Consider the following 280334-nt stretch of genomic DNA (forward strand, 5'->3'; position numbering starts at 1 on the left):
GCCCTGTGAGCCGTCTGTGTGCACAGTACACGCGCTTCCATGGTCATGCGTCTGTAACACTCGTTGGGTCAGAGGTCGGTGACAAAGGTGTAATCTACATTATTTAACTGTTTCTGGATGGTGCTACCCGAAGTCTTGAGTATTTTCATTATCTCTTGACTATTTACATAATATGCGGATTATTGGTCGTTTGGTCAATAAAATGTCAAGATTTTTGATAGAAAAATGGCCCGATCGACCTCCGTCTATATTTAATTGTAGATTACATTTCCGGGGGGGGGGGGGGAGAATTAAGTCTCAAGCTGCAATGCTAATCAAGTTCCGTGACTCCTAGCATCAGACCACGTGTGTAAATGTAGTTTACCAAATGCCGTAAATGTCACTGTGTTTCATTCATAACTTCAGGTGTTCTCTCTCACGTTTACGACAAACAAGATCACTTATGTACACCACGTATCTTTGCATATGGAAAACGTACCACCTTAATTATGCATTTCTACATCTAGAACTCACAGAGCAAATGTGGGGAAATGTTATCTGCAATAAAACAACCATTGAAACGATGTCAAAAAGTGTTTCACAGGTGGAGATATTGCAGAAAAACACATTTCTCGCAGAAAAACTGGAATAACTATGACTCATTCATGAGTCAACTTGAATGACTTCCCCCTATATTAAACTCCTTATAGATGTTGGCCTCAGGGCTTGAGTGGTGATTAGCTGTGTCTTTTTGTTAGTGTACACAATTAAAATGTCAGGCCTCCAGAGACAGATCAACAGAGAACATTTTGAAGTCTGTCTTGTTTTCATCGGATTACGCACAGCATGTTATATCCATGCCCAAAAAAAAAACATTGACACCTCTCTTTGCAATTTGAGTGAGAAACCAGGACAGATATCAAAAACCAAGTGGCTTAAAAATAGAGACGACACAAAACTGTAATGTCAGCACGTTGGCTCCGGGGGACGTTTAAATGCCAGATGTGCGGTGCCCGAGTGTGCCAGGGTGCCGCTTTCCTCCGCAGTCAGCTGATTGTATTATTGTTTTTTCAGTGGCGAGTTCCAGCGGAGGACACATTCCTCTCAGGCGCCCTGAATGAGAGCCCGAGGTCACAGGGCGACACCGACTCCGGGGGCCCACAATGCGCCACTGTCTCCTTTCTCTTACCGTACAATCGGCGGAATAGTTTTAGCCTCTGAGGGTATTGTTGGTTTAATAAAGACACAAGGGTTCGGATCGGCTGTCAAGTGACAAAACACCAAACCCGTGTCCAGCAGTCACCATGACTACGACGTCAGCTGTTTACAGAACAATGCCTCTTTATTCCGTCATTATATTCCTTTATTATGCAATATCTTCATTCCAGGCCTGTACAATTGGAGCAAGACTAACTACTGTTGTAGATCCAAGTGATGCTAGTAGATCTGTGCAGTGGTGCTTTGAGCTAATGCAAACATGCTGATGTTTACCCAATTCACCATCTTACTTGAGCATGTTAGCCTTAGTTGATGATGAGAGAACACAAAGGCTGATGGGAATGGGATTTGCTGCATTATGGTTTTGCAGGTATTTGCTCACAAACCAGTTTGACAGTCCAGTGGTCGTTGATGGTTTGACCTGAAGACTGCACAGCATGCAAAGTCAAAAGGACATATTGTGTATATATATACTTATACCAAAATTCACAGCGATCCATCGCGTCGCAACCAAGAAGATTCAGTAACAAAACATACAGAAGGAACAAAAATGTCAACCTTCTGGAATGTTCCGGCCGGGGTGTTTGTTTGCAAACCTTCACATCTGTGCATGTGCATGCAGACGTGTACGAGTAGATTTGGCCTTTGCTTCAGACCCCTGAGGGCAGTAATTTGCCCCCCCCCCGGCAAAATTCAGAATGAGCAGAGTGATTGTCCCTATTTTTATTTCTCCGTGACGCAACAGTGTTCGTGTTTGCCCGGGGTTCTTGTGCACGTTGTGCAGTGTTCAGTCTGACAACAAGTCAACATTTTGTTGATTCTCGGCTGCTTACTGAAACTACATGGTAGTTATTCTGCATTGTGAGCGCACCTTTGATGATGGATATATTTTTTTATTTACAGGGTTATTACAATTTAGTAAATTCAATCATGAAATGAAATTAATGATGTCAGTAAATAATTTATTCTAATTTAGGGATGGTGAATTCTGATTGGTGGATTCATCGTTGTCTGACTTTTTCGAGGTCAAAAGATAAAGTAACTCTAATAATGGAGCAATAATCATTTTTATTGACAATGGAGATAATTGCCTGTTGCAGCTCAACATTCCACCTCGCAGATTTCTCGTTTGTGATGTTCCATGACTCTACAATTTCTTTTACATGAGTCATCTTTGCACTGCATGGTGGAAACTGACCCCATTTAAAAAAAAAAAATCAAATCGAGCATTGTGGGTATTTATTTCCAGAGCAAAAACAATGACACTTTTGTAGTGTGCTCATCTCACACTTCTGCTTGTCGCCCAGAATTTTGGTTGCATCCCGTTTGTTTGGCTGCCGACCAAACGCTGTCAACAAGCGTCTCCTCAGCGGAGTCCTCGGGGTCAGGAGCAGAAACGTCCCCTTGTGAGAAGAAACACTGTATTTAGATTTACTTTTTTTTTTGTTTCCTCCCATTTCAGAAACATCACCAGGCCGTGTGTACAGCTGCATTTAGTCTTTTATTTCTGCTGTAACTCGTCTGGATATTTGCCCGCATACCCCCCCCCCCGTCGTTGCTCAGGGAGAACAGAAGCAGAAGCCTGAGCTCTCGGCGACCCAGGACACATATATTTTTAATCTGCTCGATTTTACATACTGTTTAAATGGGTCCTGCATTCTTAATGCCTCGCTCTCTCCCACTGACACGGCAACCATTGTCCCGGCGTTGCTGTTGTGTCGCTCGTCTTGAATGGCGGATGCTTGTCGCCGGCCTTATTTCACCTAATTCCCTTTTCCCTTTGCGATGTTAAAAGTGGGAATTTGAATAAAAGTGAAGCGACGGAGGTGCTGTCGGCCGTCTTCCGCCCTCAGAGCATAAAATGTGGTTTTATGGCAACTTACACCGTGCAAGCAGGAAAGGCATTAAAGATGGTCACTGATCAGTGCTTCTTTATGGTGGAATTAAAATGAAAAATGGACCCCCTAAAAAAAGCTTATATCACAATAACGGTGCGTATGATATCAACGCAAGATCGAAATAGGTTCCCGTCTAGTGCAGAAACAAACTTAACACAATGAATATTACATTGCAGTTGTTAAACTTTTCACAGTGACTCCTCATCACTTACATGCGGCTGGCTCGTCTCACCGGGGAATCCCAATGAAAGCCTCGGGGTGGATTTGGAAGCTGAAAGTTGTTGTTAAGACTTTTCTTTCACGTTGCAGGCGAATGCGTTTGGGATTGAGGTGGTTGGATTACAGCAGGGATTCAGGTGCCTTCATTTTAAAGTTGAATTTGCAAATTCCATTAACGAGTTGCAAAGTAATAAGTTAATAAGACTGTTACATCATTGTTGGATTAGTCTGGGCCTTCATTTTGTTGGGGGTTCTGTTACATCACTTTGAAAGTAATATTCTTCGGTATTTATTACTCATCTGATTCCTGCCGCTCCATTAGTCTGATGAAACTCAACTCAGTTTGGGAACTATATTCCCCCCTCCTTACATTCAGGTCGACTCGCCTAGAGGATATTTTCAGTGAAATATTTGAATGCTGGCTTCAGAAAAAAATCAAAACATACAGGCAGACTTTTATTTTAGCAATGCGAGGGGCTAAAAAATGGATGTAATAACTGATAGTGCAAAGACTGATTTCACAAGAAAAAAAAAAGTAATGTGAACTGTAATAGGGGAAAGGCCGAAGTGACTGGTATTCATCCTCTGGTAACCATGAATACATAGGGCTCTAACTTTTGTAGCTCGTGTAGCCTGCACCATTTTCTTTTATTCCTGGTCAAGCCGATGCACTTAACCTTCATCAGAACAACATTACCTCTGAATGCCTACAGGCCCCTCAGTTTTTTTAATTGTGGTCTCACTTTAGACAGTAAAGTTGGCTTAAAAACGTTCTCAACCTCTTGTCAGTCGCAGCTCTCTCACGTAAACCATTTAGCTTTTACTCATTTCCTTCCTTTACACTTGTCTCAGGTCGGTACTTCTTCTTTAACTAATGGTACTGAATCTTAAAAAAAAAAAAAAAAACGGATACCTTGAAACGGACCGCTGTAGCTTTAAACACACTTGGCTGTATCCTGGATGCAGAACTTCAGTGCCCAACACACCTTTCCAGTTAAAGATTAAATGTAAAAATGGAGGTTGTTTTTAGATCTTTGACAATGGGATTAAATAGAAAATGAGTAATGAGAGAAACGTACGTCCATGTGGGAGTCCAATGGTCTTTTTTCTCTTTTTGTGGTCCTGTACATTAAGCCATCTGGGCCCGTTGAAGTTCATTTTCCACAAACCTACTTATTTCACCTGCTTGTATAACAAAAATCCTCTGGACTAAATAGGGGGCATCTGGCAAATACTGGAAAAGTGTTGCCGTTGATACAGTAGAAAGCTTAATTAAGCGACGGTGTGCCCTGCGGTCACCTCCCGGTCCGACTTACCTGTTGAGGCAGGTGAGGCCGGGAGCGCGAGAGAAAAAAGTGTTTGGTCACTTCAGCCGAAGACTCTCTCTGTGGCATCAACAAACATCTCTCCCACCAAGGCCTCAGGCTGAGCTCCCTCCGGCCTGCGGGTTCCTTCCCTCGCTCGACTTGACTGACGCTTCACAGCGCTGCAGCTGGCCTGCAGAACCAGAGGTGTGGACCATCGAGAGCTTTGCATTGTGTGTGTGGATAAAGATCATTTAATGAGTTATCAAACAGCAACGCTTGGGATTAAATGACTGTGCAAACCGCATGCACGGGGAAGATTGTTGCCCCACACTGGCCTGGCCTCGGGCGTGGGGCGCGACCCCGCGCTCCCTGCGTGGCGCCGTGGCAGCGATGCTGTGAAATGTCACTTTGCTGTTGCTCACAGAGGCAGCGAGTCGCTGCAGGGCCTCATCCACGGTGGTGGGGAAACAAATGGAAACGAGAGTCGCTGGAAAAGGTCAGACTTCCAGGCTGGTAAATATTGTACAGTACAGCCGTGTTCATTAAAAGTGTGACAGGGATATTTTCATGTTATATATTATGTTTCATTGGGAAATGGCATTGTATGTGCCGGTAACCTGCTGCAGTCATCTACTCGCCATGCATGAAACTTTATTTCCTTCATAGAGGTCCGAATCAATTAAAAATGACCAATTAAAAAATTCCAGATGTTGATTATTCTTATTCTTATTGTCATTCTGTTGGCTGGTGGTCCAATGCTTTGGTCCAGAATATATTCTTTAAGAAACACTAAACAGAAATATTATTGTCTGCGAACAAAGAAAAAGATGTAGGTTTGTCACGGTTTGGGTCTGCTTCTTGTCTTATTTTGTAGTTTTCACGTCTCTTGTGTTCCTGGGTAACTTCACTTCCTGTCTTGTCCTGTGATTGTCTGCCGTGCCTGATCGTTTCCACCTGTGTCCAATCACCTGCACCGCACTTGTGTATTTAAGCCCTGTGAGTCTCTTGTCTTGTGTGGCGTCAATACATGTCCAACGTCCATGTGTCAAGTAAGTCTGTGGTTTCAAGGCCAGCTCCCTGTTTTTGTCTGTTTTGTTTTTGCCTCCTTCTGGTCCTTTGTCTATATTAACCTATACTGATACAAAAAGTAGGAAAGCCCACTCAATTTGATTCTTACGTTAGCATTCTTATGCATTATGGCCACAAGTAGCACGCTTTTTGTAAAGATGTCTGCGACATCAAACATGCTCTGTATATAAAAAAAACTAAAACTACTCTTGGACCAAATATCTAAAATCTTGGAACAAGATTTTCTGAAAGAATTCAAAGTCTGCAGAGGGTGAATTGTAACAGCGTGAGTGGTACTTTAGCTGCTCATCTAGCAAAAGCTCCTTTTATCTGGTAAAATGCTACACCAAGAAATTCCATATTAATGATATCCCAACACTCGACAGAGCATTTTTTTTATTTCATTATCACATTTACAACATAACACTTTCGACTTTCCTTCCCAGTGTGGATTATTAGAGATACTTTTAATTTCACAACACTTCAGTCCTATGTGCTGAGCGATTATTCACTTTTCAATAATAAAAGCACTTGTGGTTAAAGAAAATGCGCGTCCGCCCTGCGAGACTTGTTATTCCAAGTGGAACGGCAGATTACTGCCTGACATTTAATAATAACCGAGAACACGTCGTGTCTATTGTATTGTGCTTCATTTAATTTAACATTTAAGACAGAACAGCATTTCAAAACAGGAAACCACACAACAGAAGCCGGCTAATTAAAAAGTATTATTTCCTTTCTGTTTCGTCTCCGATGTTCAGTTTTTCTCATTTCCTGACCAGTACTGTGTGTGTCCATGACCATCTCTGTATGAAGCGTTAAAGAGTAATGAGCTCTCGCCATCCTTAATGACCCCCCCCCCCCCCCCCTCCTCCTCAATAACAACAAAGCCACACGGGGGGTAAAAAATAACAAGGAGAGTTTTGCTAAAGACGGACAAACACTTGGTCAAAGAACTCGCACGAGATCACATGGCTTCCAGTCTCTCCGTCCTTCGTACGGCGCAAATGTCTGACCCGGGATTCGCGGATGGATGAGGTCCGCGTGCAGCGTCCGTCCGTCCGTCCGGGGGTCCTACATCAGCACGCAGCTCTTGGCCCGGTCCTTCCGGACGGCGGGCGGCTGCTGCTGCTGCTGCTGCTGCTCGTGGATCTCAGTCCGGGGCGGTTGCTGGGAGACGCGCTTGAGCCCCCGGCGCGAGCCGCGGCGCTTGAGCGGCGGCCGGTGGACGCGGGACACGGACGCCAGGGTGGTGACGTGGAAGACGTCGCGCACGCTGTTCTCGGAGTACCTTGAGGTGCACTCCGTGTAGGCCGCGGCTCCGAGCTGCCTCGCCAAAGTGGTGCCCTGAAAAAGACAACAAAATACCCGCCCCCCCACCACCCCACGGGAAATGACAGATTATAGGTCTGTATATCACCGCCAAATAGAAACTGCTTCTATTTTTCAAACTGAGACTATTGAAGACTCAACCAAAACCAACGTTCGTAAAATGAAAGATTTGTGCTTGTTTCTAGTGTAAACAAAACGTTGAGTCACCTCTAGATCTGCTGAGTGCGTGTACGTAGAGATGTGACAGACAGAATGTGAGTGAGTGAGAGTGGGATCATGAGGCGGCATTGACGCTTTCCTTGTTCTCAAAGCCCTAAAGATCCTCTGGCGTACTGTTGGGAGGCCTTTTGGGTCAAAAGCAGTGTCACCAGACCACGAGCTTATCATTACTCTCACCGTTTGTGACCCCTCGCCCCCTGCCTGTCGCGGACATGAGACCGCCGCTCTCGGTCAGGTGCAAGTGAACCCTCGGCCCTTAATGAAAGCCTGACCCTCTCGGTGGCGTGATCGCTACAGCTGGGCCACACGAAGAAGAGCGGAGAGGAACCTCCTCGCGGCGGTGAAATATTCATGGCCTGTCTGTGCAGCCCTTAAAACTCGTAGTGGCTCTCGCCGTCTTACATCTGGACTGGTTCAAATTCCATTCAGTGCTTTCGCTTTGCTCACCTGTACTTCAACAGTACCGGCCCTGTTTTTGTTAGTAGTGAAGAAGGTGATCTAATTTTAAATAAGGTTTTGAACTAACTATATATTTTATAAGTAGCGTTTGTACTCTGTTGCTTTTCTCTCCATCCGACACCGCGTGACAGCGAGGGCGCTCAGCCATCCGTTCCATTCCGTATTGAAGGAATATCAAGCAGTCAGATATGGAAATATTCTATTTCTCCTCTATGAAAAACATGAAAGTCTTGAGCTCGATTTCCAGGGAGGCTGCATTATTTTTGCATTAATAGAAACGTTCCAACACTTGAGGTTTCTATTCTGACTCCCATAAGCCAATTACAGCCGGGTTCACCATGAGAATCATTACAACGAATGCACCTCCCCCGGGGATCACATCCGTTGGTCAGGGGGCTGAAATCTAAGGGTCCCGGTTTGTGGCCTTTTGCAGCTCAGCCTTTTGAAAGGGGCTCATTAAGAAAATCTCTGTGTAGAATTCGATGCCTTTTCAGTCCGTGCGCTATTTTGCATTTCCAAGTCCGACTGCGGTGATGTCAGAAGTACCGGACTCACGACACAATTAGGCACAAATTAGTCAACTAGACATCATTTTAGTGTTGTTTTTATATCAGGACTGCACTGGAAAGCTACAGGATACACATCGAACTAAATATATAGTAGAAGTCTCCTCACAGGTATGGTTTTAGTCGGATTGAATGTGCAAGAAAGAAAATAAGTTTAAAAAGTGAAGAATTTGAACAGTTGGCTTTTCTGTTTTTCTGTGAATTTAAAGCTTATCATCCAGATGCAGTAATCAGAGGTCTCGATGAACCGATTCGGATGCCATTACCGAAAATGAGGGGTTGTTTGCGGTTCCTTTGTCGGAAGTATGAGTAAATATTAATATGTTGACAAAAGGCGGCCAGGAAGTGGGAATTCACATCATGAAAGAGGCTATTGAAATTCATGCCACTGCATATTGCTCCAAGCCAAAAACAAAACAACTGTAGCATCGCACATCCTGACTGTTTGTTGATCTTTGTTAATTCCTTCGTCTTTTATTCTCCAAGTGTTCACATATTTGTGGAAGTTATGAGGTGAGGCAAATGTCATTCTCCCAATTCATTCTTTCAGAAGCTTTGTTTACACATATGGGCACCAGAGAGCAAAGTAATGGATGTCATTTGTCTGAATATTCAATATAAACAGTGTTACTACGGGGCAAATAAAAAATCACTACAGCGGAAAATTAGAAAGGACTGTTCATTTAAAACCATATTCATGGGATGTGCCAAATCTTAAAATGGTAAATGAATTCAATTAATACCGCTCAGTCCTTTACACGCGCAAAAATGAGGTTTGCATTATCGGGATGTGGCCGCAGGGACAGGGCTCGGGGTCCCGTTTTCTGTGCTCACCTGTTCGTGGGTGACAGGAATGAGGCGGTGCTTGGAGAGCTCTCTCATGACGTTGAGGTCCGTCCGCAGGTCCAACTTGCAGCCGACCAGCACCACTTTGGCGCTGGGACAGAACTCCTGCGTCTCCCCTTGCCACTGTGTGTCAACACACAAAAAGAGGATACATCACATTTCCTGTCACTAAACTAAGCGAAATAATGACACCCCAAGCTGCAGTATGTAGATAAATGAATGTATGCTTTGGCTACAGTCTTTATATTAAACTTATACCCAGAAGGGCTTTACTCATGAAGGCAAGATGTTCATGGACCTCTGCAAGAAGAACAGATAGAACTCCAACTTTGGTCACAATCTCCTCACTCGACCGAACAGGCGACGACGTTGAGCATCGCCCCCCCCCCCCCCCCCCGGATGCCCGCTGTTACGGGCCAGCAGAGCGCTGCGCGGCTGCGTGCGCAGCGCTCTGCTGCCCGTTCAACGGCGCCGAGCAGCGAGCAACTGCTGAGTCGCAGCGATTTAGATGAGTCACAAAGGAGCCGTGGGAAGAGAGCTGCTCGTTGTTTGTGTTGATGTGAAGAAGTGGTAGGAGTGTTGTCTCGGATAAAGAGCGGATTGCACGCAGTCGTGGTTGGTCAAAGGAGGAGAATTGACATTTCTTTGTAGCTTTTTTTGACAATTCACTTTTCAAATATATGTGAAATCCAAGTAACTGCTGCTAAGCCGCTGCAGCTGTTGTTTAGGACACTTATTCTGATATTCCTGATACACCCAGTAAAGGTCTGCAGACAATGAACCCTATTGACCTGAAGGGATCCTCTTACTTTTCCTCTGGGGCCTCCATGACGTTGACATTTCAATTCAACAATTCAAATGCAGATTTATTTTAATCGCCGTGAAAATTGGAACACATTCATTATTTCACTCAGTATTAATTGTAACAACGTCGGTTTCGTCGTTACCAGCTGAACTTTCACCTAAAAATAGATACCATTGGTCTTATGCCTAACCAGCTAATGTTAGCACACTAAGCTGCTAAACTGAGGATGTTATGTATTATTATGCTGTGCATCAGCACTATAGCAGACGTGCATTAAAACCAACGCGACTGATGTGACTGGCTTTTGGTGTTTTTTGCCAAAAATTGCACGATTCAAAGATTTCTGAGGTGGGTTGCGTTGCAAAAAGGGAGAATTGTTTACAGCTCATCCCTAGAGGTTCACATCATGCACGAGTCCTATGTGTATTCAGGTAGAGCACAAACGTTATGTACTCTCTTTATACGGACAGACACTGGGGTGCTTTATTCAGCTACGCTGAAGCGCTGCTTGCTAGAACCCATGATTACATTTGTAGACCCTTTCATCATCAGCCTCTGGGATTGTTTGTCCGCCATCGTCAGCTCCTTCGCCTGTGGTGTTTGTACAGCTTCTGGATGTTTCACATATACACGTTGAGCATGGCCGTGGAAGATATTACTACATGTACAGGGATGGTCTCATCCAAACAGGCAGCGGCATAAAAAGACAGAAAGGAGACAGAGAGCGGGAAATGAAGCGAGGCCGACACACTTATGTGGGAAAGGTGAAAGAATGGTGCAAGGCAGGGGTTGAAGTGTTAAAAACAGGTGATAGCCGAGGTCGCATCTTGGACTGGGTGATGCCAAATGGAACGAGTGTTTGAAGAGTGATTGGAATAAAGAGAACAAAGGATTTAAAGAGGAAAAGGGATAAGGAATCGAGGGGGGAGGAGGGTTAGCTTTGCAATACTGAGGAAAAATATTGTCCTTTCAAGAGGAAAATTGGAGGGCACAATAATTGGCGAGCAGAAGCCTGTCAAAAATGGCAGGAGAAAAAGTGTTGTATAATGCAGGGGAGTTATTTGAAGATTGAGGCTTGAATTGCCAAAGTAATGGAAACAAAACAAGGCAGCAGTTAAATGACGTTCCTTTGTTTTGAAGTGTTGTTTTGAGTACAGGGAGCCATCAACGTGTCACTTTGGCATCCCGGGCATGCGTTGTGAAATCCGTTTATTCACCACTATTCCTTAGGTCATCTAATGAGGTCAAGGGTCAAGTTAGTCCTCAAGTGGACCCCCTGTAGTTGTGAGAATTGGTCTAACATAAAAGATAGGGGGGGGGGGGGTGTTCTTGGATTGAAATGCCTTAAACCCTCGGATTAATTTTCCTGTTGTTATTGGATGAGAGATGCACGCGAGTCCACAGTTACAGAAACCTTCATCTAGTAGCGGTGAGCTGCAACCCCCCCCCCCCCCCCCCTTGATTAAACAACGACTCGCCCCCCGAGCCCTTCAGCCTCTATGATTGACGTTCCATAATCACAACGTGTCGCCTGCAGATCGCCGCAGCCTGACAGAGATGCACAGGTGGCTCAGCTCATCGTGTCTGTCTCCGGCTTGTTGGGAGGAAGGCTGCTACGCTTCTTTTCAGTCCTAATGAGAAACTAAATTTGCCTCCCCGGGACACACTCGCACTTCTGTTCAACGTGACGCTGACCTTTTTCAGCACGCTGTTCATTGTCTCCGGACGGCTGATGTCAAAGCAGACGAGGACGGCGTCTGCGTCGGGGAACGCCAACGGGCGCACGTTGTCATAGTAGGCGGAACCTGTGGGGGCGAAAATGAAAAAGAGACACAGACATTAGCAACGTTATCCAGGTGGATTATATGTCATTTGGTTGGTTCTCTGAAGAATTTGATCACAAAATGAGTCATTTAAAGCGTCTCCATGGGCGGTAATAACTATGATTAAGCGTAATTACCATGAACTTAGCCACGCTGCAGATGATGGACAGCGGGTGTTTCTTTGTGGAGACCCCCCGTCCACTGCCCCCGGTCTGTTTGTCTGTCAGCTTATTCAAGTCTGTCACACAGACATGTGACAGTGATGTAATGAATGGCTCACACAAAGCGTCACCTGGTATTTCAGAATGGCACGGGGAGGGGGGCCCAGGCTGAAGTAAGCATTGTGACATGGTCAAGGGGACAACATTCCTGTCCAGAGGAGGACACCATCCCCTCATTGTCTCACGTTTTCAGCGCGCACAGCGCTTTGGCGGCTTTGCAAAAATGCGTTTGACAGTAAATTCCCCAAAGAACCCGAATGAATCCGAGCGGCTGCATAGTTAACGCATCAAATGTTTTGAAATAAACCCAGCTGTGAATTGAAAAACATAGTAGCCAGTTGCAAACTCGTGTAGTAGTGGACAATTAAACGTGTTTTCCCACTCTGCATATTGCACCTTAAATGCAAATCCATCACACCACAGAAGTGAAGTCGCATTTTGCCACTTCTGTGTGTTTTTTTTTTTTTTTTTTTTTTTTTTTTTTTGATGCTGTCAAAATCTCGCCCCGAAGCGAACCGTGTGTGTGTGTGTGTGTGTGTGTGTCTGCATCGGTGTTTCTGCGGTAGGAAATGTCAAACTAAAAGGCCACAACCATTTCACCGCGTCTCACGCACGCTCTCTCACGTTACCTTTTGTGTCTTGGCTTTTACACGCTGCGGATCAGGTCTCGACACAAAAGGAGGATGATTAAATTAATAGAAGGTAAATGAGTGGAAAGTGTGTCTGACAGGGACCCATATGCCAACGCGCTCACTGGCCTCAGTGAGCGCGTGCGTCACATGGCAGTTGTGAGCATCTGTGGTGTAAAAAAGTTTCCCTCTTTGTCTCCATTAAAAAAGATGTTTTTAAAAGTTGAGAAATTTCTGAAAAAGCAGCCATTTTGACTGACGAGGCTGTTTGCCGTTTTGTCTCAACCCAGCTGAAGCTGTACAAACTGTATTTATGAAACACTGATCTGGACAATAAGGGTGGAAAGCTGTCAAATGAGCCGTCGCCACTTAGTATAAGCACACCAGGGCCTATGTAGACTACAGCTATGCAGAGTAAAATACTTTAATGAATCGTTATTTATTACTTTGAAACAAGGAAGAAATGTGAATGGGTGTGAATTTACAACTCAACCGATTCCCAAGATAAAATCTGCCTCCATATGAAACATCAGATACAGACAATTAAGTTTCTCCCAAACATATTCCCCAAGGTAAGAAGGAGTGAGAAAAATAACATGGTTGAAAGCTCAATAATAACCTCATATAACTGTTATGCTTTAATGCCATTTTGAAAAAAGGCCATTTCACACAGCTGCTTTCTACTCCTCTCCATTTCTTCAAGTGGAAATAATGACGGTGGAAATATGCACACTATTCTAAAAGCTGGGGCACACACAACAGAAGGTGCTACATGACGGACAATGATTGCAGATAACCGACTGACCGGGCTATCCAGGGTGCTGGTCAGGTCATCGTGTGTCACTGCACCGAGGGAATGTAATCCTCCGGGTAACCAGTGCTTCATCCAAAGTGGGATCAACATCTTCCCAGTGTGATCGGGGTGTCCGGAGTTTTGTCTCACAGCTGATCGTCCAATAAAAATATACATCGCCAAAGCAGCTCTGAATCAAGGACTTCTTACATGAAGCAGTCAGAGGCTTTTTGTCTTTGACGTCAACCATCTCAACGACCCACAGCAGGCGGTGAAGATGTCACAGATGGTGTCATTGGCTTAGTTGCTTTCTTTCTGCGAGTGCAGGCTCGAGGTTGAAGATGATCAAATGGATATTTTCACATCAAATATGGATCTACTCGTATATACTGTATATATATATATTGAAATAAAGTTGCTCACAGTGCTGAAACCCACAGATAATTACCTCTCCTCAGTTTCCCTCAACTCTGAATTGTTTAGTGTCTTCTCTGGACACATCTCGAGTGTCTTCGCTCACTCTCACAGCACTCATCAGCATTTTTGAAGCCGCTGTGCAGCTGTTTGCTCCAATAAACCCTCTACACGCCGTATGTCTGTTTAGCACCAAGCGGGCAGACAAAGTTAGAAGTTTCACAAATGTGTCACCATGTGCAGATAATAAATAATGAACCTAAATTTCAGAATTGAGATTATTACCCTTCTAAGACGCGCAGCATGCAGCCATTAACCTTCACAAGGTTAAGTGAGCTCAAAGATGGTTTGATTCGAGCGAGGAAGCAGGGACTAGTGGGGTGGGACAAGTGAGGAAGGGGCCATTGCAGCTACACTATTCCTCATAAAAAGGCTATTAGCCTAATCTTGGTCAATGCCAGGGCTCACTTGACTCTTCATTATACACAAACACACACACACACACACACAGACTGCAATCCTCAAAGTTGCATGATGTCAACTAATCCATGTTGAGCACTCGGGCTGCGGCTAATGTGTATTGATCTGTGAGCTTTTTTTTCGACCCTCTCAGGGATTTGTAGCATGATGCCCCTCATGGGAAGAATCCTGCTGCAGCAGCAGCAGCACAAAGAAACCTCAGCCCATCTGTGTCCGCCTAAAAGCCTCTGATCACGAACAACACTCAGAAAGCACCGCATGTATTTAACTATCTCAAAGGGCCGCGGGGTCGTGTACGGATCACAATATAGTAGAGAAAACGGCATGAACGCTGTGTGTTCCTCTTTGTGAAAGGACGATATATTCAATTTTGGACATCTTTTGAATCTTTTTCCTCTTATTATAGTTTTCTGTATACATAGAAGAAGGCATCCAAGGAAAAAGATGTCATGTACTAGTGTTTAAACAAAAACGCAAACTTATAAATGCACCGTATATGTTTATATTCTGAATGAATTATTATTATATATTTCATATATAAACTTAGATATAGTCCATAAGGCTTTAAAGAAACTTTGCTTGTGCACTACAATATTCTGAGTTTTGGTTATGGCAAATAGACACTTTTAAATCATCAGAATATGTACGAAACAAAAGAAAATAGTTATTCATCACAAAGTGCATGCAGTTAAAAAGTCATTTTAAACTTCAGACACATAAAGATGAACAGAACAGTATTTCCTACATAATGGACATACATTACATTTCCTTAATTACAAACCTTAATGAGCCCCATTGGGCAGGTTTCTTAGTAATGAGAATGAAAGCAGGCATGCTATCTGTTATATATGGTAAATCTTGATGGAGATTTTTTTTTTAATGTTCCGGAGATGTCTTCCTTTTCCTCACGTTGTCTCAACCTGGAAGCCTCATTATCAAACGTCCTGTTGTATTTATTTGGACAAACCAAAATAAATGTATTTGTGGGAACTGCGGGGGGGGGGGACAACGAGTGTTTGCCGGTAAATAACAGAAGAGAAACCAACCGGTTCATTCCGATGATAATCGTAGAGTAATGGAGTCTGCTCGGTAAAACACATGCTCGCTCAGCGTGCATAATCACTCAGCGACTATGCATAGACACCTCGAGACGCCCTGCAGAGACAACGCCGTGCCGCCCCGGATTCTTTACTCTCTGCACAAAATTGCATTGAAATTAAATACCTTTCTTTCATTTGTTTTCAATTCTCTCATTTTGTTTGTCTGATTAAAAAAAAAGCCATCCGGCGAGACGGAGTGATCAGGTGACAAAATGGATTTCCAACAAATCTTTACAATAAACATGTTATTTTTCCAACGAGACCGTTAATCTTGTTTAAGGTAAGCGAGTCAGTGTCTGGATGTCTCAGTACTAGAGCCTTCTAGCCATGAGCGCAACTCCGCCTGTGGAAACACTTGTACTGTATAATGTCTGTGGCTCTGGAGTAGCTGTGTCAAGTTTGAAAAAAAAAAAGAACTTCAGATACTGTGTTGTCCAGGTGATCCTCGGGTAGGCCTCGAGAGTACAACTTCATAGAAAGAGAAAGCGCGCATGAGTATACGGGGGATGGAGATGGTGTAAGTACTTGTTAATGGGATGGGGGATGGAGATGGTTAAGTACTTGTTGTCACGTGACCACAGGTGGTCGTAGACGAATACTGAGACGTGGTCAAAGGTTTGATTTGACTTCATGGTGAAATTGTCACGGTTTGGTCCTCCTTCCTGTTTTATTTCGCAGTTTCATGTCTCTTGTGTCCCTGGGTAACTTCACTTCCTGCCTTGTCCTGTGATTGCCTGATTGTTTCCACCTTCAGAAATCATGGATTATCAAAAACACTGAATACCGAACAATGGTCTGAAAAGCGGTGTGGAGGAGTGATTGATGCATTTCAACATGCAAACAGTCTTTGTGCAATGTGCTGGTGTAATAATGTTCTTAATGGTTCACTGATGAAAACGTCGATTAAAATTTGATAACGTTTTAATATCCCCTAGAAAGACATTCAATCACTAAACAGATATTTTATCCGTCGTATTCTGTATTGTTCCTCTCGGGAAAGGGAGTTTGAAGGCTGTATCCAGGATGTCAAACCGATGAAACTTTTAATTAAAAAGATAAGGATCGAAGATGTAGCCTGAAAAATAACGATGTAAAGCGGAGCCGCCGTATGAAGTGAAGTGTGTTTACATTCCGTGTACCTTCGGCAGCTAGCGTAGCATAGACTCGCTGACACTGTTCCCCCCCGATGTGCTTATGTACTCTTCTTTACGTCGCAGCATCTCTTTCTGACGTCTCAATTTAAAAGTATTGCTATTAAGCGTTTCACCAGGTTTCATCAGCATGAAGAATCAGGGTAAAGTTCCCTTTGATTTGGTGTAATCAGGTTCTCTCTGTTCTGTCTGTTTATAAAGAAGGCCAGTTTCTCACCATGTCTTTTTTTTTAACCCCAAGATACCTCTAAATTGGAGTAAAGATTTAACAACAGCAGAACTACATCAATTCGTCACTTGCAGACTTGAGCAGAATACCATCCCTTCCACAAGGAAGCGCGCCGAGGAAACACATGGTGAGTAATTAGCATTCAAATGTCAAGTTTATTTTCCTCTTGACTGAGACTATACCAGACTATACTAAACCACCGGGTTGGATGCCAGTGAAAAAAAATATACGTGATGTTCTTGCATGTTTCCAATTCAGTTGGCACAGAGGAAGACAGGTTTTTTTTTCTTCCTGAAATCAGCAGAAATCCTGCAGGATTGCTTCAACTTAACGACGGGGTGACATCTGTGCGAATCTCCTTCACGTTCAAGCTGCCAGCTCCTGTTGTGATATTCACGCGCCGTCTGAGCAGCCTTATGTTCCAACGGGGCTCCCACCCATACATCTTATTTATTTTGTTCGACTGGGAGTTTTGAAGGCCATACAGCCAATAGGCAAAGGAAGTGAGGAAAGTTGAGCGGTACGGGACTACAGTATATGATTCCAGCGTAACGTTTTGGTAAAGTAACAATAAGGAGCATGTCCGTGAGATGGGTTTGTTTTCGATGCTGCAGTAAATGATGGTGAAAGAAATATGGTAACCAACCTCCAATCTCCTCCAACCCTCTCGGGTTGGAGGTTGGATGGAGTGATCGTAGCTACGCGTTGCATTATAGATAAGGCATAGAGGGGGGGGTCTTAAGAGAATGGAGAGACCCGTTGAGTGTCCTCGTGTGCTTTGGTGTCTCAGAAACGTGCCCTGCAAAGTCTTAATGACCCCTTTCCAGTCCCATGATAATAACAACAAAGTCACGATGTTTTTTTTAAACGAATGCATCCGCAGTGTTTCTCCACGGCCTGATTGCATTTCAAAATGGCAGCGCGCGCCGTCTTCTTCAAAGTGGTTTGGTGCAGCGAATAAGGTCAAGCCGACATCCATTCTCTTCAGGCGCGCGGTAAGCCGGTTATGGGTTGAAGTCACAAAATAGAGTAATAAACCCTCCTAGTTATGTCTGCATTTGTCATGGCCTGACTCCTTCTATTAAAACAGCTTTCTGTCAAGTTTTATGTCAGCTAACATGTTTATAACATTTAGATGAGATGATGTGTCTAAAAAAAATAGAGCTTGCAAATGATTGTTTCTGTAAGGACGGCTGAGCTTTGAGCCGCGCCCCCCCCCCGCTCGTCCACTCGGAATGTGTGTGATCAATATTTGAACATGTCTATACATCACGTCAACCAGAATAAAAAAGACTGAAGGTGAATTATAAACACAAAATAGCCCTTTTGTATCAAAGTTGACATTAATGATGAATGAAGAGTAATCAACTGAAGATGTGAAAAACAATCCCGGGCACCGCGTGTGTCCTTGATGAAAGTCATATCTGAAAGTTAGCAGTCTTGTGTGCTTGTGTCCATCCAGACTTGCTGTCTCTCTTTGACAGACCTCCTCGGTTACACATTCACCAGTAGCTGAGAGACGGACCGGTTGTCCCCTGGGGGGGGGGGGGGGGGAAATGGGAGCGGAGACGCATCTAGGCCATTGATTTTTCCATGTACCCTTGATCTTCTAATGGGCTGCAGGGGCCAAAGAGAACCAGACCAGGTCAACTGGGGCAAAGCTCACGACGGGAAACCCTACTGCCACTCACTCAGTCCAGCTTGCTCTCTCTCATAGATGACTCCGAGCACTTAAAACTCAGCTTTCTCAGCCTTTTCACCTCTGCGTCCTCCCCCCCTACGCCTACTCACAACCACTGGAGCACGGCCCCTTGGACTAAAACCCAAGCTCCTTTCCCAGCTTTCGTGCACTTCTATCCGAGAGGCCTTTTCCCCGAAAAGGCTTCGACGCATCGAGCCATTTCCTCCGCTTGGTCCTGTCACGCAGCCGGGTGCCAGGTAGTGCTTTCAAGGAGCCAACGTGTAACCGGTGTCATGAAAGCGGCTCATCGTTCGAGGTGTCAAACCTTCAAGACGCTCCTCTCGCCGCCGACTGTTGTGAGGTTGTGACCCTGCAGGTTCACAGAGAAAAATAGACTTGAAGTAAAATGCGCTGGTTCTTTATTAATTCTGACAACCAATCCTAATGGGGAGCCCTGTTATGTGTGTTATGTATGTATTCAGCATAAATGACACTATGACTATATATTTTTGCTTAATTAAGAATCTTTTTAACCTGCAAAACAGTCATTTTGGGAATAACCTACCAGACACAATTAACAACTAACATATTACCACCGAAAATCCAACCAAAAAAAAAAAACAACTAACAAGAACTTAACGTGCTGCACTGGCCTCAAAATTCACTAAATCTAGCAAACATATAATAAACGGTGATAACGATGGCTATTGTTTGTACAGATTTTAAAGATATCATTGAAAGCTGAAGATATATAGATACAGTATATTTTATTTTAAATCTTACTAACCCTAGCCAGAATTCAGTATGGCAAATATAGCACATGACTATGTGTCATTAAAATTAGAAAATAAATAACCTCACTATCGCTCTCTTCCTACACCCAACAAATGTTTTGACTCCATACATACATAGTTCATGACATGTGACCTCATGAAGTTAGACCGTGACCCCGTTCAGGTCTGTTTTAATGCTCATTTTAATATTATTACACGACATACCATGAGCTTGGGTTCTAGAGTTGTGCTTTTTGAACTTTTTCAGAACCTCTGGATATTAATTAGAAATGCAAAGGTCGCCACTGGAGTCTGTATATTAATCTAATGTATGACCTTTTTAAAAGCCACATTGGCAAATTGGTGATAATTGACCAGCTGCTTGCAGAATCACTCCGAGCTCCATGTCTGGTTTGGTCACAGCCCGTGAACCCGGACCAGAGTGAGCCGTACGTGGTATCTGAACTGCCGGGACGCACCGGGCTAAGGACGGAGGCAGCAGGGGATTTTCAGAGGAAATGAGAAAAAGATTTAGCGAGTAGGAGACATAACGAAAAGATAGAGACTGACAAAGATATTGCAAGCTAAGCTAATCAAGTGCAAGAGTGCTGAAAGGGCCGCGGCCCAATATGGTGGGACCCCTGACCTCGGCTAGTTGGAAACAGAGGAGGAGGAGGAGGAGGAGAGACTGGTGAGGTGAGTTATGAAGAGTTAACGGAATTAAGGGAAGGGAATGAAAAGTGCAGAGAAAGGAGAATCGTGTGATGAAAATGGTATTATACTTGAGGTCGGCCGGGTTCACATTTTGGGTTGAGGGACTAATTTGTTTTTTGTTGTATGGTCAATTGCCTTTTTGGAACTCCATTGGGCACATCGCACGTTCTCATATTGCAAAAGCTTCTTTCAAAAAGGGGACATTTCCATAATTTGTTACAAACTCAAATTCTTTTTGGTTTTCAACAGGCTTTTGATTTCAAACACACACACACACACACACTTTTTCCCCACCACAAAGCGCAGAACAGTTCAAAAAGGAAATTCATATGCAAATACAAAATTATAATAATCATAGCAAAAAGGGGTCAATGTTCGCTCTGGGTTTTGTGCAGAAGAAATCCAGAAGTGAGAAAAAAATGTCGGGCTCATGCCGTAGGTGAACCCTTTCATTGGAATAATGGCCGCTATTTCTCCTGATTGCTTTGGCCAATCTCCCAAACACAATTGACTAACATGAACACTATGTCAGACAGAGAAATGAAGTGAAACAAAAGGGGGCAGTTCAGTCTGATTTCTCAGGCTTGGGCAGGAGTGCCATTTCAGAGCTGTCAACTGCCTCATGACCCCCGGCCCTCAGGGAGGAGGCAATCGTGGTCATTTTGTTATTTGCAAATTTCTGATACAAAATGCAGTGCTGAAGCACCATATAAAATAAAAAGACACCAGCATTATCACCACGTATATGCTTATAGTACTTATGGTAACGAGTTGAACTCCGAGCCGTTATAATATTCCTAAAGTAAGTTCAGTTTTATAAAAAAAACTCTAAAGGAAACACTTTAGAGCTCATCTTGACGAATATTTCTCTGACCCTCAATCTTGACAGCATGCAACCCGGCATTAAAGACAGACGGAAGAGATGAGGATGGCATGGAAGGATTGCGAGAATAATGAAAGGAAACGTGTTTATACACAGGTAGACAGAGGGAGGAAATTGCTTTGGCATAAAGACGGGAAAGAAAGAGCGAAATAGAGTTTAACCCACGAGGCAGTGAGCCGGCGTGTAAGGATGTAGAGGCAAGACGGCGCAAAAGGCCTTGGGTGGTGTAGCAAGATAAAGGATGAAGGAGACAGGCGGCGGGGGGGGGGGGGGACAAGTGTTTGGTCACGCGGCACGCGCCCGATTGATGAAATCCACGGTTTGTTTCTGCACAAGGAGCGAGCGGCTCGGAGGCTCGTCGTGGCAGCTCGCCTCTCACGACGCTCCTTATCTTCTCGCTCTTCCTCCTCTAATCTGTTGTCCTCGCGGGAGGGCCGGGCCTTTCATCACGAACCTGTGATGACTTTGTGTTCTTTCGTCATGTGTGTTTGCATCCGTTGGTTCGTGAAACAAATCCGTTTAATTTGACCTTCGGTTGGTACGACTCCGTTGCCGAAATGAAATATTAAACTGTCAGGTTACTTTGTGATGAAAGCAGATTTTTCGGACTCAAATGTTTCTCTTTCCCGCCGCTTCAGTTCGCCCGCTGCAATGCAAACTGCACACCGGCTATGACCAACATTGGGATTGACACACCAGCAGACTTGTAAACGTATAACCTGAGATTGCATGAGAAACAGCAAATCCAAGTCAGAGCACAAGTTCAAAACTCTACAGTTGCAACACACACTCACACACTAAACCGTGTTTGCAAGCCAAATTGACTGTAAATATCCCCATTGAGTGCTTAGTGAGAAGAGACGTGCGGCCGTGACTCTGATGTAGGTGCCAACCCTGAACAGCTTGCAGAGACGCTGCGAGGCAACGCACACGTCTAAATAAAGCCAGCCCCTGTCCCAATCTGCAGTGATCTAGATCACATTCATTATACATAAATATGCATCATATACCTTTTTTTTATTCAAATATATATATATATATAAACTCCAGAGGCTGTCATTCAATTTGATCAAACCAACTCCTTACTTTCTTCCCCACCTTTGCCCTTCTATCCACAGGCAGAAATATGACGCACTTTTGTTTTTGTCCATGGTTTCCAATCTTTATGCTAACTTATTTAATCTATATCATTTCTATAATTTTACATGTGAGAACGGTATTGATTTTCTCATCTGACCCGGCAAGAAAATAAGAAAGCGTATTACCCAAAAGGTCCTTCTTTTACCTTTATCTCTACAAAATGTAGCATGTTCTTGAATACAATTCCTTTTACACCGATTTATAAATCAGTAAAAAGCTATTAATAAATTCAGTATTTTTGGGTGGCAGGTTATAAAAAAACAATTTGGCTGGTGTGTACCCTCCCTTGATAAAGTATTTATTATTTAACACGTATTACAATTTCAGCTTTCAGGAGCACGTCCTCACAAGAAAATCATTTTTTGGTAAATTTATTAATGGAAAAGGCTTAGGGAAGCTTTGATGACAAAATAGCTTCCACCTTATTCACACAGGTACAGGTATTCACACCTGGGCGAGCAGGGTCCACTATGTTCAGTCTCTATTATAACAGGATGTCACTATCATGACATAATAAAAGTGATTCCCACAAAACGATGGATTGCAATTGTTTTGTGTGGTGGAGTATAATTACTGTTAAAGCATTCCTGTGTGCGTGTGCATGTGTGTGTGTGTGTGTGTGTGTGTGTGTTAGAGAATGTGTGAGAAGCAACCAGCAATTTTCACAGGGTGTTGTTCAAACACAGGCCTCGCCCACTGCAAACCAACAGGCGGCAGCAGCAGCATCAGCAGCAGCAGCTCTTAATCCCCAGCTCGCCCAGCTGGTCTTTCTGTGCGTCTGCATGGCTGGAGGTTAATGGAACGCCGGGAATGAATGAATTCCGCTCTCCGTGGTTGTGTAAGAACAAGTTCTCAGGGTGGAGGTGGAAACGAAATGTGGAAGGGCCCTGGCGAAAGTGAGACAGTTTGCTCACCGCCCAAATAATCTGGCTCTTTTAGCCCCCACGAACTCTCAGCTGTTGAAAAGTAACAACTCAACTGTTAACTTTGTAGTTTTGAACTGATGGCCTAAAGCCCTTTCAGCACGAAGACATAACAAAAAAAACTAACACCATTTGTTACTCAAAATAAAATAAAAATCCCTTTTTGCAAAACCTGCCACGTCGATTTGGCCATTGAGGTCAAATTATAAATGTAACGAATACATTCCGGCGGGTTTATAAGCAACTATTACGCTGCGAGAGCTACCCGAGGCATCCTTAAAGAAACGCTTTGTCTGCTCATGATGAGTCTACTTTGACCTGAATTTCTTTTTTCTAAAGTGTCATCCAGTACTCCAAACAGATTACTGAGTTGCTGGTGTTTCTGGCCCACAGCCTGTCGGGTGTTGTTGAGCAGCTGCTTACAAATCGCCTGTTAAAGTAACTTCTTTTAGACTTTTTATTCTTACCTGAAGTGTCCCACATGTTGAGCTCGATCCTCTGCTTGTCGATCTCGAAGCTGGCTGTGTAATTCTCAAACACCGTGGGAATATAATCCTGAAAAAGAGACAGAAAGACCACAGGAGCGATGTGTACAATTCAATTTTAATTCAGATGACTGCAAGAATGTGTTAAATAGGTGAGCTTTGACCTCTTTCCAAAGCTTTGCTTTAATTATTATATAATTAACAGTTTAAGAGTTTCGGCTGAAAAAATAAGTACACGAATAAATTATGTAAAACTGTAAATAATTCATATTATTGTGTGAATACTTTTGTCTTAATATCATTAGACACTTTAAAGTTGTATGTTCCACTTGAAAACTCTGTAATTTCACACTTAATTAATCTCGTGTTGATCTAGTAAGAGAGGTGTTGATTAATTATGACAGTTCCTCTCACTGGTTGTTGTTGTTGTCAAACCAGAGATGCACAAAGCAACCGGAAAATGTAATTATTTAGTCTATTTGGACGGATAAATGATATCGAGAAATATATAACCTGCCACGAGGAAAGCACCCATGGGCATGAAGAGCATCACATGTAGTTAGAAAGACGTAAACCACACTAGAACAAATGAACGCATGTGTATATCACTCAGTTCCCACGTGAGAGGATCTCAGCAGGTTTTCGAAGTTTCACTGACTGTGTCTGGCTGCATGGAGACGTTTTCATGCTGGTTCCAGTGACTTTACCTGCGGGTACGAGTTTTTGGCAAAAACGTGAAGGAGAGCCGTCTTGCCACACTGCGTATCGCCGACCACCACGATCTTACAGCGCAGTAATCCCTTATTGCTCTCCATGGTGACCCCGAGCAGTGGTTCGGCTCCGAATGTTGTAAATGTCTCCTCCGAAGAGAAAAAATCAGATCCCAAAACTCCGGCACCGCAGTGTGATGTACTTTCAGCTACATGCTGTGCGTAAAGCTGCGCTCCTCTGCTCCGCGGATCAAGTGAGGCACACCGCCGGCACCTGGCTGTCAGGGAGCGTCTCCAAAGGAGGTTTTCCTGTACGATCTTTCAAAATAAAAGGCACATTTTACTACCCGCTGCTGTCTAGATGGGTTTCAACATATTGGTTGGCTGCCTGGTAGATCAGATGTGAGACTTTAATATATTGTGGTTGCCTGTGTGCCCATCAAAACCAATCGATAGTAGATAAAGAAAGTTGGTGTCCTGTCAAAAGATTTTTTTAAATCATTAAGCCTCAATAACAGTCCAACTCTAAGGATTGGGTAAAGACATCCATCCAAAGAATCACTAATAACACATTGTTTGGTTATTAATGATATTTTCTGTGCTATTATTTTGAAGCTAGAATCGTTGTCCTTCCGGTCTTGCCGTCGCTATGTTGTCTTCAAGTCTCAACCAGTGACAGACGTTCATAACAATTATCTCAGGTAACAGGAGCACACATGAAATGTGAATGTTATCAATTAACATAGCCGATAATATCTGACATATTGACAATGTAACGAAATCTTTTTTTTATAAATTCTAGTAAACGCTATTTTATTTTAGATTTAATCGTGCTTTTTCATTATAACAACAGAGTGTTAAAGAGTAGACTGGTCATACTTAATCCATACAGCGATCTCTCTCACACATGCTTTTAAAGCATGTAATAGTCCCTGTACAGTTGGGAGCTTTTGAAATGCAGTTTTGAATTGATTGGCAGGTTTAGACACCTGTATCTTGGCTGTTTGGCAGTATGTGAACAACTCATTGTCATTTAAATACATTATTGACTTTTTTAAAGTTTTTCATTTACAATATAATCAGTGAGCAGACAGAGTGTTAGCTGAGTAAAATCGTTTGGCTCCATCTTCTGGTCAAACGGAAGTACTCCATTTATTTGCCATCGTAACTACAACAATAGCAAAAAACGTATAGCGTCAAATTGTGCATTTTTTAGTGCGAACTTCCATTTAAACTGAAAAAATTCCTAACATCCTTTTTGCAGGAGAAATATGATAGACATACTTTCAAAGCGTAACAATGATGTAAATCATGTAAAACCTCAAACACAAATTCAAGAGCATCTTAAGTATGTGTTTATGTTTGTACATAAAAGATATGGAAAAACATTTCCCTACCATTTACCCCTGGTAAGTGTGTTGAAGAGTGTGCTTGTGTGCACAGTGTGTGTGCAACATGATGCCTATTTGACCTAAATTGCAGATCGATGCGCCTCTCTTTGAATGTCGGTGAGAGCATCTTCAGAACCCCGAACAGGAGAAAGAGACGTGTTAAACTGCAACTTTTAACCTTACATGGGCTTTAAATTATTTTTTTTAAACAATTTCCTTTTTTTTTTTAAACAAACGTCTCATCATCCCTCCACTTCCTGTCTGACACACTCAACTCCAATAACAAGATGAGACAGCAGTTGCAGGATGCAGAAGGGTGCATACGGGTGCAAAGACAGCATGTGGGTTGACCGAAATATAGAATTACCTTTTTAGAGGAAGTGCCCTTAGCTATGAGTATTTGGTAAATTGTTAAGCTGTCAGTTGTATGACCGGATTGTAGACTGTAAAGACCTCAAACACATTATATTTGTTTTCTTTTTTGTTTTCATTGTCAGTTTTATAAAGGTTTGTGATGCTTATTTTAAAATGAAAGTCTGGCAGTTCTTCTCTGGAAGGTTAATTTTTCATAACTCACTAATAAATGTCACAAACTTGCTTTTGGAAAACTAACCTCAGCATTCATTTACATGTGTCTGCACTCTTTGGTGACATTATTTAATCCCCGAATGTGTTTCTTCCAACTGTGCCATTTTAAATGATCCGATCCCTTCATCGCACAGCTCCAGGTTCCATGTTTTGAAGTTCTCCGAAGCTCTCTGGCTCTCATCGCTGAGCTTTTTGCCAACATAAACGGATCGGTCACTTTCTACACCCAAAACAAGTTGGAGACCACCGGAAGTTACAAGACCGGGCATTGAAATAAAAGCTTTTTCAATTCAGTTACGTGAATGGAGTCCTATTCACAACAATTATTAGAAACCACCAGATATCATCACATTCACAATTTATCACGGTTCATTCTAAAGCCCGATTAATTAGCTGATTTGGGAAATTTACTTGAATATCACATATATGTATATGAAGCATTAGAAACTTTGTAATCCGCTTCATGTCAATTTCAGATGAAAAGGAATTCATTCAGTGGACCTTAATAGATTTAATGTATTATGATTTGTATTATTTAAATGTTTACAAGCAAACAGATCTCCGTGTAGTGGGACATTGGTGATAGTAAGACCTAGGTGGTTATCGCTCAAACTTATTTTGATAGATAATTAAAATATTGATATATTACTTTATTAATAAAATCATATTTTAGTGTGATGTCTATTTTTGAGTCCATTTTGGTTTTCTTCTCCATTTCACCGATAATGCCAACTAATAGGGTTTTTTAGCGTTTCGTTACTTGTGAAATGAACACATCAGTGTGAAACAACATCTACTCATAGGTCAATCATTTCTCCAATCCATATATGTATTGTTCAATTTAATTACTTTTATGTGAAAGGAAGTTTCTTATTGTGAAAATCCAACTCGGAAACCCTGATTTCCGTTGACGTTGACCACTTGTTGATCTGAGAGCGCGCACGGGAAACCCCGCAGTGACAATCTAATTCCACCCAGGCTACAGCTGTCCTAAACCGAGGGACCTATTTTATGTCAATTAACCACTTAAATAAGTATTGAGTATTTGTTTCTTTCTGAGCCTTGTACGCCCAAACCGGCTAGAACTCTCAATCCGAACCGACAGCCCAGACGCGCCCTCATCATGTCCGGCGAAGAGGCTCCAACTCCACAGCCCGAACAGGAGCAGAAGCCCCACGAACCTCCTCCTCCTGCGGCGGCGGCGGCGGCGGAAGAGTCTGCGAGCCTTCCGCCCGCGGCCGAGGAGAAGCCCGTCTCGTGGCGGGCCGTGGTCCTCACCGGCCACGGGGGCTACGACAAAATCAAGCTCCAGGTGAAGACGCACGCGCGGCCGCCGCCGCTGCGCGAGGGCGAGGTGCTGGTGCGCGTGAAGGCGTGCGGGCTGAACTTCGCGGAGCTCCTGGGCAAGCAGGGGCTGTACGAGCTGCTGCCCGCTCCGCCCGTCACGCTGGGCATGGAGGGCTCCGGGGTCGTAGAAGCCGTCGGGGAGGGAGTGCTGGACAGGAAGGTGAGTCGAGGGGCCCCGCTGAACGCGCGACGTGACACGCGTCGGGTTTTAGGGTCAGGGGAGTTGGGAGGATGTTTTTTGTTGGGGGGTTTTTAATGACGTGTTTGCATTCAAGAAAAAGGAAAAATGTGTTTCAGCACTGTGTGGAACAATCCGATTCTTATTTTCCCTCCTGGCCAAAACATCCTTGTAATCTTTTCCATTAAGCCCCAAGCCAGACTTTTATTTTCTCTTCGGTGGCTTTTTGATGACTGCAGACTTTTGAAAAGGACAGCTGTTATTTCAGGGTTTTTTTTAAAGAACTCCGCAAAATGTTCTGTATGGTCACAGTGAAAAAAACCGTGACACGTGTTTTTAAGACTTGAAAAATTCCCAAACTATTCAGATTCTCTGCATTTGGACTGGGTATTTAATTTGCTAGGTTTGCTGTCTGTCATTACTCAAAATGATTATTGTCCGTTACCCCCAAATATCTAAGATTTTCAAGGATGCACCCTTACAATTGAGGCTGGAACCAACACACGTTTGACATTTCTGTAATATTTAAATGAATTACTATTCGTATAAACAGCACTTTGCTATGTTGAAGGAACGGAACCCTCTCATGAATAACTTCTCTTTAATGTAACCTGGTGTATTCAAAGGTCAAACTGTTATGAAAAGTCCCATTGTTTAATTTACAGTGTGTCCTTGAGGTGTGTTTACATTCTCCTTGATAAAGAGCTGTCCAGAGGTTGAGTTTTATGGGGATTTAATTTATTAAGTGTGTGTGTGTGTGCGCGCGCACACTCGTGCATGGCAGACGCAATGTATAACCAGACCTTTTAGCTGTGTCATCGGTTTCATAAGAGCTGTGTTTTTTGTATGTAAATCTCTCCATTAGTTGGCTCCCATGCTGACCTATGGGACTCAATTTTCATTATTTTTTCGCTCTTGTTTTAAAACAAACCAACATTTAAACAATTTCATCCTTCCAGTAAATGAATAAGCTTTATGCTTTAGGATCTCAATCATTTGGAGCATGATCAGGTGTTCTTGCCAATTATTTAAGAGAACATTCTGGGAGCATTGCACATGTTAATCATTGTGTGTCCCCAGTTTGTACCTCTTGTGTGTGTTAACACCAGAGTTACAGTTAGCTAAAAAAAAAAAAGTCTGGAAATGACATGCGTCCTCGCTCAATTGGCACAGTGTATTTCTCCCAGATTGCTTTCAGTTGTTTTATGGAAGCACCTGCAAGTCACGTTAAACAAGCTGAATTTCATAACAACCCCCCCCTCCCCCCCTCCTCCCCTGAGCACGTTTAACTGCTAGTTCTTCCTTTTGTAACCACTCTGATTGTGCACAGGTGACTATATGTAACACTAGACTCTGTAACCAGTCTGAATAGCAGAGGTGGGATCAAGTCACTGTTAGGCAAGTCACAAGTAAGTCTCAAGTCATTGCCCTCGAGTCCCGAGTCAAGTCGAGTCAATGACGAAGCAAGTCCCAAGTCGAGTCACAAGTCACAGCGAACAAGTCTCAAGTCGAGTCACAAGTCGTACCATTTTAGTTTCGAGTCATTTCGAGTCATTTTATTATAGTGGGGACGGGGAACCCTGGGTGATGGTGCGCTGCCTCACAGACCTAGACTACAAAGGAAAGGGGAATGGTGGATCGACTGTGACTGTGTTATAGTACTGTAACGCTCACCCCAATGCTGCAGCGTAAATAAGGAGGCGATGACTGGCTTGCAACTCCGCTGCATTTATTTATATAAAACAACTCAACTTCGGTCACTGTTGGCCGTCACCACGCCGAACGAACACTTCCGCATACACGGCCCCCCAAAACTCGGGTTGTCTCGCGTAACTACAGCTGGTAACAGCGCATAACGTGAACACATGCAACATCTGCATAACTGATTAACTAATAACTTTAACTCAGCTCATTACACTACTTTAAAACGGACGTTGACATAATGTTGGCGAGGATTTCCATCGGAGTCTGAATCCGGGTTCAAAAATCCCGATTTTTGTAACCATGAACGAGCTGTCTCGTTGATGCGGTCAAATGGACTGCAGTGATTGGATGTTGTTCAGGCAGCGCGCGCTCTCCGCATACAGGTGGCGCATAATTATTTGACAGATGCAGATAAACAGAGCGGCTCGGCGGTGTGAAAATGTTCTCCCCCAGTTTTCATGGGAAGTAGCAAGTCTTCTCGAGTCAAAAGGCTCGAGTCCAAGTCAAGTCACGAGTCATCGGTATTCAAGTCCAAGTCGAGTTGCAAGTCTTTGTACGTTTTGTCGAGTCGAGTCTCAAGTCATCAAATTCATGACTCGAGTCTGACTCGAGTCCAAGTCACATGACTCGAGTCCACACCTCTGCTGAATAGTCATATTAGATACTTTGAGGTCAGTCGTTCTCTTTCAATCGTACTTGTTTTCCAGGCTAATGTGAGGATTTATTTGCCGTTTTTAACTTGGTGTTTTGAATAACCAAAGCCACTCCGTGTCAGTATGGAATTTCCGTCCTCCCCCTCCGACCAAAGCAGACGGAGCAGATGTGTTGTCGAGGGTTTTTACTACGGACCGTCTCCACTGTCCTGAGCATTGAGTTATGCCTCATAACCTCGTGGGTGTTTTGAAAAGCCGAGCAGTAACTGATGATGGATTATGGCCGCTTTCAAAGAAACACACCAGCTGTTCTGAAAATGAAATGCGTCGTGTGACAATGTGAAAAGGTTTGGTAGTATCTAATTAAAATGAACCGCAGGTTTCCACGCATACTTCAAACATCCTTTGAGTTCCTTCGGTGCATGTCAGTGTTCCAGGAAGTGAGTTTAGATCAACTATTTTTTGTCTGAAAGTGTTTTGTTAGACCAGTTCTTGATGCCTTTTATCAACCCCCCCCCCCCCCCCCCCGAAAAAAAAGGAAGTCAAAGCTGGAAGTAGGCGCTATTGGAGTTATCGCATTTAAACAGACATGTGCCACATGTGTTTGTGTGTGGGTGTAAATATTTGTGTAGGTCTATTGTTGAGTTCGAGTGCAGCAGGAAGTGGCTGTGGCTCAGAGCTCTTTGGGCATTTTTTAACAGGAAGCAGTGCAGCGTTCACAATCGGCCTTCTTTCCTGAGTCCTTGTCTTTTTTGGCATGTTTCACAACACCAGTTATGCTTTTGTAATGGCAAGTCCCTTTGGAAGAAGGCAGGACAAAAAGCAAGAGCAACATTTGGTTTGGGTGGCACTTCATTTGAAATTTTGTTTTTGTTTTTTCTATAATTTTTTTATGAGAAAAGTAAGTCTTTTCAAGGTCAATAATCTTGAGATATATAATTTTTTAAATTGTGGGAAGCCCACCATGTGATTGCAATTAATATTCCATTAGTCCTCGTGCTCATTGCAGTAAATGGACAGGCCTCGTTTCTTTATTCTTACTTTGTACTCCCTCATAGTAGGTTTTATATACATTTTCTTTATTTACTCAGGTGGGAGATCGAGTCATCATGTTGGACCGCAGTGGCATGTGGCAGGAAGTTGTTGTCGTGCCGGCCGACCGCACTTTCCTCATGCCCGAGCAGATGAGCTTTGAGGAGGGTGCTGCTATCCCCATAAACTACTTGACCGCCTACATGATGCTCTTTGAGATGGCCAATGTGAGGCCGGGCAAGAGTGTTCTCATCCACATGGCAGCAGGTAGGACACGCACAGGGAATGCTGAAAAACACAAATGAAGTGAGTGGCTACTGAAAAAGCCACTTTGTAGTTTAGAAAAAATAAAAATCACATGAATAAATCCCTGAGTATTTCAGAGAGATTACGTAACGAGAATGTTGAACAGCTTTACTTAGATAAGTAAAGTCCTTTCACGTTTCTAACGTCGGTTTCATTCTTGTCTGTAGGTGGTGTTGGTATCGCTGTCACCCAGCTGTGCCAGACTCTGCCAGATGTGACTGTTTTTGGCACCGCATCAGCCAGCAAACATGAGATTATTGCCCAAGGCGGCGTAACTCACCCCATCGACTACCGCACTAAAGACTACGTGGAGGAAATTCGCAAAATCAGCCCAAAAGGTAGCAAAACGCACACCTGCTGGTTGTAGTGTTCAAGCACAAGAAACACTGAAATCCATTCCTTTGTGACTTGGCCTGGAAAGATACGGATTGATGCAACTTAATAATATGGATTATGTATTAAATATGTCAGTGTCATTCACATAAGTATCACATGTAGTTTTTTAATTGTTTCTCCCATCTATTTAATTATTTAAATTCTATGTCTCTGCAGGAGTGGACATCGTCCTCGACCCACTTGGTGGGTCAGACACCCAGAAGGGCTTTAATTTGTTGAAACCTTTGGGCACACTTATAGTCTTTGGTGAGTCACGCTTTTTAGAACGTCTGAACATTGAGTCTTCCTAAATGGAATTGTTTTTTGTCTGTTTTATCTAATAGTAATAAGGGAACATGCACCTTTTTTGCACCATAATGAATAAGTGCTCAGTACAGAACTATTACTCAAGGAAACAAAAAGCAATGGACCAGCTAGAGCTCAGGTTCCAAAACGTACCAGAAGATGGCTATGCATATATACATTTTTATGTACACTGTGTTTTATTCATTCTAGGTGCAGCCAATTGTGTGACGGGCCAGAAGAAGAACCTGTTGGCCATGGCAAAAACGTGGTACAACCAGCTCTCTCTCAACACACTCAAACTGATGCAGGTAAACAAGTCGGTCGGTGGCTTCCACCTGGGCTACCTCACTGATGAGGAGCTCATCAGCAGGACCATGATCAAGCTGCTGGAGCTCTACGGGCAGGGAAAGATCAAGCCCCGCATCGACTCATGCTATCACTTCGAGGAGGTAAGTTTGATCATGTTTTAAATGTTAGAGGTTCATGAAGCGGAATCTGCAGCTTAGAAATGAAAAATAAAATGATGTATGTGATAAATATAAAAACTATAGCTTAGCTTGGTATGGAGACTAGAAGCAAAGGGAAGCGTATGGAAGTAAATCTGTGCCATCGGGGGTTGAAATAAAAAGTTGATTGAATTTCTAGCACTGAATATTTATGCATTGAAATTATGTACCTGAATGTTTTTCAACATTAAAACACCGCAAAAAAATTCAACCTAAAAAAAAAAAATGTTGAAATATTCGAAATGGAGGCTACAATATTCAACCGCAAAAAATTCAACCTTGGCACACCAATATGCGGAGGCTACAATATTCAACCCAAATAAATTCAACCTTGGCACACAAACATCCGGGACACTAAGGTAGAGCAATCGATTCTAGATTCAAGATCAGGAGCGTGCGTCAAGCTAAAGGAGCGAGCACCCAAAACACCTTCGGCTTCGGATTGTATCCATGTCCAATAATAACGGGACTTTAACTCTTCTTCATGTCATCAGTGTGGTTTGTGTCTGTAAGATTCCGTAATAGACAGCTGACATTTGTACATTAACAGACTGTGTTGGACATGAACTAAGCGGAAGTTAAACGAGAGCGTACAGCCGCTCACAATACGCCTCTTCTTCTAGTTTTGAATTCATTTAATGATGCTGAGATCCTTCGACAAGCTGTTAGGAGTGATTGGCGGAGTTTTGAAAACCAGGAACGCGCTTGAAGAGGCAGATGAGCCGCTGTATCGTAGTGGGGGGGGGGGGGGGGGGGGGCAGCGGCTTTAACGGAGCGCGCAGACGCATAAACCCGACAGGACATGCAGGAATAACCGCAGTAGCGTCGGTGGAAGGATCCTTTTTCACAGCGGCACAAGCCGATCTCAGTTGGGTATTAAGCGACATTCAAAGTCCACGTAACGTTAAATGAGTCTTCATGACCATGGGTAAACTTTATTGAGGATCTGGCACAACACAGCGACCTGCAAGTAGCGCAGAGTCTTACGTAAAGGGATGTACGTCTTAATGCGAGGCTTTAGAATTTATCTCAAAGGGATCCTGTATTTGCTCGTAAAGTCTGAAACGAGAACCCATTTTTCAGTGACTGTGTTACGTGCCTACTGGTTTTTGAACTACTGGTTTGGCTACGGGTGCGTGTTTGTTTTCCCCCGGTGTTACGTGCCTACTGGTTTTTGAACCTACTGGTTTGGCTACGGGTGCGTGTTTGTTTCCCCCCGGCAGGCAGGTGTTGTCTGCCTCCGTCACTTGAGTCGTCACACATTTGCAAACATATTGTTCTGAAAATGTTCAAAAATGCATCCCATATCCATTGCAGCGATTACGATTGTATAAGTGAGCACTACGTCACTGCCACGTATGAAGAAATACATAAAGAACATTTATTAAAAGTCCGCCACAACCGGGATTCGAACCGTGTCGCGCAAAACAACGTATTGCCACAGAGCGGCTGTGCTACCCACTCGGCCAACCGAGCTTAATCGATTTCAGTTGATTTGTATATTTTAATAGAGTTGTATATCGTCAGTGGCAAGCAAACGTTTTGGTTTAGGGTGAACATTATATGTTCTTTTATGTATTTCTTCATACGTTGCCACACTGATGACATGAAGAAGAGTTAAAGCCCCGTTATTATTGGACATGGATACAATCCGAAGCCGAAGGTGTTTTGGGTGCTCGCTCCTTTAGCTTGACGCACGCTACTGATCTTGAATCTAGAATCGATTGCTCTACCTTAGTGTCCCGGATGTTTGTGTGCCAAGGTTGAATTTATTTGGGTTGAATATTGTAGCCTCCGCATATTGGTGTGCCAAGGTTGAATTTTTTGCGGTTGAATATTGTAGCCTCCATTTCGAATATTTCAACATTTTTTTTTTTTAGGTTGAATTTTTTTGCGGTGTTTTAATGTTGAAAAACATTCAGGTACATAATTTCAATGCATAAATATTCAGTGCTAGAAATTCAATCAACTTTTTATTTCAACCCCCGATGGCACAGATTTACTTCCATAGAAGCGGCTACCTCTGGCCAAAGATGATCACATACAACAAAGATTTAGCAATGACTTTATTAAATCTTAATCTTAAAGACTTAATGCATTTATTTGCAACCTACTGACTTTCTGGCTTCAGACCGAATCATCCCAGCTGTTTCGAATACTAAGCTAACCAACTAATGGGGGGGGGGCGTCCTCTTCTTCTAAGCCCCGCCGAGAAAGTTATTGCATGTGTTTCCAGATGCTTTGAACAATTTGTAAAAGGTTTGAATACGAAAGAAGCTTCTCAGCTCCTCAAAGTGTTCAGAGACGATGATTGGCGAGATGGATGTACGTCTCTGAGGAGATCCACTCAGGCTTCTCCTGCGTCAGACCCTTCCGGTGTTTTCCTCTCTTCCATTTACTAAGCTTCAATCACCCCATCAGATGACTCGGTACTTAAGTTGCTAGGCGACGGTCTAAATTGTTGCCGTGGTATCCACTGCCTGCGGGGATGTCTGTGTTTCCAGTTTCTATGGGTGACTTCAAGGTTAGACTGGAGTGTGATCCAACAGGATCCTGAATTTCCGTGTGCTACCAGTAAAATGGACAAAAGCAGGAAATATTGACTTGTAGCATATGGACGTGGCGTAGATAGCCCTCGGGCTCATTAATCATCCTCCTCATTAGCGCATATTTTTCCACATCTGTTTGACTGCTGTTTTTGTCTGTCAGGTGACTGATGCCATGAGGCGCATGCATGAACGCCAAAACATTGGGAAAGTCATTCTTCTTCCTGAAAGGAAGCAGGAAGAGGCCAAATCTAATTCCAACGCTGAGCCGGTAGAAAATGCGGAAAAAACGGAAGCTGCCATCGACGAGAAGGAAGCGGAGGTCACAGAGGAAGTTAAAGCAGAGGTTTGAGGCAGAATGTTGATGTTTTCAAACACTTCTTGAATGTGTTCTGTGTTGTTCACCTGTCCCAAAGGGAAGAAAAGCAAGATAGGGTGTCAGTACTTTCTAATGCTATCAAAGATGTTGTGCATTATGTCTACAGTGTAGTGTTTTTGTTTTAAATTAAACTGTACTCGAGGGAGGAATAATGTGTTCTGGTAACAGTTGGAAGTTAACAACGAAGGGATGTGCCTTCCCCATGACGACAGATGAGCAGCCATTCTGTTTCTTTTTTAATCGCCATTAAGTCTGACTGAGTCATTTGAATGTGCTCCAGATATATTGTTTTGTTAAGTCCTTTGATCATGTTACAGATTATGAATTTGATAAAGTAATGAGTACTTCCTGTTAGGAATAGTAGTGGCCGTTCAGTCCTTTTCTAGTCAATGTTGTTATTGGACCAAAGTCTCTTTGTATTACAGTTCAAATTGTATTTTTTCTTTATTTGTGCCAAATTCAAAGTCAGCTTTCACCACGCCCACAAAGTCAGCTGTGAATGACAATTGGCAGGACTTCCAGGTCTCGGCACTCTGGTGGGTTTTCTTCCAAACAGTGTTGAGCTAAAATGGTTGGGCAAGCCAGTGATTGATTTAGCTGCTTTTTAAAATTATACACAGCGCCTTTAAATGAAATATAAGTGTTTACATGACTGCAGTACAGTATGTGTTTCTTAGTCATTCCCTCTAACTATAGGGAGTGGGTCATAACAGTTGTGGAGAAAAAAAATTAGATGCTCTATTTGTGCACTTTGTATTTCTTTGTGAAGCTCTTAAAGTCAAGTGATGGGTTATTAAGCTCATCTTTTGAATGGATGATCTTAAACAGGACTCTGTATGGTTAGTCCAGCCTTCGGTGTAATTCAGTGCTGTCACACAGAATCGCACTATTTGCGTTTTATGTAACATTAAAAGGTTATATGTAATGTGAAAGTCTTATTTCCCCATAATAACTTGATATTATTGATAAATGGATACAGTATTCACCCATGCAGTGAGGGACATCTGGTGGTGAAATTGTGCCTTATAAATAAAATACTCTACAGTGTTGCTTGCCTTGTTGAATGTAAAACATAATTATAGTCGAGCCTCCTCACATTCCAATGAGATTTTAGTAACCCATTCAGAGATTCTAGCATTCTTCAGTACTCAAACGTATGTTTTATTTTTATTTTTTATAAATCTATTATGATCACGATAATTCTGTGTGTTGAGTATTTGGTATCTTGAGCGTCAAAATCTTTGTCTCAATAAGTGAAAGCTTGTGACTGTATTCATGATGGGATCAAACAACGCTGCCTTTTATCATTTTTATACACACTTTATGCACTCACCTTTGTTAAATGGAACCAACCGGTCTGTATTATTAAAGTACTATTGCAATGTTTCCTCTAAGCTTGTGAATTACTCAATTGATTTCTGGTAATGTAATAAGTTGACCTTCGTGAATAGTGAATTCACTATTGTGAATAGTGGAACTGCCATTTCAATTCCTTTTTTTTTCTTTACCGAAACATTACTTCCCTAAACTAGGATCATATTGTTTTGGTTGACTAATACTCTTCGTCATAAATGGGGACCAGAAAAGGTCATGAACTGGGAAAGTGTTGTGCACGCGCTCCCAGCTTCTCTTTTGTTCAATCTCTCCTCCTGTCCTAGAAACCAAAAGTTGCGAAGAAGTTCATATGCCGCTTCCATGGTTATTAAGGGAAAATACAACATGATCAAAAGTACATTTGTCATTAAATGTTACAACTATCCGGCATGTAAACTGAACGTGGGTGAGGGGGTTGGTGGAGATCGGGCTTTGCCCTGGAAACCTGGAGTGATGCTGGCGTGTTTCTAAAGACCGAACTATTCTGATATTGTGACAAGATGATTATTAACTGGATGTTTATCTTGTTCTTGCATCACTCTCAGTGTGTACAGCGGATACTTGACACAGCAAAAGAGATGTCCTTTGTTTAACCCTGAGCTGTTTGCAGCAAATTATAGTCTTCTACAACTGCTGCTGCCTGCAAAGAGTTTCTACTACAGTTTAACAACTGTTTTGTCAATTCATTCAGTAAGTAGGGTGTTAATATTTTGAGGCTATTGTAATTGTCAGCTTGAGTTGAAGTATAAATTATGGCATACCTTACATCATTATACTGAATAATGATGTGCAATTACTGGACCAAATAACATAAACATAATGCCCCTATTTATAATTATAATATCATTAGATGAGTTACTGATTCAGTCCTGTGTAGGCCTAGGTCCTTTTAATGTGGAGATGATTTAACTACCCTATGTATTGTGACTAAATCCATACATATACCACAAAATCCATTAATGAATTTATATTTTGTATTAATAGACTAGTGGAGTAGAAGTAGCCTTTAATGCAACCATTCAAGTCCAGCCAGCGCAGGATATGTAGACTACTTTGGACTACTGTCAGCCACTGAAAGCGGTCAATAAGCCTCCATTGTCAGCATCAGTGACCATTACTTTTTATGTTTAACGCCGCTCTATCTTAACGTCGAGAGTGTACCGCTCTCTGGTTCTTTTATTTTGAAAGGCTACGCCGGAAGTACTGTGGTTACGCACGCTCGTGTGACACTGGCTTTAAACGGGAATACCCTCTGCACTGCTGTGGGAGTCTTGCCGCGTCACTGCGATGCGGTCGCCGGAGCCGGGCGTCTAGCCTACCGTATTCGCTCACATGCCCACCGCCGGTAGGCCTGGTTTTTATCCTCTTTCTTAATCTACATATTCCTTTTTATTCCTTATTTTTTGTCTCCCCGTGTGATTTTACTGTTTGAAATGGCTTGTTATCAGTTTGTTTTTCCCTCGCTCGCGCAGAGACGCGGTCAGCATAGCGACTCCTGACAGAGCTCTGGAATGACTTTCAGCGGTAACCTTTCGAGCAGACATTGCTGCTCCGGGGATAAAATTAGATAGCTTAGCGAGTAAATATGCTCTATAAATAATGTAGCTGCTGGCGGCGACCAGGCGTTTTCCCACTTTTGCACATGCGTCGCTGCAGCCGGACTGCAGGTTAAAGGACACACATCAGTGAGCGTCCAACCAGCTGATCTCCTGTCATTACGCTGTCAATGGGCTGACATTGTCAGAAAAACGGTACGCATGCATTTCATCATGTACATTGTTTTAAATTCATTTATATTTTAAAAATAAGTATCGCATTTTTAACATATTCATATAAAAATGGGTAATCACTGCTTTTGGATACTGAGTTAAATTATTCAGTCAGATTGTGATTGGAACAAAGTGCCATTGTCTATTATGTTGTTATTAGTGTGAAGTTTTGCTGCATCTTTTTATAATTGGCGTTTACAGGTGGTGTAAGATGCATTTGGACAACTGGCACATTACCATCTTCATAATCTTGAACTTATCAGTTTTATGTTCTTCATCAATTATTATACCATTGTATTTGGTTACTCTAAATACATACGTATGCCATTTGGCAGCCTACTAAAGTGCTCAAAACCTGTGGCTTAAGTAATATTCTTTGGTATCAATAGCAGATTACTCACTATAAAGAATATCATAATACCTTCATGCGATTACAAGTGTTACTAATGTGTAAATAGCTTTTCAATGTTATAGCTGGTTGTGTTCGCTACTTTATATACAGTTAAGTAGTGTACAATCATTTTACAGGATGATCATGCATTGTGTTTTTATATCTTAATTTGCTTGCTGGCAGAAGTTGACAAAAGGGGTTTGAATTTGGAAGCCTCTTGACCAGATGGTTTAACTGAGCCCTAAACATTTTTTTTTCTAATCTTCTCAGCTGTATGTCCAGTCTCCCTTTCATGAAATTATTTTTCATCAAATACATTTTAAATGTGATTTTAAGGGTTCTGTGAATTCCTATATAGTCAGAGGCTAAATGAAGCCAACTGCTGAGCAAACTTTTATCCAGACCTTATCTGGTGTTCTTTTTTAGATTCGCCAACCCTTCAGCTACTGGAACAACAACATTGATTTTTCAATCACGGGAAACAGCGAAAATGAGTAAATTAGCTTTAAGTAGATTTATCTTACTGGCTATTGTTACCCAAAGTGCAGTCACTTTAAATGTTGACCTCTTTTTATTTCTTTTGCAAATTAGCTCACCTACAATAAAAAATTGTTACTGTCTTTTGACCGTATATTTAGCCGATATAGAGTAAATGTTCTCCTTAAAGTTTTTTTATTTAGGAAGTATAAAAAGATAATTTTGTGCCTCACTTGGCTGGTTTAGCGTCACTGCTCTTATTTGTTCCATTTATGGCAAAGGCATGCTGTGATGCTACAGCTCTCTCTCTCTCTCTCTCTCTCTCTCTCTCTCTCTCTCCACTCAAGTTACAACATTCCTGAAACAGTGAACGCCTTCTCCGAAAAACGCTTTTATGAATGTATGAATGGTCCGAGATTTGTCATGTATAAATAGTTGTATACCCTTGATCCAAAAGGAATAAAGGATTGTCTGAGAGGAGAATTATGAGGAATATAAGAAGTGCGTGTTGCATGTTAGATTCTGCCAGATATCAAACAAAGACGAGAAAAGTAACATGTGACTCTTTAATTAGGTTATGCGCTGTAGGGTAAACTTATGTTTACAAGTGGAAAGGAAGGGAGTTAAGTAAACAGGATTTTCGTCATTCTAATCGGCATTCCGCCCTTTAACGATGTATTTTTTTTTTTTTTAGAAATGGGTGCGTTAAAAAAAAGTGAAACACTCCTCCGAATACGTTGTCCTTGGCATCTCTCTTTTCTTTAGAGAGGCGTCACTCGACGTTTCCCCTCCGCGGCGCACGGTGAAGATGACCGCTCCGTCCCACCACAGCCACGCGGCGCAGCATCAGCAGCAGCAGCATCAGCAGCAGCATCATCAGCAGCGCTTCTTGGTGCTGTTCGACTTTGACGAGACCATCATCAACGAGAGCAGCGACGACGCTGTGCTGCGCGCTCTGCCGGGCCAGCGGCTCCCCGAGTGGCTGCAGAACAGCTACCGGGAGGGCCACTACAACGAGCACATGCAGAAGGTCCTGGTTTACATGGCGGAGCAGGGCGTGTCCGAAAGCTCCATCCACTCGGCGGTGGAGAAGATCCCCGCGGCACCGGGCCTGCAGCACCTCTTCGAGTACCTGCGGGGCCACCTGCAGGAGTTCGAGCTGGCGGTGGTCTCCGACGCCAACACGTACTTCATCGAGACGTGGCTGGAGAGCGCCGGCGTGCGTCACCTTTTCGCCAAGATATTCACCAACCCGGCCAGCTTCGACGCCAGCGGCCGCCTCGTGCTGCTCCCCTTCCACTCCCACGCGTGCTCCCGTTGCCCCGACAACATGTGCAAGCAGGTGATCCTGCGGGAGTACCTCGCGGGCCGACAAAGGGAGCGCGGCGGCGCGCCCTTCCAGAGGGTGTTCTACATCGGAGACGGGGCCAACGATATCTGTCCCTCTCTGGCTCTCGGGCCCCGGGACACGGCCTTCCCCAGGAGGGGCTTCCCAATGCACAGGCTCCTGCAGGAGATGTCCCAGGAAGCCAGGTTGAAGGCAAACGTGGTGCCTTGGGTTAGCGGAGAAGACATCGTGGACAGCCTGAAGAAAGTAATGGAGGAAAGATGAGATGTGAGTGTGTGTGTGTGTGTGTGTGTGTGTGTGTGGGGGGGGGGGCAACTTTCAGGGGCACAGTATTATTTAAAGGCAAGTTAATTGGGAAGAAAAGCTGGGGTATCCCATCTGTGAAAAAGTAGTCTTCTTAGGTCATTGTTTAAGCTTAGGGAGCGTGTGAGGTCTCAACGAGTTTTGGTTAGGGTTAGGATGAAACTCTAGGAGGAAAAAGTAAGGTCAATGTGAAATCCCAAAAAGCAAATGTGTGTGCGTGGGAATAACATAGGACAACATAGCATGAACCCAGTCCCGGTGAGCCACAACATGCATGATTTTACCCAGCAACACGGATGAATAGTTTGCCATTTTGGGCAAAATTGTGGAGTTAATTATTGTCTGCACAATAAATATGTGGCTGATGTCAGCAGGTTGTTAGGTTAGCTTAGCATAAAGATTGAAAATACTTGATGTTTGTCCTTGTTACTAAGATACCCAGCAGTATATTTTCTGTGGACACTAGAGAGTGTTATAGGTCTTCTCATTTAACTCGCTACTTCAAGGAAAACATTAAAACGACACTGTTGATGCTTTAGCCTAATACCTATTCTCACGCTTTGTAATAGACCTAGGTTTTCAGTATTATAACTCGGTTTCTCATTTTTAATGCAAATAAATCAGCTCACCGGTCCAGATAGTCATGATCAATAATGGAGATAAAGCAAATGACGTTCTGGTTTTTGAGTCAGATCAAAATGCTGGAGATCCGAGAAGATCTTAACCAAAGTTGTGTCTCGTGTGCTCGGAGGAGGCCCGATCACATGCAATCAGCTCATGGAACACAGCGTCTCATTCAACGTCTATAGAACTTAGATTACATCAGACTCTCTCACTGTATCGGACATTATTGAGTCACAGGTGCTGCATGGTCACTTTATCTACTCCACGTGTGAGGGGGCTCTCTTGTGTTGACAGGCTTATGTTTTTTTGTTTTTTTTAAAACACTTAACGCTGCATTCAAGGACCTCCGGGCCACAGGCGCATAAAGCAGGCTCCGGTGTTGTTGTGGGACAATAAAAGACCACACGTGTGTTAAAACAGGGGGGACAAGGACGGCACGGAGCAGGGATACGGTGTCACACACCCGTGCTCACTCACTGCTGACACCTAATCTAGGGCTCCATTATACAACAGTAATCCACACCAGCGTGAGATCCAAAGGGAACACTTCAGCCATACGCTCCTACCGTCATGCCCTGTGACCCTGACACCAATGGAAAATGGGAGCTTAATTAACACAAAGTACCAGTTGAAGATTTCTAGTTGTATCTTGTGTGGGTCGCACTCACTGTGCTTGTACCCTTTTAAAAATCACAGGGAGTATTAGTGGGGGGGGGGGGGGAGGTTTAATACGGTCTGTTTGGATCGAGGAGGATTTGCAGCCTCTGAAAAGCTCCCTTCACGTTTGAATGTATTAAACAGCAGCGTTGTGGGTGAGTATCGATTATCCTCTGGGTCTATTTGCATACGCAACTCTACACGTAACCTCATTCTGCCTCTCTAGATCCATGACACAGACTTGAAAATTTATATTTTGAAATGAAAAAGCACTTGTAAACCATTATAATGGTTTACAGAGGCATTTCTATTTTGTTTTTAATTTAATTTTCATGAAATTGTGAAATGTGTCCTGCACATTAAATTGATTCTGTCTAATAACGTTAGGCCTGCGATAGAAGGAAGAATTGAGGGTATTTTTGCATTTATTTTTAACCACTAAAACAATGTAATACTCAACACGGATACTGAACAGCGGTTCATAGATAACAAAAGGAAAGTTGTGTCCCGATGAAAATCTGGGAAGAAAAAGAGAGGTAATGAACTTGTTAATTGATTTAAAGACTCCTAGCCTTAAAAAACAACATTATGCTGGAATGATCAATTTCAGAGGTTTTTGTGTTTCTCAGGGAGTAGAAACAAAAGTATTAACAAACACAATGATATTTGTTTATGAAAAATGTTTATTTGCTGCTTTGAGAACATTGCGTTTATTCATGATGAAATAGATGATATGAGAAAAAGTGAATGCCGCTGGAGTGTGATCCTGAAACTCTTTCAGATCAAAATATAGTAGGGCTTTGCGATTACGAGGAGTTATTTAAAAGATGTAACAGGAGGAAATTGTATTGACAATAACTGTATAACTGTAAAACTTCCATGGAGTTTAGTGCAATAATGAAATGCTGTATTCTTGATATGATGTAAAAGAGATAAACAGGATAAATTACTTTTGACATTTTCAGGGATGTGAATCAACACCAGATCAAGAACCAGTTTTTTTTTTTTATTTCAATGAAGAAAATGGTATTATGGCTTTGCAACAACTCACTAATATGCTACTTTTTATCTTTGGAGTTTGCGCTACCCTGTTTGTAAGTTGTGAGTCATTGTAAATCAATAAGCCACTTATGTGTGTAAAGCATCAGTGTAACAGGAATATGAAGCCATTATGTGATTAAACAACATTTAAACTACTATGTTTCTCTCGAGGATTTATAAGGGTCATCATAACTTATTTGCTACATTAAAGAATGAAAGAATCAACAATCTTACCTTAAATTCCATTTAGTGAATGTTTGTTTTCCCAGAAATGTAAAATGTTTAATCTAGTAAAATAATAATATATGTATTGTATGTAATATAAGTGTGTTCCTTTACATACAATGATTAAATATATTCCCTTTTCTATGTATAAACAAAAATAAAATAATTTGGCAACTACATTCTTTGTGACAATTCAGCTTTTAAACCTGAACTTATGATTGTTTTCATAGCAACTTTTTCAAAGGCAAATCATTCATAGATGTAGAAATGAACAACTAGAGAGGAGGAGGAGGAGGGGCGGAAGGGGACAAACTCATAAAAAAAGCCATCTGTGAATAGTTTTAAGTTAATGCTTTGGGAGGGACAATATCAAGCTGACGTCAAACACATTAGAAAATAGTTGTGGAGTGCTTTAGCGATAAGGGACAAGGAGAAGCAGCCTCACATGTCCTCTCCGAGCAGAGGAAGTGTTGATTTAGCTGAGGAGGCCGTGGGAGAGACACAGAGGACAGAAGCGTCCCCGAGCGAGACGAGTCATCCGAACCCCTTTTCTCAACTCGCAGCCCTTCAGACGCTCAAAGGACAAAGTGAAGACACACGAGAAAAGGATTAGAGGGAAGTTGATGAGGGTGCAGACACAAAGGAGAAGGGGTCAGTGGAAAGAGTCTGCGGTGCGGTAGGAGGAGAGGGACAGATGGACAGATGCACTGAGCTGTGATGAGACCAGAAGAACTTCAGAGATGAGCTGAACCAACATGTGCCCCCAGCAAGGTCGGGTCGGGAGCAGCAGTGGATGAGTATATATATATATATATATATATATACTGTATATATATGTGATATTGAGTCAGTGTTGCATGTGGTGGCATCCCACACGTGATTTACCTCTCTTGACCACAAGATGGCACCAATCCAGCATTCTTATTGCAAAACCACCGATATGCCTTTAACACACTTGTACCAGTTTTTAACAATACACCAAACACACGGAGGCTTCCTTCTGTGTAATTTGGATGGAATTCAGTCTATTCTAGGGTCCTGCCCTTTGACCTTGTGTCTGCATTTTACCACTATTTCCCTCTCTTCTCCAAATCCCCCACCCCCCCACCACGTTTCTCTCTGGTTGAACGTCAGATCAGATAAAAACATTCCATGGTTCATCTTTGCATCCAATCTCACAGTGTTCTCTCCCCACATCTGGTTCCCTCTCTGTGATTTATTGTGTCACCCTGTCCCTGGGGTGATTGTGTGTCATTGTTGTTGTCTACCAACATATTTTCCGTTGTCAGTCCTAACGATAACGTCCCCGCGCAAGGAGCTGACTGTACAAAACACTTGTAGGCCACACTTACTTCTTTCTCATGTATTGCATTCTTCCCCCCCCCCCCCCCCCCCCATTATGATCATGCTGTCACTCTTTGTAAAGCCTCTTTGATAGATTTGGACTTTTGCCACTCCCAGCTCTATTGATTCTACCACAATCGATCTTCCAATTGTGTTCCTCTAGAAGCTCGCGTTGTTAGGGGAGGAGTAGCCTACATGCTGTGTCTATTATGATTAAATAGGCAAAAGATATCTTGCCGTCTGACGCAATTTCCAAGGACCTCCAGCGGTAAGTGACTGCATGGGAAACCCAATTAACATCTGTGGAGAATGATGACAAATCGTGTTAGAGGATCTTGAACTGGCCAATGACCTCCTGTTGTATCTCGCTGTCAATATCCACATAGTAGATACAGCCCTTAACTGAAGACACTCAATTGTTGAAACGCTCTAAATTGGCAGAGCTCCGCGATGATTGCTTTTATTGATAGGCCTCATTGATTTTTCTCCATTCAATTACGCCTTCGGAAGGTGAAAGATAACTTCATTAAGGGACTTGAGCCTTGTGAGGGGACACTCCGGAGTAGGATGTGGACTTCCTATGCCAAAATCCCATCGGGCTGATCGGGGTCGATCCACTCCTGTGTTTGATTCCTCCTCTGATAGTTTAAGAGAACAATGCCAGCCTTAAACGGTGGCCCTCTCTGACAGGAGCAGTCAGTTAGCAACAGATGAAGATGGGAAGGAGAGGGACTGCGAGCGGTGTCCTTGAGACGGAAAGGTCGAGATTAATCCACAGAGCGAAACAGTGTTGTGAAAGCGTGTGAGATAATCCTTGACGAGGTCAAACCTCCCAAGATAGCCATCCCTCTGTTGGGTGCAGCTCTCGTGTGTTTGGGAGTTTTCTGCTGCGGGATGATAAAAAACTATACTGGAGAACAAAAATAGTCCACAATGTCATTAAACTTCACATCCTCCAGTTTTCACACGGCCTTTCATGCCATACGTTCTTTTTTTCGGAGCTTGAGAAAGCTCCCACCACAACTTGACATTATTCAGCTGTTGTTGCAGGCAGAGTTCTCCACTACGAGTAAACTGACCTGTGTGACCCCCACCCCCCCCCCACCCCCCTGAACACAGCTTGTTGGGGAATTGATAGCATAAAAGCTCCTTATTTGTATCCGAAAGCCTGATGGAAGAAGATGAAACAGAATGTTGGTGTCTGTTCAGTCTCAGACTCTCAGAAGACAATGTGGCACAATGTGTTGTCTGAGGACGGAGACACAAGAAACGCTGCCAGGCTTAACCGCCATGTTTTTAGAAGACGTTCATTTACATGCTCCGCTGCACGGTGAGTTGACAAACAAGTTGTCACCGGATAACCGATGACGGATGGACGAAGACGAAGAAGAAAGGTCACGAGCGTGGGAAACGTGAGACTTGAGACTTCTTTGTCATTCAACAGCAGCAGGTATTAAAACGTGAGGTTTAGTGATGCAGTGACAAACTAATATCGGTTATAAATTGCACCTATTTGTATAAATGTCCAAAATGCATGAATATTTTAAAGTTCATGCGGCCACATATTTATTATCCAGAATAATTAAACATTTCCAAAAATGACAATAAAGCAAACTTCCTTAGTGTCCGACTCTCTCTCTCTTTCTCTCTCACACACACACACACACACACACACGGTCGCGCGCACCCCCCCCCCCCCCTTCCGCCTCCGTGACATGCACGAGCACATTTGTCTTCCTCCGCTCATACAATCAAGCTCCCTCTCCAGAGACAAGTCTCCGGGACCAACAACATTTTTTTTTTTTTAAAGTCCATGCTTCCTCAAGTTGGTAAAATCTTCACTCACTTAAATCTCGGGAGAACGGTTTTTTTTCCCCCACGTCGCTCAGCGACGAAGACTTAATTGATTTGAAGTCCATTTTCTGAACGGAGGAGAGGCGCCAAATGGGCGCGCGACGAGGTGAGGACGCGTGGATTCTGCACGAGGCGACGGGTCGCTGTTATCGTCCGTTCCTCAGAGTATTTCAGAGAGAATGGTCACTGGACGAAGTGACGTTAAATCGAGAGAGATCCAGTGAGATTTGTAATTTTTATTTTCCAGGTTAACGTGATTAAAAGTGAACTTATGTTATTTGAGGTTAGCTAACTGTTACTGGTGTTAGCATGCTTACTTGTTAGCATGTTTGACGGTTACTGGTTGACTTTGTGTATGATGTTGACAAGAAGTTACAGTGACATGACAAGTCTGCCTGATAATTATTGATTTTCATTAGCAAACCTTCACGACATATTTTTGTTAAGTTTAAAACGAAGATAAAACTGTCCAACGGTCATACTATATTCTACACTTAAAGTTACTGGTTGCTTTCAGTACAAAAATAAATTGTTTTTCCTGTAAGTGTCAGAAAAAAGGTTCAGGAAAGCCAAATCATATATATGACAAACATCTGTCTGAAGCTAACTTATTGTCTTAAATGATCACCAAGGACAGCTCAACATCTGGTTTTGCATTCTTTTCTTTTTGTAGGATTTGTTGTGAAAATGCTCTGTAACCTTTATTTTTATATAAATATCGTCTTTTCATCAGTAAATGAGAAAGAAATGAGTTTTTGATTTTTTGTTTAAATGTAAAAAAAAATGTTTACAGTGAAATACATTTTATATTTTCAAACTAGAGCTAGCGTTATAAAATGAACGGGTTAAACATCAATAAAACCCCTACATACATGTGGTATTGATAATCGCTATGCCACTCTGTTATCAATCTATGCTAATATACAATATCTTTTCTGCTTTGCAGGCCAATGGATTTTGTAATATCTCTTAATTCTGGCTGGGAAAACACGGAGAGGAAAAATCAAACAAAAAGAGGTAACAATATACCCTTCCATATGCAACAATTAGAACTACTGGAAAGTTTATAGGATCAGCAGGACCAGTGCAGGTTGTGATCAAATAAGGGATCGTAGTACTAAACATATTTAATATTGTAGACAAAAAAACATTTAACTGGGTTAGATAAGCTTTAGAAACATGTCATTGTCTGTCTGTATAATATTTGTAATGTTAATCAAATCAAAAGGCATACCGATATTAAAGGCTAGTTTTGCAGAGGAGGCACAATACGGGCAATTTATTCTGTTTACAATAATCATTTGTACATACTCGCACTATCACACTATATGCGGTTTGATTTATTTCAATAGATGGCTCACAAAGTGACAACAAAATGCCCCGTGGGCTCCGTGTCAGGGTGAACAGTGATGAGAGATGAGATGGAGTAATTAGCCTTGCAGTCCTTGGTTGTATAATTTCTTCTGGGCAGAATATTAGTCTGTTTAAATCAGTTGGCCAAAACATTGATAACGTAGCAATGACTAGCATCACAATAAAACATATTTTACTTATTTATATTGTCACTGCACTAAGTGATAATAATAGTATTTATTACTACCTGATACAATTGTCCTCCTTTTTGCATTTGCACTTAATGCTCAATATGGAAAATTTGGGAACCACAGGGTACCCAACCGCTTTCTAGTTTTAAAATGTGTCCAATTAAGTAAAACATACCACACAGAATATATAAGTGTATAAGTGTAATGTCAGCAAAATACAAACTTTTAATAGTCACCGTTCAAGTTAAAGCCAGTTGAGTGTTTCATACACATGAGATAGATTTAGGATAAAACATCGCTTTAACTGCTTTTAAGGAAACCACAAAGCATCAAGTTCACAGCTTGAAGCCCTCTTAGATAGGCATGTACAAGACTGGCTCCTCCTCAAAGTAACACTCCTCAAATAGTTCTTTTAATGGCGCTGTAGGATACTGGAGGCTTTTGGTCTGGAGCTGGTTGACATCTGGGGAGACTGCAATGTAACAACTTCAGAGGTTCAATGTGGCAACTTGGACCGTTGAGACGAGGCACAAAGCTCGACATGAAGCTTTCGAGTCCCTTTCCACGTAGCCGGACAAACTTGTCCGAAATGGAATATATATAGACACAACCATAAGGGATTTTGACAATTTCGTTTTTATGTATTTATGTATGTATTAATGTACAAAACATATAGTTTAAATGCTTTCCTTATAACCAGAAACCTAAATTAACAGAAGATGCAAGTTTACCTCATCGATAATCGTTAAACAATAAGTAAAATACCTGATTTTGTGGCCTGTGTTTAAATTTGCTTTCCCCTGTTTTCCTGTGCAGAATCATTACATTACATTACATGTCTTTTATCCAAAGCGACTTACAGTAAGTGCATTTCAACCATATAGATACAAACTCAGAAGAAACAAGAAAGTGCAATTTTCTTTGCTGATGAGCTGAGCAGAAAAATAGCAATTTAAACTATTCTCTTCTCTTGATTTTTTGCCATCCATGAGACCCGTGTTTGGGTGATGGTAGCTGTGCTACTGGCCCTCCAAATAGTACATTACACAACATGGCCAGATGTGCAGTTTTTGAGGGCATGTGACTCTTAATGAGATAGTCAGGACACTTTTCTTTACAGGGTGAGACATAAGGAAGCATGTTAACAGCAGCTGGACTCGGTTTCATATGAATTTCTTTGTTTCTTTTTCTTTTTAAATAGAATGTCACACTGACTCAATGTGACAGTGTGTCAGTTGGCCTGTAATAAATGATTTGTCAGTGAGACATTTTCAGTGGCATGGCATCGATTAAAGTGTGGCAGCCTGATATATTCACTGGTAACATGTTATTTACTAAGTAAGTTATTACGTTCGAGCAGCAATTGACAGCTATTTGCAATGTCAATTATCAGTTTCATTAATCAAAGTAATTGTTTAATTTTTTTTATATTCATTGTTTCAGTCATGAAACAAATCTCATGTGACGTTTTAGTAGGTGGTCAGGCACACCAATGGAAATAGCAATTGCCAAAATAGCTGATTGGTTAAAATCCTAAACATCTGAAATAAAATGTATTTGTATTGCCAAACAGGTCATTACATTGTTTACTTCCTAGTCTTATTTTAATCACACCTTGTTTGCCTCAGTCTGCGTTATACACACACACACGCACACACAAGCATCACATGCAGACACTGTCTGCCGCACAGAAGTCTGAACCTTCTCACTTCGCTCTATCATGAGCAGATGGATGCCTGCAGGCTAAACAGAGATGTCTCGGTGTTGGGTACAGTACGAGGTGGTGTGCGGACAAAAAGGAGATAACGCCCTTTTTCAACTCAGAGAGGAAAGAGTACTTAGCTTATGCTTAGACAATGGCTTTAGGGCAAAGCAATAAACATGTTGTCGTTGTGTACGTAAGGAAAAGACAAAATAAAATATAATAAGATAAAATACTCTCTGAATACAGCAGAAGAGTGTGTGTTGTCATCATTTGCATAATTAAAATGTGTCTATTCATTTTGTGTTTGGGGAAAATAATAGAGGAATTAATATACTCATTTATTCTGGGTAGAAATGATTATTTTCTGTAATTGGCAAAGCATTTACAAAAGGGAAAAGATGAGTAACGTTGACAGTTGGCCCGAAAAGAATGAATTCAAAATTACAAAGAACGATTGCCGACCCCCTATCAATTTAATTCATATCAATATTAGTATTACTATATATATATATTTTTTAAATTCTGTCATTTACTATGTTTTGTTGCATCTGTTCAGTTAAACTGAGAAAAAAAATTGCAAAACAAATACTGTTAGCAGGTCTAAATCAATTATACGTATCAATGTGGGTTTCATAATTTCTCTTCTCCCCGCAGGAAAGTAACAGGACGTGCATGTCGCCTCTCACCGTAGTTTCCCTGCAGCTACCATGAGTTGGAGTTTCCTGACTCGCCTGCTGGAGGAAATCCACAACCATTCCACGTTCGTGGGCAAGATCTGGCTCACCGTCCTCATCGTGTTCCGCATCGTGCTGACGGCCGTCGGAGGCGAGTCCATCTACAACGACGAGCAGAGCAATTTCGTCTGCAACTCGGGCCAGCCGGGCTGTGAGAACGTCTGCTACGACGCCTTCGCGCCGCTCTCGCACGTCCGCTTTTGGGTTTTCCAAATCATTCTGCTGGCCACCCCCTCGCTCATGTACCTGGGCTACGCGGTCAACAAGATCGCTCGGGCGGAGGAGCGGACCGACTGCGACGGAGCGGTCGCGTTCTCGCAGAGGAGGAGGCCCAGGAAGCCGTATCTGACGGGCAGAACGCAGCACCGGGGCATCGAGGAGGCAGAGGGTGACCAAGAAGAAGACCCGATGATTTACGAAATGGCGGAGGGGGGGAGTGATGGCGGCGGACCGGTCAAGGTGCGCAGTGGTCCGACAAAGGTCAAGGTGCGCCACGACGGCCGCCAGCGCATCCAAGAGGACGGACTGATGCGTATCTACGTCCTTCAGCTATTGACCCGCACCTTGCTGGAGGTGGCTTTCCTGTGCGGACAGTATGCCCTGTACGGCTTCGCTGTGCCTCACACCTACGTGTGCGCAGACCGCCCGTGCCCTCACAGCGTGGACTGCTTTGTGTCGCGGCCCACTGAGAAAACCATCTTCCTCCTCATCATGTACACGGTCTCCCTGCTCTGTCTGGCGCTCAACATATGGGAGATGTTTCACCTCGGCATAGGCACCATCTGCGAGATCGTACGCTCCCGCCAGGTGCAGCTCCCCGACGACGAGCTGTACGGGCTGACGCGGGCACAGGGAGCTCTTCGCGAGGAAAGGGTGAGCGGAGATGATTACAAGCAGTACCCTTTTTCCTGGAGCGCCCCGTCGGCTCCCCCCGGGTACAACGTCGCCATCAAGCCTCTTCTGGTTTCTACAAAGCACCACAACAAGCCGCTACCCATCTCTGACATCACCAACGCCAAGATAGCATGCCGGCAGAACCACGTGAACAACGCCCAAGAAGAGCGTCGGCAGTGCGCCGGCAACGGCGAAAACCTGCGCACAACGGGGATGGGAGACGCCAGCAGAACTGATCACAAGGACGTCTGTCCGCCGCAGAACAAGCTGGAGGCTGAAAACCCGGCCAACAGCCAGCCACAGCAGAGCCACAGCAACAACCACAGCAAGTCTCACCGTGAGCGCAAACACCGGCAGGCCTCCAAGCAGTCAAGCAAGGCGGACACTAACAGAGGCAGCAGCACGGGCAGCAGCAGCAAATATGGAGTCATCAAGGGTTCTGAGTGGATCTGAGATGCAGGATGTGACCTTTGGTGTTGTTAAGCAACGCAAAGCCTTCTCGGGACTAAGGCGTCGTCGTGTTTTTGTGTCCGTACTGTGTGTGAATAAGGGACACGGCACTCAGTTTACATTCTTTTCAGCAGTATTCGTACCATTATAATAGTTTGGTGATTGCAAGTGAATAATAGTGGCAGGATCTGTCGTGTGCCACGGTTAACTCCTGTCTTAGCCACATTCTTGATTAGATAGTTACAGAATAATATACCTGCACAGCGGCAGGGATCATAGATGGTGCATGCTCATGGAGACATATCTCTGATTTATAGGAATACTTACAGCCTTACTGTATACATTTAAGCTGCCTTAAAACTCAACAGTAGGTGTCAGGTTCTGACTTTAACATTTAACCCTTTGAGTCTGTGAAGTACAAATGTGTGTTGCTGTTGTAAACAACATCAAATGAAAGAAGTAAAAGTGTAAAAATAAGTGTATATTTTGTTAAATAGCTTTTGCAGGAAGATGTCGGTGCTGTCTTTGAGTCCCTGTGAATATGCAGAGGCGTCCATGTTGTAAAGTGCCTTACTTAAACCAAGTGCTGCTTCCTTTTGGCTCTGCATCACTTAATCTGTCACAAAAAAGGGCGTCATTACCGCCGAAAACACGTCGCACTATGGAATGAGAGCCGAAGCCAAAGCAGTTCAGTGGAAGTGTTGAGCTAAATATAATGACCCAACTTTGTTGTTCAGTCTTATTGTCAAGCTCTTACAGTTTTATATATTTTTTTGTTTGTTTGTTTGAAGTTCTTGCTATGAAGCCTCTCGGGCACCATTAGTCCACTTGTTTATGGTATTGACATGAAGAAATAGCTGGTGCATCTGGTATGTTGTATGGTTTTTCAGTTCTTTGTCTTCAATACATTACTGTAATTGCATTACTTTGGTTGTGGATTTTCAAATTGAAATGTTAAGGCTAGTGTTTTGCACTGTGCCAGTGTTTTTGTGAATAAAGAATTGTTGGTTATGTTTTCTGCAACTGACATTTTAAACTTACAAGTATTGTAACTTTGAACCATCCAATAGGTGGAATGTTGAACTTAAGTTGTGAGATTCAGAGACACATTGCCCTCTGCTGGGCAGGAAGGGTTAACATTTGACAAATATCTTCCCCATGAATGATAATATAGATTTAGCACTTTAAGTGGAAAAAACGTTTCGTTTATTATCCATGTGCGTGTCCCAGAGAGATGTCAGAATAAATCCTTTAGGCGTTTTGCTACGGTATTTGTAGGATCTTAATGTTTGAGCAGCTGTTTCTTATTCACAAATTTGTGGTTTTCGCTGATATTAATTATTCTCATTGTGTGTTGTCTTCTCTGCATCTAAAAACTGCGAAGCACAGTTGTATGAGGTTATCAGAAATAATTTCTAAAACATTTCGTGTCACTTCTACATGTCCATGGGGCAGAATTACGTCATTACGTCACTGTGACGTTAAGAGAACGGTTGGAATTGTACGTAAAACTCATAACTCGTGATACTCGGGCTAGTTCCTGTCTGATCATCAGATTGTTTTTGTTCATTTTTTAACAACACTGCAAACCCCCAAATACAATTCACCAAAATAAATTATGAAGTATCAATTACGTTTACTATTGACGTTTAAGACTGAGGCCAGTTTCTTATGGCAGCAGGTCTCCCGGATGTGACGTAGCCTTCACGGTCGCGTCTCCGCCAGTGTTTTTAAAAAAGCGGCGGTTGCCCGTCGACCACTTTTCGGTGCATAAGTAACATTTATTTCTTTGCTGCAGTTATCCAGAGCAGTATTACAACGTAAGTTGGTTATATTTATTTGTTTTTGCCCCGACAATAACGAAATTTAAACCTCATTCAAAACGTTTTCAAGGCCCCGGCGTTGTTTATATCGAGGGAAGCTAAGCTAGCTATAGTCAGTTAAAGCTAACAAAGTTGATTTACAGTTACAGCTACATTTGCTAACTAACTTGGAAGACGACTAATGCGGTGCGCAGTTTTATTGAACTAACTGCATGCTTTATTTACACTTATCTATGTTTTATAACGTTAAGTGTGACTTTAACGAAACAACGGTCTCGAAGGTAATGCAAGACCTCATGAAGTCTCATACATGAGCACTCACGTTAGTCACGTGAAAGTCGAGATATGATGAAATACTATGTTAATGGGGTAGAAATATAATGAGGCGATGATAGTCTTAAGATCAGAAATTTTGCTAAATACATATGAAATTAGAGTTGTCTTAAAAAATAGTATTTTACAAATGTATTGACCTGTAATGATGTTTGAATCCTACTCAAGCTCCTCACATAATGGAGTGCAAGTCATATGTTTAGGACTCGTACCGTTCCCACCTCTGTTGAAAGATTATATTTACAAATTCATGTCTTTTAAATGGTTCAACAAATGTAACCATAAAAGCTGTAACTGATCCAGCACAGAAATACTCTGTATTCTTTGAACACAACATGATCAAAACCAATTGATCAAATATTAGGAAATGAATGTTTATATATACAATGTCTCTCTAGGGAGATGCTTCTTATTAGCGCTCAGTAAAATGTGTATGCAGAATTATAACATTTTAATTAACACATGCTTTGATTTCTTTTTTAAGTGGGATCCTGGTGTTTGCACCAGCAACATGCAGCACCAGCAGTATGCAGAGGAGCGAGGCCTTCTGGGCTCACTCTGTCCTGGGGAGAAGAAGCTGGAGGGGAAAACCTTCTACTTGGACGGTCTAAAGAAACGCTCAACAGCCCTTCTTTTGGAGGCTGTATCTCTTCTGGGAGGGGTAAGTGTATGTCCTATGCTGTAAACGTTGGTACTATTGTATTCCTACAATAATGGTTGACAGGGATTGATCTAGGCTGTGATATTTAAGATGTAAACCAACCAAGAGTTTGGCTACGCCATCAATTTGCACACATTATTCACTAAATGTTCTCACAATTTTCTTTGATTCTATAGACAAACAATCCATTAATGTATCTAGAAAGCAATCTTCATATCAGCTGATGATAAAATCAATTGATAGTTGCGGCACTAGTACACTACATTCTTGAAAATAAGTTAGTGAAACAAAAAATGTGACAATTGTTGCTCTCTGGGTACGTTTACATTGTGCTCTTTAATAAAACACTACAACATTGCTATTTTCTCATTCTGAAGAGGGTCGAAAGTTTCCTGCACAAGGATGTGTGCTTTATTGTGACTGGAAGCCAAGAGGCCCCGAAGGAGCAGAAGCATACAGATACTAAAGCAGAGAGAAAAGGGACGAGTGAAGAGGCCAAGTGTCCCATAATGCAGCGAGAGAGCATCCTCAGCAGTGACAAGCGGCGACAAGGAACTCCTCGACCAACGGTACAAAGCTTCACACATGCGTGTCTTTAAACCTTTTACAGGTTTTTAGTACTTACGAAAAGCTATTGAATAGATTTCAACCTGATAATTGGCTAAATACTATCATAAAAACGCAAAGTTAAGGATCGCTAGTGTACATTTTGAAACATTTTTATAAGCAATTATGACATTACTAGAGGTTACCAGTCAAAACAATTACCTTTTTTAGCATTGTGGCTTTCTATTGATCTTTTTTTGCTTCACAAAATAGTTTGGACAATATCCCACAAGATGTGAATCTGTGCTGTTCTTTTCTCTTCAGCCTTGTGGCAGCCGTGGGAAGGCCCTGCTGGAAAAAGCCATTCGCAACAATGTGAGTGTCGGTGCAGCCGTGATATTGTTTAGTGAATAAAGGTTATATTCTGATGACCAACTTGGTTTATTGACTTTATTTTGATCTTTTATTGTAGGAACGACTGCAGGGGACAAGCGTTTTGGACAATGCACGATCATGGGGAGTGAAGATTTTGTATGTGGATGGTATCCTTTTGAAAAAACGTGATTTGATGAAAACTGATCTGGTTTTTGTTTGTTCACTTTGTAATGCAGTGACCCTCTGCCCACAGCAGAGGGCACCATACCTGTGCTCATGTTTGTTCTGTGCTTTTGTGTTTTTAGTGATACCAGCTGACGAAGCCTGCTGTTAATCATCATAGAAATTTCACATTCTTAATTTCGGAAAGTTTTTATTCTTCCTTAATGTCGTATCAGACGTCCTTTTGTATTTGAAACAGTTGACTCGAGAGAGCGTTTGTGGTGTACTCAAGAGGCCGGAGGTAAAATGTTTGTGCTGAATTTCTCTTCGCTTCATCAGACATCTCTGAAAAGATTTTGAATTAATAAACGGTGATAACATGATGTTAGAATGCACATGCACAACTGTGTGACAGCCTTCTCTCTTTATTATTGATGGATCTTCATTGAATTCTTTCTTTTTTTTAATGCAGAAGACATCTACCAAACAGCAAGGTTTTCATGTTGTCAAAGGTTAGTTTCGGTATCTGTGCTGCTATTGTGTTTATTTCCCAACATCACTGTATTTTTGTGAGTAGTACAAGTGTTTATTTAATAGTTTGTCTGTTCTCTTGATTCACAGCTGCAGCGCTGAGGTCCCCCTTTATTAAAATTGAAGACATAAGCAGGTGACTTTCCTCCCTCAGTCGGAGCAGTTTGTTTGTTTGTTTTCTCTAGTAAATATAAGTGTGCACTTGGGGGAACAGCAACCGCATGTCCTGCACTCTCCGATATCCCCTCAAGTCCATAGGGAAATGTCTGGCTCTTAAGCTGCTGAATGCTTCACTGTGCTCGTCGTCTATTCCCTGTCTGTTGGCTGTTTAGTGCTGACCAGGTACAGTGGCCTTGTAGAGCTTTTCCTGTTGCTATGAGAACAGTGAGAGTGAACAGAAAACCAGTCCATTTGCATTTCAAACCGCTAAACATCCGCTGAAAGTTGCGATCAAAGGGACGCCCTCGCTCACGGGTGATGATCCTCTGTAAATTCATTACTACAAAAGACCTCGTCCAGATGGTCATTAGTGTAAAATACTAATTCTAGCTGATTTTTCTTCCAAAATTAATTTAAATGTATGTTTTTGGCCTGCACAGGTTAACTTAATGCATGTTTAGTTTCAGATTACACCCTTTTTTATTGCTTTTTAAACAAACCGACTGTAAAACAAGTCGCAGTGACCTGTCCCTGCCTTCCTTACCCCACTCGGTGCTCGTCGTGGAGGTTTACATTTCAGCCCAGATGCTTTTCTTAATTGAGGAGCCATCGTGTAATGTGACATGCCCTCCCCAGTGATGCTGCTCCCCAAGAGCCCAGCGCTCAAGAGGATACAATTTCTATTCGATGAAGCTTTGCAAGCTCCACTGCCTATTCCTGCAGGGGATCTCTATGTGCTAACAGGTCTTTTCATTTGCCCTCTCAGTTCAGTTAATTGAAGTGCCCTGGCTAATGTGTGTAGGCCATTGCTGTGAGAGAACTTATTACAATAACATTCAAGAGTTTCAGAGGTCATAAGTTTTGCAAAGTGGATTGAAATAATTTGAATGAGAAAATAAGATGATGATGAATAATTATTATTTACATTTTGTGTATTAAATCATTTCAGGAAATACAAGCCCTTGCATTTGCAATCTATGGTCTTCCCCACTCTGTGGTACTCGGGCCGATTTAGTCCCTTTGAATCTCCACCTCCTCTGTTTGAAAAGCAAGACAAGAGTAAAATAAGGTTTGTCTAACTGCCATCATTTACAGGGTGTTGAATGTTTTTTGTTTTATTCCGACAAATTGTGTTTAAAATCATTGAGGATTTATCTTAATTGTTACTCATTCTTTGTAAATTAGGGAGAAGAAAAAAATTGAAAGCAGCCCTAAGGACAAATCTCAAACCACACTCTGCTGTACCCCTTCACCTTTGAGGCCACGCAAAAAAGACGTGTCTTTCTGCGAATGCTGCCATCAACCCTTCACCAGTCTGGAGGAGGTGCAAATCTTTTTTGGCTTTTTGTCGGCACACAACAGGTTTTTATGGCGATCACTGTTTGGCTTACGTTTACATCTGTGACTGTTTGTCTCTGTTGGGCCTCGCAGCACTTGCAGTCTGATCAGCACCGGGCTTTTGTCCTGGACGCCTCGAACTACAGCGTGCTGGACGAACTGGTGGCCGGGATGCTTCCGGGGTTTGCCCCCCAATCGGCTCAACCAACGGATGACACACCGGAGCGGTGAGTTTCAGTTATTCCATAAAAATGTCCTAATCATGTGAATCCATCCTATTCTTCTCTTTCACTGCACCACAATTTCAGACGTGTTTTTTTTTGTTTTTTTGTTGTCTTTTCTATGTTCCAACCACTAGACCCCTGACTCCTTTGCCCGTCTGTGAACTGGAGCCTCTCACTGATGCCGAGGCAGAGCACGCTGTTCGGGCTTTGCGGGGCCGAGGTTCATCGCTTCAGGGTCACCTCTCCAGTCCTGCGAGGGGTCCTCGCTCATCTCCGGGGGTTCATTTTCCCATCCCAGATTCGCCACTCACTCAACCTGCTGACCTCCAGCCTTTCAGTGACATCCATCCCCGCACCTCAAGTCCAGTCATGCCCGTTCTGCAGATTGAACCCCAAGCGCACAACTCGGCTAGCGTCTGCCCATCTCCTGACCCTTACTCCCTGCCGCCTGTCCTCAGCCCACAGGTCCCTTGTGGCTCCAACATTACGGAGTCGCACTGCCCGTACTCCGAGCCGCCCGTCCTCAGTCCCCAACAGTACACTGCAGAGGAGGCTGTGGAAATACACACTTGTGAAATGGACCACGGAGAAAGCGTGTCTATGTATGTCCCCGATCCTTTCTCCACAGCACACATTTCCGTGGCTTTGGCATATTCAGAAGGAGTACAGGGATCAAACCAAGGAAGTATATTGGGATTGAGTGAGAACATACGTTCCCCCGGTGGTTTGGCGTGTGCTACGAAGTTGCCACGAAGATCTCGGTCCCTCCCCCGACAGATGGCGACGACGCCAAACCCCAGAAAGCGCTGCAGGTCAGCCAGTCCGCAGCAAAGCCGCAGCAAAAGGAGGAGGTTTACAGCGGAATGTGGCTACACGGGCAGCTGGGTTGAACAAGTCGAACCAGAAAGTGACATAGCGAAACACAAGGACTGTTTATTATTTGACAAAGTGTCCTGTCAGATAAGACAGTCCAGTCCTAAACCAGAGGTCTCCTCCACGTGCACTGTGAAAACACTTGAGTCCAAACCGACCGTTACCATGTTTTTCGTTCCTACAGAACAGAATTTCACTGAGGCGTCGACAGGCCTTTTGGGTCTCGCTAGGACTTCAGGCGCCGATCTTCCATCAAAGCCACTGTCCTCGCAAGCAAAGACTTCTCTTTGCTTCCCTGGGGACAATTCTCAGAGTGCGTTTTCAAGTCTATCGCACTCCACCTCAGTGTGCATCGAGTCGGCCCTCATCCCGGACTTGGGCTCGCTCCCCTTGTCGTCGTCGGACTCCGAATGGGACTGCGGCCTGCTCTCCCGCCTCGGGCCTTCCCGGGGGGCGACGGCAGAGGCCCCCGAGCAGCGGCGGGAGCTCAGCGAGGATCTCCTCCACAGGCCGTGCGGCTGGATGCGCGACGCCAGCTACGAGTCGCGGCTGCACACGGTCCTTCAGCCGTCGCCCCCGGCAACCTCGCTGTGTGGGGAGAAAGGCGACCCTTCCGCGTTTTCCAGGACTGTCGTGCAAATCGTCGAGGTTCAGCACTGATGGTCATTGCCTCGGGGGGGGGGGGGGGGGTTAAAAGAACCGCTAAGCTGCGCAAGGGCAGCGGGAGACGTGCGTTTTTCCCGCTGCAGCGGCATATCCGGCAGGGAGGAAACGATCAATATGAGTCAATGAAGTGTACACTGAATAAATATTTAAATCTTAGTGCCAACTAAACTGTTACATTTAGCTGTTTTTGTCCCAAGAGCGTCCGTTGTGGTTCTCCGCTCAGGCCTCAATCCTGCAAAGAATCAGTATGATGTTTTGCTGACTGAAGTCTTTTAGCAGATATGTCAGGGATCATAGAGGGTTGTAAAGAATTCCATGAGGCTTTTCTGAAAGGTCCATATGCAATTACCGTGAGTGCCGTGTCTGGATCAGAGCCCACTTGCGCTGGCGTTGATGAGGCGTTCGTAGAGTGGAGGACTTGCACTCCCCGCGTCACACAAATATCTGATTAATGTAGAATTGCCTTTCCCAGCTTTTGAAGGTCAGCCAAAAGATGTGTTTTGTCAAGGGGAGGTGTGTGTGTGTGCGCGCTACGTGCAGGTTAATTGTCTGAAGTGTTAAGGCAGCTGCCGTTAAAGACTTGTCATTGCTCATTATAATGGACAAAAAACTAAACATCTCATGTTTTCCACAATCTGAATATCTTCCATGGAAGTTACAAACAAACAAACATCGTATATAAATCTTTGTAATAAGCAAGGAGACACAGTATTTCAGTAAGTGGAAGGGGGAGCGGTTCTCTTTGCAAGCATGTAAATTGAGTTCTTGTACAGTGTTTAAAAATAAATGCTTTTAAACAACATTTCCTTCTGCACAGTTATGAAAGAAAAGCTTCTTGCTCAAAGCATTGTTGAGAACGTTGTGGGTTTGCTGGTTGAGTTCTCCTCCGCGGCCTAATAAGTGCTGACTCTGCTTGTCGGCTAAAAGCGAGCCGACAGGGAAGGATGAGGCGAGGACGGCTGGGTCGATGTGTCCTGCTGGGCTCATCCGATCTGCCCAACTTGCAGCTGACGCAAACAATATTTAATCTCATCACACGACTATCCAGACTCCTTGGCATGAAAGGAGCTGCGTGTGAGTGACCCTGGAGAAAAAACTCTTTGATTTAAGACAATGTTTGGCTTACGATACGAATGTGGTGTTTAGTGAGATGTAAGTTCTACCTGGGAGTTCAGGGTTCAAGTGAGCTTCAAAGCTCATAAAATACCAAATCTTCTCATCAAAGCAAGTTGTATTCATTTAGAATCTCAATAATTGTATTTAAAATAGTATTGCACTGAATGTGTTTGTTACATTCAACACTAAACTGCTTTATTGGGACTGTGGGTCCGGTTTTGATGAACTGAAAGAATAACCGCAACTCTAATGAGGTTGTGAAGGCTGCTCCTGACATGTTTGACATTGTGCTTTTCAAACGGAGGCCGGCCCACATCATTAAATACTGAAATACTTGTATCTATCAAGGGCGATCAGCAAAACCGTTACAGCTCGGGCAAAACATTCTTCAGGCTACTTGGAATCTTAATATTAGAATATGAGGGACCCTCCAGGTCTGAAAGAACTCTGTATATAGAAACAAGAAAAGTATTTGTTTTGGACTGTGATATATGATTTTTTTATGTCTAAAGATTAGTGGTCCGAGTCAGGATAAAGTCTAATATTTGATTTTATTTATATATGTAAAAATAAATAACCATTGGGTAAACAACGATTCAATATATATTTTATGTTTGCTTTATTGCGATGATTAATTATAACAAAAGCAAATGTAATATTCAAATGCTTTACACTTTTAAAAGTTAAAAGTAACGTCATTTAAACTAATTGAAATATTCCTGATGGTTTCTTTGTTTTGTTTTTAAATGTCCTCTGTTATTCTATATTCATTTCGTAAACTCCACCATTACGCGCGCCTGAGTTTAAGCCGAAGAGCTGTGTGAATGCATGCGTGCGTGTGCGCACACGCATAGAGCCTCGCCGGGGGGGCGGGGGGGGGGGGGGGCTTTTAACTCGCTGCAGGCGGAGAGAGGTTGAGAAATGCGGGATCCGCGCGGGGAGGAACCCCGCCGCTGTGTTAGTCCGCGCTGTCAACAACACTCCCTCTGCAGCTGCGCTCCCGGCTCCGATCGCTTCGTGTGACGGCCGCTGCACGGAGGACATCCCCGGGACTATGTGAGCACCATGCACGCTGTGCGATGCCTGCTGTTCGTTACAGTGTGCGCACGGTGCGCGGGGACAGGTAGGCAGACGTGATCGTTTGGGTTTATCACACCGATCATCGTTGGGGGGGGGGGGGGGGGGGGTGAATGAATTTATGAATCTTATGTTTTCCGGTCGATTGTCGCATGCGCTCAACCGGTGTAATAACGAGGACCGAGTTACTGTTGAATTCTGCAGAATTAAGACGTGCTGAGCCGTGTACCGTCGCGGCGGATCGTGCATGCCTGCGCGCTGAAACCTCTCCCCTGGCCCTCTCGCAGGTCTGAGGGAACCGATGGGTCCGCCAGCAGAAGAGCTGGTTCAGCCCAAGCGGCTGCTGCAACGGATCCACTCCGAGGAGGAGATGCTCCACAGCCGCCTGGACACGCGGATCAGAAACTACACGGCAGACGCGCGGGTGAGTTTTTCCCCCCCGCCGCACTTCCACGACGTCGTGCCCCCAATCGTTTAATCTCGGTTTCTACACGCGGTACAAAAGTTGTTGTTGGGATCCAATGGTGATCACGCAGTAAATGGATGTCATTCATGTTTTGGGAGAGCTACCACCCTCTTTAGGAATTCTCCCAGAAGTGAAAGCTACAATATATTACGTAATGGGGTGTGAATGGACATATGTTTTTACACTTTTTATCATGCATGATTTTAGGATAGTTTGAGAGATGCATTCCTCGTATTATATCATTCTCTTCATACAAGGCAAAGATGTACTTTTTAAAAAAAGAATCATTTTGCTTTATAGTTTGTCAATGCCTCTTAAATTGCATGTTTTTGTGATGTTTTATTTTACTATATTCTTTCAAGCTTCACACTGACAATTTGGTACAGCCTCATATCAACATGTTTGGTCTGTATCCCAACCTTAAGTCATTGTAACGAATATCTGGGGAGAATGCAGTGGGATCAAAATATTGCATAATAAATTAATGCATTGAAGAGTTCTAGATCTCTACAAAACCGATCCCCCCCCCTCCCTTATTCCCCTGCTCTCTGTCACCCCCTGGTTCACCCTTCTTTTCCCTCTTTTTTTATTTGAATTGTCCAACACACACACACACACACACACACACACACACATACCCTGACAGTCCCCACATGATGCACAGCGTGTCCAGGAAACAACTGAGCAGAAAAAAACAGGCCACCACTCCGCCCCCCCCCCCCCCCAGCCGCCGCCTCCTCCTTTCTAGTCCATTAGATTATATTTCACACCTCTCCCCGTCCTCTCTCGTTACCTTCACCATAAACGCTGCCCGTCAGTCAGCGGCAGTCCGGTCAGTGGATACGGACTCGGGGGCCGACCTTCAGCCGCCCTCTGTGGGCCCGCGTGCCATCTCGGGACCTTCTGTCCGTGAGCGAGTGGAACCCCTGGAGAAGGTGGTCCGCTGGCTGTTTGGGGAGAGGTCCGTTTACGACGTGGAATTTGGTAAATAACTGCAGTCAAGTGACCGACCTCCATTTGAGAACGTAAGAAGATTCAAAGATAAGAGCGGTTCTTTCAACTGAGCGGTTCAATGAACTGTGGTGTGGCAGTGAACTATTAAGGGTTTTATGTTAAAATAAATTCTAATGGCCAAAGCTGACGCAGCTTCCTCATCTCTGCTCACAGGCGCCATTGTTGTCTTTTTATTGCACCGTACATGGACCCGGCCGCAGGTTCAGATTGGTATTAAGTGGTTTGCAGTGAGTGCACGGCTCATACTAATGAGAGAGAGAGAGAGAGAGAGAGCGAGAGAGACGCCTCTCAGCTCAGCCAGTAAGTGGTGATGGGAGCCTCCGCAGAGTCTGTGGGTGAGGCTCACCTTGGGGCAAAGTTAGACTGAGCTGATGAGCCACAACACCCAGTTTCATCTGGGGACGGACAAAGTCATCTCTCTTTCAGGGAGGGGGTTCCCAAAATAGGCGTGCCTTTCTTTTCTGCATCTTTGTGGGGTTTTTTTTCGATTGGATCGATGGATATTCAATAGTGTTTGTGACCAACACAATGCACCAAAGTACTTCTTTATGGATATCTTCTGCCAATCCTAATAAATCCGATACCGTTTGAGGTTCTGTTGCTTCTTTAATTGCTATCTCAGGGGTCCGATTGTAAATCTAAGTCCATTCTTCCTCCCTCAGCCGGTCCACGTGGCGCAGAGCAGCTTCTTGGTGGAGGCCTTCGGCAAGTCCTTCATCCTTGACCTGGAACTCAACCAGTAAGTCGCCACTTTCAAAGCATTCCCCCCTCCCCCTCCCCCTCTTAAATTAGTCGTCACACAAGTAATGTTCTGTTTGACCATCTAGAATAATTCCCCCTAACAGGTGCCGGTAGTCACACAGTCCTGCAATTTTTCTTCTTCAAACAAATTATTAAATTCAAAATGAAGTTAAATGTCCATCTGTTTTCTTCTCTCCAGCAACCTGCTATCCGGAGACTATGTGGAGCGTCACTATGATGAGAATGGGCAGCTGTCACAGAATATGGTAAGACAGAATAAGGAATACACCAGCTGGCTTTCTTGCCAAAAGTTTGATAAGAAGAAAACTGCTTGGATGTTACGGCTCCTCTAAGCATCACTAATCCACCCATTTGTGTGTTTGATCTAATAACTGGACCCTTTTGACTGGACCACTGGCAGTTTCCAGTAGATGTGCTAAATTAAGCATAATACGCATTTTCCCCAAACTACTTCTTTTAAATAAACTTTTGATAAATGTTTGAATCCTCTTCTGTCAGGTTTTTCAATCCTTTTTGTCCATTAGACTATTAGTTGCCAATGGGTGTGTCCCTCTGAGGGTAAAATTGAGCTTAATCAATAAATAATGGCAGCAGTGCTTGTTTACCTTCAACTCTGGCAGAAATTAATTGAAATGAATATATATATTCAGATGTGGCTCAGGGGTTTGCTGTATCCTCCGGATGATTCCACCTTTCATAAACATCTGGGATCTGTCTCCATCCCCTGATTAATTATAGCCTCTGTCCCTCCTTTCATTCCCCCTTTCTCGCTATCTCTCTCTCTGTCTCCCTTTTACTCTTTTGTCTCGGGCAACGACCCCTCTGACCAATCAGTAGATGGTTGCCATGGGTACCAGCAGGCAGCGGCAGCGTGGGTCTGTAGTGTTTTGCCGTGAGGGGAATTCAAATCATGTTCATTTCCAGAACCAACTAAACCAAATCTTACAACCAGAGTCCGCCCTGACCGTTGGAACCAGATGGGGTAATATTCAGCAATTGAGTTTATTTGCTGAAAGATATGCTGTACATTTCCCATTTTGGCCCTCATAGCCGCGCTTTCATTTCTTACTTTCTGTTGTCAGGCTCTTTGAGCACCAACAAACTCTTTGATGGGCTCTAATGTTTGTTGCCGATGCTTTTCTTCCTTTCACCTCCCATTAGCTCCTATGGTCTCAATGCCTTCCCCCCCCCGTTAGCTCAACAATGCTGAGTCAAAGTCCAGACATCAAATAAACTTAGTTTCAAATGTCACATTTAATAACTTTGTCTCTCGTGCAAGCAGTTTCTATTTCATGCTTAAACTCACAAGGTCCTGATGCAGCAGTCTCTCCGTCATTTACTATAAAGGGTTCTGCGAGGTTGTTAAGTTACAGCTCAGAGTAAAGGGTTGACCGAGCATTAAGAGCAGCCTGTACATGTTGCCTCTTTTCTCTCTGGTCTACCAGCCATGTTGGACAACAGCAGGCTCAGGTGGCAGATATGACTTATTGGGGTTCATTACAAGCACCTGAAACTGAACCTCCCTCTCACACACACACACACACACACACACACACACACACACACACACTCTCTCCCTGTAGCTTCGAAACAGAGACGCGTTGCTGTAATCTCCCTCCACTCAAAATAAAGCCCGCTTGATTATGAATCCTTCTGTGTTTGCACTCTCTAAAACATTAATGCCAGGTCACACGTTTAAACTGTGTCTGCCCGACGGCGGCGAGTGAGTCTCCTCTCCGGTGTAATCTGATCCTCCCTGTGCCGTGAGAGGCGGTGTGGAAACACTATATTCTAAAACGTTACCATCCAGCCGGGGGCCTTTAACGGGATTATCAAGAACCAGGTGAAGTTATCCGGGAATGAACACCCCACAGGTCTCTACACGGATAATCAACTGAAAACAACAGCTGGCTGCAGAATATTTACAAAAAACATGAATTATAGTGATTCCTGTTACAGCCTTTAGGTTAAATGGGTCTGTTTTCCCAACAAGGGAGACTAGTTGTCCTCAGATATTTAGTGTCAAGTGAGTATCAGCACTGCAGGAAATGGAAATTATTGTCACGTGCACACAGCCGTTTCATCAGTAAAAGCCCTTTTTGAGATGCAGCTTTTGTATGTTGGTTCGCTCCCCCCCCCCCCAAAAGGAAGCGGTGGCTTCAGTCCGGGGTTCAATGAGTCAACGTCTTCCGCGCTTTGCTTCCAGGGCGGCGAGCACTGCTACTACCATGGACGCGTGCGCGGGCGGCCGGGCTCCTGGGCGGCTCTGTCCACCTGCCACGGCCTGCGGTGAGTCCAACCCCCCCCTTTGTGTCCCTCAGCATCTAGTGTGTCGGGACCCAACGTTTGGTGTCTAAGGTTTTGAAGACTTTGACACATCAGACTTAAGATAAGTAGAGGGTGACCCGTCGTTTTCTCTCATCCGTGATGAATATGTAGCTGCTTAGCTTAGCACACATTTTTGAGACCAGGGGGGGAAACCCCAATGGACAAACTAACATGCGGCTGTGTTTGGGTGATTTTCAGGGGAATGTTTTCCGATGGCACCTTCTCCTACGGGATCGAACCTGTCGGCAGTGGACAGGTGAGTCTGGACGTCAAGCAGGAGAAACTAGTACAAAATAATAGTTGCACACATCAAGATGAGGCAGCAAGGTTGTGACAAAAATATCCCCAAACTGGCGGCAATAGTTTCAATGACATCCGCTTTAAAAGTCCCCCGCAGTGTCACTTTCTCTCTCCAGTGTCCGTGACCTGCCGTCAGCCCAGACAGCGTTACTCTATCTCTGCATGGAAAGTATTGAGTTGACACACAATCCACCACTGCTGAAAGCTGAAATACATGAGAGGCCTTATGAAGAGCTTAAAAAAAAATAAAAAAAAAATCTGATTGCAGAATAGAGCTAGTATGAAAAAGACATTGAAGTAAGGCAGAGTTGACTGAGAGGGGAGAAAAGTGTTTAGAGTGGGAGAGGCCCCCCCATTAAGGAGCCCCAGTAATCGACGTACGGCTCTATTACATGGAGTGGAGAGATGGATCAATATCCTCCCGGCTCATCTTCAAAATCCTTCCCTCCCTCCTCTCGCTCCCTCCTCCATCTCCGATGGCTCATTTTCATAAAGTATTTATTCCGAGCTCAAGTGTACCACATTTTCCAGCAGTGCTATTACCATTATGACTGGTAATTGATTCATTATGCATCCGAGCACTTTCCTGCCCCCCCCCCCCCCCCCCCCGCCCCCCCCCCTCGGACACGGCAGCGGTTTCTCACACAGCGATGCTGACGACTTCAGTTTAGGATAAAAAGTCTATTTATGAATGCCCTTTCACAGAGAATAGTTCTGTTGATCAAAGCCTGGTACACCTTGTTAAAGGCCTTAAAGGCCTTCTGACCTGATCTCCAATCTGGTTAAGTTTTACTTAAAAACGGACGTCACTTCTCTCTTTATCCCTGGGATAAAAAAGGGCCACAAAATATAGATGTACTGCAGTTATACAATAAATTAAATTCTGATTTTTTATTAGGTCGTAACCCAGTGTTTGGAGTTTACTCCCCACAAGATTGTTTCGTTAAACAGATTTGAGACACACTGTGATTTACTTCATGCCGAGCTTTTAGCAGGTTGGTTTCCGGCTTGAGGTCAAGTTTTGAGGTCATAATCTTTTCGGTTTGGAAAAACATAGACTAAACTCAGTGTCCTTAGTTCAAATCCTACAAAATAAGAAAGATGCAAAGATTCAGGCAATCAAAGTTGCCTTAACTTCTCTTTTTTTTTAGTACATTGATGTTAAAAATGTAATTCATTCATTCATTCCTCCCTCCCTTGTTTCTCGCTCTGTCACTATTTGTCATGCTTTTGGAGGACGTCCTTCAGGAACACAATGACCACGTTGTGTATCGGATGCCGGACATTGACCTCGTCCCAACTCCCTGTCCAGGTAGGACCACAGTGAGACTGGTCAGTGACCAGTGATATGACTGGTTGGTCCTCAGTGACATCATCCCTGCTCTTCTCGCCCTTGCACTACATGTCTCCTTTGCTGCCTCTCCTCTTTGTGCCGGACACTCCCTCCTTCCTCTTACTCAACCCCTACCGTTCTTCCCTCCCTGCCCCCCCCCCCCCCCCCCCCTCCACTCCATTTGGCAAGTTATCCTCTCCCCCTTCTTCCTATCTCCGCCGCCAGCTTAGATATTGATTTCTCCTGCAGATCTCTGGACCAAAATACACAGTTACATCCAGCTCTGGTCTGACGATGAGCCACTTTTCCTCTCACTTAGTCTGTGCGCGTGTGTATGTGTGTTTGTGTGTGTGTGTGTGTGTGTGTTTTTCCCAGGATGCTCTTTGAACGCCACGGGGCCCGGGGGGCGGACAGAGGGTGAGCCAAAGGATGGAGACAGACGATCTGAGGGGGGCGAGCCTGTTTCAACAGAAATCCTGAAACGCTCAAAAAGACAAGTGAGTTCTCACGACGCAGACAGATGGCCGCGCATGTGCATGTTCATGCCGAGACGTGACGGAGAGCTGTGCTACCTTTGGACTCTACTGATAACACGTTGGTCCTTGGCCTCCGCTGCATCCGTCTCAGCCTCCAACATAAACATTCATTTCTGGTGTTTTTGGTTTTTCTGTTCACTGGTTTTAATGGGCTGAGGTCAGTTAAAAAAGGTTTCATCGTTGGTCCATATAATATAAATGTGATGACAGATTTTTGCACTGTTTGCTGTCTCTTCTGAATCTAACAAAGCAGTGTTTAGATCTTATAAAATAATACCTGGCTCTATTAATTTGTCAATTATTTAGTAATAAATATCAAATGTTGCGAATACAAATATTTTTTTTTCTTGGTAGAAGAAGTGATGCAGGAGCTGCAAATGATGTCTTCAGACAGAAATATTCTACTTAATGGAAAAAAGTACTCTCTCTAAAAGACTGTAGTTTTCACGAGCGTCCGAGTGCCGTGTGAGTAATTGTTTCCCCACCGGGTTTGCGTGCGCGCACTGTGTAAGTGTGTGTGTGTGTGTGTGTGTGTGTGTATGTGTGTGTGTGTGTGTGTGTGTGTGTGTGTGTGTGTGTGTGGGTGTGTGTCTGTCCGTCCTGTGTGACGGTCGAGTGCGACGGCCGCACTCAGACCTCTGGCTGTGTGCATTTCCTTGTGCTCCCTCCAGGTGCGGAGAGGTCAGCGCACGGTTCAGACTGAGACGAAGTACCTCGAGCTGATGGTGGTGAACGACCACGAGCTGGTGGGTGGGAGGCACTTTGTTCTTTCCCCTTATCTCCCCGAGCGCTGCGTGAAGGCATTAACAGGAAGTGAGCGTGACGTTCATGAAAGTGATGGGACTTTAATCGGTTATAACGCTTCTTCTCCTCCTCCCCTCGTTAGTTTGTGCAGCTTCGCCGGTCTGCCGCTCAGACGAAGAACTTTGCCAAAGCGGTGGTGAACATGGCCGATGCTGTGAGTGGAAAACACTGCTGCAGAGTTTTTCAAACACCCATTCAACATGGAACCTATTGTAGTTCCCACAATTCAGAGCTTATTTCTTACATTTTCAGCTTTTCTGCTGTTGTCTCTTTTTCAAGTGTTTTTTTTAGTTTTAGTGAATGCTTTTAGTCGCTGGGTTTACCTCCCAAAACATGCTGATATAAATAACAAAAGGACACTTGGTCTTCTGCATGGGAAACCCCTCACTTACTGGGGAGAGTGATGCTGGTTTCCACGGCAACCGACTGCTGCCTGTCTCTCACTGTCAAAAATAGAGATGGTTTCAACCGTCTCAATTATCTGCAATATTTGTCCCCAACTTAACCCCTTTAGATCTGACTAATTTATTTGTTTTATTTTACACGACCAAGAAGCTTTGGTTTAGATTTATTCTTTAATTTAAACTCAACTATTACTTAATCTTTCAATCCTTTCTATTTATACATTATACAACTGCTTTGAGGTATTATGTAGAATAACTGTAGTGAGATCCATGTATTTTTCCTTTCTGACGTTTCCAGATCTACAAGGAGCAGCTCAACACTCGCATCGTCCTGGTGGCCATGGAAACCTGGTCTTCTGAGAACAGGGTCTCGGTGGGTGAGGACGCCTTGCTCACTCTGCGTGACTTCATGAAGTACAGGAAGGAGAGCATCAAGGAACGCTGCGACGCCGTCCACCTCTTCTCGTGAGTCCTCCGTTTTCTCTCTTCTTCGTGTCCTCCGCCTTCTGCTCGTTCACCCTCTGCCTCGTCTTTCTTCCTGCCTCCCCTCTGCTGCCCCGCCTGTTATTCATTTGCTCTCCCTTGCTCCACAGAGGGAGGACGTTCATGAGCAGCCGCAGTGAAGCGGCCTACATCGGGGGCATCTGCTCAGTCACCAGGGGCGGAGGCATCAACGAAGTGAGGCTCGTCCCTTACTCGGATTAGAGAGAGAGAGAGAGAGAGAGAGGCAACAAATCATTGTGCTTGTCCAATGAGCTTCATGCAGAAGAATCATTCCCATTCCCTCTAGTTGTGATGTATCGTTAGCTTGATTTATATGTGTGCCTTCAGTTCGGCAGTGTGGGTCCCATGGCCATCACGTTGAGTCAAAGCCTTGGCCAGAACATCGGCATGCTGAGGAACAAAGAGCGACTGGCCGCAGGTGAGACGGACGCACTTTTTGAGGAGTCTCGGGTTAAAGTTCCAAATTGAATCGCTGTTGCTGCCAAAGATCTTGACACAGCACTCCTCTGCTGTTCCAGTGAGAATGTGCCGATGGTATTCATCTCCTCGCAGCTCCCTCAAGTGGTGAAAAACAATGTGTTTCATGTGCATGTGTCCAGGAGACTGCAGGTGTCCTGACCCGTGGCTGGGCTGCATCATGGAGGACACGGGGTATGCTTCCTTTCTATTCAGAATGCATTATTAATGAGACGTAAAACAACAGTCTCTTCACACAAAGACTTATTCCAGGTTTTCTGTGTAAAACTGTGTGAAATGTTCGGCAGAATTTCATATTGTAATCAGACTTTGCTTTTCCAATGTTGCAAATTATTATTATTTTTTTTCCTCTACTGAATAGTTACTACCTGCCCAGGAAGTTCTCCCGCTGTAGTATAGATGAGTACTTGCGATTCCTCCAGCAGGGAGGAGGCAGCTGTCTCTTCAACAAGCCCACCAAGGTGGGAGACACGTCATTGTAGATTTCTCTCAACACTAAAGTTGGTTTAAATGTATTTTCATCGTCCGTTCTGGTGATTTGTATTTGGTTTTACTCTGAATTTAGCCCCTTTGTCTCTTTTTTTTTTAACCGTGTAGTTGTTGGACCCACCAGAGTGTGGGAATGGATTCGTGGAGCCGGGAGAGGAATGTGACTGTGGATCGCTCGTGGTGAGCGCATTTCAAGCAACAACTTTCACACTCCTTGTATTATACACCAAGATTAGGACGGGGGGGATTTTAACCCTTTGGTTCAGCCCAATTTATGCCTTGAATGTAGTTGAAAAAGCTAAAACTCACAGTAACAACTTGTCACATCTGGTTCCAATCCGTCCAGAACATTTCAGTGTCCAGAACCTTTTTGGAGCTAGACGTTTGATCTTAACCCGTCCCTGTATCAGACATTCAGTCTTCATTCATAAAGAAACTGGAGAATGGTTTGTAAGTGCAGTCGTTAATGTGAGTTAAAAAAAATATCTATGAACATCCCCCCCCCCCCCCCCCCTCACAGGAGTGTGCACGGAACGGCGCCAACTGCTGTAAGAAGTGCACCCTTACCCACAATGCAATGTGCAGCAACGGGCTCTGCTGCCGGGACTGCAGGGTGAGCCGCGTCTCCGCTGTCTCCCCCCGAGGCCCCCGATGGACTATTTATTCCCCCACCCGGTCGGTTCCACAACCCTCACGCCTTTTTTTTTCTTTCTCAGTACGAGCTGAGAGGGGTGACTTGCCGCGAGGCTGTCAACGACTGTGACATCCCCGAGACCTGCATGGGAGACTCCAGCCAGGTAAAATGCGTCCTCGAAAGAAGTCTGTGACCCGTCGTGAGGACCGACGGATGGACGGACCAATCGATTTGTATTCCCTCTCTTTCAGTGTCCTCATAACGTCCACAAGCTGGATGGCTACACGTGCGAAGCTGGACAGGTAAAGCTACGCGAGTTGTGCTGTGTGTTTGTTAAAGCGTCTGTTGCTGCATTCACCAAAGTGCTTATTCTTCACTCAGGGTCGGTGTTACGGAGGTCGCTGTAAGACCAGAGACGGACAGTGCAGGACGCTGTGGGGCTACAGTAGGTTTGCATTGCCATGTTGAGCTTTATTTCTAAATGATGCACGGCCCTCTGAATTTCCCGAGAAGAAAGGCATTGGGGCTTCCTCCAAGTGTGAAAGAAGTTGTGTCCTCTCAGACTCGGCCGACAGGTTCTGCTACGAAAAGCTTAATTCTGAGGGCACAGAGAAAGGAAACTGTGGTCCGGACTCCACTGGTCAGGGATGGGTGCAGTGCAACAAACAGTGAGAGAACACCATGGCTTCATTAAACACATTCAAAAGCCAATTTTCTTTTATAGAATCTCATTTTAGGATTATTTATTTATTGTCTCCACCAGGGACGTCCTGTGCGGCTTACTGCTGTGCACCAATCTGACGGATAGGCCGAGGTTTGGTGAACTTCAGGGGAGGGTCACCAGCCTGACCATCCACCATCAGAACAGATACCTGGACTGCAGGTGAGGAAAGTCGGTTTAGTTTGAGCAGCCATTTGAAGGCTCGAACAGGTAATATTGGCCCGTGACAAACAAACCCCCCCCCACCACCACCCACAGGGGCGGCCACGCCGTGCTGGACGACGGCTTGGACATGGGCTACGTGGAGGACGGGGCGCCGTGCGGCCCAAACATGATGTGTTTGGAGCGCCGCTGCCTCCCCGTCACCACCTTCAACCTCAGCACCTGCCCGGGCTCCTCGTCCTCGTCCGCGCGCATCTGCTCGCATCACGGGGTGAGTCGGTCCGAGGGGCCTCAGCCGCTCGGGAACAAAGGTCTGTGGGTAGCAGACGACGTAAGATGTCCGTGCGTCTTTTTGTCTGTTTGTACGGCAGACTTGCAGCAATGAGGTGAGGTGTATCTGTGATCCGGACTACACTGGGAAGGACTGTAGTGTGTTCGACCCGATCCTCGTGCCCACGCCGCCGGATGGCCCGGAGAAATACAAAGGTAGCGACGCCCAGCGTTGTGTGAAACATGAAGTAACATGAAGGATATTTTAACACCCAGGAACTTAAATCACAATATTGAGTCGTTTATAACGATATTTGGTCATTTTTTGGTACTTTTTATGCTTTTATTTTCCCCTCACTGGTTCACTCCTTCGCTCCCTACAGGTCCCAGTGGCACCAATATAATAATAGGTTCGGTTGCTGGTGCAATTCTGGTGGCAGCAATCGTCCTCGGGGGAACTGGATGGGGATTTAAGTAAGAGCATGTCTCCCTCTGTGTGCGCACACACACACACACACACACACATGCCTGCAGCTCGCTGCTGAAACGCTTCCCTGCTCGTCGTCTGGCGGATAACCAGAGACCACGTGGGTTGGTTACTGATGGCGGGGTGAGGGACGCACGGGAGGCAGATGCGGAGTCACTTGTCGTAAGCGTTCCCATCATGGAAGGAGGTGGCTGGCAGGAGCTTCTCCACTTTGCATTATTAATATTTATTTTAATTTGCTGAAGTTTCTAAGACATTTTATTAAGTGGGCTGTAGAAGCAAACATGTGAAAAACAATACAGCATATATTTGACCTTATTAGAGTGAGATCTATTTCCGTAATCTCCTGATTTATTTTGTATGCAATACTACATATACTATGTATTCATCACAAAAAAGCCTCTTAATGCTTTGCTTCTAAGGCCTCTGGTTCGTCGCATGTTTTCTTTTGCCTTCGCTGCGTTCCTCGTGCATGTGAAACCACAGTTGAGCGTCGTTGCCGTCTTTCTGCTTCACGGCCTGTTTTCTCTGCCCCCTCCGTCTTGTTCCTGCCTCACTGCGGATCCAGAAACATCCGGAGAGGAAGGTACGACCCCGCCTTGCAGTCCTGATCCGGCGAATGTTATGAACCACGGTTTATTGTGTAAACCATAATGCGGCCTTTTTTTTATAGGAAGCCTCTAATTTGTTATCAGCTGAGCACCTTTACAGATATTTCAAAGCCCGCAAACATTTCCTCGGCTTATAAAGCCTTTACTTATTTTAGTTTTTCACACATTTTTAACTGTTTAATTTGTATCTGGATGAGTGTATTGCATGGGCCAATGCCACGTACCACAGTATTCATTCAGCTTTTGCTAGTTTGCAGTCTTCTTCCATATATTGGCCTTTCAAGATGCATAGAACGTAATTTAATTTTAGTATTGGGAAACACTCCAAAACGGTACTTGACTCATTATTATTTGTACTGCTTGTACCCTCACTAACCGGGCTGCCATTTCTAGAATATAGATGCAGTGTTGATATTGTAAATTTAATTTCATAAGACTTTCAATAATAAAATTGAACTCCTCTTTAAAGTTTATTTTTTCCTTTTTATTATTTACGGCTTCAAAGATTAATCAATCAATAGTCAATTAATGTATAAGTCAATCAACAGAAAGTGATCCACACAGAAATCTCAAACATTTGGTTTGGAGAATTTTCTTGTTACGGTTTATTTAAACGGCTTTTTGACAGTCAGAACAAAACATTTGAAAATGGGAGAGGGGAAATATAAAATGTTTCTAATGACCAATCAAGTATTTAAATGAAAGTCTGTTATCTCTTATTTCAAAGTCTTTGCCGACCTGTCGTTTCTATCAGATTCCTCAATGTTTGTCCCTCTTTTTAATCTTCAGCTCATTTCCTTTCCTTGCTTCCTCTTCTCTTTCCAGATCTTCGTGAGTTTGAGTTGCATCTCTTCGCTGTCCTGTCTTCTTTCCACGCTGAACAGGAGACGAGACTTCTTCCCCTTCTGATACCTCGGCCCCCTTTTTCTGTTTCTTATTTCACTCCATGAACGCCGTCTGCGCTGCTCTTCTCCTCCTGAGAAGCCTGGTCGTTATTTGTTCCAGTAGCACCGCATCCGTAATGCTTCCAAACGTTTGCTTTTTTTTATTTACAACATTTTTTGTCCGTGACGCACAGTTAACTCAAGTGTGTTTACTCCGAGTTTCTCTTCCACTAGTTGAAGCAATATGGACCGTTTTTACCCCTTTTAAAAATATTTCCGTTCATTTGATGGAGAACACCTCCCCTCCGTGATGTGGCTCTAGCGGCAGTGGACATGTACAAATACCACTAGCAGGGAATGTTGACCCTTTGCCCGTCTAGCTGAGGGTTGTTCTGTGTGCTGGTTCTTTACATTCCACGGTACCGCCCATACTTTCTCTCATGCTGTCGTTCGTCCATTCAAAATAAATGCTTGTGCACAGCACGCATCGATGTGTGAGTGTGCAGTTTAGGGGCTGAGGGGAAGCTAGTTGTGTCTCTGCGCCGATGATATCAAAGGACTTTTTTACTTTTACCCCCCCCCCCGCTGTGTGATATGTAAGCTATATACGGCCAATATGCATACGAGTATGCCGAACATGGGTGCTGATGTACATAGTGTGACATGAGGTTGACTGACTTATGAAGACCGCAGGGGGTCACTGCCGCTCTGAATGAAAGCACAAGTCTGGAGAGAGGAGACTCCTCCGGGCCTCTCAGCGTAAAACTGCTACTTTCGAAGGTGTTCCTTTTGCGAGAGAAGATTTGAATCTGCAGCCTTGAGAAGTTGGAGCTCCTCTGGTTTTTCCCCCAGAAGTGTGGGATGGCTGATCAATTGAATCACGGAAAATTCCGTCTGGAGTATTGTATGGTTCATACATGCCTTTTTGAGATTTTCAAACTGAGAAATGATATGATATCCGATATCCAAAATCAGCTTTAGCACAGGATATCAGTCGACTCCACATAATGTTCATAGATCGTAGCTTCCATGTGCTCATTCCAACTGCTGAGCATTCTTACTGACTAGTTCAATGAGCAATAGATATGTACATATTATAAATAAAGTCAGAACCCTTGCATTTAGAAAAAGAGTTAACGTGCATCACCGTCTGCATCTCCCCTTCAGGAACTCAGAATCTTTAAATCAGGTTGAGACGATGTCCGTCTGTAGTTCTTTGGACCCCTTTGCACCTTTTCTTATCATTATGTGTCTCAGATCAGACTTGAACTGATTACAGGCGTGGTACTGTGCATCTAGAGTCCATCTTGATGGTATTTTAAAGCGAGGTGTAAAGGAACCTTGTGTGTTTTTAGTGTTTTTGTTTTGTTTCCCTGAATAATCGCACAGGTGCAACAAGAGCGGATCCGAGTTTCACTGCCAGTCGACCTACAGTAGCATTAAAAGGAATACGTTGACCTTTTCTCTGCCTCTGACATGGGACAGATTACAATAAATGACTCAAATGAGTGCAGTTAGTCATGGACATGTATTTTTGGACTACAAAACGCTAACTCTGAATTGGAAAATGTCATCGGGTTTCCCTTTAATCGTCCTCGGACGCTCTTCGTGCTGAGTACATATGGGATGTGATGCTAAAGGCCCCCCCCCCCCCCCCCCCCCCGCTGCTGCTTGCGGTCATGCGGTGTATTTGGACTCACAGGATTCACACAGGGAAGTCCACATTGTTTATTCTAACAGTATTAGCTTGGCCTGTAATGTAAATACTCATATTGTATATTGAAATGCATATTAAAACATATCTGAATAACTGTGACAGTGTGTTCCGTTGGACATTTTGGACTTCTAAAAAGTACTTTCGCAGTACCAGTGAGAGTTAACTTTAAACAGCTTGTAGTTCTTCCTATTTACGAATCCGGTTGTCTTTATAAATATTTATAAATATCTGCTGGACGTTGGGGGGGTTTTCTACAGGGTCTGTGGAGGACTGGAATGAGATCTTAGTATCTGTGCCTCTCATAGTATTAAGAACAAAAGTATTTTCCATATACATACAGACTATATTTATTCTTAGTTTCTTTGTTTTTTTGCATTGATCCAATGATACCTGCTAATTGGAAGAAAAAAAGAGTCTGCTAATTGAAAGTACATGATTTTTGCATTAACGTACATGCTTACAGGAGCATATTTTTTTAGGTAGTTCACTCCATTCATATGGTAATAAACCATGATTGGTTTGAAAACAATGTTTTATATATGTTGTTTATCAGATCTACCGTTGGGTTACGTTCTCGCTCTCGGCTCGCTTCACGCATTTGTCTCCCCGGCGTCTCCTTTGCCCTCCGGCTGTCTCCACTCAGCGTAGATGGACTCCTCGTAGTCTCCGATCCCTTCAAACTCCATGTCGGGAGACTCGGAGGAAAAAAGTGCAGCTTCCTCTGGTCCAAGAAAATCCTGAAGGAAGAAACCCGGCATTCCTTTCAATGACATTTAGTGTTTTACAACCTTTCATGGATGTTTTACACAAATTGTGAAAGATCACACAAGGTTTTTAAGGCCGTCTGTCCATTCTGTCACTTGGGTTTTCTTTATACCCACATAGTGCCTTTTGGAGAACCGCTGCTCTACTCATTCTAAGTAGCCTTAAGGTTTTTTTTTTTTCTTTCTTCAATGATCTCACCTCATCGTCCATCTTCAAGTACGACTCTGCAGATGTCAGCATCTGCTTCAGAGTGACGGTGTGGTTGTAGTGGCCTACAGCCTCCTATTAGACGCATTAAACAGAGATCAGAGGCTTTCAGCAGACAAACTGAACAAATCGTGGTCCAAGGCGCCGCGTGAGGTTCTCTCTCACCCTCCTGGGCGCGAAGTGGTCCGGCCCGAGGCCCCACTGCTCGCCGTAGGCCTTGTAGTACTGCAGGTTCTGCCTCATGACCACGTCCTCGGGTTCAAAGAGGAAGTAGCTGTAGGCGCAGGGCAGCGCGCGGCGCCCGTCGTTCACTGCATCGGATACAATGGTGAGTGTTGGTCATCACTCGGCATCAGGGAAGAAAATCCTCATCTGCAGTTGTACACTTACACTTGTAATAGGCGAACTGTAGGTAGTGGTATACAGTGGCAACAAATGGTTCCACAAAATAACCACCGACATTGGGCCTCAAGTTTTCTTCACACTTCAGCTTACAGCGCAACGTGTCGGTGTAAACATCTTGAAAAGCAGAGCAGAGATTATTATTTAGTAAGTCCCAAAATAAAACCAGGTGTGTGGAAGCATTCAGATCCTTCACCAAAGTAAATTAATATAAAAAATATAGTTTTACAAGTTAAAGTCCTGCATTCAAAGAACACTAACAAAATAAAGTTAGAAAAATATTTTTAGATATCAAAAGTATTCATTCAGCTGAAAAGTAGCCCCTGTGACTAAAATGTTAAACTCTGCTTTTTGGTTTAGCCTTATTTTATATGAACGGATTTAGTTCAGAAAATCAAAAAAAGAATTGGTGATATTCTATTAAATCTATTAAGACATGAACTTGAACGAGATAACATATTGACCTAGTAAAACGTACAATATTTTCCCTTCAATTCCTACAAAAAAATCAAATTTTATACCCCAAAATCCTTTTGACTTGTTTTTTGTCTCCGTATTGTTGTTTTCTGTTCATTTAATACTCATCTTTTTTTAAAAAGCTGCCTACCAACCTGCCATGGCTGCATAGAAGTCCTGGTGCGGGGAGAGGTGGACGACCCCCTCACAGTCGGCCTGACAGAGGCCGTACTCGTGCAGGTAGAGCCTCAGAGCCTCCTCCAGGAGCTCCACACTGCGGCCGTGGTCGCCCGAATCGGCGAGCTTCACGCCCCTCAGAAAGGACGACTGAAGGAACGAAGCCATTCGTGCACTTTCTGACTTTGGCACGTTTAAGACGCTAAAGTATTCCACGGGGTCACAATACAAAAACAAGGCGTTGTGAAGGACGGGCTGGTGGTCCTCACCTCGTGCGGGTGCCCCTCGTGGTCCGTGAGGTATCCGCTCAGGTCGTACTGGCTCTTGTACTCCTCCATCAGCCGCCGCATCTCCTGGTCCTCGGGGTTCTTCTGGAGGTACGTGTAGGCACACGGGACAGCCCTCTGCAGGTCATTCAACTGGGAGCAGAGCACTGGATTACCACCGCTGTTGATAGAAGGACTGGGACACGTACCATAACTGTCTCTCTTTCTTGTGTGTAACTGGGGAGAAACGCTTTCAATTTGAATATAGGAGCCTGAGGTGATCAAATGTATCCCAATAAGAAATAGAAACGTATATTTTGATGGTGATTTGGGGACATTTTGCCCTTGTTAGTTTCAAGTATTCAGGGACTTCACTCATATGAGCCTCCATGACATGATTGAGGATGGAATTTTCCATTACTTTAAGGGAAATCTTTGAATGGATCATTGGGTATTTCCGATCTACCTGTTTAATGAAACACGACTACGGGTCCTCGGCTATAACATTGCAGAACTTTTAAAATCTCAAGGCCAAGTTCAAGGACGATCTCGTAAGTAAGGCGCCTCACCCTGGAGTAAGCAAAGTGCAGATATCTGTAGGGAGACCTTCTGTCGAACTCTTCCAGGATGTGTCTGCCGGGAGGAGGGAGCTGCAACGCGGGGAAATGCGCTCTGCACTTCTTCTGACAATTCGCTCCCATCACAAGGCGCCAGTGGACCCGGGTGTCCCGGTCCCCCCCGGTGGACGGTTCGCGGTGTTCGGTGCCGTCACAGTGCAGCGCGCAGTACCTCGCGCTGTCGCGGAGGAGCCTGCGCAAACGCAAACACGATTCCAGGTGCTCGATGGATTCGGGCCACCTTTCCGCTGCGTAATGGTCCAAAGCCAGCCCGTAAGCGGTCGCGAGGGGCGCGAGCTCCTCCGCGGGGAAATTCCTGAAGTTATAGTTTTCATATTGCGCGGCCGTCGTCAAAATATAGGTCAAATATAGCAGCGTCAGCAACGCGCGAGAGGTAACCATGATAAGAGGACATCCAACATGTTCTAGTCTACGTGTTGCTCCTGCTGGTGTCTGGGCGGGGGGGCTGCTGGACAGCTTAAGGGTCTCTGGGAATTCCGGCATTGGGTCTTTCCGAGTTGCTGTCTCGGGTTTCTCAGCCCGGATCTACAGCTGTCACCAAGTTTCTTTATTTGGCGCAGGGAGGATACACCTGCATGCGTAAAAAGGACCGCTTGGACATTGTTGTGTTATTGGTTATGTTGTCGTTGATAGTTAAACTATATGATTTATTAAGGGCATGAGATGAGATGTAATAACTTAAGCCCCAAAAGTATTGAATTGTTGTCTTCTAGGGGTTTATGATGACAATTAAAATTAAATTAAATACTGTAGGTAAAAAAAAACGTTTTAAGCAGTTGTAGCTTTGCACCCAATTGTTTGTGGTCATCACACATATTTTGTTCACATTGAGATGTTTTGTAATAGGAAACTAATTCCCTCTCTAGCAGGTCCGCCGACATTTTGTTGCTAGAGAATAAGCTCCACGGCATTAGAGGAAAAGTTTACACTTTGGGGGCTTTCAGATCACTTTACGGCTCGGATCCAAGGGGGGGCGGGTCTCTCTGCTCTGTGGATGTGGCGAGGAACCGAAAAGAATGGGCGACTTTACTTTCAAAATAAAAGCAAAAAGGGGCAATTAAAACCACCCGATGATCTAGTCATTCTAATCTACTTAAAAACAGGCATACATTACAAATATGACATGCCGTTAAGGGAAGTTGATGCATTCGATTTAAATAAAAATAAATAATGAACGAAACTGTTTAATATTTGTGTCCAATCCCTCCTTTTGCGACCTTACCTCTTAAGGAAGTAGCGCTCTTCCATCACAGAGGTTAACTTGATGGAGGCGCTTCCCATTTCCAACTCCGACATTCCTTCCTTCTGGTAGAAAGTCCTCACTGCAGGCTGGAGATTGTCCACGTTTACAGCATTCCTGCACCGCTTCCCTTCACATCATCTGCAACCTCGGCCCTCTGCGTAGAAAGAGCAAACAGCTCCGGGGCTCACATTGATCTACTTTTTTTGGGGTTATTTTTTTTTCGTTGTTGATTGGTTCGAATCCCTCCTAACTTATTTAAACTCGTCCTGCAAAGATGTTTTCCTGCTGCGTTGTCTTTTTCCTCCTTACTGCGTGGGCTGCCGTGGAGTGCAATCCCAGTCCTGTGTTGGGAGATGTAGTCGTGGACAGACGCTTCATCCCGCAAAACTGCGCCAGAGAAGCCAAAGAGGGAGATTACGTTCGCTATCACTACAACGCAACGTTTCTCGACGGGAAAACATTTGACTCGAGGTAAGTTGGTCTTAATTGTGTCTGAAATGTTTGATGCATTTATCTTGGTTCTGTTTCTACGGGTTCAAAGTGGGTTTGGTGGATGCAGGAGAGGCCACAGAACGCTTTAAAAGTTTGTTAAGCAAAGCCATAGTTTAGCCAAAGTTTAAAGGGTTTTTTTTTTCCTCCAGAAAAAAAGAGGTGAGATTTACGCGTTACGATACGGCTGCAAGTATTAATACAGATCTACAAAAAGAAGTCATTTCCCTTTCACAGTAGAGCTTAAACACTGGAGCCTTTGTCAACATTTGGGTTTCCTTCGCAGCCATGAGAAGGGGGAAGCCAAGGTGGGCCTGCTCGGGGCGGGCCGGCTCATCGCGGGGATCGACAAAGGCCTGCGGGGCATGTGCGTGAATGAGCGCAGAACCATCACCGTGCCGCCGAACCTGGCCTACGGAAGCACCGGGGCAGGTAAAGGGAAACCATTCATGCAGACAATTCTTCTTTTTTTTTTTCCTCAACCGATAAATCACTGCAGATTCATATTTGAGATTTGAGGGCTGGCCCTGGAGGCTCCAAGTTGTCTATGTGGCAGTTACAAATTAAATGACTTATGCCTTATTGAAGGAACCCCTGTTAAAATTAAATCTCAATACCTTTCTTTATATCTCAGGTGATATTATGGGTGTATACCATTAAACATATTGGTGTATATTAATAAAATTGAAATGTTTTTTTTTTTGCACCCCGGCTCATTTGATCCTCCGGGCCTCTCCTCGCCTCTTTTATAGCATCAGTGTTCACCGCCAAATAAACACCAATAAGTGGACTGCTCCGTGAGCGCGTTGCCTATTGAGGCGCAGTGCTGCTTCGAGCTACATATTAATATTAGCATGCTAACAGTGACAAGCTGTTAATGCTTTCCAATTTGACCATCTTCCACCATCATCATGCTTATCTGTTCCTATGAGTTCAGTAAAGATCCCCGAAGGTGCATAGATGAGTAGTCAATGGAGCGTCATAGGCCGTGGGCTCCGACATCTGGCAACTTATGAAAGTCCGAATCCAAATGCGTACCAAACAATCCATTTGGTGTTGAGATATTTCACATACAAGTGAAGAAATAACATGCTGGTGGCGCCAGGGAGCGAAGTCAGGGGGGGGATCCCCAAAGTCAACAGACCAATGACCAACAATCCCGTCCTTGGAGGCATACTGCTGCCACGACTAAGACCAGTTCTGACAGGTTGCAATTATCCCCATGCAAATGGACGCCAATTGGGAACTTCATCAAATCCCAATATGTATGAATACATCCAAGTTATTTTTGAGGCATATTTACTTCCATTACAACCAATCACAGCACTCACTTCAACTGGAGTCTTGTTTAAGGTTTTAAGGTGGCATTTCGAAGAGGATTTGGCCGTCTAACTTTCATCAAACTCTCAATCTACAGGTGATGTGATTCCTCCAGATACTACCTTGGTATTTGAAGTCCATCTGGTGGATCTGTGGAACAAGGCGGACCTGGTTGTCACCAAAACCATCAGCACGCCCAAAGACTGCAAACGCTCTGTGATGCGCACCGACTTTGTGCGCTACCACTTCAACGGCACGCTGCTCGACGGCACCGTCTTCGATTCCAGGTATTCTGGCTGTTTTTTTTTTGTTTGTTTTTTTAAATGGTCATAAAAAATACTCAAGGAACCAGAGTCAGAAAAGACATCCTTGTTTGAAGACGAATGTCATTCTCTTGTCTTGTCATGCTCTGAAACAAAGCCCTGTCCGAAATGAAGGCTCATTTGTGTGTTTGTACTGTGTCACCCAGGTATATTGTGTGTTTGACTTTGCCCTACGTAGCTACACCAGGAAGCAGACCCACGACTCCTTGGTGGGCGAGGGCTGGCTGGTTAAGGGCATGGATGAAGGCCTGGTGGGCATGTGTGTGGGAGAGATCCGAAATATCGTCATCCCGCCCTTCAAAGCCTACGGAGAAAAAGGATCAGGTAAAAAGCTAATGGTGGTTTAAAAACACGTCTAAAAACAATGTTTTCAGTGGATTTTGTGTTCCTGCTTTGCATCCAAACCCTTCTCCAGAGTCAGAGGAAAGCAATAATATTACAATCTTTCTACATATTAAAAAATGTTATCATGTCTTACTGCTATGGGGCAGTTTTGGAGGCCAGATGTCTGTCTGTTTGCATGTATGAGGACGGAGCCATCAGTAAATATGGTAGTAAATAATGGACAATTGAACATAGTTCAATTCTCTTAACAACATGATAGTTGCACTGATCCATGTCTATTTCTTTCTTTGTAAATATAATCTTCTTTCCTCAGAAGACCATGAATAACAGCATGATGGCCTAATTTCTTCTGTGGTTTAATTCACAGCAACTTTTGTAATACCACCTAAACCTTTTGGGGAGGTCACCCTACATCATTTTTAAAGTTTTTTTTATCTTTCCAGGCCATATTTCTACCTTTTTTAGCAAAATTAGTAATTTTATTTTCTGTCCAAAATCAATCAGATAAAGAAAAACCAAATCATCGATAGTGTAATAATATAAATGAAACTCAATAAAGACAGTATATATAAAACCACTTGTTCCTGTTCATGATGTTGCTAGGTGTAAGGTTTTAACCCCCCCCTCCCCCATTCCAGGTACAGATATTCCCCCCCAGGCGACCCTGGTGTTCGATGCCCTGCTGGTAGACATTCATAACTCCAAGGATAACCTTACAGTTGAGAACCAAGTGATCCCTGAGTCGTGCACTCGTAAATCCGTGGCCGGGGACTACGTGCGGTACCACTACAACGGTACCTTCCTGAACGGCGTCACCTTCGACACCAGGTGCGCTTGGTTCAAAGATTTGGATTTCTGGCCTCAGGGCATAAATCTCCTTAAAGTATATTTCTAATAAAAACCTTTTTTAAAATGTATTTTCATTTCATTCAACCATGTGCGTTACCGCCCATAGCTACCAGAGGAACACCACATACAACACCTACATCGGGATGGGGTACGTGATTGCGGGCATGGACCAGGCCCTGCTGGGCGTCTGCATGGGAGAGAAGCGTCGGGTCATCATCCCTCCAAAGCTGGCGTATGGAGAGGAAGGAGCAGGTAAAGTATTTCTATTAGATAGGAAAGGGTGCGAGAGAGGGAATATAAGGGGAGGAGGACTGCTGCCATTTACAAACCTATTTAGACTTGAATGGCGTAAAGAAAATGTCATGTCATCATAATGTAAAGATTAAAGTGAAGGCAGTTAAATTTCATTAAAAAAGAAACAACCATTTGTTGCTTTGGTATATTGTCATCTGCCTTTTCTACAGTGGTCTGAAATTCCAAAAGTCTAAAAGATTCATTAAAGAACTATGGCAGTGATCAAGAACATAATTATGTGACTGTATAATCATCCAGATAGATGTTAAATAATGCTGCGTGGTCTACCCAGGTGGCATCATCCCCGCTAATGCCGTGCTGGTATTCGACATTCACATCATCGACTTCCACAACCCCAACGACACGGTGAACATCCAGATCACCCACAAGCCCGAGGAGTGCAAGGAGGTTACCGCGGAGAACGACCTCGTCCGCTACCACTACAACTGCACCCTGGTGGACGGCACCAAGCTCTTCTCCTCGTAAGTCGCCCCGGGCAACCGGCGTTTTCGTCACGCCGACGTCCCCCGACATCACTTCAGCGATCTAATCTCCTTCCCAGACACGACTACGAGAGCCTCCAGGATGCCGTGCTGGGGTCGGACAAGGTGATCGACGGGCTGGACGAAGGCCTGCGCGGCATGTGCGTGGGGGAGAAGAGGGTGATCACTGTGCCGCCTCACCTCGGCCACGGAGAAAAAGGGGGTGAGGCTTTTTAATGCTCGGCAACGTCAGTTTGCCAAAATGTTCTGAACTAAACCTGTAGTTAAACTGCGTTATTCTCTGTCTCCGTCAGCCACTGGCGTGCCAGGCAGCGCGGTGTTGGTCTTTGACGTGGAGCTGTTGAGCTTTGAGAAGGGAGTGCCACCCGGTTACCTGTTCGTGTGGCTGGAGGAGAGCCCCGCGGACCTCTTCACGGCCCTGGACATCAACAACAACGCAGCGGTTCCAGAGGAGGAGGTTTGTTACTGCTGTCACCACACTACCACCTACGCTAAGTTTCTTTATGGAATCTAGAGCTACATCAGAGTACTCATTTTCGTAGGAAATTATTATTGGATCATTACTTTTTAATTAATTCTATGATTGGACAAATATATTTTGTCAAATAGTTTTTCAAAATGATCTCTTCTGTTGCTGTATCATCACCTACAATATTTTATTTTTATTTGCATAAATATACTGCACTATATCATGAGATCAAATAAATGGTGGCTTACGTTTCCCACTCAAATCTAGTATAATATAAAGTAAAATGCTTAAATACCTCAAACTAATAATACAACTGAAGTCTGACTGTCTTGAGAGAAGAATGAAAAGTTGTATATCATAAAAATGTCTGTTCAATGCAGTGTTTTCTTTAACGTCAACTCATTGATCATCATTGTTTTTCTTTCTCTTCACACATTTTAGTTTGGGGAGTTCATCAAGCTGCAGGTGGCGGAGGGCAAAGGTCGCATAAAGCCCGGTATGATCATGGAGAGTGTCATTACAGACATGTTCCATAACCAGGACCGAAACAAAGATGGAGTGATCACAGCGGATGAACTCAAGCTGAAGGTAGACGAGGACAGGGAAAGGGAAGAGGCGAGGCATGAGGAGTTGTGATGATAGAAATGAGTTTTGTTCTCTCAGGGATGAACCCCAACACCCCCAAAAAAACAAGCAAGATACTTTCCATCAGCAGGGTTAAATACTATCTGTACACAGTGGACAGCCTTTTTTGAAATGACAAGAAAATAATGCTAAGGGTCTTTTTGTGGAGTTCTGTCTTGTATGATTGTTTGTCTTTGAGAATTGTATTTGAGTTAACCAAAAACAACTTTATTTGTCCATGGAAGTCCAAATTAAAACTTTTGTAAGAAAAAGAATATAGTTTCCCTTTTTTTTTTTTTTGCTTAGACTCCCATCTAAATAATTCATGTGTCAATTGAAAAACTGCTCAGGGAATAGAACTGCATAACCCGCAATGCTAAACAAGTGGAATACTTAAGCCAAGCAAACTCCTCTTTTGTGTGATAACATTCAGAACATAAAATGTTATGGTGTAGAGACCCAGGAGCTGTGATGAGAATTATTGCTTTAATTCAACAACAACTTCAAAAGACAAGAAGGGACTTTTTCCCTTACATCATGGTGTAATATTTTCTGAATTAGATTATTTTTAATTCAAGAAAATAGTGCAAAAGGTGGGTATTTGGAGCTTCTGTGTTATATTCATGAAAAATGACCAAGGACCCTCATTTGTCTAAGATCATTATGCCTGCTAACAAAATACTAATTATCAGCACCCACAATGTTCCAGTTGAAATTCTAGGGAATCCTGTAGGATTGTGATGTGGACATCAACACGTTACATTGTTAAAAGGACAATAACTTTGGATAGCTCCGTCAAGTTAGCTTTACTCTGCAAGTAAACTGGATCCAGTACACACTAAACACACCTGAAGAAAGTAGAAAAATGGCCAGATAATACATTTTGTAAAGGTTTTAAGTCTTTGCCCGCACATAAGTTGAATGTATTTAAAACACTAAAAAGTGTGGTTTGAGGTAAGTGACGTGTCCATCGTGGTGAATGTTGTCACAACGTTCTTACTTGTGTCTCAATGAGGTAATGTATCGGAGGACGGCGTTGGCGACGTCCATCGTCTCGTCTTGCACCAGCACTATGTCAAAAGAGTTGATGTACGACTCTTTCCTCTCTTCCACCTGAGAGACACAGGAGACGGACACTAGAAAACCCAAATCCTGAAACCACATGTGTCTGTATAGGGAACGAGAGCAGACCTCAGCCTCACCTTATCGTTGAGGAAGCCGATGGTGAGGATGTTCTGGTGCTCGGACACGCCGTCGGCCATGGTCAGGTCTCCCAAAGAGTCTCCCAGCAGCAGAACGTTGGGTCGACCCTGCAGTGGCCGGCGGCATGGGACAAAGCTCCTTCCCTCTTGTTGAAGGAGTGGATCAATTGGCCTTTGAAGGCTCTCAGGACTCCCTTATTAAAAACACAATCTCCAGCTTCAGGTTACCAGACACTCGCATACACATGGAGTGAAATCATGTTGATCTATGTTAGACTAAAGGTACATTAATAGGAATCAGGAGAGGTATAAAAGTTCTTAAAGATAGCAATTTAGAAAAAAAATGAAATGATTGCAAATATTACACCAGCTTACTTTTATTAAGCTGATGCAACTCCTACATGTTGCAGCTGTTTTGCATGCCTTGAAATCAATAAACTGATAATGCTTTTCGTGTAATTGCATCAAACCTCCAACAATACGCAGGAACCCAGTTTATACCTACTGAGCAACGTATGAAGTACGAGTGAAACAAGGTGCCAGCGAACTCACGGTTTGGTCAAAGTCCATGTAGTTGGGGATGATGTGGACATTGGGATAGAAAACGTGGTTCTGTCTAATTACTTTCTCCAGGACGTCTCCGACTCCAGCAGAGAAGATCAGCAGAGGGACCCGCTGCTCCGTCAGATGGTCGAAAAACAATTTGTAGCCGTCCCTAAAGAAATCACACACAAAATGTATTGTTATTTTTCAACCCATCAAGGAACACTTGAACCTTCAGTGTATCAGAACATTTCAGAAAAAATGTTTTCATTTATAGTTACACCACTGTTTAATTTGCTCTTTGGCATTTTTAGTGTCTTCTCTTTTGTGTTCTAAATGTTTGTTAAGACCAATTGGTGCAACCTGCTGCGTCTCGGTTGATGTTAGGTTAGAGCGCATTGCTTACCTGAGCATTGCACTGGATTCCTTTACAGCCTTGGCTAGCATGTCCTTCCTGATCTTCTGCTGAATCAGCAGCTCATGCACCTCAGTCCACCTGCAGAGAGCAACCTAAATGTAACCTCGTACTCAGGCTTCGGAACGGGAGTATAATAAACAAACGGTGTTATGGTTCAACCACTACACAGCAGTGTGTGACTTGTCGGTCAATAAAGTATTCAAAATACTATTATTAACCTTCTTAGTGCAATCGTCAATCAACCACCGGTTATCGAGGATGTCTGGAAAAACAAAGGAAAGGCACCGTAATAAAATAATTAGGGCCGGGACTCGATTAAAAATATTAATCTAATTAATTAGAGGCTTTGTAATTAATCGATCGAAATTAATCGCATTTTAATTGCATCAATATTTGACCTGAGAACAGTGAGAAGTAATTTTTTTCACCTGGATTTTTATTTTCGGGCTTACGTCCATGCTAGCTGCTAATTGTTTTGCATTGAGGTGATACTTGAGGCTCGATGTGAATTCCTTGTTGCATAGCTATGAGAATTGAGGTTGGATTCAAAAGCATCAACAGGTGTGTGGTGGAACAGTGCAGGGAGATAGCAGGAAGGCTGAAGTGTGGAGGATCCTCAGTTCAAACCTGCTCTCTCAGAAGGAGGGTTTGGTTGCAGTCAGGGCTTCAAACTGTAAACTTTGAAACAGATTTAAGGTTTAGTAAACGGACACAATGAGGCATGTGCTTGAATAGCACAAGGGAACAACTGAAGGGCTGCAGGCTCCAACCTGCTGTCTGAGGTTGTGGGTTCATGCCCCTTCATGCAGACATCACGTCTCCTTTGAAAGAGTTTTGAGTAGCAATCTCAAGGTTAAATACAACAAACAAAGGGTTGGTTAGTGTGTGGTGAAGTAGCACAGTGGAAGAGCTGCTGACATAAGCCCCTGCACTGCAACTGAAGGTTGTGGGTTCAAGCACAGATGAGGAAAAAGCATTTTAAAAGATTTTTGAGGTTTAACTCACATGCTCAAGGTTAAATAGGAGAATCAAAGTTGCCAAAATGTGACCAGGACTGGTAGTGTAGGGGTGCAAGCTAGAGCCCAGAAGCCTCTGTGCGCACCGCCAGTGGGTTCAAATCCCGCTCGTGCCAAGTCTTGAGCACACTACCGCGGAGGTAGTAGTGGGGGCATTGTCCCCACGGTTGTTTCAGAGAAGTGAACCCTAGGGGTTATGCAGAAACACAAGGCGCGTTCACTTGAGTTATGATGGCATTGTCAAGAATGATGAAGAATCTTTTGCTGATGAATTTAATTTGATGTTAATTGCTTTGCTTTAGCCTTTTAGCACTCTTTAGCCATAGCTACGTAGCCTATAGGGTTCCACCTTTTTGACGGGAGAGAAGGCCGGATGAGTCAGTAAAGATGAGCAGATGTGTCTCATTCAGTGGTCACACTGACATGAAACTTATTACAGCCTCTGAGGGCATTTTTCAATCTCATCCTGTGGCATCCTGTGGACAACCTTAAACTAAGACAGTCTGGCACAGGGTGTAGATTTGTTTACCCTTTTTAGTGCATCCACCCTCCAATTCTCTGTTACATTCAACTCACTTGTGCCTTTACCAATGCCAGGAAGGATGAATAGCATGGTTGATCCTCCAAGATGCACCAATCCGTCTCTGGGGCAATATCCCATTATGATTTTTTATAAAGGTCAGTTACCCAAAACTAAAAAAGGATTTAGTAAGAGCCACCATGTCCCTTGAGGGTTGAACCCAGATACGGTTTAAAGTAAGTAAGAAATTTGGGGCATTTGGCATTAGTGACAGGGACGTGTAGGTTGCTCCATCTAAGATCATTCCAGTCTAATTCTAATTAATTAATTAATTAATCGAAATTAATCACATTTTAATTGCATAAATATTTGACCTGAGAACAGTGAGAAGTAATTTTTTTCACATGGATTTTTATTTTTGTTCAACCAATTCCAGCAGACAAGTGTAGCAATAGCATATTTAGAAATATAGTACTTTCAGAAATTCAGGTAGCCTATAGGTAAGTAGACCTTCTGTAAACTATGTTTTTTTAGTAGACAAATACTTTCAAGTACATTCAGAACATTGGTTATTTTTTCAGACGTGGACTTAGTTACCCTGGTCCTTAAACCAGTCATCTGATGCAGTGTGGGTTGGGTGTGGGTCCAACTCTGTAAATGAAACGCGCTAAAGTCCCGGCCCTAAAAATAATGCAAACTGATATAACAATAATTTGGATTTAATAATGTAAAAATTCAGCCTCCACATCAAGAGAACAATATTTGGACGAGATAGTGCCAGATAATAAAGAGTCATTTTGCTTACTGTGCGTGGTGGGAACTCTCGTTCCATTGTGGGCAAATCTGGTCAGTGTCATGTCGAAGTGTGAGATTACCTGAGGAAATATGACCCATCGGATCAAATGTTGGCGCTCAGAAAATTCATGTTACGATTAGACAGTAACTTTTTTTCAGTTGAAACTTTGGGTTATAACTCTGTCATAACTACATGGACATTTTCGGGCAAAATCCACGTAGGTGGTTATCAAAATTACTGTAAGGTCTAAGATAACAGGTGAAGTGTAGAGGAACATTTTTATTTCAGTCCCAAAAAATGTATTTGAAAAGGGAAAGGCTTTTCTGGATTCTTTACTATAGGGCCAACTTATATGTGGTCTCTACTTAGAAATGGTTAGAAAAAGAGCTAAACATGAATATTAGTTCTGCAGTTCACCCATCACTCATTTTGCTTTTGTATTTGTAACTATTAAATTCCAGGAAAAAACAAACACTCGCCTGCAGGCTGCCTGCACCTGCTCGCTGCATGGCGTAGATTGTCTCCTCCACCCTGCTGCGCTCCTTCATCACTTGGCCAGCTCTGGGATCTGAGCAGAGACGAATTTAGTCTGAAAAAATGCATGTTTATTCAGACACAGTGAGCAGAAAAGGAGGACAATCAGAATCATGGCTGGGTACAATTTCAGGAGAGCTCCCTCACCTCGCTCTTGGTAAGCTGGTGCCAGATCGCCAGGACAGTCCGCACCGGTGTGTAGATCCAGGGGTTATGGTATATCTGCAGGAAGAAACACATTTTTGTAAGCATTTACTTTACAGTTATGTCATTTTCAAGATTTTCCCGAGATGCAACTGGTGATTTGGTACCGAATTGATTCTCATTGGGACCCAGAAGGGTATTATAGTCAGTTTCACTGCATGCAAAAAAAAAATTCCAATGATAATGAGTAAAGTCAAAAAGTTGGATGTTAGAACAATTAATTTATGGTCTATAACCATTTCCTGATGGTAACGTGCAGCAGTCGGTATTCAAGGTAAACCCACCGTTTTTATTCATTATAAGCTGACATTAGTACCCTATATTTAATTGAAAACAAATTGTAGTTATTTTAACAAGGGAACACAAAACACAAAAGGTTCGTTTGACTTCCGATAAACAACGAACAGCTGGCCGTTAAAACCAATAAACTTAACTCACCATTTTCTAACGAAGAGCCAAAGAGTCTAAAAGGAATGTTAACTTTGTCTCGGAACAACTGTTAAAAATACATAATGTCAAACAAATTAGTTCCTACTTCCCAAAATAAACTCTGTACCATGGTTCGCCCCACCAAACGAAGTAGTTACTTCAAGAACCATGCAGCAACGCATCAAACTCTGAAGTAAAATGTTTAATACATTTTGTGCTGCATTAAGACAAAGTTAAGAGAAAGTTAACCCTGCCTGGGGCACTTTGGAAGAAGGAAAAAAAAAAGTCCACTAAAACCAACAAACAAAATAACTGCACAAAGCCACCGGAGCCAATAATCCTAAAACATAAAGTTGGACCAAAAAAAAAAAAATACAGTATGGAGCTAATGTCGCCTAAAGGGACATCTGATCATGACCACGCTGGTCTATTTTCAAAGGGAAAAACAGACCAGCAAACTTGGAACGTAAAAAAGCTTCTTTTTCTAAACAAGCTAAAATGAATTGATACATATTTATAAAGCATCCATTGGAATGACAAAAAAGTGGGAAACCAATAATCATTGAACACTCTGTTCCCCAATATGTGCTTTGCTCATAACTTGCTACAAAACTTCTGATATATGATCATCTGTTTAAAGTCACAAAACATTCACACTGCAGACGATCGACATTTAGATACAGTGCAAACAAGCATGACGGAAACTGGAGGTAGAAAACAAAAAGGTGCAGGTAGAGAGGAGTAAAAAGTTAACTCAGCTAGTTGTTATACCGCATCTTCTAACTGAACTCCTTTTAATTAATGATTTTCTTCTGGAAAACATCACAATGAACAGACATAATCTACTTTGCTAAGTTTACATCTCAAAGCTGAACTCTTCTTGGATTCCAGGTGCAACTAACTTGCATCAAAACATACAGTATGACGTCATCATCAGCTGTTCACAGGTTACAGTTGCTTGAAGTCAGCAACTTTTACAGATCTCTAGCAAAATAAAAGTAAGGCGTGAGCCAATAATATAATGTGAAACTGATCATTTAGAATCGTTTCTAATTCTTAAAAACCTAATTCTTTTTAAAAACCTGGCCAATGAAAGGATATGCAGGCATTTCATCTAAACAAACGCAAAAACATAAATAAGCTACATGTTTCATGGAAGCAACAACAATTTTATCAGCAAATGAAGTACCAACTAAAGGAATCCCTCAACATTCGATTTGAGACTGCAGCTGTCTGCGCAGAGTGAGCGTGCGGCGATGGAGCTGCTGCATCTGCTGCATGCGCTCTCGCTGGCGAGCCAGGTTCTGCGGCATCGGGTAGTGCTGGCAACCGTGAAGGCAGCGGTACGGGATGCGAACGTGACAGGCGGCGGCGCGGCACCGCGGCTGAGGCAAGGGGGGCAGCAGCATCCAGCGCTTCCTCTCGGCACAGTACCTGTAGGCCTCCTTGCGGTACTGCTTGTCCATGTTGTTGCAGTTCCTCCATCCGCCGATGATGAATATGTCGTCGCCCAGGTAGCAGACGGCGGCCCCTTCCATGCTGAGGACCTCCGGAGGGAGGCTCCCCAGGATGTCGTCGCTGATGTCTTTGCTCGTTTTCTGCTCGGCGGCCTCGGCTGTTGCCTCGTAGCTCTTCGCGCAGCAGGACGCCGTGTGGTAGAAGTTGGTGGACGCGACGGCCATTTGAAAAACGCAGTAGTTGTCGATCAGCGGCAGGGAGTCCGCCTCCTGCCACGCGCGGCTCTCCGTATCGTAGCGGGTGGTCAGGGTGCTCAGGCCGTGCTCGTCGTCCCTGTCCACGGGAGTCCTCGCCATCACGTATATGTAGCGGTCCTCTACGCTCACGGTTTTCACGTCGCGCAGTATCTTCGGCGCCGGCTCCAAATTGTGCCACTCGTCCAGCTCGGGCTTGAAGACGGTGACGTCCTTAAAGCCCGCGCTGAAGTTGCCGTGGCCCCCGATGCAGTACAGCAAGTCTTTGACACAGGTGAGGCCGAAGGAGTGCTTGCGGGTGTCTAAGCTGTTGACCTCCTCCCAGGCGTTGAGGCTGGGGTTGAAGCGCTCCACCGTCTTGGCGAAGCTCGGCTCCATGGAGCCGGCCACGTACACGTGGCTGTCGGTGACGGCGATGGCGTGTCCATCCAGGTGGTTGTGAAGGTGCGGCAGGTTAACCCAACGGTCCTCGGCGACAAAGTAGCCCACGCACTCGCTCAGGTAGTCGCCGCCTTCCGACACGCCACCCACCACCATGATCACGTCCATGTTCTGGCCGAGACGGGGGTGGATGGCTGCATCGTAGGTCGCGTGGAGTTCCCAGTCAGCGGATCGGTTCAGGTGCTCGGCGTGGATGGCGTGGACCTCGAGGGCGTCGCACACCAGTTGTTGGCACGCGGCACTGTTTGCCACCAGGGGCTCCTTTCTCACCACCCGCGTCAGGTGGGAGGGAGAAATCTGAGTAAGTCTCAAAAGGGCGAACAGCTCCTCAAAGTGCGGCCCTCTCTCCTCGGCGTTTTGGCGCTCCCATTTGACCACGGCCTCGAACAACTCCTGCTCAGAGTCCACGTTGATTCCAGAGTCGGACAGCCAGTCCCGCACCAGGTGAAACGGGAGCGCGAAGAACTCCTCGTTGCGGATGATTTTGCTGAAGTTTGTTCGGATGGTCTTGGCGGCTCCCTGGGCCAGCAGGTCCAAGGTGTACATGTGGGCGAGGCTGTGCACTGCTATGCAGTTGGATAAGTTCAACTTCTCCATCAGAAACGCTCCGCAGAAGTTCTTCAGCTGCGCCAACAGGAACCTGAGTGAACATGACGTAGTTATCAGACTGGAAGCAATTAACCGTACAATAAGGGCGGTTGGACAGAATTAACAAAGTGGTGAAAGCGGATACTGCATACTAACTTGGGCCTGACATAAACCACTACCCTGGGAAGCTGTGAATGTGAAGTTAAAACAGCTGTAGCTCAACTTTTACATTCATCATTCACACTTCGACGAATCGACTATCGACGAATACAAGTTTTCTGTCTAGAATCACTGCCTCTTTAATGCAAGGCCACAAAGTGATGAGCAATGTCGTACAGGGTTTCTGCAGTGTTCACAAAGTAAGACGAAACATACATCGACATTTTAATCTAATTTCTGCATGGTCAAATTATGAAACAATGATGGCAAACCAGTAGGGTTCTTTGTACTTTAAGACCCTGTTTAAGGTAGAGTCAAGGCCAAAATGATAAAAATGTCTTCCAGATGTGCTGAGTCATGGTATTGTCTTATTGTAACAATACAACTAGAGAAACGTCTACAGCGGTTTATTTTAACGATTCTAATAGAGGAGAAACACCACGGTTTGTTTTAATAATTCTAATCGAGGAGAAATACGGGAAAAATAAAATCAAAACGACCCCATGAGTCCTGAAAATGGTTCTAAATATGAAAAACGTGACAACAGTTGGGAAAGCAAATCCTAAATGTGAGAGGTCCTCAAAAATTAAAGCATCTACCTCAATTCAATACAGCGATATAGTTAGTTCTAGAGAACAAAGAGTGCCAAGTCCCGCAGGTGAGGGAGTCACACCTGCTGCTGCAATGAGGACAAGGTGTGGCTCATTACCTCGCGGGCGGGGGGGGGGGTATTATATTTGATTTATGTTCTTATATATTGTCAAGTTTAAAGTGGTTACCTGTCCGCAAGTTCCAACACTTCGTGCACACTGGCGGTGGTTACCCGGATGTGTCCCGTGTACATAAACTGAATAACACCCTCCACGGTCTCCGCTTCGGGTCCCGTGGCGGAGCTCCATTCTTTCAGCTCCACTCGCCCGGACACGGACTCTGAAAACTGTCCGCCCAGCAGCAGCCTGAAGTACTCGGACGCCGCGGATAACACGGAGCGATGGGCGGACACGGTCCGGGTCGTCCCAACACCACCACCTCCTCCGGAGCTGAAGACCAGCGTGACGTCGCAGAAGAGCCCCGACTTCCTCTGCTCGTTCTGCCTGCGGGAGAGCTCCGAGCAGTGGGTCGAGCAGGTGAACTCCTCGGCCTCCTGCGGTTCCGAGTCACCTGTCGGACCGCTGCTCCGCTCTCTTGCCGCCGACATGCCGAAGCAGGACCGGGAGTCCGAGGCAAACGAACTAGCTCTGGGAATAACTCATAGGCGTAAATGACAGAGGCAAATACACATTAAAAAAATATGGCATGCATGCGCAGCGGCGTTCAGTCGGAAAACAGGAGCGCTCACTTCCGTATTTTAGAAATTTCAAGCTCGAGCTCTATTTTTTTTTTTGCTGGTGAGTCAATGGGAGGCTGAGACTCAAGCTAAAACCTTGGCGCACACAAGCGACTTATATCCCGGACGCATATAAAGAACAGTCTGAAATCTAATGGCTTTTTATATGTCATTTCTTCACGCATTGAAACTCCTTGATTTCAGCGAAATCAAACTTTTGCTCCAAAGGATGCACTGGAGTTGCGCATGCGCGCTGTGGATTTGCTGGCGCTGTGCATGTGTTGCATCATATTAGAGTAGCAGACAAACTAATCCTACATTCTGTCCATTAATCAGTAATCTAGAGTACGTCATTAATACGGTTCACTAATTTCGGTACATGTTTAATTCGCTTATTATGTGAAATTGTTATTCTTAACGTCAGTATAAAAGTTGTAAACAGATTAAATTAGAAAAGACAAATTTAACAATAAGTATACAAGTCTTTTATTATACTAACATCTGCAGCATATTACAAAAAAAAACTTTTCACAGTTAAAGAGCAAAAGACAAAGATCACACACAGCAGGCAGTACAAAGCGTTTGTGTTGGAGCAAATACTTTAGTGAAAGTTGGAAAATTCTATTAGAGCAATATTATGATTATCTGCAATCAGTGAACAGTTTTCATGGACCCTCACCAACAGATGCGTTCAAAGACAATGTGCTCAGTCATTAAACGTGTTTTTTCCCTTTTGAATGATTTTTACAAAAGTTCAAATCATACTTTGTAAAAGACCTGAACGCCTCAATTGTATCTAATGTACAATAGCAGACTCACTCACCACTAGTCTGGTTGATCTGGGAAACAATAATCGGAGTGACCCTTAAGTCATATTTTGAGTCTTCGTTTAAGATACGCTTTGTAATGTCAACCAATCTCTATTTTAAACAAGATGACAAACTGAACATAACTTTGGTTTATCTTGTGATGACAAAGCTCTTTGTCATTAGCAGGTGAGAAGGAATCCAAAACTGAAATTCTCTTTTATTTAAACTAAGGTGCAATACTCAAAGCCAGGGAGCGTAATGAAGCACACTTTCATGTGGCCTAAAACAGCAAAATGCCGATGCCATTTTTGTGAGTAGTATATAAAAAACGAAACGTATCGTTGAGTTTAAGCAGATCACATGATCAGAATCCGTAAGGCAGGATTACGGGTCGTAATGTCCTTTGAGTCCTGGCCATTTATTTTAAAAGTACCAATTTACGTTACGCCTTTGCAACCGCTGTAGTTTGCATCGGTTTGTGTCTGGTCAAAACGGAATAAGTTACAGCTTTGAGTTTAAATGATTTTTTCCAAAAACTAAATCTACAAATATAACCCCCCTTCCCCATTTTCTCAGTAAAAACTACTTCCATTTTCCAGAATCATCCTGCAATGTTTTGCCCAGGCCACTGTTGTGATACTCTGACAGTACGTATCATGCGAGACTCATTCTGGCAATCACACGTGGAAACGTATTCATTCTGTAACGTGGGAGTTACATGGACATATGTTCAGGTAGCACATAAGAGATGTCATCCCAGGGGTGGCGGTACAAACCCTGTTTCAGCCTCTTCTGGTCCAGGTAATGTCCTAATGTAAGACAGAAACTTGTTAGATATCTTATTTTGAGAATACTTGAGTGTCACTGCTGCAGCTGATGGGACTCACCAATGAAGCCCATGCTACGTCCGAGGACAAAGATCCCATTTAGTGCACCGATCTCCACAAACTCGTCCGCCTCGTCTCTGGAACCAGTTTAAAACATTCACGTAAGAAAACAATTCAAGACTGCGTGCTCTCAATCAAAGAAATGAGGCAATAGACTTTTGGCAACAGAATGTTTTCAGTTTAAAAAAGGGGATTATAAAACTAATATTTCTGTAATTCCTACTGTGGAAGCTGATATTCTTTACAAAAAAATAAATGACAATATAGTAAAACAGAGCTGTAACGATAGAACACATGTTACCTTGTGAAGCCACCGCACATCCTCAGCAGATCAACAAATGCCACACCAATAAAACCGTCTACGTTCAAGATCAGGTTGGGTTTCTGGAAAAAAAAATAATAAAATTGTCAGAGAAATACACCCAAGTGATTAGGCAATTTTAACATAAAAGCAGTAAAGGTTAGTCCAAAAGATACTGAACATTTAATTTTGTTAGGGTATTATTTTTCAAGGTAGAAAATAATGATTATGTTAAACTTTGCCATATTCTGGTGGAAAGTACCTTGGAGGTGGTAATCTTCTCTACGTCTAGGGCGTAGTCCAGCAGCTGGGTGGAGGGGAAATTCTGCTTAACAAAGTCCTTCAGAATCTGCACCCGCATGTCTGGGTTATTGATCTGAGGAAAAGAAAGGAATACATTTTTAATTCATTAGGGATATAAAATCTAAAGTAGTCATATCATGCATGGATAGAAATAAAACCAAGCACTGCATACCGATTTGACTCTGTGTCCAATGCCCATGATCAGCTTGCCATCCTTCTTCATCTTGTTAACAAACTCCATGGGCAGCATGCCACTGTCAAAAGCCTTGCTGAACTGCTTTGCAGCGGCATCCAGAGCACCTCCAAAACGGTCCCCCTGGAATTTATGAATACAACATCATGTTTCAGTGCAGAAACCACCGTTTCAGACACGTTGTCAAAGTGGGCAGTAAAAGCCAAATGTTGGCTTTCAGTTTACTTTCATTTTTTTGTGTGTGTTGGCGGCATAGTGTATGTGCAGAAGTGTTTGCGTGTGAGCAGTACTGACGATGGTGAGCAGGCCAGAGGTGAGGCTTGAGATAAGGTCCTTGCCAGCGCGAGCGCAGACGATTGTGTTGTGTGCGCCGGAGACGGCCGGCCCGTGATCAGCAGTCACCATCAGGCACATCTCAATGAACTGGCAGGCATATCGCGGCAACCTAAACAGAAGCACAGCTTAAATATATCGAAAATATGTATTTGTAATTAAGGTTAATCAGCAAACGGTTGTTGCCGTCGTCTAGTCTTCAGACCGACCTGCGCTGGAACCAAAGCAAGCCCAGCACTCCTCCCAGACCCATCTCCTCTTTAAAGACCTCAGTGATGGGCATGCCAGCGTAGATGAGCTCCTGGCCTCGCTCGTCACAGATGCTCGTCATGAATGAGGCCGGCTTCCGGATCAGACCCAACTCCTGGTGGTAATAATCCAGTAGAGAGTGAAACAGATTCAAGATGGCTCCGGACACACCGGTGATGAACAGATAAATGTCCCTACGGTACAAAGCCGAGCTCAGAACCGGCTTATAAATAACTGATATGTACGGGGTAAAAGATTTTGTCCACCAAAGGACACTGATTTAAGTTCTATTTGAACGGTCACAATTCTGTTACAAAATGTGGCCGTATCCATAAATGTAGGTTAATCTATTTAAAAAATAAGTTTTAATTATAAAATAACTTAGAAATTCCAACAAATCCATGATCCTTAAATTGCTGCTTTACAAGATTTGACGACCATTAAATATTCAGCTGCTGTTGGGGTTTACTAAGAAGTAAAGATCAAGTTACCCTGGCCCAAGAGTAATCCATTGGCACAGTTGGGGGAGGCACCTCCTGGGCAGGAACGATGGTACCATTGGCCACCAGATCATCATAGACGGTCCTGTGTCACCACAAATTGAAAACGTTTGTTAAAAACAAGTGATAGAAAATACATCATGATAAACTCTGGTATGAACGTGATGCATTTCTCACTTGATGACATCCCCCAGCTCATCAAAGCTCTTTGGTACGTAAGCGCCAGCGTCCCTCAGGGCCTGGTTCTTGGCTACTGCGGTTTCGGAAGCCTGGTTGGCACAGGCCCCCGCATGGCCAAACTGAACCTGAACACAGCAGAGACGGATTGAGCTTAAAAATTCTTAATCAAATTGTGAATTACACCAAAGTTGTTTTTTGTTGTTGCAACAAAGCCAAACCTCTGATGCGAACATGGTAGCACAGGTTCCAATACACCAGCACACCACAGGCTTGGTTATCCTGCCCTCTCTGATGCCTTGGCAGATCTTGTACTCCTCTGTGCCTCCAATCTGGGTAGCCAGAGATATATTTTGCCCAAATATTAAGTGTATTAAATAACAAAATTAAGTTGTTAATCTGAAAATGGAAACATTTGTGTAGACGCTCACCTCTCCCAGCACGATTATCATCTTAACCCCTGGAGTGTCCTGGTAGCGTAGGACGTGGTCCATGAAGGTGGAGCCCGGATATCTGGATGAAGAGAAGAGAACACAAGAGCTTAAAAAAGGTCCGTGCCGCGGACGATGTGTTTCTGTGGAACGGGTGGATGCATCGTCTTAAAATCTAGGCACTCATTTTCAGACACTAGGCTTCAACTTTCTCTCACTGCTCAGCAAATATCTGGTAATAAGTTTCTTGTACCGGTCTCCTCCGATGGCAACACCTTCATAGACGCCGTCTGTTGTGCGGGAGATTATGTTGTTCAGCTCGTTGGACATGCCCCCGGAACGCGACACGTACGCCACGCTGCCGGGACGGTACAGTTTGGAAGCCAGGATGTTGTCCAGCATGCCACCCGTGTTGCCGATCTTAAAGCAGCCGGGCTTGATGCCACCAACCTACGAGGCGGAAAATAATGGGTATCAAGTTACGTGAGCCAGTTGAAATTGATCACCCGCTTTTTTTTGTTATTGTCTTTGATGGTAAAACATGGCTTCTTACTGTAGCGGGGCCGATGATAGTGACACCTTTCTCATCAGCCATCTTGATTATCTTCCTCGTGTGTGCTTCAGGAATGCCCTCAGCAATGATGGCGATGGTGTGGATCTTAAAACACAATTAGATGAGACAACTTTTAAGTCTGTCTGAATCTCATGAGTTTATACAATGATGTGTGGGCTTGTACATAACCCTATTTCACAATATAGCGTCCTACCTGTGGGTACTGCATGGACTCCATAGTGCTGTCGAAGGCGGAGCGCAGTGAAGCAAAGCTAATCAAGACGTCCACCTCAGGGTGCTTCTTCACGGCATCAGCCATGTTCTTATAGACCGGAACCAGGATCTCTTTGTGGCCCCAGTAAAACTTCTGCTTGTGATCCCCACTGGGGTAAACAAATGTGGTGGATAATAAATCAATAACAACATGCATTTCAACTTCAAGGGAAGCCCGATTTGCATCATTAATGTAAAATATTTTCCCTTATTTGTATTTTCGTGGACAGATTTTTATGACTGTCACTTACACTATCACAGAACTAAACAAACGTGTAGTTGCTGAAAGATGGATGCGGTCTCAATAAGTGGTGTGGGAATTAGGAAGTAGGAAAGGGGCTAAACAAAACCCCTAAGGAGGGCCTAAGTAATATTGATATCTCCAGTGAAAGAGTTAAGATTATCAATGGAATATCAAGTCTCTGAAGTCAAGTCAGTTCAGACAACTTTAGAGCTTTGGGAACCTACGTGAAGGGGTAGACCATGGCCGCCACGGAGGGTTCATCCCGGGAGCATACGTAGTCAAAGTCCATCATGCCTTGCACCGCGCGTGTCTGCATGCCCCAGACGATCGCCTTCGTTTGTTTCCTGAAGAGTGTCGTAGGTTTGGCTAGAAGAAAAAGGAGACAAGTCAAGTTACAGCACGGGAAAGTAAAGGAGAAATCACTAGAGGTGAGAGGCGGGGCTCAGGAATATAGCAGGATGGGTACGGCAACAGGCAGAATACGGAGAGAACTCACTCAAAAAGGTACAGGAGGTAGAGGAAAAAAAAACATCTCACCAGTGCAAGCACTGCTGCAAAAAAGGAGCATCAAAACTTGCACTGCACGTGGTTTTTAGTTGACAAATGCGGCTGTTGCATTCAGATAAAAGTGTGACCAAGTTACTCTGAAAAGCCATTATTTTTCCCCAATAACAACCCAGCAGTAGATCTGGGTTTACAGAATGTCAACATGTAAGTGTACCACGTGGTTGGTTAAGTCAATTCTTGCCACACATTAGTTCCGGTCCTCCCAAGTCTCTCCTCTCTGTCCAGAATCACCTCCTCCTGTGGTTCTGGGTTCTGATCCCGACAAAGTTGTGCAGAGCTGTGAAATGTCCAGTGCCACGACCGCTTCTCTAACGGAGGTCCGTAAAGTCACGAGAAATGTTTCACAGGGTTTCTTCATGGCTGGGATTTCAATTTAATACTTATCGGTGGATTATTACAAATTATGAAATGTATGGGTTTAGAATGAAACTGGTCACGGAAAAGCAAATTATTGATTTTGTTCAGTTGTGGGTCATTGCTTTGTCTCCTTATAATTTAAATTAAAATACTAAAGAAACCTTTGCCATGGTTCACGATACTTAAATGTCGTACCAAGATAATTTACTAATTTTGAAGATTTCAGGAAACATTTGCATTCAGAGACCTAAAAGAGCACCCCTTGCAAAAAAGACATACTGGGAACAGGGAACACACAAAACTGGGAAGGTGGAGGGAAGTGGACAGAGGGCGGAGAGGGCAGGAGGACAGGTTTTTCACACCCTTCCATACCTCCGCTGCAGCCTGAAGAGGCCTGAGCTTCTGTGACCCCGTGGGACGTAACACAGAATATAAAAAGAATAAGCACAAAAAGAAATTAAGATCATACATTTTCTTTTTCAACAGACTTCAGTAAATCCTGTAAACTGAGCGGTCTAAAAACACTTAAATAAAAAGGCACACCTTAGGAAAGACCATGCAAAGTTCAGCTGCTATAGGAGCAAAAAAGTTATATATAGTCAAAATAAAACCATACACTGCAACAAACAAATCAGTCTAGAGATGACACATTTAAGATCCTTGTAATTATGAGTATCTGCATCATAAAACAGTTATGCTTGGTTCGGGGATTACCTAAAATTCTTTTTCCTGTTTTTAATTAATCCAAAGATGAAAAAATACAAATACCAATTTCTAAATAAATTATTACAAATATTAATATGATTGGTGAAGAATGGACTGCTGTGGTGATGCAAAAGGAAGGCCTTGCACAGCCGGTCACACTTTATTGTAGTTTAGGGAGGGCGAGGGATAAGAAGAAAAAGAGGCGGATCAGTGTCGAGTGCATGAGCAGATGAGCGCAAAGAGGGAATGGCACACCTATCACTTACCTTTCCAATCGCCTGTGACCATATTCTTCAGAGGCCACAGTATAGAATGAAGAGAGTCTTCGAAAAACGAGCACGAAAAAAAAACGAGGGTGAGTGAACAAGTTTGGGCAGAAAAACAGGAGGTGGGAGTTACAGAAAAAATTAAAATGCAAAATAGTAGCATTTGGAGGAAAGAAATACAGGGAGGAAAAGCAAGGAAAAGTGAAATGGACAAAGCAAAAAAAGGTGTACTGCACATAGAATGCTGCTGATAACTGAGTAGGGAGGTGGGCGCCGCGGGTTTGGTCACCTGCTGGAAGATCTGCTTTAGACTTTTTGGCCGGGTTAAATTCACCGGACGTCTTGGGTTCGGAGAATGAAGCGGTCCTTGTTGTCGCTGGAGTCTGGTAATGAAAATAAAAAGCAAAACATTTACGTCATTTGAGACAATATAGAACTTTAACTTTCATGACCACAATAAAATCTTAGTACAAAAAAAAAGAAAACAAACACAGACAATACGAAAGGAAAATCACGTTATGCTTTACAAGACAGCTATTCACAACAAGTTAAAGTCCAAACCTTCAAAGATTTGAGTTTGAATAATCGTGGCTAAATTGTAACACAAGTTAGTCAATGCTCTTAAACAAGCAAAGCCTTTAATAACTTGTGAACAAAAACTGCATATACCTGTGTGCAATCCCTGATGTTACTGTATTTGAAGACAGGTCATTCTTCAGCAATTTATTTAACTCTCACACTTTACAGAGCCATTCACAATTTAAATGTTACAATTTAAATACCGCTGCGCTGTTGCTGGCGTTGAGGAGGAAGTTGGCGGTGTGTGCGTCCATTGGGGGCTGGTTAGGGATTGGCCGGTGGCCCAGAGCCATTCCAACAATGGCCGTCATATGGGTCTCGGTACCAAAGACATGGATAGGAATACCTGTGGTCTTCCCTGCAGAAAGAGTTAAACTACTTAGTCAAAATAGGTTTTAAACAGTAAGCTTGGATTAAAAAAATAATTGAATTAATTGAACCGGCATTCATGCTCTCATGTCACCCATGAAAACACATCCCTCTTTCTGGTGAAATTCGATTCAATAAAATCACTTTAAAAGGGCTCGACGCCAAATAATACCAAAGTAGTATATTACAGTCAAGTTACTCCACTCGCTTGCTCTCAGACTGGACTCTTTTTCGTGATCTTAAGCTTCACCCGACTCACCTATTTCCCCCATGACCCTCAGCCCCTCCTGGTAGTTGGGCCCGCCACGTCGAACAAAGATGGTGACCTCGTGCTCCTTCAGAGGACATTGGAAGTCTTTGATGGCCCTAACAATGCCCTGAGGAGAGAGAAGTCCACTGTAAGAATTCCAGAAATATCTGCATGGGTGTGTAAACCATTAAGTCAAAAGAGAAAATGTACTTTTAGTGTGCAAGACAACATTTAGACTTGTTTATCGTAATAGTGTCTCATGAACATTGTATTTATTACCTTAAATGTGGCTGCTACATTGGTGAAGTTGGCAATACTTCCTCCGATGATCAGCACTTTCCCTGCAGGATACGAGTGTTTCATGAAATGTGACCCCCTCAACAACAGCTTGACAGCCGTGCCGTCTATTGCCGCTGGCAGACACCGTGAAGTGTGACGCAACAAAAAAGTGCAAGCAGGACGTACATCGTAGAGGAATAATCCAACACTTCATGAGCTTAAGGCCAACAAACTAACAAGTGCCGAGTGTGCTGACCTTGTGTGTGTTTCTCCCGGGTCATGAGAGACAGGATGGTTTTAGCGTAGTCGTAGGTCTGCTGTTCACTGGGTGCGCCGGAGTACTCGCCATAGTTTGCCAGTTCATCCACCCCGCCAAGGTCACAGATGGTGTCACTACAGAATGGAGAATTTAGTGGTGTGTCCTGATTTGCACTTTTAATCAAGTATTCTTGGAAGCAAACAAAAGTTATGTTTACATTGAGTTTAACACATCTGTGTTTACGTGGCCTTACAAAAGTTGAAAAGTTTATTTGAATGAAATATTATTATTAGGTATGTCTTCCATACACAACATCTGTTTGAGCTCCTGTTGGCTAGAAAGGCTCGATATAAACCCTACCTGTAGACTACTGAAGCCCCGCCTCCGGCCACCATGGTCCAGATCCTGCCACAAGGGTTCAGCAGGGTCAGCTTCAAACTGGCACCACTCTTTGCATCCAGATCAGCTATGTACGCCTCCTAAAATAGACAAATGGTGGTAATAAGGCCAAGGGCGGAGGCACTGCATCTGGAATATTTGTTCTCAGGGGGAGTTAAAAATCCAGTCCACGGTCAATGGTGTGCAGTAAAAAAAAAAAAAAGTAAAGATTGGCAATTTCTTCATCCCTAATGATTAGACAATGAAAAAGCCATTTACGTACATGCCATGTCTACATTTATATAACCAAAGACCTCAATACACAGATTAAAAAACTGCTTTGTTGTACTTCAGATCTCACCTCTGGATACGCTTCTCTGCCAAATGGTGGTGGAAACTCCACATCACCCCATTTAGCCTTGCAGAGGAAATCTGCTGTGGCATCAATCTTGGCTGCCATGTCGAGGACATACACTCCATCTTTGGTTACAACTGGTTGACAAAATTAAAAAGGCGTGTTATCCACCAAGTCAACTTTCTAATGATGTGATAAAGTGTAATATATATATATATACTATTTTTTTTAATCTGCACCAGTGAGATGAATGTGGCAGAAAGTATAATACTAAACTTACCTATAGGGTTGATCTCAAGGTAGGTGAAGTAGAGGTCCTCATATAACTTAAAGAGACCAACTACAAAACTGGCCAAGACTCTTTTGGGAAAAAAAAAAAGTTCATTAAAATCAGTACACAAAGCTTACCGGAGATGTAAAAAATGAATTAAAAAGTGCAGACCAGTGCTTGTTTTCTTTACATAAAATAAAAACTACATATGGTGATGCCAAAACAAATTCCCAGTCTGATAACATCACAATATACTACCAAGGGTGGAGCTTGTGAGGAACTAGTCTAACAGAAATGTTATGCATCATAAAAAAGGTCAGCATGTTCTCTGCACCGTAGGGAGGCTATTTGTAAAAGAACAAAAACAAAGTTCTAATAACACACTGCTGAAGGTCACCCCAAAACATTAAAAGACCTTCAAACTACAGTGAAGAGAGAAAGGCTCTGATTTGTCGGCACAAACATATATTGGTAATGAATTAAAACTAAAACCAGGTATTGCTATTCGGGATGATGAATATATAAAATATTGCTGCTTAACACAAAATCTGGCTGGTGGTGGATAAGCACCTCTCATGGAAGTCTCTCTGAAGTGAGGTTGATTAAAGAAAACTTTTCTGCTGTAGATATAAAAAATGCATCAAAAAAAAGGATGTGTCCGTACTGTTTCTTTTCATCTGGAACGTGTGTGAGGAGCTTCTCCATGACCTGCTTCTCTCCCAGCTTCTCGTCCACTGCAACCAACAGCCTCAGAGCCTTGGCGTCCACGTCACCCACCTCCACTCCTCCCTCGTGGTGGAAAAGCACATGGTCGCCTTCTCGTGTGGCATAAATACACACATAGAACTCCTCCTCCTGGGGGGGCGCAAACACAAGGATACGCAAACACATTTAGTTTGCTAACAGCCAAGCTTGGGTTTTCACTTATATGTAGAATGTTGAGGAAAAACTGACCGTCATACATGCAGCAAAGCACACGCACAACTTAACTTAATAAAAGAGAATCAACCAAATTAAAATCACATGCACGATGACCTAATTACAATGCACAACATTTTCTTTTTGAATGAGCTGATGAGACGGTGTACTTTTTGTCTCCTTTGCTAGCGTGGTTCCATCGGTCCTCAAAGGTTACATTAATAAACTTGATTGGGCTTTCAAAACATAAACGTGATGGAGGCGGACGAGACCAGCCGACATTACCTGTGTGTGTGGAACGAACGGCTCAATGAGGAAGTTCTTCAGCACACCCTTTGCCTTTCCAACCTATTTAAGACAAAACACAAACCGTTAGTCCAACCTGGTTATAGAGTTGGAGGTAAAGCACACGGCATTCTGCTCCCAGGAATCATTTACAATGTCTTGTCATCTTTACTTGATATATGCAACTTCCAGTTGGTGTTGACAGGGAAATAGAAGGAAAATGGCAAATTTTATTAATATAATTCATAAAAGTTTTCCTTAAAATGATTGATATATATTATATTACACACACACAAATAGAAATTACCCAGTCAGTAAGTGGATTTATGGCAAAGACAAGTTCTACACATAATGTTTGTATACGGTGAACAAGAATAGACCAGGACCCTCCTCTGGCATTATATGACCTTTGACCTGGCGGTTCTAAACATGGCCTCTAGCACGGGACACAACAACCTTTCTGCTCAGAACTGGTCTCTGCTCGGACACTTACACTCCTCAGATGTTGGACAAAGGACAATACGGAAGCCGTGTGGTTTACTACATGGCTATGTAGGTAGCACCGTTATCTTCATTTACAACACAGATATACAGTCAATTCCCAGCGAGGAATGCGGCCCGTGTGCTAAACGCCAAAATTAGTAGAAATGTTCTGGGTGAGCTAGTACACCGACAGACAAAGTGGTGTTTTTAATTTATTCATCAGAGCAGAGATTCCAAGCAAATTAAATGGCGTCACCGTGTGGGAGGGGGGGGACAGACTTGTTGGTCCTAGACAGAAGAGTGACTGTTCGTTGCCTGGATGACAGGTCAGCTAAGGGACCAATGAAGCTGCGCCGAGACCGACATCAAGACACGTCAGCCATCAAACTGCTGTGGAATTACTTTCAAGCTGCATACCTCTACTGTGTGACTGGCAGCTAGTCACAGCTACCAGCGTTTTGGAATATTAAATGGCTTCTTCATCTCCGCCGTGTTTTGGCGTAAGATGAACCTTCATTTTCTTGGATCCGTTACCGTTTTCATTGTCTTAAAAAAGGCAACACTGTGCTGCTTATTATCCAACAAGACAAGAGATTACTCACGGTGGTCTCTCTCATGACGCGGGCTTTAAACCACTCTTTGACACCCTCCAGGTCCAAGTTGATGCCGACCAGTCCGAGCTTCCCACGCCGTTTGATCAGTTGATCTGGCTTTATCACCAGCCGCTACAGGGAAGCGAGTGGAAGATGGATCAGACTAATAATAAAGACAAGCCACATGAATTCAACGTCGCTGAAGCCACCTGAAGCTCAAGAGCGTCTCCGCCCCAGCTGCCTCACCTCTGTCAGCAGCCATGGATGCTCCTGCGTGAGCCGTTGCCAGTCGGTCTCGGCGGTGACGCTGGCGTAGCGGAAGCGGTTCTGCACGGCAGCTGAAGTGCAGATGTGCTTGTACAAGAACTCTTTTCCCGTCTGCTCAGAGATGGCTTTTGCCGACATGGCAGCGCCAGTGAGCACAGGACCTTTTTAGGGAGGGATGCCAAGAGTTCATTCCAGAGTAAAAACATCATCCCATGTTTGTGGCAAGGATCAACACACACACACGTCACAACATTTTGTGCATTTGATTTACAGGTATAAGGGCCGAGCACGATCCTAAACAAAAACAAAACGATGCACCGACAGTCCCGTTTCAAACACCACTGCAAGTGTTGCCAAACCGGCTCGGCCAACACAAAGCACACATCGGTCCCGGTTGTATGGAACAGCCCCAACAGGTCCACTAACCACCTCCACCACACGCACTTCAGGCAGAACAAGACAAACGGCCGAGCTAAGCAGCGTTGAGCCTTGAAGACGTGCATCCTATCTCATCTGCACTTGTGTTAACGATAACATTTTATGGTGGGTTGTTACTACAGCTTCTGAAATACTCAATACTCTGTGGCCTCATGGGAACGGTTTCAGCATCAGCTACGTCCAACACAAGAGTCCAGTCTGTAAGATGTCTGTGATATGTGTGTGTGACCCCCTGGGGAGGGAGGGGGGAACTGGCTAGGCTTTAGCTTAGCACGCTATCCTGTCATTCTTTCAGAGCCAGATGTCACAGTATTTAGCCAGCCATAATCCACGGGTCATCTCCATTGTTTGAAGCCATACAGCCGTAAAATATGAGTCACTGTAAGTGAAGGGGGAACCGGATCGGGAGGTAGCAGGATCACAGGGGCCAGAAAAAGGAGAGGGGGGGGGGGGGGGGGGGGTGCACTGTTTCAGACACAGCTGGTGCTCGTGAGGAGCCTGGAAGTGGTCGAAGTTAGCGTCTCTTTTTCCTTTGCAAACTTCCGTGGTCGTGTGTCAGGGCCAAGGCAAGTGAATGAAGCTCCTGTACCGGCCACCACACCCACTTCGCAGGCTTAACTCGCTAGCCGAGCAGGTTCAATCAATACTTTAGCGGGGCTCACTGTGGGTAAATAAAAGAACAACTTCCTAGATAGGAGGCGAGATGCACGGATGCTAGTTCTGTGGGGCGAAGGAGAGATGTGACGGGAAACAATAACGCTGCCAGCGCAGAGACGTTAGTTTGAAATAGCCTGTTTTTTTGCCTTTAATAATTTCAGCTGTGCTCATTCCCAGTTCAATCAATTATCACCTCCATCTTAAAAGGAAAGCGTAATAGGAAACGCCGGAAGGATGACAGTCACAGCAGGTTCCGCAGAGCGACCGCACAGCAGCGGCTAACCTGGAAGTCCTGTCCGGCTAACGAGCAGTAGCCTCGCGGTGCTGCGAACAGCCGTTTGCTAACGGGTAACCGGGGGAGAAGCTAACACGGGTTGGAGTTTAAAAGAAATAATTTAGCGTTAAATTGTTACCTCGTCAAGGAAAGTCGCACCGCCTCGAAGGTAAGCGGGATTTCGTCTCGGTCAAACGCGACGCAGCTGAAGAGTCACGACTCGTTCTGGTACCGGGTTCTGCCGCTGTCAGACGCCACCTCACTCGCACCCCGTCGTCGCACCATAATCTGGCGACCGATTACGCGTCGCTGCCGGCGCCTGATTGGTTTAAACGAGCCCACGTGGGGCTGCCGGTTACGCCCACAGTTTTTTAATAAGCATCCCCCTAAAATGGATCACCAATGAAATTGTTAGACTTCAAACAAACATTGTTCATAAATGTAAAACAACTCTCTCTATATAACTATTTTTAGTAAACCTTTTTGGAATGAAACCTATTTGATCATAATTACATGTGCTATAAAATAATAAAAGATGAATAAATAATTTATAAAAAAAATATTTATTTCAGTTCAACATATTTTTAAGATGTCAGGATGTCAATTAAATTATGCTTTGAATCATTCCAACAAATCTTTAAAAGTCAAAGATTTATTTAATCTGAGTACGCCATTGCATTCTGCCATTTGCCTTTTAATAGAACTTTGTTTTCACATTGCTTTGGTATATTTCTTCTCTATATTGTAATGATTTAATGAAATATTTTATGAATTAGGAATCTATAATTGCCATTGCCACTGACGACGCATTATGCACATTTCAGGTCCATACTTGTATTTTGGGTTTCTACAATAACATGTTTACACACATACATGCTTTAATGCCATTTCAATTTTTTTTAAACAAAATTGCCCTGCTAGGCCACACCTCAGGTTGATTTTTATTGCCCACCAGATGATGGCATTAACATACATTGAAAACAGCAACACATTTAGAATTTATAGGCTGCCAACTGTGAAATGGTCTATAATAATGTATGGTTGTGAAATTCTAACTGTAATAAAATCCACTGGGGTTATTTAAAGTCTCTGAAGACTGTGTGCTTTTCTCCATGGATTGAGTACTAAGAAGTGTATTGAATATTGTACCATAAACACAAGTAAAAGCAATAATTAACTAAATTATAATAAAATAGTCCAGCTTTACAGTAAAAGACAAGCCTTTATTTTTGCAATAAGAAAAGCGTATCATTAATACTGTGACAAGTTTTTAAAATGATCAGTGAGAACAAATTTACAATAGAAGCTTCCAACTACCAGTGCCCCTTAAAAACAGGTGGAACAAGTAAGGGAAGGGCTGTACTAACCAAACGTGCATGACAGGTATGGATAGATGACATATACTTGACAATGACATGGACTGAGGTCTTTTGTAATTGACAAAAAAAAGATTTCACTTGCAAATTTAAATTTCTGTCAATGGGCAAATATGAAATTAGTCCTGTGGGAGTGCATCAAAAAACAAAAACAAGCGTAGCTGTTGCCTTTTGCAACAGGGATATTGTCTTGAATTTTTATTTAGGTTTTACTGAAAGAAGGTTGTATTGTTCTGATAAGGCACCTCTTGTATTCGACTGGGAAAGCAGGAAAAATGTTTGGTGGGTACTTTTTACAAGAGGAAAATCTGTAGGTTCCATTTGTGCTGATTTCAGGCTGTTTCAGAACAAATATATTACAGTCTGAGAACAAAAAGAATGACTTGGAAAACAAAACAAAAATTTAGTTAGTCTTTAAAGAGGAGGAAGACAATGAGCACTGGCATTCTGCTGTATACAAGTTAGAATACACAGTACAATAAATATAAAGACCGAGGGAAGACTGAAGGAGAAAACAATTTATGGACACAAAACACTTTACATTCGAGTCAAATATACAATGCAGCATGGAGAAAAAACGAAAACCCTGCACATCGATTCTACACTTGGCAAATGGGCCAATAAAATCGTAACACACTCGCATGAGACCAGCGTTGTCCTAAACAGGCTGTCCTGAGGTCAGTTTTGACATGTAACTTCCACAGTACATTGACTCTTGCTCTACAGAGACAGGCTGTCCCAGGAGAAACATAAAAACGGATCCCATGTAATGTCTTCTAAAACTAACCAACCAAGATGCTTTCACTTTCAATGCATTTCTTACTACAGGTCACCTTCATGAAGGTTGACAGTTTTACAAGATTTCTATATTTAATATCATTTAGATTTTGGCAACAAAGACATGCTCTTATCAGCTGATCCAAATCTCTTAAAAAGGACTTCGTAAGCACTTCTTTATTTACAATGATGATTTCTAACTTAAGTCTCTATTATTCTTCCCACTGTTTTTGAGAAAATTTACGAGTGAATACAATAATCAAAAACCTCTTGAAAACAAAATAGTGGGGATGTTTTGTGAGACACTCAGGAGTGTGAGCATCAGGAGGTGACTGTGGGTCCAACTTTATTTTTTTCCACTGCAGTGTGCATTTCCCCGCATGCTTCTTCACTTTAGCCGAATTGAAAAAAGAAATTTCCAGGTCCATTGTCTTGGAGGGGAAAAGGGAAAGAAAGATGTAAGTTAAGATCAAACTTTTACTGATCAATTTCCTGTTCCTCAATTAACAAAACAATGTCTGAACTGGATGTCTAAATACCTGGACTGGAATCAAAACTAAATCCTCCTCCGCCTCCTTGTCCTCCTCCTCCACCACCATGACCGCCAAAGAAAGCCCTGAAGATGTTGTTTGCATCAAAATCTAGAGAGAAAGAAAATGCAAATATGTTTGGATTAGCTGGTCAAGAAGTGCTTCTGGAGGAACAAGAGGGCAGACAAAGCAGCCTGACATACTGCACACGCATTATTGACTTTCGGCTCATCAACTTCAGTGTCGTGTTTGATACCCAAAAGTACAAACGGTACCTGTTCTCACAGGTTGAGTTTATTCATTCAAAATTAATGGAGCAAAAAAATGTTTCAATAACCAAAATAACTGGAAAGATATAGATCAAAACATCAAAAAAGCTATGATATTCAATACACAGTATAGTGGCTTATTTTATTCACTTCTTTGCACCATTTTTACAATTGTTAATTAGTAGTTGAGTTTATTGTGCTTTGCTCATTTTGGGTGAAAATAAGAAGTGTAAAAATGTTTTCACTCCACTAATGTCCCGCACGTTGAATCTGTCCGAAGAACCGACTAAACTTAAAGCATTTACCTCCGCCATCAAAGGAGCTTTCCTCCTCCAGGTCGTGTCCACTGTCGTAGCGCATCTTCTTCTTTGGGTCGGAGAGCACAGTGAAGGCCTCGCCGACCTCCTTGAATTTCTTTTCCTCCTCTTTCTGCACATCTGCAGTCGCTGCACTGTGCCGGTCTGTAAGAACATAAAACAACTCTGATAAGGAAACCGTGTCTGTCTGAAAGTCTGTGTGTCTGTACTCGGACCAACGGGTCTACCTGGGTGATGCATGAGGGCCCGTTTGCGGTAGGCTTTCTTGATCTCGTCCTCGGTGGCATTCTTGCCGATTCCCAGCACCTTGTAGTAATCTTTCCTTTTGCTCTTCTTCAGCTCCAGCTGTGCGTTCTTTAGCAGATGCTTGTGTTCTGTAAGGAATAAAATATCAGTGTGGGAACAACCGACCAGCTGGAACATCAGTGTAAAACAAAGAGAAAAGTGCAAAACGAAGAAAAAAACAGAAAAAAAGAAAGCTTGCCTGATGTTTTTTCTGTCTGGTAAACCTTTTCATAGTCCCGTACTGCTTCCTCATACTGCTCTGTGTTCATGTAACTACGGGACAGACAAAGTCACTCTGAAACAGCTCAATGCTGAACACACAGATCAGGAGAATTGAACCCATATGGACTGTGGAGCATACCACTGAGCTCTTCTTAAGTAGGCCTTGACGTAAGTGTCATCTAGTTTGATTGCACTGGTGCAGTCATCAATGGCTTCATTAAGTTTCTTCAGCTGTGGATGAGGAAGACGTCAATAACACTGAACCGAACACAAAGCTGGAAAAGCACACAGACTGCATGGCGATCATTACGAAACAAACTGACAGCACGGTTCATCACATCTGACGCGTACTGTGCAGCTGCGTCTCTTTTTTACCTTCGCGCCTGCTGTGGCCCGGTTGCAGTAGAGCTTAGCGTTCGTCTTGATGTTGTTGGGGTCTATCGTCAGGGCCTCCGTGTACAGCTGGTAGGCGGCTTGATAGCTGCAGCTCTTAAATGCCTGGTTGCCCTCGTCTTTCTTGGCTTTCAAGGCTTTGGCGTTCTGATTTAGAACGAGAACAAGACAGAAACATTTAGGCGAACTCGCCTGTCTTTGTGTGCTGGCGGTGTTTAGCTACATTGTCATGCTATTTAAAAACTGTACCAACGGTTTGTTTTATCCTTTTTTCAAAAGCACCAAAAATGCATTGTTTGTATAGCGTCTCACAAAAAGGTAAAACGGGTCTTCTGCATTTTTTAACACTTGCAATCCAACACTGTTTGCCTGATCATTAACTTTGGTACAATATTGCTCATATTGTGTTTGCTTTTGTAATTTCTATCATGCTGTAAGAGATGAGCCATCGCAAACACATTTTTAAAAACCAAATATGAATTTTAACATTACATTTATAACATTACAAAATAAGCCACTCTTTGGGTTGCATTGCTTTTTTTGTACTCATTTGTCTCACATAAGAAATACTAGTACAACAAACGGTTATTACCAATCCTGATATTTATATATTCATGTCTGTACATTTCTTCTTTTGATTAAACGAGAAGGAAGTGGACATCATCTTACCCTGCAGGCCAGCCGAGCTTTTTCGTGGTCCGGCGCCATGCGCAGAGCCTGGACAAAGAACTGAACGGCTTTATCGATGCAGTCCTCGTAGTAGAGACACAGGCCTCGCACGTAGAGTGCATCTGCGTTTGTGGAATCCATTCGCAAGATATCACTGCAAGAGAAAGTTTCATTAGAATCAAACTGCTCGTTCTTATGGCGGACTCGGTACTGATTTAAAATGAAAATAGTAAGTAATAAGTAATTCAAGAACTGTAATCAAAATGTTCCCCCACCGCGGACCTAGCACCAGCTGTTCCTACCTGGCTACGGACTGGGCTTCTGGATAGCGCCCCAGCAGAGCCAGACACTCGGCCTTGATGATTTTGAAGCGGTGGCAGGCGGAGGCCAGAGCTAAAGCCCGGTCCATGCAGAACACCACCTGGATCACAGAAAGAGCCACTTCACTAAGCCTGTCACACTCGAGCGTCACTCATTCATGAAATAAATGCAGATATTTGGAGTTTTGTAAAAGCTAAATATGTATTCCGTATCATTTTTTTATTATTTGTATTCATAGTAAAACCTTTTTAATTCCCATCCAAATAGGCTGTTCAACAAGTTATACATAAGTATTTAAATGCTAACTTCTAGAAAAATCTGTCAAATTGTGGTTAACTCTGTTTATTACAAACTGAGGGATATTCTGAAATCATATTCACATGACAACTAAGATGGAGCTGTGTCGTTTGAGATATAAAAAAAGAGACGGGGTGTAAAGTACCGTTCTGAAGTCCCGCTTTTCAAAGCCCACATCTGCCATCCTTTGGTACTCCAGTAGAGTCGCTGCACTCTTATTCTAAAATATAAAAAACAATTATCGACTCTTTAAAATGTTAACAGTTTGTAATTGAATGCACTCTCACAAACAGATATTAAATCAATTGTGAAGTTCAGGTGATGCACACCTCCTGCTGGGCCTCTTTGTTGCTGGGCTCCAGCTCCAAGACCTTCTGAAAGCAGCGATTAGCTGCCATGGCGTTTCCCAGCGACAAGTGGCATTTGCCCTCACGTAGATGGCCCTGTGGGACACAGGGAGGACATTTCCTTCTTAGGACTGTAAAAGAAATAAGTAGCAGATAATAATGAGAATAAAGATGCCAAACCGACCTTCATGAAACAGTCATCCAGCCGCACGGCCTGCTGGGAATCTTCAAGGGCCTCTCGAAAGCGGAAGAGCATCATGAGGGTGGCTGCCCTGTTGCCATAATAACTGGCAGTTCTGGGGCTTGCATCTTGAGGTAAAAGAAAGGAAACCAATGTTATACAGGCAAACAGATGCCGGTACAGACTGCAAATGAAAACGGCAAGCCCATAAAGATGGAAGAATTTAAGATGGTGCTGATCAAGATTGTATGTACATTGAAGGGGCATGCTGTGACTCATTGTTAATAGAAAATTCACTATTTATTTTGCTCCTTTTTTGCATACATCTCATGATCTGCCATGAAAGGTGTGGGTCAAGGAGAGTGTGCACATAGATTAGACAAAGGTTAAAGAGTAATTAGCTGTGATCTCACCTATGGCCTTTGTGTAATAGTTGAAAGCCTCAGAGTAATCTTTCTGGATGTAGAATGCATTTCCTTGCTCTTTGAAGCCTTCAGCCTGACTGCAGTGTGAAAAAAAAACATACCAACATAAGGGAGGAACAGATGCTTTACCAAGACAGTGAAATGTGAAATGACATGTTTAAAAACTAAACGCAACACAGTCAACAAATTAAATCCCTGCATACACCAGGAGGTACAGAATACGACTGCTTTAGTAATCGTCATTCAACCAGACCAGCTGGTACTCATTGATATCCCTTAAGAGACTTTCCTACAAATGAGGTAGGGCCTGAAAGGACTGGACAGCACTCTGTTTCACGTGGAACTGGGACAGCAGAGCAGGGCACACTCTGTCTTCATAGCTGCAGTTCTAATTGTTGAAAGTAACATTTGTAAAAGTGTTGGAAGGTAAATGAACGCTGATTCACACAAGGCAGCTGCTGAGATGCTCTCTGTGCATTGAAGCGTTCGAAAGTGATGCTACCAGGGCCACACCGGGTGGTGACATCAGTTAACATTTTCCAACAGCCCAAAAAAACTAAACACTGAGGTCGTGTGCAGAAGAAAATTTCAGCTTTTGGCAGGAGTGCAGAAAAAAATAGTTTCTTCAGTGCTGGTATATAGTAGTTAGGCCACACAGCGGATATAAGCATTCTTTAGTAGATGTTCACTTGACATGTTCTGCTCAGCATGTTCAATACAAATTCAAAAATTGCCATGATTCAAAAAAGAATTCCAGGCAGAGGAATTTTATATATTGGGGAATATGTTAGCAGACATGGAAATGAATCATCATAACTGTGTAACTATCTCTACGTAATCAATTGAAACATTTATTTAATTAGCTTAGAATGAAGAGAGAGAGCCTTTGGCATCTTGATCTCATTTCAAGATTAGTATATGAATAGAGGACGTATGATCGATTTCTGATCCTCTCTTATGATTGTAACAGTAAATAATGTTTAATAAGCCACAGCCTTTTCGTTTGAACAAAAAGTGCAACTAGAATTCCGAAATTTGAATCGGCCCAACTACATTTGACAGAAGAACATTGTATCTAACTTAAATTGTGTACATCTCTTTTCATCTGCAAATACAGAACGAACAATCATTTGGAAATATTTGGAATTTTTTTTAAATTTCAACAGAAAACAGCTCTATATGCTGTAAATATTTCAGGATTGTTAAAACATTATCTCACATATATTTTCAGAAATAGTCTTGAAAAGTTATGATTATCAAACCAACTGAAAAATCAATATTTTGTATGCCATGTTTGACACTTGGACCTTAATGTTTAAAATAACTAAGAACATTTTAACGTTAGGTGTTTTGGGAAGTAACCGATAGAAGTAGCGTTAATCTGAGCACCAATTAAAAAGTTAGTTCGCTAATTCAGACTCTTATGGAACTTTCTAGAAAGCGGAAAGCATACATTGTAAATGTCCACCAACAGACTACACTAACGCGTTATTCTTCGCGTTTATATTTGACATGTTTACGTAGAAAAAGGTTGATTAACCAACGGGACTCAACATACAGAGCCTGTTTGAGATGCTAGCCGTAAATTAGCTGAGCATGTCTGGACACCACGGTCAAGACACGCTGATTATTTTAGCTAACGATAGGTTATCTTGACGAACACGTAGTCAAGGTAAAATCATTTTGAACAACCCACAATTTACGTTATGGCGTGAATTATTGAAACGCCAAGAACGCGAGTGGCTGCAGTTTATAAAAATGTATAGGATAAAAGATTTAGCTAACTCTAAATGGGCCGTTTCCCCCCCTAAGCTAGCCTGGTTAGCTTATCTGCGGGATGATCGCGCCGTTGTCCCGAAGCCTTGTCAGTTAACGGCGGTTGAGTTCAGTCAGCGAATACCGGTCTATTTTCACATTTTATACTCAGCCGAAAGAAACCCGACGGACTATTTTGTGTTTACCGTTCCATGTCTTCCGGATTGCAGATTTGAGGTTCTGTGTCCACCGGCACGTCGATGTCAACAGCTGCCATTTTTTTCTAGAAAGGACGAACATGAACTGACGTCATTTCCGGGAACCAATCGGCGATAGCTTTTTTTTCCTTCCTTTTTTTTGAGGTCATGAGAAAATAGGCCAGACAAAAAAGAAACACGTTGGATCTAAAATATAACATACATTTCATATCAATTTACCCAAGCTGGGCTTGTATGCATTCGATCTGAGGGTACCTTAATTTATTCGAACCTTTAAACATTGCAAATATAAATATTACGAAAAATGACTAAAAATAAGTGGCGTTGGTAATGTGCTAAAGTTACTGCTTTGAACCTCGACTGACCCAAACTCTAGTTGAAACAGTCGGATTATCTTTAACTAAACAGAACCAGCTCAGATCATGCAAACTCAACCTTATTTGGGGTTAGTGCATCAATAATAATAATATATATATACTTAAATTGCGTTTAAACCTTTTTACCACCATTTTTATGCAAAGCATTTCAAATACCTATCCATATCATTTGGTGTAAATGTATGTCAGTGTAGGTAAAATCACTGGACAGGTTATCCTATCTGGCGTCTTGCTTAAAAATAACCACTAGATGGCGTAAGAGTATCAAAGTATGGATTATACTCAAGGTTATATATTACCAGTCACTTCCTGTTTTGTGTTATAATTATTCCTACTCCATTTAGCTTGAGTCTGGTGATATCAGAAGAGTATCACACTGAGGATACAAGTTATTACTGAGTGTGGTCCTTGTTCAAAGATCTTTCAGTGCCAATGTTCAGGACTACTTTCTTATCCGAACTAAGCTTATATTCATATTTCAAATTAATGGCAAGGTATTTGCATATGAAGAAATACACACCACAACTGTGTAAAAAAACATTACTATTTATAAGTTCATATAGAATACATTATTGACATTTTTAGCACATAATCATTTACATTATTGCAATTGATGCACAGTTACACTTGTCGTTAATTTTACCAGGTGGCACTTTAAAAACACATATTCCTTGGGATGATTCGGCACAATAAAGTAGAAGGGTATTTCAACAGAATGTTCATTTAATACAGCTCTATAACAAAAATAACAGTTTTAATAAAGAAATCAAAGGTACATTTAAATATCTGTGAATAAATCCTTTTGAGAATTAGCAAACATCAGCCTGTATCTTCATATTGCACAAACAGCATCAAGATGTAAATAGTAAATACCTTATTAAACCACATACATCTTAGAACTTTAATTAAATCTCATTGTATTCATTATGTATGTAGTCTGTCTCCATATGGCGAGTATTCTTGGCATCATTTCAGAGTGTTAGTTGATTGTCACCTCGTAAGACAAAGAGCATGAGTGAAAGTATTGTCAAATAAGCCGAGTGCATCCACGTCAGACAACGGGCTGTAAAGATGTACACATGTTGAGATTCAAAATCCTCAGTACTTATGGATATTCCTACATTTTTTCCATTAGAGGAGGGTGGTTGTATGGAAATACTCAACTTTCACTCTGACTGAAGACTTCAGCGGGTATGAAGTATTGTACATGTTCTCAGAGAACCGCTCTGAAATTAAAATAATTTACACATAACATTTACACACTCTATTTTAATAGTATATTACTGTCCTACACATAAAACTAAAAGATGCTTGTCAATATGGCTTCAAGAGGGGTCCAGACTCAAAAGTTTGTTGAGGGGAAACAGCTGAGCGATGAACCTTCCCTGGTCAGTCTGCGCTGAAATCCACACCAGGGGATTGTGCTCACTTGTTCTCACGACTTGCACCTGCACAACATAACATGCCTAACAGGATGCTGCCATCATGGCATAACAGTGCACTGGTGTCCCTCACGGTGTGTCCCCGGACTTTGTATTCAGCAACCAAACTAACCCTCCCTGCTCCAGATTTGGCTTGGTTGGGTCCACTCTTCTGTACGTCCTCTAGCCCAGCGTGGCTCATTGCTAGTAAGGAGAGAAGATAATCGGTCCATGTGTGGCCCTCAGAGGCCCCGGAGCAGGCCTGAAGAGTGTGGGGCTGATCAGGGGGCCGTGGATGAAGGCTGTTGGACCCGGCGGGAACCGTAGCGCCAAGGGTCCAGACGCCATGGTGCACAAAGCAGCTGGATTGAGGTGGTTGGTCAGGAACCCTGCCGGCAGGGCCTTGGACAGCTGCTTCTGCAAGGCCAGTTTAGTCTGACAGCAGGGACGAGAGGCGCATTCAGTCGGAGCAGGGCTAGGAGTTCAAAGCCGTGCTAGTCAAGCTGAGAAAGGCTAACAGGCGGCTGTTAAGCATGCATGTTTACCATGTACGTATCTGCTGAGTAGCGCTACAAATCAAGTTCAGCCAAGTCACGTGGGAACGTCATTAGTTGTGCTGGCATTTGGACTATGGGACACTTTGACCTGAGGATGGCGCTACAGAAAAAGTTTGATGTTGTGGGGCTTTTCACATAGCAAACCGAAGCCCTTTGTTGTTAGTTAAATATCTATGCTATTTGTAGCAAACCACTGAGCAGCCATTGGGCTTGCAAATAGGTCGACATGTGCTAGGCAGAGCTCACCATTTGCATCTATTGAGAATCTGTATGTGTTGTTTATTTATTCTTCTGTAGGTGCGTGTGTGTCTGTGTGACTAATTCTCACCGCTAAGATCGCACTGGACTGTAGTTTACTATAGGGTGTGAACTTCGCCTTGACAGGCTTCCCAGCCAAACGTTCTTTGTGTCTCCTGCTGCTAATGTGCTAAAAGGGGAACAGGAATATGAAGTGATTCACTCAGGACAGCTCTGACAGCCAACAAACCGGGTAGTTTAGGTTCCTTCAGAACACACACGTTAGGGATTTAACATTTCTACATATTATACAGCAGTTTAGTGAGGTAGTTCAATTAGTCATGTTACAAATATCGGGATGAACCCACTTACCTGCTTCAGCTGTGAATCTGAGTTGACTGACACCTGGCACAATTCACAGTTGAACGGCTTGCTGGATACGCCCACAACCGCCCTGGTCTTGTTGCTCATTCGCTGCCGAATTCGGCTGGTGGGCCTGGGCGATGATGTCATCTTGACCCTGCGTTGGGAGTGGCCGCTGCGGTGGCCGTCAAGCATCTGCTTGTGCTTCGAGCCTGATTCGGAAAAAAAAACAAAGATGAGCAGAGAGAGTCAAGAGTCACAAGTGTACGAACTTTAACGAAGTCATAGCAGCGAGTATTTCAGAACGTACCACTACAGTGAGACTCCAACTGGGAGCTGGAGTTGACGGTCACTTTGCACGTCGGACAGTGATGCGTTTTTTTGTCGCTCTTGGCCTCTTCGGCCTCCTCCCCCTTCACCACCTCCACCTCCTTCTCACCTCCCGCGGTGCCCTCTTGAGGATCGGAGTGCGTGGCTGAGCCGGGCGCCAGGCTGCACCCTCCCGCAGGAGGACTATCTGAAGGTGGGTTGTCTCGAGGGGCGAGCTGAGGCGAGCAGAGGGGGGAGGAGGAGTCTGTGGGCGGCGCCTGTGAGGGCGCGGTGGGTGCTAGCAACGGTTCCTGGAGGTTTTCCGGTTGAGATGTAACACTTAGGCCTGCGGACGGATGGATAAAGAGAGAAGACGCACTATGAGCTCATATGTTTAACCATTAGAAATGGCCGTGCCATCTAAGATATGAGAAAAATCGCTGACGACAGTTAATGCAGGTTTCTAATGCTACAACAATACATGAATTCTACGCTATGGATAGAATCTCTAATGCGATCCTCCATTCCTTCACCTGTCTTCTTGTGCAGCCGACCTTTCCTTTTCTTAACCGTTCTATTTCTTTCATATGATCGTGTGACTCTATTTTCTTATCCTCCCCTACTTTCTTTTCTACTCAATCAACCCTCCTTTCCTTTTTGTATACGGTCAATCATTCCTCCTCCATCTTGCTGTCAATTGTTCGCTGCCTCTGCTGCAGCTGTCTGTCCCCATCCATCAAAAACCATGGCAACTGCGAAATCTCACTAGCTTATCATTGTGGAGTTTGACGTAAATTGATAGTTGCTGGAACAAAATGGGGGGGGCATATCGATAATTAAAGGGAAAGCTAGAAAGGGTAAAGAAAGGAAGATGCTGACATTTTTATTTCAGGCAGAAAGAGGAGTAATTCACTAAATCCGTGATTTAATTACTAGCAGCATTTCAATTCCAACATCAAAATCTAAATTCTTTACACATATTTTTGTAATTAGAGATTTAGAGACTGGCGTCGCATATAGGCCTGAGTGGTCTACTCTGCCTTTACCTCTCCACTCTTTTTACTCCTGTTTAATCGGATCCACAAAACACATTGGTGGGCACACACGACTCATACTACTGGGTCTCTTTCCATCATTTCTACACGCTTTGCTTTGTCCATTAGCAGAAGTGACAAAACAAATGTGTTTCCAATAATAGGACGAAAAACATTTTAGATATGTTGAGCTACTGTTAGAACTAAAACTAAACTAAAACTAAAAGTAAGTAACACCACTACATATAGCCTCTCTTTGAGACTGCTCTTCTTTGCTCGATGAGAGTAATTAGCCATGTGACACAGCCAATGATAGCAGGACAGGTAATAGCCCGTAATTAGCCAGCTGAGTGGCGGCTACCCAAGACTCAGTGCTCATGTCTCTCCAATTGCCACTTATTACTCAGAGGATGGGGCTCCTTCAAATAGAGAAAGATGTATACCTGTTATGTCTTTCAAATGGGAGTCTATGGGCACCATTTCTCTTCCCATCGTCCCCCTCTCTCGGCCTCCGTCTTTCCCTGTTGCTGACGGACTGTGGCCGTTCTTCTGCCGGTTCCTCTGCGTCTCCAAGGCCTTCATCTTGCGAGCATGTTTGTGACCTTTGTAGTGGGCCTCCGCCTGGATCTGACCACGGCACACGCACAAAAAGAGAACAAACAGAGAAGAAAGTCAACGTAGAACGAATGCACAGATCACCGACGTGATTACATTAACAAAGGGCAGCATGAAATCAGTAAACTGTAATCTTTCCATCTGTTCCATCTCTCTGGCTCCGCATGCTTCCGTGGAATTAGCGATACAATTATGCGATTGAGCGTTTGACTTGGAGGGAGAATCACATCGCCATTTTGATCATCATCGCCGTCACGGTTGTGCACAAATGTGCATCGGTTGGGCTCGTGGCATCTCGTGACCCTCCTTTAAGCTCACTGGCTCCTCTTTCCACTGATTCGTTGCGACACAAAATGGCCCGTGTGTATCTCCTGCAACACAAAATGCCCCTCGCGCCTTCCTCTGTTGCGAGAGAACACTTTTGGGGAAGTGCCCAAAATGGCTTTGAATGGCTGTAGACGAAGCATGAGCCAGCAAGTAGATATGCATCAAGAATGATTGAGGATAATCTGTACATACATTGATATCTCAAATCTTTACTCAAATCATGGCTATACTCTACTTAGCTTCAGGGAGCAAACCACAATTTAGCAAATAATAATAAAGAAATAAAGCAGTAGGGTGTTTTGTATTTATATGCACAACGTGTTATGCTTGGCTTAGTATTCAATAACATTTTCTATGATATCTGAGCCATCTTTATGACAAATGAGAAACTCCATCTGCTGATAATGTCCCTGAAGCCCTGAAAGAAGCTGGTGCCTGAACCTCGGGTTATTTATTTTATTCGTCACATTTCCTTAAATTGTACAACATGTGCTTTGATTAAATAGACCCATTTTTTCCCACACTAAATTAAAAGTTTAACTCTTCTATATTGAAAGTAAGAATTGTTGAAAGCAAACATTGTAGGAATAGCACAGGTATTACTACTACCATCAAAGATGGCTCTGTGCTATTACACGTACATGTGCAGCACCAGGACCCAAAAACCAAAGCAGCAATGCAGAGTTACGTTATAAATTATTATTCAAACAGGGCTTTTTCTTTAATGTGAATGAGACGTCTGAGTATCTTCTGTAAACAAAACCCCTCTAGAAACTACTGGGGGGTAAAAGATAAGAATAAAAGAGCTTGAGAACCATATACAATGTCAATAACACCACACAACCCGTAAGAGCACACATTCTACCACACTACTGCATTTTCTGTATATTAAGGACCAAAGTGCACAACAGAGTCAACAAAGACTCTGAGTTCTGAACAGTGCAAAAAGGCTTCGAGAATCAAGCTTCACACGAGGCGGCAAGATAATTTGATATTTCTCAAGTGATCCAGTTTCCAGGCGCACGCTGTACACAGCACAGCCTCCAGTGTGCAGAGGAGATCCTCTAGTGACTCGTTTGGCTACGAGTCTTCCCACAATACACTTTGTATTGAGCTTATGCTGCTACACAAACAGGAAGGGTACCACCATGGATCAAAGTGTGTGGGGCGCCGGCGGGGGGGCGGGGGGGTGCAGGGCTGGGCAAAGGGTGAACGGCCCCTTTGGCTACGTTGAATGTCAGTGCACACTGATCATTCAGCGTGAAATCCAACCGAGTCAGAAGGAAGAGAGCCTGCACCGCCTCTGCATACCGCCACGGTATCTGGCAGCCGGTGTGAAGTATGTGTGCTCCCTATGTTCCACCGGGACATTCATATGTAGAGTAAGGGTCCCGGGACGGCAAAGATCCTCAGGAGACCTCCAGGAGACCGTCAGGACTGCTTGGCCTCCGCTGACCTCGATTCAAGCTGCTTCATTTATTCTCACACCACTGATGCCCGAACTCTCCGTACACCTGGGAGCAGCAACTGTTTTCGACAAAGGGGCAGCAGAATTCAGAGCATCATGGCCGATCTTCCAGGCTTGAATCTTTCATGAGTTTAACAATTTGTCTTTAGGTCAATCCCTTTTTTATGCAACTAGACACCGTTTACACAGCCATCCATCTATGTCTTCATACTGATCAAAAGAAATGTTGGTCCTCATTGCAATAAAAAATAGCTTTTCATAACTAAACATTGTATATTATGTCTACAATTATTTGCTTATATTTTGGTAGTGGATGTAATAACTGCGACGTGACCCACTGGTTTGCAGACCGCCGCTTTGAAGCCCCGGTTTTCTTTCTGCAACCAGAAGCGACTAAAGAGGGTGGAAATACTGTACAACAGTACAACTGTAGGATGATTTTGACTCTTTCAGCGCAACCAAAATGTTAACATGATCTACCTGTCAATCCCAAGGTAGCCAAGCTCTAAAGCATAACTTGCTTTATCATCCGATTGAATCTAAATGGGCCCATACTTAAAATGTGATTCCTTTAGTCAAACTTCTTTGTCGAGTGTACCTGCCTGTAACCTGTACCTGCCTGTAACCCGGCATCCAACTCCTGGGTAAAACCAGCACTCTCAGCTCAGCAGGAGGAGGGAGCCTGTTAGCTGGGAAACTCCTTACAGCATCACTGTACTTGTCCACAAGTACAGAGCAGAAAGAGACAGATGAGGAAGTGGGGGCGGCTTTGTGTGCTGGGGTCAATGTCCTGCTTTCTTCACTAAAGAGGAGTCATTGTCATTCAACCGGGTTCCTTCTAACAATATATATGCAAATATGTATAAACATAGTCCATAGGAGTGGGAGGCAAATGAATATGAATGGGCAGGGGTGATAAGGAGGAAAAAAAGCGATAGAACTAGCTTCATGGTTTCCTTTCAAAATTTACTGATTGGAAGGATAAGAATAAGATTTTAAACAATTAAGATGAAGACTCGTAACAACAAACATGAAGAGAGGCTCCCTTTGAGTAAAGTTAGAGAACTTCGGTCCCGTCTTTGTGCTTTTTAAAAATAATTTACCAGATGAACGCTCAAAAGGAGCTCAAGACAAGAAACTTCCTCCTCTGTAAGGAGGGATTGAATGAAAAAGATTCAACGACTCACGGTGGAGTTGAAGCGCAGGTGACAGATGTTACAGGAAATGACGGGTTTCTTCTTGGGCAATGGAGCCACGCCGAAGGTGTGGTTGATCACGGCCTTCTGCACCGGGTCCATCTGAGAAGACAAATGCACAGTCAACGTGGTGTTCTGCATCAGGTTGGTGAATTTAGAGAGCTGTGCAAACAGGTAGTCCTTTTTTTTTTCTTTACCAACAATAAATAGAGGAATATTTGCAAATATTATTAGAGGGAAAATAGAAAATGACAAATAGTCTTTCCTTACTGTGCTGAAATTGGGGAAGAGGCTGAGCGGCGAGGAGCCGTTGATCCTGAGCGGCAGGAAGTGCTCCAGCTGGGCGTGAGTCCGTGGCGGGAAGGGCCGAGCGGGCAGAGCCAGGGAGCCCAGCAGCGGGTGGACCTGGCTCTGGGAGAGCGTACCTGCAAGCAGGGACGATCGCATCGTTGTCACAACTGTGTTTCCTGCTTCGTTCCGTTATGGTTTTCTATCGGAATCTTTATTTACTGAAAAAGGAGGAAGACAGACGAGTGAGATCGAGACGCGTTGGAATGATGAACTCAGTGGCGCTTTAATGACTTCCGTAATAGCGACGGATAAATGATGAGAGGTGTTGTGTGGCCTTTTCCTGACGTACAAGTTCATTGTTTGTCCTGACAAATGTCTCTGGCCTTTAAACACGGCACTAGAGGGTGTGATTGTGTCGTTTGGTTCTTCCTCAGATTTTGGTCAGACAACTCTAAGAGAAAATAATTGCGGGGAAGTTTCACCGGCCGATAGACTGATTTACTGTACCGTTTCTACAGTTTGCTTGTTCCTGCTCACCCATTTGTTGTCTCCTTGCACACATTACTTTTTCTTATATACCATTAGCCCTATAAAGTGATTTTTTTGATGAATCCTACAGTGATTTGAATCATCGCATTATGCCCCGAAGTCTCCTTTCACATGACCTCCCATCCCACGTAATTGCCTGAAGGCTTTTCAGTCCGCTCATGCTTTAAAGAGCAGCGCAGCACTGACCTTTGTCTAGACCCAGAGTAAACATTAGCGGGCTCACACTGCACAGTCTTACGTATTGAAGCAGTCGTTTTTTACCCCCCAACGATTCAGGTATTGAGGAGTGACACCTGAGGGTCTGGTTTATTGAGTACAGGGAAGGAAGTATCAACACACCAGATGACGACTGGAGGAAGAGGAGAGATGACTACCTATCTTTAGATGTGGGAAAGATTTTGCGAGGAGATATTTCCAGATGTGTTCTGCGGCATTAAACAGCAAAACATAATATTATGATGTATTGTTTTTTTTCCTGGAAAGAGTAAATACAGTCAAATTGTGTTGCTCCAAACCGGCAACGTGACATCATTTTCCCCAATTTCCTGCTCTTTTCACCTCTGGATTAAAGGTTTTATCTCTGGGGATGAGGCCGGTTTAAAAGTCCTTTAGCATTAGCATATTTTTTACTAATCTGGTGCCATATTCAAAATGGGTTTAAAGCCTGAGCAGAGAAGAGAGGAAGGGATAAGCAAAACATTTTCAGAATTGAAACATGCTCAAAGAAATGTACTGTACTGCACATGATTCTTTTTTCATATAAAAGAAGTTCAGTGATTAAAAATATTGTGTTTTCGTGTGTGAGTTGGTTTTAGGCAATAACTCAGCAGCAGTGCTAGTAACACGCCAATGAATTTCCAGTTTTTTTCAAATGTGCACTGCCATTCAATATAGAAAAAGTACCAGAATTTATAAATCGCCTTTATAGTACATTGAACTGAAATCCGTCCATGTTCACCATCCTTTCTGTAGCGTGTTTGCTGATTAGCACCAAACACACTTTAATGTACAGCAAAGGCTGATGAAAAACAAAAGAATATTGCATGCATCAAAAGGCTGTTCAAGTGACATTATGGTGGTTTGAAAAATAAAAGTTAGCATATTCATGAGGATTCGTTCTGCACACATTTTCATGACCATCTATTCGAAAGCTGTTCAGATACATTCCTGTCTGGACCGAAGCGGTTAAACGACGGACCAACTGTCAGTGCCGTCCCGCGCCCCCATCACTTAAGTCACAATAAAACGTTGCCTTTCAGGGGAAAGAGTCACTAAAACAGATTAAAGACAAGGACTAAAATACTTATCTCGCTGAGATGGCGAACAGACTGACCGACTGAATGGGTCCATGCCAATGAGGGATTAACCACAGACCGCCTCACCATCTCCAGCTACATTTAACAAACTAAGGCTGACTGTCTGGAACCCCAAACAAAGACAAGTGCATTTCTATCTCATTTAAAGCTGTGAATACAAATTGGCAGTTTTATCAGTGGAGACAGATGCAACCAAAAAACAGCCCGAATCGCCGCAGTGAGAATAGAAGAGAATCACCATTGGTGACTCCCAGCCCGCGGACTTGTTACAATATTAACCCTGAACAAATATACATTGATTTAATTGTTGTCTCGTCTTTTCTCACGCACGGATAATTCCGTTTATTCAGCGGTTCGCAGGCCCTCAAGCGTGTACTCTTTCGATTAAAATGTTAGAATGATTACAGCTGATTGTCACTGTTTATTTGATCCTCCATGTGTAATGTGCACAGCGGATCTCAGAGGAAAACATAAATACACAGAGAAAACACACATGAGTGAACACGTTTTGACTGATCTGATTTTGTTTGTTTTTTGACAAATTCCAGTTCCCACGCAAAGGCTCCACCAGGACCGTTCATGTACTACTGATGCCAGTAAAGTGCATGGAATTTCATGTAACGGAATCAGCAGCAGAGAAATGAGAGAAAGTGAAAGAGAGACAGAGATACAACCACGGGCAGATGAGGATTTCCTCCGCCTTGCCGATGTGCTTAATCTGCCTGTCAGTGTGACTTTTGGGGACATTGATTCCCTTTCCTACACAAATCTGAAATTGATCTCATTAATCTCCCACGCACATATTCACAAAACACAGCGGGGCTAAACGTTTAATTAACTGCATTTTGAGTTTAGCAAACTAGACACTGGCATGATCTGTGGGAATTTGTTGGACTCCGTGGGTGACAAAAGGGAAGCGGTGCTGACGGGATGGTTCGCTTTCAAGTTATCCATGTGGTCTGCATCCAGAAAGGTTCACAGGGCTTTGACTAAAGCTGTGGTTATATTAGTTTCATTGGATCATGCTGAGAACGTGTTAAGCTTCATGTACTCGAACCTATTGACCTTTGTTTATGATCGACTGTTGCTAATAAACAAATAAGGCTAATGTTACACGTATTAAGATTAAGATTGAATGTTTTTCCATGGAAAAAAAACGCTGAGGACTATGAAAAGGCAAATAAATAGAGAAATAATCACATTTGCACCAAATGAGCACTTTGTGACTACATATGTGATGCTAAAAAATGAGCATTTTCACCAGTTGATGCCCCATGTAGATATACTGTATATATTCATCAGAGGTGTGGACTCGAGTCATGTGACTTGGACTCGAGTCAGACTCGAGTCATGAATTTGATGACTTGAGACTCGACTCGACAAAACTTACAAAGACTTGCAACTCGACTTGGACTTGAATACCGATGACTCGTGACTTGACTTGGACTCGAGCCCTTTGACTCGAGAAGACTTGCTACTTCCCATGAAAACTGGGGGAAAACATTTTCACACCACCGCGCCGCTCTGTTTATCTGCATCTGTCAAAAAATATGCGCCACCTGTATGCAGAGAGCGCGCGCTGCCTGAACAACATCCAATCACTGCAGTCCATTTGACCGTATCAACGAGACAGCTCGTTCATGGTTACAAAAATCGGGATTTTTGAACCCGGATTCAGACTCCGATGGAAATCCTCGCCAACATTATGTCAACGTCCGTTTTAAAATAGTGTAATGAGCTGAGTTAAAGTTATTAGTTAATCAGTTATGCAGATGTTGCATGTGTTCACGTTATGCTTTGTTACCAGCTGTAGTTACGCGAGACAACCCGAGTTTTGGGGGGCCGTGTATGCGGAAGTGTTCGTTCGGCGTGGTGACGGCCAACAGTGACCGAAGTTGAGTTGTTTTATATAAATAAATGCAGCGGAGTTGCAAGCCAGTCATCGCCTCCTTATTTACGCTGCAGCATTGGGGTGAGCGTTACAGTACTATAACACAGTCACAGTCGATCCACCATTATCCTTCCCTTCGTAGTCTAGGTCTGTGAGGCAGCGCACCATCACCCAGGGTTCCCCGTCCCCACTATAAAAAAATGACTCGAAATGACTCGAAACTAAAATGGTACGACTTGTGACTCGACTTGAGACTTGTTGGCTGTGACTTGTGACTCGACTTGGGACTTGCTTCGTCTTTGACTCGACTTGACTCGGGACTCGAGGGCAATGACTTGAGACTTGCTTGTGACTTGCCTAACAATGACTTGATCCCACCTCTGATATTCATATATCTATACACACACTGATGCACAGTAGAATGCAGTAAATGGCAGAACAGAGCTGCTAATTCAACCCTAAACTAAACGGCAGGTGAGCTAGTTAGCGGGATGTGCTAAAGGCTGCAGGTAGAAGCAGACAAACTGTTTATTCCATTACACTTTTTGCTTTGGCAGAGGTTTAGGCAAAAGTCGGTAGTGAAGGGCCCGTGTCACTTTTGATTTTCCCCATTCTTCCCCTCAACAATAAAAGTAATTCCACACGTTATAAAAGGATCCGGTTCCTGCTTGCTAATCGGAATTCACTCTCTTTTTTTATGCAGGAAGATATCTTCTCTGTGGAAGCTGTGCGTGTAGGTCACAGCAGCCAACCGTCACGTATTGAGAAGGGATAAAAGATTATGAGCTGGAGAAATTATAGCACTTTGGGAAAAAAAGAGAAGAAAAACTGGGGGAAAAGCTTAATCTCTATTATTTCCAGGATTAGTCTCTGGGTGACTCAACATCACAGCAATCACAGAGGGAAGGAAATGGCATCTTTTCATGAAGGATGGAAAAAAAAGGGGGATGGGGGGATGAGACGCTTTCATAGCGGCAAATCAGAGCGAAAGCATCAGAGGGAAGGCAGCGGCGGCTCCTTTCATGGTGAATGCATTTCCCGGGATCATCCGTCTCAGCCAGTCTTCAGTCTGAACCAACATGACGGTTTGGAGGCACACTCTGGTTTGCGACGCCAACCGGCAACATCGCCCGATGAGCATTCCCCCCCGTTTGGCGCTTCGTGACGTCAACAACTGAATAACGGACGTTTCTTCACTTCACACACGTTTTGCTGTGGTATCAACAATACAACGGGTTTAATTAATTATGCAGCTGTGGGATCTACTCTGTCAGAGCGGCAGAGACGTTGTGGCACAAGCTTAATATATAGCAACAAAAACTGCAGATGGAAAACTACAGGATGCAGAAGCTACTGACTGCCGTCATGCACCACCCGCCAAGTCAAATTCCATGTATGTCTGACATATGATGGCAATAAATGATTCCTGAGTCCTGATTCCTGATCATTTTTCACATTTTGGTAGGTGATTCATAAGATGTTTGATTTAGACAGACTCTGATACTATATTGATATTGCTTCTACAGTATATTATGTCAAACTCATCCAAGGATTGGGGTGAGTTTAGCAAAGAAACTACTTTTTTTTACTTTAAAATAACAAATGAATAATAAGTAATTATACTAATCAAAATCATTTTTTTTAAATTGTGTGTATCACATAAATGCACATCAATCTACAGTTATGATGACTGCATTTAAAATTAGCTGTTTTGCAGTGGCTTAAGTGAGATAATTGCATTGCATTAAGTCACTACTGCACAGCGCATTATGTTGTTGCAGATTACGTCACTGTATCTTTAAATAACAGTAATCTTTCTATTGCAGAATAGCAGTCGGTCATAAAAAAAAAAACAGTTTAATCCAATAGGCAGGATTACGCACTGAGGAACATGAAACTGAAATACTAAAAAGTGTGACTGCTTGTGACAGGGCTTTGCTGTAAAGCCTGCACAACACATTCCAAAATGATGGAGATTGAATGGTATGTTTTCCACTTCATAATAGCATGAAGCGCACAGCTTTTCTGAGTCATAAAACAGAAGTGTTTAGCGCACTGCGCTTCTCCAGTAATGATGATGCCATTTATTGCTTACACAACAGGCGAAGAGCCCGGCATTTCGTGATGAGCTCTGGAGGATGAATTAGCATCCATTATAACTGCCATTGACATGCCAGCTTAGCTCCCTCGACTGGAAACAATACGGTGGAAGTGAAAGCCTAATTTCCATGATGGCACGAAATGCTGCCCTCTCCTTGCACTGTGCGGTCTTCGGATAAATCATCTTTATTGTGACAAAGTACATTTAGGCCACGACTGGCGACCAACAGGCAAACTCTCCCACCGGCTGTCACCCGTCTATTTAAACTCACACTCGGCCACAGCTGGCGGGGCCGGCCCGCCTCCCGAGGAGTCGTACCTGCGGGGCGGCAGCCGGCACAGATCGGGCTCCCCGCGGTAATCCGCCCTACTTTCTGCTGGAGCACCGTGGGCCCATTTTTCGCCCCAGGGGACATGACCTTTTATAGAATTTGTTCAAGGTGAAACCCGCGATGAAGAAAAATGTTCTGCACAGTGAGTGGTTGATGTCCACGCAGGAGTTTTTTTTTAAAACTTGAAACAATGACATCATGCGTCCACAGCGTTTTTCATGCAGACTGACACGAAACAGAGGCAACTCACTAACGGATTTCACACAATGCTTCACATTTAGTCTAACGTTAATACTTTAGGCTACAATCATAGCTTGAATAACTGCCCCGCATGATACATTAGGAAAGTCATATACTTGGTATGTATGAGTTAATCTCACTATGATCATCCCCTTACGTGTGTGATTTATGTTGAGAAAACTTTAGCATTTGAAAAACAGGTAAACGCCACATCAAATGAAATGCATGTGATGTACTTTTAGATTCTGTGGACATAAAGGATGAACGAACCCGAGCAGATAAGAGGCGATCTGCAGGGAAATGAGCGTGAACGTACTATCAGCGCAGCTCAGACAGAGCAGTGTTTGCTGTGTTTTCTTTCCTTTACCGAACCCTCTGCCCTACCACAACGTTCTGCGTGTCTTTATCAGGCGCACTTAAAACAACCTGCCACCATCTGCTTGGGTTGAGATAAGCCTGAGTCTAATCAGACCCACTGAACGGCAGTCAGCAGATGTGCTGCACATACTTATTGATATTTAAAGTCAGTTTCAGCTGAACTTAGTAATTAGCGGCTTTCTGTCTCCATGATCCTTGCTGGCTGGCTGGCTGCCAATGCAGTGAGGTGCTCGGGGGAGGACTTTTTTGTGGTTAAAAGGTTATCTAAGAAAAAAAGCCCGGCTCACATCTGGTCACGTTGGAACCTAAAAATCAAAACACACTTTTACTGAAGAGCATTTAAGCTCATTAGCTTTGGCCCGATGTGTGTAGTCATAAAGTTTATGTCTAAGACCCATTTCACCGGGTTAGAAAACTGTTTAATAATCGACGTTTTCATAGAAACATTTTTTCATATTGCAGTTTGGAACTGTGTTTACTGCATGAGATGCTTGAAAGGAAAACGTAATCCCACTCACAGCATCACGTCGGGTAAAGAAGGCGTCTTAAGGAAAAGGTCAAGGCCAAAAGAAACATCAAGACTCAACTTAAATGTTACGTACTTCACTGCAGCTGATCTAATCATGCACACATCGTGTATTTCAGGAATCCTAATAGAGAGCACTCAAATCTGTGGTCAACATTTTTGGGCAATGTCATGTCTCCTAACAGCTGCACATTACAGGAGGTTTTTGCATTTTCTGCTTGATTTTCAAGGCACGTCGGCCGATTGGGAAGCTCAATATTTTCATTCCAGTCAGCAAACCCAGCAAATACCAAAACTTTAATGCATTTTGCTGACAGTGTGTGGTTGGAGTGTGTGAGTGTGCACGCGGGTTAGGAAGAAGATCTGCAGCGAGGCCAACTTCATGCACGTCAAAGGTTAGAAAGAGTTTCGGTTGTCACACATCCAAGGAGGGTCGCTGGGTATCCATTGCACTTTTCCTCACAGTTAATGTGGACAGCCGTACTGGGACTCTGGGAGTTTGTATCTCTATGTGGAAATGCACTTATTGCACGTCGCTTTGGATAAAAGCGTCAGCTAAATGACATGTAATGTAATGTAATGACTCATGTTTGTAGGACATGGAAGGACGTGGCAGTGTCCTTGATGGTGGTGACAAAGAAAATCCTTAAACACAACACGTTTTGCAGCTACGTGCTGGATCCCGGTTCGCCTAGTACAATTTTCTAGGAAAAATGTCATCAAAAACATAAATTCTCGATGAACCATGAATATCAACTGCAAGCAAATTGTGTATCTAGACCAAATATTCAGACTGTCTTGCAGCTCAAGCACAACTGCACCTACATTTTTAGTAGGTCTCAAAAATGATTCAGGATATATTGTTGCTTTTCAGCAAAGCCGGAGAGCAAACAATAAAGCCGATGTAGGCTGAGCCTCCATACAGTGTTGTTCTATACCAGAGGCGTTTGGGATTTAGTCATCCAAAAAAAGAGAAGCGAACCCCTGACTGTCCAACGGTCAGATCCACGCAGATGACTATGGAAGTGAAAATGTGCTTTCTGTCCAAACATCCTTTAGGCCCAATCAACTTGATTGATGTGCTGCTGAGCTGCACACAAGCTAATTTCCCGGGTTATGAATTCAAAAGCTTTTGATTGCTGCCGCTGGTACTGCCCCCACACCCAAATCCTGACATGCAGGCCTAAAGGTCCCAGAGTCAAATCTGATAAAAGAATACCCAATCCTTATTCTCTTCTCTGCATCTCCTCCATTCTGCATTGCTTGACTAGCTGTGGAAAAATAAATGTTATTTTTAAATGGAGGTAATTCAGTGTCTTCTCTTTATGCCCAGCAGTCAGTCCCACATGGCCTCTAGAGACCCCTGAGGTCACAGTCCTGGTCACCAGATATCTTGAGGTTGCATGATCTCTTGGCAAATCCCAAAAATAACAGAACTCCATGTGTCTAACCCATTCAAATGACTTAATGGAGTTGGTCTTGGCATGGAGCTGCATTCCTAGGGCACATTTGGAAAAATGCATGATGAGAGTCACACTGTACCCTGTTTTGATATGATTTTAAAGAGAAAATCCTTTATCCTTCATTTTTTTAATGCTTAATGATGCCACTATTCCAGAAAATTCAGCATTTACTCAAGATGAACTCTCATTTTGATGAATATGATTTTTTTGTTATTGTTGAGTCCGACTACTCATGGCATTCTAAGTAATTTCTTTTATACATTAAAAACTTAGATGTTAGATGTAAAAGCAAAATGGAGGTGCGATGACATCACATGCATAGCCTCTATTGATAATTATCAAGCACGAGGGAAGTAATATACCAGTAAATTAAGTATCGGTACCAGATTGCATTGGATTACATTGTATTTACATTACGGTTAGTGTTGGAAATGTGTACCTCTCATGAAAGGATGTGAGAGAGACATACCTTGAGCAGGAAGCCAGTTCTCAATCAAAAGATGACACAAGAAAATAAATATTTTACATTTGGGCGGTAGATGAGCCTCCAACTCTAAGGTTTATTTCACAATTCAACCTTTTTTGAAATCTTTGTCCTACATACAGCTCCTAGTTTAAGTTGTTTAAGATTTAACAGCACGTAGGTGGGATTTTTATTTCCTAGTGGATTCAGACGGTTTGTGTGATTTGTGTTATTTCCAAGGTTACAAATAATGTCGGCATATCCTCTCTAACATGCACTTGACTGCAGGCCCTGATGTGTTAGATGATGCTGTGGCACAAAAAGCTTTCAACGACACAAGGCACCAAGTCAGAGTACAGTAGGCTAATTAAATTTGTTCTCTATGATAATCTGCACCATCAATTTTGCAATTAAAACCCACACTCATTACCCTAGAATTAGAATAATGAGTCATTAACGCTGCTTCTAGTGAATTTGAACTCTATCAGGAAAAATTAATGGTCCCACCCAAACTGACTCAAAAACTTCTGTCTTAAAAAATGTTGGATTTTTGTGTTGCTTTTTACTCTTTTTGTTGTGGGTAGACTGTGTGGACATAAATTAATTTCCTGTCAAGATTACCTGCCCAAAATAATTGTGATTCACAATATTGTTCTAAGAAAAATTGGCTATCAAAATATATTTATTGAGTTAATCATGAATCGTATCGTAAAAAAAAGTAATATTGTGGGACGCTAATAATTCCTCTATTTTTTAAACCATATATTTTTCACTTCTCTACCACGGTTATTAAATACAACTATCATTTGTTGCAATTTAAAGCAGGTCTATGGTGTTTGTAATCACTGTTATACAATACTGATTTTGTTGCTGGTAGAATGCATTTTATTAGAAGAGTGCATTGTAGAGATTTTTAAAAGCACAAATATAATTTTAGTCATTTTGCCACCTTATAAAAAAGGGACTATAGTGGTCTGAAGATGAACAAACAACAGGGCTGTTGTGAAGATGTCACAACTGGCCCGTCTGTGCACATTATGATAATACATTTATTGTAATCACAAGCCATTAACATGTTAACATTTTCCAGCGTTTGTTAGTTGACAGTAGAGGGCGACATGAGGACAAGGTGCCCCAAACACTGGAATAATTTTTTTTTTTTTATAATGTCAATGTGCTTTCATAATTTTAACTGTTTTCTAGTTTGGTCCTAATTTATTATATTAAATTGTTTTACGAAACAATTTCTACCAAATGTTTACGCATCACTTGCCTTGTTATTTTCGCTGGGTGGCTCGTATAAGTTCGATGATTCACCTTTTCTATTGTGCTTAGAGCAATTTGGAATATTATGGGGGTTTTTTTTAAGAAGAAAAATAATCTCCTACGAAGATCCACAGCCAGACGAAAAGCAGCACACATTTTAGACCCAATTACCTAAACCAGTCACCGTGTCGCCGTGTGCGTCACGTGGTTTAGTCCATGGAAACCGATCTCGTTATATGCGTAATATTACGCTACTGTTCTTTGTGTCTAAAAGCTACCAACAAAAACATAGATACATGTTAATCTCACAGCTGAGAAATGAACGTTATTCTCAGATATTCATTTGTCTTTCAATCGCGTGGTGTGTTATACTGAACGGAGAATAAGATTCACATACATGGGCTGTCACAGCAGCACTACCAAAGCGCTGCTCTCTACGAGGGGTGGAGGGGGTGGAGAGGTTTGGGGGGGTGGGGACAGCTGCAGCATGGCCACCAGGCAAAACTCTACAGTTATCTCCTCCCCAACCGTTTCGCTTTGATCTCACTAATCTGCCATTTAAAGAAGAAAGCATCCAGAGCTGCCAGACAGACACACACACGTCTTAGTAGTTCTGATCCGGGGACACACTGTATGTGTGTGTGTCTCCATAAACCACTGAAGTGCATCCCAAAATGCAAATGTACACACATCATTTAAACCTGCGCCATATTTTTTAAGATATAAGAAATGATTTCTCATTCTCATCACGTGTTCATCCAAAATTAAAAACCCAAACCGTTATCATATACTGAAACTAACAATTAATTAATTGATTAATCAGCTCATTATTTTTTTATTAGCACATTAATAGTTTTCTTTATGAAATATCAGAAACTGCCCATAACAACTCAACAGAGGTCAAGGTGACATGTTAAAAATGTTTGTCAGTCCAAACCCACTCAGAGTATTAAGTGATCTAAAACAGATTAAACCTAAATGATTCAGCCGATATATAGTATATAGTATAATAGTGTAGCAAATAGATGTGGATGCTTAAACACTCGGTGCTACCATTTCTACCACACATCCATTTTGTACTCCCGTTTAATCTTTCTTCTGCTTGCATTTATCTAGAGGTCAAACTATGAACTGGAGACCGTCTACAAGTACCAATGCGGGCCGATGAGATAAAAGTGGTTAAAGCAGTTCAAAATTGATGAAATTCTCAATGCAAACATGCTGCAGCGTTCTCCTTTGCTGAAAAAGAACAAAAAAATCTCCACACTGCCTTTATCTATAACAGGTCCCAATTATGCAAGCTAATCTGGGCATATTTCCCTTGGGAGGACAAAGACATAATTGCCAGCAATCTGCGCAGCGACTTCAACGCGGCTCTTGTGTGTGGCTTTAAAATGACTTGACACATCTGGGAGTGTCGTATCGGTCTGAACTCCACACTTGGCTTCATCAGAAGGGGGTCGATTAGACAAACAAAACAGGCGAGGGGACTCGCTTTGGGTGCAGATGGAAGTGAACGAGGGGCAGATGGTGGGCAGGGGACCGAGCCTGCCCTTGAGCAACGGCGGGGAGAAGACATTGCTGTGAAAGGCACGTTTGGACGGGGGGGGGGGGCGGGAGGACTCGCAACGCGGATCAATGCCACGGAAAAAAAAACAAAAAAAAACAAACATCTGGGGACGGATGAAACCTCAGCTACTTGTCAGACAATTCCAGCGCCGTCAATAAGTGTCAGCGACCTGTCAGAGGAAAACAAATGGTCTTACCGAACACCATCTCCACGTGTTTGGAGATCCACTGTCTTTCTGTATTTGATTCAGGTGCCTGCCGTCAGTTGATCTCCCATCAGAGAAGTTGAGCAAAAAAAAAAAAAAGGAAAAAAAAGTGCCTCCTCGCGGATAAACCCCACGACGATCTCTCTAACTGGGGTGAGCCGCCCCGTCCCCCCTGTCAACCGCACATCCCGGCCCGCTGATGGCGCTGCCCTTAGTGATGAGGCGACGGAGGGAGACGGCCGAGGGCGGAACGAGGAGCGGCGGCAAAAGAGCGCGGTGGTGAGAGTCTGAGGAGCAAGTGTGTGTTCTTCTGTGTGAGTATGTAAGAGAGAGCAGGCGAGTGGGGAGAGAGCGAGAGAGAGAGGGAGGGAGGGAGAGAGAGAGAGAGAGAGAGAGAGAGAGAGAGAGAGAGAGAGAGAGAGAGACATGGCGTGGGACTGCTTATCAACAACGTGAGCATCCCACCTCTCTCCCCTTCTTCTTCTTCTTCTTCTTTTTGCTTCCAGCTCCTTTTTATTCTGCTTCATTTAGGACGTTCAAATGTCATTTCCATGTCATTTCCTTCCCGGTGTTACTTGACAACAAACGGGCATCATTTATCTGTTTTTGTTTTTTTCCCTTCTTCTTTCTGGTTACACGTCTGTTTAAAACGCAGCTGTGTCCCGATGCTCTCCAAAGTTATCATCGACATCACAGGCACAGAGCTGGAACATTTGAAAGCTTTCAGCACGCCTCCGAAAGGACACACCTCGTGAGATGCTGCAGTCTGGTCCTGGCTGATTGCTCCTATTTGATTAGAATAAAGCATTTATAATAATACATTTCCAATAGGTTGAGTGGGCAGTGCTTTCAATCAAAATACCGGAGTCAATCACGCGACACATGGTCGTTTTTTTCCCCCCCATTAAAATTATATTATCAACATCGTTATTAAACAGCAATGGATTAGGGTTCAGCCAGAAGAGTAATCCTACATAAAATCTCAGATTTTTGCTTGTGACGGTTAACCCTCTACTCCGAGTTCAAATCTCATTCTCATTTAAAGATTTTGTTGCATTTTGATTGTGTAGTGAACAGTTACGGAGCATTTCCATTCAAACTAAGGTTTCTCATTCAGGGGACTCTGAGAAACACAATAATTTCAATATGAGCGTTCTCACAGCTGTCGCACAGCCAGTGATCAGATTTAGGACCACATATGAAAGTGGCCCAGATCAGATTGGAGAAAAGGCCAATCCAATTTCCACTGTGTCACACAACTGAAATAAACCATTTCAGCCACAGGCTTGTAAAGAGAAGGTCTCATTTAACACGTTTAGATAAACCGATGAATCGTTATCCATGGTTTAAAGATGGATTTGATTTCGGTATCCATTCTTAAACTGTGGGATGGCATATGTTGCATCAGGTATAGTTAGGGCTTATTGTTAGAAGAACAACAGCACACACAGGAATCCATAAAAAGTGTAAAGAAGAGTGGCTAATAGTGAGGACAGGGACGTAGGTCTCCGCACAGAAATCAAGCTTCCATGCAGACGAGGGTCACCTCTCACACAAATCACGGAAGCTTACATTGATAGTACAGCCCCCCCCCCCCCCCCTCCCCCTCCCCTCAACGGCAATTTAAAACCATTTGAAATCAAACAACCAGCAGAGTGTTTATTTTAATGAGCAGGTGGGAGAGATTGTTATTCACCTAATTGCTTGCTCATTTCGCGGACTAATCCTTGGATGATCACTGCATTGAGACACTGCACAGCAGAGTCTGCTCCGGGGCTCTTTTTACAGCAACGTTCTTGCTACAAAGGAAGTATATTCATTTGAGTACTGTTTAAGATATATAGAACAGTATTGAGCATCGCCGTATTATACATTTTACACAGCAAGGTCTTAAATAAACTTAAATACTAAGAGTGTTTAGGTTTAGTGTGATTTTCTGCTTTTCATTGAGTTTCAGAGCATCCGAGAACTCCACTCGTCGCCGAAGCACCTACTTGGATATCTGCAAAGGCAGCGCGGAGACAAGGACACGGCGCTGGGGACCCGGGGGGGGGGAGGCAGGCCCTCAATGCATTGTTATTCACTCCACAGTCACTATTATCACCTCAAATAAACACAATTATTCTCATAGTCTGTGCCCTGAAAACCCGGGTCTCAAATGTCACATGCAAGCGTCGTCAACACACACACACACACACACACACACACACACACACACACACACACACACACACACACACACACACACACACACACACACACACACACACACACACACACACACACACACACGCTGCTTGTGTCTGGCCTGTGTGCTCCTTGCTGGCTCCTTGTCCCCTTGAATAAGGGTGCCGTGGAAGTACGACGCTGACAAACCCTGACAGTTATACACTTGATTTCAGCTGGCTGCATTCGGAGGCTCGTGCAGGGAGGGGGGGGTTTGGGGGGGGGCGCAGGCGGCCTCGAGCGCAGCGCTTGCGCGCCGTAGTCTGGCCGTGGACTCGCTGCACGTCGCCTGTGCATACTTCTATTTACACATCGGGGCTCTGTGGGCGGGTTTAATTGACATGCCGCGTCACTCTCACTTGGAAATAACTGACTTGGTAATGGGAGACGGCCCCGGAGAGGGGAATGATTTTCAAAGCCTCTTTACACTAAAAGCAATTTACCCGCTTTTTTCTGTATTTTAACAGACATGCGTACAGTTTTTATAATACTACCGCTATTTCACTGCAAGTATGACTCCAGCTTTCCTCATGTTTGTATTCATGTATTCAAAAAATATATTATAAAACTCACACACACTGCCACCTAAAAGAGAAACAAGGAACTTTTTGTATGTTTTATTTGGGTCTAGACTCCAGGTACAGCTCCCCGGGTCATTTCTCACACTTTCATTGACCTGTAGATGACCTAGGAAGTCCCTGAGGGGACAACAGCTAAGTTAAAAAAACAACAACTAGTGAATGGTGAGCAAGCCGACATCCCTCACTAGATTCTGTCTCACCGTGTTCAGACTGCGCCGAGTGACGCCTCAAGTGACGTCTCAGAAATGGCCGCTAAGCTAAGCAGACTCTACTGTGTGAAATGAGGCCAAGCAGCACAACGCTCCAGCTGATAAATGTCCTAAATCACACGGTGCGTTTCAGCATGCAGGTGCCTTTCTGTGTGTGGTTTTGTCTGTCGTACCATTTATTTACTGTGCGTTGGTTATACAGGAGAAGGAAGGAAAAGCATTCAGAGATGTATTGATATTCCATTAAGGGAGACTTTGTTCCAGGAAGAAGAAAGGGTTAATTTTCCATTTCAGTGGGTAGATTGTTATAAAGGGTGCAGGTCAATCTCTCTCAGAGACTCTCCTATCTCCAAATTTGAAAAAATAAAATGCAATAATAAGAGCCTGGAATTTGAAGTGCAGTCACATTATGTTACGCAAAGCATAGTTGTGGTGTGTGAATGTTGTGTGTGTGTGTGCATGATGCATGTCAGTGCACATCTTGCGGGGTAGGCCTGCTGGTAATGACGGTACAGTCGAGTACTTGCTGCTGTTTGCCGTGAACAATAACCCCTTTTTTATCTTGACTTTATACTTAAACGTTACCTTATGTGTCTGTAATTTTTTTTTTTTTTTACAGTTGCACGCTGAATTTGTATATTCATTTCAGATAAGGTACTCATGTTTGAGTTTGTCTCTCTCTCTCACACACACACACACACACACACACACACACACACACACACACACACACACACACACACACACACACACACACACACACACACACACACACACACACACACACACACACACACACACACACCGTACCGCAAAGGTGAAAACCATCATTTCTGAACTGAACCGACTCGGCGGTGGTTCAGCCGCTCGGCGTTGAGTGCAGGAAGGGGAAACGGCTGCTGTCCGTTCTCTTTTCAAAAGGCCCCCAGTGAGTAGCACCCTATTAAAATCCCTTTTCATTTCTGCAACCACTTCACGCGACTGAAAAAAAGAAGGGATTGCTAGTTCAGCTGTGAGGGAGGGGCCGAGTATCATTAGGCTGCTTTCATCGCAGCCCAAGCTGAATTGTACTAACAGTCTTGAGCTCATCCTCCTTTTCGCCTCTCCACGTTTGACACGGAGAGAGAACGGCCTCATTGTTGTTTCACTGCGGTGAACCCGTAACATGAAGCGGTTAAACACCACTGGGTTCATTTAACCAGTTCAAACATGGCCGGTGTGAAATCACTCCCACCCCGTGTGAGGAAACGAGAGGCCCTTCAGGGAGTCTCATCTTAAATATCAATTATTGGATGAGATGGCTCTGACACGTGTGTCCTGCAGCCGGCCGGGTGTTTAAACGCTGTCGGTGATGACGCTTCTGATGTCTAATCTCTCAACCCGCGTGCACTATGAAACGCACGGAACGATGAACAATAAACCACGAGTGTGTGCAAAGCCCCACGCCAAAAGTGGAAATGAATGCAGTCTTTTTAAGATGGTTTCTGTATATAGAAAGGTGTTTATTACAGTGGGGAAACGCCCCCCCCCCCCCCCCCCCCCCGTTGCTTTAGAGAAACGTGTCCGTAGGGCAGCGTTTTCCTCCGAGAGAACAAATCTCTCCCTGTTGTGTTGTCAGCACACCGGAGCCAAACAGAGGTCACATTCACACTTTCTAAGATTGTTGTGACACATGTATGCCTCCCCAGATAATAAATATCTACAGTCAAATAAATATGGTCATGCAGCCTCAATGACAGGAAACAGCTATAAGCTGTGACCCAATTGCATAAATTATGATTGTGCGCACCATAATAGTGACAAAATGAAGGCGGTCCAATGAGATTCAACACCTGTTTTTCCTTCTGTGAGCGATAATGATTAATAAAAGGATGTCGTGCCCCTGGAAGCCACCGCAGAGAGCTGCGTGCCGCTTGCGTGCCGATGTGCACTCGGAGGAAAAGAAAAAAGGCTTTGTTGAAGGGCTCGAAGGGTCGAGGAGATCCTCGGGGGAAACGACGGGAAGCACAAAGTCAGCAGAGAGCCGCCCGCTACCTCAGGTACTCACGACTGATGGCACACCTGTGGTCAAATGTCACAGATGGACGAGTTACGCTTGGTTTAAAGATGAAAAAATAACTAGTTTATGAGTTGACGATGATCACTGGTGGACGTTTAGGGGTTTGGGATTTTTAATATATATATAAACTTTGAAAGATTTAAATCATATGTATATATACTGTACATAAATATATGTGAGAGTGCGTGGCATCATGAGTGACAGCATAGAACCGCGTTGCCTTCAGGAAACGTAGGCATAGAAAGAACTATAATTCAAAATCAGAAATATTTTACACCTTTTCCAAAAGCTAACTCAATACTTTGTAATCTTTTCTTAAACCTCAGTAAATAGCTTACCATCTCTACCATGTCAATGTTTTCATGTAACGAATGTATGTTTTAAAAAGTACCATCGTACAGGCCAGTTGTTCGTTAGAGGCTATTTATTGTGAGTGTTGATTGATCAAGTGGGTCACTGTGGTGACACAGGTGGTGGTGAAAGAAGGTGATTAATGGCCCCTCGTCATCACAACAGGTGTGCAGAAGTGCTTGGAAATAGCGACAGGTTCTTCTTTCCAGCGTCGTGAACAAACCCAATGAATAACAGCTCAGGAGGGTTTGCAAAGGGGAATAATTACAAGATGGTGACTGCAGGGATTATTTATTTGACTTTTTTTTACTCTCGGCAGACTCTCTGCCTTGACACGGTGTGCTTGGTATCAGGGTAGAGTTTCAGAGTAAACTATCCAGCACAGCTTCTGCTGAGGAGCCTGGATTTGGATTTGGAAGGATAAGCGAAGCTTTGCTGACAGCTTGTCGTGGTTCCAAATCCTATATTTTTGGTTGCATTTACTCGTAAAGCGTTCAGTTTATGGAGCAGCTATCAGTGTAAAAGCCGGACAGTACCTGCTTTTTATTTCTCCAGCAGCAGGAAGCACGAGACTCAAAAACAAAGACACATTTTTGTAGCACTTAGTAAACAGACGTTCTTATGGAGGAAAAAAAATGATTAAAACACTCCCAAAAGCCCCCTGAAGTAAATAGCAATTTTGAGTAGTTCATAATGTTCGGTTTTGTTCAGACTGCAAGAAGTTGTTTGTAAAACTCTGGTCATTTTTATTACAAAGCATCACAATATTTGAGATTTAAGCCCCAACAATTGGCGTTGTTAAAAAGCTGACACTTCAACGCCTGACGAGGCGAATAGGTGTAATTAATATCGCGGCTCTGTTCCATTTAGATGTTACAGCAGCGCTCTGGTATTGCACACAATGTCTCTCTGGCACGTCTTACTGGGGCATCTTCAATACGACGGAGCCATTACTAATGGTATTAGTTTCAACAGTGGTTTTCAAAACGTCAATTCCTTTGGCCGTTCCTGGCCCCTCTGTGTCTCCGCCAGTTTTTTTTTTAATGTCAATCAAAATTTTAATTGTCTGCTAAAGCTCACACTTTTTCCTATTTGATTGGCATCTTAATACAACTCACTTTTTAAGCACCGATTCAAAACCTCAATGCAGGCCACGGGCCACAGAGCCAAGTAAGTAAGATCACCCTTTGGATCTTTCAACTGTATCACAGTGGATAAAACGTGGTGAAAAGTTACTGAGCTCGCGTCGGATCCATCTCCATGCCAATTGAGCAGCCGGTAAGCACTGATCTCAACACAGTTTCAGATGGTTGAAGAAGCTAGTGAGTGTGTAGATAATAATATAACGTTTTAAATCACAGAAATCCGTCAAACAGGCAGCTGCAGTAGAATCCGCCACAAACCCAAATAGTAAAGTGCACAGTTCTGTCGTCAATCAGCAGGACGATCTACTCTTGCAGAGGTAAGTGAGAGGAGTGCAGAGGGGGCAGCAGCAGCGGCCGGTGCGTCCGTACCTGTGCTGACGGCCTTCGCCAGTCGCCGCAGCCTCCTCTGGTGCGTCTTCCCTCGGTAGTGGATCTGGGCCTGCGCGTTGGAGTTCAGCTGGATGTTGCACACTCGGCACATCGTGGCGCTGCTGCTGCTGCTGCTGCCGCCTTGGCGCCGCTCGCGTTTGGCTCTGTGCACGGCTGCCCCCTTCCTCTCCTCCTCCTCCTCGTCTTCCTCTTCCATGTCCTCCACCCGCCCCTGCTGACCCTGGGCAGGGCGGCCGCCGTCGGGGCTCTTTGGACGCTTCATATCTGGAGAAAGGGGATAAAAGCGCCGTCAGCCGCGTTTAAGGCATTATGTGCGATATAGAAACAATGAATTTCCCGTTTGTTTCAAAAATGTATGTTGTTAAAGTATCCACAGGGGGGCAACAGAGCATAACGGCTCCATTCAGAGCAGAACGATACTGGGGTTTTTTTTCGTTTGAGTGATTCAAACTGCAATTATGTGTGCGCCGCCAACGCTTGAGATTTTTTTTGACCACACAGATTTCCAAGGCACACAAAAGATGCCCATCGCTTTGATTTATTCAAAAATCGTTCCTATTCAAGAGCAGGAATAACAGAAAAGAAATCTAAAAGAAACGGCCCATCTCCGGCACAGACCAGTGCGGCCTGTAGATAAGTCTCTGGTTGTAGCTTCTCTTTCTCTACCGGATGATGATAATAAAAGCCGGGTTACTCGCCACGTTTCTTTGCGCGGGCACGCAGCCTTTAACGCGTGTGATGGCTGAGCGATCGCGGGTGAAATGAGGCCATAAATCAAACCGTAGCCAGTGAACGTGGAAATGTCAGCCCAAAGTCTAGCCCGGGTTCTTTGTTCCCGGGAGCTTCACGCGGTAATGGCGTCCGTGGAGTCCTCGTGCGGCTGGGCATTTTTGCCACTGTGCCTCGGTGGATGCGGCACGCACCCCCCCCAAAAAAAACCCCAATAAGAGGCCTTCACTAGTGATGATCTTCGTCACTCTGAAGATTCAATTTGGCTGTTGGAAAGTGGAAAAGGAAATGTGTTCAGTGGGATTCATCGGCCTGCGACCAGCAGCACAGGCTTCAAAGCTGCAGCCCATCTACATGATTATTGGATGATGTACTACAGCCTCGCGGTGGAGAGGGACATGAGAGCCTTTCAAACCTACTAAGTGTAAAAAAAAAAAAGAAAAAGGTTATGTTCCACTGCTGTAATATGGATCAGCAATTATGTTTTAAAGGGTGCATTATGCAGACTGGGTCGTTTTTCAAACAGCGTTCTTTACTTTCACAGAAAATCCATCTTTTTAATCCCAAATTTATGTCTTCAAAGCAATAAATTTTACCTGGGTCAGTGCATTCTTTCACACGTTCCATTACACACGTTTTCCTCCTTCTGTTTTTTTTTTGGGGGGGGGGGGGGGGGGGGGGGTTTAATACCATGGTGTCCAAACAAGCCGAGGGGGCCGAGACATACACATGATTTTACCCAGACAGCTGCTGGATAAGAACTCAGACCTGTGGTCTGTGATCCAAATTGTTTTGTCGGAAAATGATCCGGCATCAAAGAACGGTTTTGATGTGCGGAAAGCAGCCAATCAGAGGGCGGTTTGGGCCGTCTGACTCCCTTTAGGTGGTTTGCATGGACATGGTCCCTCCGTTCAGGACTAAGGGGACGCCAAAACTAATAGAAGTCCGTTTAGTCATCTTTGAGGTTTTTCAGTATATTCTTTCGACACAGATGTTGCAGCTGTGGATCATCCCCCATCAACCATATTTCGAATTGAAGAAGAGACTGGAAAGCTAATTCACAGGCGACTACAGCCTGTAAATAATGATGTACAACTTGTTAACTTGATTTGAAGATGTATTTTAAATTCATGCATTAATAATTGAACTAACAATATTAAGCTAGTCAATGACTCTCTGCACATGATGCCACTAGTTTGAACCATCCTTTTTGTGCGGTCAGCGCCGTTAAAAACTAAAAACCAGGCCGGCAGCTGCTGCTTCCTGTTGGCACTTTGAGCCTGTCTGTCACCTCCACTCGTCTCACGCTAGAGCGGGACCTTTACAAGTGGCGGCAGAGTATTTTAAATAGAAAAGATTTGCAGAAAGTTGAACCTGGCCTTCATTTACTACAGCTAATTAGGGATTAACTCAGATGTTGTGTTCACAGTGGTAAAAAGAGGTGAGGTAATGAAATAAAAATGTTTGCCTTATCCGTAAAGTACCGTAAGGCTTTAAGGTTGATTTGAAGAAAGTGCTACACAAAGTAGCAGGTTTCAGAATATGATGTCGCATCAAGTCCCATAACAATTTCTTTGAAAATAATAAAAATGTGTATTTTATGTTAACAAATTACCCAAATAAATAATTTAGTGGCATTTCTAGTACATTTATGAAGAAGCTGTAAACAAAATAGAAACTGCACGGCTTTATAGCTGTTCATCTGGGCCCATCAATAGTTAATTATAGAAATGATTTAAGACGCAACAGCTAGTAGAGGGCAGGTGTGTCTTTTAAATCGTTAACTTCTGTCAGTGTTGAAATAATGTCAATAACAAACTGAAATTTATGTTAAGGGTTAAATTAGCTGCGGGTTATAAAGAACAAAACGAAAACAAAGAAATTAAGAACTCAAGAGCACCACTGGAGAAACTAAAGATTGAGGAGTTATTCCCTGGCTTTAAGACGAAGAGCTTAGCATGCCGACGCGGTGGTTGGAGGGTCGATCCCAGCGAGCCGGCGGTGCAATCTCTGTGTCTCGTGGAAGCACTTTGTTTAAAAACCGGTATCTCTATGTCCTCACGCGTTATCTGTCATGCTGCCCACTTAATGGTGAAGCTATTCCCGCAGCTCTTTAAATACCATCACTCATCAGCCCGTGCGGCTTACAGACGCTGCTTTATGTACTGACCCTCGTAAAGTTGAAGGTGCAAAACAGCATGACACAAAGTACTACAGTAGGATGTGCATTTGTTTGACCGAAGAAAGAGACTTTTAGGCCACTTTCAGAGAATACTGGACTTTTTTACAATTTCCAGATTGTATAATAACATTTTTTAAAGCTATAATAAAAGTAATCATTTGTGTATCACTTGAACATCAGGTTGTGTCTTGGAAAAAGAGAGAAGGTATCCATCTTAAAGCTTCAGCATATAAAAGCTGTTTTTAAGTGACTCTGCAGAGTAGAGAGTGTAGTTGCACCTGGTAAAAACGATTCAAACTGATTTGTGTCTCCAGCCAAACGAACAGATACAATAAAGTCTCCTCTCTTTAAGTAACAGTTAAATCTCCCCGTCACTTGCAGGCTCCACGTCGCTGCTTTATTGACAGAAACAGCTGAACAGAAATGATCTGCCAAAGTCATAAGCCACTCCATCAAGGGACTCGCTTGTAGAAGCAGCGTAATGGTCTCCACATGGCTGCCTACATGGATGAGGAATCGCTCTTTTTTTGCTCTACAACATGTATATGTGTTTCTTTACAGGCTCAACTCTTGTTCGGGAAGGCTTAAGTTCTTAGACCCTGGAGAAAAAAAAAAACAGTAACGTCAAAGTCCTTGGTAGGAAAATCGTAAAATGCAAATTCTGACATTTTCTCAATCTTCTACAAAGATTGAGAGACTCCCCGAGCTTTTGGTCAAAATGTCTTATTATAGAATAAGACATTATAGCTGAACCATAAGGTTAAGCAAGTCTGACACAGTGTCATAGAAAGCAAGCGAGAAGTTACCACTACCGTTCATACATTTCTCCCACAATGACAGCTTGTGCTAGTCTGGTGACGTGGGGGCGGTGGATGATGGCTAACCGTCCAACCAGGTGACGGGCAGCTATAAATACGGAAACCTGTTTGTGTAGTTTCCTTCAAGCTGCTTTCTCCGTCTGTATGACGTGCTGTGATCAACACGTTAAGCACAAATGAGGGGAAGGAAAGCTTTGCCATTGTAAAGAGTGGAGACATTCCTCTGGAATAAAGCACATTTGAGGTTTTCTTACTGAACAGACATTTAGGTATAAATTGCCCCTTCCATTCAACTATATAAAACATCTTGTTCCATTACATTAATTACACGATGAATGTACATCGGCATTTAAATGGTTGTCCTGTATCGACTCATGGGGACTTAGTTCTCCTCTATATATAGCTACACTCCATTCCCTGCAACAGAGGATCTTTTACACTAAAAAAGGCCCCATTGGTTAAGTATTTATTCATTTGTTGGTTCCATAACTTCACACTGGCCATTTCTCCAAACAAAGCAGTCAGAACAAATCCATCAGCAGCCCATTAATCCGCCCGACTCTCTGCGGTCCGCGATCTACGATACTTCCTGGAACAAGCCGTTCTAATCCAGATGTGCTAAGACGCCGACTGACAGCATTCAGCTGTAAACGGTATGTGGCGGCATTCGCGTGCTCTTTTAAAAGAGCTCTATTCCAGGCGGTCGTGGCCCGAGAGGAGTCGCTCCACCTGTCATCACAGAGTCACCACAGCAGATGGCGGCCCGACGGGATGCTCGGACACGCGTGGAAAAACCGGACTTGCGGGAATATAAGTCATATTCCCGGCTCATGTTTCTACTAAAACACTTTGCGGGATCCGTCTGCAGTGCGAGGAATGCACCTCCGACAACGCGCCGGCATCTACATGTCTTCTCGGTCTTGACGGTCGAAAAGACACACGCCGAACCACTGATCGACAGGTGGTCCACATTACAGTTGCGTTGCTAGGCAACCCCGCACATCCACTGAAAACATGAATTGGAACCTTTTTCACACAAATTGCAGCTCAATTATCCTGTAATTTGTGCAGCGGAGGCAAAGAATTGGACAGAAAGAGCCACATTTTACTGAATAAAGGCGGGGGTGGGGGCGCAAGACACACTATAAATTCTGCAGAGAGAGCTGGTATGGAGGTGAGTGAATGCTGCAGGATTCGGTCCGGTGACAATCTTTATATATCTTTAAATGTTGAAGTCTCTGTCTCATGCTTCATGTCCTAGGCCGAGTGTTCAGGTCGAGTTTACAAGAGGCAAAGAAAAACAAAAGCTGGACACCACCGCTCTGGAGGCATAACGAGGGCACAAAACATTCTCTGTCCTCACAGTTTCTGAAATATGAAAGATGTCACTTTTTGTTCCGTGGAAATCGAGAGTATAATTCCAGAGTGTTCTCTGTCTCCGTGGTGGATTTAGAACCAGATCGAAGAAGTGTGACTCACGTTGAGAGTTCAATGACGTCAACTCAATAAATTGCCACAAGTGAGCAACACAGGTGCATCGCAGCCATTAACACCTAGAAGCACCGCCTGTGACCCTCGGAGCCACACGCAAAGACACTACTGGGGGGGGGGGGGTGGCGTTCACAATCCCCGCAGCATGAGAGGTATTCTATGTCTCAGATCTTTATGTCAAGGTCACTCGCGAATGTTCCACTCCCATAACGCGGTGATTCACTCGGTTAGGTAAGTGAGTGGGAGCTGTGAAGAGGGTGCATATTTTTAGTCTCTAACATTTCCCTTGGACTCGACGGGCACTGGGAACGCGGGGTGGCGGCAGCGCGATTGCGCGTGCAGCTGTACGTAACTGTACGTCCTCAGGTTGACGTGAGGTCCACTTCGAATGGTTTAAAAAACTCTGAGGATCAACTTCCCCTCCTAACATGACAAAAAAATGAAAGGAAACGGGTGAGATAAATGTACTGCTTACTCCACCCATCACTGCCGGCCACAATGAATCAAAATATGATGTATTCAGTGTCATATTTTCTCAGCACACACTTTGGAGCTTTTACTGGTGCAGCGTTGCATTCAAAAAACGTTCATCTCTTGAGAACTCGCGTTAGTGTGGTGATGTTAAAAAATGAAATTATTAAAATTATATAATTCAATTATGTGGGATTTTATTCATGCAAACTTTTGAGCAAACTCAGATATCAAAATGACAAAATATCACATTTTGCGTTTAGTCTAATCATTTGAATTATTTTTTACAAGCCTTAATGAGTTAAGGCTTATTGTTAGTGACTATATTTCTGTAACGAACAGAGTCTCATTGTTACCTGACCACTTAAAAACCATTGTCTTAGTAGAGTAAATAAATAAATCTACATCCTTCAATCGAGATACATTTTTTTGTTTTATCCCCACAAATAAAACGCCAGCCCCCACAATGCATCTGTGTAACTGATGATGGTTTACCCCCCTCACACAAGCAACCACACACACACACACACACAAACCCACAGGGGAGCCTGGCCAAGTTCCCAAAAAACGTCTGTAATGATTTGGCATCCATCTTGTGGACACCTCACGGCAATCCCCAGATAACACACCTCCCCCCCCCCCCCCCCCACACACACACACCACCACCACCACACACCACCAACCACACACCCCTCTGTAGCTGGAGATTAGGTCCAATGTTAAACAAAGAAGGAACATGTTTCTGACAAGCCGGCTCTTTAATTAGACCACTGGTATCTGAGGAAAACACACCCACTGATACACACAGACACACACACACACACACACACACACACACACACACACACACACACACACACACACACACACACACACACACAGAGATAAGCCTCAGATACAATAAGCAAATAAATAGTGTCAAACATACTTTTGACCACACACACAAGCCCTCTTTCTCTGTCTCTCAGATACAAACAGACACACACACACACACACACACACACACACAGGTGTGTCTGTTTGTCACAGTTGAGACCGTTCCACAGCCAGATAGGGACGTGTAGCGGCCAATCAGCTGTCACCTTCTCTGATGTGTTGGGAAGCTCCACGGGACCTGACAGCCCGGGTTGCCACCTATTTGGCAAAGAAGTGGAGAGTGTTTGTCAGCTCAGCTCCTCCTCCAACACGCATACCGCGTGTATCCAAGTACATTATAACATCGCTAAACAAAATGAATGGGATTTCTAAGCTATAAAGCAGTCATATGTAATAATCATCATTTGCCCAACAATATTACACATGCAATAACTAATACAATTAATTACAAAACTGCATCTTTTATCCAGAGCCCCACTGTTTGCTGTTTAAACACATTTTGGCACAAACTGTGGCCGCGGCTTCTCAGAATAAATCCCCGTTGTCTTTCAGCACAAGCCTCGACACATTCACTTAAAAACATTTGTGCTGCATGCAAACACTGCTGAGGTAGGCCTTTGTCAGGAATGACTAAATGTAATCTCTTTCCCCCAGGTGGTGTCTCTTAAACGGAGGCCAGGTCCACTGGAATGAAATAACTCAAAGGAGGACAGTTTCTGCTGCAATATTTCATTGTGGAAGGAGCGCTGCGCGAAAAATGCATTATTCTGCTCATTTATTTACAAAACATGACATGCCTTTCTCGTTGCACTTCCCTCGTCACAAACAAACCAAAATGTTTTAGATTGTTGTAAGAGTTGTTTCAACGCCTTGCACGATGTCATCGGATTCAAATCATTTCTTTATTAACGAATTATTCAGAAATGTCATGACCATAATTATTGAAAAAAAGTACAGACTTTAACAACAATAAATCTGCTGTTAAATTTATTGCATTTTCCAACGTATATGACCCTTTTTTGAAGTACTCATTTTGTAGCATTCTTCTACCGAGATATGAATCCATGTTTGAAGGGTGAAGGCACTTTTTTTTTTATCTGGAGGGAGGAACTGCACTCCAACCAAGGGCGACAGCAATTTATGGGCATCTGTCACTGGCCATCTGGGAGGGGGGGGCCCGGAGGCTTCTGTGGGGACCAAATGTGACCTGTGCGTGACTGACTGCAGTGTCCTGGAACGCCATCGGTGCCATTAGACCCATGAAAATAATAAACAGTAAAGTGTCTTGATCATCAAAATTATAATATAAACTAAAAAAAGAATACAAATCATGGCGCCGCATTCAATACAAGACGTTCTATTTCACACACCTGGTGAATCGGACAATTCATCAGCGGTTTTATATGGTCTGTTTAGTGGCCAACATTTGGAGAATAGAATATATATTATCTGTTTACTTAATGTAAATAAAATAAATGGTTTTCATTGTTCCAAATTTAACAACATTTAACTGCAAGGCCCTAAAGCATATAGGGCAATATTCAGTACATTGTATATTCTTTCATTAAAAGAATATACTGGTCTGGTGATTTTTGAGGATATTTTGGAAAGAGCCACTTTTAGGCTACGTGGAGCGTTTTCTGAACCCTAAATCATTACGGTATATTTGGAAAGTCAAAACGGCAACACACACGTATTTCTACTGTATTGAATCGGTACACACAGACCCCTATACCACTATGACGTATTAAATCAAACTGTGAAATTAAAATCTCTATAATATCTCTAAAATATATATGGACGTCAGTATATGCTTTAAAATGATAAAACACGGTTATTTTTTCAGGCAAGAGGGGAGAGCTGATTGTGATGAGATTGAGTCGTTCTCTCTGTCTTTTCTCCCTGGGAGATGATGTGAAACGATGTGGGCTGTGGAAGTCTCCTCCTCTTCCTTCTCTCCAAGCTCAAAACAAAACTTGACCTAAATTCTCTTTAATTGTTATAAATACATTTAGGGGAGGTTTATGGCACGCATTAGCATTGCTAGATTATGCCCCAAAAGTGTGAAATTTAAGTTTCCAATGCTCCATCCTGTGAACGGCAAGAACATGTAGCGCAGTTTGGAGAATACAGCCGATGTCTGTCAAGAAACTATTTGTCTCAGTGGGATTTATTCAACGTGATAATCCCTTCTTCCAATATACATGTGCTACATATGTTGTAAAGGCCACAGACAGATTTAGGATGATGATTGTTTACTGGATAAGTGTGTTTAGTGGATTTGTTATTTTTATCTTCTTTCATTTATTCAGCATTTTGGTCTTATACCCGTAAACCCGCGGTTGAATGAGAACACACAAGATTCATTTACTGATTATCTTCACAATTCTATAAATAGGTGATCCGCCTTTGACTTGCCACATTTCTGCTCTCAGCCGTCAGGGTAGTGTGGTGGTCGGGATGAATCCTATTATTACTCTCAATGGTTCAAATTTTTAAAAAAAAACGGGGATTGAAAAACACTCTGGTAGTCGTGTGAGGAATTTGGGCTGAGAACCACACACGGGAAGGAACACCAGTTTTTATTGGGACCCCCCCACACCCCCCACCCCCCACTGCCCCTCCTGCCTCTTGTCCCGTTTGGGCTTGGTGCTCCCTGACAGCTCTCAGCGATCAGTCGCTGCGTGGCACTGATAACACGGGTCACGGAGGCAGACGTGTGCCATATCTCGACCTGTGGCCACGCCGCCCTCCTTTTAACGCACCCCCACGGCGTTGGCTCCGACGTACTGTCTAAACAGCTTCCTAGAACTTCAGCTAATAAGGCAAAATACGTTTATGTAAACCCACGGTGTGCCAAGTGGCAAACGTATGCTCTCCACGCGGCGTGATAGCAGGAGGTGGGAGGCACGGAGGCAGCGATGACTAACGCCAGCGACTACGAGATGAGTTCAGGGTGGTTTTAACAAGTCATTGGTCTAGCCAACGTCTAGAGCTCATAAATACACATCGCGTGGAGTTGGCAGTGTGACCCCCCCACCCCCGCTCTTTATATAGGGCATTCACAATAACTGCCAAATGCTTTTTCTTCCCCCAGGACCGGCAGAAATATCTGATCAACTATATATATATATATATAGATAGATATATATAGAGGGATTTCTGGATAGTGTCTGGGATGATTCAGGGCAGATTATAATAGAGCATTGCTGTGCTGCTTGTTGTCCACTTCGTTTAATATTTGTTTACCGCTGTTCACAACTTGTTGGCAACCACCCCCAAGAGGCCGTACAAGGGATCAGTTTTCAAAGGTTTAAAGAGGGGAAGTGATGCTAAACTCAGTGCCAATCGCCCCCGTAACACTGCATCCAATGTTTGAGTTGGGTCACTCTATAACTCGGCTACTGTGTTGATTCTCTGCCACCTGCATCGGCGATTAACTCGCCACACATTTAATTAAACTTCGGTTCACTGCAATGAGAATCGCTGAGGTGTCTAATCACAAAGTGGGGAAATTCAATGGTGTTTTCTTTTCTGGAGCGAATGCTGACTGATGACTGCAGATAAGATCGCTGCCCACATTCCCCTAATCATCCATCTTCCCAGTTCTTATCTGGGCCGACTCGTATTGGAACCCTCACAGGCTAAATTGAATTGACTTTTGATTAGGTGCACTCCCCAGGTAAAACCGGTTTAATAGCCTGAATTAACTCACTCGTGCTTTAAGGAGATGGATTGTTTTTTAACAAATATGCCAGTCTGAGTTTGATTTCCATTTGATAATTAATAGACAGTAAATGCGGAAAATAATTACTTGAAATAATCATTTCTATTCAAATACTATCCTAATGAGGCTATATTATCTGCTCATGTCTCATTTGACCTTTGGTGGAGTAAATTCACAATCTTGCTCTCTAAACGGGCCTCTGTTACTTCAATGCTTGTCGCACAACAGCGAGTTTTCATAATGAAAATTAGAATGATACAGTTGAGATTTAAAAAGTAGCCTAATTTTGTCGGATGAACGAGGGTCACAAGTAGTTAGTGGAGCGTTCAGTCCGGAGGTGATTCAGTCACGACGGATGAACAGACGGCACCACAGAACGCACTATAATGGCCCCCTGCAATTAACGACCATTTCATTAGCCCCGCTTCACTGCTCTTTTGTGGTCAGTGGTGACGGCCGTTAGAGGAACAAAGAGCAGATCCATTTTAGGGGAAAACTACAAGACAAATCAGGTGCGAGGAAACGTTTTTTTTTTTTTTTGCAATCCCAGGACGAACCTTTTCGTGGCTTCATACTCGTCAGCCAATCTATTTGTACTTCACCATCAGGCCGTGAGGTCTGGAGGATATCTGAAAAAAAACAATGGATCTCTGACAGACACGGTTGTCTTCTATATGAAATCAATTACATTTTTTCTTTTTCTTTTGTCAGATGAGCTCTTCTCGTCTCACACACACACACCTGTGTAAAGATTGTAGTTTCCGGGTAAGACGATACAGGCTATTGTATGAAAAAAACTGCTTAAAAATACAAAACACCTGCTCAATCTAATAATTACAATCGATTTATGCCAAAAATCAGGGATTATGATGTATATCCGACAGATGAGGAGGCCATTTTAACGATTGTAATCCTCTCCATTGTGTAAGTATTGACTTTATATTTGATATATATATATATATATATATATATATATATATATATATATATATATATATATATATATTCTCCTCTCTGGACAAATGCATTTTTATGGCACTAACAACACCGTGAAGAAGCTCTTCTATATCACCAAGGTACATCAAAGAAAAGGATTTTTATCTGCGAGGCGCCATGCACACTTGTGCAGCCAGAGAGGGAGTGTTCCACTCATTGTGAGCGTAGATTGATGCTGCACTTCACAGGACCTCCAGCAGGCAGTCTGATTACAGCAGTTAGTCTTTTGTGCCGGAGCAAAATCAACCCATATTCTTCGGGGGGGGAATTCTCTCCATGAGAGATCGAAAATCCATTTTTATGTGGAGAACAAATAAGGGTGGCACATACTCACAGGGCCACAAAGTCAGACCATCTTGAATAAAGGCAAGCGACTGGATTTAATACCTTAATAATTACACCTTGATTTGGATAAAAATAAGGAAAATTAAAAACATATATACAGAATACTCTCACTGAGACATTCACGTCCGGCGTTTTTTCACTCACCAACACTGCATTGCGCAGGTCTCTGCAATCACAGACAACACACACACACACACACACACCTCTATGCTGTTCAACCCGAAACACACGCACACAAAGAGATGTTTTCACACCGCTGCCTGCTGCGTTGGATCCGTACCTGCAATGCAGCCCCAGGGGAATGGAAAGGTAATGGAGCGTACGGAGACTCGGCATCCCACACAGCCCCGGAGGTGTCTGCCTGACTTTGTGTGTCCATGTGACGGGGGACTCAAAGAGCAGCTGCAATGTTACACGGACGACATCCCGAAAGCCAGTGTGGGAGCACGGTTTGAGCAAAAAATGCACCTTTTTTTTAAAAGACTTGAACACTTGAACTAACCAGCAAGGAGAAAAAGACAGAGGAATCCAGTTTTCTTTTCACGGAATAGCTTTCAGGTTTCTCCAAACACGGAGGCCGATTCATGCTGTCGAGGTAGTGATGCATGAGCTTTAAAAACAGGTGTAACCAAACATTTAACTTTGTGTCACAGACAGAAGGCCTTCCTCCCGACGGTATTCACTTCATCACAGCCCGGCATTGACCCCGCTCGTGTTGTCGCCACACGTTTTGTATTGATCTTTTGTGGACATTCGTACATTCTTGCAGCGCCTTGCAGGACGTGTTTTCACACGCTTGGCTCCAGCTGACTGGTTCCGGGCTCGTGTCGGTACAGAGTCAGGGAGGTGGCGTTTGCTCCTCTCCACTTGTGAGCGGCGGCCAAATAAAGCATCACACTCGTCACCGTGAAGGAGGCTCATCTCCTGACGCGTGATGACAAAACAAAGGGCCGTTCCATCGTCGACGCGAGACGTAAACAGTTCATTTCAGTGGGTGTGAGAGTTTTACATATGTCGACTGAGAGGAAATGTGTGTTGCAACAAGTTAATTTGAACTGAAAACCTCGGTTAATTGGTAAGAAGAATCAATTTAAATGGCGTCTCCATAAAAACACTGTGTCATATGTGTCATGTATCATAAATTGAATATCTTTGGGTTTTAGACTGTCTATAAAGAAAATGAGATTTAAAGTATCATTACAACTGTTTTCTCTATTTACATCCATCTGTACCTAAGAGGCTGTAATGACCTTCTATAAACAGAAAATGTAGAAACCCAAAGGAGATAAACACCTCAAACATGAAGTTTAAGTCACTATACTGTTATTCCAACTTTGAGGATGAACTTTAGCTCAATAATTAAGAGTGAGCATGTTTAAATATCACATAAGTATTTCCTAAAAGTGAAAAGTGGCTGCAACATCACAAGATGTCACGTAAGAACCAGAGAAACAAGTCTAGCCATTTCACGGTGATCAAAGCCTGATTAACATTTATTTGAATCAAATAATGATATGATCATTATGCTTGGCTCCCGGTTTGCATGATTGCTGGTAACGTTACAACGCATCGACAGCATCTAGTGGATAAACCGCAGTCTGCGAGGCCCAGCCGCGCTTATCGCTTCCATATACAGGGTATTTGTGTTTTTTCATTGCGGTTTCATTACAGTGCATTATCCCAGTCATTTGCATTTTATCTTGTTAACTATCCAGAGGCTCTTTAGATGAAGAAAGAGATTTGTGTGCCACCGATGCATTAGTTAAACACTTTAAGTAGAATGTCAATAACACACAGACACACACACACACACACACCAGCAATGGTGTTTGTGAATACCAATGGGATTTCTCTGTTTAAAAAACACAGCGCTGTATGATTCACCAAAGGCCACGAGAGTGATGGGTCTCGCAGAATAATCTCCTCTACGTCACGCCGCTGAAAAAAAAAAAAAAAAAAAAAAAAAAAAAAAAGATATTCCTCACACATCAACAAATACGTTGCGTGGGTGATTGTAAAATCCCCTGGTGGATTTTATCAGCAGCAGCCATGAGTCTATAGACGGCGGAGGGCCGGAGCTCAAGCTGCTCCCGTCCCAATCTCGTTCCACATGATTATTCTCAATTTCACAGCCGCTGGTTTTTTTTTTTATTTTTTTTTACCCGAGACAGACGGCGGTGGCAAGGTGCCAAAGCACAGAGACGAGGACGCTCCGAGGTAGGAGAGAAAGTTAGAGAGGGAGACGAAAGACAGGCCGGTCAGTCAACTTCATCGCCAGTGTTTGGGGCCGAGGTAATCTTTGAATTTGACACAGTGCCAGGTGCGGAATGGAGAGGGATGGGGAGGGATGGAGAGAGATGGGGAGGGATGGAGAGAGATGGGGAGGGATGGAGAGAGATGGGGAGGGATGGAGAGAGATGGAGAGGGATGGAGAGGGATGGAGAGGGATGGGGAGGGATGGGGACGGATGGGGACGGATGGAGAGGGATGGAGAGGGATGGGGAGGGATGGGGACGGATGGGGACGGATGGGGACGGATGGAGAGGGATGGGGACGGATGGAGAGGGATGCGAGGTGCTGGGGGATCTCGAGTCCGGCTGTACAGACCCTTTGTGTAAAGGGAAAGGCTGGCTCTGCAGGTAGAAACAGTGAAAGCCAAACATTCACAGCTCCGCTAGATCAATATTTTAATTTCTGAATCCATTAAAGAAAAAAAGGCCTAAGATAGTCGGAGTGATCAATGCCGCCATCATGTAGGAGATTATGATGAAATGTCCACCGCAGGTTATATGGAGCTGAAAATAATCACCAGAGCACCAAATCCTTCAAGTCTCCGAGGAATAAACAATTTACTCCTGTAAAAATCACAGTGTCTTTTTCCTGAAGCAAATTATTACGCCTTTAATCAAGAGATTATCTACTGCTAATTGTTTTTTAAAAATGAATGCTTGATTGTCACAAGCTGGAAGGGTTTTGTGAGATGGATAAACACATTACTGGTTTGGGACTCTTTTTTTTGTTGTTGTTATTATTTCAACAAATGAAAATTAAAAGAAACATTTGCTAAAAAATGTCTTGTTACAAAAAAAACTCCAAAACACCAAAATGTGGTAAAGAGCCATTGGAAAGATACACTTGGTGGTAATTTCCTCTGGCTCATTTTTGACTGGATGCACTAATGAAAAGCCATGTAAGTAGGGCTGCAAGTAATGATTACATTAATTAAAGATCCATCTGCTGATTATTTTTTAAATTAAGCAAGGTATTGTTTTGCTAAGTCAATTTCAGATTTTTTTCTTTTTTTCTTTCTTTTTTTTTTCTTTCACAATTGCCCAAAGCCAAAGGTAATCGGTCTCGGCACGTTTTGTTTCTTCCCAACAGTGAAATATATTCAGTTGGTGACATCCAATGCAAAAACATTCCGTACCATCACGTCACACAACAAGCGTCCTCACGATGGAGAAGCTGCAACATGTTTGATGTTTATACAAATGATTAATCGATCTTCAAAATAACTGCCCATTCGGTCTCTGTTGAATTGATGGTTGCAACAAAATGTTTAAGCTCTGCATACGAGCGAGCGCGTTTTAACTCGGATTATAAGCAACGTTCACACATCGCCTTCATAAAATGAGAGTGAATAACAACCTATGGTCCACTATGCTACCCATAACAGCCTTTAAGGATCATTCTTTGGTCCACAGGAGTGTGCTGGGTGGCAGTTCACCACAAATGGTTGCACCTGCTAAAAAGCTACGAGCTAAAAGGTCCTCTCAGACCAGCTCTGTTGAAACTGAAGCTTTTATGTCACCCGAAATTGCATCTTTGGGAAGGCCCGAGATGTGCTTGGGCGCGCAATTCCTTAAAAATCCGCCTGCTTTGACATCAGTCAAAGTGAGTTTGTTTCATCCGGGACTTTTTCTGTCCTTTAGGAAAGCCAGTCTTGGGAAATTCTTTGGTGTCGCATCCAGCTGTGCACACACCGAGGTACGAATAAAAACACTAGGAACTCACACGGGAGAAGCGCCAGCGAAAATCACCGCATCACCCCGGAGAGTGGGCAGTGGGAGGTGCGGGATTTGATGATTCAAGGACCTTTTGTTCACAGGAAGAAAAAAACCCGCGTGCAGTCAGAAAGAGAGCATCTTTTCGGTGAGGCCGGTGTCATTTGGGGCCCATTTAGGTTTTGAAGCTCACTCAGACGGGCGAGGTCATTTAAAGAGGACGCAGAAGATGATGATCACGATGTGGCCTGTGCGGGTGCGTTTAAGTGGGTCTGCTTGAATTGAGGAGCGGCCGAGTGAGCCATGGCAACGGTGACGACGGTGTGAGGCGCCGCTGGAAGAGGACAAGTGAACAGAAGTATGGCAAGCAAGGCTCACACAGAAGGTGGTTTAACAATATGAATATAAGTCAAATGCTTGCTAGGGAAATTGATCCGTTACTACTTTTATAAGCTTGTCTTTTGCCCAAAATGCCAGTGATCTTACTGAAATAGGAGTTTTTTCTCCCTCAAATGACATCAAAATGAACAACTTTTGGTTTTGGACTACTGGACAGACAGTAGAGACACTTTGAATGTTTCAACTTCAGGTTCAGAAAATGTCCTGCATTTTATAGACCAAATAATCAATATTGAGACACCAAGGGAAGCCACATTTATCTTCTCTTGCCTGTTCAGTGCTACTCAGAGGATAAAAAACACACACAATTAAGAAGCAAAATGTACCGCTTGAGCTGCTGCCATTTAGAAAAAGTTTCCAAAGGACAAAGGAAAAAAGCTAAGATGAAGTGGGTAAAAAGAAATATAAGCGTCATATAAGTTAAAGATTGAAAACAAACCAGAAAAGGGAAATAAAGGGAAATGTTTCTCAATAAGATGCGCTGTGAAAAAAGCTGCATCCTTTTATGTTGTTCAATTCAATCATTCATGATTGACTCCTATTTTGTGTCTCATTTAAGCCTTCACTAGTACTTTTGTGGGCAAAGGTTTAATGTTACATATGGTTAATTACAACATGCATCTACAACAAAATGCTGTTATCTTCCTTCTGATGAAGGTCAAACATATTTATGACACCTTCATGTTGGGGGCCTCTGAAACACAACGGTATTGTTTAAAGTTAAATAATAAAGTTATTTCAAAGTGAAGACAAATATCGTTACAGGGAACTTTATTTAAATTGTATAAACGGTTTGAACATTGCGTCGTTATCAGGGAAGTAAAATGGTGTCTCTCGGGTGTCGTTACAAATAAATGTCTTTTCACCTCAAGACAACGACACGCGGGGGAACATTTAAGCCGAAAGACATTTGTACCGCGTGGTCCTACCTGCGTGAGACGGGTCCACGGCTCCGTGGCTGCTCTCCATTCCCGGTGGCGCGCGTTCCGGTTCCACGAGCGAGTCCAAAAGATGGTGAAACGCGCGCGCGCGCGGTCAATGTGCGACTGGATTGTTCCGCGCGAGGATGAGAGAGAGAGAGCGAGATTGAGAGGGGGTGAGTGAGAGAGAGAGAGAGAGAGAGAGAGAGAGAGGGAGGGGGAGCACAAATGTGATCAGGTTGTGTCAAAAGCGAAAATAAAAACATGTATTATATATGCATTATATTATATTACAACTTGATTATTTCAACATGATAAACTTTTTAAAGCTCAAAGCATCGAGGTGGATATAAATTGAGTTGACAATCCAGAGGTGTCTAGCTTTTTTCAGTTATTTGATGTGTTTTGGATCATTTTATTCAGCGATCAGTGTTTTTGAGAAAAGGGACATATAGAGTTGGACATAGTGGGTTTGTGAAGACAGAAATAGCGATACTTGTTTTGGCAAGTCAATTTTAAGGCCGAAGAGGCCGAGATATCTGGATGTTTTTTTTAATTCCCATTATAAGTCCAACAGTGGGTCCTACACTTCCCATAATGCAACTGGTCCTACAGTTTGTGAGGCGGGCTTTGTGTTTTGAATGTGCGGCCTATGGGGGGTTATTTTCTCTCTCCCTCCAGAGGTCAATAAACAACAAACTGAGCGTTAACCCTTAGAGCAGTCATTTCAATGGGTCTGCTTTCTTATTATAGGGTTAAATGATAGAACCCTAGAACAATTATTTACCCCCTTGGTCCATTTTTACTAGACCTCTCATAAAGTCTCTGTGAAACACGGACCTACGTGTGCGGCCTTGGAACGATGCTAATGCTTACCCTGAAATCTATTAACAACCACAACCAGAAAAGAGCCCCTAGGATTAAGACGAATTGCAACGAGGGGTCAAAGGAAAATGTTGTATTGCTCTGACGTGTCAAACCCCCTTAACCTTTGGATCCCACCCCTCTGTACAGCCCCTCATTAGCAATGTTTGGGCCAACGTTCAAAAGCAGATTCCTGCACAGGCACATGCCCGGGGTTTGCTTTGGCCGACAAGTGTGCGTCCAGGGGGGGGGGGGGGGGGAGTCAGCTGTCTGCCGGGCGATGATGGACGCTCGTTGGAAATACACTTGGAGTTCGAGCTATGTCCTTCCCATTGAAGTCCTTTTGGCACGCTGCCCCCTAACCCCAGCAGCACATGGCGGCGAACCCTAAAAATAAAAAAAAGGTGCACATGTGCGCACATACAAGCACAGGTGACACAGGTGTGACATACCGCAGCTGGTTCGGGGGCCGACGCCTCTGCTCGTGTCTGTGGCTGCAAAAGGAAACGAAGCGGAGATACACACAGAGCCGGTGGAGTCCGGTTCCATGAAGCATCACAGTTAGCGCCCATGCTCGGCTCCACGTCATCTTAAAGTGCTTCCAGGGAAGGCCATTTTTATTCCACCCCGAACCCTCTCCCCTACGCGCATTTCGGTTTAACCTGGTCACCAAGGCAACGCTAAGTTCGATTGAAGCGGCGATTCGATGGAGGACACGAGTGGAGTATTTAAAAAGACGGAGCGAGTGTGAAGGAGAACATTGTAGGGCCATTGTGAGCCAGATAATGACCTCACAGCTTTGACCACCGTTAAGGGTTTCTGTGTGCGAGTACATTAGTCCACCTGTGACCCCACATGACCAAGCATCCGGCATTTCTGTAATTAACTTCTCAAAACCGCATAAAGGATTTCGTGGTCGTGATGGAATGTCCATCACATTATTGAGTCTGAAGCCATCTATAAATTTGCAACCGGACAGAAAAATGAATCCTTTCCCAATGTGACAAATGACAGGAAATGAAATGGATGTTTCTAAATGACTCTGCGCTTTTCTCAAAGTCAAAGGTCGTCTGTCTTATTGTGCAGTATTATTCTTTACTGTCAACTATTTCTCTGCTTTTGGGTTGGCTGGGGTTTCTACAGTTGCTTATATATATATATATATATATAAAATAAATGTGTAGGTGATAAAATAAAATGGAATGTGTCCTTGTTTTCACAATTCCTTTTTTTTGGTCTCATGTTTTGATGGTTATAATGGTTTTAAGTGAATCACTTCAAATTGTCCAACTGGGAAAGTTGGAAGGAGCATTTAAACAAACAACGCAGTTACGTTTAGGCGGGTGCCGAAAATGGTCAACGGGTCCCAGTGCATTCTGGGTAAGAGGTGCGGAGCGTACACAATCATCCATCGCTGTCCTTGATGAAGAATTCTCTCGGTATGACGCTTCCTTGGAGAAAAAGTTAACAAAAGGTCAAAAGACAACGATCGAATTTTTTTTTTATGTGCAGTGAGTCACTTTCTCAAAGTCTGAAGGTTCTCCAACATCCAGGTGAGTCATGGAAACATAGTATGTGTTTGTCCTGAATAGATTTCAATAAAGAAAATCCTACAATAAAGCCTATAAATGTTATCCTCTTGATCCAAAGAGGAATGTGATGCGGCAAATCTCCCCTCATCAGTTGTGCAGTCGTGTTCTGTAAGTATGTGAAATAGAGAAAAATAACAATTCAAATGACATTTGGGGAAACTGTGGGGTTTGATACTTTTGAATAACCGCTCTAAATAAAAAAATTCTCTCAGTCTTAAAGGAAGTTAAGTGTTGCACAACTTTGTGGTAAACAAAACAATCTGCCAACCAGTTCCTGAAAACATCACTAATCAACACGTCTTATTTTGCATGTTTAATCTATGTGTAAAAACTACACAAGAGAACTTGAACAGATTAACAGAATGGTTTTCCCTATTTCCAATTTTTTAGCTATGCAAGCCAAAGCTAACATATATATTCAGATATGATGGTTGTCTATTTATTGTCAAAAAAGCCACCAGGCGTATTTCCTGAAATGGCAAACTGTTTTTGAGGTTTTTTTATATTTCATTCCTTTGCACGAGGAAACAGGAAAGCACGCCCCGTCTTCAGTACGTCATCAAATAATCAGAAATCAATGCGTCACTGCGACCAGTTTGAATGTTCAGTGGAACACAATGCAAGACATTTGAAAGAATCCCTGTGCATCCAGCAGTTTATTGTGCTTTATTCTGTTTACCAGCATCCTGTCCAGGGGCAACACAATTAGATGTTTCATTTCAGATAAGAGACAATTACTGCAGCACATTACACACAGGGCCTGCTATCTGCAGAGATCTCAAACCGCAGAATGCAACCCAGATACCGTGTCCCCGTGCCCTTGGTATTTAATGACATTTCCTTCTGCCCAGGAAGATAGAAGGAATCCATCAGAGTGAGCATTTGGAATTGTTCAACAGATTTTTTTTTTGTCTTTTTGAAATGCTTTCAAAATTGGTCCAGTGTTTACGTAAACATAAAAACAATCTTAAAAACCCTTATGGCTGAGACAACGTGCTAAATTTCATTTTCTGTTTGTTTATTCATGTACTGCGGAAGAATTTAAACAATGTGAACACGCGAAAGGTTGCGTTTTCTTTTAGTCTGCAAATCTTCTCCTCTAAACGCAGTCAATTACAGTCCAGCTCTCACACCATTATGATTCAGAGGCCAAGTACGAAATGAGTTTCTCTTTGACAGAACACATCTTGATTGACAGCTCAACAAATGAGAAATCATTTACTGTGAACAGAGCGGCCGCCTGCTTTTGGCAGAGACGCTGCCTCTCTCTAAGGCGAGTGTGTGTGTGTGTGTGTGTGTGTTTGTGGGATTTAAAAGTGGAATTATTGTTGTGTAAGGCATCAAAACCACAATACCAGGGCTGTCAGCCTAATAGATAGACACCATTTTCCTGGCGTAAATTGTTTCCTTTTACACAAACCAACATTACAAACGCAATTACAATCTGCTGCATCTTCAAACCTCTGAGAGCAGACATATTCCTACATTAGTATCTCCTGTCTCAGCATACAACCTGAATGCCACCTAGACGGCTACAAGTGAACAACCTGAATGTATTAGGCAATAACATTAGCTACCAACATTGTTCAATGTGCTTTGCAAAATCAAACCAGAGGATGGTTACAACTTCAATGCTCGTCCTTCCCTCTTCGTTTATAGGGAATGTTATTCATCCTCTCAAAAGGGACTTAGTGAATCTCCTGTTGCAACAAATTCTATAGACATATATTGCAAAATTGTATTGGAAATTCAATTTTTACACTTTGCTGAGGTGTTAAAGTTGGTGCAATGAAAACACTATGCAAATACATCATGAAGTACATGAAGCATGTGACTTACCTCAAAACAACATGATATATATGGCACTTTCATATTGTTTCTATGCGTTTTTGAGGTTTAACTGGCAGACATTTAATTGGCTCAATTTGTCTTTTTTTCTTCTGCAATATTTTAATGGCAACCTACCGGAAAATTTTCCTTCTACCACAGACTGAAAGCCACGCAAACGAGACCTTACAAAATAATCTTTAGGTTTAGTCAATGACTCTCAATAAGAAGTGAGTTAATGTTAACAGAATTGTCCTTTTGCATTACCAAACGCTCAGACATCTGCCACCAATACTTTTGTAAAACCATTACAGCCTGTAGGAAAAACTCCTCTGCATGGCTGTCAATCAGGTGATGCTACAGTTTCTTCAGCTAAAAGAGCATCAGAGACCTCTGCGTTCAGAGAGAAATGCTGCATTAACCCACGTAGAAGCTCCGCTTTGACACTTAGAATAATTAGCGCCACTCAAATCCTCTGCAAGACGGACTGCATATTCCCACTTTGCCAATAACGGCTGGTTACGTTGTCCATCGACACAATGTCTACTTGAACAAACACATTGTGTTTTTTTAGATTTTTACCAGAGAACAACTTTGAATCTATTATATAGTTGACAATGATTTTTTTTTTTTTTTTAGACATACTCTCTTCCCAAATTGTCCGTTTGAATGTATCTACACTAGTGTTATGCTGCCATCTAGTGGCTTGAAATGTCTAACGATGCTTATTCTGCTGATTATTTGGGGCATTACAGTACATCTTTGAATTGTAGACAACGAGGGAAAAACGGATGCAAACATTTATAAATAACTGGAGTAAGGATCTAAACTGCAAGTTAGAGATGAATATGAAATTAGCGTAGCTCTTTTCTCCTGATCAGTGCATTCAACACCGAAAAGAAATATTGTCGACCTAAAATATGTATTTAACAAATAAACATGGTAAATCTGATTCAAATCTATAACAGAATTGCCATTAACCGCGCTAAAACAAAAACATTTTTTTCTATATTAATTTACAACAAATTTTGTGCAATGAAAACATATATATATATATATATATATCTTACGAGTCTAAAGACCTTTTTTTGTGGCTGTACTTACAACCCACCTAAATGTATGCTAATAATAATGCAACGCTATAACCGTTCCACTGCAAAACGACTCAAAACAAAATGATTTGTGCATGTTAATTACTTTTATTTAATTTTTGTCCAATTTACACTTTATTTTTACTTTCTTTTAAAAAAGGCTAACAACTCTCTGGTGTTACAGGTAATCGATACACAATGAATGCAAACAACTGCATTTGTTGCACAGTTCAGAAACATCTTCAGATGTGTAGCCTATTTAATCACAACCTGCTTCAATAAGCAAAGTAGATCTTTCCTCACAACTGTGACAAGTCCAGGTGCCCAACAACAAAGAGATGCTGTTCTCTTAACTGCAATACGACAAATCACTGACCTCTGCGATTTGAGCTTTAGTAGTTGGGTTCTTTCATAATGATGATCAATGTAGAGGGAAATGACAAGAGTAGAAAAGTAAACTTCCAATATACAGTACAGATATGTACTATACATACACACGGACACGCACTCAAACAAAGAAAGGGAAACAACCTCAGCATCACCCATCAAAAAAAAAAAATCCTCTCAGACAGAATTCAATCAGCGGAGACAAGAGGCTGAAGATAAACAGGGAGGTAGATAGACAGATACACGGGGGGCGGGAGGGGGGAGACAGGGAAATAGTGAAGGTCTTGGTAATTCCCTCTAGCTTATGATTCTTAATAAAAGAAAAGAAAGTTCCTTTAATGAAAGAGGATCCAGATAATCGCATCTGTAATCTCAGTTTAAGTGCAGAGGTGGCGAATGGCTCTGCCCTCTCCTGCCTCTCTGGGTTTTTAGCTACGTGCCGTCCTTAAAACGATGTTCAGGGCTCGCTCACTAAGTTCATCCTTTTGTGCTAATTGCCGCCGCCACAGCACTGGCTGCTGCGGCTCTGAGGGGCAGTTTCCTGTAGATCCACTCCTGTCCGGGTCCGCCCCGCCTGGCCGGCTCCCCCCTGAGGATCGCTCTTCGGTAGCTTCTTTGCTGCAGGGACAGGACCACAGATATTTCAATGTGGAAGTTGGGCTTGTGGCATTTTTGGGACTACAAATTATGATTTAATCCCATCCTGTTTGTGGCGTTCGTTCCCAATTAAAAATAGATTTTTAGCATTACAGTTAAAACCTTTTAATTTAACGACCGCGTCACCAACAATCTCTTTGACACATGTTTTTTTCCCCAATTGATCCAATCAAGTGAGCCACTTGGATACTGTTTAGTTCGCTCCTGGCTGTAAACAGTGTTTTAGTAATGTTTACTGTACGTCACAGTAATGCTTAACACTATTGTTATTTATTTGTAGGCACAAGTCGTTAGGGTCAATTGCAAATCGTACCACATCCTACCCGTTCGCAAGAAAACAGTCGGTATCGTTTGCGGTTGTTCACCAGCGTTTTTTTCCCCATCAGGTGCAATTAAAAGTTCAACTGTCTAATGAGCACCCATCCAATGCAGGAAAGATGTTTCAGTTCCCCTGTTTAGAAACTAGTCAGCCATTTCACTGCAGAAGAGAGTAGGTGGTTAACCTACGCTCTCGCCTGATATATCCATCCGTGGGAGCACTTTATGGGGAAAGTTGACTCAGCAGCGAGAAGCACTCACCAATAGCCATGAAGATTTCGTTGACATTCATCGCAGTCTTGGCTGACGTCTCCATGAAGAGTAGACTGTTGTCATCGGCGTATGTTTGCGCCTCCTAAGAGCGTAGTTCAGAAATGTATGATAATATAAACTGTGTATAGAACAATCGCATTACTTTATAAATAGAAAAAAGGGCAGTGAATATTTTTCATGTTAGAGTCTTCATACCTGCAGGTCTACAGCTCTCTTGTTTGCGATGTCAGCCTTGTTTCCAGCCAGAGCGATCACGATGTTGGGACTGGCTTGCCGCTGCAGCTCCTTCACCCAGTTCTTTGCTCGTGCAAAAGTGTCCTTATAGAGCAACAAACTTGATTATATTTCTCTCACGCAGCTTATTCAGATGAAAGCTATATTTAACCTTGGTGGGTCATAACGGTACACTTCTGCGTGGCGTGAAAACGCCCACAAGTTTGAACACCAACAGGTCTAAGTTGAGACTGAAAAGAACAACTGGAGAGTGTCCGGTATATTGCAGTATTGCTCTACTCTGCCTCTAAACCAACAACACACCTATTGTAGCAATTAAACTGTAATAAACATTCATCATTTTATCAACAGGTTAGTCACCGTACGTTGCAAGAGTCAACCTTGAAATTCCACTCAAACAAGAGCAGAAAGACATTAAAGCCAACAAAGTCAATGAAAAAACTACCAATCATGATCATGTTCCCCTGCAGAGGAAACCTACTGTGTTGGTGATGTCATAAACCACGATGGCCGCCTGGGCGCCTCTGTAGTACATCGGAGCCAGGCTGTGGTAGCGCTCCTGACCAGCTGTGTCCCAGATCTCAAACTTCACAGTGGTGTCGTCCAGACAGACGGTCTGAGTGAGGAAGGCAGCTGAGGAAAGCCAAGATCAGTGGAATTAGAATTTTTTAGGACTAAATATATGTTTGCATCTTCAGAGATCATGTATGCAGCAAGTAGAAGTAATAGTTCTTAATTTAACATTACACAACTCAAGTCTACAGGTGGTTGAAAGAAACCTTTAAGGACTAGATTGCTCATTTCACACATTGCACTTAGAGATTTTTGATGTAATTTGGGGGGAACACATTTGGAAAGTTCAATTTTAAAAAATGTTGATTAAATTATTAGATGTCTGTAGACGCTTAAATGTTACAATCTTTAACTTATTAAAGAACAGGCAGAACAGAGACCCCAACGTGGTAAATATTGGTCCAGTGCCACATTCTGCACTTACATTGGGACTGGGTATTGAACCTTAATGCTTTTGGGGTTCTGATCAAAATATGTGTAAAACAGAAAGTATCAAAAGTTGTCAAGCCAACTCTCTAATCTTTTACAGTTACTCTTTGTTTGTTTAGTTTATGACGCAAATTCAAAGTTTGTTATTTTGGTTAATTGAATCATCTTAGGTGTTGTATTGGCACTAGTAGTCCATTTCAAACAACACTAACAATCATGTACGATTGTAAAAGTAAAAGTAGTATTGTCCCTCACCTCCAATGGTACTCTCCTGGAATTCGTGAAACTGGCCTTTGACAAAGCGCAGCACTAAGCTGGACTTGCCCACTGCCGACTCCCCCAGCAGCACCAGTTTGAATTGACAGATTTTGTTTGCTGCCGTGGCTCCATTGGGCCTGGTTGATCCTCCGCCGCGCCCAGCCATTGACAGAGACAGAGGCCTTCAAGTGGAAGAGATGCGCTGAAAGCACAGGTCAACGAGGGTAAGGAAGGGGTCGGGGTCGGGAGACACAGGCGCTGATGGCGAGCCAAACTCTCAGCGGTAAGAACCGAGTGGAGCGACCCCGTTTACCTAGAAGAATAAAGACCAGGAAAATCTGTGGATCCAATTAAGAGAACCCACGATACAAGACAAAATGATCAAATAAGAGTTTGAGGCCAGCAGCCAAGATATTTTAATGATCTACTAGTTTTCTAAATATTTAGAATCAAAATAATCGACAAGTTGTTGTTATTTCGCCTGAACAGTTTATCATACAAGACAAGGAGACTCATTGTTGTTTTATGATGAAAATTAATAATTATAATGTATAGAACAAAATGGAAATGATTTTCAAGAAAAGCCCAACCATTAGGTTGGTCCATTTTCTTAAATATAAACTGAAAATAGGAAGCTACACATTATAGACAATGACATTGTTCACCGTTGACTGGTGAGAACAACGTTTAATCAACAAAGTATTCCGCCAAAAAATGTAATATAACTGCCCATATAAATAAATAAATATAAATGTCACTTGTCAGTGCAGTGTTGCCTCCCTACCAAGATAACCCTAGTAGTAAAACCTGACATAGAGCTTTTAGTATATTGCCTCGCTATATATCTGAATGTGTATTCGTATAAGCAACTTCTAGATAATACATCTATTTTAATTCAAAACGGACCGATAGCAACTTCCAAACAAACTGATCAACCTGCTGGTCCAAACTTTGACCGAATAACCAAATCCAAATGAGAAAACAACAGTAGCTGTGAGGCTAAAGCTCACAACGATGAGACGAGTTAGCAATGCTAACGTCGGCTAACAAGAAAAAAATAACACTAAAGGAAAACCAATAACACGGTGGCGTTCTTACCGACTACAAAAACCAATGTCCACTTCGCCCTGTGAATGGTGAGTAATAGCCGTGTCGCTCCAAGTTCACAACGTTTTCTGCTAAAACTAAAACACTTTCGGTAAAATATACGCTTCCGCCTTGTGTAACCAAAATACTTCCTGGTTTCGTCCGTCATGTGATGCATTTGGCAACCAATTAAATGGCCGGATAGTCGACCTCAAAAGTGTAGCCAGAAGAAGCCAACTCACTGTCAAAACGTCAAGCACTACTAATCTCAAGCACTCTACTTCTTTGTTTTTTTGTATGCATTTGAATCCATTAGACAATGTTTTGAAAATGAAAGACGTTACAACTGATTCTCTGATTATCTTTATTATGACATTGCAGAAGTACAAAGCAAATGAGAGTGGAATACACAGTGTTGATTGACTATTTTTTATGTAAGTTCATCAGTTGCAAAGATCAGTGCTGCAGCAGCGGCCAGTTGCTACTTTTGTACTAAGCAGCAGCCTGCAGTCAGTTTCCTTCATGCAACGCTTGAAAGAGGTAACGCCTGTGAAAACATAAAAACAAGACAAGATGGATTATGAGACAAAACCTGCAGTGTTTAGTAAATAACACCAAACTGATAAACCTAATTATTGTTGTTGTTTTTTAGCCTTTACTTACGGGATCCAGCTTGAAGGAACATGCTGGCGCAGACTGGATTAATTCCCGAACATATGTCAAAACGGCCTGAACATGTCTTTGAGGCGCCTCCACAGTAACACCTCAGGGCTTCACCTGGAAACAGAAAAGAAAAATACCATTCAACCATTGTACAGAAACGGGGCTTCATTTTCCAAACCACAAGGGATTGTACTTAAACTTTAAATCCAGACACACATAATGTTGATTTACAGTAATCGGATTATTGTTTGAGGAGGATATCTTAAGTGTAGCATAATACACTGCAGGTTTGTTGTGTTTCCTGTACACAAACTCACCCTGGCTCACAACAACCAATACCAGAAGAGCAAGAACCACTGTCTTCATGTTTTCACCTGTCTGTTGAGAGCTTCACTAGATTAATAAAACAAGAAGGGAAACATTTAGAAATCAAATTATATATTTCGCGCAAAGCACCTTCCATCACGCAAATATGAAAGCACATAAAGATATCTCACCTAGTTAGTCGTCCAACTGTAGTGTTTATAACTCAGAAGTGTGCTCTAAGGGCTGCTGGCTCCCTTTTTATTTGGACTTGTTGAGCAATTCAGGGAAATCCAGTTTATTATTAACTGTGAGTGACTCACCAAGGTCAGACAGTACCCATAAAAAAAATCCCACAATGACGACATTCAGAAGAAAATACAAATATTGATTGGCAGATTGTCCTTTAGTAAGTACTTTGTCCAAGTTTTGTTTTTGCCAAATCAGAAAAGTGTTTTGCAACAAAAAAAATCTTGAATGAAAAGGACAAAGTAGGAATTGACAAATTAATGAAAAACAATAAATAAATCAATGTATTCTGTAGAGACCAGTAACTGCTTATTTATACAAAGGCAAGAGGGTTGCAATGCCATTATTTTCAAACTTCAAACTAAATTGTAAAAGATGAAAAATAATTAGTAAATACATTATCTCTACACATTAAAGGCAAATACACACATTTCTTATCATACTTTACTGCATATTATCTACCAGAAGGTGGTGCAATATGATAAAGAAAAACATTTTGTTAGCAGAGCCTAGTCAGCAATCCTGAGAGGCTTTATAAGTGATAAACAAAGTGTAAATACCATCTCAAGAAATGTTTAGTTTGTGGACCTTGGGTTTGATATTTTTTCTTTTTAGAATTTGCTCACTTTGAGCTTTGCGTTGCCATTTTATCCCATTTTAAATGGAATTTAGAATCATAAAGACACCACATCACTGTATATAGAAGAGAAAATGGGAACTGAAGGAATTGGAGAGTATTTTATATGAAGAGTGAAAAATAGCCACAATTACTTTGGAATTTCCAGTGTATAATTGACTCTGAAATTATCATCTGAGGTTTTATCACATCCAGGAATCCAGGGAACAAACACTTCAGCATCACCACAGACTTACCGTAAACTATTTTGTACTGTAGATCATTAAACCAAAACCAACACTTACTTTATGTGTGAGTCTCCTCATGGTACGCCGTGTTGTTGGCAGTGACTCTTGAAATTGAGCCAGTGGACATGAAAGAAAGTCAAGATCTTATCTGTGTGTGCTGAAACGCAACATTCCTGAATATAGCTCTGTTGTTGATTTTTTTGCTGTGATCAGAAATGCTGATGTCAATGATGCACTGCACAGAAGGAAAAATTACTTTCTTTTGCTAACTTGATTAATTGATTACTTTCTTTTGCATAATTGGATTACGAGTCACGCCCGAAAAAATAGATGGATAAACCATAAGCATTCACAGCCACTGATAAGAAAAACAATCTCCATTATCCATTATCTTTTTTTAAGGCTGAGTGATGAGTGAATGTTTTTCTCTAATCCGAGGCCTGGAAAAGTACCAAAAGAGGCTGGTATTTATATGGGAATGTTGTTTATCAATCATCTGCTTGCTTGTTGTTGTTTGATGTTTCCTGACTGTGTGCATCTTCAAATAATATTTGTGGGATTTAGGTTTGATTTTACTAACTGTTGATTAATTAGATCAGATCAGATTAATTTATTTGTTTTGTCACAAATAAGAAAAACTCAAGCGCGTACACACACACTCAAACAAATGAATGCTAACTTTTATCTCCCTGTAATGGTGAAGTGATTTACATTACATCTGAATTCCAATTTTAGGAATTCTGTCAGTGAAAAAGTACTCCAACATATCCTGCCTGGCAACTAAATAATACATGACTTTCATTATTTTATCTTCTGTTTCTTTTTAGAGCAATGACACACATCATGTGCGTATGACGCCACAATGAAGGACACGTTCATTTGTTTCTGCATACTTTATTTTGTCAGCTAAGAAGAAATCAATGAAAAAGAACAAAGTTTCTGAATGTTTTTCCCCCCGTAGGCATTCATATTAGTAAATTAATGGCCGTATTTAATGGGACTCCCTTTTATTTTAAATAAGTTTGTTTTTATTAATGTTTATCGATCAACAGCTAAACTATAGAACTATAGAACAGTGAGAAATCAATTATTTCACGGCTTTATTTAATGCAGTATTGTGGAAAACAATGAGAAATCTCATTGAGGATCTTTAAGAAAGCGTAAAACTGGTAATGTCCAATAGAATATTATTAAAACCGTAGCGCGAGATTGGATATTAGATATTTGTAGTCCAAGAACTCACAAATAGAAAATGCTGAGGTGAGAAAAACATTCAATTCAAAACAATAAACAATCAATGCTTAATGACGCACATACTCTAGTCACTATATGCACTATATGTGATGCGTGTGTCACTTTTGTTCCTTCATATATTAAAACATCCGACCTCTCTGAGCTGTGTGCTTTACAAATACAGTATCACAATCAACAGGTTGTCATGTAGAATGCTTACACATCAGTTTGGAAACCTTTTCCTTAGGAAAAAGAATAAACAGCTTTACCATGCAAGGAGGTAACAGGAATTATCAACTGCAAATTGCTCTAAGGGATGTTGGAAAAAAATATACAGTATACACTGGAAATATTTTATTTAAAGACACACTTCAGTAAATCCAAGATAATGCACAAATGTCATGCTTTTGCATAGAAATGGTGGAAATTGCGTGGGAATACCGCACACATTGACATTCTCCATCAGGGTCTCTTTAACACTTTAAGTAGTTGCTTGCCTTCAACTTGTTTCCCCCCCAATCAGAGGTCAGCGGGTTCACCCTTGAAGCAGTTTAATCTGTGAGGTCCAGACACCACGACTGCTCCGTGCTCTGCGTCTGAACGCCGATGCTGGACCTTCGCGATGACGCGCTCTCACTGTCCCTGCTCTCCATGGAGCCTCCATTCCCCAGCAGGCACTCCAGACTGGTGTGCTCTGCGGCGGACGGGTCGCCCAGCAGAAGGTGAGGCCCGAGAGCGTCCGGTCGCTGCGAGGCCGAGTCCAGGGGGGACCCGACCGGGTGGCCCGGCAACATGGGCGGAGACGCAGACGGAGTGTGGACCGAGGGGCGCGAGTCCTCGCTCTGGAAGAAGGAGGCGTCCTGGATCCCATCGTGGGACAGAGCACAAATGTCCTCGCGTGATAAGTCAAGGCGGGGCGGGTCCAGCAGGCTGTGCGTGGACGAAAGGCGGGAGTGTTCATCACCGTCAGCGGGAGGCTGCAGGCACAAAGTGGGCTGGGACCGGCTGAAGGTGGTCGAGATGGCGCCGAGAAGCCCGTCGCGGGACTCCTCCAAACCAGCCGGAGGTGCGATGCCCGGGACGACGCCGAGAGGAGGCGGGCCCCTCTGCTGCTGGCGCCCTGTTTGGGTTGCGGCAGACCCACCATAGTTCCAGTGGCCGACGGGCTCGACACTTTGCGGACCATCCTGGCTCCCGGGATCGCTATTGGGGTGGAAGGTCGGCGCTGAATCGAAGGGCGTTCCAGTGCTGTGGGCCGCAGAGGGGCCGGACATCGTTTGGATGCCATAGGGGAGTGAAGGCAGGGAGGCTTTGTAGTGTTGCACAGATATGTGCGCCTGAAGGAGATGCATCATGTGGTGCAGGTCCTTGGTGAGGTTAGATACTTCCTGGTGTAGTGTGCTCATCTGCATGGACAGTGCGCACACACACACACACACACACACACACACACACACACACACACACACACACACACACACACACACACACACACACAGTTTTAAGTTCAATGTATTCCTGCCCAAACATTCTTTTCAGGTAAAATATTTGAATTTCCTACTAATATAAATTATATCTCATACAAACTCAGAAAGCTGAGTACAATATAGCTGAACAACAGGAAAAGAGCGTCAGATTGTGGTTGTTATCCAACTTTTTGTTTCAGATTGTCGAGTCAGCACTGCGCAATGCAGAAGCCCCCTGCTGGTTAATTAATATTGACTTCAGAAAGCTCCTACGTGAGCCCATCTGGATACTCTTGCTGCACCGGTTTTCACGTTATTTACATTAACATGATGAATGAAGAAGCAGAATGGGACACAAGGCAGGAGCAGCGTCCATTCTTCTTATCGGCACTGAATAATTCATTTACAAAAATGAATTGATGATTCCTGTCTTTCATATTCAGTGACTCCACCGGTAGTTTGCCTTACCTTTTGGTTGAGTTGGCTGATGATTTGTTTGACCTCCTGTGTCTCATGCAGCAGAGTAGCATTAGCATTAGCCTGAGTGGAGTCTAGAGATAAGAGGAGGAAAAAAACAATAAGCAGTCAAAACAGAAGCACGCAACTCGGCCGTACATAGACGCACACACAGTGGGTTTATAATGATTAAAATGAAAAAACATTCACCGGAGGGTGATAAATTATAGTTAAAGTATGTGTAGATATTGCATGTGCACCGACCCATATGCACGCATATATCTACAGAATTTTATGCAACCTAATTAAAAAAAAAACTATTATTTAAAGTCTGCACAATCTTTGTAGAAATTGTATTTGTTGTTGCAGCAGTGCGGTAGGATCTAAAAGAGGGAGGTTTGTGAAGACTTGAAACATGACCAGCATGGCGGACAGACCACAGCAGGACTTATGTGGCTTAATGAGGCACAAACCAGGAAAAAAGAAAGGGAAACATAACGCAGGCAATCCTCCAGGTGGCGCTGTTTGATGGGTAAAAAAAAAACTAAAACCAAATCAGGATCCTACACCACAGCTTTGAAAAAACACTTTACTAATTAGGAAACTGTGATGTACATAAATTGCTAATAATAATGCTGTGTAATGCTGTGCGTCTCTGTTTCCAAAGCACTCGTTAAACTGAAGTCAACGAGTTGGACTTTAACTGAACTGAACGTGATCTTCATCCCAGAATGTCAGCCATCATCATCAGCACAGCGCTCCGGTTTCGACGGACCTGCGCACCGCTTTGACCTCCGTCGTCCTTTAACATGTTCTTCGACCCTTCGGCACTCGCGGCTGTCACTCCGTTCCTCCGCGCTCTCATATTCCACCCCCCCACAAGGAGTCAGGGGGCGACTCTGTTTGAACTCTCGGGCTTGCCTCCAGCCATCTGGCACCCCGGGTGACCCTCGCAGCTGGAGGCAGGTTCGACTTACCTTGGGTGCTGCCTCCTCCTGCGCTGGCTCCGGGCCCGCTGTGCTCCACGTTGAAGTGGAACGCGTGTCCGTTGTCTTCGATGCCGTCTACAACCCTGGCAGAGACGAAGAGGGGGCGAAGAGAGAGGGGGGGGTGGGGGGTAGTTAATGTAACAGTAGAGCTTTTTCAATTATCATTGGAGACAGCGGACGAGCGGGGAATGTGGCATCAGAGCTGCCGCTGGCGGAGGCCCGCGTGGGTTGGAGCATTTGGAGAAGAGCCCAGTCTGGAGGGGCGGACACCTGAGCCCTCTGAACCAGCACTTAGCCATATCTAGAACTTACTGGATGACTTAAGGGATACATTATGAATACAGATGGTCGGGCCAAGAAGATAAGGTGCTCCGATAATGAAATGCAGTGACATCTGTTGAAATATGCAATGCAAATACAGGCCATTTACATCAAGCGGATGATGCCGACTCCTGTGGCGTGACTTTAGGTGTCTGTTACAACAAACCGCTTACGCTGATCTGACTTTCTATACCAGAATAACTGGGTTGAATATGCAGATAGAACTTCAGCAACAAAATCCAGTGAGATGTCAACAACACAGGAGGGTTAGACCATAACGAACACATAAAGAGAGGCATCGCTTCCCGTGGTGCTGTTAATGAGACAAACCACTGGGAAACGGTTTTAAAGGGGAAAACAAATTTTGGATTCTTGAAAGTGAATCAAGTTCAGCCCCTGGAGGAGAAACCAAGTGTTTGAGAGGAAGGCAAGGAACTAGCATATGGCTTCTCGCATCACGCTGAAAGTTGCAATTATGTAATGGTAACCAATCATAATGAACCTTTTTCAAGAAATTAAGCATAAAATCCCAGTCAGTATTGTAATTTGTTGTATTGAAAGGAGAAACTGTAACAAATATAATTGAATGTAGATTAAATATGAAATGTACTAGTAGTAGTACCACAATGGCCCTGTTACATTATGTCACACACTCCCCTTTCCCCCTTTTTTTTTCAACCAGCTGCTCACAAGCAAAAAAAGTATTTTTATTTAGACTTTCTACTGAAATAGAAATAGCTTTCAGGCTACCTGGGACTTAGATCTGGTGGTGCGAAGCAGGTGACGGTCGGGATGAGCAGCTTCGAAGGCTTCTTCTCGGGCCCCAACCCCCACTGGGCCAACGCGGAGGCCGTGTGCTCCTTTTTGGACGGCGGCTGAGGGGACGAGCTGAGCCCGTGGACGCCGCGGCTGAGGTTGGGCGAACGGCAGCGCCGCAGGGCGTTGAACTGCCGCAGCTCGTCCCCCAGGAGGTTCCCCAGGGAGGTACGCCGGACGGGGCTGCTGAAGTTGGGCAGCAGGAGGTTGCGACGGGAGCGCGTGGCTGGAGAGAGGTGGAAGGAGTCGTCGGGGTCATCGCCCTTAGTTTCCACGATGGAGGGGAGTTTGGTTTCCTGTAAAACGGCGAATACAACATCATTAATAACAATGTGCAACGTTAATGCAAGTTTTAATGTGAACTCCGGACCGCACGGCCTGGGGTTGAGTTTGGGAATATGAAAGCAGATGTGAAAAAGCTGGAATAATAATTACATGAATACTGAATACTTAAATATATTGGAATCACGTTAGAAAATGTGACCAATTTATAATGCCCATCACAATGCACAAACCATTTTGTGAGTAATTTGTCAAAATGAGCTTTTTAATTATGAAAGCCAGTGATAAAGAGCCATTATTGTGTTATTTGGACTTTAATGAGATACAGCTGATGATATTTTAATCACATTATTCAAATCCTGCTACACATCCATTACGGTCTTGTCTCGTTGTTTGTTTTAAACTTTTTATGGCACACAGTATTTTTATATTTGTAAAATAAGGAGGGGCAATAAGCATAGTGAGAAAAGTAGCTAACGAGGTTTCCCATTAGGAGAGCTACTGACCCAGCTAGCGAGCTAACTCCAGGGACTTAACTGCTCTGTCTGTTCCAAATGAGTCAGAACCTGCAGGGGAAGTCCTTGCACAGGCCCTCTCATGGTAACACAGTATCGTATGTCCCAGAAAAACACAGGGAGACACGTCCAGTTAAGCCTCGGAATTGATATGCACGGGTCGAATGCATCTTTGACCATTGAAAAAATAGGCTTTCTGAATTGAACATACCGTAAGACTTTTGGAAACTGTGTCTGGCAGAAGAAAAGGAATAATAACGGCCTCCAAAAAGGAGAAAAAACATTTCATTTTAACTCACGTGTGGAAGTCTGGGTGACCTTGAAAACCTGCCGGGGCCCTGCAGTGACAAAAAGAGAGCAACGTGGATTACAAAAGGAGAAACACATTAATGTATTCCACCTTATTTCCTCATCATCAAAGCTTCAAACAGTCAACTAAACGTGTGCAATGACACAATAGGAAAAAAAAATTCTGTCCTGTGGAGTTTTCTCAACATTGAATCTTTAGGATGCAGCACTGGCACATTGCAGCATGTGTCACTACCTGTTGATCAGTAGAATTTAGTGTGACACATTGGCAGAGGTCAAACACTCGACCCGAGAATGTTGAACTCATTTGGGGACGTCTTAGCGTTTGCTGTTGAACACTGGGACTCGTTATCCACTGTTTTATAGCGCGTTGAAACTCTGTGAATGACCGTGGTTAGTGATAAAAGCTTTTGGCACACGAGCTGAATCACACAATCAATCCTTTTTCTACACTCTGTTTGCGAAGGGATTCCGGTGAAACGTAGCACAATACAGAGTTTAAAAAACGTCTCCACTACAGCTGAATTATAAGTCTAGTTGTGAGACTTTCCATCTCTTTGGACCATGGCGATATGTGAAAGGCAGAGCGGGAAATGTTTGAATTCTCCTCTTTGCGATGACTTAGCCCGGGGCAATACTTAATACGATTAATTAGCTGGCCAGGATTATTGGGGCCAAATGACATTAATTGAACATTAATAGCTATAAATGGGGCAGGGATACCTCAAAGTGTCCCACATCAAAAAATGGGTTTGCAATTGACTTAATTTAGGGTCTTGTTCCTGTCACTCACAAAAGAGCCACCTTGTGTTTGCGCACACAAAGAAAAGACTTACAGAACGGCACCTTGGTGCACACAAGAGCTTGTTCCCACTCAGCAGGTAATGCAAATGTTTCTAGCTCTTTAAACTTTGTCATGCCTTTATCATCTGTGTGAAACTGTGGTTGTCATATATGTCATATATGTAACTCGTGACCGGCCGGCTTGTTGGCACACTCCACGACTACTGACTATACACTCCCTGCGGCGAGCGTGGTCATTAAAGCGGTAATGACCTTCCCACCCTGCCCAGGAAGGCACAGTCATCCCTACACCTTTCTAAAATCCACCTCCCTTAAGATAGAAGCCGTGCTTCTTGGTCTTCAATCATTCCACAGTGAATCATTCAAGGTGACCTTATAGCTGCAAAAACTGCTTTTTTTCCCCCCCTCCTCGGGCAGAAAGAAACCAAGCTGTGAGCGCACTATTGACTCATTGTTACCTCGAGGTTAACTTTGTCTGTGTCAGGAGAAGGTGTACAAAGTTCTTTCATTGGAAACAGTTGCACGTTGCGGCCAAAAACAACACTATGAGAGTTTGGTGGACAGAGATTAGAAACATGTTTGGAATAGGTCAGAGTAAAATAAAAATTGTACCAATTAAAAAAGGCTGTAAAACTTTGTTTAACTCTTAAATTCAACTGCACATCTGAGGTATTTTGCTAAGATTTATGCACATTCAGTTTATAATTCTCACCCATCTCTGGAGTGTAATGTGGACCTCTCATCATAGAACAACTCCTCAACCTACCCAGTGAGATGATGTAGAGGAGACTCTATACATGGATTCTGTATGGTGTCAATGATGGTTCTTTATGAGATGAATAATAATGATCTTTTTGAAAGCCTCATCAATACAGTTTCCCCCAGCATGAAGGAGGACGAGAGGACTATTTGGGGGAAATGGCCCTTCATCTTCCAAACCAAATTAACTTAAAAAAAAAAAAAATAGAAATGAATTGGCTAATGAGCAAGAAATGCTTCAAAAAAGGGCAAAGGCCTGTAGAAGTACAAAATGCTTGAAATTGAAAATATGCAGGACGTTGTCTTTGGGGAGCATTCTCAGTTGAGCCAATCAACGATATCTTGCAAAACAGCCATTGAACTTGTTTCTTTGGAGCTTCACTATCTGCATCTTCACGCAGATTATATAACAAGGTCTAAAAACACATGCTACATGTGTAATATCAACAGGTGCATTTTCTCCACTAATGCAGGAGGGTCTTAAATAACTGCGAGGGGGGAACCAGGCAGCACGGAGAGGGGGTCAGTATCGGGCTGTAATGTCATCCGGCTTTGCTTCGGGGGTGGCAACAGGGAAGCGATACGGCGGCCTGACAGTGGCACCCACGCATTGTAATTGGTGTGACAATCAAGCCACCAACAGCCCTTTGGTCGCTGTGGTAGACCAAGTGTCAAGCAGAGTGACAAAGGCACCTTTGGGGAGGGGGCGGGGGGTGTTGTCTGGTATGTTGCTGCTCTATTCAATCAGCCCAATGTGTGTGTGTGTGTGTTGGGATGAGTGGGGGGAGATGAAATTAGATGTTACATTTCCGTATTCTCTTGGGTAGAGTTATGTTACAGTTGTCTAAACAATTGTCTAAACGCAGACCCTAGTGGAGAGCTGTGAGGAACTACAGTCGGTGCGCATTGAGTACCTCGTCCTGGCTGCCCTCACGTAGGTTGTAGGTCAGGTTGTTGTGGATGTCGGAGGTGAACACACTGGCGTACTCCGGGTAGAGTTCCAGCACCTCTCTCAGGCCGCGCACGTTGATGTACTGGAGGTCACAGTAGGTCAGTGCCTTCACGTCCGCGTTGGTCTTGATCACCTGGTCGGTTCCGGGCAGGTCAGATCCAATCAGGTCCCCTTTTCCTAAAAAGCAATGCAATAAATGTTCACTGCCTCCCGTCCCAAAAACGCGGTCACCTGAAGCACGATGCGGAAAACGGCCCACGCCCAACATCACAAACCTAATATTGCCAGCACCATGCTGTCTTTCAGCACCTCCAGGGACCCCGAGCAGACAAAGTAGTTGGCGTGCAGCGCGTCTCCCTGACGTATGAGGTACTCCCCGGGGACACAGAAAGACGTTTTGATGTGCAGGGAGAGCGAGCGCAGGCAGCCGCGGCTGGCCCCCTTAAACACCGGCAGCTGGAGGATGTCCTTATTCAGATGCATGGCGATGTCGGCCCGCAGCTCGTCGGGGAAGTCGTGCAGGAGCTGGGGGGAGGGGGGGGAGGGGGGGGGGGACGTGTGACAGGAGTAATAAGGAGGTGGCACTCATTGGTATTTAGGGACTGGACTGTGTCGCCGATGACGTTGTAATTCGGGGGTGCACGGGCGACCGTGGGATGTGAGAGATGATCAACAGTTACAGCTGCAAAGGGGTGTGAATGTGTTGTAGAACAGATGCAGGGCACAAATCCCATCCTAAACATGACCCAGGGGGGTTTCTGGAGGGCAGCCAGCAGCGTGTACAAAACGTATTACATGACAACAACAATGAACGGGACTCCCACCTCGTTGGCATCTATGCCATTGTTGACAGACCACGTGGTCTGGAAGTACTCCAGCATGCGCTGCTTGATCTGCTCCGGCAGCCGGTGGACCCGGATGAAGTCCTTCAGGTCCGTCATGCGCGTGTGATACAGAGAGCGCCGGGAGTACATCCGCTGAATGATGGCCGTCACGTTGCCGAAGACCAGGGCGTGCATCAGCGCTGCGCGGGGACACAAGAAACGTGAAAGCACTCCCTTTTAAAAATCTCCGGCTCCTGGCGAGATGGCGGGAGGATGGGAGCCGGGGCGTTTCAGACGTACCGCCGATGAGCATGGTGCAGATGGAGAATATCTTCTCGGCATCGGTGTTGGCGCAGACGTTGCCGAAGCCCACACTGGTCAGGCTGCTGAGGGTGAAGTAAAGGGCAGCGATGTAGGAGCTGCGCACCGTCGGGCCGCCCACCGTGCTGTTGATGTAGGGCGTCTCGAGGCGCTTGCCCAGCTCATGAAGCCACCCTTGAATGAGAAGGCAGAGCACGAGCAAACAACGGTCAAAAGTCATGTTCATTGTTTCTTATTGTTTATTATTGTGTCCGAGCTTCATGCGTCAGCTCTGAGACGGCTTGGAAGTTGCAGTATGGTTCTGCGATACCGATAGAAGGGCACGTTTGGGTCTGTGTGTTTGATGGAGATGTTCAGCAGTTTCCCATAAGCTGGCATTTCGGTGTATGTTGGCTTTTAAAGAAATGACACTGTAGGATTGAACTCGGCCGTAGTCCTTTTTCTTGTAAGAACAATCTTCCATCTGACACAGGCAAGGGACCGACGTTTATACTTCAACAGCTTCCTCCTTAGGCCTCAATCAGACTCACCGATGTCCCAGGTCTCATTGGTCTCGATCTCCTTACGTCCGATCATGTACCAGATGCAGGCCATCCAGTGCGCCAGCAGGGCGAACACGGACATAAGCAAGGTGAGCACCATGGCGCTGTACTGGGAATAGCGATCCAGCTTCTGAAGCAGGCGAAGGAGGCGTAGCAGGCGTACCGTTTTGAGCAGGTGGACAAGGGAGGTCTGAAAAGAGGAGGCAAGTATGTGGTGGAGTGGGTTTCAGGACATTTCAGGGATATTCATTTATTTATCGTGAGCATTCCATCTTCTGCATGTCAGGGGTCCCAGTGAAAGAAAAAAAAAAAACAGTTGCACTCACCACTGTGATGTTGAAGGCATACAGCAGGTCAAAGGGCAGCGCGGCCACCAGGTCCACAAAGAACCAGGTGGTGGCGTAATGAATGCAAATGGAGCGCGCCTCATACACCACCTGCCCCGACTGGCTCACATAGGTGGTGCGGAAGTTTAAGACAATGTCTGCAAACACAATGGTTGAAGTTTTTTTTTTTTTTACCCCTGTGAGGCAAATACGGTCTTGACATAATGAATGAAAGCAGTCACACATTTATGTGTGTTTGACTGATGAAACGATGAACACGTTCTATACAGTACTGAATGAGGAAAAAAGAAAAGATCACAACCTGGTTTGAATCCCAGCTAGTCACTCACACTTTTGAATGTACAGAATGGGTGGTGTGCTAAATTAATTGACGGTTTGAATGCATCCATACGGACCAGCAAGGATCATCTTCGTCTTACTGTCAGAATGTGGCATGCAGGCACATACGGGCAGGACTTCTGGGGGCTTGGTTTGATTAAAAAAAAAAAAAAAAGCCTTACCTGTCTCCCAAGCTGTTGATATTTCGTGAGCTGTTGGTTAATCGCTCATTAAAAACCTCAGAAATGAGAGGCTAAAAGGTGCAGCAATGTGCAATATTTTCTGAATCTGTATAGAGTATGTCTTTTGAATGCCATACTCTATGAAGGGAGTTCATTTCTTTTTACCTGCAATCTATGAATTACATTATTTCAGAATTACAAAAAAAAATGCATAGAATAGCTGGTGGCCTCCTTCTTCTTGCCAGCTCGAGGGCATCAGACATGAACTCTAGATGAAACCACTGTCAACACTAAGTGGACCATTTTGAGTACCAGGAACAACTGGGCAAAATATGAGAGCTTGAGAGTTCAGAAGGAGTTGGTTTGCCTAAATATGGCCCTGAAAATAAAGTGGAAAGAACTGGCTTGACGGTGTTCAAAACACAACTTTGGACATGTGCTTAGTTGAGGAAGAGAAAACCTCAGGACAACCTCAGCCAGCCACGTCTTCTTCTCAACACTCACCTGTAATAAAGAGCATTTCCACCACAATGTCGCTGACGATGGTGGAGCGGGCCGCGGTGACCGTGTCGTCGTATGGCGTGAAGCTGACATTGTAGGGCACGGTGACGGCCACGTAGAAGGTGGCCAGCAGGATGAGCCAGTCCCACAGGGCTTTAGAGATGCTGTAGTGGAGCAGAATGAAGCGTGACTTCTGCACTGCTGCCACCTTGTACTCCGGTATCGAAGGCTTCGCAATCATGCTCTGCAAGAGAAGTGTCTTCAGTTGTTTGTTTGTTTTTGCCTACATTGATGAATAAACAGAACGCACATTAGAGAAAGTGCATAAATGAATAAGTTGATGACCAGATGGTCATGAGGTGGGCTCTAAAATTAAATGGCAATCAGATGGACGTCGCCGCGCCAAGATTTTGCAGAAACAGACAATTTAAATGTCAACACGCTCTCTTGTGATCTGACCGATGATGATTCAGTAGGGTGCGCAACTCCAGTGATGCCGGTAATGTTAATGCTGCCGGTTATCTATTCACGACAGCCTCCCTTAGACAGGGATAAATGCTATAAAACGGTCAGGCAGTAATAACACTAAATGACGGTGCGGTCAGTGGATGAGAAACGTACTGCCGCCTAATAATCTCACACATGACTTGGCCGTGGCTTCATCAGGTTTTAAGTATCAGGTGGTACGGGCCAATGGCCCGACGTCTGCATTTATTTCGGAAAGTTCTGCCTTTTCATTCCACTCAATTGATTTTTTTTTTTATTGAGAAAATCCAATTGCAGGAAGCATGAATTGCTTTTGCTGACGAGAAGGGGGGAATCCATTCCGCACATAATGAGAGCACAGTTCTCCAAATGGCGCCAGGCACTTGGCCCTTAATAGCCTTAACCAATTAGGGGACAGGACGAGAAGCTGTTACCTTCGACAGTGATAGGGAAAGACAAGTGCGAAGTAATTCATCTAAGGATAATATGGCCACTTCACAAAGAGGTGTGTAATTAGTTCAAATGGAGGCTTGAAGTGGACTTTGATGGAATAGACTGACTATTTTGAAACTACTTTTGCGACATTGGACAGCCTTTTCAGAGAGAAGGGAGGGAGAAATACTAAAGAACAAGGACACACTCTCTGTGCGCGATCATCAAACTGTTCCCCGCAAAATACCATTAGAATTATATTACTTTGAAAGCAAAAATGTCCAAATTGTTCAAACAGAAACCACTTTCAGATCGAGGAAGACCAGACTGACTGGCCGCCATCCACAGCTGTGGCCACTTTAATGACAGCCCAAGCAGTGTCAGCGAAGGCCGGACTGTTTTATTTAATTTGCCTTACAGTTGGTATCCCGATGATTAGAAAAGAAAAGCACGTTGAGGACACGTGGGGCGGCATGCTTCATAGCCACAGCTGGTCTTTGCGTTTCATTAAATGACACGCACTCCTCAAAACACCCAGATCCAACTACATCTCCCAGGATGCTTTGGGCTTCCGTGCTGATAAAAAGCCCGTCCTTGACAGACAGTCAACTCTGAACTACTTGTCAGTGTGCCTGGTTACAGTGAATAACACACTTACGGGCTGACTGCGTTAAAAGATCCTGAACAGATAAAAACAACATCTCCGTGTTTGTGTTTCATAAAGAGCCTTCAGACAAAGAGAAACTCAAGGTGAACATGTTACTGGGGAGGCAATGCAGTGTGTGGGCGACTATTTGAAAAGCGTGCAGCCTCTGCAAAAGGAAGATTGGGGACACAAAGTGCGGCGTAAATGTGAAACAGTTGACGCATTTCCATTTGGAACTATCGACACAGAAAGAGAGCGCTTACTTGCCACCTCGTGCTCTCCTTCTATGTTTTATGGTTGTGGTCTGATGTAAAGATCTGTGCCTTTGTCTCTTGCAGCAAAAAGACCACGTCACCCTTTGCTTTTCCTGCCTGGGAGGCCGAGGGGCTAAATGGAGATCTAGTTAGAGTGGCTGGCTGTGGTGTGGAGGCAGAGGGAGACATAGTTAGCCAACTGCCAGAGAGACAGACGGACGGGAGGACAAAGCTAGAGGAAGATGGAGGAGGAGACAGACAGAGCAGAATAAAAACAGACTGGGAAGAAAATAGTCACAGTCAGAGGGGGAGGATGGCAACCGTGGAAAGAGTAGTTTGGCCCGACGTTCAGCTTGATGTAGCGAAACCACAATGAAAAAATACTTTATTACAAGTTAAGTATTCAAACAATTAAGGACTGTATCTCCCTCAGGGTTGTAAGCTTTTGGGAAGTGTATGAATTGGGGAACTTTGGTATTGCAGTAATATGAAACATTTGGAGGTTACGGTGGATGGAGGGTCACAGGATTTGAGCAGTAGAAGTAAAAAAAAAAAAAGGAAGCGTGGAAGATTATTCCAAAGCAGTGGAGAATAAGAGTAACAGATAAAAAAAAAGGAGAAACTGGAGAATACAGACAGATGAAGATGAGGTCAGTGACAGATGGAGAGAGTGAAACCACTGCAGAGTAGAGGAGCGTCTAAAGCTAAAAACAGGGAGGGACCGAGGGCGCTGAAAAGGATGAGAGATACAGAAACAGTCAACTCTTAAAGTCAACTCTCTCCATTTTCAACAACTTTATGAATCCTAAATGACTTGGCCTGTTTTCCAGAAACCACGAATAGCTCCTACACCCCGTGTCCCTCGTGGACATTTCCTTCTGTGTGATTATTAATCTGTTATATGCGGTAATTTCACACGCATTTGATATTGTATCAAATGAGCAGGTACATCAATGAAATTAAATGCGCCATCTGAGAAGTGCACAAAGAAATATTCCAATGAAATTGAGTCGAATACGTTCTTAGTACATTTGCCAGATAGTTCTATGTACGACCATATAAACGCAATTTAACCAGCAATGACTCACTTACTGTCTGTAGCACGTGTGAATGCTTTTTAGGAAGTGAATTTGTGTTTCAACATAGTCACCAATTTATCAACTGTCAGCACTAGACATTTAAATATCTCCAGTAAATATGGTTTATCTCCTAATATTTTCCTAAATTAGAAAAAATGGCAGTCTTTTCTTCATTCATATATATTCACATCCTTGCAGGTTTTACATTAAATGTTACACAGAAGGAAAGGTCAGAATGTGTCATGTAAGGGGCACACCATCACCATTTAAAGAATTGGGTTTTAGAGCCATTTTTCATTTTTACTTGAATCAAACACGTCTCACAAGCTTTCACCTTTTTTTTTTTTTTTTTAATCTTCAACATTTAAATTTACCCCAGAAACGTTCTGAATTGCTTTTAGCCCCCTGGGATGAAACGCCACATTGTGAGGGACACGTTTGAGTACAGACCCAGTTGGTAACTGAGCCTCTGCAGAAAGGAAGTGGGATTATCTCAGAACGGTGCTGCGCTAGAAAACCCGCTGCTGTTTGCCATCCGAGAGCAAAACAGGAGCTTGTTCTCATGAATAACATTTGCCTTGAGTGTATTGCGACTTTATTATTCAAGGCCTTTGTTCTGTACAAGTGGCAAATGAAACGGACCCAAGCTTCGGGTCTTTTTCACCACAACAACGTACCTTTTCAATGCACTTAAAACACACTCACAGACACTTCACAGTCGCAATGACACAGAGCTGAAATGGGTTGAAATGTATTGTAGCATTAAACAAAGCAGTCTCCTCTGAGTCTACCGTAAGAGTAAACGCCCTAGAAAAGTGACGATGATGTCGGCGCATCAAGCTTGGCCTATGACCTCACCGTTGGTGACAACCATATTGTTCCTCCCAGCAGGCCGCGGCCACAGTGACCTTCCTATATGTCCATCTAAAGCCACTGATCAACAGCTTCCGTGCAAACATATGCAGCAGGTTAAGCCACACTCTGGGAATCTGGGTCAGAACTTTCCTATAAATGTCTTCCCACAAATCCATCTTTTTGATATTACAATTAATAATTCATGTTCACGATTGAGAGCGCTGCACGTCTGAGCGTCGTAGGCCATTCGGGAAGTATGCGAGCGTGGCAACAGTACTCACGCCCCCCAGGTTGACTTCTCTTTTGCCTCCCCTGGAGAACTGGCTGGTCAGCTGGTACAACATGGTGCGTCCCCGCCTCCTGGCCTCCACGAAGTGGGGGCTGCTCTTCCTCCTGCGCCTCTTGTCCTCTGGACCTGTGGACCGGATCAGCGCATGTCAGATGGCTCACTAGGCAGACGAAGAACGTCCGAGGAGGATAGTGGGTCACTTAACGCCGCGGTTCTGTGTGGAGTTCAAAACACAACCACCGTGTATGTGCTCGACTCTCATTTGATTCCGTTATGAGGATAAAAAGATTTCACATGGAAAACTGCTTGATATATTTTCGGTTCTTCTTGAGGACACGCACCACTGGCCAAATCAAACTCCCCATTGGACAGACATAGTCTGAGGCAGTGCCAGCTGAAACAAAAACTGCAGGGCAGCACGTGTGAGTGAGGAACAAGAGCGGGCGGTGGAAAATGAAAGCTGGAGGCGGGGAGGATGACCCGCTCGTAAATCATGCTCAAAGTAAGCAAATAAAGGCTCAGTGACGAAAGCAAGGGGCTTGTAACCTACCCTCCTTCTTGCTGTTGTGGTGGCCCCTTCCATAGGTGTCAGTGATGTCCTTAAAGGAGAAGAGGAAGAGAACCATTTCGCCCTTCTCGTTCTTTATGGGCACGATGTCTAGGAAACACCAGAAGGCCGCGCCTGAAACAAGAAATCAGAAATCTTCATTTTGTGAATGAAGGATGATTCCCAAAAGACACGTGCGTGTTTAAATGTGGCGCGTCGCGTTGATGACTTCCGTGCCTCGTCAGCTATCAACATGTCGGCGTGTGGCACGGCCTTTCTAAAAATATACCTCCAATTAGACAGGGGCCGTGTTCGGAGGATCGTGCACAAGGGGAACGTCAAAGGGTCGGCTATAACAAGTCGGCAGGGAGGGCGCATCGTAGATCTCTACGACCTGTGTGCTCATTAGCAACTCTGCAGAAACTGTCCACTGCTGAATAGATGTTTCACTTCTATCATCACATCCCTGGTGTGTGTGTGTGTGTGTGTGTTTGTTTTAGATAAGGATGGGGGAAGAAAACAGTGTCGATGCTGGTGTCTCAGCACAAAGCTGTGAGTGTAAATCAACACGAGGAGCTTGTTATGTGTTTTGTGCTTGCGAGCATCAGGCGCCAGCCGTGAAATGTAACTAAGTACATTCACTATGAGTACTGCTCTTTATTTGAGGTGCTTTTACCTCTCTTTTCTTGGCACTTTCTTATTTTACTCCACAATATTTCAGAGGGCAAAATTGTCCATTGCAAAGTTATTTGACAAGCTGTCGGCTAGTTACAAGTTTCTTAACCAATTGAGATTTTCCTTAGAAACTTATAGACTACCTAACAGTAGCCTAATAAATCCGCTGATTAATCATATATATAGTATATATAATGATAAGGGGCCGTGTAAACAGCCCATCCTGAGACAACAAAAACAACATGCATATGAATTTTATGTAACATTCATATAAATGAATTCACTTAAATTCTATAAAGTGCTCTTTCAATTTTTTTAATTTTTTTTTTTAAATTGAATTATTTTCAATCATTTTGGAATTTGAATTTGGTTTGGATAAAACAAGCAGTATGAAAATGTCGGTGTGGGCATTTCTCTCTTTTTTAATTCCAATTTTGTTTTAGAAACCTGATCTGTAAAATAATTCGAAAATAAAAATAATGGAATTGTCTGATTAGCTCAACATCAACCAACGACAACAGAAAGAAATTCTTGTTTATAATAAATGCACGAGAAAACATCTATTATATTATGTATAATACTGTAAATTGTAATATCATTATCATACATTGACTTCTAATACTTGACTGAGTATACTTAAATCCATATAATATCCAATGCAAGATGTAATCTAAAGACTTCCTTAGTGTCCGACTTCATGAAAATCCTGCTAACACTGGACAAGTAAAACACATATACTTGATTCTCTTTCATTTTCACTAACTTTGTAATCTTTTTAAAAATCTTTTCTATCATTCTTGTGTTTAAAACATCATCAAATTATCTTTTGCCTTGCTGTTACTTCTTTACTGTCCTTTGAAAAACGAGAAGCTGACAAGAAAGGGCTTTTTTTTTTTTTTTCACCTATGGAAGACATTTGATAATCCGTCAGCATAATTAGCGGTTCACACACTTTGAGGCTGCAGGTTCGGGAACATAATCCTGTGTGCCGATCGGAGGGGCTTAGACAGTGTTGTATGTTCTCTTTCATGCATGACATCGTGTGTCGAGCAGAAGGCCGTTAGAAGGATTAGCTTGGAGTCGGGAGGAGAGGATTGAGACCAACAAATGTACACGCGGAGATGCTATAACCAGTACTTGTCACTTATTTTCCACATTATAAACTCCAGAATAATTGGCTTTGGAAATATGCATTCAACACTAGCTTTAGGCTTTTTCTTCCATCCCATACGTTCTCTCCAAGCACCATTTGCATTCCTATTAATACGACTTAACACTTCAGTCTGTGCAAAGACAATGTACTGCACAGCTGACCTGCGATATTCAAACATTCTGGATCCCTGTGGAGATTCATTCATTTAGGCTGTCCCCATCTGATCCTCTTCACCGCGCACCCACCGTTCTTCTTGTAGAAGTGGACCTCGGCCTGGTACTCCTCCCGGCCCTCGAGGGCCTTCTCCATCTGGTGGGCCACGTGCTCGCTGGTGTCGGCGCCGTACAGGAAGCGGCAGCTGCAGTTCTTCTGCATCACCTCGGTCCTGGTGAAGCCGGTGAGTTCGCAGAAGGCGTCGGAGCAGTAGACGATGGGGTAGCCGCGGTGGCCCTGAGCGTTACCCAACAGGAAATTACTGTCTGTGGGAAGGACATGGAAAGGTGTTAGAAGGAATAAAGCATCATGGAGGTGGAAAGAAAAATGGGTGAGAGGAAGTTCAAGGCCAACATTTTCTGAGGTTTGTTGCATATTTGTTCATTGCACAGAAATCAAAGTCTGTCTAGCTCTTGAACGTATTTGAAAGCTTTGCAGGTTAACTTCAACACCAGTTTACAGGTTCAAAGTAAACATGAATCAGACTTTGGTGTGGAATCAATCTCTGGCAGAATTAATTTCCCCGAGCAGTCAACGTCTGCTCGGTTGAAGAAAGTAGCTCCTGGGCTGCAAGATACGAAAACCGCTGACTGGAGTTCAACAAGAGCACAAAGGTTAGTGATGTTCTAAAAGACCCGCAGCTTCAAATGAAAAAATATGATTGTATCGCATAAGAAGGTAAATGAATCAATAAATAAATCAATTTTTTTAGTAATTCTGATAATGCAGGAAAACAGACACAGAAAACACACTATTTGTTGTACTATTTTTCTGCAAGGACATTTCAATCGTTCCCAGATATTAAGTCTGGTCAAATGGGCTTGTATTTTTCTTTTCCTGTTTATCTATACACCTTTAATAGTAACATGTGTTGGCACACAACCCTCTCTCCACCCGACTGGTATGAAGGGATTATGACTGTACCGTTAAATTGATTGTCGAGAGTTCAAACCGTTCAAATAAAATGCATTAAACTAACTGGATACACGTAAAAATGAATAAATCGATACATTTTTTATCCAACTTCTAAAAATCTCCTATTTCAAACTAAACCACACACTGCAAATATAAAGCTTACATAAATGGTTTAATATTATATTTTTAGTCAGACCTTCGTACAGACTGAACCTAATCACAAGAACCAACAAAACATTGCAATATTGTGAGTGTCCCTTGCTCCCCACATCTAAGTACTTAAATGAAATGGAAAAATGCATTTCGCCTCCAAAAAAAGCCAAATCCACACGTCTAAATGAATTCGGCGACATATAAAAAATGCGTATAGTGTGCAGGCTTTCACATCGCATGGATCACATGTGGATATTTGCGCTCCGCATGAGCTGTTCACTCAGCACCAAAGCACATTAGCTTTGGCTCTTCGTTGTTTCTCGTCTTGCTTTCAGCACCATGGACAGTTCTCCAGCAGCACCAGGCGTCTTTCTGGCATTTCGTCCCCGTTACCTCGGGCAGAAGGGCATTTGTTCTGCACACACACACAAGAATACTAACCCTGGTGGAGAGTATAGTTTAACGTTACATTTTCCCTCGGTTGATAGACGCTTGTGACCTTAATAATTTTGCTACAGTGAGGCTTCTTTATTAGACTAGATACCAAAGCTACCTGTGGAAGGAGCTTTCACAGAAGCCTACTATTAGCGGAGTTGCATTTAATCAAGTGTTCAGTATATAATGAATGGAAAAGATACACAGACTAACATCGGTTTATTACTAACCGACTGTTACAACTGACTTTTCAATAGTCATTTTGGTAAAGTTTTTAACGGTTTATGTATATTTAAGACGTGTACATCACTTTTGTGTGGATTTTTCTGTGCTAATTATTCAAAAAAATCAGCATTGAGGCATCAAACTCCACCGCGCAGTAGCAGACTTATTTCCGCTGAAAACATAAGACTCCAGATTTTCTGACTGCCGAGCAGAGAAGGCGCACACGTATAGTGTGAATTCACCTGATTCCACGGAGAGCGAGCCTAAGAAGGAGCGATATTAAGCAGCTGCTGCGGCGCTTTCCACAATCCGCCGCTTTTAATTGGCCAGGCTGAGCAGAAAGCGGTCCATAGGGGACGTCTTTTCTGAGCGGTGACAACCTTTCCGGGATGTGCAGTGAGCAGCAGCTAAACTGTCACTGTGGAATTATAGAAAGAGACAGGCATTAGTCTGATCTATCAACAAACAGAGGAGGCTTAATGCCCATGCAATGCTTTGCTACATTTGCTGTTCCCCAGACTTTGAAATGGAGAAACCGGAACATTTCTGCTCCATACATCTGCTGTAGATCTTTGTGTGTATATTATTATATTATTGTTGTCATGACGCAAGACTACAAAGTGACAATTCTTTTTTTTTTTTTAAATGTGTTGTACATGAACATACTCTTTTGGGACACCATCTCTGCCTTTTCAAATAAAAAAATAAAAAGAACATCGCCCTGGAAACTATTACTGAGCACGATATGTTAGCTTCCCTTTTCAAGAGGGGAAGCTAACATTTTTTTCATGTTCAATACATTTCAAACACCCAAACTCAGAGAGGCAGGAAGTGTTGGAAAGCAACCACATTCATCTGGGGTTTATGTAATGTTTACCTAAGAATAGGTGCATCTCTGCCGAGCATCCCTAAAGCAGTCCTTCAAGTAGGTCAAGGGCAGGTGTAGTCGTAAATCACTTTGTAAGGATGTGTTTAAAACCAACACATTTGGGAAATAACTTTTGTGCTACGTATGTATAGAAGTAATGCAAAATGCTGCTTCACACTGTGAATTTGATCAGTCATAAATACAATCTGCATGATTAAAAGTTGGGGAACTTAAGGTTTAAAAACCAGTAGGGTAAGGATTTTGTTTGGATAAAATACATTTAAAGCATTGGTTTAACATGTATTTGCTCTTGTTGTTTGCATGGTACTGAAAATAGCTGCAACCAGCAACTTGTCATCTACATCTTGTTTAATGATCTGTAGAAAAACCGCCTGTTCTAGTTTCAAAGAGCAAAAACAGGTGCTGATGGAAATTAGCTCCCAAGTCAGTTTTCTCTCTTGTCTTTGTGCTATGCTAAGCTAACCTGCAGCCGGCTCCAGCTAATTATACACCATAAAAACACAATATCAATCTATTCAACAACTCTCGACAAGAATGTTCCCAAAAAGTAGTTCAGGTTCTTTGTACAGTTAACATATTTTCAGAAATGTGCTGCATGTGGTACATTTAGTTCCTTTTATATCATTTTCTTTATGGGTAGAGTTTAGGATTTTAAATTGATGAATGAGCTGTTCCTGAATGATTCATTTTATATGGAACTCCTCTGATCTCATCTCTCAAAAAGGTCAATGCTTTCACTTCAGCTTCAACAAAAGCATACTTATTTCTTCTCTGCCGACTTTGTAAGCAAGCAGTCCGCTGCCCACATGGATCCCTCTTGATAAACTGCTTCTATGAGTGTGTGTGTGTGTGTGTGTGAGAGATTGTGACAGAGCCTCAATTCTGAGGCTGTAATCCCCTCAGGGATATTGCTTTGAGTGGCTGCTCCACTGCACCAGCTTCCTTAATTACACATCTGTGCTGACTTGCTACAACTGTAATCTGACGGGATGCTGCTACATGCTACTACTGAGAGCAAGCAGCATGCATCGCGTCCATGTGGCACGAGTTCCTCCGTGAGACAGATGAAGCCCATGAGCCTTGGCCACTGACTCAACAGCTAATTACCACAGAGAAGCACTTCATTACTTACTGGTGCAGATGAGTTGGAGTGCAAGGAGAGGACTCGCAGGCAATGGGTTGAGGAAATCATTCAATGCATATTTTGAAATTGGCAACATCGGGGCCAAATAATCGGGATCTGTGCTATACCGGTCGGAATCACAAAAGAAGCCACACGGGCTGCATTCACGGCGTGGCTTTATTCTGAGAATGGTGCAAAGGGCTCTACAAAGCCGCATACCCACTCACACCTACATTCACACACCGATTGAGGCGGTGCTCCCACGGAAGGTGCAGGAGCAGATTTAGATTTCCGTGTCTTACTCAAGAACAAATATTCAGGAGGAGCCAGGTAGAAAAAAAAAAACATGTTACTGAAGGATCTCTACTGTATCAATTAAACACTTTGACAATGCCAAATCAACCCAAACTATAAAGAAGCAGTAATTCAGCTATCCTCGTGTTACTGTCTGCGGTGTTCTGGCCCTTTGCAGCTGCTCGTGAAGATCCATTCATCAGCTGGCTAACAATGAGCTCCATAAGGTTCAATCTGACAGTCCTCGCTCGCCTTTTAACAAAAAAAGTGTTAAGAGGGGGAAATAAAGCCAGTTCTTATCTCTGCCTGCAGCTGCCCCTGTGGTTACGCTGCCCCAGAGGGGGCGAGCGCTGCTTGTCAGTGTGAGAACTCCAGCGGGGAGGTTGTGTAAAGGAGCCGGGGGAGATGGCGATGGGTGTAAAGGACAGGCCTTTATGCTGTAACGCTGAAACCAACTACACAGCACAGCTCAGCAGTAGCGATGCGCATGGAAAACTGCAATGTTGAAGTTTTTCGCCTGTTAGACGACACCCCCTTCCACCACAGAACATCCGGGGATTACCCCATGGGGCTATTATTGACCCACAACCATACGGACACATCGTATAGGGTCAGCGTATAGTACAATAACTAAGCCCGGGCTCACACACACAGACACACATGCACGCTGATCCTTGGGGAACAAGGACTGCTGACATTGCCATGAGCAATGAGTCCGGCGTTGTGCTCGGGTTAGTGACTTAACCCAACCTGACATTTGGCTTATAGTGAGAGGTCTATATGATGTACATTTTCTTAGTGCAGGATCGGTTAAATTAAAACCAATGTGACATGGCTTTCAGGTCCCTAAAGGTTGTTCCCAAAGTTGAGCACAGTACAATTAACATTTTGTGAGTATGGACCATTTTCCCTCAGAGCCACAGAGTACAGAAATTACACTGAAACCCTGTAACGGCATGAAAATGTGGAGTACAACCTGCACAATAGAGACGGGCTGGGAGGGTTTTTTAAACTTCAAGTGCTCTATTATTTGTTCAAGAGATTAGTGTCTTGTTTTGTATTAGGGAAGTAATTATGATAAGGACACGTAAAATAGATAAATGCAAAAGGATAATGATGGTTTACATGAATAATCTAGTCTAATATGAATTGTACAGTAAAGAGACGACTAGGCAAGGTTAATGTTGGAGTGACACATTAGATAGTCAGCAGTTTGCTTTCTTTTGATTCTCAACCAATTAGAAATAGTGAAAGAAGCATCAGGTTTGTTATGTATTATCTGTAAAAGCTTTTGAATTAATTCGGTACATTTTGTTTTAATGCGTTAGAGACCACACAAAAAAATGTAATGAATGGGGATTGGCTTAGGGGAGTAGTCCTGCTCGTCTAGCTACACCTGATCCCTCAAAGAGAAACGTCCACTCCTTCAACAGATGAACCTGAAAACAGTCTTTGAGTGACGAATAAATCATTCAAGCAAAGCGACAAGCAGGGCAATTTATCTTGAGTGAAGTAAACTTTAACAAACACCATCTCGTGACTATAAAAAGGTTTTAGGATTGTACACAGAGCCAGATTGCTTTCCCATCCAAAGTGGTAAACCACCTTGAACTAAAGCAGGTTGAGGACAGAGACGCTGAAACGAGATCGCAGCTGCACGACCCACAATGCCACTTGTTTTAAGCAGCTTCTTTCCAAAACAAGAGACCAGCTGCATTCTAAAAGTCCTTGATTTAGAAAGCAAGTTCAAGTGTTTTCTCTTTAGCGGACCATCATCTTCTCAAAGACCAAAGTGTTCAAGCATCATCAATGTCAAGTGGCGGGACCTTGTCGCCCCGGCAACAGGAAGGAAGCTATTCCAGGCAGTGGGCGCTCTGCCACTCTTCTTGGAGCCACTGCCCCGCGATCGGCTTCGAGATTGGCCTGAAGGTGACGAAATCTGGCACGTAGTTGCAAGGAGGCGTGTCCCACTGCCGCCAAAATGTTTTCACCTCGGCCATTATTTGGTTTATTATCAGAAGTCCAACTAAGGAGAGAGAATAAACACTTGAATTTTGAAATTTACTGAAAGGTCGATGCCGATTTGCCGTCATTCTTGAACTGCTGATTTTGAGGGTTAAAATACCACAACGCGAGCGAGAGAAAGAGTCCTGAGGCACTTCAGCTCTGACTGTTTCTACACTTTGCCGTCAATGAGGAATAAGCATAACAACAGAAGAGAAAACGATTGCTCTGCGAGGCTACACACTCAAAAACACATCATGTTTAACCACAGAGCGGCCCTGTGCAGTCGGGGAGTCCATGTTAAGCTGACAGACCCTTCAGAAGGTCAGGTGCAACACGTTGGCCTGGCCCCACGTCACCTGTCGGTTTGCTTCTTTGCCGGCTCTATATTTCACAAACCCTCTTCTCTTTCATTTGTATTTTGAAGAGCAGCCATTTTTTTTCCTGATTGGCAACATGTGTTTTAAGCTCCCGAGAGATCACTTAACACCTCATTAGAATGCCTCACCCACAAGTCAAAGCTTTAATCGCATACCCTACACGTCAATTACGCTGTAATGTCTCTCATTTCACTGTGTTTCCTCCCCCCCCCCATCTTGGAGCACGACTGCGAGGCGTTAGTTCACGCAGCTACGAGGAAGAGCAGAGAGCATGCAGGCTGAACCGAGAAGCGAACAAAACACAGACGTCCCCGTGGTATTTATTTACAACGCGCCGCCGCCTCCCCCGAGGCGGCGCAATGTGCAAAACAAGAGACACAAGTTGAGCAGAAGAGGCGCCGCTCACAGTGGCTAGTTGGGGGCTAGCTGGGCGAAACAAATGTGAAGCCGCAACAGGGTTTCTGGAGGGGAATTTTTGGTTCGTCCTCCTGCAAAAAAGACAACTTCTGCATCCGCTCAACGTATGTGGCTTCAGTCAGGGGGTGCTGCGGCTCAGGTACAGCGCACAGACCCACCCGAGAACAAGTGCATCTCGCTGATGTTCAAGTAGGGAAATTCTTTCTTTTCTAGCAGAGAAAACACAAAGCAAGCTGAAAGCCCCCGAATGCTTTTGTTATTATTAAGATGAGGGGAGACAACACGCTGCCTTTAGTCAAACTCAAACCAGGCAGCAAAAGAAACCACTAAGCCACCTGGACGCCCCAAAATGTCCTTCATTTGAAACAGCAGTAAGTTGAGTGCAAAACCACAAGTAAGCAAAGCGACGTGGCCTCAGAGGTTTCCGTTGCACTTACGGGTGCCATCGAAGCGCGTGGCGATGGTGTCCAGAAAGGTGTTCTGTGGGGCCAGGAGGCCCTTCATCACTGGCATCTTGACCCAGATGTGGGACCGCCAACAGCTGGCTGGAGGTCACACCATCCCGGCGGCGCGGCAGGTGGCTTCCGGGGGCTCCAGGCCGGGCGCAGGAGATGCTTCGGGGGTGGCAGTCCAGTGCCGCCGGGGACACACATCTACCGGGGGGAGAGGGGGGGGGGGGGAAAGCCACCACCCGCCTCCCAAAGACAAGAATGGTAGGCGGTCGGGAAGACTTGATTGGCTCAATCCAACGACGCAGAGGGCTCCAGGTGTGGCTGCCTTCGGCGAGTGGGAATGAAGAACGGCGATGGGCGGCGAGGGCTCAGTCAGCGAGGAGAGACCGAGTCCAGGTGACGCTGAGATCCAAAGAGCTTCACGTCAGTCAGCCCAGCTGTTGCTCGTCTGCGCGTTTCAGCCCGTGGGCTCATTAGAGCAGCAACGTGGAGCGAGTCCACGGCTTCTTCCATCTGTAGGAGGACCCGGAATATGCAGGACAAAAAAAAATTTGACAGTGCACGAGTCTAAAACTTGCTTCCCTTAGCTCGGAGCTCTATCAAGATGCCGTGCCAGAGTAGTTGCATCTTCTTGAGCTTTCTCTCTATCTCGCTCTCTCTCTCTCTCTCTCTCACTCTCGCTCTCTCTTGCTCCTGCTCCCATCCACTCCTGTGATGCCCCAGCCAATGAGATCCTGGTATCCTCTGTGGGGACCAGTTTTCATCAGTGGCGGGGGGGTATAGAGCGAGAGAGAGGGAGAGAGGGAGGGAGAAGGAGCGGAGGTTAAGAACAGAGGTAGAGAGGATGCTTTTGGAGCGGGTGACAGCACCATTACACCCCATAGTGCTACTATTGGCACATGGCTTTTGTGGGCACGTCTGGAAATCAAGGAAAGATGGATTACCTGCATGTCGCTCCATGCAGGCTATTGTATTCACTTTGGACTTTGTGGCATTGTGCTCCTGTGTCATGTCTGACTCAGGGGACATTCTGAAAGTGTGTGTGTAGGGAAATGAAATATTTAGTCTTGGACTGCAGCCCTAAAAAATACCATTCCTAGAGTCATCTTTTTTTTTCCCCCCCATGGGCTGGATGGTGCTGGTCACGGTCGCCCTGCCAGCCCCTTCAGTGTCCTCATGAGAGAATTAAGGCTCGAGGATAAAAGCCGCTAAGAGCGGATTAAAGCGATAAGCCTGGAGATGTTTTTCATGAGGACTTGGTGCTAAACACACCAAACTCGCCTCTTAGCTCTTAAACTTGGCTAGATTGTGTCGCAACGTAAACAATTGTTTGTCGTATTAGTAGTCAGGAGGAGGATTATGCTATTATTGATTAAATTCATTCCTCAAATTGTATTTTAGATATTTTACAATGTAAGTACAATTAAATAAACCTGATCATTTAGAGGATGTTTTTTAAATCTGTTTTACCCAGTTTAAAATAGATGATTTGTCCATTTTCAAATTTGCAGAAGGTTTTAGAAAATGAGCAGAAGACTCAGGTGATTCTGTTCATTTTAAAGTGGACAATAAGACATTTTCAGTAGATGGGAGTGAGTTTAACTGAATTATTCCCTACCAACGACAATCTCTCATATTGAAGCTTTATTTAGACCAATCAGCACCCTCATTTATAATTAACATGATAGTCAATCTAATTGCTGGGTTTTTAACATCATGGGTTTGATATTTTAAGTCTTTCTATGCCTGCTAAAAAAAAGAAAAAAAAGAAATCACAATATATCTCAGAGACCATCCATCAAATGAGGCTGTATGCAAATGAGGTCGCCGAATAAACAAAAAGAAATGAGATAAGGAAAAAAAATACAAAAGTTTCTTGTGGGGGCGTCGTTAAACTGGGAAAACTTGAGCAGATTCAGCTGCTGCGTGGGCGCTTCCTCAAGCCAGAAATGAAGTTTGTAATCTTTGGGGGGGTAACAGCGACTGTACATGTAGTTATTCGTTGTATGAAAAGCGGCTGGAACAACATGTGTGCATGTGTTGAGTCCGATCCATTTCACCACAGCGTGGTGGAGAGAAAATATGATTTAAAAAACCCCACAATTCACCCATCCATCTGGCAGCAAAGGTGAGCATTTGGAGAACAAAGAGATAAAGACAGACCAGACTAAAAGAAAGTAATGTTCCCCATCTCGGGTCTATGCAAGCCCTGGCAGCTCATCGCAGCTATTTATTTTTAATGGCTTCTCTCCCTGTAGTTCATCCATCTCTGCTTGTCGCTAATAAAGAGGCTAATCCATTAAACATGCTATCTACTAGTCTAATACGAGAGAGTGACGCACAGACGGCCAGGTGAAATACGATCCGAACGACATTACCCACAGTCCTCAGCTCTGCCGCCTCGCAGATGTTTTTGTTGTGGGTGCTTTAAAAATGTTTTTAAAAAAAGAGTTGAATCTAATTGTTTGTTCTATTGTAAAGGAACTGAAAAGGACTCTTGTTTACCGCTTTAAACGTCAATGAAGATCTGCAGCTATAATCCCGATTTAAGCTGTAAAAAAAGATAAGCCCTGCATTCGGCATCATTCACTCAACAGGCAACATCTCCTCTCTCAATCAAACACATCCTCCATCCCTCAGCAAACCCATTGAGAAATCCCGCCTGTCATTTTCAAATGTCGGCTGTTTACATTGAATTAACTTGCGACTGAAGCAGATGTGCGTAAATCCTCGAGGATGACAGGACACACACTATTTCACTCAACACCAATCGGAGAGAGAGGGCGAATCTGTCACGAATGAACAAATACATAGCGAGATCATGGATGAAAAAAATATGTTTACCCACCGTGACGTCATTATATTAAACCGACTAATAAGGCACAATTTAAAAAAGCAGGAAGTCACACGTTTGAAAGCTTTTTAAGAATGAAATGTTTCACAATAAAAGCATTTAAAACAAATGTACTCTTCACTCTATATATAGCTTTAGTTTTTTGTGTGGATGATAAATCTCTGTTCTTAATGCAATAGTTGAAAATATCAAATTGCAGCTAGCAACCTACAAATTAGCTTAGCAATGCATATATATGCCTGATTATGTGTTTGCAAGGGGCAGTTATTTCAGTCTGGTTGACTGGCAACAGTGAAAAATAGAGAAAAAAATCCTTGATTTTTTTTTTACACTAGTTACTTTTTTGTTGATTAATAAAAACCTAAATATTATTTGCCGAATATTAAGCTTCTGGTACTTGGACTTTAAGGAGGCCAAGATAACCATGCCTTTCACAGCTTTATGAGAAGATGAAGAGACTTCTCGTCTCCGGCTAACGAACATTACCGTTTCATTGTTTGATACCTCGAGAAAAACATCTCATCCTCTGTTCCCTCGAGTCTCCATTTCACGAAAAGGCCTATTTGGGTCCTTTTTGACCTGATCTCACTTTGAAGCCAAAATAAAAGTGCAAGTAGCGACAAATCTCTACTGAAATGGGACATCACTAAAAATATTAGCCCATTTTGTGAAGAGGGAGACGTGAAAAGCGTGGCATTCAACAACACCTAGAAAGTTAAGAGGGTGATCTCTGTCGCAGGTTTGTTCAGTATTCTGCTTGGATCATTTTCTGGAAATGCAATAATGATCCTGGAGACAGTTCAAGTCTCTACTCTCTCAACATCTTGTGAGCACTTGTAGCATGTGGTTTTATATGTTCTGACTTACACCAAGAGACCAGTAATCAAGATGTAGCCACTAGACGTCAGGGTCATCACCAAGAATCCACTGTTTCAAATGAAAACAATAATCCCTGCAGTAGCAGTAGCATTAGTAACAGATATTGCAGAAGTCTTACATAAACGACTATCCCCCCCTAGTGGTGGTAAAGTCCAGACACAGGTCTGGTTTAAATCAAGAGAATGCAAGACACAAGGAAAACAATTCAGCTTTTCATTAAAAGACTCGAAAAAAGAGCAGATATGGGGGGGGGGGGCTTGCTGAGATTAAATGGCAATTGAGGAGACAAAGGTCTCAAGCATGTATCATGACTAACTGGAACTACAAATTGAATCGAGTGTATGATTAGAAGAAGAAAAAAAAAACAGAGACACAACTTGTGTCCAGATTTAGCTAAACGGAGCACAACAATTGATAAGTAGTCTATGAATCAGATGGTTGGATACTTTTCTCTGTTGCATTTGAGATGCCAGACAACGTCCTCTAACATTTTGTACAACAAAACTAGGGTAAAAGCTCAATAAACACTTTAATAGAAAGCACATTTGTCGAATGAGCATTGCTCAAACATGAAGTTAGATTTGTGTGTCGTAGAGTTCCAAAACGACACAATAACTCAACTCCTTCATGAGCAGTAGATAAAAAAAGAACTGGAGACATTTAGTTTGGTCAGCGCTCACCACAGAGTCCACAAGCTTTGTCTCTTTCTCCAAAAATGGGACGTTTCAGGAAACAGTTTTCCCCAGCAGGAATTCAGCGTATTCTTTCCTGCGCAGCACTCGGTGCATTTTGAAGGTGTTCGGCGAAGTGTTGGAGAATGCCATCATGTGCTTGCGGAGTTCCTTGAACGCACCCTCGGCCACCAGCTGCACCCTCATCGGTCCGATGCTGCCTTTGACCCGAAAGGACTTGTAGACAGCAGAGTCCTGCTGAAGACAGACGTCCAACTGGACAGAAAGAGAGAGAGAGAGACAGACAGAGAGAGAGAGAGAGAGAGAGAGAGACACGATGTCACCGAGGAAGATGATGATTGGCAATCGATTTCATTAAAAAAAAAAAAAAAGTATGTCAATAGGTATGTCACACAAGTCTTACCTTGTATCTTTGTTCCTCTGTGAGGTTTCTCACACCTTTCAGCTCTATGAACACCTGGTAGTGAGGATCTGAGCCTCCTATGGAATCTCCTACACAAACACCGTAAGGTAACATTAGTAGAATAACCACTTCCCACACACAGATGTCAGATCCTAAAATTCGGTCAACGTCTTACCCATGATGCCGCTCTCGGCGCAGCAGTAGTCCACCAGCTGAGCTCCCGCCCACTGAGCAACCGCTCTCTTCAGAGCATTAAGGAACAACGCCTCGGACACCTTCTCCCCTCGAACGCTCAACATCTGACCCCGTCTGACGAGAGAACGCATATCGTTGTTTTGTGAAGAAATCGTCAGGAACGGACGTACCGTACGCCACATTCAGCAGGACGTGAGAACAGGGACAAAACGTACCTGTACTGAAACTCAACGATGGGACACTGGTTGTGAAACCCAACTACTTTCACGATGTCTCCGAGGCGATATCTGTAACCCAGCAAAGGACAGCGTTGTTTATCCAGATTTCCTAATACAACAGATTTTGTGAAATAAGTTCAACCTTTGATTGTTGTTCTGAGCATATTTCCATATTAATGGGAAGCTAGTCTCAGCATGAATCTAGATATTACACAGCAACAACGACACAAAGGAATGAGAATATTATATCCCCCTTCCTATGGCATTTCATTCATCATTAGATCATTTTAGGTTGTAAATAAAATCAGACCTGAAGAGTCCTGAGGCGTTTGTGATAACGAGCTCATAGCTTTCTCCTTCCTTCACCTCCTCCATCGGGAGCGTGGGAGGCGTCTCCTCCTCCAGGCTCCTCTCTGGCAGGAACTCGCAGAACATTGACCGAGGACACAGCATGTAGCGCCTATGTGGCTCCTGGGGCCACAGGTTCACCCCTATCAGACCTGCAGGGGCCCATACATACAATGGTAATAAAAAAGATGGAACAAATCTTTCAGTTACACAGCGGCTGCTGGAATCAGGCTCGTACCTTCAGTGGCAGCGTAGAAAGGAGAATAGAAAGGCACTCCGTGGCAGTAGTTCTCCCTCAACATTTCCCCATAGATCTGATTGGAGCCAGAGTCCACTGCCAGCACCAGGTGGAGGTGGGGCCAAAGCCGCTTGGCGATCCCACGGAAACCCTCCTGGAAGTGGGCCCGGAGCTGAGCGGCCCTGTCTGGGTCTGGCTTCATCAGAGCCTCCAGCCTGGATCTCACTTTGGCCTCCAGAGCCAGAGCGCTGCTAACCTTCCCTTGTTCTATGTCCTCCACAAGCTCCTGCCAGCGATCCTGCAGGACAGAGATGAGGTGGGATCGAAATTACTTTTCTAATCCTTTATCAAACAAAAATTTATATTTTCTGAATGGATTTTCATTTTCTATCTGTAAAACAAATCATGACATGATTTATTCTGTACCTGTAAAGCACTGAAAGCATAGAAGACTGTCGAAGCGAAGTTGGATTCCAGTGTTCCCACGCTGGGATCTTTTAGAGCAAACAGGAGATGCAAGTACAGGGTGTCCTTCTCACTGGGAACCTGAAGGGGAGGGCAATTCTTAAAAATTGATCAACATGAAAGATTCTTAACAGCAAAAATCCTACATGGCAAGATAATGAGGGGAAACCCATGTTGACCGTCACCTCAAATGCGGCTGCTGGGGTGGTGTAGAGGTTAAGCATATGGCGGGAGGAGGCTGGGGTGGAGGAGTTCGGTCCGATGGGAATACCGGCCTCTGATTGGCGAAACGTGGGAGAGTAGAAAAACTTGGTGGTGCGCTGAAGGCTGTCTGTTGCAGGAAATGCTCTTCCCATGGCCTCCAAACACACAGCCACTCCCTGCCGAAAATACGCAAATAAATATAATAGCTTGATTTGCAGAACAACACAAGCTGCAGCTTGGCCAATACATCATCATCATCATCATCAGGCCTCACCTGCAGGAAGAACTCTGTGTTGGTGTCCTTGGTGCTGAGCAGCATGGCGCTAGGTCCTGACGTCCCAGAGGTCATGGCCAGGATCAGCGGTTTCCCGGGAATGATCACATTCTCCTCTCCTGCCGCGATGCGTCCGATGAGCTCGCGGTAATGCTCGTATGTGGTGATGGGGTGACGCGCCCGGTAGCCAGCACTGTCTGAAAAAGCAAAGGACGGCGTGAAAACTTTAATCAACCAATTTGTCGTTATTATTTTGAAATCTACATATTTTAAAAGAGAAAGCAAGAGTCCTTTAATTCAAGGGCTATTTATCAAACTGTGTCCAAAAGCAAAAAATGACCTTGCTTAATTAAATTAAAATGAATTAAATTGGGATTTAACTCACAGCTTTGTCTTGCAACTCTAACACATAATTTTACTTGACTACACCTTTTTTCACTCTGTCACCTAAGAATATTGGCATTTATAATTTATTGGTATTTTCCGAAAATGTTATTTGAACTTCATTTTTATTATTATTATGAACCATTGTTATTTTATTCTTATTTTTTTTAATTATTTCGACTAAAACACTAAAATACTTAATATATAATATAATATAAAGTGTGTTATTATATATGCAGACACAACACATAACGTTACATCACAGCTGGACTTAAGTCGTCCCACTTGGGCCTAACATGAAAACAAAAACAACAACAACAACAAAAAGACCAAATCCTTGCATGACGACTATCTCATTCTTGTCTCACCTTTAATGGAGTTGAAGTCATACTGTCTTCCATAACTTGTGTCTGCGGTTTTGCGCAGGCGCATCAGCAGCGTCTGCTCCTGGACTCGTTTCACGTCGAGAGTATCGGCTTCGAGGTTCTTTCTCTGCCGCCGGCCGAGCCAGCCGACCCCCTTCACCGCCAGGTACTGGCTCAGCAGACTGCCCGGCGTCCGGCCCTCGCCCTTCATCCTCGAACTCACGTCCCTCCAGACGAGCGCCATGCCGGCCAGGGAGCACACGCCGACGGTGCCGCCGAGGACGCAGGGCAGTGAAGGCGGCATCACTGTGGCCGACGGGCCGGTGTTACGAAAGAAACGGAAGAGGAAAATGAGCCGCGTGGGGGTGCTGTTTGCCGACTTTGCACCATCACGGTTTAGCTAGTTTTTCAACTTGTAATACATTACTTTGGCTACACATTTGAATGGTTTTCGTTGAGCTATGGCACTGAATGGTTACCATTTGTTAATTAAGTTAGCTAACCCTAGCCGCGTGTGTGTTAACGTTAGATGCTATTAACGTTAATCTGTAAGATGTTACGTCTGATTCCTGTGGGTTGTTTGTAATCTAGTAACACTTCTAAATGTAGTTGATCTAGTCTAGTCTTTCCACCAGGTTAGCAATAATTGATTAATCGTATTTTAAGGCGGCCAACTCATCAAGTACTCCATCACAGCTACTTACCCAAGATGTGCCCGAGGATGGCGAGAACAAACGATACCACCGCAATGCAAACCAAAGAGAAAGACATATTCGGCAAATTACGTGACCTAATATTTCGGTGTGTTTAACTGTTCACGTGAATAAACCTGTATGTGACATTTTTCGGACAACAGAAGAGCTTGAACTTTGGTTTCGTAGCCCTTTTAACTACTTCCGTGTTTTGGTCGCAGTCCGCAGCGCTGATTGGCTGACTATATTGTGACGTCATATACATGTTGGCTCTAATTTAGTCGTACATAATTATTGTAAATCGCAAATATGCAATTGAAAGAAAATATAAAACACACAATTTCACTGATTCCCTAATGACATTTCACCACGTACATAGGTCAATATTATTATCGACCTATGTACGTGTATGTTACTGTACTGAACACACCACAATATTGTCATGCTTTAACAAAAACATATTTATTTGAATTCATTATTTACATAATTGATACTCTTATTTTATTGTTTCTATAAATAATTTTTCCAGAAATGTATATATATTTCAGAGACTTGAGGCATGACATTTGCAAATTCTTAAATTTTCCTATTCCCATTATTTCAAGAGCATGTTATTTAGTTTTACCCCCAAACTACTTTGAGAATAAGAGTTAACAATTCTTTATTATAAATCTCGATTCGGGATCTTATCCTGAGCTTGTAATGACTCCCCTTTGCCAATGGCTGTGCGTTAGTCGACAGGAACCCCTTCATCAGCTCTCCCCTGCACAACCTGCACAAAGATCAGAGACACCTTTGATGTCGGGCTGTGCTGGAAATGTTCAATCAAAGAGGGGGTCTGCTCACCTGTTTCATTTCCACGGCGACAGCTAAAAAGGAAAGAGCAGAGAAAACATCAGCTTGTGCACGTTAAATAATAGACACACTGTCAAGCTTATGTGAGCTCACCTGCCCAATAAGAAGAAGGTAACCCCACAGGTTCATCGACTGAGAGCTCAGTCAGCCACGCCAAATCAGCTGGGTTGTCGACAAAGGACTCCACTGGTTCGTCCACACAAAGCTCAAACTCTGCCACAGTCAAAATAAACACAGATGTTCAATGTGTCCCCTTGATTTTCCCTATTAGCTTCAACATTCACCTTGAAAAACGTCAAAAGACATCCGATGAGTATAAGCCTATATGCACCTTCATCATTATGTATAGTTGAATAGGGTATATTTTGTTCTGCTCCTGACCTGTGACCTCATCTTCCTCCTGTCTGGACCGGGCCGTGACGATTTCGGGTGCCGCGCTCCAGTCGGACACGGACGACGTCGGGCTGTTGCTCCGCAGTCTGTGTGCTAAACGCGTCGTGTCACAAATGTAGGCCTCTCTGTAGGAGTGACTGGCTGAAAGAGCGAGAAAAAGAAAAAGGCCCCTTGGGATGTGTTTTTGAGAGAAACCGGCTTAAAAGTCCCATAATATGTGTTTTCCTTCATATTTTTCAGTTCGTTAAAAGTGTTTTAACTGTCTGACCCTGCATGTCGTCCATCTGTTGGATGCAGCGGACCACTCCTCTGGTGTTGATGTGCAGCCGGTGACTGTCGCTAAGGTGCCTCATGACGTGTTCGGAGTGGAAGGCCGAAGGCGTGTAATAAACCAGCTTCGGGAGGCACAGAGAGCCCACTGCGGCGATTTCAAACCTACTGCCCTGCAGGGCAAGAAGGACGAAGAGAGGGCTAGAGGATGTGGTGACATGCACGTCTGTGTGAATTTAACGTGTACTTTAGTGTGTGTGTGTAGTTTTTTTTCTTTTTCGGACTGACCTGGAAAGTCAGGCGGTCGATGTCAGCCCAGGAAAAGTCATACAGTAAGCACAGCTTCCCTTCCAAATCCTTGGGCAAAAAGTCACACGTAAAATGAATAAACAACGTTTATTTTCAAAAAAAAAACTCCCAAACAGACCCACCTGATAAATATGAACTCCTTTCAATGTCACACCCAGAAGGATGCACCTTCTCAGCTCTTTTTTATCCTGCACATAACATAACAAACCAAGAAGCAGAGTTTAATAAGTAAAACTTTGTAGCAGCCAAAGCTGGCAAAAGGCATTTTTCTCAGTTACACTCTCAGAAACCGCCTCACAACTTTCACATTTGACGGCCTTTCTCGTGACAGTTGCATCACTCCGGTTGGTTAATTCTCTGCATTCAGACCTGTTTCATCCTGTAGAAGGTGACCGGTCCATCCTGCAGGTTGCTGACCTCCTTTATAAATTGCAGCACGGCTTGGTTACGAGTCACACCTCTCAGCTCAACGTGTAAAGCCGGGCCGTGCTGCAGCAGGAAGTCCCGCCCACGGCGCTTTATCAGCTGAAGACAGAACTGGCGTTACACACATACAGAAATGTAGGTTAGCTCCAAATGCTGACACTGCTTTTGTTTTTTCTCTACCCAGGGAGGGAAGTAATCTTCAGGAAGAAAGTATTGTCTGTGTCTTTTCTCTTTTCCCTCCACTTCATCATCATCATCATCATCATCATCCTCATCCTCATCCGCTCTGTGCTCCAGATCTCCGACTTCGGCCTGCAGCGCACAAGCCGCCAGCTGGAAGAACAAAACCTCCTGGTGGTGGCTCTCTGAGCGCAGCACCTTCCGCCTCAGCTCAGCCAAGTAGAGCTGCTGCACCGTGCTGCTCCTTGAACAACGAGAGGTCGTGCTGTTAGCAAACGGTATGTTGATAGAAAATTGATTCATGCACGGATCCACTTCATTAAAAGATGCTGCTGAGACATCAACTCACAATATCAGCCGACCACTCTCTACGTAATGCTGCACTCTCAGAAATAAGATGAACGGGACCTGGAAATAAATGTAGAATCATTATTTTAAAAAGACTGGATCGCTTTGATTTCTGCACATTAGGAATTGCATAACAGGAAGATTAGTTCATATTAAAACTCCCTTGATATTAGGCAACATAAAATGCTTTTTCAATTTTATGAGGTCACTGCTAAGAGCAAATCTGAGGACAACTCACCATCAAGGATCCTCTGTTCCATAGATTGCCAAAATACTTGCTCAGCTTTCGTTGCATATCGAGAAAGAGGTATTCATTGTCTGAGGAATGAAAGGCACACTTTTAATTAACTCGGGAGGAAACACAACATGGTGACTGTTATCTTTATCTCGGCGGGCGCGCCTGTACTTTCATTCATCAGCCTCCCTAAATTTCACCGTCCCACAATAAATGATTTGAAAACATGTCCTCTTGACCTCCCACACGGACGCTTCCTGACCTCTGAGGACAGCCAGACCAAAGACTTGGAGGTCACTGACGCCAAGCTGCCTCAACACCAAGTTCAGCACCTCGCGGCCTCTGGCTGTCGCCTAAAAACACACACAAGAATACGTACATCGAGTACAGGGGAGCTGTCACAGTACATTTGGCTTCGTGGCGTCCATATTTGGTTCACTATCGGGTATCAGACAGAATAAAAAGTCAGAATTTGAAGGATTTACCGAATATGTAATGAAGAAAAATCTTCAATCTTAGAGTAAGGTGGTTCAAATGAACATTTACAAACTTTCTCCACCACCCTACACACACACACACACACACATTTGTACATTGTGTAATTCACTTGAGACCAACGCAGAATAAGATATTCACTTTCAATCTGATACATTAAAACAATAGAAGGCAGTGGCGCCACGCACCCTGACGGCACAGTCCAGGTTCTGCTCGTTTGGTAGAAAGACGCACACTCGTTTCTGGGTCGTCCTCATGGTCACAAAAGCTCCGGTTGGTCCCGGACCTCCGTCCGCCGCCCTCTCGTCCTGCAAAGAGCTAACTGAAGAGAGCCGGCCTCCCTGCCTCCCAGACGTGACGCGTCATGCCGTAAAACTCCCCGGTGAAAAACACGAGGAGGAGAGTTAAGAGGATAGTTGAGATTTCGTTGAGACTTCAAAACTATAAAATTAAGAGACATTTTGGACACAGCTGAGTAATTTTTATGCATATTCAAAGTAATTGTGTTGAAATTAAATAGTTGTCAATAGTGTGAAATCTGAGCGAAGTAACATGTCTGTATCAAATCAAACTTATTGTGTGACTCTACATATTGAAGTATTTAAATACTTTATACCGATATACTTTATACCCACTAAAAATAAACCCATAAAAAGACCAACAAGACACAATTGTTAATCTATCATTAATTTATTTAAAAACAAAGTCTAATGCCAATTGTGCTTTGCTCGAAGAAAGCAAGAACAAAAAAATGACACTTTATTTTTTGTAGCTGGTGATTCTTCCTCTAGTAACAAGTTACCTGCTCTTGTTTTAATTTACAATCTACAGTGTTCTTTTGGATTCCCACACAAAAACAACCATTTGTTGACATGCACAAGAAACGAACAAATAAAAACACAACCAGAGAACACTACAGTGTATTAAAAAGACACCTGCTCCCCAGGTACAGGCTTTTTTTTATCCTACAAAGTTACATGGTTGTACAGGGATGCTGTTAACGCAGCAATGACTCTCAACAATAATCCCCACAGAGCAGTTTGGGAGGGACTGCATCACGTGCGTACCGACACCATGGCCTACTCTATACAACATCACATTGACCTTTTCAGAGACAGATACATTCAAGAGGTAAACGAATCAAACATATCTCTTCTCCCGGTTAAGTGGAGCTCACATTGAAATGTCGATGATTAAAAGGCGACCAGAGCAAACATGCAGTACAGTACGCAGTAGTTTTTTAATCTTGGTGGGGGGGGGGGGGTCTCAGCATGGGGACCTGAACAGATTATGGGCTCGGAAAAGGCCTTTAATGTAAACCAAATCACTTTGATCACATTCACCTTTAAAAGACGTACGCTTCTGTTCTTCAACATGCTGCAGCAACACCCATCCTCCAAGTTTCCACCTCAGGGTTAGTTTGTACATGGATTTGAGAGACTGCACAAAAATTAGGCAGGTTTATATTATTAAATTAATATGTCGACAAAAAGCATTTCAGTTAATTGTAACAAGCAGTGTCTTTTAGTATAAATACTCTTAAATATTTACCACCAGACACCCAATGCCCAAGTTCTTTTATTGCCTCGACAGATGGAGAAAGTTGATTTTCAACATTCACATTGTCTGCTTCACATTATCAATCTGAGAAAATGCCGTCAGCATCGCCGCTAATAACCCAACAACTGTATTAGCTTATTTTTTCCCCCCCACCCTTTCCAAACACATGCAGTCTTTTTGTTTTGGTGTTCACACAGACACCATCCTCAACTTAGTTGTTTATTTTTTTTTCTAGTCTTATTTTTCAGCAAAAATGAAAAAGGATAATTGTTAAGCAGCTAAAATGCACAAAGAGTTTATTTATTATCTTTTTTGTCTGCTTTCGATGTGGTCTCTTGCTGTTCAGATATTCAACTCCCAGCCTCTCAGACACCATTTCTTTTCTTTTTAAGTTTACGTCACTTGGAACAAACGCTGAAACGACTTTGAAAGGTGTGACGCACTAAACAAAGAAAAATAAAGAATAGATTAACCTGACGGTTAGGGACTATTATTTTGTTTTTCAGTAGTTTGCATTTAAAAGCATCCAAAGGAGAAAGACATCCTCGCTTTTCTTCACCAGTACAACAGAGACACCACTTTGCCAACACTTAATTGTCTTGCTTAATTGGACTATTTGTTAAAAAAATGCCTGTCCATTGTAGCAAAGCTGCTCCCTCAGCAACGTGTGATGGCTGGTATTAAATGGTCTAAGGGCTTTGCAACGTTACATTGATCAACAGGTGAAAAAGCTGTTATGCAAAGAGATCAAAGTGACTTGTCATCAAAATACGATGACCAAAAGGTGGAAGTGAATGCACTTAGAAATGAGGGGTTTGAACGCACGTGACTCGAGAGGCTTGTGATTTCAGGCTTGCACTGCGCTGGACTTTCAACAGGTACATTTTACGCTTCCCAAGTAGATATTTTTGCACGGCTGGACTAATTTTCTGCATATATCATTGATATATATGAACTGTGGAGTATAATCAATTATCTTTGTCTATGAGGAGGATTAGATTTCACTATCTAATTCAGCAAATTAAGATTTGGATACATATGATTTTTGCAGGAAAAAAAAATCTTTCTATCTAATGTGCCTACATTTTAAAGTTAATGACACCAGAGTGAAAGAATCTAAAAGCACTACAGATGAGACACTTGCTCTTGTGGCCTATGTACAAGGATTTGTTTTCACAATCAGCCTTTTCACTACATTAGACATGTTTTCTACTCTATTATAGTGGTGTGCACTGGAGAGAATACAGCCGTTTAAAAACAAGCAGACAACATAAAAATGCCTTTGTTGTTTATGTTAATAATTATTCTCTATGCATATTTTGCTGGATTACTTGAATAGACGAAGGGCAGCTTGCTTTGTTCAGATTGCTGTAAAAGTAATTCTTATTAACTATCCTCCTTGAGTATATTTTATGATTAAGTTAAAAATGTATATGATATTAAAACCTCATGTCTTCAATGTCAAAGTTCCCAAAGAGGATGATCCCTAGCGGTACCTCTTCAAAGAACGATACATGTGTTTTATCGGCCGCAAAGTTGGGAGTCAGATACTGGAACAAAAAGGGAAGACTGTCTTCAAGTCTCTTCCTGTTGCATGAAGGCACTTCCTGGTAAAGCTTTCCACAGACTAGCACCTGGGATTGTTTAGAAGTAACCAGTAGAAGCCCTTTATTGGAAGGAGCCTGCGGTCCCGGCTGGGCTGAAAGGTGTGTCGATCACAGCAGGGCGAAACCTAAGATGTACTGCAGGAGTTTGTTCCGGTTGGCCTGAGGTAGAAAGGTGCTGCTCAGCTCCACAGTAGTCACCTGGTTCTCTCTTCTCTGCTTCAGCACCTTCAGGAGATCACAACACAAAGTCAACTCCAGTTGAAGGAACCCCACAGACCCCCTTTATTCCAACAACTGTAAGCAACGCATCATGTGTTCATACACACACACACACACACACACTTACCCCGAGCTCTTTGAATGTCTTCACGGTGTTCTTGACCAGATAATGAGTTGCACTCTCACCTGAAAAAAAAAAAAAAACACCCACACACAGGACTAAAAAAAAAAGAAGCAGTATAACACAGACCTATTTAATCCAATAAATGTTGTGAACTTTTGTTAAGAATACGTGGATGAAACAAAAAGATTCACTCATAAAAACATCTCCTTTAAATAATTCCTTAAAAAAAAGGGGGGGGGGGGGGGGAAATATTGCAGTACTACCATAAGCGGCCACTCCTCTCTCTGTGCGGGTGAGCAGGTATCTGAAGAGCCTCTGGGTGTACTCAGACTCAGCCATGGGCTGACTCAGACTGTGGACAAAGATTGCAGCGCCGCTGTAGGCCTCCAGCACCGGGCTGACGAGCCGCTGCAGGAAGACGAAGAACTCCTGGTGCTCTGCGGAAAAACTCACCTAAAAACGTGAGAGTGAAGAAAGAAAGAAACAAAGAAAGAAAGAAAGAGGGAGGGATTAAGCAACTTGGTGTTGTGGCTAAGACTTGGAAACTAGATGTTGGTTCCATTGGTGTTTTTTCTAATAAAATAGTTTTTGGAGATTAGCATTACTATAGTAGACCTTTAAGTAGCGATCCCTCTGCTCTTCTCCAAAGTCACTGTCCTCGTCCTCCTCGTCGCTTCTCCATGAAAGGGGCTCTGGGAACTTTTTGGGCCAGGGTTCCTCCGTGGGACTGGGACTCAGTTCTTCGTGGTCCTCCTGTCGAACACACAAAAAATTACAGTAATCCACCTGGGCCTTGAAAATTTCTACCACACGCAACATTTTTAGTAGGAAATGAGAGTTAACCACACTTTCCAAGCGGTTCATCACTCATGACTCTACTTTCAGGTCACAGGGGTTACGTTCATTTTCTCTCCACCTGCGGTGAGGACTGTATCTGAAAACTGACCTCTGCTACGTAGAGAACTCCATATTGGATCAGCCGGGTCACTGCATCATGAAAAACCTGGTAAATAGTCTGACAGGGCTGTGAGAGAGGAGAGGGAGAGGCACTGTGAAACATGCAACAACCTGTGTGGAGTCCGTTTTAAAATATATACGACAGAAACAAACAACCAAAGTCAACACAACTCATTATCATGTGACCACCAGCTGGAGTTGAGGGCATTAGATCTAATGAGGATACACCGGCACATTTAATAAACTTCAGAAAAGAAGTAAACAGGGAAATGGAAGTGTTTTACAACCAAGACAATTTCCTCTTGCAGCATTCATTTTGAACAGTGCAAAGTGTAAAAAGATGAGGAAAATGAGCAGGACTTACTGGTGCAACCGACACCTCATTCACAAGAAAGTGAGAGAGCCCGGCGGCCTTGCGGATGAGTCTCTCCTGACTGAGAGGGGGGCTGCTGGAACCATCAGCCGGTTGATCCGACTCAGATTCCGCAAGCAGCTCTCGCTGCAGGGACAGGATGCTGCAGGCTGGAGACGCATCACAAAGTAAAACTCTTCACCGAGGAAATTCAGAAGGTGAAAATTGAATCTACAAAACATCAGTAAAGAAGTCAAAGATACAGGTGAAACTTGAAAAATTAGAATATCGTGCAAAAGCTCATTACTTTCAGTAATTCAACTTAAAGTTGATCCCTAACCCTAACTTAAATATTTGTCTATATATATATATTATGGCTATATATTATATGCATAATCAAAATTATATAAAATTGAAATATCTCACTTTGCATGTAATGAGTCTATTAAATATATATTAGTTTCACCTTTTAAGTTGAATTACTGAAAGTAATGAGCTTTTGCACAATATTCTAATTTTTTGAGTTTCACCTGTAATTAAGGAGCTCTAAACAACAACAACAACCTCCTGGCTCAACATACCAATGATTGCATCAGAAATGAAGACGTGGAAAAGGCCATTGCTGTAGAAGTTGAGCTCAAAGAGCGCTGGTACAGTTTGGCTCGGTGCGATGGTGAACTCTCCGTTGCGATTTGAGCTGCTGGTCACATTGACGCAGTTTCCCAGCAGGTGCAGGGCACGCATGACCACATCCTCGGAGTTCCCCGAAAAGCCCAGATCAAAGTCCCGTGAAAGGATCTCCTCCTTCATATTGAAGAAGTCTTCCACCAGCTTGGACAGCACCACCCCCTGGTGCAAAGAGATAAAAACACACAAACAAATTAAAGAGATAGACAGTGATAAATGTCTCTAAAAACTAATATATTGGGCTTGGATTCGGTTGCACGCAGCACGGGCCAAATTACGGGGAACAGAAAGACTATTTCAGCGATTGTTTAGCACTGCAACACATTTCCATGAGTGGGCCTGCAGAGGGCAGCGGCGCACCACTAATGCACAGGAGAGAGGATGTTGGAAAAACGAGATCTCTAACAGAGAGGGACCTTCATCTCTATCATGCTGAGGTATGTGACATGTGGATCACCTTGGAGTAAGAGAGGATGATGGGCAAGAGAAGAATGAACAGGAGAAAAACAACAAAAACAACGCAGGATCAGAGGAATAATAGGGAGGAGGGTGTGGTATTTCAGGGGACATGAAAAGCCAGACTTACCTGTCTGTGTCGGTACAGCAGCAGACAGGCTACAATGTGGGTGGACATGATCGCTGATGACTTATTAGCCGCTGTGAGAGAAGACGGAAAGAGATTACGATACTAACACACAACAGACCGCCAATAAAGATACCAATATCGTCCATGAATACCACTCACTTGGCATCTTATGGACTTAACTTGCAGATCACATAAGAATTTGAGCAATGAGCCGGGTTTGTTACAGGCAATTGCGTATGATATAAAAAGGTATACCAATGTGTGCTCACCAATGTGTACTAGTGTGCATATGCTCGTATACAAGGGTTACTAGTGGTCATTTTGAGCATCGCTCAGGTTCAGGGGTGTAAAGTGTGTGTGTGAGCAGTGGTACTGCATTCCTCCCCTCCTTTGCTTCTCTTTCCTCCCCTTCATCCCATTGGCTGAAAACAACATGCCATCCAGCTGGAGGTTTTGTGATTGGCTGAGAGCAAAACACAAACGGGCCTAGCGTAGGAGAATGCAGCTGAATGAGCTGGGGAGAACCGGTTTTCTGTAGTGCTACCCCCCGCGGTAAAAAAAAGCCCAGAGTGATGTGAGGCGGATGGACTGATGCTGTGCTGGATTCCAACTAATCGAGGCTCAAGCAGGCAGGTGCCCTTTTTACGCAGGATGAAAAAGAATTATATGCACAAGAAAAAGACAACAGAGGAGTGCATAATGAAGCAGCAAACATGTCCTCTGGTATTTTAAATTAATGGCATGTGATCTTGTCATAAGATATGTAGCTGAATGTGGAATCGTGGTTGGAAGCATTTAAACAGGATGGCATTTACATGTCGATGGCTTTCTGTTCACTAATATCACAGCACAGTGCTTGTCTTTTTGTTTGGAGAGTCTCAGGTGATGACCTTTAATGTGATCTGTAACAGGGCTATAGTTAGGGTGCAATGATGCCAATGGCTGAACGGTTTGGAATTTCTTACTGAAGAGGACGTGCTTGGCGAGGTTGTTAATAAGTTGTCGCCTTAAAATATCATTGGGCAGCTCTCTGTTCAGCTGCTCTTCTTCCTGCCCCTCAAAAAGCTGAGCATCAGGCCTGGAACAACAACAAAAACAACAAAGTTATAAACATAAAGATTAAAAACCCTGATACGCACACGGCAGTTCATCTCATCCAGGTATTTACTTATTAAATTAGGTGCTTATAATAAGTCAAATGATTGAAACCACCAATATACATACATTTAGACTGACGGGAGACATGAATGTAAAAGACCACATCTCACTAAACGTGATCAGTCAATGTCTACTATTTGGCATGTGAGTGTCACTATATTTTCTGCAGGGCACTTTTTTATGAAATAGCATAGCGTGTCATTTATTGGCTTGTCTGCCTTAGACCTTGTGACTCCAGACCAGATGGGATGGAGCGCTGCTGTCCTTGTTGATGTATTGTGGGACCATCAGTTTTATTTTGAAGGGACAGAGTTGAACTCATGTGACCCCCCCCGTCGCTGCAAACTTAAGTGCTGTAGTCGCAAAACAGAGCGTGCTGTGAAGTAGCAGGAGGGAGAATTCAAGCCAGGACATGGCTGTTCGTAATATTACAGATGGGAATGCGGGGCAGCTCGTTTGTGTTCAAGATATAACCGATTGTCAGTGTGTGTGTGTGTGCGTGCGTGCGTACGTGCGTGCGCGCGCTTGCCCTTACTGTGCGGAGATGATGATGGGCATCAAGGTGTGCTCCAGGGACACTGACGGTGGAATATGGCGGTTTCTCTGAGAGTCCAGGTACTCCTGCAGAGACGCAAGACAGACCACAAACCAATGCATTCCAGTTTGAACTTGATGCAAAATAAATATGTTGGGACCCAAAAAGGAAGCACCACCATCCTAAGTCACTTCATTTTAAGGCAAGTCAAGAGCGATATCATGGTAATAGAAATGACAGCCTGGGCCCATCTTGACTTTTCTTCAATTCTTGTTATTCACATACACCACAAATGGAAAGTTAAAACTGAAATGGTTCTTTTGCACACAAGCTGATGTAAAACTGTGGTCAGTCACCTTTAGGGAGAAAGGCTGGTTGAAGTCAACTCGGACGCAGCCATAGTTCTTCCTCAGCATCCTGAACACTCCACACGCTATGCCCCACAAACTCTCGTTCTGCTTAGGCTTGCCCTGGTCAAATGAAACCGTTCAGGAGGTTACTTATGTACGACGTAGATAATCAAAAACAACATATTGCAGTTTTCCCACGAAAAGGCAAATTCTGTAACATCTATTGTACTTCGTTAAAAGACACTTCTGTTGCCAAAGAGCACGTACTCACTAACAACACACGCCCACCAAGCACTCACCAGCTGCTCGCTATTGTAGTTGCCTTCAAGAATACGGTCGTAAGAGATGCCAACTGGCACCACCAGCACGTCTGGGATCGACCCGGTCCACATTGTGTCCACCACGATGGACAGCATCCCCGCACGCGCCGTAGACGGCTTACCGCTGCGGGAGCGGGTACCCTCCAGGTAGACCTCCAAAAACTGATGCTGACGCAACAACTCCTCCGTATACTGAAGGAAGATTAATGAAAACGCAGAGAGAGAGAGAAAAAACAAAAAAGATGTTTTAGTGAGAATGATGGAAAGAAGATGAGTGATTAAAGTCAACAGTAAAAGTCAAAAGTGGGGATTTTTTTGACATTCTGTAAGAGAACATTGACACCGACACGAGGTGGCGGACAAGTCCAGTGAGTGCCGTGAAGCTGCCGGGTGTGCAGCCTGAAGACACGATAGTTTTGACCCCCAAACGGACCGCAGTGAAGTGGGCGCATGCCAAGGCAACCATTTTGTGCAACAGTATCCACCAGAGTACAGTATGTGGAACAGCTGCCTCCCGCCATAGCCACACTTCTGGGAGGAGAAGCTTTGTTCCGAATTTGAGTCGGTTCCTTTTTACAGCCAATTCTAAATGCCAGATGTCGAGAATTAAAACAGCACATGCCGGGTTTTTTTTATAACCTTTACCTGCCTGTCAGGGAGTTTGGTAAAATACACTTCTGTGAATCATGCCAGATTAAATAATGGCCATTCGATGATCACCGTGTCCTTTTGTGAACTCCATTGAGTGGAAGGCTTGTGCGATATTGGAGGTACAAAGGGATAAAACGTAGGTCATGCTTTAGAGCAGTTGCTCATGTCTTACGCTGAGAGATAAGCGCTATCTCAAACATGCACGTGAACTGCAATTATGTGATAGGCCAGTACAATTAAATCCACAGAAGCAGCTTGGCTGTTTTAAAGAAAGCACATTTACAGACTTTGCACTACAAGCAGCGAACGGGCATCAATATTCATGTAAGTCGTTGACATTAGTTCTACTTGAGGGTTTTCTCATTAGCTATTGATCCACATTATCCAAAAACTAGAGCACATCCACAAGTTCGGATTCCAGTTTTAAATCAGCCTCCAATTCCCATTCAGTCTTTTCAAAAGGCTTTGGCAGCTCCCACTTTCTTAAGATTTAAAACTCACACACACAAGGGTGGAAAGAACATCCTCATTCTTTCAGAAGGGCTCGACCTAAACTCTAACCATCACAGGAGGTAAAGATGTGAGCTTCCTTAATGTAGTTACAAACTGATCGCTGGTTACACTCACTACTCTTCATATGCATTAGACAAAGTATGTCAGAAGATGTATCAACCTACTTAGAGAAAAACGAGTTGGATCTAGGTCAGTGAAGTGAGGAAAAGCATTTGCACCATTAAAAAAAGCACCGTATTAGTAACTTACTTAAAAGGATAATAGAGAGCGATTGAACATTTGCAGTTTGCGATTAGACAAATATTATTTTCACAGCAGAACAGTTTTGTTGGACAAAAAGAAGAGTGAATTTTGGAAATCATGGAATGACATGTGTACTTTTAGACCTCTCCAACGCTCCGCAGTTATTGGAGATGATTAAATCACAAGGGTCCAAAGCAATCCTACGCAGGCACCACTGCAATCAAAGTCTGAAAACACCACGAGTCCAGCCTGCTCTTTATCAGCAAATGTGCAGATAAAGCATACAAACTAAAATAAATGTGAATATCAGCAATATGTTGGAATCTTCAATAGGTTTAACTATTCAGTACAGGCTAAGAGAGAGAGAGAGAGAAGGAAAAAAATGCAACCATGAGCTAGCATTATGTAACAAAAGCTTTTTAAATCTCACTGCCAGTCACTCAGGAATGAAAGGAGCAAACAGAGCAGTAAGCATGAAGACATGAAGAAATTCCATGAAACCTACAGACAAAACTAAACTTGAGAACTGTATGATAAACATTTACTCTAAAAAAATCACTAGAGTTCTGGGACTTACTGTATGTAAGAGGGATCTGTACAAAATGTCTCTCTTTCCATCGCCCGTTTCCTCCATTCTGCGTCGTATGAAAAATCCGCCGAGTTTACGGATAAGGGTGCTAAAAAGAAAAGAACGTTTGATCACACCAGGCTTTCTACAAGGGCAGCATTAGCGTCCTGCAAAATTGGGATATTCAAGTAATTATGGACAGTAAACAAAATAATGATTGTGAAGTAACCGTGATTAAAGAGTATACCGGAACTGTCAGGAGTCCTCTTCAATAAATATGACAACAATTTGGAAAAGGCTTGTTGATTAACACGGAACTACTCTCACGTGCGTGTGGATATGGTGTGTGCACTTATTAATATACTGATACTGTACTTTTGCGAGCAGAAGAACCTGTGTACTTTCGAAGATCCGTTTCAGAACCTCAAATACTATACAAAGAAGGCTATAAAAAGATATAACCACCATCTGCTGTGGGCGGGACTTCCCTGGGGTTAATTTTAGCCGGAATGTAAAAATCAATGTCAATCTTTAGTTTCACTCTTTAGATCACTTTTTATTCCCCTCTGATCCATTTCGAAGGAATTCCCTTTGTTCTTAAATCAAACTGATCTCTGCGACTCCACTTTCCGAGCACAGATTTACACCTTCTTCAGGAGATCAAACCAAACGAGAGTCTTTGCGGCCTTTTTACCTGAGGATGGGAATACTAAGGTTGTTTCCAGCAGCAATGTGAGGGGCTTTGATATTGTGACAGAACAGGATCAACGTGATCAGCAGGTAGTCAATGTGGGATTTGTGAACGGGGAGGAAGACCATTGGCACATTTTGCTGTGGAGACAAAACATAGATGGGCTTATTTCAATGAAAACATTTCCCATGGCATCATTTGATATGTCTACAGTAGCTATAATCTACATTCATAGATGCATCAATCAGAAATGAATTATGATTTAATATTTTTGGAATCCCTGTGGAAACACTGTTTTGAAAACGCCTCCTTGCATGTGTTGTGGAGAATATCTTGCCTTGACAGTATATTTGATTTTAGCTGTGTGTGTGTACTATCTGCTGACCTCCGTAGCAGCTTTCTTGACCATTTCCAGTTGACCCTTGTGGATCTGGATGCTCCAGAAGAAACCATTGAAGAGCCTCAGGAGGACCCAACCGGTCAGCCTGAACAACAGGAAGATTGTGAGAAGATGTGGAACATGATCACGGAGCCCAAAACTTGAGCTGTAGCCGAATTCAGTCTGTGTTAGTGCAATGTAGCACAATGAAAGGTGTATGTAGGGTGCGTAGCCTCACACAAACAGCACCTTTCTAAAAGGGTGTCTGATAACCGGTGCGTACCTGATGAAGGCCGGTGAAATGTTGGCCACCATCTCCTGAAGGAAGGCCCTGGCTTTCTGCTTCACTTTACTGATTGCTTTGTGCTCTTGGCCCGGGTGGCGGCCCGCGGCGTCCAAATCTGAGGCCACCTCCGCAATGGCACACTCCACCCTGACAAGGACCAGAGCACAGAACAAACACAAGTGGACACAAATATAAATGGAAGGGGGTTTTTTTCCCCCAAACATATGCGTGGTGGCGTTTGAGCGGCTGTTTACCCGCTGCTGTTGAGCACATTATCCACCACGTTCCTGGTGAACATGTCCTTGTTGACGTCTCTCTCCATGACAAACAGCACGTAGCTCAGCCTGCGCGCCAGCCATCCCCGCTGTCTGCGTCCACGAACAGAAAGATGTAAGGAAGCGAACACATGTCTGATGGAGGTGTTGACATATTTTTGTCTCGCTCTCTCATAAAATACAACAATACATAATCCTCTCAGGCTCATTCATAGAACATGTACACTCAAACAATGTCAAATGTAAACTATAGCTAATTTCAGAGTAATTTAAACACTGAGTTTTGCCTTCGAAATCAGTCACTGGATGCATGTGTTCAGTATCAACTGACATTCATTTTAAATTATTCAAGAGTCTACCTGGTTCCCCTTGCCTTAAAGTTCTTTATCAGGAGGGCCCAGAGTCTGCCTGCACTGTATTGATTGTAGTATAACGGAGCCAACCAGCTCACTATATAGTTTCAGAAGTGGAATAAGTCCCTCTTGCCTGGCTAATGGGCTGCTCAGAGTAAAATCCTGCAGAAAGAAGTAAAACCATAGTGGAGTAGGTTTTGCTTTATTTACCTGGTGTGGGTCTCATTAATGTAGATGACATTGCGTAGTCCCAGAGATGGAATACTGGGGTTGAACAGTTTCTCCTGGGACCAAGACAATGAGGATTAATATTGGGAGGAAGACAGCACCTTCAGAACTTCAACTAAAAGCCACAGAGACAGCAATGGGTTGAACATATGAAAAAGAAATGCATGGAAAAAAAAAAAAGGTATATTCCATTTAATTTAGCGGTCTTTGACAAGTAATTATTACATGCAGGCGATGCAGACTGGAATACAGAGGAACCAGAAGGAGTCACCAATGTTTCATCTTACTGTGTCAGACCAGCCCGACACAGAGTCAGTGTGGGCTGATTCGAATTGGCTTATAATTGACAGATTATTTTATTGACTTGTCACACTGCTGATTCACCAGTTACTACTGGGGCAGGAAACCGGACTCCCTACGCTCAAACCAGCGGTTTAAAGAAGGAATAATTACAAAAACAGCCAAATAGAATTTATTTGAACATAAAAATACATTTAAATTGTCACTTAAATTGACCGACAAACGTTTTTTTGGCAGCATCCTGCATATTGATCATTTTACAAATATTCTCGTTAATACCACGGATGTGACTGGGGTATGGTAAAATGAATTAGATTTGGTGTTAAATTACCCAGCTCTGCGGTGTACAGGAGTGACAGCAGCGGCCCACGAAGGGCCTCTTTCTGTTCAGCAGGCCCTCCTTCCACGTGCTGGCAACACAGCGCAGGACTGAGGGGCTGGTGCTGCGGTCCTTTAAAACGACAGCCACACACACACAACTTAAGATCGAGATCTTGTGTGTACTACTCTAGGGTGCGATTATGAAGGGCAATTGATGCTCCGGTTTACCGAGTCGTCATTGGGATGTTTCCAGCGGTTACACCACTGTTCTCCATTGTTCACCTGCAGCAACAAGCCATCCGACAGATCCATGTTCTCCGCCGTCCCTGTTCTCTCCTTTCGGATCACACTCCACTAGCTGGCGAGCTGGAAAGACACAGGAATGTCACATGCTTGAATCTTTAATTATACTAATGCAGCCATCGCTGCTGCTAATATGCGAGTTGCCACTTGCTGAGCAAGGGCCTACTAATTAACCCCAAGTTATATATATCCTGTCAGTTTCTGTACATGGTTTGTGTTGTAATTACACTGGCCTTAAATTTGACTTGAATACTGAATACAATACGAATTCAGATTCACTTTGAACATAGGGAAATACGTTCAGCTAATTCGTAAAAGAAACAGTCAATGCAAAACTTTCAAAAGCAGAATTTGCATCAGATTTCTACAATACAAAAGATATCCTTATTGGTGGAGCTCTCCACACGCTGACACATCGGCCTCTGCTCAGCATTTTATGGGCATTAGCCTTGAGAAATGGAAAGGTCTTAAACTGTAAAGTAGACAAACTAGTTGTATTGAATAGCTTAAACAGACATACGCATGAATGCATGCATGCACGCACTTGCTCGCCTTAGTATGAGTTAAGTTCGATCAACACCGGACGGCTCCAGTTAAGCCAGATTTTCAGAACAATATCAGGGTTAGATTGTTGCTCTCGTCTCCGGACTCTTTGTATAGGGTTTATGGGCTGGTCTCCTGTGGTTCTAATACCTAACAACAATCCACAGGTGGGAGTGCGCTGCGTTGCAGTGTTTGGGACCAGAGGGGTGACAGGGACAAAATACATGATGCAAATCACATGGCTGGGTTTATATGCCTCCTCCTTCATGCACAATGTCAATAATTTACACTTCTCCAGGAAAAAAAACCTTTTTTACTTACAATCGTTGCTTATGTAAATAACATTGATCTCCATTTAGTTTGTGCTTACTCAATACAGATATGTTGGTTCCTTGGGGCATTGCTGCTGTGTACTGCACAGCCATCGGACCACTATCTCTAAATAGCCTTTGAACGTTTAGAGATTTAAAGATTATTTAGTTGGATCCGGACTTGGTCCTTATTGCTGCAGGCCACCATAACAGCTTTGGGCAATAGAGTGGATAGCAACAACTTGGGAGTGTGGTCATTTCCAAAGGGAGGTTATTTTAAAGTATAAAACTCTACAGCTTGGGCTACCAAATAACGCATGCTGGTCTCGTGCTGTTTTGGTTACTGTCCTAAATACACTATAAAACATTGACATTGAAACCTCCCAGCTGGTTGTTTCTGCAATTTCTCTTTAAAAAAACCAATGTAGAGTCCAAAGACTTGAAAAAAAGACAGAAAAACGCATCAAATCATCAGAAACCACAGCCAAAGCCTCTGATTGGTTTAAAAAAAAAGTTTTGAGAGTTACTTTGTGAATGATTGGTTACACACTAAAAGATTCTTTGGACAGAGACAGTCACACGCAGGTGCTGCTGCATTTCCCTTGAAATTAAAGTCTTATTGCTTAAATAGTCCATCAGCAGATGAGTGCCTTGCAAGCCATTATCTCGTTTCAGTGCTGACGTTGTAATAGGCGATATGCACGCTGATGAGGGAAACTGTGCTCTTTTTTTTCTTTTTTTTTTAAAAGGCAGGGTCAATGACCGAGAGTGATCCACTTGATAGGGTGACTTTGTTGGAAGCAAAACAAAGACTTCAAAGAATGAGAAGCTCTGGGGATTAGGTGACAGGTGATCGTAGCCATAATGACACTGTGTGGCTCCATGCAAGTGAATATATCGGCTAATGCAAGTAAGACGGCTACATTGTTACCCATCTTATCATCACAATTTATATCCCATCACGATGATAAGAATCGAGATGATACGTGTGGCCATTGCTTAAGGGATGCAACTGTAGGGTTGTTTTTAAATCCTTACAGACCCACACACGTAGGAAAACAAATCACTGTGCAAATAAGAAACAGCCACAAAATATCACAAACATGACAATCTTTATAATCAAGTGATTTTGAACTGGATCTATAAAAAGGCAGTTATTGTGGGAGACCGCTCATCTCCCTGCAGATCACATTCTATTTATTCCATGGAGGTCAAACCCCACTTTCCAGAAACACCGCATACAGGACTGGGTTAATCCGCCACACATGCTCCAAGCGGTCTGCCACAAGCAGGTCAAACAGAACAAGTCCCAGTGTGACAGATGGAGGGAGTGTGCAGGGGAAATTAGCCGGGCAGACAACAATGGCACACAACGGAGACGCCCGGTGTCTGGTGTGTGTGCTGCAAAGTAACTCCGATTTGTTACTTTGGCAGAAACTGGTTATGTGGCCGCAGTTGGGAGGGTCGTGTTAATAATTAAAAACCACGAGTCGGTCATCGTCTTTTGTCAAATATGATGACATGAGCATCATCTGGCACAAAAAAAACGTTAGGGTTTAATGATGCTAATGATACGCAAACCGGGAGAACGTTAAGCCCGGGCAGCTATAGCGTTTTTATTGTGTGGCCGAAGAAGCCAAGGTTAGACGTAAAAAAAAATTTAACATGCACCCGGTCCTCTTGAACTCAATGTCAACGTAAAGTTAACCGGTGCTAACGTCAGGTTAAACCACAAACCGTCACGGAGGCGAGTTTGCATTCACCAGGTCACGAACACGTCAACCACGCCGTGTAAGCTAACGCTACGACGCAGCAGTTTCCATGACGATACGTGCGCGGCATTAGAAGACAGTTTAACGTTACTTCAACCTCTGCGTTGTAGCCTAGCACCGCCGTTAGCCCGTTAGCTACGGCTCGTCGGGAGTCTGCCTTACCTTGAACGCTGTGTTACGCTGAGTCATTTCTCTAAACAAATAAATGAACTCGTCGAAAAATAAGCGGTCGGCCGTATGGTTCTTTAGTTCCTCCGAGCCGACGAGAGCTGAGCTCTCCTCCCGAGGCTGGACGGCACAGCTCTGACAGGCAGCAAGAAATGTGTCACAGGAGGAAAGGAGCGCTGTTATTTCAATACAGCGGCGAGTTGAGAGCGATGCAGTTCTGCCGTGAACCAGGAGAGGGCGGCGCACCCCCCTCCATTCATTCATTAATTTATTCATTTTATCAGCTGGAATCCTTACACTGACTGCAACCACAGACGATGTACAACATGCTGCGACCCTCCGCGTACAGGAGATTAGTATTTGTCTCTTTTATTTTCCTCTGGGACACAAGGACAAACCACATCTATTTGCGCAGTGTGCGTTTCAAATTCCGCTTTTACTTTGAAGGCATATTCTATTATATATTATGGTTTTATAGTGACACCCCAACCAAAATATTTCAATAATTTTATTTCTTTAACAGAAAAATAGGACATAATATGTAATTTACACAAAGAACGAATGTTTTAGAAATTAAAGTTTTAAACATGGATGTGGGGCGTCCTCCAGTGGTTGGATATTTATAATGCATATCATCGGAGCGTACCATTGTGCTATGAAGGGGGGGCGGTCAATAAATATACTTAGGGTCTCTTTATAGATATATTTACCATACATATGGATATTAATTTTCTCCTTTCAAATAACATTTGCAAAAGACATTTACTACCTAACCTGTGGCGTTATTTCGTTTTTTTTCTGAAAACGAATTGTAGTCGGTCAACCCATGACGATATCTTGAATGGTTGGGACTGAATCGTCCTCGTTCCTTCGCTTCTACCAAGCTAGAAGCAGCCATGAGGTGAGCAGCGCATTCGGATTGTAAATCCGTGTATTTATTCTAAATAAACATTTAATATGGAAGTCGGCTTTGCTATTTAAATCAAGTGGTTTGCCTTGAATCCTGAAGACTAAATGTAAATTTGCCTTTTTCTACCAGAATACACGTAGTGTTAGCATTGGGCCTACATTGGGAGCTAAGTTAGCCAAATAACCAAGTTAACGTTATGTCGGAGCATCTTACTGAAACGCCGCGTACTCTTAGTCGTTAATCAGCTCTCTACAGTCACAGTATTTAGTGCCTGCAATTATTAGTCGAGCTAGCTGATAAATAATAATCGGTCAAATGTAATACATAACGTATTACAATACAAGACATCGCGGTGGCGTGGAAGTCACGCATTCGCTTTCCTGTCGGCTAAAGGGCTAACAGCTAACGCTCGTATTTGTTAACATCTGCGATGAGAATACATTTGCTTTTTGTGTGTATCTCCTTTTAATGTATTTTGTGTGGCGTATCTTTAGTCCACGTTTGGAAAAGTGCCACTTAAAGAGCCCACTCGCTAGCAGTGACGAGGTCAATGAAGCTATTGAACTAACTCCGTGTTTTCATGTAGAAACCCGTAAAACGCCAAAATGGCCAATTCCTTTAGTTTTGGAATAATTTTTTGAGTCACTATAAAAAAGATCTCAATGCTGAGTTAAATGCAATTTTAAAATGCCCAAACAAATTAAATGGAGCAGCCACTTGCTGTAATACACCCCCACCCCCCCCCCTTTTTTTTAAGAGTTTAAATTGATAGATGATGTTTAAGGTACCTGTATGTGACATTTCTGTAAAACGAACACATCCTCAGGCTCCAGAAGCGCTTGGCATCCAGCGTCTTGCGCTGTGGCAAGAAGAAGGTGTGGTTGGACCCAAATGAGACCAATGAGATTGCCAACGCAAATTCTCGTGAGTTGCTAACTTTGGAGAGCGCTCCGTACTCTATTTTTGCAATGTGAGCTTTAAAGGCCAACATCTTTATTGCATTGAACATCTGTACCACAGGCCAGCAGATCCGAAAACTGGTGAAGGATGGACTGATCATCAGAAAGCCTGTGACGGTTCATTCCCGTGCCCGCTGCCGCAAGAACACATTGGCACGCCGCAAGGGGCGTCACATGGGTTATGGTGTGTAATCTTCCTATTTTCCTTTGAAAATGTAAAGAGCAGTTGTTTGGATATGATGATGGTGTGTCCTGGTGTAATTTAATATTTGATAAATGTCATAACGTAATTAATATCCTCCTGCCCAGGTAAGAGAAAGGGTACCGCCAACGCTCGTATGCCAGAGAAGTTGACATGGATGCGTCGCATGAGAATCCTGCGTCGCCTTCTCCGTCGCTACAGGGAGTCCAAGAAAATTGACAGGCACATGTAAGTGTGAATCTCTGGTGACTACGCCAGTGTAGTGTTGAACTACTTCAAGCTGAGGAACTTGTCTTCTAGAAGCTGTGAGGTATTTCTTCGGTTTCCTCCAGGTACCACAGTCTCTATCTGAGGGCCAAGGGTAACGTCTTCAAAAACAAACGCATCCTGATGGAGCACATCCACAAGCTGAAGGCAGATAAGGCTCGCAGAAAGCTGTTATCGTAAGTTGTCGTTTTTGCTTGTTTTTTAGATTGTATTCATTTCTTCAACAGCAGATTTTACTGCTATGGTTCAACAACGCGTCTCCAGCCGCCATTTTGTAGAAGTGTCGCTTTTTTATCACGACACATCTCTAAATGTCTCCACCTTTTACCCAAACAGTGACCAGGCTGAGGCTCGTCGCTCAAAGACCAAGGAGGCCCGCAAACGCAGAGAAGAGCGTCTCCTGGCCAAGAAGGAAGAGATGATCAAGAGCTTTTCCAAGGAGGAGGAAACTGCAAAGAAGTGAATTTAGATTGAAAGTTTTTCATATCTGATTCCATTTTTCTTGCTAATAAATTTGGATAAAAGTAATTGTCAGTGTTGGTTATTGTCTACACTTTGGTGATAAACTTTGATTATTTAATGTTAGGAGCCATGAAGTAAAGAGTAAAAAAGCAAGAAGAGTGAGAGTTATTGTTGGAAATCTGTTTTCTTATTCAAATTTACAAGACTATCATTGTAAAATATCGGAAGGGAATTAGCTTTTATATGGAAATCTTTGGGATATTTCAGCACTTAGATTCATGTGGCTTTAAAAATTATTTCTTTGGAGTGTTCTCACTGGTCCAGCAAGTGGCAGCAGAGCACCAGTATCCCTGTTATTTAACATTTATTTTGGTCATCCAGATGTTTAAAACATAGATTGCTGCAGATTAAACAAGGCCTCAAACACTGTTATTCATCCCAGAGGCCGAATCGATTCATCACGTTAGCTCTATGGTAACAGCAGCACACTGATGTTGGCCTTGCACTTTGCTACCATCAATCACTATTTTAATCTTCAAATATGCGGCCAGGTTTGCACAACCTACCATAACTCGGTTATTCATTGAACTGAACAATGTGCTGCAGAATTGTTAAGAAATAGTCAAATTCCACTGAGAAATCATTTTCAATTGAGCTCTTGACATTGGGGCATTGGTTAAAGAAAACATCAAGCTACTAAAGTTATATAATGTCCCAAATAATTATTTCCTCTGCTTCCTCATTCCTGAAGGGTAGTCAAAAAGCCTCTAACAACTCACACCTTCATTCAAACATCGGCCGTGCTCCAACATTACAGACACATTAAACCTCAGCCGCTGACGTTCAAGTCATTTTCACTTCTCCGGCCTTGATGGATTCCGTCTCTCTCGCTCTCTTGAGAAGGTGTGACTGAAGCGTTTGCAGATGCGCCGGTCGGTAACCAGGCCGTCTGCCGTCAGCAAGAACTAAGGGATTCTCCTCCGGTGGATTCAAAGCAGATGTTATTCAGGAGGATCTTGAGTCTGTGGCACTGGAGTTTTAATGACATGGCATTACTCTTTTTCGATGAATGGCTGCGTACACTAATGACACACTGCAGTCAAGAATCTAGAAATGAATAATTCACAACTTTTAGGCTTTTGGACTTTACCGGGAGAGTTCACTTCCCGTTCACTGGCAGATGTTGAACTCGTTTTAAGTCTGGTTTATAGTAGTGTCTGTTCTTATCATGCACCATCATGTATAAACAATAAGACAACGGGGCTGCAGGGAAAAACCCTTTATGTTTAAAAGGCCTTGAGGAGCCGGCACGAAGCCTTGCACAGCATAATGCATCTGCTTACCTAATCGGATTTCATTTTAAAAATCCATACTTAAACTACACTTTTAACAAAAAAATGCAACCTTTACCAATATGTTTATTAAAAATCTTAGATAAACCTTAGTGTCACTAAAATGCTAAAATTTCCAAAAAATGTCTGTGGTGGCTGATTGAGAAAAAAAGGTCATTGTGCGTTGAGGCCATTTTGTAGCTCAGTTAATGTGTTTCTTCATTACCAAGAGGCACTCCTAATTCCTGAAGCGTGATCCTTAATGAGATTAGATAAGGAGAGGAGGAGAGATGAAATGAAGCAGCGCTCTTTATTACATTTGGCCTTCAACCAAAGCAAAACAAATGGAGAACACTTAAAAGTTCAGGAGATCTTCAAAAACAATTCAGATTAGAAGACTCAAGTAATTAAAGAGAAGGTTTTTCATACAAAAGCACTTCAAATATAAAACCTTGACATGGCATTTTGATGACCTCCTTTGCATTGCGTGTTGAGGCTTTATCTCCATGGTTGCATAATTAACTGTTGGCCATCATATGTCTCTGGAGACCTTTATGGCGCTTGAAGGGTCTTCGTGGATGGATTGATAAATGCCAAGTTTAATGTGCATGGGATCCAGCTGTTAGGCCTAACTCGACACATTCACCTGCTTATAAAACAACGTGCCCTCCTCCCAGTCTGAGGTTTCTTTCTACCGCACCGTTGCCTTTTTATGTTCTCTTCCTCCTCACCTCAACTACCTAATTGCCTGGCTTATATATAGAGAGGTATTCTTTAAAGCGTGGGAAGGATTCTCAATGTTCTCTCATGTTTCCTTTTCAAGGGATTAATAGAGGAAGACACAGCTCTCAGATCCACCAGACACTCGCCACACAGACAACTAAAAAGACCTCAGGTAACATCAAGGAAATGTTATCATAGCGTGAGTGTTACGTGTAGAGATGTGTGCCTCTCTTGCTTTCACCTTTTTTTTGTTTGTCCTGCAGGTGAGGGGCGGAGTATTGGCTGGCCCTGCCTCCAGAGCACCCCGGTATTGGCCCACACTCCGGCCAATCCGATATGGAGGGCAATTATAAAGCCTCTCTTTGCGCTCTCTCGGTCGCTTGCTTTTTGTCCCTTGAGGTTTGTGGTGGGGGAAGTGTGACTGAGGTAAGGCTGGGGTACCCCGTACATGCATACACACAGAGTTATTGTTTGTTATTCCACTAGGTTATGGGTTGTTGCCACTGATGTATTATTTTAATAATCGATTCATCTGTCGATTATTTGTTCGATTAATCGATGAATCGGATAAAAAAATAAAAAATGTAAAAACATTAATTTCCAACCCTTTATTGAAAAATAGAACTGACTGTGCACTTTCTATATATGTTTTGCACTAACAGATTGCTCCTTGAACATCCCTAAGTAAGCAAATAAAATGGACTAACACAAAAAACATACACACATCGCATAATGTATACTTTACAGCCGCCAAATTAAATATATTAGGCACAAAATCATGAATCATTGCCGTGGTGCTCCCGTGCCAGGCCATGTCGCTTTTGCATATCTTACAATCAGACATGTCAACCCTCCCGAATTTCAAAGCCCCTCCCGAAAATATCCCGGACCGACCTTTCTCCTGATTTCCACCCGGACATCAATATTGCTGCACCACCCGTCACTGGGCGCGCTGTTTCAGACCGAACAATAATAAAGGTTACACCTTGAAGTCGAGCGCGGCGATTAGAACGTAAAACTACTGGCGCTGCAAAGAAAACCGCAGCACCCCCCCCCCCCCGTTGCCCGCTAGGACCCGCACCCCCCATTTCAGTGTGAAATATTTAGGTCGCATTGGCTTCTCTTCCTCCGCATGTTTCAGAACAGTAGTACGGGTCTCTCCGATGTTCTGCTGCGCGAGCGCTCAACTTTTTTTTTCTCAGCTCTGCGCGGCGCGCGCAACTTTCTTTTAATACTCAAAGATAATAGTCGCGCGACACAACGAATCGATAATGAAATTCGTTGCCAACGCTTTTAATAATCGATTCTAATCGATTTCATCGATTCGTTGTTGCAGCCCTACTTTAAACCTTATCTGGGTTCAACCCTCAAGGGACATGGTGGCTCTTCCTAAATCCTTTTTTAGTTTTGGGTAACTGACATTAAAAAAAATCATAATGGGATATTGCCCCAGAGACGGATTGGTGCATCTTGGAGGATCAACCATGCTATTCATCCTTCCTGCATCAGGCGAGGCACAAGTGAGTTGAATTTGAATGTAACAAAGAATTGGAGGGTGGATGCACTAAAAAGGGTAAACAAATCTACACCCTGTGCCAGACTGTCAGTTTGTCCACAAGGTTGTCCACAGGATGCCCTGAAGTAGACAAACATGTGATTGTCTTGAAAAATGCCCTCAGAGGCTGTAATAAGTTTCATGTCAGTGTGACCACTGAATGAGACACATCTGCTCATCTTTACTGACTCATCCGGCCTTCTCTCCCGTCAAAAAGGTGGAACCCTATAGGCTACGTAGCATGGCTAATAAGTACTAAAAGCAAAGCAATTAACATCAAGTTTAGTCAATTCATCATCCAAAAGATTCTTCATCATTCTTGACAATGCCATCATAACCCAAGTGAACGCGCCTTGTGTTTTTGCATAACCCCCAGGGTACACTTCTCTGAAACAACCAGTGGGGACAATGCCCCCACAACTACCTCCGCGGCAGTGCGCTCAAGACTTGGCAGGAGCGGGATTTGAACCCACTGGCGGCCCTTACAGAGGCTTTCGGCTCCTTCTTGCACCCCTACACTACCAGTCCTGGTCACATTTTGGGAACTTTGATTCTCCTATTTAACTTTGAGCATGTGAGTTAAACCTCAAAACTATTTTCAAATGCTATTTCCACATCTGGGCTTGAACCCAGAACCTTCAAGTGCAGTGTAGTGCAGGGGCTTATGTCAGCAGCTCTTCCGCTGCGCTACTTCACCACACTCTAACCAACCCTGTGTTTGTTGTATTTAACCTTGAGATTGCTAATCAAACCTGAAGTAAAGCAAAAGGCTCAAACCCAAGACTGGGCTTGAACCCACAACCTTCAAATGCAGTGCAGGCTTGTGGCAGCAGCTCTTCCGCTGTGCTAATTCACCACACACTAACCAACCCTGTGTTTGTTGTATTTAACCTTGAGATTGCTAATCAAACCAAAGGCTCAAACCCAAGACTGGGCTTGAACCCACAACCTACAGGGTAAGGACAGTAGCTCCTCAGTTCTTGTGCTGCACTACCTCACCATGCACAAATTACATTTTGGTTTCTCATATTTAACCTTGAGACTGCTACTCAAACCTCAAAACTCTTTCAAAGCAGAAGTGATGTCTGCATGAAGGGGCATGAACCCACAACCTCAGACAGCAGGTTGGAGCCTGGAGCCCTTCAGTTGTTCCCTTGTGCTATTCAAGCACATGCCTCATTGTGTCCGTTTCTCATATTAGACCATGGGATTGTTTACAAAACCTCAAAACTGTTTCAAAGTTTACAGTTTGAAGCCCTGACTGCAACCAAACCCTCCTTCTGAGAGAGCAGGTTTGAACTGAGGATCCTCCACACTTCAGCCTTCCTGCTATCTCCCTGCACTGCTCCACCACACACCTGTTGATGCTTTTGAATCCAACCTCAATTCTCATAGATTCTTAGGCTGGAATCCACAACCGTTCCATACCTTTATAATAGAATTGCAGGTCAAGTAAAGTCATATAATGGCATTTCTAATAAAGCCCTAGTTGATTGCACTACTTTTATGCTGTGATCCTTATTTCACTTTTTTCGACATGTGTGCTGATGTCCGCGTGTGAATTGAGAGGATCCATACCGACTCCCCTATGGAGCTAAACCAGTCTGAGTGTCCTCCTCAGCTGAGTGGAGAATAAATCCTGGAAGAAATAAACACGTTTGACACACGGCACCTTGAGGAGAGAGAATCAAATCCCAAATGTGGATCAGGAAAGTACTATATTTCTAAATATGCTATTTCTACTAGTTATGTCGGGGCAGGGTAAGAGCTTAGACGGAGGCGCTGAAAAATGTACAGGTGTGTATATATATATATATATATATTTATATATACTAATATATTAGTTTCACCTTTTAAGTTGAATTACTGAAAGTAATGAGCTTTTTTTCCAAATCCCCAAAATGCACCGCTTGAGCAGTCGGGAGGCCGCAAAGAAAACGCCTTCAGTCCTTTTCCATTTCAGTCCATTTCACGTCCTTTTCATAGAGACTGAATGCATTTTGAAGTTTGCTTTTAAGATTTTCACAGGGTGTTGAAATCGGGAATCCATTTGAGGGGACAGAGGGCCCAAGGTTGTGGAGGTGGGGCGTTAAGAGGAGCCGTGGCAGCACACTCTTCGATCACATTCGCCTGGGGGGGAAAGGCCATGTGAAGGACGTGAGAGCATCCTTTACTGAGATCGGTTTACTGAGTAAAGTTAAAGCTTGCTCGGGAGATAAACACAGCTTTAGACACACTTGAGCAACATTTTCCCCCTTAATTCATCATCCATTGATCTAATCCAACAAGTTAGTACTTCAATGTGTAACATAGCTGTAAAAAAACAACAGAAAACCCAAAAGCTAGTGCTTTTAAAATAAACCCAACCAGGTTAGGACATTAATCAGCTTTCAACCCTAGCCATTAATTTGAGTGACATTAGTAACATTAAGGTCTCATGAAATTACTTTAACAGAATGTCCTAAAATTATAATTTTACCATTCAGCTAATTGGCCTGAAAACCTTTTCCTCAGTACTTAATTTTTCCTATGATAGGATTAAGCTCTGTGTTTGTACTCCAGCATTCAGATATCTTCACAATCATGATTACGTTGGCCTATTGCTATTATACATCATTCTCAGAGGGGGGGTTTAAAGCACAGTGCACCAGAAGGAGGCAATCTGTAACGACGGAGCAGTAAGTCACTAGGAAACTGTCAAGGGGGGACGCGGTCGGGGGCAAGGAGGGAGGACTCAAATGCGGAGTTGAAAAATAAAAGACTTTAATTGTCAAAACTCAAAATCAAAATCGCTCCAACCAAAAAAGCGAGGAAGGAGGAGAAAACAAAACAGACAAAAACAGGGACCTGGACTTGAAGACTTGAAAACACGAAACAGACTTGACTTGACTTGACTTGACTTGACTTGACTTGACTTGACTTGACTTGACTTGACTTGACTTGACACATGAACGCTGACATGTAATGACGCCACACCAGACAAGAGACTCACAGGGCTTAAATACACAAGGGAGGTGCAGGTGATTGAACACAGGTGGAAACGATCAAGCACGGCAGACAATCACAAGGGAAGACAGGACAAGGCAGGAAGTGAAGTTACCCAGGAACACCAGAGACATGAAAACTACAAAATAAGACAGAGCAGACCCAAACCGTGACAGAAACCAGGACACACAGTGACAAAACGAGTGTGTTTACCTAAAACTGTATTTAGAAAATGCTAATAATGCGAGGAAGCAGCTTAGTGTGGAAATAAATCATTGACAAACATTAACACCATGGCAAACCAACCTTTATTCCTTCTTGATCTGAATAAAAGGAGGCAGGGAAACACAACAAACTCCTCTTAAACCACAAGAGTCCTCGTGTCAATTAATCTCGACTGCCCTTGAGTTTGAGGCTAGCAACAACATCAGCAACATCAAACCTCATTCGTAATCATTGAGAAAGGTCAAGGACAATGACTGAAAACGCAAGTGGTCAGTACTGATGAAGGGGCGCGTTGAGCGAAAGCACTGAGAGCAGGTGGATCGGCCAGAGTGGAACTTAGTGTTTTTGTTTTCATTGGGTGTCGTGACAAGCCAGAGTGGGTCAATCGAGGTCGGAGGCTTCCATTTATGTGATGAATACTGATACTTATCTTTTTGTACTTATGTAGGTAAAAAAAAAATGTTTGCTCAGCAGCAATCAAACCAAAATAACATTAATCGGAGCCCTGGAGGAAAACCACTTCAACGGTGACCTTGCAGAGATGATAAAGCAGCAATTTCATCAATCAAAGGATTTGTAGGGTCATTTTTGAAGTTGGTGATATTTCTGGGACTGGATGCAGGTTGTAAAAAACTAGCTTCTGATTTCTCTAGTTGTTAGGTTGTTAGGTGCTGTGTATAGTGCAGAAGCTCTCACATTGTGTTGGCTAAAGAGTAAATTTAACACAAACTACAGTGTCATTCGATTCGACAATTACAATTCATGGATTATTTCATTTTTTTCTGATTTACTCATGAATAAACAAATACATAATTTCACCCAGTTATTACCTTTATTAGACCTGCACTTCTGACTAAAAAAAAGATGAATTCATAACTTACTTGAAGGTTGTCTCATCCTGCAGACTGCACCAGTATATTCTACAAAGGCACTCTTTTCATAAATGTTTTATCTGTAAGACAATGCTTTTAAGATGGAAAGATGATTTTGGAAACTGTTCAGGGTACCGTGGTATGAAGCATCTCCATGATTAAAACTCATTTCATCTATTTTTATTGTGTTGTAGAATGAACAGTAAATCGCCCTGGGCCTCCCCTAAAATACTCTATCCAAAGAAACAAAGGAACATCTTCAAATCAGAAATTCCCATGCAGCATGCTTGCAGCTTTCATGTTTCAACCCCCGCGGGCCTATTTCCTCCAGCCTCTGAGATCAATTCAGAGGATGCATGCACCGGCTTTTCATCATTCAGACTCAAAGCGCCGCGGCTAGTTGGATCCCTCTTTTACCCTGCGGACTCGGCCGGGTGGCCTTCATTCCTGTCACACCGCGTCGTGTTGTGCGAGCGGCATCCTGAGAAAGCGGAGGTATGCCCTCAAGAGGCAGGAGATGAGCGCATGCATTAAACATGCCATCCCCGTGTACCTTCTTCATTTTTAATAGTCCAGTTGGCTGGCAGAAAACACGACTGGAACCTGAGGATGGTGACAAGACAAGACCGGCAGGAGGAAAAATAACACCGGGATGCAGCTGGAGTGTTGATACTCACCCAATTAAATAAATTATACTATACCTTATTTAAAAAGTTAAAAAGAGTGGAACAAACCGGATTGTGATGAGAGAAATTGAAAGCTATAAAGCTTTTATTTGGGAAAGTGTCGACAGGTGTAGGTATAGGTTCAGGTAACAGAAGCTAAAAAGCAAGAAGAAAAAACACAAGACAACAAAGCAATAATGCAACTTTGATCTTCCAGCAAGAAACGGTGGGGAAATTGGCCAGAAATTGGCTGCAGGTCTGACGGGGGAAAGTGGAAACAGGCGAGCAGGTGTGCAGGGGAGGTCATGACTGAAGTGGAAAGTCTGAGGGCTACTGGTGGACAGGTAGATAATGGAAATGAATGGATGCAGGCGAGAGAAAGGCGAGCCGAATCTGACTCTGATTTGGATCAGTCTCACGACTCTGCTGTATTCTACGAAGCTCTAAAAAATCACAAAGAGCATTTGCTGCCCGCTAAGACTAAACAACAGAGGGATGAAGTTGGGGACTAGCTGCTGGAAAAAAAAGAAGGAAAAATTAAAGCATATGTTGGTCTTCTTCCCCGATGTAGATGTGTGTGTAATACCCTCTCATGCTGAATTAAACAGACAGTAAGAGGAAGTCAGGGATTATTTTTATTTGCGTGTGTTTGATGCCGGGGTCTGTTAAGGTGTGCCAAGCGGCAGCAGGCTTTATTTCCCTCTGACAGCGCTTTGCTGATCCTTCTGCCTGCCTATATAATCAAGTGCTATTTCGGGGCATGGATTTTGCATTTGAATTTGCATTGTTGTTATATTCGTGCTCCTTGTCAACGCCCTTGTGCTAGAATCATCACCCCCACGAAGCAGCCGAAGACCAGTCCCAAAAGTGCAAAGCACCGAGTGTGAAGAATATGAGCAGGAGGAGACCGCGTAACAACTCACACATCTAATGAGCCATTTTACTTCATTTTCCAGCCTCTTGGGATACTCTGTGTGGATTCATTGACTCAAGAAAACCTTCAATGTCTTGTTGTGATGTTGACCTATGTAGCGGGAAAGAGGATTGAAAATGATTTGGGAGACGGAGACACACTCACAGCCTTATGTTCTCTGCTTTTTTTCTGCCATTAGAGAAAGAGAAAATGATGTCAACCTCCTCTTCCCATTGTCATGGAGGAGAGAGAGAGAGCTCAGTGGTACAGTAAGTGCAAGGCACCGTGCCATTTTCAGCACCGAAGTCAGCAATTTTTAAAAATGTACGAGAAGCTAGATGTTCTGCCAGTTGCACACATATTTCTCCCCCCTCTCTCTCTCTCTCTCTCTCTCGTCCTCTCTCTATCTCTCAAAATCACATTTGATCCAATTTGATAACAGAACTGGGTCATGATTTGAGAAATGTTCCTCACACCACAGCAGGGACACACACACTCTTCCTCTCTCTTTGCCAGCGTAGTCTATGGCCTGCCAGCAGCTTATCTGTTGCCAATTAATTTTATTGGGAGTTAATCACATTATTCATGGTCATTAAGAACAAGTCCTCTAAGGCGCTGCGCTGTCGAGTCACATGAAAGATCGCGGTGTATTTCTGTGGCCGCGAAATGAGACATTTCCAGTTTTGGATTCTATCGAGGAATTTAGCTGTGAAGTTAGACATGAACATGGGGTGAAAGTGCAGACGTTTAGCTGTAATTTAGGAAAAAAAGAAAAAAAAGGACCATTTAATGTTTCTAGTTCATACTGTTTTAGTCATGCTAGCAGTTTTATGCCCAGCAATGTCAGTTCACCTTTTTGGATGGAAATATCAGCAAATCTATGAGCGTATAAAGTTAACTCTTCTTCAACCGACGGCAGGAAAATATTTTGGCCAATACTAATGACCAAATTCACACGTATGACACTCGGCTTCGTGTTTTGGGGTTCATGGGCTTATTAGCAAATATTAGCATGCTAGCATGCCGAACTAAGACGTCGAACACCGTAAACAATACCGGCTAAACGTTTAGATTTTCACTTTGCTTCACGTTTATTAGTATTATCGTTCAACATTTTTGTGTTGCAATATGTTTACAGTTTAGAGTTTGAAAAAAAGTTATTTTGAATATCTGAATTTGAATTTCTATCAGAAAATGCTGTCAGACTTTTTTTTCTCAATGTTTTTATGAATAACATGAACAAAGAAAAAATGAAATAACCCGAACTTTCAAAATGTATTATAAAAAAGATGATGCATTGTTACTGTCACTTTAATCAATAACAGTACATGAGAAAGTTAATGCATTAACAATAAAGATAATAATGAATTATATAACAATGAAAAGGTCCAGAAGACATGATTACTTTACTATAATACTTTGAAAATAATTTTTTTGGCAACATTTTAGTATCTTCACTTCAGAAAATCTTTGAATGCACAACTTTTAGTTGCAAAGCAGTATTTCTATACTCTGGTCTTGCTTGTTTACTTCTGCCATTGTTGGCTTAACAGTAATTCCAATATTTATGAGGTGAATAATATAGTTTGACAGAGCAAGACAAAGAACAGAACAGAGGAACAGTCTTTCTCAATTAAAAGAGCACACGGTTTGACAGTTTGTCTGACTTTATTGAGCGCTGTGAGGATCAAAGGGCAGCTAGCCATGCAAAGAACTAGCCTGGTAGTGTGCATTAAGGTGAGAAAGGGAACTCACCTGGGTAACACTGATCCTGAGCCAATATTGGTTCTAGCCAGAGAAGGTAATGTTTAGCATTAGCACTTTGTAAAGGATGGATTCCCAATTAGAATTGTTGCAAAAGCAAAGGTTTATAAAGACACAGTTGTGGCTCCACAAGAAATAAGCCGAGTACAAAATAAAGTGAGTGACTAGAACTGTTGTGCATAGTATTTGAAAAGAGTTGTGCTGACTCGGCTGAATGGTAATCGAGCAAAGTGATGCATACATTGGTAAGTGGGACAATAAATAATGATCTCCTGTAATTTATAACTGAGATTAATGCCCTTAGTTGGCTCACGGATAGCTGCAAACCTCATGGATAGAGAGCTATTCAGAGCATATATAAGGCTATTTACAAATACTGTCATACCTTTATTTACAGTTATTGCTGCAACTTGTCGTCGCCTTATGGTTCATAATGAGCAATAAATCACATAGTGTGCGTTGATTTTGCCTTTTAGACTTAAAATAACAGAAACAATAACAGTCCCTTAGAGTTCCATTCAAGTAATCAAATGTGCTGCAAGAGATAAAAGCCATTCAGAAAGAATTCAGCAAACTTTAGACAGCCCAAGATGTGAACGTGACCTTCCGAGGGACTCAACGTCTGAATGGCCTTCACCACTTTCTTGATACATAACTGCTGCATAACTTTTTCTCATCCATCATCCAGAATGACGAAGTATTTCCTCGCTGTGCTATTCCGTGCAAGGAAAGCGTCCGAAAGTCAAGAAATCACACCATCCTCAATTTGTAGTGCAACAAAAATATTACAGAACTCAACAAAGAGATAAACATGCTAACGACGTGATGACAACAAGCACATTCCGGTGGTGCATTTTAGAGTTTTATGGGGCGTGAGCTGCACAAATGCGTGTAGGTTAAGTGTGGTTGAAGGACGCCTTAAGAAAGGAAAAAGCTCCCGGAGGCGCTCGCTACGCATTCGTCACATCGGAGCTGTGAAGAGCCTAATGTGCACGATAATCTAATCACTGGAGAGCAGGTTGAAACATAGAAAATCCCAGCGCGCGTGTGTGTGTGTGTGTGTGTGTTATGACTTTCATTGGATCGAGGTGTAGCATAGAAGACAATTTTTAAAATCTTTACATACACACAGTGTAATTACCTGAATCATTTTCTAGACGGAGCAGGAGTAACACATGTGCAAATCATAAAGCCACAAGGCAGACGTGTACACAGCGTGAGCTGCGTTCCGCACACACAAAATGAGATCAACGGTGACGTATCCCCTCGGCTACATCTACCAAACCACGTCGCTAAAAGTTTAGCACACAGGCCACTACCATAGACAGCTACATTCTTTCACAAAGCTCTCGGGCCTCTCAACAGCAAACAGTGACAGTGAGTGAGTTTGCTCACAAGCCTTTGCTCGCGCACCGCTCAAAGTAAGGTTTAGTCCTCTCCCCCGGTATTCGCAGAGGGGCAAAATGGCGAGAGAGGGAGCCCGACATCCTGCAAAACCATCCTCTTCAGCGTGATGCTACATTTCTGTTGTGAGTGTGATTAAAAAAAAAAGAAAAGAAAACACGCAAGGTGTAAAGTTGTGCTACAACATGAGTAGCTCTGAGGGAGCCGCCACCCTCCTTTAAAGTCTTAAAAGCTTCTGCGGGCGAAAGCTCATTTGTGGCTGGTTGTCCACTCAGGCTGCAGAGTCACGGCCTCTTTTTGGAGGGGTTGGGGGGGGGGGGGGGGGGCGGTGAGTGTTTGGCGGTCAGTGAGGTGTCGGCTACACACTCCTGAGTGCACCTCCGTCATAGCGAGGTTCTTCTTCGGGGTCAAGGAGAAGCGCTCCGCGGTCATATTTCCAGCAGGTTCTTCACGGGGACCGAGCCTCTCTTCTTCCCGCTGCTCAGCCGGAGGAAACCGTCAATCTCCTCGTTCTTCCCCACACAGATCTACGGAAGGGGGCAGAGGAGCATGGAGCGGGGAGCGGGGAGGGAGGAGCGAGGGATATTCAGTAACGTGAGAGAGCGTTTTGTGGAACCGGAAGCCCGCGGCGCGCTGTCCTCTGTTCTGCCCGGCAGTTTTCTGCAGGAATTTGCATACGTCTGAAAATGCACGTGTGGTAGAGAGGAGAAGGGTGCGCTCACCTGGGCCTCTTTCACAGTCATCTGGCCTTTGTCTCGGTTGCCGTGGAAACCATCTGTGACCTTCCACACGCGCTCACCGGGGCGGACCCGCTGCACAAAGTTGGCCGGGAACAAACCCACCTTGTCTCTGCTTTTCCCCTGGTAAACACACACACACACACGATCCCAACTATACTCTTGCAATGAGCCACGATTGGCCAGCTTGCTGAACAAGAGGAGCCATGTGTTCCGGTCGAACTGTTCACGCCTGAAACACAAGCAGCTTCCACCGCGGCTCTTGACGGCCCCTTGGGGTGGGCGCGCAAAGTTAAGATTCTTTGTGTTTCTATTCCTGTTTACTTGGCCAAAACACGCATCGCATTTTCATCAAAGTAACCGATTTGGAATTTAAATCAACCATTACAATTAGCTGACGAAAAAAAAAAATATATATATATAGATAGTTCCCTAATTAGCCGCCTCAGTAGTAGACCAGAAAGCCTCTGTAATCCCCCCTCTATGCTCTGCAGAGACCTACAAAGCCTCAACATTTAGCAGAGGCATGTTTACATAAATAACGGGTTTAAGTGTCAGTCTGTAACGTAATGGGTCTGCGGTGGGTAGAAATAACTCTCGGTACTATAATAAAGTTTATCCATCTATGTTTTTCTTTAAAAGCTGGCATCGGGCGAGGCTGGGAACGCCCTCGACGGGACTTTTTACATCGATAATATAAGCGGTAGATACATATGGTTACTGTGCTTATTATTTATTTATTTTCTAAAGTGGATGTCTCTTTCGGTGACAGGTGAAGGTTAGGATCTTCAGATGCCTCACTAAACACTCACTGCACCTCTTTGATTTAGTCTATGTGTGTTACATCCATTCAAAGGGTAGGCAGAGATTTGTAGTGATGATATGTTTTCAACCACAGTGCATTTGAGTAGAAATATTCTTTTTTTTTCACAACTCACCTTCCACCAGTCCTCGTTGGAGTCATCGGTGACTTGGATTCTGTCTCCTGGCCTGGAGTAAAAACAGTTAAAACAAAGGGCTTGATACTAAGACTTCGGCTGAGTTTCTAACTTAGTTTGATTTACCTATAGGCTAACCCTCTTTTTTTAGGAAGTTTTGTGCCGGAGCCAGGCTAACTATTCCCCCCTTCTTTCGTCTAGCTTTCTGAGATGAATAGCTAAAGTTTTCCTTAAACAGTCTCCACCATGAGTAGCATTTCCACTGTTCAATATCAAGTCATTTGTTGCCATCTGATTTTTGCATATAAACTAGAATATACCTGTTAACTCAAAGTCCATTTAATATTTTAGGTATATTACACCAAATGTTGCCGTGACATTAGTTTTATCTCAGAGGAAACTGTTCTTTGCACGTGACAAAACACTTTGTGCACGGCCCTCTTGCACAGACGCCTCCTGCAGATTAGTGGTGGGTGTCATACCACACTCAGCAGTTTCCTCCACCTACTAACATACAAAAACTCTGTTTTTTTCCCCAGCCCACTCCTCCCTCCCAATCAAAACCCTGCAACCCCCCCTACAACGCTCCTGCAGAGAAGGCAGATGGTGTGTGAATGTCAGTACATTAATGCCAGGTACACACTTCCTCCTCCTTCATTTGATTTGTTGTAACCCTCTTCTCGTGTACCCAATCAGTACAGTATGCAAAGAAATTGGACTGACTGTAGTTCCAAGTCATTCTTCTCCTGAGGCAGAAACTTGTAGAGAGCCGCATATGTGTGGATGGAGTGGACCTCTACTTTCTTAGGAGTCTGATGAAAAAAAGGGAAGTATCAAAAGAATGAAAGAGAGAGAGAGAGAGAGATTGTTATCGCCATCTGAGAGGACAGGATAGAGTTTAAAGGGGGATGACAGAAAGAAAAATAAAGTTTGCAAGCACAGAGGAGCGTGGGCTACAAACCTTCAGGCTGACTCTGTCTTCTGAATCAGCCTTTTCACTTTCCGGAGGGGTGAGCACTGGAGAGGCGGAGAGGGGGGAAAAAGAAAAGGGGAAAAAAGGAACAGGATTGTAAAAGCAGAGAAAGTGGGAAAGAGTGCAGAGGCGAAAGGGGAAAGAAGGGAGGGATACAGATAGAGGTCTAGTTCTCTTTGCAGCAAACAAAACAAAGGCGTTAGTCAACGTCATTTATTCTAACGTGTCAGCAGTATAAATAAGTTTCCCAAACTGTTAAACTGTTCCTTTCAATTCTTTGCCGTATTTATCTTAAAAGCTGAAAGACAACCAATCGCATGAAAATGATACTACTTACTTCCGGGGATGTGTTCCTCTTCAGCTATCGGCTGGTTTTCTAGTTTGTCTTGCAGTTTTTCCGCCTGTCGTGAAGAAAGAGCAGCAGCCAGCGACGTGAGCGATTTTCTTGCCGCGAGCGATGGCGGCGCGAACTCACTTTTAGCGCGCGTCTCCGTACCTCGTGACAGGGCGACTCGGAGATACTGCTGAAGCTGGAGCGGCTCAGGTGAGCCAGCGACGTGCCGTAGCGCAGGGCCTCATACACGGGGTCGACGATGCCATGATCCGCCTCTGCGCACAGACACAGAGCAACACGCGTGCGGTTTGACACCTGACGCTGCGCCGCGCGCACGCCACATAGGCCCCGGCGGTTCCGTCGCTCACCTTGGGCGGCGGGAGCCTCGATGACCACGCCCAGCGCGTCGCTGGTCAACAGCGGAGAGCTGAAGTTCCTCTTGAAGGCTCCAGTCTGAGAAGGAGAAGGAGTTACTTGGTGCGGGACAGAGCAACGGAACAAAGACGTGAAGGCGTATTTGTCTGCGAGGTGATACCTGTGTGGTTTTATCTGAGAGAGGCGGGCCTACACTACGTGAGATGGACAGGTGTCAGCTGAAAAGCTCCGATTACATGCTGATAGATTGAGAGGACACCTTTTGGTGGTTGTTCAACTCTTTTTTTATGATTGAAATGAAAGATCTGCAACATGAAAAAGGACACAATAACACACATTGGTGCAATGCAACCAAGTTTGTTTAATTAAGTACTGTGATTCAGTACAAATTCAGGGTACTTTACTCATTCATTTATATTTCATGTATTTTTAGACCTGCACGAGAAATATTCTACTTTATATTCAATGTAAATCATCTGACAGCTTCTCATACCCTTCTTATTCCAGTGAAAACATATACTTGATTAAACTAGTTGCTTACACACAATTTACACTTAATAGTTGTAAAATACTGTGAATTTGACCGTTTTCCACAGCTCTGTAAGACAACGCTGAAATAAATACAGAAGTAATGTAAAACCTGTGAGCACCAACACTTCTTTGATATCTTCAATCGTCTCACAGCCTTCATGTTTGATTTGTTCTGCTATAATATCTGTGCATGGCCTTACGAACATCTGACTTTAGTACTGTGAAGGTTCGGCATGTAGAATTGCTTTTCGAGGTTAGGAGAAGATTCCTTTCCTGAGATTTCTCTGCCGTTGGCAAAACAAAATAGCCGTCGACAGTAGAAAATACCCAAGTGCCTCAAAACAGCAGCAATTATAAAGAACGGGCTGTATCCTTTTAATTGTCGCTGTACTTCACTAAAGGTCACACCTGGCATTGGCAGTACATAACTGATGCAGAAACTTTTTCTCATACTGTGCAAAATGGCAAAAAATAACATGAAAACATGAACATGACGGTAGTAACCAAAAAATGAAAACCTTTAAAATGATTTTAATCCTGTCACATTTGAGCTGGATCATATGATCTATATGACTGCGTCACTCAACACTGATGGTGGCAATAATATACTCACCATTACCTCTGCAAAATGTGCCCCTACGCGATTGCATGCGTAATGGAGTATGACTAAACCTATTTCCTATCTGCCTTCGAGCCTATTCAGCCATGTGGTCGGCCTCTCTTTGTCAAATTGAATACTTTGATATCTGATTGTGTTTCTTTCTTTAGAAAGAAAAATATGAGAAGCTACAGTGCACCACTCATCAGGCTAAGAGATACAATTACAAAGTGCTGTATTTGACAGAATCTGTGATGGATCTGTTCAGCGTTCTCCAAATAGAAACTTATAAAGATAGTATCTTTACTTTATCTAATCTCCCTATCCCTTTTCATCACCCTTACAGTGAGTGAAACATGCTGATAAAAACATGTCAATCAGAAAAACGTTATCAATCTATTTCTCTGCTGCGCTGTGGTACATATACAGTATATATATATTCATATATACATACATTAAATTCACAATTGGCTGAAGTTAAGAATGGCAACAATTACAATCAAATAATAGAAAGTAATACTAAAAAGAATGGTTCATTTTGTTCAGTCATCCGATCATTGCAGCTTTAGTGAACAAACAAGAGATGGGAAAAGTGTATTTGTTCTTTTGTTTGTCAGTGTGAGAGAGCAGAGCAGCCGAAATCACACTCATTGGTCAGATGGGACTCTGGAGAAGACTCCAGAATTTAGGGGGAGGATTGATGCGAGTCGAAAGCCTTCCCGCAGAAGCAATTATTTTGTTCAGTGCTCAGCAGGCCTATTTCTTTAATCAAAAGCTTAGGCATCTTTAAGTTTAATTAACATTGATTAGAAGGATGTTGTCAGGATTCCAAAGCCATTTTCAAAAGCTTTATTCTGGAGAGTTTTTAAAGCTATCAAAGGTCATATAACGTATGGGTGCACTCAGAAAATGAGTTGAGAGCGAGCCAGAGCCACGGAAGTCATCGATGATCCTTTTTCATTCCTAATTACACTAATTTACTCTTTAGTGCATCTTGTGCCAGTTGTACCTGCTTAATGTTGCGCTTTTATTGTTTATTACAAAAAGTTAGGACTTCTTTACTCAAGTTTAAGCAACAAAGCCTCACTGTGCGAATACTCTATTGAAAGTAAAATTACTGGTAATAAGTCATCAAAACTGAAGATACACATTATGAAATATGGTACCATTCGTAGAGTTTTATTACCATCTGATATTTTATTTTTGCATATTATTTGAAGCATTAGGATGTAGCTGATCAGCATGATGTAAGTAATTATTAACTAGTAATGCATCCCTGTATCATGCATTTAAGTGAAAGAAGGTTTTCAAGACAGAAGATGAGAAGTCATCAGAAAAAAATTACTTTAGGACTAAACAAAAATGAGTTGGTAGGATTAAGATTTGTAACTTATTTATAAGTGCTCCGTATTAAGTAGGATTATAAGCACCTGAAAAGTGTACTTAAGTACATAAGTCTACGAAAGACTTCCTTTAGTATTAGATCTAATGTATTCAACTTTAGTCACGCTGAGACGGCCTCTCCTTCTGCTCTTTAATGAACTCTCTCCTCCGTGCAGCGACTCCATCACCGCTCCGCCTGGCCTCCAGCCATCCTGAGAGCCTGACTGCGTTTCTACTCGGCAATTACAGCATCGTCGTGTCTTCCCACTCATTTCAAAACTTCTTCTACATGCCATTGTTGACCAAAACATTCAGTTCTCTAAATGTCCATTTCAAGTGAAATGACTCGGGCAATTACAAGACCTCAAATAGGATACGGTTTGAGCATTCGGATGCTTTGGATGACACGATTTAGTCGAGAGTCAGTGAACCTCCGCCCAGTGTCAGTAAAATGCCCAATCCTCGCTCTGATGAGTGTGCAGTGATGGAAAAACACACCGCCGAAGGCTCGGCGAAAGCCTGCCGTGTCATATGGGATTGTGTGCGTTCCCAAAACACACTGAATTTCACGCTGAATTAGCCAGACCAGCTGGTACCGGGAGATATTGATTTTGCAACAGAGTTGAGGAAGGGAGGAAGGAAATGTAACACCCGGACGAGAGAGAGAGAAAGAGAGAGAGAAAGAGAGAGAAAGGAGGATTGGACGACGTCATGTGAGAGGAGCAGCACATGCGGGAGGAAGGACAAAAAGGCAGAGTGTAGAAAACGATCGGACCTGGCCACCGACACCCAATCGGTGCCATCGTCCTCAGCTGTGGCTCCTTTTAGGGCATTTGTGGTTTCTGAGATAACTTGAGCCCCCCAGGCGGCCCTCTCACACCTTCTCTCTCACAGCAGAGCCTTAATACACCTTTGAAACACACATTCCATTTATAACCTCTACATTTCTCTCTCTGCTGGTTAGCTGTATCCTCCTCCCACGAGGTGAGGGCTTTGAGGCTAAGCACATTACCAGGAAGAAAGGCTACGCCAACAGACAATTACAGCGTCCAGACGCTGTTTTATTCTGCAGACACAATGCATTCTGGGTTGGTCTCTTGCCTGCTGTGAACTCATGCATTTGCAGCGCAAAACATGAAGACGTAATTAACGATGTAAAGAGATGTTTTGCCCGTGGTAAGCCTGGCTACTGGGAGATAACTGCACCAAATGAGCAAAGCAACAAGAGAACACGGCATTTAATATCATTTATTAATACACAAATGGCGCGTTTACTGATTAAGAATGCTATGCTAAGGACAGGGAGCTATTCCCTTCACAAATAATAGCACACATATAATCGTTACAAAATATGAATGATCAGTCAAGTACATGTGCTACATTTGAGGTTGTTCATTATGATGACTGCAATGTAGTAAAATATGACAAAGACTAATAATAATATTAAGCAATATGTTACACATAGTTCCCTGCGGCCTCAAAAGGTTCACAGGTGTCCCATCGCTGCCAAACCCATTTTAGGGGGGCAGCAGAGTGTAACTATTAGCTTCTTAGGAGGTGCGTAGTTAGGTTTGCTCACCTTGCCATTACAGGGCTGCTGGGAGAGCTCCGACGAGCACCAGAGGTGCGCCGGCAGCTTACAGGCTTTACAACGCAGTCCCTGCTTGGAGTTCCCTGGAGAGACGAGACAATTCACTCCAACACGTGCTGGTAGACTAAAAGACAGCGGTCAATGTTTACGTCATCTGCAACGGGTTGAAAGACCCGGCAATGGAGGTGGGAAGCAATAACGTTAATTATTTGTTGCCGGAGTTTCATGCTTTTCACAGACCACCTATTCTAGCTTCGTGACTGTTATCCCGTTTTTTTTGTTGTAAAATGAACTGCAATTGTAAGTGCTTCAAACAATTAAAGAGACTCTCCAGAGATGCTTTGTAACTGGAGTTTGTTTTAGAAAAAAAACCCTATGTGCACCAGATTTTTGCTTCATATGTCGACCCACATGGGCGCCGGGTCCTTTCTGAGTTTCTCTGTGTGGGTTCTCTTTGGGGAACTGAAGGGTAATCATTCTAGGAAAAGGAGATACAACTCCTTAAAGAGGCCCATAAACACAATTGGCCCACATAACTTGCTTTAAATCATTTCCATCAATTTTATGCCAAAGAAATAGTCATAGAACCAAAGCAACGATCAGTAATTGTTTGAAAACCCAGAAAAAAATGTCTGAGAAAAAGACGTGAGCATATTCCCAGTGGTCAAACTTTAAAAAATCAGCAGCTCCATTTAAGGCCATTGTTTCCCCTCTTTTTTTACATTTGGCGAGGAGCACAACAATTAAGGCACACTCTTTAGTCACATTGCACCTTAGACCTACCTTGGATCATGTGTTTGCACCGCTGGCAGTTGGCGGGCCGACGGAAGACGTGCTCCTGGAAGCAGTGGGTCTTCGCCGCCTGCGGCTGCGCCTTGGGCTGGGCCTTGGAGCTCATCGACTTCGAGGGGCTGGCGGCAGGCGAGCGCGAGGACAACGAGGGGTCGGGGCTGGTCGACGGCGAATGCGACGGAGAGCGCTCGTAGGCCAGGGGGGACTCGGGGACGGGCGGGGGAGACTGCGGGGGTGCAGGCGAGGCGACGCGGGCGGAGGGAGGGCGGGGATCGCCGTTGCTGCGCTGGAAGAAGTTGTCCACGCTCTTGCTGCGCATGACTGACTTGAAAGACAGGGAGCGCTTTAACCGCTGTAACTGGAAGACAAAGACAACACAACAGGGCAACGTGAATGCTGGCTTTGAAGAATATGTCAACTGACAACTGGTTAAGTAACGTGCTTCACTTTAACTAATAACTCCCTGTGAATAAGCCCGATCTATACCAAAAAAACCCTGATGTCACGTGCAAAGTATATATATTTGTGCTTCTATCTCAATGCTCAGAGGAAGAAAAAGTGTCCTGTAGTGTAATGCAACAGGCAACATTTAATCAAAACGTGGCAGGCCGCACCTCCGAAAAACTCCACGATCCAAAATACTTGTCTTCAAGCTCTGATTGATCACAACTCGAGGGCCGTCCTGTCATTTGATTGCGACGTTATATATAGCGAGGGGGTGACATTTGAAACCAGGAAAAAATTGAAGTGTCTTCTGAAATGACAGAAAAATAAATTTCCATCTTGAGGAAATGTGCCCCTTTTGAGAAGTTAACTAACGGCCCATCAGCTCTCCCCTCTGACTGTCCTTGCTTTATCAGGCCTGCGTCTGGCCATCCATCTTCAGCCCCCTCGCCTCTTCCCTTCCATCGCAAATTTCGCCGTCCCATGCGGATCCGTGCGCGTCGATAGCCCTTAAAATTCACGTCTGATTGCTTTTATTGAGCGCCGCGCACCTTTGCACTTGATGCGGTCGGTGACGCGTGCGGCAGACACCGGGTTCATCGGGGGGTCGGCCGGACTCCATCCACTTGGCTACCTACTGTACAGTGGAACCGTTAAGTCACAAGCAATCAGCGCGACTTTGCAGCGATGGGGGTCCAATACACGGAAGCAATATCTGCTCCGAACTCATTCATTAGGGCAATTGCCCTGAGGATGCGGGCAAGGATGTGATAAGTCCCTGAGACTCCTCTATTTACTGGGAGCTCATTAGCTGTCTGTGCTGGCGACTGGCTAACGAGCAGAAACCTGCCTCTGACTTCAGAGTTATACAGACTTTTAATAAATTATGCATTGAATGTATATTTCGTGGCATTAACACGTTTCTGCTACTGAAAAGGTAGCATACCTCATTGCACATCGTACCGTCGGAAGCCAAAGTAAAAGCCATCTCCCTCCTTAGGGAATCGGATCAATGGCTCCCCTTTTTTTCTACAAATTCGCGGCTGCCAATTAGATTGAGTGATGAAAGAGTTCTCTCTGTTAGCGAGTGGCTCTCGTTAATGTTTTCTATGGGGAGCTGAGTTCATGCTTTCCTTGGTGGCCTTTTTCTTGGCTGGACTGCAGGCCAATTCAGTAATGGATGTTCCTCTCTGTTCGATTTTTAACCTGTAACGCAGGTCTTTGCTCCAGTTTCAAGTGGGAAAGTAACAATTTCTTGAGGCACAGAGGAGCCAGCACATGAGTTATAATCAATAGCTAAATGTACCTTCCTGAGCTTTTACTAAGATTAAAAGAAACACAAGAGGACTCATCCGAAGATAGAAAAGAAAAAAGCTTGTTTGCGACTTGCATTGAATTAGTAACATTGACTGATCCTGAGTGGATCTGCATCTACACAATCCCACACATCCTGTCGTATAAAAGGTTATTCTAAGACACCATCAAAGAAAAAGCGTTTAATGATCAAATGTACAAAGATGCAACGTATTTAAAATGACACTCCGTCACATTTTTTAAAGGTTTTGAACAACACATTATTTGAAAATTTAGGGAAATATTTCACTACAGAATATAATATTCTGGACACATATGTGGCTATTTTATAAACAAGCTATTTTCTTTTCTATCTTCGGATGAGTGCTCTTGTGTTTCTTTTTTTAACCTTTTGGTAAAAGCATTTTTCTCTTTGAAATGACAATATCCCGACACATAAGTCGAGTTCCAACTGGCCTCTGCAGAGCCACGACACCCATTTCAACACCGCAAGCCCTACCTTTGGGCCAGTGGTCAACATCACCGCTACCAGGAGCGTTGGAATTAATTGTTCAACAACCACAAAAAAAATTTCCACCGTTCAGGTCCCGCACTTGGGGACCTGTACAGTGGTAGGTTCCCCGTTCAGGACCACGGTCAGTTCTTCTTCCCTCAGGTTCTTTCCTCCAACCAAAATGGCTTTTAGAAGGGTTTGGTTGGCACATTCTGATTGAAGTGTGCACGTACTAGCTTCACCAGAGTGGTAAAGAGCTTAGAGTCTGTCAGAGGGATCTGATAAAAACATTGGGGTTTCACCGGGCGCTTTGTCGCGCCTCTTGACGCGTGACACTGATGCACAAGGCACCCGGTTTGAATTCATAATATAATAGTTTGAAGCGCTGCGTTACATGAGAAAGTGTCCACAGAGTGCACGGTACACACATAAACACAACATAATAGCCATTGTAGAATAGCCATTGTAGACTTACGCAAATTTGGGAGCTGAAGGGCAACACAGCACGACCTTCATTATCGCCAATCATTCATGGTTACTCTAATATTATGTGTGGCTTTGGGTTATAATGTGTGCCAGTACAGCCTGTGGTGTTTTTTTCTTATATCCATAAAACCCTCAGCGGCAAAAGAACAGAGTCCCAATGAATGCAAATCTTTTTATTTCTCCATGGACCTCTTGTGTCTCTCTGCGAGGTTTTAAAAAGTCTATTTATGGATCACAGAACTGGAGACCCATCACACTATGAACTACTGACGGCAATTAGCTCATTACAGTGAAAGTAGTTTGGCGCACTACATCAGACAGCTGTTTGAAGAACAGGAGGAAGCAAGGAATAAAAGAAAGAAAAAAAAGCCTGTGAGGCCAAAAACAACATGTACAACTGAAGAAAGAAAAAGGCTTATTGAGAGAGGAGATGGATGGAAAATGCTACAGCGACAATTCATTTGGTACAGCTCCCCACGCCTTGTATCTGAAAACCCAAAGCGCCACATCCCCCCGTCTCCGACAGACAAACGGTGCAGTGGAGACAGAGCAGACGTCTCCAGCTCGTCCTTCGGTCGATTGAAAATGAGCACAGAGCGCACGGATGTTTGGTGATGGTTTCTATAAATAGGCTGTTGTGTGGAATCTATTGATGTATTAAAAATTAAGCAGGGGGGGGGGGGTCTCACACAAGATGCCCGTTAAAAGACAAAAAATTAATCCCGGTGCCACTGCGATATGGCTCCAGTGCTATTTTAAACGTTTTTATTTTTACAACACAGATATGCTGCAGTGAGGCGACTGAGGAGAAATCGGCATAAAGAGGAAAAACTCCCTGGTAATAATTCAATGTGGACGAATCCTGACGCTTAAAGACACAAACAGTCTTAAGTATTTAACTGCAATCTTCTACAAAGAGGATTCGACTTTTTGGACACTATGTCTTCCATCTCATGATCAATCTCTAATGAATGCTGTTATGGTATCATACTGTCCAGGGTGTGTTGTTGGACTGTAACCACGGTTTTCTTTACAGAAATAAAAAAGGAAGCAAAAACAATAACAATCCTGTCACTTGACTGCCAGTATTTTCAGCTGCCAAACTGTGGGCGCATGTCCTCCGGCGCTTATTACACAAGGTTTATAAGCCAGGTCTGAATAAGAATGCTCGTTTTAGCATTGTTCAGACTCCAGCGACATTCACGAGCAGAGCCAGAGCTGCCATTGTGACTTACACACACACACACATTACACAGCAGTATAGTGCATTGTTGAGAGCTGTAACAATCTATTGACTGATGCAACATTAATAGATCAAATACATTGTATGATCCAGAATTCATTGCTCTTATTCCTAGAATGTTGGTATAAGATGAGCAGTGATTCGTGCATGCTTTTCCAACGTGTTTGCAGATGTTTGTTAGGTTCATTACTACCTTACTGAACAGTTTAGATGGCAGTATTTAAATGCAGGTTAATGCTATCTCCCGGTGGAAAAGTACTCGTATTTCCATTATGTGACTTTGGAGCAAATTACTCCCAAGTGTCTCCCAACACGCCTACCGCAGTGTTTTCTGCAGGAATTCCCTAGCTGATCATAATATTAAAAAGTATTATTCTATACACACCGGAAAGTGATTAAGTTTGACATTTTTCCTGCAGTGAGCTGAGCTTTAGAGTGAAGGAGACCTCATTAGGCAATGCTCCAGCTGCACCCTGTTGGGTAAAAGATGTGAAAGGACCTTTTGTGCAAATGTAAGGTTTCCATGCCTCAAGGCAAATGCTGCAATGTGGGGTTTGGAATAAATTCATAGAAAACGTCCTACAACTGTAATACCTTTGTGTGTGTGTGTGTGTGTGTGTGTGTGTGTGTGTGTGTGTGTGTGTGTGTGTGTGTGTGTGTGTGTGTGTGTGTGTGTGTGTGCCCTTGGTATTACAAAATCACATTGAGATGTAATGGCATTCATTTTGTACTAAAGTTTTGAAGCTCTTAGGAGGTTGGTCCAATCAGACATATGGCTCCTTTGATATCCACTGCATTTAAAAAAAAACAAAAAAATGTATTACTCAAGAGAAGGCAATTACAAAAAATGGGAAGAAAAGCTAAAACAAGGCATTCTTTATGCGGTATGGGAATACGAACCTAAAATGGACCTGAAGCAACAGAGTGATGGATTGTACTAGTGATCTACCTCAGGTAAAAAGAAATTGAGTCGGGACAAATTATCCTCCAATCCTCTTCTCATTGTCACTTGTCTCATTGTCACGGTCGCTCTTCGTGTGGCTCCTAAATACCTGTCCGTAGTTCGGAGGGATTTCTTTCTAGTGACACGTGAGCTTCTTGCTTGCAAAGACTCCCTGCGCACCCCCCACCCTTCCACCCACCTCCCCCCCAAGCCTCCACCAAGAGAAGCTCGCATTTCCTCATTCAGCAGTTTAGAGGGCTTAACTGCACAAGGCAACGGCTCTTTGATTTAAAGGCAGTGGTTGACGAACAGTATTGATTGGGGTGTTCAGAATAATTTGGTTACACTGATAACTCACTAGGGCTACACTTCCTCACATTTAACAGAGATTAAATTGAGATCTTTGAGATCTAAGACTTGGGATATCTATCAGATGAATAAAGAATAGAACCATAGTAGTAATGAAAGTAACTGATATCATCCTGTGTTCCTATATTAATTTACACTTATTGTACATCTGTGCAAGATCAATATATTCATTTTATAGTAACGATGAACCAGTGTCGAAAAAGTTCAAATCTTTCTTTTTGTATTTACTTTAATAATTCAACGGAATTTCGAGGCAGTAACTCACGTGCCGTGCGCTCATTCAGGGTTGATATTAAGGTGACATCATAGTTGCTAAGTAACACAAGCTTTCGTTGAATTCCATTAAATATTCAAGTACAAAAAAAAACAAAGTCCAATGTCCCCAAAGCATTGACGTAAGGGCGGGACTAAACAAAGGACTAGATAGAGGCAATTCTTCTTCCCAACTGTTACCCCCGACACACACGGGATTCTGCTGAATCAGCAGCATTTTACAACCCGATCAAGAAGAGTAATTCAATGACTTCATCATTAATCCAAACAGTGCTGCCTCAACATCGGATACACGAGCACAGCGTTGACGCAATTATGTAGGAACATTTGACGGCGTTTATGTCCCATTCTCTGTCTTTTTCTTGCTTTTTATGTTTATTCGTCTCTTCTTCATTGTTGTACCGTCTCTCAGTAACTCTTCGTCTGTCTGTTTTCTGACTGCAGTTTGTGCCAAAGGTCGGCGGCACGAGTCAATCACACTTGCAGGAGAGACGCAAACATATCACCAAGTGTCAGAAGACAGCACAAGAGTGGCAGAATTTGCTTTGTTCTGAAATGTAATCTGCACAGTGACACCATATGAACGGCACAGACGCATGCTGGCACACATCGGAAAAGCTCATTAAAGAAGCGTTGATACCTTTTGACACAGGAACTCGGAAATTAAAAATGAGGAAATTGAATGTCAACACAGTCAAAACCTGTCCCGATCAAATCAAATAAAACGGTATCATAATCCAATTTAAAGCAACACGTTTCAATGACTGAAGAAACAACTAATTGAAATGTGATTATTTTCATGTTTGCACATTTATGAAAGGTATTTGAGAGGATAAAAGGAGAACAATTAACCCCCCAAAAAGTGTACAGTAGTTGACTTTAATTCACTGAACTAACTAACTGAAGTTAGTGAGAAGAACAGCAGGAGGAGGAGAGCTCTGAGAAAGCGAGTGTGAACGGCAAAGTCTGAGAGAGACAGTTGCCTTCATTTCCCGTCGTAAAAACGTCTTTGTGTTGGCTGAGAAGGCGATGGACTGTGTGAAGGCCCTGTGGGCCGGGGGCACGGCGCCGCCACGCATCATCAGCATTAAAACCATCACAGTGTGTCCATATCAAACTTCACCTCCACTAAAAAGCAAAGGAATATTCACTTGTTTTCACAACGAGAGGTGGATGAGAAGATCGATATCGCTGTATGACGCAGCAGCTGGTTTGCTTAACTTAGCATATGAACGTCTAGCCTGACTGTCGAAAAGACAAATCGCCTCCAAAGCTCAACAATTGACAAACGATATGTGTCTTGATCGATTCATACTAACAAAAAGGACAAATCTGTTAAACAACTCTTCCACACCGTGTGCATTATAATCAAGTCCCATGGATGCAGTTGTAACACACGTTCAATCTCCATCTCCTCCTCGCTCTTCACCGGAGGGGATGAGGAGCGCTTCTGCAAACACAGAGACGCACTGCTGACGCAGCTCGGGGGGGGATCGCTCCCTTGCCGGCGCCGTTGTGACCGGACGACCGTTTGTGTGAATTATGACCCCCCCCCCCCCCCCCCCCCCTGAACACCCCCTACCCGCGCAAGGCACGGCAAACATCTGCAGGCGGATTGGCTCGTAAATCCGCGCAGCATCTCAACGCCCACAATGCATTGTGTTCGTCTTTAGTCGACTAGAGGGAGTGAGAGGCCCCCGTTTTTTGGGCCCCATGTCGTGGTGACCAAACAAAAGCCGACCTTAATGAGATTCGTTGTTGCCTTTGCAGCTGTAATTAGGGCCATTCTTGGCGCTCATTAGTTAAATGTGTACGTTAAAGAAGTAAATGTGAGACAGGAGATGATGTGATCATTTATTTAACGCTGACACTTTTGGTCAAGAAAGATCACATTGTCTTCTTTTTGGTAATAAAGCGAGGATATTATACTTGGTAAATTGTACAGCGCTTTTCTGATCTTCTGACCACTCAAAGCGCTTTGACACTACATGACATCATTCACACCCATTCCATACACTAATGGCAGGACCTACAATGCACAGTGGCACCTGCCCATCAGTAACTAACATTCACACACTGTAGTCACAGATAGAGGAGCCATGCTGGGCTTAAGTGTCTTGCCGAAGGACACGTCGACATGCGGGTTAGCCGGGCCTGGGATCAGACCGCCAACCCTCCGATTGGAGGACGGCCGCGCTCCCCACTCACCCACAGTCCACCAAGAAAGATGTGAGAGAGCCGTGGGGACATATATATATACTGTATATGTATATATGCACACCTGAGAACATCACAAATGCCCGGCGAGATTTACTCCCTAATATTGGGGCAGTACACAACATCTACTTTTAAACCCTAAAACAAGAGGCAATGGAGGTAGGCAATGGACAGAGAGAAGTAACGTTGAATTTAACGTCCAAAAGACCTAAATTGAAACAAGAAGGCTTTCTTTTCCATCTCTTATGAGCAGCACATGTGATCTGGGTTAGTGAGTGCCAATTGGATGGTTATATACTCCTAAATTAACCCGTTACCCAAATTACACCTTTAACTGATCTAGTGGCGGATTATATTCCAGCAGCGAAAGCACAGAAGACAACACATGGGCCATCCTGGTACCTGGGATGGTCCCGTGCGAAAAGATGCAAGGCCCCTAAAAAGTCTAGAGTGATGATGCTGTACAATATTTAATACACACTCACACACACGCACACACAATGTAATGGATGTCTTCCTTAAGCCCATCAGCAAACAACTGAATAACAGGCTTAATGGGTTCATCACTGTATACTAATGGAATCCTTAGCATTTGTACATCACACAGACACACAGCGCCCTACACCTTTATGTCAAGTCATCTCTGCCCTCTGCGACCTCTCTGAGGTCAGGTAAATTACAGGAATTAAAGCGGCTATTACAGCGGCTTACAGTTCTTACGCAACCACCACAGAATTAGCTTCGTAGGACAAAAAAACTATTTTTACGGAGCAGCAACTTTCGAGACGAACGCGCTTCAACTTACAAAATAATACTGATAAACATAAATGCGCCTTGTTTGTTTTTCGAATGAGACAGAAATGCGCACGATATGGCACAGGTGCGCGGGTACCTTGGTCTCGGGCTGGCTGGGCACGGTGGCCTGTGGCGGGCGGTGAAGGTTCTGTGGTTCGTTCTCCTTTTCGCTGATCTCCGTCATATCGGTTCAGCAAAACGCTCCTTCGGCAAGCGAAACCCGAATGGAGACGTCCACGGTGCCAGAGGGACAAGGGGGGGAGGAGGGGGGGGGGGGCGACTATGCACGCAGAGGTTTAAACATCGCCACGGTCTGACGAGGTAGAGCTGTAGTTTGCAACTGTCAAGTCATCTTTCATCGCGATAATGCGATATCCCGTGTGTGTCGGGGGTGGGGTGCGGCGGGGCTTCTTATTTTTGCTACGGTAGGGGTTTTATTTGAGGAGGGGCTGGTGCCGGTAGGTCCGTCCACTTCTCCTCCTCGCCGTCTCGATCCTCTCGCATGCACCCGCCGGACAGGTTTCCTGTGCGCTGGCACACACACGCGCTCCCACAACAACTTTGATTTTCCGCGTGACGAACGGATCGGCTCGTTCCTATTGGTCGGCACGTCTCGGAACTCGCCGGTGGGACCGGTCAGGCGCGTCCCGATTGGCTCGCTGAGGATGACGTTTGGAGCGGTAGGCGGTAAAGGATTGGATGTTGAATTCTACGTATTTAACTTTTGTGTGTTAAGCCCGCTAAAGGCTGTTCTTTAAATGAATTAAAACATATGCGTATTGATCTTAATCAAACGAAAAATAAAAAGGTCGGGCATTTTGGGTGGTTTGTTGATGATTGACAAGCATGCAAACGATGTGCAAAGAAAAAGAATACACCATCAAAGGTCCATGCTGGTCATTTGCCTGCATATCTATATACCTATCAAAATATCAACAAAACAAACAACTAGAAAAAATTAATACGATCCAAATCTGCTGTGAATAGATCAGTAATTCATAAAATACTCAAAACAAATGGAAAATAGCTCATAATATTCTTTTTTAGCTTGCACGCCAATGCTTAAAAATTAATCCGAAGATGCTCAAAGAACACTGTGAAACCTTACAAGCTAACTAATGTCTATGTCTGACACAATTGTGCAGGGGCCCAGGCGACAGCCTGCAGAGAACACCAGCAGCGAGGCGATGGTGGCTGATTCAGCACCAAGGACAGCTCCCCTCTGCCAGCCTGCCTCTGCATGTGGGACCGTTCATCAACCCTCCCTTCATTAAGCTGTGCGGTTTCCAGACTAAGGTTCTTTGTAACCGAGGCACTGCGAATTTTATTTGTGTACAGTGTGTGCTGTATTCTACCAGTGTGAGCTAAATATAGAAACAACTATGAAGAAAGAAATAGCGCTGACTATTAATTTGTCCTGCTTCTCACGCGAGCATAGGCGCGTGCGTGATAATAACCCTAACCCTCGCTGGATAAGTGAATATTCATTAAAATGTTGCCCGTGGCATTGGGTGTCATTAATATTTACATAATATTGTCAAACCAATCAGTTCATTCATGAGCAAAACGCATCTATCCCCCTATTTATTTATCCATCTATCCATCTGTCTATGCAAAAACATCTTTCTCTTTGTGTTGATCTGGGTGTTCTTTCAGAGGCAGAGTGGGTCTGTACAACATGTCCCAGCTTTTTTTAGGAGCAGTTGTCTGAAACAATCACGGCTGGCCTCGAGCAGGTTGACAAGCCCCCGCCATTCTCGATCAATGAAATGATACTGTGTTATGGTGCGGCAGGTAATTATGCAAATGAAATCTCTATTATTTTATCACGAATGCATGGAAATGCTTATAAGGACCTCTCAAGGGCTTCTCGCTGTAATTGTGTGTCAGACACTGTGGTATCAGCTTTAAAGCTCAATAATGAAACTGAACTGACGAGGATGTGACTTTACTGCACATACAGGCACAATATTATAGTGATTATCTGTTGTTGTTATCGGTTTGATCTCATAGCTGTTGGCCCCCGAAAAACCTGACAAACAGCATCAATATTTCACAGAAAACACAGGGACGACAGATAAAAGAAGAAAAACAGTAATGTTTTTGGAGCTCTGGTATCCATTTTGTGGCATCATGTTTTATTCACTGCTCAGGGTGAACTTTTTTTGCTGTAGTTACAAAACACCACCCTCCATCCACTCACTCTTTCTCTGTCCCTTTTTACACACTCACGCGTGCACACACACACACACATTTGACTCCCTTTTGGCGCTATTTACATTTGAACATTTTGAACTCATTTGAACCACAAATAACAAGGTGACCAGGTATCTGACTGCAGTTACACATCTCTTACCTAAAGTGCACATTTAACTGCTCACCATCTCCAGCACAGCAACATCTATCTGTATGTATTCATACTGTATTTGTGTGAAGGTTGTAAGAAGCGAGCGATCTCCACAAGGCACGTGATCCCTATCCCCCCCCATCCACTCAAATGAGTACTACCTATGTCTCCTATATCCTCTGTTCTCTTCTGCTCGGCCCTCTTTGAATCTGTCAATACAGTCTCCCTTTTGTTTGCTCGTTGTCACTCGTCATGTGTGCCGACTTTGTGTGTCTCATCTATTTCCAGAGGAAGAGGAGCCACAGCGCGGCAGGCGGTCTGCTGAAACAGCTGACGTCGGCTGTTTCTCAGCGCAGGGCGGCCAGAGAATTTAGTTATTGCTTTGGGAGGCTGTGGTTCGGCTCCGCTCGGTTTGTGGTTTGTCGGGAGTCGGACAGGTTCCCATGTGGTGCTGCTTGGCCACCGTCCAAAACAGATCCTTTTCCACAGGAAAATTAGAGGAAGCACTGCTAATGACTTAGCTTGGTGTTTTTTGTAAAAAAAAAATAATACAATAAAAAAGCACTATGCTGTAGCTGCATGCACGTTGATGATGTACCAATATGTTTGACCATTACTGTTGTAACTGTTATATTAAAAAAACATAACACTCCTTGAGTAACTTTGGAGGGTTATTCTCAAATCCCCAAATCCTAAGGCTTTACTGTTCCTCATTATATGCAAAGGCACTCCACTGAAAAGGACATCTTGTCCATAATAGAAGCATCGCACTGGGGAATGACCTTGCTAATGCACATTATCTATTGTTTTATCCTCAACTTCAAAAGGTAGAGCAGAGTAGAGAGTTTTCACACGTCCAACCCAGGGCTCACGGAGCTTCCCTGCATGCTGCAAACAGATTGCATTAGACCAAATTGCTCAACAGAATTAACGTGGGCAACATTTTGTTATAATTAATGCATTTGTCAGAAGCTGACCCTATCAAACTAAACCTGCTTTTGTTTTTTTTAAGGAGGGATTTTTTAAGGACATTTTACTCTTTTACTAGTTTCAACAGCAACATGGATTTTAGATTGGTGAGAATCTGAATATTCAGGTGATAGAATTAAGAACAACTACTTATCCTTGTTATGTTGCTGACGCTCTCAGCCCAAGAAAGTGTGTTTTTTTAAAGATCCACTTTTCTATTTAAATGAGATATCTTAATTCAACGTCTTTAGATTCCAGCTGTATCTGGGTCAAACGTTAACCTACTAATTCCTGATAGGAGACAAATTTCTTTCATGATATAACAAGCAACCATTTGGTCATGTGCGAAGCTGACTTGTTTGTTATTTATCACTTTGAAGAGTTTTTTCACGGTGAGCTCACTCCTTGTGGAATACGTGGCCCAGTTTTTTCTGCGTTCGTGTGGCGGAGCTATGTTGCTTTTCTTTCTTTTTATTTAGACCTTCATGTCTCTCTTTTCATTAAAAGAAAGCAACATTTTACTTGTTTTTTCCTAATGACAATGGGAAAAACCCTCGCAACTGCTGTATGAGTTTTGTTTTGCTAACCAGCCCTACTGTAAATACAGTAGAAATCAACACCTGCTCTTACGCCACACAGCCTAAATGATTTAATATTTATAAACCAAACTAGGCCACGTAAGGCCAAAAACAACCTACACACGTTCCTGCAGTAAAAAGGAAAACAAGGTATGATGTGTGTGACTGGAAGATACATTGAAAGATTCAGTCTAATGTGTGTCTGTGTCAGTGTTATCAGGTAAAACAGTGAGATGAGGTGGCAACTTAGACTTCATCATACGGAAATAAATGAATTATAATTCAATAACAAGAAATTAAATTGTCTGGCCATAACCTGTTCATATCGAAATGATTCTGACCTGATTACAGGAGGAAAACATATTACAAACACTAGCATGCACTGTTACACGCTCAGTGAGCAATAAAAGATGAATATTGTGTGGTTAACCAAGAGAAAATGTGTTCTCTGTGTGTACGATACACTTTCCCTTATTTGGTGAAGCATTTATAGTGTACATTATCAAATGTGGGTCAAAATGGTCTAGTCTGCTTCAAAAGCAACAATAAACCGCATCACAATTCATAGTTATCCCATTGAAATATATGTTATTGTGTTTTTAATTTTAGACTTTTATTAACAACGAAATCGCTTCTCAAGACTAAGTCTGCACAATGGAGGTTTGAGATGAATGCTTACGTCACAATAACATTCTGCTGTTTTAATGTTGAGGCGGCTACCATCATGCTAACATTTGCATTTAAATCTGCTTTGCGGGAATGTGGTCGAGAAATTTGACCCGATCGACTTCGATGGCAACGAAGAGGCGGGAGATCAAAGTTATTGCAATTCATTATGAGGGCCTGGCAATCCATGCTGTTAAGATGTTTCAAGGAAAACAAAACTCATGGGAGAGTTATAGGGAAGTGCCAAAGATCACCAAAGTGAATATGATCCATCTTCCAGAAGTATGAACTGTTGGTGGAAAGACAGACGCACCAACATAACCAAAACAGACAGGTAACCCAAGAAAGTGCTTTCTAAGGTAGCTGCTTCAAAAAAAGCACCAGCATTAATCCCAATACGTGCAAACAAATGTCCACTGTACTCGTTCTGGATAACTTAGTGTTTTTTTTCCCCACTCTGCTAAACTTCTGAGGAAAACGTGCTGTTTCACTTTGTAGATTTTGCCAATTTGCCTGATTTCCTTGAAGAGACAACTTCTAAGGTATTTGCTCAACAAACGAGAGAGCTATATTTAGCTTCAGAGGCAGATCTGCTGTTCACAGACTGTCGGTTTCTGACGGTGCGTGTGGCTGCTTGTCATAGTTTTGGCAAACGCTGTGAGGTAGAATGCACATGTACTACATTCCACCCGACATGTTTTTCTTACCTTGTGAGAGAAAACACGTCATCCGGTTTGGTCTTTACTGCTTTAGGGACTTTTAGGACCTCACTTTAGGATTACGGTTATGGAATAATGCATTTACACAGTAAATTGGATTTATTCATACTGGCCGTATCGATGAGGAAATTCACAAGCTCTCTCTCTCAATCTAATTTTCTTCGTAGAGTCAAGCCACTGGCAGCCTGGGGAAGATAAACACAGAAGCAAGAAACAACAAAAGAAACACAAACAATTATAAACTACACATTTGTATCGTGCCTGTAAAAAAAATGGTAATTCACATAAAAGTAATTTATATAAGACACAAAAGGCACCACAGTTTTATGTAAGAGTATTTGTAATTGTATGTATGTAAATATAAATAATGAATAGGCTAACCTTCTGACACATATTGCAACATTCACATCTTACAGAGGATAATAGAAATAATTAGTGCAGGAAAGAAGGGGGGGACACTAATATGGTCTTTAAATCAATTTACCATAATAACGCTATGTTTTCAGATATCAGGAAAGTATAAGTGCTAGCTGAAACCCCCTGGGAGTAAAATAATAGATATCATACCATAAAAGAATAGTCTCTATTAACCTACAACGGAGCAGCACACTCACAGCATCACAGCAGTGAGCGTCTACTGGGGTTAGACAGAGATATTTCTTCTTTATCAGAAGCAGTTAATCCAGGAGAGAGAGAGAGAGGTGCAAAGAGGGAGCAGTGGGCTGGGAGGACGGGCAGTTGGCCAGAATGACATTGGGGCTTGTGTTGGACAAGCCAGGAAGTGGTTGGCACCGCCATTTGCTGACTCACGCCCCCGTAACCCACAGGGATTAAAGGGAAAATAGACTTTCATTTCATTTTTAATGAGTGCTCCAGATGACCTTACAGACGCATCATCGTGCAGAAAAAAAACGCCACTGACGGGCGACACGGGCAGAGGACAAAAGTCAAATGACCCGGTCTAGCACCAACATAAATGCCAGTCTGTTTAAACTACTCAATAATACTAATTTCCTGCTTAGAAATGACTGGAGGATGATGGCATTTACTCATGACCTCTTGCTGCTCTTAGGGGGGGGGGGGGGGGGGGTGGGGGGGTGGGGAAGCAAGTGGTGAATAAAACTACCTGACAAGACTATTTTATTACTGTTTGACAAAATAAATGATCTCATCACAACGTCGTTTTGCTTTTCATTTCTGAGGTGCAGTTTGCCGATCCGTTTGAGCAAATGCTTTTCACTGCCGAGATACACGAGACATCTCAGGAAGCCCTGCAAAGGCCCTTGTGCTATTTCCAAAGGCAGGGAGAAAGTCTCAAGCTCCACATTTTCAATTAGCTCTGTTTGTTTATATGTTGTACTGTGAGCCACGGTCTTATGTGAACGTTTATTATGCAATTTGCTAGATATCGCCGTAATAGCTTACAGGAAGTGAGTGGAGAGGATCTCTCCGTGGTGCTGAACACTTACCGTAGTCCCTGCAAAGTAGACAAAAAAAACCCATTTACCCATAATATTTCCCATAATGAATGCAATAGAAGTAGTGAAAAGCTTGTTGTTGACACACCGCAGCCATGAACTTAGATGCGCCTTCGCTTCCTTCAGTTCTGCTGATGTTTCGCAAGCAACACAGTTTTACAGCCACTTTCTTCAGATTGCCTCAGCATAACTCTGGAGCTTGATACTGTTATAAAATCTTACCTCAGCACAGCAGTAAAGAGATCTGCAAAGCCACAAAACCGTAAAGCCATCCCACAAAGAACGCAAAGGTAAAATGCGATTTGAAGTGACGATCCCTTTTGGTCCGAAGAATAACTTCTACATGGACAAATTAATACGCCGTGTTCAGCCGCAGGAACTAAATGCAAAATGTGGGTTGTATTAAATTTCTGCCTCAGTTCCTTCAACCGTGATTCTACTTCTTGTGAGAATAATTATTACTCTGTGCTTGATGCCGATCTACACGAACACGCATACCCAAATACAAATTAGTGAGGACACTGACACCACTGCTTCTCTATTAAGCAAAACCAGGAAATTGATATTCAGGTTAAGACTCAATTTGCTCCGACGGGCAAAGATAAAATGTTGCACTGCCTTCACGCTGTAAGCTGCTGCCTTGCTCCAGAGGCCGTGAGTTTCTTCTGTAATAATATCCGTTAGTTAAGGATGTAGCACTCTCAGGCTGCAAATAAATCTATGCTCTCTCCTCCTCGCCGCCTCCCGCCTTTATTCTTACTTCCTTCTTCTTTTCAGCACTCGCCCATTTCCATCCATGTGAGCAGCTATAAAGCTTAACTAACTGGCAAATGACTGCCTCCTCCCGCTTGCTTATCGTCAGGATAAGCTGGCAGGTTATTTCCATGCTACACGGCTCATCAGCAGCCACAAACCGCAAGCCTTCCGTATGTGCTGAAGAGGAGATGGCAATTTGCTGAACTCACTATCTGTGTGTCACATTCCTGAAATGTGATGAGACTGCAACATAAACTGTATGTGAAACATGGCCGCGGCTGCATCTTATCTTAGCAAAACTTTTCTTTCGACATGAAACAGAAAAAGAAAATAAATGAAGAGTTAGCTTTTGGGCTAAAGTTGAGCTGCCCATGGCACAGGATGAAGTAGTTGAAGCAAAAAGGCAAAAAAGTCCTTAAGTAAAAACCTAAATTACCTCAGGGACTAAAAACGATTTAAGATGTGACTAAATCCAATAAGCGAGATTTAATCTAAAATAGCTGCATAGAAGGACGCCGCTTGCAAATTAAATCAGTTTTATCCAGAGCATTTGCTAGAAAAAAAAAGAAAGGATGTGTGTAACTAACTAACACAGAGAGCTGCAGCCGGCTCGGGGTTTGGGTTTGAGACATCGATGAAAGAGTATACGCAGGGGGGGGGGGGGGGGGGCAGGGGTGATGATGCGGATATACTCCGTGCAGTGATATTGAACGTAAATCACAGACATGGAGTTTGAGTGGCGGGGTCCACAATGGAGAAAATAGAGAAGCCCCGGCTCAGCAGTTTAAAAAGGTGGACAGCGGATGGAGAGCCGAGGAGAAGAGCTCACAGAATCGAAGGGGCTTTCTTATATTTGACAGATTGGTTGGAAGGTTTTGCCAGAAAGGAACACATTGATTGTGATGAAGTGCTTTGCGTTTTCTGTACTGTTGGAATTAAAAAGAAATGTTTGCACTCAATGGCACTGAAGCATGTCATATTGTCACTAATCTTATCCTTTTATGCATTTGCTTTTCCTACTGTGACAAGTCTTCTGTTTCATTAACTAAAGGCTATTTATTACATGGCTACAAACCGTCTCTATCCCCACCTGAACTCCCCACTTTTTCCATCCCAAGGCCTTGTCAGCTAACGTTATTCGTCTTAAGGTACTGAACGAAGCTGACAAACCCAAACCCTCATGTAAATTATTGATGCAGTTTTGGGAATTTGGAGCTCAGTGCGAACTGCCAGGTTGCTTTATCTCATTTACACACCTAGACCTCGGTCGTCTGCCAAAATCTGCAGAGGGCTTTATGTTTATTGCACGTTGGAGGATGGGAGGAACTTAGAAGGTGCTTCTGGATGACTCGCTGTAGAAAAACAATGTTAAAGGTACATTCAAGCAACCTCCTGCAGCTTAGTCCTACAGGGAGGGGGGGGGGGGAGGGGGCAAGTGAGTTCATACCAGTCAAAGAGTTAGAAGATCTCCCCCAGGTCCCCTCCAGTTGGGGGCTTCGGTAATCTGACGAACAGGCGAGCTGCTGCCTACTAGGTGTGATGACGCACTTGTGACTTTTTTTAAGACTCTGTAATCAAATATCATTTTAAACAGAGGCCAGATTCGTTTGTGTCAGCTGAACAGTTTAGAGGACAAAATGAGGCCCGTTCAGCAGACCTGGAGGAAAGTGAGGCGATGACTGGCAGCCTGAGAGGCTCGATTGGTTTCACAGGGTGTCACGTGGGACGCCAAGGAGGGCAGAGGTTAGGAAGATGTAGTGATTTACTACTACATCACATACTGGCACTGTATTTCCACTCGTAAACCAGCCTCACTCGTAAACTCACACATCAAATCAGATTTGTATCAGGATTTTCAACCTGTGCTTCTAGTTAAATATATTTTACGTTGTCTGGCAGAGAGGAGTCTTCTGTACGATGCATGGAGATTGTTTGAAATTGAATCATTGGTTTTATTCTATGTCATTTCTTGGAACAAAAAACCAAAGTCATTTGATTTGTGCCTCTCTTGTTTTTTTTCAGGACTTTGTTTTGTCTCTCTACTTTGCAGCAAATCGTCCTCTGTAATACGTGTGAATAAAGGCGTGAAATGTAATTTAACCTCGATGCATTACCTCTGGGAACTCATTTCAGGGTACCATGTGATGTCGGAAAACTGATTGAGCATCCAGGTACACTGCCGCCATCTAGTGCTGCTTGAGCCATTCATTCATGCACAAGGAAAAAAAAAAATGTTAAGATTATCTAGATATTTCAAAATCAATATTTAATAATGAAATCTACATTTTGCTGTGAATTTAAATAAATGTGGATAAATAGATGTGTTACTCGGACTACATATGGTCACATGAAATCAAATCAGACTTCTTTCAGGAAGTGAAAGTTTATTTCAAACTTCCAAAACTTAAGGGTGAAAAAAAAGAAAGAAAAAAAAAAAGAAAGAAAAAAAAGACCAGCTTGCAATCGTCATCAAACACCATCCATTGCGGTCTTCTTCCTCTACACTAATTTACACATCTGTTTAAAATGTATCAAAATCTAAAAATGACCAGGGCAACGGAACGCAGTTTCTTTCTTGCTTTACAATACTTATTCAGGATTCATACTTATTTAGTGGCATCTGTTTGTATGTAACAATGACTTATGGACTAAAGGCAAAATAGATTTAGGATCAGCAAAACAACGCAGGAAAGAAAAAAAAATATGTTGATTTCTCTGAAAATATACTGTTCATGCCATTTCCTCAAGGAAGTTTGAATTTTTGTATGTGAATAATCACTTTCATCTAAAACTGGCATCCCACCAGATATGATACACTGATACTGAAACAGTAAAATATGCCGCTAAAATACAACTTCAACTGGAGAACGATCATCGGGTCTGGTTCCAATGCTCGGCTTGAGTTTAATAAATAGAGGTTTGATTTTTATGTTAAAAGGCACGTGTTTAAAACGTGGGGGGAAAAAAAATAAAATAAGATAAAAAAAGAATTAAAGGTTGCCGGTGAGTGCTGAGTCCATGAGGTCATCGTCTTCATTCCTCATGTACATTGGACTGGGCCGGGACGGACGCTCCGCACCCAACATGGACAGGGAGGACTCTGAAGCCGAGATGGGCGACCGGGACCAACTGTCTGCTTTTATCGGATGAGACAACGGCCCCATTGACATCGAGGAGGAGGAGGAGGAGGACGACGACTTCTTCTTCTCCTTCTCCCTCTCACGTTCCCGCTCTCTGTCCCGCTCCCTCATCTTCTTCTTCTCCTTCTTGTGCTTCTTGTGCTTCTCCCCCGAGCCCAGCGGGACGGAGCTCACGTAGTCCTGGTGGGGGAGCGGGCGCGCCGCCTGGTCGTCGTCGGAGCTCGGGCTGTTCTGGTGCGACTTCTCGGCCACCGAGCTGCTGCCCGACTCGCTCTCGCTGTCGTGGTTGAGCGGCGTGTATCCCGGCGAGCGGCTGTGGCTCGGCGAGGAGCGGTCGTGCTTGGGCGTGGACCCGCTGAAGAGGGGGGAGGCTTTGAGGCTGGAGATCTGTGGACGCATGGAGTCACTGGACCCTTCCCCGGTTTTCTGAAGAGTCACTTTGGCCTTGATGGTTGGTGAGCCCCCGTCGGGTTTGCTAATGATGATTTTGGCCAAGCCCGTTGCGCTCCCCCCTCCTGTTTTGGGCTCCAACAGCTTTTTGTCCCCACTGTTCCCGCCGGAAACAGACACTTTGGCTTTGGCCTCTTTATCCGACCTTTCTCGCTTGTAATCCCCACTTTGGGACGAGGAGCCGTGCTTCGAAGGGCCCACGTTTGGAGGTCCACCGCTGGGAACATTTCCATGACCGCCGCCGCCACCTCCGCCACCTCCAGGAGCGGATCCCGAAGCGGTTCCCCCTGCTGGTGGCCCTACCTCGCAACCGTCCTCCCCCACCCCCCCTCCACCCACACTCTTCAGTTTGTCTATGACCGCCGTGAGGGAGGGCTTCTTGTTTCGACTGGGAGACTTCCCTTTGGCGTTGGGGTTGTTTGCATTGTTTTGACCAGCCCCGCCGCCACCACCGCCACCACTGCTGCATCCTCCTCCTCCTCCACCACCACCTACATTTCCACTTCCTCCACCTGGCCCCCCTCCTCCTCCTCCTCCGCCGCCGCCTCCTCCTCCACTACCACCACCACCAGCACCACTTCCACCGTACTGAGCTTGGGAGCCTCCCGAGAAGGCCATGGAACCAGATGAACTTGACGAGGAGGATGTGGAACCAGAAGAGCTCCCGCCCATTGGCTTCTGGGAGCCTCCCCCAGAAGACTTGGACCCTCCGGAGCCACCACCTCCCGAGCCCATTGGCGATTTGGCCTTGGAAGAGGGCGGCGTTCCTGGAACCTGGGATTGCTGCATTTTCATAGGGGAGGACAATTTGTCCCCAGAGTTACTGGAGCGGGAGTGAGAAGGGGAGATGTTGGGCTTCATGTTGGGATTCATTAGGGACCCAGGAGGCTTACCCCCCTGAGGCTTCATTTTACTACCACTCCCAATTCCACTACCACTACCTCCCGGCCCAGCCAGCCCATGTTTGGTGATTGGGGAGGATCCTGGTTTGCCGACACCCATTCCTTGAGAGGAGCCTTTGGACTGGGATGACCCGCCTCCACCTCCCATTCCCGTGGAGCCTGGCTTGGAGCTGTTGCCTTGTGTCCCGGAGCCTTCTTTGGACTTGATCTTTCCGGATGAGGACGAGTGAGAGTGATGGCTTTTACTACCGCCGGTTCCACCCGCTCCGCCTGTGCTGCTCGTGGCGGAGCTGCTGGACGTGTAGCCACTATGGGATGACGTTTTCCCCCCCGTTATGGTGCCTTTGGCGATCTGAATGGTGATTTTGGGAATCGGAGGTGTGGCGCCGCCGGGAGGAGTTTGCGATCGTCCAGAGCTACCTGGAGACTTGGAGCCTCCTCCACTTATACTTCCCCCAGAGCCTGAACCACCGCTGGGGGGCGTGTACGGGCGCCCCCCCGAGCTGTGTGAGGGGGACTTCCCATCCGTGTCCAGCTTTTTGCGTTTGGCCGGCTTTTCTTTGGCCTTCCCCTCACTCGACGGAGTCCTGCTACGTTTGACCTGTTTTCCCTCCGTTGAACTGCTTCCCATGACCGAGCTGCTGCCCCCACTGGCCCCATTTTCATCTTTTGGTCGCATGAGTACCTGTTTCATTTTGGGCTCAACACTTTTAAATTCAGCACACGCTGTCGCAAGGCCCATAATGAGGGGGCTCTGGGACCCGCCGCCGCGTGCGTCGCCCAAATCGGGAGCATGCCCCAGGAGCGGTTTGCCGCCACCACTGTTGCCTCCGAAAACAATCCCCATATCAAAAGGGTCCTTTATTGATGGCTCTGGGGTCCTCTGCCCATGGGGAGTGGGATTCTGAGGCGTTCCCGATGGGGTATTTTGCTGGCTACTTCCCCCAAAACCCTTCACCAGGTCCATGTCACCATCCGCGCTTGGAGAGCTGTCATCAAAGTAGTTCTGGGAGAAGCCGTGGCCTGAGTTCAAAAGGTCGGGGTTGAAGTCGGCAGCATCGGGGAAGAAGTTGGTGGAGGAGGAGTCGCTGGTTGGCGTGGCAGCGGTCGCGGTCGCCTCGGCAATCAGGTCAGCGGCATCGGTGAAGGGATTCTCGTTGCTGTTGGTGTTGAAGATGTCCGCGGAGTCAAACACGGCGCTGCCCTGACCTGAGCTGGAGGAGTCGCGGATCGGGGTCCCGAGGGGGCCTCCGTCCTCCCCGCCGTTGCCCAATGGGTGCTGCCCATGGCTCCCACCACTGACTTTGCCGGTCTGCTCAGGCAAATCTGACAAGATTTCTGTGATGTCAGGCCCGATGCTGTCAGAGCTGGAGAGGCGGACCATACGAGGCGGTACGGCACCTGGTGCCTGCTGCTGCTGCTGCTGCTGCTGCTGAGCCTGGACGTGAGACTGCGAGTAAGGCATGTTGGGGCCAGAGGGCGGAGTTCCACATTGGCTCGGCGCCGGAGTGATGCTGTGGGGCGTGTCGAGGCCATCACCGGTGAGGTTAACGTCAAAGATGGAGTTCTGAGATGCGTCCACATCCATGGAGAGGAGCTCGCGGTGGAAGTCATCCTCGTGCGAGACCGGATGGTGCGGGTGATGCGGTGGCATCGAAGATCCTTTCATGCCTAAACCACCAACTCCGCCACCCGGGGCAGTTCCAGGCGTGATGCTACCCTTTTCTACCACACGGGGGCGCTTCTTCTTCCCCTTTGTGCCACTCCCAGGGCAGCTTCCACCCATGCTTTCAGTCCGCGGGGAGCCGGATGAAGAGTTCGGCCTCTCCAAAGGACTAGAAGCATACAGAGTGGCAAAATCTTGCGTGGGGTTGTCCTTCAACAGGTTCATCAACATAGGATGATTTTTGGTGTTGCTGGCAGGGGAGGAGGTTGGGGGTGGAGTTTGGTGGGGTTGTGGTGCATTCTGAGAGCTGGGGCTCGAGCCCACATTTCCGGTTATCTGTAATAAACTGGTTAGTATGGGATTCTGTGTGACTTTGTTGAAGTCGTCTGCATGGCCTTGGCCGGGCTGCTGCGACTGTTGCTGGCCAGCCCCCCCTTGGGTCAGGCACTCTCCTCCCGAGGCTTGCCTGTCTGTCCGAGAAACCCCAAAAAGAGAATTAATTGGACCCCCAAAATTAGGTCCCCCAGGGAGTCCTGCTCCAGTGGGTGTGTTGCCACCTGCGAGCCCGGGCAGACCCATGGGATTAGTTCCGTCGCCTACTGCCATGTTGTAGGTGGGACTACTGGAGGGGGGCAGGTTATTCTTCACCATGATCTCGACAGTTTGTGCAATTAATGAGAGGGCTGGAGTGTCGGCCTGGATGGTCTCTGCTTTCCTCCGAATGGCCCGCATGCTTACAGGGATGGACATGCACCTAACAGGGAGGGAATAAAGCAATTATCACAAAAGAATAGAATCACAAAAGAGATAGTATCAATGTTTATGCATCCCGGGAATCAGATACAAACTCACCGTTGAACCACTTTGGTGATGAATTCATCAGTGCAGATCAGAGCATCTGACAGCCCTTTGTACAGCTTGCAGGATACTTGTCTGGAGTCAATCACCTCCATCACCACTAGGGGAAGAAGGTCAGACGGCACACAGGAATCGGATAAGCACCAAACAGTGGAACAGATTCCTTTTCACCCATGGCTATAGTATATTAATATCAATATTGGGCTGGATTAGAAATTCGGTGTGTGACGCTCACCACAAACTAATGACTCATTGACTGGATGCTGGAACGAGACGCTGAAACTTGAGTCAGTCAGCGGACACACTTCAAACTGCAGCAGGCCGGCACTGTCTGAGGGAACAGCGGCAAAAAAAAAAGAAAAAATTCTTCAAATAGGATTTGACAAACCAACATGATCCCGTACATGAGGGGGCAGATACTTACCTTCCTTGATGGAAGTCCGTTTCACACAGCTGCCAACCAAGTTGTTATAGGCTGCCTGGTGCCGGATTATATCCAACAAGAGTGGCACTTGTCCTGGGTGGCGGAAGGGGATCTTGGACACCAGCGCTCCTTGAAGACACCGGCCGTCTTGCACCGGGGCGTCACCGTTCAGGAAGTAACAGTGCTGCTGATCGGGCAACACCTGGCAAAGCACATAGAAGGCAGTTTTCTTACAGAAATGTCAATAGATTGTCAAACAAAGACTGGGTGTTTTGGCCGACCTTATCATTAAGTACTTAATCAATATTCTCTTTTATCAACAATAGATCAAGAATTTAGCTGTTGGTCCTGAGCAGAATAGAGCCATCTAAGACCAGTGTTTATTTACAGGATTACAAGAACTTGCATTTCACCCAAAAAACTGCTTTCCATGTGAACGTTTTCAAGATGGCAGAGGGGATTAATGGTCTGTGTGGCGTTATGGTGTGTGTCTGCTCACAGAGTAGAAGTGCATGTTGTGCGAGGGCAGCGGCGCGGTGCTGCCCTCCTTCGAGAGCTGGTGTTGGCTGTGGACAATTAACTGGTAGAGAGGCGAGAGGCTGGGGGGGCTCTCAAACACTGGGATTGCTGTGGAAGAATGGAGAAGACGAGGGTCAAAATTATCAACCAAAAATTAGCACTAGGCCTAAATTGCATATTGACTTAAAAAATACACACAAGTAGCATTTCCAAGCCTCTGAATAAAGGACCGAGAGAACGGCATGGGGCGGTTCATCTTCAGGAAAAAACAAGCAGGCAGGTCCACACAGTTGGAGTTGGTCACAGTGGAAAAAGAAGGTGTTCTGGAATAGAATTTTAAAAAATAATTAATCGGCTGTTTTGATCAGGTCTTTTTCATTGTAGGTTCTCACGAGGTACACATTCTTACCCCTTGTTGTCAACTGGGTGGGATCCAGTGATGAGTGGGGTGATTGGCAGCTTGTAAACGGCTGAGGTTCCCTCAATTGTCACAAAAACACTGACTCCCAGAGAACGTGGAACTACAAAGAGTCCGGACAGGGAGACAATCGACAGAGGTCACACAGGGATATGTACGAGTCTTAAGCCAATCCCATGGCTATTGGCATGTACATGAATGACTTCAACATTTGCATTAGTGTGCTTACTATTGCCGTCCGGTATGTTGAGCTGTGTGCTCAGTCCCTCATCAAACAGGTCATAAGGGGACACGTAACACTGGAGAGAAACAAGATGGCCACCACTTCTGGCTGTTAGCAGGCCAACGCCGCCATGAAGAATGGTCTCTACTGCATTAGCATTGGTAGCTAACCTAGAAAAACAATCAAAGGTTATTGCAATACAGAAAAATGCTCAAATTGGACTTTATGCTAAAAAAAAACTGTATACGTTCAGTTAAGCAGGTTATTATCTATGTCAGGTTTTGATTTATTACATTCTGCGGTCTCCTAAATCAGCAATTATGCCCTAAAAAGTTCTAAACAGGTTTCCCTCACTAGATGACTTTCAATGATCACACTGTAGCCTGAACCAAACAATGGCATTGAACACAAACAGTATTGAATATGCTCAACACAGACACACTAAGCGAGATGTACAAGGTAAAAAGAAGACTTTGTGTGTGCGCTTACCTAAACATGTGCATCATCTTGGTGAGATCAAGCTCCAAACTCTGTAGTGCTATATACATCTTGGTTTTCAGTTTACTGCGGCACAGAAACGGATTAAGATAATAAGTTCGAACTGACATAAAAACAACAACATTAATAGAAGGATAAAAGCCTAAAAAGCCTATTTACTTGTCCCCAGGGAGTTTGTAAAGTTCAACGAGTCCCTTCAGATGTTTGGAAAACTCTTCAAAGTTCTTCTCCCTGATGAGATGTAGAAGAGGAGTCGGTTTTAAACAGCTTTCATAAAAGATACAAGTAGTTGTTGAAAGTGATTGTATCACTCAATAAAGTGTGTGGTTTCCACTCACCTTAGATGCTGAATCAGCTCCGGACAGCTCTGTAATTAACAAACCAAGAATGATAATTAAACGGTTACACGCAAGAATGGAATTTACAACAAACAACTTGACTCTTTTTTGGCTGAGCTTGAGGAAGCCATATGGAAGTTACAGCAGACTGACCGTGGGGTTTTCTCCCTGATGAGCCACTTTCACATCCACTAGCTGGCCATTGGTGTCCAGCTGCACCTCCACATAAAACATGTCTGATGTGATGTAACACTCTGTCCCTGATGGGCTGAGGTGAGAGCCAAGCCTGCACAGAGAAGACATTACTTTTTTAAGGAAAAAAGTATCCGTCTACGGTCCATCATTGGTAAAAGGGAAAAAGAACTCACAAGTTTTGCCGAGCGATGGATTCTAAACGATCGGTCATCGAGGGTAGAGATGAAACTGAAGGAAGAAAGAAAGCACAGAAAACATTTCAAATCATATGACACGAGACTATGTAACGTAATTATTGTTGACACTCAAAGCAAAGGTCAAGTGAGGCTTAATGATTTCAATAAAATACCTTTGCATTATTAGTTTACCCTAAGAAAAAGCAGCGTGTTCGTACCCCTTAATCACCCTTTTTATTTAAATTCAACTTCATCTACTTTCCTTGTCTACTGACGTAAAGTCACACATCCTAACTAACACGTTGCCTTTAACTCCCCTGGTGCTTCCGTCCTTTGAGCCGACAGTCTCACCTTTCAGCGCTCTCTGCAGGGTCTCCAAGCAGGTGAGCACGAGCTGGTGACCTGCAGCATTCATCACACTGCGTTTCTCCTGGGACACGGCGTGAAGTTAAACAGACGAAATTAGATAATACAACGGGGAAAAAATGTAAAAAGTGCTTTATCAACAAGATCTAATATTCAAGGTTGTTTTTTAATGGCTGAGTCAGCGTTATACGCCGGGGATTTACATTTCATTATAGATTCACAGGCCCAGTAGGTACATTGATAAAGTAAAGTATTGTTTTGTCTAAGTGATTGATTGCAAAAAATGTAAGTTGAGCAGGTTGGTAGTTGGTCCCTCTTGTGGGTCGATAATTGTCAAATACACTTTTCAAAGATGGAACTTAATAATAATATATACGAGTTCATTGAAGGGTCTTCAAAAAAACTAAATCAAATGTCTGTGTGTAATCATATAAAAAGGAACATGAATGATTCATTATTTTCAGTGCAAGGATGTTTTTCCCCACTTAAGGAAAGACCTGACCCCTACAACAACTGGTCCCAGACCTCAACAAAATCTACAATATTGGTACCTAGTTTAAAAAGGAGCTTTTTGAATTTAGAAAAACATGTCTCAATCTCACCATGGCCTGACGCACAACCTTGCAGGTCTCCTGCCATGGCCGTGACGCATTGTGTTTGGCATGAAGCTTCTCCAGCAAAGCAGCCATCCGACTCTGCTTCTCTGACTCTGGAAATAAATGCAAGATGAAAAATACATGAGATTCTAGTTCAACAATCACACTCATTTAACTAAATGTGGAGGAGGATCTGGATGTGGATCCACTGAATGGTCATTTCACTTACAAATGAAAAGCAAAACACAACACTAATGTCACCTCATAAAAATACTTAAGAATTGCATTTGACATTTCAAACACTGTACATGCAATCTAATTCAATTTTAAAAACTTAATTGTAACTAAGTGACAGCCATTCTTCATGCATAGGAATTTTGTTCTTTTTTGTTGGTATGTTCAACTATAGACAAAATACACTCATAAGCCAGTTTATTAGGTTTGCAACGCACTACATGTTTCCAAAGTCATCATCAACATCTTCCTGTTGACATCTCAACTTTGAGCATAAATCCCTGATCCTTTCATTCAACCAACAAAATGTTAGGTAGTTAGCAAAGTGATGGGTATGATCAGCAAAAAAACGTTTACTTAACGTTAGTTTTGTATGAGAGCTGAACCCAAACAAATGCACCACAAAAGATCCCTTTCGCTTTTATGGAGGCATTATTAGGACCTGCCATTAGTTCAACAGGAATAATAAAGCACAACATATCCGTGCGAGTCACATGACATCAAGCCCCATCAGGACCATTGCTCCTGTCAAGTCTTGTCAAAAAGACAATGACCGTGTCAACAAAATAGAGCCTAATGTTTTGTTGTTAGAAGCTGTCAAAACGGGCTCTGCAGTGCTAAACGCTCATGAGCTCGTATTGGGCAGTTTGAATGCGAGGATGTTTGCATTATTGTTTAGCACGAGTCCAACAAAAGTTATGGTCAAAAAGTTGTTTTCAGAGAACTCTGTCGCGTTTGCCCATCTTCAATATTAGCCAGCTAATAGCTCACTACAAGAAGCTAACTAGCTCCTAACGTTACTTCACCAAACATTACGCCCAAATCCATCAACGTATGTTTTACCCTCTCGATATGTGTAATTACTCTGGGAGCTGGTATTTTCAACCCCTTCCAATGTAAAACAGCAAAAACGTAAAACGAAATCCACCTTAAACGGTTAGCTAACGTAACCTAGCTGTTAGCCGTAGTTAGCTTGAGTCGCCTTATCCAGCAAGCTAATGTTGGAGCATCATAAACAATTAAATTACAGCACGAGTTGCGTTCTTACCTGTTACCTCTTCGGATTTGATCCGATCACCATGGACATGATTCCCTCCTTGCTGAACCGAGATAGGAAGTTCTCTCGCAGGGCTGCCGCTCTGCATAGCAACACCAGGCCCCGCCGCCATTGTGTCCCACGACCGGTTTCAGTTTCCCCGCTTCGGTTTCTCCCGGCGTCCCCTCCCGGGCTTCCGTACGGTAGCAGCGTCGTACGCGGCTCAAAGCTTTTCCATTTTTTTTCTCACAAATTCCAGTCTCAGTGGTTGGCTACGTTATTAGATTTATAATGATATATTTTCTTATTTAGCTATGCTGCTTTTTTAACTCATTCACTTATTCAAGAAGAATTTAGGG

The 280334-nt window shown here is 43.5% G+C and overlaps 20 protein-coding genes and 1 pseudogene across 31 annotated transcripts; 7 read left to right on the forward strand and 14 right to left on the reverse strand.

Moving 5' to 3' along the window:
* Positions 1–6068: 6068 nt before the first annotated feature.
* LOC119213333 (rho-related GTP-binding protein RhoN-like) lies at positions 6069–24333 on the reverse strand. Its single transcript, XM_037464568.2, has 5 exons — positions 24063–24333; positions 23338–23425; positions 11612–11721; positions 9100–9234; positions 6069–7036 (listed from the first exon to the last, which is right to left on the reverse strand). The coding sequence occupies exons 1-5, from the start codon at positions 24168–24170 to the stop codon at positions 6764–6766; spliced, it is 714 nt and encodes a 237-aa protein (XP_037320465.1). The 5' UTR covers positions 24171–24333; the 3' UTR covers positions 6069–6763.
* Positions 24334–26937: 2604 nt separating this feature from the next.
* LOC119213087 (synaptic vesicle membrane protein VAT-1 homolog) lies at positions 26938–36762 on the forward strand. Its single transcript, XM_037464116.2, has 6 exons — positions 26938–27551; positions 31018–31225; positions 31432–31602; positions 31817–31906; positions 32156–32394; positions 35161–36762. Exons 1-6 carry the CDS (start codon positions 27168–27170, stop codon positions 35347–35349), a joined length of 1281 nt encoding a protein of 426 aa, XP_037320013.1. The 5' UTR covers positions 26938–27167; the 3' UTR covers positions 35350–36762.
* A 1207-nt stretch (positions 36763–37969) lies between these two features.
* On the forward strand, positions 37970–43764 carry LOC119213148 (probable phosphatase phospho1). Of its 2 annotated transcripts, XM_037464226.2 has the most exons (3): positions 37974–38095; positions 38223–38501; positions 40153–43764. In XM_037464226.2, the coding sequence occupies exon 3, from the start codon at positions 40196–40198 to the stop codon at positions 40997–40999; it is 804 nt and encodes a 267-aa protein (XP_037320123.2). In that variant the 5' UTR covers positions 37974–38095; positions 38223–38501; positions 40153–40195; the 3' UTR covers positions 41000–43764. The 2 variants fall into 2 exon arrangements, with proteins under 2 accessions (XP_037320125.2, XP_037320123.2); XM_037464228.2 differs by lacking the exon at positions 38223–38501 and having other exon boundaries at positions 37970–38095.
* Positions 43765–46730: 2966 nt separating this feature from the next.
* On the forward strand, positions 46731–53185 carry LOC119213433 (gap junction gamma-1 protein-like). The gene is made up of 3 exons (XM_037464719.2): positions 46731–46889; positions 47730–47800; positions 50687–53185. The coding sequence occupies exon 3, from the start codon at positions 50740–50742 to the stop codon at positions 52111–52113; it is 1374 nt and encodes a 457-aa protein (XP_037320616.1). The 5' UTR covers positions 46731–46889; positions 47730–47800; positions 50687–50739; the 3' UTR covers positions 52114–53185.
* Positions 53186–53587: 402 nt separating this feature from the next.
* Positions 53588–61146, forward strand: dbf4b (DBF4B-CDC7 kinase regulatory subunit). The gene is made up of 12 exons (XM_037464703.2): positions 53588–53930; positions 54751–54927; positions 55305–55496; positions 55798–55848; positions 55946–56015; positions 56247–56311; positions 56483–56522; positions 56632–56677; positions 57650–57769; positions 57886–58024; positions 58132–58265; positions 58397–61146. Exons 2-12 carry the CDS (start codon positions 54778–54780, stop codon positions 59793–59795), a joined length of 2406 nt encoding a protein of 801 aa, XP_037320600.2. The 5' UTR covers positions 53588–53930; positions 54751–54777; the 3' UTR covers positions 59796–61146.
* Positions 61147–61825: 679 nt separating this feature from the next.
* Positions 61826–76991, forward strand: adam11 (ADAM metallopeptidase domain 11). Of its 2 annotated transcripts, XM_037463624.2 has the most exons (27): positions 61826–62040; positions 62282–62418; positions 64137–64213; positions 64415–64481; positions 66443–66525; positions 66763–66820; positions 68113–68176; positions 68573–68694; positions 69405–69479; positions 69620–69691; positions 70240–70406; positions 70535–70619; positions 70773–70863; positions 71045–71096; positions 71284–71383; positions 71520–71591; positions 71932–72024; positions 72128–72208; positions 72297–72347; positions 72427–72490; positions 72608–72713; positions 72809–72928; positions 73025–73199; positions 73300–73414; positions 73582–73672; positions 74254–74271; positions 75122–76991. In XM_037463624.2, exons 1-27 carry the CDS (start codon positions 61983–61985, stop codon positions 75129–75131), a joined length of 2304 nt encoding a protein of 767 aa, XP_037319521.2. In that variant the 5' UTR covers positions 61826–61982; the 3' UTR covers positions 75132–76991. The 2 variants fall into 2 exon arrangements, with proteins under 2 accessions (XP_037319521.2, XP_037319520.2); XM_037463623.2 differs by lacking the exon at positions 75122–76991 and having other exon boundaries at positions 74254–75109.
* A 10-nt stretch (positions 76992–77001) lies between these two features.
* On the reverse strand, positions 77002–80816 carry LOC119213200 (endoplasmic reticulum protein SC65-like). Its single transcript, XM_037464335.2, has 7 exons — positions 79740–80816; positions 79174–79323; positions 78883–79054; positions 78260–78388; positions 78035–78180; positions 77861–77944; positions 77002–77634 (listed from the first exon to the last, which is right to left on the reverse strand). Exons 1-7 carry the CDS (start codon positions 80289–80291, stop codon positions 77488–77490), a joined length of 1380 nt encoding a protein of 459 aa, XP_037320232.2. The 5' UTR covers positions 80292–80816; the 3' UTR covers positions 77002–77487.
* Positions 80817–81132: 316 nt separating this feature from the next.
* fkbp10b (FKBP prolyl isomerase 10b) lies at positions 81133–86542 on the forward strand. Its single transcript, XM_037463625.2, has 10 exons — positions 81133–81522; positions 81827–81972; positions 82958–83147; positions 83362–83507; positions 84167–84356; positions 84484–84629; positions 84964–85153; positions 85234–85376; positions 85468–85631; positions 86085–86542. The coding sequence occupies exons 1-10, from the start codon at positions 81326–81328 to the stop codon at positions 86277–86279; spliced, it is 1707 nt and encodes a 568-aa protein (XP_037319522.2). The 5' UTR covers positions 81133–81325; the 3' UTR covers positions 86280–86542.
* A 204-nt stretch (positions 86543–86746) lies between these two features.
* Positions 86747–91536, reverse strand: LOC119212755 (7-methylguanosine phosphate-specific 5'-nucleotidase-like; annotated as a pseudogene).
* An 887-nt stretch (positions 91537–92423) lies between these two features.
* klhl11 (kelch-like family member 11) lies at positions 92424–96152 on the reverse strand. Its single transcript, XM_037463488.2, has 2 exons — positions 95609–96152; positions 92424–94722 (listed from the first exon to the last, which is right to left on the reverse strand). The coding sequence occupies exons 1-2, from the start codon at positions 96025–96027 to the stop codon at positions 93135–93137; spliced, it is 2007 nt and encodes a 668-aa protein (XP_037319385.2). The 5' UTR covers positions 96028–96152; the 3' UTR covers positions 92424–93134.
* Positions 96153–96625: 473 nt separating this feature from the next.
* aclyb (ATP citrate lyase b) lies at positions 96626–110255 on the reverse strand. Of its 5 annotated transcripts, none has more exons than XM_037463482.2 (30): positions 110099–110255; positions 108570–108751; positions 108333–108455; positions 107248–107310; positions 106709–106899; positions 106054–106133; positions 105780–105910; positions 105401–105519; positions 105038–105174; positions 104782–104843; positions 104512–104629; positions 104087–104241; positions 103594–103687; positions 103305–103361; positions 102706–102732; positions 101634–101775; positions 101107–101275; positions 100893–100997; positions 100593–100789; positions 100340–100421; positions 100130–100240; positions 99909–100036; positions 99723–99816; positions 99192–99346; positions 98944–99094; positions 98629–98772; positions 98416–98529; positions 98154–98236; positions 97853–97929; positions 96626–97774 (listed from the first exon to the last, which is right to left on the reverse strand). In XM_037463482.2, the coding sequence occupies exons 2-30, from the start codon at positions 108726–108728 to the stop codon at positions 97680–97682; spliced, it is 3363 nt and encodes a 1120-aa protein (XP_037319379.2). In that variant the 5' UTR covers positions 108729–108751; positions 110099–110255; the 3' UTR covers positions 96626–97679. The 5 variants fall into 5 exon arrangements, with proteins under 5 accessions (XP_037319379.2, XP_037319378.2, XP_037319380.2 ...); XM_037463481.2 differs by having other exon boundaries at positions 102706–102735; XM_037463483.2 differs by lacking the exon at positions 103305–103361 and having other exon boundaries at positions 102706–102735.
* A 633-nt stretch (positions 110256–110888) lies between these two features.
* LOC119213073 (dnaJ homolog subfamily C member 7-like) lies at positions 110889–118459 on the reverse strand. Its single transcript, XM_037464101.2, has 14 exons — positions 118330–118459; positions 116357–116445; positions 115947–116071; positions 115745–115858; positions 115561–115635; positions 115100–115218; positions 114798–114951; positions 114111–114275; positions 113875–113966; positions 113713–113786; positions 113456–113602; positions 113217–113372; positions 112652–112753; positions 110889–112543 (listed from the first exon to the last, which is right to left on the reverse strand). The coding sequence occupies exons 1-14, from the start codon at positions 118398–118400 to the stop codon at positions 112506–112508; spliced, it is 1521 nt and encodes a 506-aa protein (XP_037319998.1). The 5' UTR covers positions 118401–118459; the 3' UTR covers positions 110889–112505.
* A 789-nt stretch (positions 118460–119248) lies between these two features.
* LOC119213049 (zinc finger protein 385C-like) lies at positions 119249–162893 on the reverse strand. Of its 3 annotated transcripts, XM_037464062.2 has the most exons (9): positions 162764–162893; positions 145776–146060; positions 126516–126670; positions 126237–126347; positions 123083–123266; positions 121607–121951; positions 121306–121508; positions 121025–121123; positions 119249–120574 (listed from the first exon to the last, which is right to left on the reverse strand). In XM_037464062.2, the coding sequence occupies exons 1-9, from the start codon at positions 162801–162803 to the stop codon at positions 120344–120346; spliced, it is 1653 nt and encodes a 550-aa protein (XP_037319959.2). In that variant the 5' UTR covers positions 162804–162893; the 3' UTR covers positions 119249–120343. The 3 variants fall into 3 exon arrangements, with proteins under 3 accessions (XP_037319959.2, XP_062416245.1, XP_037319961.1); XM_062560261.1 differs by lacking the exons at positions 145776–146060; positions 162764–162893 and adding an exon at positions 138827–139205 and having other exon boundaries at positions 126516–126754; XM_037464064.2 differs by lacking the exons at positions 145776–146060; positions 162764–162893 and adding an exon at positions 138827–139204.
* Positions 162894–168216: 5323 nt separating this feature from the next.
* On the reverse strand, positions 168217–172523 carry LOC119212889 (ras-related protein Rab-5C). 2 transcript variants are annotated; one of them, XM_037463743.2, is made up of 6 exons: positions 172356–172523; positions 171255–171459; positions 170479–170630; positions 169959–170081; positions 169752–169845; positions 168217–169133 (listed from the first exon to the last, which is right to left on the reverse strand). In XM_037463743.2, exons 2-6 carry the CDS (start codon positions 171421–171423, stop codon positions 169006–169008), a joined length of 666 nt encoding a protein of 221 aa, XP_037319640.2. In that variant the 5' UTR covers positions 171424–171459; positions 172356–172523; the 3' UTR covers positions 168217–169005. The 2 variants fall into 2 exon arrangements, with proteins under 2 accessions (XP_037319640.2, XP_037319639.2); XM_037463742.2 differs by having other exon boundaries at positions 171255–171570.
* Positions 172524–175222: 2699 nt separating this feature from the next.
* On the reverse strand, positions 175223–204761 carry LOC119212885 (potassium voltage-gated channel subfamily H member 4-like). Of its 2 annotated transcripts, none has more exons than XM_037463735.2 (16): positions 200261–200471; positions 193021–193254; positions 190951–191082; positions 190393–190526; positions 186363–186603; positions 185338–185495; positions 185000–185201; positions 184449–184643; positions 184149–184348; positions 183600–183849; positions 183287–183501; positions 180800–180838; positions 179638–179999; positions 178555–178649; positions 177590–177672; positions 175223–177061 (listed from the first exon to the last, which is right to left on the reverse strand). In XM_037463735.2, exons 1-16 carry the CDS (start codon positions 200334–200336, stop codon positions 176207–176209), a joined length of 3471 nt encoding a protein of 1156 aa, XP_037319632.2. In that variant the 5' UTR covers positions 200337–200471; the 3' UTR covers positions 175223–176206. The 2 variants fall into 2 exon arrangements, with proteins under 2 accessions (XP_037319632.2, XP_037319633.2); XM_037463736.2 differs by lacking the exon at positions 200261–200471 and adding an exon at positions 204689–204761 and having other exon boundaries at positions 175224–177061.
* Positions 203085–208700, reverse strand: ghdc (GH3 domain containing). The gene is made up of 11 exons (XM_037463738.2): positions 208499–208700; positions 207798–208100; positions 207046–207242; positions 206753–206947; positions 206529–206648; positions 206103–206400; positions 205827–206016; positions 205514–205585; positions 205279–205412; positions 205104–205192; positions 203085–204955 (listed from the first exon to the last, which is right to left on the reverse strand). The coding sequence occupies exons 1-11, from the start codon at positions 208563–208565 to the stop codon at positions 204734–204736; spliced, it is 1887 nt and encodes a 628-aa protein (XP_037319635.2). The 5' UTR covers positions 208566–208700; the 3' UTR covers positions 203085–204733.
* Positions 208701–208869: 169 nt separating this feature from the next.
* LOC119212888 (FERM domain-containing protein 6-like) lies at positions 208870–212533 on the reverse strand. Its single transcript, XM_037463740.2, has 13 exons — positions 212186–212533; positions 211765–211855; positions 211506–211585; positions 211269–211327; positions 210920–211163; positions 210683–210838; positions 210436–210501; positions 210293–210361; positions 210003–210177; positions 209723–209875; positions 209435–209554; positions 209333–209355; positions 208870–209258 (listed from the first exon to the last, which is right to left on the reverse strand). The coding sequence occupies exons 1-13, from the start codon at positions 212252–212254 to the stop codon at positions 209217–209219; spliced, it is 1347 nt and encodes a 448-aa protein (XP_037319637.2). The 5' UTR covers positions 212255–212533; the 3' UTR covers positions 208870–209216.
* A 1172-nt stretch (positions 212534–213705) lies between these two features.
* On the reverse strand, positions 213706–228554 carry gpam (glycerol-3-phosphate acyltransferase, mitochondrial). Its single transcript, XM_037463737.2, has 21 exons — positions 228352–228554; positions 225489–225626; positions 225271–225390; positions 224622–224695; positions 224038–224151; positions 223781–223930; positions 223504–223603; positions 223122–223258; positions 222437–222536; positions 220432–220644; positions 220139–220252; positions 219783–219868; positions 219055–219167; positions 218090–218160; positions 217398–217665; positions 216829–216986; positions 216454–216531; positions 216123–216260; positions 215771–215960; positions 215511–215569; positions 213706–215389 (listed from the first exon to the last, which is right to left on the reverse strand). Exons 2-21 carry the CDS (start codon positions 225570–225572, stop codon positions 215273–215275), a joined length of 2484 nt encoding a protein of 827 aa, XP_037319634.1. The 5' UTR covers positions 225573–225626; positions 228352–228554; the 3' UTR covers positions 213706–215272.
* Positions 228555–229230: 676 nt separating this feature from the next.
* Positions 229231–231223, forward strand: LOC119212890 (large ribosomal subunit protein eL19). Of its 2 annotated transcripts, none has more exons than XM_037463744.2 (6): positions 229231–229258; positions 230094–230191; positions 230288–230410; positions 230536–230656; positions 230761–230871; positions 231032–231223. In XM_037463744.2, the coding sequence occupies exons 1-6, from the start codon at positions 229254–229256 to the stop codon at positions 231156–231158; spliced, it is 585 nt and encodes a 194-aa protein (XP_037319641.1). In that variant the 5' UTR covers positions 229231–229253; the 3' UTR covers positions 231159–231223. The 2 variants fall into 2 exon arrangements, with proteins under 2 accessions (XP_037319641.1, XP_062416246.1); XM_062560262.1 differs by lacking the exon at positions 229231–229258 and adding an exon at positions 229355–229373.
* Positions 231224–241775: 10552 nt separating this feature from the next.
* LOC119213116 (SH3 and cysteine-rich domain-containing protein 2-like) lies at positions 241776–261023 on the reverse strand. The gene is made up of 11 exons (XM_037464152.2): positions 260521–261023; positions 251838–252204; positions 251043–251137; positions 246945–247029; positions 246739–246851; positions 246580–246643; positions 246231–246286; positions 245993–246081; positions 245270–245321; positions 244317–244454; positions 241776–244121 (listed from the first exon to the last, which is right to left on the reverse strand). The coding sequence occupies exons 1-11, from the start codon at positions 260605–260607 to the stop codon at positions 244023–244025; spliced, it is 1245 nt and encodes a 414-aa protein (XP_037320049.2). The 5' UTR covers positions 260608–261023; the 3' UTR covers positions 241776–244022.
* A 9182-nt stretch (positions 261024–270205) lies between these two features.
* Positions 270206–280252, reverse strand: med1 (mediator complex subunit 1). Its single transcript, XM_062560124.1, has 16 exons — positions 279988–280252; positions 278712–278818; positions 278095–278173; positions 277741–277795; positions 277526–277658; positions 277373–277401; positions 277194–277265; positions 277026–277100; positions 276543–276706; positions 276305–276416; positions 276094–276218; positions 275876–276003; positions 275377–275578; positions 275188–275283; positions 274947–275052; positions 270206–274848 (listed from the first exon to the last, which is right to left on the reverse strand). Exons 1-16 carry the CDS (start codon positions 280106–280108, stop codon positions 270927–270929), a joined length of 5526 nt encoding a protein of 1841 aa, XP_062416108.1. The 5' UTR covers positions 280109–280252; the 3' UTR covers positions 270206–270926.
* Between the last annotated feature and the right edge of the window lie 82 nt (positions 280253–280334).

Source organism: Pungitius pungitius, chromosome 21 (assembly GCF_949316345.1).
Source record: "Pungitius pungitius chromosome 21, fPunPun2.1, whole genome shotgun sequence".
NCBI lineage: Eukaryota > Metazoa > Chordata > Actinopteri > Perciformes > Gasterosteidae > Pungitius > Pungitius pungitius.

Excerpts from the sequence above, each read along its gene's own strand:
- LOC119213073 (XM_037464101.2), bottom strand. The coding sequence starts at position 118,400 with ATGGCAGCTGTTGACATCGACGTGCCGGTGGACACAGAACCTCAAATC. Across the intron at positions 114,952-115,099 it reads GAAGCCCAGTCCGTAGCCAG|TGATATCTTGCGAATGGATT; the intron begins GTAGGAACAGCT and ends TTTCTCTTGCAG. Across the intron at positions 113,967-114,110 it reads GGGCCACAGCAGGCGCGAAG|CTGAAGAAACTTAATGAAGC; the intron begins GTAAAAAAGAGA and ends CCTCATCCACAG.
- adam11 (XM_037463623.2), top strand. The coding sequence starts at position 61,983 with ATGCACGCTGTGCGATGCCTGCTGTTCGTTACAGTGTGCGCACGGTGC. Across the intron at positions 68,177-68,572 it reads CGTCCCAACTCCCTGTCCAG|GATGCTCTTTGAACGCCACG; the intron begins GTAGGACCACAG and ends TGTTTTTCCCAG. Across the intron at positions 71,592-71,931 it reads GTGACTGTGGATCGCTCGTG|GAGTGTGCACGGAACGGCGC; the intron begins GTGAGCGCATTT and ends CCCCCCTCACAG.
- LOC119212889 (XM_037463743.2), bottom strand. The coding sequence starts at position 171,423 with ATGGCTGGGCGCGGCGGAGGATCAACCAGGCCCAATGGAGCCACGGCA. Across the intron at positions 170,631-171,254 it reads CCAGGAGAGTACCATTGGAG|CTGCCTTCCTCACTCAGACC; the intron begins GTGAGGGACAAT and ends GGCTTTCCTCAG. Across the intron at positions 170,082-170,478 it reads TTTATGACATCACCAACACA|GACACTTTTGCACGAGCAAA; the intron begins GTAGGTTTCCTC and ends TTGCTCTATAAG.
- med1 (XM_062560124.1), bottom strand. The coding sequence starts at position 280,108 with ATGGCGGCGGGGCCTGGTGTTGCTATGCAGAGCGGCAGCCCTGCGAGA. Across the intron at positions 278,819-279,987 it reads CAAATCCGAAGAGGTAACAG|AGTCAGAGAAGCAGAGTCGG; the intron begins GTAAGAACGCAA and ends ATTTATTTCCAG. Across the intron at positions 277,266-277,372 it reads GAGCTGATTCAGCATCTAAG|GGAGAAGAACTTTGAAGAGT; the intron begins GTGAGTGGAAAC and ends ACATCTCATCAG.
- dbf4b (XM_037464703.2), top strand. The coding sequence starts at position 54,778 with ATGCAGCACCAGCAGTATGCAGAGGAGCGAGGCCTTCTGGGCTCACTC. Across the intron at positions 55,849-55,945 it reads AAAAAGCCATTCGCAACAAT|GAACGACTGCAGGGGACAAG; the intron begins GTGAGTGTCGGT and ends CTTTTATTGTAG. Across the intron at positions 57,770-57,885 it reads CAAGACAAGAGTAAAATAAG|GGAGAAGAAAAAAATTGAAA; the intron begins GTTTGTCTAACT and ends TTTGTAAATTAG.
- fkbp10b (XM_037463625.2), top strand. The coding sequence starts at position 81,326 with ATGTTTTCCTGCTGCGTTGTCTTTTTCCTCCTTACTGCGTGGGCTGCC. Across the intron at positions 83,148-83,361 it reads GGCACCGTCTTCGATTCCAG|CTACACCAGGAAGCAGACCC; the intron begins GTATTCTGGCTG and ends TGCCCTACGTAG. Across the intron at positions 84,630-84,963 it reads GTATGGAGAGGAAGGAGCAG|GTGGCATCATCCCCGCTAAT; the intron begins GTAAAGTATTTC and ends TGGTCTACCCAG.
- klhl11 (XM_037463488.2), bottom strand. The coding sequence starts at position 96,027 with ATGTCGGCGGCAAGAGAGCGGAGCAGCGGTCCGACAGGTGACTCGGAA. Across the intron at positions 94,723-95,608 it reads GTGTTGGAACTTGCGGACAG|GTTCCTGTTGGCGCAGCTGA; the intron begins GTAACCACTTTA and ends ATGTTCACTCAG.
- LOC119213087 (XM_037464116.2), top strand. The coding sequence starts at position 27,168 with ATGTCCGGCGAAGAGGCTCCAACTCCACAGCCCGAACAGGAGCAGAAG. Across the intron at positions 31,603-31,816 it reads TCGCAAAATCAGCCCAAAAG|GAGTGGACATCGTCCTCGAC; the intron begins GTAGCAAAACGC and ends ATGTCTCTGCAG. Across the intron at positions 32,395-35,160 it reads CATGCTATCACTTCGAGGAG|GTGACTGATGCCATGAGGCG; the intron begins GTAAGTTTGATC and ends TTTGTCTGTCAG.
- LOC119213148 (XM_037464228.2), top strand. The coding sequence starts at position 40,196 with ATGACCGCTCCGTCCCACCACAGCCACGCGGCGCAGCATCAGCAGCAG.
- LOC119213333 (XM_037464568.2), bottom strand. The coding sequence starts at position 24,170 with ATGGAGAGCAATAAGGGATTACTGCGCTGTAAGATCGTGGTGGTCGGC. Across the intron at positions 11,722-23,337 it reads CAACATGTGGGACACTTCAG|GTTCCGCCTACTATGACAAC; the intron begins GTAAGAATAAAA and ends TCGCCCCCACAG. Across the intron at positions 7,037-9,099 it reads TTCCTGTCACCCACGAACAG|GGCACCACTTTGGCGAGGCA; the intron begins GTGAGCACAGAA and ends TGTCTTTTTCAG.
- LOC119213200 (XM_037464335.2), bottom strand. The coding sequence starts at position 80,291 with ATGCCGGAATTCCCAGAGACCCTTAAGCTGTCCAGCAGCCCCCCCGCC. Across the intron at positions 79,324-79,739 it reads TGCACTTTGCTTACTCCAGG|TTGAATGACCTGCAGAGGGC; the intron begins GTGAGGCGCCTT and ends CTCTGCTCCCAG. Across the intron at positions 79,055-79,173 it reads ACGAGGGGCACCCGCACGAG|TCGTCCTTTCTGAGGGGCGT; the intron begins GTGAGGACCACC and ends TCGTTCCTTCAG.
- LOC119212888 (XM_037463740.2), bottom strand. The coding sequence starts at position 212,254 with ATGAGGACGACCCAGAAACGAGTGTGCGTCTTTCTACCAAACGAGCAG. Across the intron at positions 210,178-210,292 it reads TCGACCGCCTGACTTTCCAG|GGCAGTAGGTTTGAAATCGC; the intron begins GTCAGTCCGAAA and ends CTTGCCCTGCAG. Across the intron at positions 209,259-209,332 it reads TCGCCGTGGAAATGAAACAG|GTTGTGCAGGGGAGAGCTGA; the intron begins GTGAGCAGACCC and ends ATCTTTGTGCAG.
- LOC119213433 (XM_037464719.2), top strand. The coding sequence starts at position 50,740 with ATGAGTTGGAGTTTCCTGACTCGCCTGCTGGAGGAAATCCACAACCAT.
- LOC119212890 (XM_037463744.2), top strand. Across the intron at positions 230,192-230,287 it reads GATTGCCAACGCAAATTCTC|GCCAGCAGATCCGAAAACTG; the intron begins GTGAGTTGCTAA and ends TCTGTACCACAG. Across the intron at positions 230,657-230,760 it reads AAGAAAATTGACAGGCACAT|GTACCACAGTCTCTATCTGA; the intron begins GTAAGTGTGAAT and ends GGTTTCCTCCAG.
- LOC119212885 (XM_037463735.2), bottom strand. The coding sequence starts at position 200,336 with ATGCCAGTGATGAAGGGCCTCCTGGCCCCACAGAACACCTTTCTGGAC. Across the intron at positions 191,083-193,020 it reads CCACTTCTACAAGAAGAACG|GCGCGGCCTTCTGGTGTTTC; the intron begins GTGGGTGCGCGG and ends TTCTTGTTTCAG. Across the intron at positions 184,644-184,999 it reads CAATGAGACCTGGGACATCG|GGTGGCTTCATGAGCTGGGC; the intron begins GTGAGTCTGATT and ends TTCTCATTCAAG.
- LOC119213049 (XM_037464062.2), bottom strand. The coding sequence starts at position 162,803 with ATGGAGAGCAGCCACGGAGCCGTGGACCCGTCTCACGCAG. Across the intron at positions 126,348-126,515 it reads TCTTCCCCAATTTCAGCACA|ATGGACCCGGTGCAGAAGGC; the intron begins GTAAGGAAAGAC and ends TTGTCTTCTCAG. Across the intron at positions 121,124-121,305 it reads CAGATTCACAGCTGAAGCAG|CACATTAGCAGCAGGAGACA; the intron begins GTAAGTGGGTTC and ends TTCCCCTTTTAG.
- LOC119213116 (XM_037464152.2), bottom strand. The coding sequence starts at position 260,607 with ATGACGGAGATCAGCGAAAAGGAGAACGAACCACAGAACCTTCACCGC. Across the intron at positions 251,138-251,837 it reads GTGCAAACACATGATCCAAG|GGAACTCCAAGCAGGGACTG; the intron begins GTAGGTCTAAGG and ends TCGTCTCTCCAG. Across the intron at positions 244,455-245,269 it reads CCAACGAGGACTGGTGGAAG|GGGAAAAGCAGAGACAAGGT; the intron begins GTGAGTTGTGAA and ends TGTGTTTACCAG.
- ghdc (XM_037463738.2), bottom strand. The coding sequence starts at position 208,565 with ATGTCTTTCTCTTTGGTTTGCATTGCGGTGGTATCGTTTGTTCTCGCC. Across the intron at positions 206,948-207,045 it reads ACACAGAGTTCTTCCTGCAG|GGAGTGGCTGTGTGTTTGGA; the intron begins GTGAGGCCTGAT and ends TATTTTCGGCAG. Across the intron at positions 205,413-205,513 it reads ATCGTTGAGTTTCAGTACAG|ACGGGGTCAGATGTTGAGCG; the intron begins GTACGTTTTGTC and ends TTCTCTCGTCAG.
- aclyb (XM_037463481.2), bottom strand. The coding sequence starts at position 108,728 with ATGTCGGCAAAAGCCATCTCTGAGCAGACGGGAAAAGAGTTCTTGTAC. Across the intron at positions 105,520-105,779 it reads GCAGAGAAGCGTATCCAGAG|GAGGCGTACATAGCTGATCT; the intron begins GTGAGATCTGAA and ends TGTCTATTTTAG. Across the intron at positions 99,347-99,722 it reads TGGATTACTCTTGGGCCAGG|GAGTTGGGTCTGATCCGGAA; the intron begins GTAACTTGATCT and ends TATTACCACCAG.
- gpam (XM_037463737.2), bottom strand. The coding sequence starts at position 225,572 with ATGGATCTGTCGGATGGCTTGTTGCTGCAGGTGAACAATGGAGAACAG. Across the intron at positions 223,259-223,503 it reads TCAAGAAAGCTGCTACGGAG|CAAAATGTGCCAATGGTCTT; the intron begins GTCAGCAGATAG and ends TTGTCTCCACAG. Across the intron at positions 215,390-215,510 it reads AGACATTCAAAGAGCTCGGG|GTGCTGAAGCAGAGAAGAGA; the intron begins GTAAGTGTGTGT and ends GATCTCCTGAAG.